General features: G+C 45.9%; 10 protein-coding genes and 1 long non-coding RNA gene across 33 annotated transcripts in view; 2 read left to right on the plus strand and 9 right to left on the minus strand.

The window, feature by feature from the left end:
- Positions 1-521: 521 nt before the first annotated feature.
- Positions 522-6,655, minus strand: TMEM86B (transmembrane protein 86B). The gene is made up of 3 exons (XM_053361598.1): positions 6,569-6,655; positions 3,391-3,643; positions 522-1,269 (listed from the first exon to the last, which is right to left on the minus strand). Exons 1-3 carry the CDS (start codon positions 6,617-6,619, stop codon positions 869-871), a joined length of 705 nt encoding a protein of 234 aa, XP_053217573.1. The 5' UTR covers positions 6,620-6,655; the 3' UTR covers positions 522-868.
- Positions 6,656-10,631: 3,976 nt separating this feature from the next.
- On the minus strand, positions 10,632-64,484 carry PPP6R1 (protein phosphatase 6 regulatory subunit 1). 10 transcript variants are annotated; one of them, XM_053360654.1, is made up of 24 exons: positions 64,362-64,484; positions 39,420-39,652; positions 37,668-37,854; positions 36,004-36,141; positions 35,081-35,146; positions 33,504-33,613; positions 32,647-32,760; positions 31,889-32,054; positions 31,268-31,420; positions 30,522-30,665; positions 29,982-30,046; positions 29,066-29,181; positions 27,102-27,187; positions 26,492-26,581; positions 25,726-25,823; positions 24,510-24,533; positions 23,576-23,633; positions 23,330-23,478; positions 19,710-19,861; positions 18,844-19,018; positions 17,760-17,842; positions 16,002-16,098; positions 14,012-14,158; positions 10,632-13,307 (listed from the first exon to the last, which is right to left on the minus strand). In XM_053360654.1, the coding sequence occupies exons 2-24, from the start codon at positions 39,644-39,646 to the stop codon at positions 13,304-13,306; spliced, it is 2,649 nt and encodes an 882-aa protein (XP_053216629.1). In that variant the 5' UTR covers positions 39,647-39,652; positions 64,362-64,484; the 3' UTR covers positions 10,632-13,303. The 10 variants fall into 10 exon arrangements, with proteins under 10 accessions (XP_053216629.1, XP_053216628.1, XP_053216633.1 ...); XM_053360653.1 differs by having other exon boundaries at positions 19,710-19,858; positions 33,504-33,616; XM_053360658.1 differs by having other exon boundaries at positions 14,012-14,134; positions 33,504-33,616.
- A 3,324-nt stretch (positions 64,485-67,808) lies between these two features.
- On the minus strand, positions 67,809-80,006 carry HSPBP1 (HSPA (Hsp70) binding protein 1). The gene is made up of 8 exons (XM_053361576.1): positions 79,924-80,006; positions 77,590-77,759; positions 76,394-76,610; positions 75,265-75,489; positions 74,501-74,656; positions 73,703-73,799; positions 72,954-73,065; positions 67,809-68,688 (listed from the first exon to the last, which is right to left on the minus strand). Exons 2-8 carry the CDS (start codon positions 77,716-77,718, stop codon positions 68,611-68,613), a joined length of 1,014 nt encoding a protein of 337 aa, XP_053217551.1. The 5' UTR covers positions 77,719-77,759; positions 79,924-80,006; the 3' UTR covers positions 67,809-68,610.
- Positions 80,007-90,088: 10,082 nt separating this feature from the next.
- Positions 90,089-137,719, plus strand: BRSK1 (BR serine/threonine kinase 1). Of its 3 annotated transcripts, XM_053360957.1 has the most exons (19): positions 90,089-90,639; positions 105,245-105,339; positions 108,433-108,518; positions 113,286-113,426; positions 114,884-115,000; positions 117,469-117,502; positions 119,640-119,708; positions 120,386-120,532; positions 121,867-121,898; positions 122,679-122,843; positions 123,818-123,915; positions 124,787-124,937; positions 125,462-125,522; positions 128,149-128,356; positions 129,457-129,505; positions 130,593-130,716; positions 131,708-131,888; positions 133,763-133,852; positions 134,845-137,719. In XM_053360957.1, the coding sequence occupies exons 1-19, from the start codon at positions 90,522-90,524 to the stop codon at positions 135,027-135,029; spliced, it is 2,151 nt and encodes a 716-aa protein (XP_053216932.1). In that variant the 5' UTR covers positions 90,089-90,521; the 3' UTR covers positions 135,030-137,719. The 3 variants fall into 3 exon arrangements, with proteins under 3 accessions (XP_053216932.1, XP_053216933.1, XP_053216934.1); XM_053360958.1 differs by lacking the exons at positions 90,089-90,639; positions 105,245-105,339 and having other exon boundaries at positions 108,433-108,522; XM_053360959.1 differs by lacking the exons at positions 90,089-90,639; positions 105,245-105,339; positions 108,433-108,518 and adding an exon at positions 110,030-110,184.
- Positions 137,720-139,897: 2,178 nt separating this feature from the next.
- Positions 139,898-156,591, minus strand: TMEM150B (transmembrane protein 150B). 3 transcript variants are annotated; one of them, XM_053361999.1, is made up of 8 exons: positions 156,505-156,591; positions 148,831-148,954; positions 146,828-146,905; positions 144,614-144,673; positions 143,885-143,952; positions 142,368-142,495; positions 141,852-142,029; positions 139,898-140,752 (listed from the first exon to the last, which is right to left on the minus strand). In XM_053361999.1, exons 2-8 carry the CDS (start codon positions 148,944-148,946, stop codon positions 140,553-140,555), a joined length of 828 nt encoding a protein of 275 aa, XP_053217974.1. In that variant the 5' UTR covers positions 148,947-148,954; positions 156,505-156,591; the 3' UTR covers positions 139,898-140,552. The 3 variants fall into 3 exon arrangements, with proteins under 3 accessions (XP_053217974.1, XP_053217973.1, XP_053217976.1); XM_053361998.1 differs by lacking the exon at positions 156,505-156,591 and adding an exon at positions 149,635-149,967; XM_053362001.1 differs by lacking the exons at positions 148,831-148,954; positions 156,505-156,591 and adding an exon at positions 147,569-147,693.
- Positions 156,592-159,514: 2,923 nt separating this feature from the next.
- KMT5C (lysine methyltransferase 5C) lies at positions 159,515-179,609 on the plus strand. Of its 10 annotated transcripts, none has more exons than XM_053363090.1 (10): positions 159,777-159,904; positions 164,389-164,646; positions 166,111-166,257; positions 166,411-166,576; positions 167,628-167,737; positions 168,691-168,854; positions 170,926-170,945; positions 171,582-171,718; positions 172,244-172,428; positions 174,001-179,609. In XM_053363090.1, the coding sequence occupies exons 3-10, from the start codon at positions 166,148-166,150 to the stop codon at positions 174,840-174,842; spliced, it is 1,734 nt and encodes a 577-aa protein (XP_053219065.1). In that variant the 5' UTR covers positions 159,777-159,904; positions 164,389-164,646; positions 166,111-166,147; the 3' UTR covers positions 174,843-179,609. The 10 variants fall into 10 exon arrangements, with proteins under 10 accessions (XP_053219072.1, XP_053219065.1, XP_053219071.1 ...); XM_053363089.1 differs by lacking the exon at positions 159,777-159,904 and adding an exon at positions 159,937-160,316; XM_053363088.1 differs by lacking the exon at positions 159,777-159,904 and adding an exon at positions 159,937-160,312.
- LOC128400687 (immunoglobulin superfamily member 1-like) lies at positions 179,146-192,763 on the minus strand. The gene is made up of 8 exons (XM_053363100.1): positions 192,414-192,763; positions 192,250-192,285; positions 190,435-190,725; positions 188,666-188,971; positions 187,389-187,679; positions 186,155-186,259; positions 183,459-183,496; positions 179,146-181,690 (listed from the first exon to the last, which is right to left on the minus strand). The coding sequence occupies exons 1-8, from the start codon at positions 192,577-192,579 to the stop codon at positions 181,532-181,534; spliced, it is 1,392 nt and encodes a 463-aa protein (XP_053219075.1). The 5' UTR covers positions 192,580-192,763; the 3' UTR covers positions 179,146-181,531.
- A 5,794-nt stretch (positions 192,764-198,557) lies between these two features.
- Positions 198,558-269,487, minus strand: LOC128398889 (immunoglobulin superfamily member 1-like). Its single transcript, XM_053360154.1, has 17 exons — positions 268,840-269,487; positions 268,311-268,346; positions 267,378-267,668; positions 266,563-266,856; positions 266,032-266,334; positions 264,554-264,844; positions 261,197-261,296; positions 258,453-258,766; positions 257,317-257,607; positions 256,496-256,789; positions 255,964-256,266; positions 254,028-254,318; positions 241,629-241,919; positions 214,931-215,221; positions 213,971-214,090; positions 212,590-212,627; positions 198,558-200,237 (listed from the first exon to the last, which is right to left on the minus strand). The coding sequence occupies exons 1-17, from the start codon at positions 268,868-268,870 to the stop codon at positions 200,079-200,081; spliced, it is 3,738 nt and encodes a 1,245-aa protein (XP_053216129.1). The 5' UTR covers positions 268,871-269,487; the 3' UTR covers positions 198,558-200,078.
- On the minus strand, positions 219,816-223,003 carry LOC128400689 (uncharacterized). The gene is made up of 3 exons (XR_008327359.1): positions 222,605-223,003; positions 222,440-222,475; positions 219,816-219,919 (listed from the first exon to the last, which is right to left on the minus strand). It is a non-coding gene; the product is annotated as an uncharacterized LOC128400689 (long non-coding RNA).
- On the minus strand, positions 227,423-237,214 carry LOC128400686 (immunoglobulin superfamily member 1-like). Its single transcript, XM_053363098.1, has 9 exons — positions 236,725-237,214; positions 236,561-236,596; positions 235,425-235,715; positions 234,604-234,897; positions 234,072-234,374; positions 232,138-232,428; positions 230,368-230,472; positions 229,827-229,864; positions 227,423-228,499 (listed from the first exon to the last, which is right to left on the minus strand). The coding sequence occupies exons 1-9, from the start codon at positions 236,753-236,755 to the stop codon at positions 228,350-228,352; spliced, it is 1,539 nt and encodes a 512-aa protein (XP_053219073.1). The 5' UTR covers positions 236,756-237,214; the 3' UTR covers positions 227,423-228,349.
- An 8,336-nt stretch (positions 269,488-277,823) lies between the features above and the next one.
- LOC128400688 (immunoglobulin superfamily member 1-like) overlaps positions 277,824-283,718 on the minus strand; it is a 10,440-nt gene continuing 4,545 nt past the window's right edge. Inside the window, exons 3-5 of the mRNA XM_053363101.1 lie at positions 281,566-281,868; positions 279,791-280,084; positions 277,824-277,984 (exon numbers count right to left, since the gene is read on the minus strand). Coding sequence (XP_053219076.1) covers positions 277,875-277,984; positions 279,791-280,084; positions 281,566-281,868 — 707 coding nt within the window. The 3' untranslated portion in view covers positions 277,824-277,874. The remainder of the gene's footprint in view (positions 277,985-279,790; positions 280,085-281,565; positions 281,869-283,718) is intronic.

A 283,718-nucleotide genomic window follows, 5' to 3' on the forward strand; every position in this document is an offset into this window, starting at 1 on the left:
ACTTGTTGTTTTGCTCGTCATCTAAAGTGAAGATGAGACAGGAGAACTGAGAAGCTTGCACACTGTTTTGTGACATTCCAGTCGGTCCCAAAAGGTATTATCCTAGTGTGGTTTTTGGTTGTCGTAAGCCAAGTGTTGTATCTGGGCTTAGTTCTACTCAGTACAGACCCATTGAAATTAACAGACCTAACTGATTTCCATGGGTCTGCAACATGCCAAATGACACCGCCCCTCATACATGATTTTTGGCCCCGAGAGTAGCAGATTGTGAGATGGAGAGCAGGTATTATCTGGGTTCATTTCCCTTTACAGTGGCACCTCGGGTTACAGACGCTTCAGGTTACAGCGCTAACCCTGAAATAGTACCTTGGGTTAAGAACTTTACCTCAGGAAGAGAACAGAAATTGTGCGATGGCAGCATGGCAGCAGCGGGAAGCCCCATTAGCTGAAGTGGTACCTCAGGTTAAGAACAGTTTCAGGTTAAGAATGGACCTCCAGAACGAATTAAGTTCTTAACCTGAGGTACCACTGTATTCCTGGCCCCCCACAATCTTGCTTTTGCTTTTCATGCTAAGCTGTCGCTATTGAATGTGCTTGTAGATCTGCAAACACCCTGCCTTATAGTGTGAAAGCTTATTGCTTTACCGTAAACAAACTACTTTCCACTGCTTTGGAGAAAGTGCATGAAGGGAAGAGATGAGAAAGCAAAATTGATTTGGGGGAAGGGGAGAGACTTGAGCTCCTGAGAGGAAGGACAGAGCCTAGAAAGTTATAGCTGAACTCGAGAGGAGTCAGGAGGTCAGATGCCTGCAGTCCTTTCTCCTGCACACAAAATGGTTGAAACTTGACAGCAGTCCAAGTCCTGCGCTCAGTTCTCCTTCTGAGAAACCTTCCTGGAGGACACAGACACTGCAATCAAAGCCTGGGCTGTGAAGTAGGTGCTCATTATCAGGAGGCGGGCATGAGGCAGCGAGGAGGAGCAGAAGTGATGGAGGGCGACAAACAGGTCGGACACGATGAAGATCACACTGCCAAGCGAGGTGCTCAGCTGGGCTTCCGTGCGGGACAGAGCACGCCAGCACATGGTGCCGATGATGGCCGCATAGGCTGGCCCGGCGTAGGCAAAGACACCCTCAAGGCAGGGAAAGATGAGGATGACGTACGACGTGGCCACCAACCCCAGAACCACCAGGAAGGTGAGGGGCCGAAAGGGGCCCAGGCCAAAGGCTAAGATGTAGGAGACGTGGCATGCAGCAAAAGCAGCCGTCCCTGCGAGGAGAGAAAATGGAGAAAAACACACACAGAGAGAAATTCGAATCAGTTTGCACTTAAAAGCTAATCTACCTAGCTCTCATTTTCCGAAACAAATATGCAGACCAAAACACAGCCTTCAAAATTTGCACTTCACAGAATTTTGCAATAAATTCAGTGTGCATAAATACGCCTATACTGGTGGAAACACACACACACACAAAAATATACAGTCGTACCTTGGAAGTCGAATGGAATCCATTCCGGAAGTCCATTCGACTTCCAAAATGTTCAAAAACCCAATTGCGGCTTCTGACTGGCTGCAGGAAGCTACTGCAGCCAATCAGAAGCCACGGAAGCCCTGTCGAACATTCGGGTTCCAAAAGAATGTTCGCAAACCGGAACACTTACTTCCAGGTTTGAGGCGTTCGGGAGCCAAAACGTACGAGTTCCAGGACGTTCAACAACCAAGGTACGACTGTATTAGATTCTGGGGAAAACCACTTTGCAGAACCCGTAAACAAAGCAGAGCTGTGTATTAGGAGACATTTGCACTAAAATGATGGGGAGTTTTTGTGAGGACTTAAAAAGAAAAAAATCACAAACCAACATAGAAATGGGGAACTGGATTACGATTGGAAAAACGAGAAACAAAGGCCTTACCTACATTATACGACAGAGGTGCGATTCCCTGAATAGAGGGATTGTCATTTAAACCACCCTGGGAATTATAGCTCTGGGAGGGGAATAGGGGTCTCCTAGCAACTCTCAAACCCTTAACAAACGAAGCCATGACCACCTGAAGTGGCATGAGACGTTAAATGGCTTTAAATGGCCAAGGCAGGCCCTGTGGCAAACACAGTCTTGCTGCTGCCTCATCTCTCCTCGCCCTGGTATGGGGCAGCCCTTTGGCCAGAGGGAAGCAAGTAAGAGACTCAGCCCCATCCACGACCGACTCCCCCCTTCTTCACATTAATTCTTACATTTTTCTAAGATCTGATGCACCTGTTTATCTAGGATGCGAATTAGATTTTAACATCCGTTGGATGGATGTTGCCATCAGCCAGCGCAGGTCCCAGAGGAAAAATATCCCCAGATCTTTGCAATGGGGATGTTCTTCCTGACCTTTGAGGAAATTATCCCGTCAGTCATTATATGTGTATTGCTGGTGCCCCCATGTGGCGAGAGATAGTATTTGTGGACGGATGAATTCAGATTTGCAGACTGGACAAGTCTCATTTTTAATTAATAATAATTTTATTTATACCCTGCCCATCTGGCTAGGTTTCCCCAGCCACTCTGGGCAGCTTACAGCATATCTAAAAGCATAATAAAAACATCAAGCATTTGCACACATCTGCTGTGGCTAACATGCAAAGTGCTGATAAACATTCATTTTTTTGGACTTATTTGGGCCCTGTTTTACTAGGTTGCTTAGATTCCTGCTGTCGTCTTGATATCTGCTGGTGCTATTTTGGGCACTTTTTGCTGCATTTAGCTGCTATTTATTTATTTATTTATTTATTTATTTATTTATTTATTTGATATTCCGCCCTGTACCCGGAGGTCTCAGGGTGATCCACAGAACAAAATCAGACTATAAAAACCACAAAATATATAATCAAAATAAAAACAGCAACCCAATAACTCCTCCCTCCAAAAACAAAACAAAACAAAAAAGGGCATAGGTCGTCAATCAAAGCAAAGGCCTGATTAAAAAGGAACGTTTTTGCCTGGTGCCTAAAGGTGTATAATGAAGGTACCAGACGAACTTCCCTGGGGAGAGCATTCCACAGATGGGGAGCTACTGCAGAGAAGGCCCATTCTCGTGTTGCCACTCTCTGGACCTCTTGAGGAGGAGGCACATGAAGGAGGGTCTCAGAAGATGATTTCAGGTTCTGGGTAGGTTCATATGGAAAAAGGTGGTCCTTGAGGTACTGCGGTCCTGAGATGTTTAAGGCTTTATAGGTCAAAACCGGCACATATATAACTGCATTTCTATCCCATCTTTTCTGCAGGGAGCTCAAGGCAGTGGACATAGTTCTCCCCTTCCTCACTGAATCCCCACAGTGCAAACCTCGTAAAGTGCAAACTGGTGGTTAACAGAATACAACAGGGCTCCTCCCTCAAACCTCATACCTGGAAGGAAAAGTTCTGACCACACCAAGCAGATGTCCCCTACCGCTGAGAACAGCAGGCCTCGGAAAATGTGGCGGGCATATGGTGTGAAAACAGCCACACTGTAGGCGTGGGAAGCCACGAAGAACGCCAAGGAAAGGACGGGGAGGCATTTGACGATGGCGCTCTGCACACTGTTCTCAGGAAGCCAGAGGATGAAGTACGACGAGCAGGAGATGGCGAAAGGCAGCAGCTTATACAGCAGACTCCTTTTCTAAGGATGCAACATGAAAAGAGAGTTCTTCAGTGATTCCCCCCTCCTTTTAGCCCCCCCATCTCACAGGGCTTTTTCTGCGGTGGCCCCTTCCTTGTGGAATCCCGCCTCCACTGCAGGGTGTGTTTTGTTCCTCCATTGGTTGTTTTTCAAAGCTCCTTACAGACTTGACTATTCCAATCTGCTTTCAGCTGAATAGGGTTGGTGGTTTATCATTTTAAGTGTGTATTACGTTAGATGGTGGCTGTTTTAAGTTGTTTTTATGCTTTCAACAGTAGGATTCCTCACTCAGGCAATCTGGCCAGGCACCACCACCATTATTATTTCTTAAGGATGCCAGGCTAGCTTGCCCGGGCAGCGGCAGCAATTAACACTGATCAGTCTGTTTTAATAGTGTTGGTCCCGTTGTTTTCTGTGTCTTTTAATTACTTCTGCTTGTGGGGAGGTGGATGGAGGCAGCGGGCAAGGAGTCTGTTGGAGGCGGGCTCTGTTCACCCTCCTTGAGTGCCTTCCTGGCACACCCCCACCCCACTCCAGCTGCCCAATCCACCAGGGGGGCACAATGCTTGCCCTACCCTGGGTGCCGGCAACCCACGTTATGCTACTGCTTCCAGTTTCCCCATTTGATTTCAAACAGCATTGTGTGTTGTGCTTGGGCTGAACTGACAAGCAGGTTATATCAGGTTTCTTCAACACCTAGTCAAATATCCAAGAACTGTAATATGCAAACACATGAACTTGTACACTCTGAAGCCAAAGTTTGACAGAGAATGCAAATTCCTTGTCCTCACTCTTTCATCTTACAGTGGGGAACACAAATTGTGGATGCAGCCTTTGCCAACCCCAAAGCTTCTGCTGTTCATTATTTTGATGATTGGCCACGTAATATAGATTGCAGTTTCCCATTACAATAGTTAAAAGGTAAAGGTAACCCTGATTATTAGGTCCAGTCGTGACCAACTCTGGGGTTGCGGCTCTCATCTCGCTTTACTGGCCGAGGGAGCTGGCATACAGCTTCTGGGTCACGTGGCCAGCATGACTAAGCCGCTTCTGGCGAACCAGAGCAGCGCACAGAAACGCCGTTTAGCTTCCCGCCAGAGTGGTGCCTATTTATCTACTTGCACTTTGACATGCTTTTGAACTGCTAGGTTGGCAGGAGCAGGAACTGAGCAACGGGAGCTCACCCTGTCGCAGGGATTCGAACCGCCAACCTTCTGATCAGCAAGTGCTAGGCTCTGTGGTTTAACCCACAGCGCCACCCAGTTACCCAGACCAAAAAAAGAGAGCTCTGGATCCATTACAAAGCTTGTCCTCTACCTCCCACCAAGTGTGTGTGTGTGTGTGTGTGTGTGTGTAAGAGAGAGAGAGAGAGAGAGAGAGAGAGAGAGAGAGAGAGAGAAAGAAAGAAAGAAAGAAAGAAAGAAAGAAAGAAAGAAAGAAAGAAAGAAAGAAAGAAAGAAAAGACACTGCTAGTATAAACACCAAAACTAGGATTTAAAATCCTGGGACCCAAATGAGACGCCAGTTTTCTCCCTGCTATTAAACGGGAGTGTTCCAGTTGTCTTGTTGACAGAATTTTATGGACTCTGAACACTCATGATAGCGAAGGTGCCATCTTTAGAACATAAGAGGGGTCCTGCTGGGTCAGATTTCTCTAGTCCAGCATCCTGCGTTCACAGTGGTCAGCCAGACACCTCTGAGAAGTCCACAAGCAGGACATGAGTGCAACAGCACTCCTTGGGCCATGATCCCCAGCAGCTTGTATTTGCAGGCATACAAGCCTTGACACTGGAGGTAACCGGCAACCTTCATAATATTAGTCGCCCTTGAGTCTTATTTTCCACGAATTTGCTTCATCGCCTTTTAAAGCTGTCCGCTTTGGTGGCGATCACTACATCATGTGGAAGCAAACTCCATAGTTTACCTATGCAATGAATTCTATAGTTTACTTATGCACTGTCCTGAGATCTCCCACACTTCAGCTTCATGGAATGGGCTCCCGCTTCTTTTGCACACAGGAGGGCTTTGGAAGAAACTTTCCACTTGCTCCACCCAACCACCCGCTCCATCATTTTAGTGATCCAAAGGGGAGATGAATGGAAGGACTCCTGGCCCAGGAGTGGCTGGCAGAGCTGGGGGGGGGGCTTCACTCGAATATCTGGATTCCTTAAGGACTTGGACATTGGAGGAAACCTGGGTTCAAAGGTAGGGCTTTAGTGCACCAGGGAGTTTTGTGCAGTGTTTGTTTTAATAGGAAGCATCGCAAGGGCAGCCAGGATCCCCGAGTTCTCCATGAAGGAGAGGCGTGCAGCAAAAGAAAGCAAAAATCCAGGCATCTTATTTGAGGCACCAACAGGTTTATCAGAGGAAGACATTGCCTTAAGCTGCTTCTGACAGTTAGTGGGTTGGGCTTAGTAGTTCCCAAACTTTTTGAGACCAGCACCCCCTTGGTTCCATAAACTCACCCCCAGTGACCCCTGACCTATATAAAAAGCATTATTCAGAATGTTCGCATGATGGTGACACAATGAAATTAAAAACAGCAACAATTAATTGCACATTTATTTAAAATCCAATAAAAGCTATCTAGCTGACTTCAACAAAAAGGATGACCTTGATCCAGTGATATGAAAAAAAAGTCATTTACAACTCCAGTACCCCCGACCCCCATAAATCCCACTGCCTGCCAGGGAGCCACTGATCTAGCTCAGCATTGTCCACCCTGACAGCAGCTCTTTCCAGGCAAGGTTGTTCCCCAGCCCGACCAGACAATGCCAAGAATTGAACCTTGGCTCGTCGACAAGCAAAGCACTGAGCTATGGACCCCTCCCCAGGTCAAGAAATCTCCCAGGGAGCCCCATCTCCCACCAGTGCCCCTCCTGTCTCCTTCCATCCACCCTTTGTAGCAGATATACAGACTCTTACGTTGGCCGCTGCCTTTTTCCTGTAGTGGGCATCTAGCTCCAGGATATCCATGGCCACTCCTGGCGTTGGCGGTAACAGATGCTGCCTGATCTTGAAGCAGGTGCCAGTTATGCTTGCACCTTGCAGCAAAGTGGACTTTCAACTCCCTCAGGGTACAAGGGGGCAACTGATAAGATGGCAATCCATACCCGTCACACTGTCTCTGCTTGGTACCAGAGGAGTAGTAGTAGTAATAATAATAATAATTTATTATTTATACCCCACCCATCTGGCTGGGTTTCCCCAGCCACTCTGGGTGGCTTACAACAAAATATTAAAAACACAATACAACATCAGACATTAAAAACTTACCTAAACAGGGAATAATAATAAAGGCTTTGCCCCACCCCTGCTCTAGACCCTCAAGTTCTCTTTAAAAGAAACCATTACCAAGCACAAGCTGATCAATACTCCCCTGCTCACACAGGCAGGCCAGGAGGGACAAGAGGATTGGCAGCATCGTTCTTCTCCTTAGCTCTCTGAAGGGCTGAAGCCATTTATTAACTAGTTGGCGTGAGGGGCTGCAGAGGTGGGTCATGAAAGATCCTGGCTAATCACATGTGCACACAGGGCCATCTTACCCATAGGCGCCAGGGGTGCAGGGCACCCGGGCGCCAGGCTCTCAGGGGCGCCAGGCTGAGAGTCCAGGGCCCGAGAGTTGAGTCTGGGGAAGAGCCCGCCCATTGGTTGGAGCGTGTGGTGGGCTCTTCTGCTGCGGGCGGCTCTGTGCTGTGAGTTTGGGTGTGACCAAGCCAGTGAGATGCTGAGGCAGCCGGCCGGCCGGCTCTGCCCTCTTGTGCGCCTGGGACTGGGCAACCGGGGGGGCACCGGGTGGATCTTTGCACCCCAGTGCCGCATATGCTTAAGACAGCCCTGTGTGCACGTAACACACAGGGTCTTGTGGATCTTGATGGGCAGCATTTCATAGCTGCTTTCCAGATCATAAGCATAAAGTATGCACAATTTTATTGGAAGAGGGCAGGCGAACAGGACCCTCTTATAGCAAGCATACCTCTGTTTAAGGCCAAGCTGGAATGCTGAGATTAGCCTCCCACAAAGTATTCATGGGGATGTAGCCGATATCTTGGTCCGTGACTGTGGAGGCCAATTCTGGATCCACACACCCTTCCACAGTGGGGACATAAGTTTCCGGGAGGGAGTTGATCATGGTGAGGGTTTGCCAAGCGTGCCTTCCTCTTAGCATGTTTCTCCCTTTCGTCCTGAGTTTGAGTGTCTCCAAGTGTATGGAAACTTATTCATATGCGGCGACTACAGTGGCCAAAATGTTACTCGCCCCAAAACGGAAAGAAGCAGAAGTCCAAGCAAAGGAAGAATGGAAACAAAAACTTATGGAATATGCAGAAATGGTGAAACTTACTGGAAGAATAAAAAATCAAGATAACAAATTTTTGTTTATAAAAGAATGGAAATGGTTTATTGAATATTGACAGATAAATTATAAACAGATAAAAACATTGGCAGGGTTATTGTAATAACCTGCAGTTTTATAAGAGTATATATTTAAAGAAGATGAATAAAGGAGTGAATTAAATTAATTTGGATATTCAGAAGATATTAAAAGAAATTGAAGGAACCGCAGAAAGAGGGCAAAGAAAGTCAATTTTTGAAATGTCTAAATGATTGCAAACTTGGTGAAATGTATAAAATTAGTGAAATGTATAAACTTGAAAAGTAAAAAAAAGGGGGGGGAATGTAGCTGACTCCAGTGCAGCTAACAGAGAGCAAGGAACTTACCATCCAGCACCCAGGATGTGCTACTAGGAAATAGCAGCAAACCAGCAAAACCCAATGCCTAATTGTGTAATCCAAAGAGAGTGAGTTTTATATCTCTTTGGATGACCTCCAAAGACTTACTCCAGTTTAAGAGGACTGCTCCACCCAATCCTCTGTCAAAGTAAAGAGCAATGGAATTTTGTTTCTTTGACTTTGGTTCCTCGGAGAAGGCGTTGCTTGCTCCTTTGCGATGTGGCACGTATGCACAGCACCCCCATTGGTGTGAACTGAGTTTAGGGCTGCGGAGTTCAGACTTGGAAAGTCTATGTAGCTGTGAAGATCACCAGGTAACTTTGGACCACTGGTGATGTGTTTAACTTACCTCACAAGGTTGTTCTGAGGACAGGGGGAAGACAATCATGTTTGCCACCTTGAGCTCCTTTCCGGATAGATAGAATTTTAATGGGGTGTGTGTGTATGTCTATTGTTCAAAGCACAGAAATGTACAGATCAGAGACAAGGCCTTTCCTGTGGTGGCACCCCATTTACTGAATGCCCCTCAGGACTACCTGGCTGCTTGCTTACTGGGACACTCAATTATGTTTTAGTTTGTCCACTCAAATTAGTTGTTGTGTGGTTGTTATGCTACGACTCCAGCGGATGGCATCCCATCCCATGGGATGTCCTCTCTATCCAAAGAAATAGCAAAGAGATTTTGGGAAAGGTGGTAGGCTCTTGGCTTTTGCTACTTTTGATTTAAGCCTCCAGTATCCAAGCTACAATCTCTACCCAGACCCCTTTTCTTCCTGGCAAAGCCACCACCTGCACCTGCCTCGAAGACCATGGGCTCTTGCAGCAGAGAACAAATCATTTGCAGCTATGGGTATGTAGTATAGAGTTGACCATTTCAGGTTGAAAAAAAGGGGAGCTATTTTTAAAAAAATGTTCCTTTGCTGCAAAACAAACCAACCAACCCCTCAGATAAAAAGCTAGCACATTAGGGAAGATGTTCCAAGCCCAGCCTACTCCTTGTACTGCTTGGTGTCTACCAGCAATGAGTTATTTGCATAATAAAACCATTCAAAACTGGAATCCTCCACCTGGACTCCGATGAAAGGCTGTAACTCAGCGGTGGAGCATTTGCTCTGCTTGCAGTAGGTTTAATCCCCAGCATATCCAGGTAGGATTTATTACTGTTTATATTAAACAAATGCAGATATTGCTTCACAGCAGAGCCTTCAAAGCAGTGTACATGGCAAAAGCAGGACAGAACACACAAACGCAAGCTCCAAGAACAGTAAAACCAACTCAACTGGAAAACTTCGCTTCATATCTCCTAATAACCGCTCCACATGCCTTCGTATAGTTGTTAAATAGCACTGGGGGGAAAACAGTGTGCCCTGTGGCAGCCCACAACAGAAATGCCAAGGGGGCAAAGGGCATTCCCTGGAACCAACCTTGCAGGTAGGACTGGAAGCACTTAAAACAGTGCCTCTCCCAACACGCATCTCGCAGAGCCCATCTAGGATTCCATGGTTGATAGTGTCAAAAGCCAGAGAGAGAGAGCAGCAAGGTTGCTCTCCCCTTGTCCTTCTCCCTATGGGGATAATTCGCCAGGGTGAACAAGGCTGATTCAGTCCCCAAACCAGACTGAAATGGATCTAAATAAACAGTTTCATCTAAGAATGCCTGCAGTTGCTCGGCCACCATCATCTCCATCACCTTCCCCAACATAGAGGGTCCAGGTGTGTGTTTAAAGGAGTGGACATACCACTGCCTCTTTTGAAGTGGCAGGTACATTTCTGAAACCACGGGAAGCCACTGTCAGCCAGTGCAGACCAGGCATCTTGAGCCTGCTGCCTTCCAGATGTTTTGGACTACAGATGTTTAGGAAAAGCTGGTGTAGACAATACTGAGTTTTAATGACCAGTGTTCCAGTGTGTTGGACTAGGACCTGGGCAAACAGGGTTCAAAATCCCCACTCAGCCATGAAGCTTCCTGGGTGACCTTGGGCCAGTCAGCATCTCTGAGCCTAACCTACCTCGCAAGATTGTTGTGAGAATGAAATGAGTAGGAGTACCACATACACCACTTTGAGCACCTTGGAAGAAAAAGGTGGTAATACGTAAAATAACTCCTTCCAATGTGGCTTCCTATTTTGGTAGTATAGTCCATTCTGTAACATCAGGACTCTAACACTGGTGGTTTTTTGGGGGGGGGTGACACACAGAGCGGGAGGAGGCAGCTAAGGAACTATTGTTTCATAGAAAAACGCAGAGAGCCAAGTCTATTACGGCCATAGAATCTCTTTATTCAAACAGAACACACACATACACACACACAGGGAAAAAGAAAAAAAGAAATTACAGACATGGCATGAACATGGCATGACGCAGACGACGCGAAAGGCCACTTCTGTCCTTTGTGGTTTAAGAGCTTCAAGAAATATTGCCACTTAAATGGGGGTGGGAGAAAGAGGAAAGTGAGAGATGGGGAAGGGGTACAAGTTTACTGACCACCTGGAAGTAAAGAGGTGGGGTGAAGGGTGCTTAGTGCTTGCGCAAAGGAAAGGTCCCTCCACCGTGACTTCGCTTCCTACCACGCTCAATGTCCCAAATCAGACCTCTTCAAACCTTGATATTAGATCTTCTTGCCACCTCCACACATATACCAAGCCCTACGGGCACTGGCGTTACGTACCCTTCCAAATCTCAAGGTGTTCTTGGCTGAACTTTTTTGCAATGCTCTTGTCCCAATTCTGTAGTCAGAGGCAAGGGTGAGGCAGTGAGATTTCATTTTCCTTTAAACACTATAAAAAGGAGCTACAGAAAAGTCCAAAGCACGTCAACAGCTGGATGGGAGGCCAGAAGAGAGAGGAAAAAAGCAGTAATTCTGAGGCCTTTGGTGGAAAATCTTGTTTCTAGGAGCCCCAAGAGAAGAGGAGCAGGATTTGGTTGGGGTAAGAATAAGAGCTCCTTGGCCTTCAAGGGAGTGTAACTGGGAAGCAGGGGGGCACTTCTCTTTGGAACAAGGATTATGGAGAAGGGGAGGCTGCAGGATAGGTCCCTAGGGCATTCTACCAGGGTCATTTTGGTCTTTTGTGTTGTTAAGTGCAGGACTTTGAGCCAGAACTCTCAAAGAGGCAGGAGAATTTGGTTTTAAGTAGGTGGAGGGGGGCAGAAAACCCCACCCACACAACCCAAACAGATTCAGGGATGCAGGGGGAATAAACTGGGGGTCTAAAGTTACTTTTCTACAATGCACTTACTGCAGTTCTGCAAGGCGAATCCCACCACATAACCCCAGAGAAAGAAACCCTCTTTGTTTCTGATGACTTCGGAGGCAAAAGATTGCAATATTTGTATCCAGTGGTTGCTGCAGTTAGGAGCAGCGAGGACGTGGCCCAAAATGCAGCCACCAACTCTTTTATCTGTTAATGTGCGGTTGGTGTCTGTCAATCAGCCACAATGAAGCTGAAGGACAAGCCAATATTCACGGACAAACTCCCTGTTGGAGACTAGTGGGGTTTCTGAAATCACAATGGGGCTGCTTAGGGCTAAGAATCATTTCCAAAACCAATTATAGAACACATGCTGCTGGCATGGGTATCACCCCCCCCCGCATGTCTTTTTTCAACAACCACTGCCATGGGAGGGAAGATGCTATGACAGGGTATTGCGCTTCCCCTCCCGACCATGCTGCCGCTTGGATATGCGGGAGAGACTGTGGACTTCCTGTGGAGCTCTTTAATAGTGATAAGGAAACAAACCAATGCTGGAAGGAAAGTGAGTGGGGAAGGCAAAATCCACTGGGAGGAGGTCCAACTTAAATCTCAGTGAGCCAGTGGACGTATGCTGACAGCGGGAGAATCAAAATGATGGAAACTTTAGGGTCAATCCAGATTTCACATGGTTGTACGCACACATCTCTCCTAAAAATTCTTTTCACTGAGTACACTGGTTGAAGAACCCCAAATGATAGTGATGTTTGGGGAGGCAGGCGGGGAACGGAAGCAACTATTTTCAGTCAGGAGACAGGGAAGGCTGGCTCTGCCTCCCTCTCCTTGGCCACCCATTGCTTCCTCTAGGATATTAGCTTCAAACAAGCGTCACGAGGGCAGAAATATCACGATTTCATCCCAGCGTGGAAAGGACAGACGCAGCAGCATTCACACGTCCACACCCCCCTCATTGCCCTTCCTAACCCTACTTGAGGCAGTGGTCTTCAGAGAAGCCGCTTTAGGCAACCTCCTGATCCTTCTTTACCCTGTGAGATAATTCTGCCGTGCTAATCCGACTTGCCACCCTGTGGGCAAATTTGGAGACAGGGGGGCTGGGGAGAGAGGAGCTGTGGCAGACTTGTGCTTGCAGGTGTGGCTGTCAGGTAGAGGAAGAGTCCTCAAAACAGTGGCGAGATTGTTGCTTGATGGGGTTTTTTCTCCCCGCCCTGTTCAGTGTTAACCCCCCCCATCAGAAGACCTCTGGTACGATATAAGCATAAAATTTAATTGCATCAAAACAGACAGGTTTTGCTCAGTGCAGCAGTGTGTACGTATGCATACTGGGAGGGCGGGGGGGGGGATGTCGTAGGGGAAAGAGGCCAAAGAAGGAGAGACGGATCCCCCTCGCCCTGCAGAATTCCTGGGGGAGAGGCACTCTTGCTGGGCTGTGCCAACCAACGGGCCAGGAGGAGGAAGATGCTTTTGCGCTTGGGACGCACATCCGTTTCTCTCGCAGGTGCTCGCCGGTACCAGGTCCTGGTTTCTTCAGTGATTGCTCAAGGTGGGATAGGGGGAGAGGCTGGGCTCTTTCGCTGCCCCTTGCTGCTTTCTCTTCTGCCCCCTCCCCCACCTGCCCACAGGGGTGAAGGCACCGGAAGGACTGGGGACAGTCCCTGGCAAAATGGACTTGTTCGAGCAAGCAGCTGTGGGCCTTCCCCAGTGACGAGACCCACGGAGAGGCTTTATCTGGGGAAAGACAAGGACGGGGTGTGAGTGCATATTAACTATTTCGTCTACAACTTACACATGCCACGCAGGAGGGAAGGAGCGGCTAGCTGCGCAATCCAGGAGTTTTACATCACATGTGGAATTCAGCATCTCCTTTCGGTATTAAGAAGCAAGAACGAGCTTCTCGTTCTCATGGCATCCGAAGCAGAAGAGAGGTTCTGTAGGGGAATCCCACCCTCTTCCGTGAGCCAAGGACTCCCAACCCATATCCTGGTTCCCAGATGCCATCCTTCCTACATCCTGGCAGGCAGAGCAAAGCCACTTCCAGGCCTGCCCCAGGAGGTGGGGTTGCGGGCATCACGCCCTCCCCACGTGAGCGGGGGCTGGTTTCAGCCCCCGCGAGAACAGGGGAATCCCAACCGTCCACGCCTCCCAGCCAGCCAATCGGCTGGCTGGGGGGGCGTGGCTTGCCCTATTTAGGGCCGGAGCGGAGGGGGCTCGCTGTCTCCAGCAAATGGGCTGGAGCCGGATAGTCGATAGGACCAATGCCTAAGCCAATGGCTCTCATTCCTGAATTCAATAAAGTTGCGGCCTAATTCGCCCAATTAACCTTAATTATGGTGTCTCGTGTGTTTATTTATCTTGGTGGGGGGCGGGAACTCGCCACGCAATGAGCAATTCGCAGGCTCATCTCCTCTTACCTACATGCGGTCCCATCTCACCTGGCTGCCGGCTGCTGCTGCTCTTCTGTCTGTTGGGAGCTGCTGTGCTGGGGTTGTGGAGTCTCTGTTGTCCCCGGGAGCGGCTGGGCGGAATCAGAGGTAGTTGGGGGAGGCTCTACTGTGCTGCTGAGGAAAGACAAGAGGGAACTGCTGGCAGAGTAGGAGTGAAGCATTCCCACCCACCCCCCTTAGCCGTGGCCTGGTCACACCACATAAATGTTGGAAAGGAGTATCAAATTTCACATGACACACACTGTTCTCACAATCAGATTAGAAAAGGAGGTCAGATCTAACCAGTGATACAATCCAGGTCTTGAAATCTCTACCTTTCCCAGTTACTGAAGATCACATAAATGTGGAGTGTGTGTGAGAGAGAGATCATCACACAAGAAATGTGGCCTCTATATCTGTTTCGTTGCTGTGTTTCTCCTGAATAAATTAATGGTTTCCAGCAGGGTGGATAAAAATCAATGATTTTTTTGATTAAAAAAAAAAAGATTTTAAAAAATATATTAAATCAAATGTTTTTGATTTAAATTGGATTTTTAAAATAAAATGCTTTTGGAGGAAAAATCTTCCTAAAGATAACTTTCTATTTAAGTTACATTATAGCCCAAAGGCTAGTCATCAGGAAATCAGGATTTGTTTTAAGTTTTTCATGTGTGCTAAAACTCAGTCTGTTTAAAAAATAAATCAGTTAACAAACATGGATACATATGCTATAATGTTATTGTTTTAGTTAAATTGTTACGAAGGAAATGATTATTTTCCTCCTTCCAATAAAGTACAGAAGAAAAGTTGTCCAAATATAAACCGTTCTTATTAAATCTCACAATAATTTCATAATTATCTGTGTATTTCTATTAGTATAACCAAACCAGTAATTTTTGATATAACTGTAAAAACTACTCTGAAAATTTATTATTCCAAAAATAAAACCTTCACCTGGTTGTAAATATTAAGATTATACCAGCAAAAATGAGTCTTTCTGTAAATAAATGATTTAAATCAAGTCTTACAGACTAGTGATTTAAATTCTGATTTTAATCAATTTAATTTAAATCAAATCCACCCTGGTTCCCAGGGAATACTACTGAAAGGGAATAAAGAACTACAAAAGGATACTGACAAGGTGTCAATAACCTCTGCCCCATCCCCTCAAGCCAGATTAAGAGGCAAATTTTTCTTCACACCAGTCTTTCAAGGTTGCAGCCCTCTAACATGTGATGTATTTATTCTCTAGGTCCATCTTAACCTGCTTTTTCAAATCACAAATAATTCTCCCAGTGGAATACAGTTCAAATTCAACAGTGTAGATAATGCAATAAAAAAGGACCAGATAAAAATCAGAGCCAGCATAACAAGACAGTTCCTTCTCTCGTCTTCCCTAAGTCCTTGTCACAAAAAGCCTGACTGAAAAGGAAAGCTTCAAAATCACCCACTTTAAAAGGGCCAAGCTCCTAGATCTGTAACAGTCTGGTGGTTCACATGTTACAGCAATCTATGGTTTAATGTGAATGAGCAGCAGGCTGGTGCCTGTTGCTGAAATCCCTGCCCCTGCCATGCTGCTGGAAAACAAGCAGTGGCCTGGTTTGCCGTGCCACCCAAGCCTGGGGTTGTGCTTCCTTTCTCTTTTGTTTTTCAGAAGTAGGATCATTACGAGATCCATGTGCCCTGCTTGCTAGAGCGCAGAGTAACATTTACCACAGTGACCATCAATGTCAAAGGTTGGTTTTTTTTAAAAAAATTAACTCCACCGAGACTCTCTCTCTCTCTCTCTCTCTCTCTCTCTCTGTGTGTGTGTGTTTACACACGTGTCTACACACAGAGATATAGATTTTAATACTCTTCCAATATACCTGGCGACTTTTGGAGCATTTTGTTGATATTAGTGTACTTATTCATCTTTAAAATCAGGAGCCTATCCCTTAGCAACTTTTCAGGGGAACCAAGAGCCATCTGTGTCACGGATCACACCTAACCATCTTACCTGGCTACTGTTGTCATGGTGATGGGATTTGGTGGGTCACCCCCTTCTGGGGGGCCTGTGTCTGGAGTGGGAGGTTCCTGTTGAACACTAGAGGTTTCTGCAGGGGTGGGGTTGGGGAGAAAAAGAGGGAAAGAAGTTCAATAGTAAGTGGGTAAATGGTGATGGGTGTATCATGTCCAGAGGCAGCAGACAGGCTCAGAAAGGGTGATGTATGAAAGCCAAGCCCCTCTCAACTGCTGTGAACCTCACCTCTACGGAGCTGCTATTTCTGAGCTTCCAGGCATAAGCCGCCTACATTCCCCCCCCCCCCGGGTTCTTGCATTCATATGTACTAGAGACCCACAGTAGGGAAGCAGAAGGCACCATAGTCATGGGGTGTTTAAGGAAGCTCATACAACTAAAGGTAAAGGTAAAGGGACCCCTGACCATTAGGTCCAGTTGTGACCAACTCTGGGGTTGCGGCGCTCATCTCGCTCTAGAGGCCGAGGGAGCCAGCGTACAGCTTCCAGGTCATGCGGCCAGCATGACTAAGCCGATTCTGGCAAACCAGAGCAGGCGCACGGAAACGCTGTTTACCTTCCCGCCGGAGCGGTACCTATTTATCTACTCGCACTTTGACGTGCTTTCGAACTGCTAGGTTGGCAGGAGCTGGGACCGAGCAACGGGAGCTCATCCTGTTGAGGGGATTCGAACCGCCAACCTTCTGCTCGGCAAGCCCTAGGCCCTGTGGTTTAACCCACAGCGTCACACGACTAGGTGGCAGCAAACTTCCACAGCTGCACAAAAGAATGTGCTGTAGAAACTCCTGGACTCCCAGTGGGCTGGTCATCAGAGGAAGTGGCTTAGGGTGGAGAGAGAGTGGCGCAAAGGTTAGAAAGATGGGCTGTGATGTGGGAAGCCCAGGTCCAAAACCCTCCCTGCTCAAGGTATGGAGCTCACTGGAAAGACACGGGCAAGTTGCTTTCTCATCCTAACCAACCGCTGAGATGCTAAGGGAAGGGTCCATTACTCGATATTGCCCCCTCTCTACTGCTGGGCTATTCTATGTTTATATTGCTACTGTCGCCTTATAGTCATTTGTGGAGAAGGACAGAAGTCCCTCGTTGACAAAGGGGAGGGGAAAAGAGAGGAAGGAGAACCCTGAAGGAATGGGTGGTTGGGCGCCTAACAAGGACCATGGGAGCTACGCCTCCTCCAGGACCCCTGCTCTCCCGTCCCTGAAGTTTTCCAGCCAATTGGGGCCCTATAGCACTAACCAGGCACGAGGTGGCTGCTGTGGTCACCAGAACTTTATTTTTTCATTTGGAGGAAATGTATTTTAGGTTAATGGCATCATCTGGGCCATGCCCTAGGTTAGAGCAGCCACTTCTATTAAGGCACAGCAAGAGCAGCTAACTACAGATTTTATTTAGGTCACAGAAGTCCAACTGCCAGCAGCCGGGTCCCAGTGCTACCAACCTATGGAAGGGACCGGCTGGCCAACTGTTTGCCTAAAGCACAATCCAAATGTCTTTCCCCTCCAAAAGGGGCAGATCACTTGGCAGAGGTGAGGGACTGAGACGTTTGGGCGAGCAACTTAGAAAACATGTTGCTCGAGCGCTCGCATGTTTGCAACAGTAAGGGAAACCATTTCACAGTACGCAAACCAGCAGGTGCCAAGGAATGTGGAGAAGAATAGCTGTGCGGGAGGGGAGAGGAGAAGCAACGCCTTACATTCTGGATGCCATTCCGTTTCAGAAGATGTAGGTCGCCACTCACCTCCTGCTGTGGATACATTGCTTTGCGTCACTTCCTGAGGGGGGGCTGCAGGGGAAGCAGGGTCCACAAGTGCTTTGGGGGGCCTGGAGGCCAAAAGGATAAAATCAGAAGGTGGGGTCGGGTCTTTAATTTCAATTTAGTTGTATGCCTCCAACTCGTAAAATATCAAGGCTGTGCACAATATACGCAAGAAAACAAAATAACATAGAAAAAATGCAAAATAACCACTAAAATGACTGTCTAACCAAGGAAGCTGAAATAGCCGTGTACCTGAAAATTCAACAAGGTGAATGCCTACCTAATCTCTGCTGGAAGAGGGTCCCACAGCATGGGGCTTGAAACATTAATGAACTGATTTTTTCTCCCACAGACCATTTGAAAATGGCCACTTAATGATTTTTCTGCCTGTTGTAGCAACTGTAATGTGCTATGCTAGATGTTGGCTGATTTTTCACTGTATTTTCGTAGTTTCTTTTATTTCTTACAGATTACATTTTATTGTATTAATTATTTAAATTCCACAGAATTCAAATTGTAATGCAATGTAAGGACTAAAAGTAAGCAATAAAAATAAAATGAAAAATCAGTATGAATATGTAATGCAATGAATGTGCCATCTCCTGTCTTCAACCACAAATTCACAGCCATGCTGCAGGACCACCTGAATGAGGCTCACAGGACGCTAGTGGATCATGGAACACAGTTTGGGAACCCAAGTTCCAACTGAAGCCGGTAGGCCTCTGTAATGCAGGGTCAACTAACAGTGCTCCTTCAGATGATCTTGGTGAACAAGCTGGCCTATAAGGGCTCAGGCAGCCCTTAAGGTATCCTGAACCCAACTTGTCCAGGGCTTTGTATATTCACACAAGGAGCTTCAACTTGGCCAAGTAACATATGGGCAGTCAGAGATGCTTTAGCAAGAGTTTTTCAGGTGTTGATGCCTCAAACCCATCTCCCTCAGTACCAGCCTCCCCAGTGACTTCCAACGGCTCGGCCGGTTCATTATCTCCCTCCGACGCCCAAATAGTCTCCTGCTCTGAACTTCCAGCTGGTCTTAAAGAGGTTAAGCCTTCCAAGGCCTCACCTCTCTTGCTTTATATGGGGTTCTGCAAATGAGGCCCAATTCTTATCTGTGGTGGGGCAGGAAGCATCTGAGTTAGGACGATCCCACACTGCTGCTCCTGTGTCAGCTGCCACAGGCTGTGAGGACACCATAGATTCCGAGGAAGGATCAGAGGAGCTATCCGCCCAGTCAGGATCTGGGAAGAACAGATTAGAAAAGGAGGTCAGATCTAACCAGTGATACAATCCAGGCCCTGAAATCTCTACCTTTCCCAGATACTGATGATCACATAAATGTGAGTGAGTGTGTGTGTGGGAGAGAGAGAGAGAGAGAGAGAGAGAGAGAGAGATCACAAGGAAAATGGCAGGAAGACCAAGGCAAAATCTATCACTCTCCTGCTTGAATTTCAAAATCCTCCAGTTTCAGATAAATTACCGTATTTTTCGCTCTATAAAATGCACCAGACCATAAGACGCACCTAGTTTTTGGAGGAGGAAAACAAGAAAAAAAAATTCTGAATCCCAGAAGCCAGAACAGCAAGAGGGATCGCTGCGTAGTGAAAGCAGCAGCCCCTCTTGCTGTTCTGGCTTCTGGGATATCTGCATAGCCTGCATTCTCTCCAAAGGACGCACACACATTTCCCCTTACCTTTTAGGAGGAAAAAGTGAGTCTTATAGAGCAAAAAATATGGTATTTTCCCATGTGGCTAGGAATTGGTATGCTGCTCGCTCGCTCCCTCCCACTCCCAAAGCTTGCCTGTGTTGGATTCTGCTGTTCCTTATTTGTAGCAGAGCACCCCCAAGTCAATAAGCAGATGTGACAAGCCTCCCTTTCACCCTCCACCAAATCCCTCCCTTGGACCACATGGGTCTCTCTGGAGCCCTGACCTCCTGATGTTCTCTCCACCTCCGTCTGTTCACCGCAACCGTTGCTGACATGTGTGGCATCTCCATCTCCCCCACCGGGATCTTCCTCCTCGCCTCCTTCTCCCTCTTCTGAGTCTTCGCTGTCCTCACTATCTGTGCTGCCAAGGCTCCTGCTTAAAACGAAAAGGGGAGGAGAGGAAGAAAGGAAGAGAGATATTTCAGATCATGCGCACAGCAGGCAAGTTTCTCCATCCCAACCCTGTTGGACAAATGGGAGATACTACCCCTCTCTCCGCACCAGAAACACATGAAGCTGCCTCATACGAAGATGGACCACTGAGTCCCTCTAAGCCAGTATTCACCTACTCTGGCTGGCAGCAGGTCCTGGGCTCCAACCCCTGCTATGCAAGGTACTTTCCCTTGGAGCAGCCTTTCTCAACCTGTGAGTCCCCCTAGCTAGTGAGCTAGGGATGATGGGAGTTGTAGTCCAACAACATCTGGGGACCCACAGGTTGAGAACCGCTGCCCTGGAGGTTTTGAGGATTCAGCCTGGGTCCTCGCTATGCAACCTGTATGCTGCCAGACACCCTTCAAGCACTAACTGAAATGCCAGGAGGAGAGAGGAATGAAAGAGACCAGGGCTGTGAAGGAGAACAGTTCTTTTCTTCACAAGTGAATGGAAAGAAAACAATCCGATAGGGTAAAGTAATTTGGGGGGTGGGCTATTAAGAGAAATTCCTAGATGGAGCTATGAAAAGGAAAATTCCTAGATCTAGCTAGCAAAATCCCAATGAACTGGCAATGGTAGAAAATTCAAGAATAAAGTTCAGGAAGTTAATTTCTGGCAATGCCAAGACTGGCCTCAAAAAGGCCACTGCATTTGGAAATGCTAATGGAGAAAGGGTGTAAAGCAGTGGTTGGCCCAGCAGCTCCCATCATCCATTATACCATTGGCCATGCTAGCTGGCGCTGATGGCAGTTATAGTTTACCACATCTGAAGGAAAATCCGTTGCCTACCCCTCCAATAGGTTCCCAACAAGCTAAAGTACAGAAAGAGAGAGAGAGAGAGAGAGAGAGAGAGAGAGAGAGAGAGGGAGGGAGGGAGGGAGGGAGGGAGGGAGAAAGCAGGAGCTCCACAGGGCTTTTGTAAGATGTAGGCAACAAAACAGGGTCTCTCATTCAGTGAGAAAATTCCCACTTGTTGCAAAAAAGAGGAAAAAAACGAAACCAAAAGAGCAGAGACTGTAAAACCCAGCCTTCAGTATTAGAGTTATTAGACTAGGTAAGCAGGGGAAAACAACAGATCCCCCCAAGTAACATATAATTGGCATAAAACAGAGACCATCTTCAGGGGGACAAATAATGGCTGGGAAATAGGAGTGGGGAGAAGCAGACTTAAAAGACTGGCCACATACGTTTAGAAGAGAGAGGCAGATACTGTACACCAATTCATCGCAGTACAGGATTTCATTACTACTAATAATAGCGCTATAAATTATTAAGCAATTTAGGCTGTGCTGAGTACTGTACAAATTACAAATTAGAAACCAGCTAGGCCCTGGCAGAAGAAAAGGCTTTGTAGAAATGAAGCCCTTGTGGGCTTAGGAAAGCCACAAAGTAGCCACCATATTCCTTGACCGAACGACTTAAAACTAGTTAATAAAGCAGACCTGCGAAGGAAAGAGAAAGCAGCTTCTAGAAGTCCTGCCTAGGCAAGCGGGTGGGAGAGGATGCCCTCTTCCCTATGAGCAGAAAGCCCTATCGCAGCAAGTCTAAAGAGCCCAACTAAAACAGTCTTCACCAACCTGGTGCCCCCTAGATGTTTGGGGACTACAACTCCCATCAGTCCCAGCCAGCATGGCCGAAGGCTGATTTAAAGAGACAGGACACAAAAAGGGAGGGGAAAGAACAGGATGACAACAACTGAGAAAAGTGCACTTTACACAGGACGTAACAAGACAATGAAAGCTAATTTTATAGGAGTCAAAGCAGGAGAAATATGACTTCATTGATATTAGTTCATTGACAAGGATGGGCCTTCTCTGCAGCGGCTCCCCGTCTGTGGAATGCTGTCCCCAGGGCCTTCATTATACACCTTTAGGCCAGGCAAAAACGGTCCTTTTTAACCATGCCTTTGGTTGATCTGATTGACATCCTATGTCCTTTTAAAATGTGTTTTTTTGGGGGGGGGGGCTATTGGGTTGTTGTTCTTAATTTTTATTATGCATTTTGTGGTTTTATATCTTGATTTTATTCTGTGACCTGCCCTGAGACCCCCGGGTATAGGGCGGCATATAAATTCAATAAATGAATAAATAAAATTAGAGGACAGAAAAAGGCCTGTACTCTGGTATTTACTGCTGGGGAGTCAGTCAATGTTGCACTTCACCAGCTGCATCTTATTCACTGTTCTGATTGTTTTAACACACTTTAAATTCATATACACCACCTTAAGGCAGATTGTACCAGGTGGAATATACCGTATTTTTCGCACCATAGGGCGCACCTGACCATAGGGTGTACCTAGTTTTTAGAGGAGGAAAACACACAAAAAAATATTCTGAATCAAATGTTGCACTAAACTATTTAAAGCAGCAAAGCGGGCGGCTCCTGTCCGCTTTGCTGCTTTAAAGCGAGCCTCAGAGGAGGGTAGGAAGGGGAACCATGGCTTATCTAAGTCCAGTTAATAATGCTGAGCCTGACCTATGGCCATCGAGATTAGCCTGGCCGTCTCAGTGGAAATCTGGGGAGGCTGAGGTGGACTTTCCAGTGGTCAAAGTGTGGTTGTGTCTTCCTGCCCAGCATCTATTTCCTGCCCTCTTTCTCCCCTGCACCCCCGCACCCTGCTTCGAGGGAAGGAAGCGGAGCCATGGATCCTCTGCTCGCAACTGCAGTGGATTCCCTCCACTTTGAAGCAGGAAAGTGGGAGAGGAGCTGCCTACACGAGTGTAAGCTGCTCCCCTCCCACTTTGCTGCTTCAAAGGGAGCCCAGGAGGAGGGAATCTGCTGCCTTCGCTAGCAGAGGATCCATGGTCCCCTTCCCTCCCTCCTCCGTAGTTGCTTTGAAGCAGGAAAGTGGGAGAGGAGCTGCTTACACAAGTGTAAGCTGCTCCCCTCCCACTTTCCTGCTTCAAAGGGAGCCGGGGAGGAGGGAATCCGCTGCAGCTTCCCCCACCTCCCGGAGAGCCCGCAGAAGCCGTGAGCTCTTTAAAGGGGCTGCGCGGCTTCTCCTGGCTTTTCTGGGAGGTGGGAGAAGGGACTGATGCAGCCAGTCAGTCCCTTCTCCCTCCTGGGGAAAAGCCTGCAAGAGCGCACAAAGCTTGTGTGCGGCTCTTGGGGGCTTTTCCCGCCTGCCTCCCCCCTGCATTCGCTCCATAGGACGCACACACATTTCCCCTTGCTTTTTAGGAGGGAAAAAGTGCGTCCTATGGTGCAAAAAACACAGTAAATATTTTTTACAAATATTAAATGCATAAAGTGTGCTTGGAAGAAGTTTATGAAAAGTGATCACGATGAACATGAAGGGAAATTCTTCTGTGTGAAGGAGGAAAGTAAGAGCGAAAGGAACCAATCGGCACCCTTAGTCCAAAGCCAATTTGGGGAGCGCCAGGAGGTATTTGGGCAGGGGATCGTCTCCTACCTGACTGTGGCAGGCTGTGCCATACCAGAAGAGACAGCAGCCTCCTTCTCCTGCCAGATGTCCTCCCCGTCGGAACCGTCAGCCTCGTCGTCATCGTCAAACTGCTGGATGCGCTCTTTGTAGCAGATGTCGAAGAGGTTGGAGTTGGGCTGTGAGAAAGGGGTGGAGGAGAGAGATGGATCAGAGCCCAGGCCAGGTGCAGAGGGGAGGCAAAGAGGAGTAAAGCTCTAGAGGAGCGGCTCTTACGCTGTCGTCGTCAGCATTCAAGGAGAAGGTGATGTTGGCCGTCTTGTCAAAGGGAGCGCTGGAAGAAAACAAGAAGACCGAGATGAAGGTCGGAACATGACTGCGCATAGGCACGGGAAAGGACCAAGGCCTAGTTTGGGAAAGAACGTAGCACTGAACCTACCGCAAAGCTTTGTTTTCTTGTAGGAGAAAGGATTGCCCCTCCCACTTGCTCCACTAGGCGGGGCCATGCAAATTAAGTTGCTCTTACCTCAAGAGATTGGAGATTGGGGGTGGTGGCATGAGACAGAGACAGCAGATTGCCTAAGGACATCTTAGTTCATATAGAGAGGCGACTTCTCCCCACATGAGCATTTTCACAGATCCGCCTCTCCCACCTGGACAGGGTCCCCAAGCTAGCGTGCGCTTTGCCTCTGAACACTTCCCATAAGAAGAACTAGCTTCAGATCCCTTTTCTGTTCCTAGTATTATCTACATAATGGCAGGGACAGCCATAGCGGCAGCCAGAACTAAGACACCCGTGAGTTGCTGTCAGGAGAGGAGAAGCCACCCAGGCCATCTACCAGCCATAGAATTGTAGAATCTAGGAAGCTTTTGCACAATGTGGGGATCAAACCCATGACCTAGAGATTAGGTGTCTCATGCTCTACCAACCGAGCTACCAGTGTTTTTTCTATGCCCTTGTTGTTTCGTCCATCTTATTTCCAAAGGGTTCAGGGCACAAAGCTATACTTTAAAACACACATACAAGAGGGAAGCTCAATATGTGCGCATGCAGAATACACCTGGGCTTTGACTTCTAGTCTAATCTGCTTGGGTGGTGCACTCTTAACTGGGGAAGAGGTAGGTGGAACTGCAGAGATGCAGGGGACGGATGTAGCCCAACACCCCCGCCTGTGGCTGGAGAGGAGCATAGCAGCGTGTTAGGCATTACCTTTTCAGCTGTCGGAAGTGAGCACTGCAGGGCAGATAGGCAGAGAGAGGGAGAGAGGGAGAGAAAGAGAGAGAGAGGCAGACACATGAAATCAGGGGGGCTGGGAAAAGAAAGACTGCCCTGGGGTGGGGTGAGTGAATTCTCCATGTCACCCTAGACTCCCTCTATTGCGCTATTTCAGCCCTTTGGAAAGATGGGATTCATGCTGAAGCTGTTGCCAAAAAGGGGGGAGGGGGGGCAGAGGACAAACTCTTGGGCAATCTTTGCTGAGAACATTAAATATTTAGATGGTAACAGGACCCAGGAATCCAAGGCACCTTCCTCCTTACCAGGCAAGATGATCTAGTTAGCGAATTGAGCAAAGCACGTTTGGAGCCAGAGACTCAGGTAGTAGCTGGGTCTGGAAGAAATCTCATTCTTCCTCCCCAAGAACCTAGTCACCCTTCCATTCCAAATGGCTGATGGAACCTATCCTGCGCTGCTTTTGGGCTTCTCAGTAGCATCTCAATGGCCAGAAAGGGATGCAGGATGCTGGACAAGAACAGCCTTTGGTCTGACCCACTAGGGCTCTTTTCATTATCCTTTTTTTTCCAATGATCAAAAGAACGGGGGTTCAAGACTAGGCTGGAAATGTCTCCCCTTGCTTCCTGGGCCCCCCACCTGCCTTCTCAAGAGAAGACAAGCAACACTGGCTTACAGACCTCAGCCCCTTGCTCAGGATGAGCCTCCAACATCTCCTATAGGCAGAACTTCAGGACAAGAGGCCACAGACCCCATGTCCCTTCCCAGATCTGTGTTGTGCAACGTTCTTACTCCAGGACAAAATGCCCAGCACCAAGTACCGTGTGCAAGTGCATGCAAATTACATGTGCCCCAGATTTTGCGGCAGGCCAATGAATAATCTCTTTCTTGTTGGCAAGTACAAATGAGGCCAGGTGTCTCCAGGCACTGCCAGCCCGAGCAGGTGCAATCCCATGTGGGGTTATGGACACGTCACCCCATCCAGAGTTCTGACTGTGAGCCCCTCAGGACAAGCATGCTTCCTTGCCGGAACTACGCAGAACCCCCCCCCCCCCGATGCTGCGTGCTATTGTTCCCACTGGAGGCTATGCTTATTCTCAGCCAAAAGAGCACAGAGCAAGTAAAAAACAAGACGATGACACACAAGCATGGCAAAGGGGAGAGGAAAGGGCAGGCCGTGAACCGTGTCACTAACTTGACGTTCTCTTCTTGCTCGCCAAATTCCTCATCGTTAAAGCCAAAGTGGTCAATGAACGCCGAAGTCATCTGCTGCAGCTGGTAATCTACAAAGGCCTATAAAGAGGAGGAGGAAAAGGAAATGAGGCTAAATGTGAATTACAGTTCGAATGGAAATATGGGGGGAAGGGTATAGGAAGAGAGAGGAGGAGAAACTTACTAGGCCCAATGGATCTACCTAAATGCTGTATGAGAACACATGAATACAATAGTCATTCCCCCCTCCCCAAACAGCTCCTAATCCAAATCTGCCAAGTGAACCCTGTTTGAACTCAGCTTACAGGAAGGAGCTCATCCCAAATATCATTTGCTTGATGACAAGCGGCATCTGACCAGCATTTCGTTTAGCTGTTTCATATTGTATCACTTTGTAACCCACTTTTCTGGGTAAGAGATACAAAGCTGTGTACAAAGCAACTCATGAAGACAACAAAAAGGTACTGAAAAGTGGCAACTAGGAGAACAGAATGTCAGGATTCCACATGTAGTGGCAGTAAAGGGGGTGAGGAATGGGGCTGGCAGGATACAATTTAAAGTTTGTGGAGAAGAAAGAAGAAAAGCAGGGGAAGCGACCAAAGCAGGCCTAAGAATTTCAGACCCTGCGCCTGCTTAGGGATGGGGAAATTGTTCTAGGTTTCTAAGCAAGCAGACAGGTGGGAGTGGTTCCAGCCCTGGCAAGACAAGGGGGCAAGGTATGGCGCACAACTGGAAGGTGCCGCACTTGCCTGCTGCAGGACAGCCTCCTGAGGGAAGCTGAACTCCTTGAGGTCGTTCTCATCATCATCACTTGATGAGTGGAGATTGTGCATGTTAACCTGAAGGAAAGGAAGATGAAGGAATCCATTAGGTGAGTCTTCCGACGGGAATAAAACAAAATAAAACACAAGAATTGAGTGGCCAAGCCCCAGAGAATCAGCTAATAGAACCTACTATTCCCCACAGAAATGGTAGGGAACCTGTGACCCTCCAGATGTTGACGGACCAACTCCCATCTCCCCTGACCATTGGCCATAGGGCTGATGGGAGTTGTAGTTGTTCTATCAATTCCACCGCCGTCAGCCAAGCTAAGCATTTTGGCAGACTCTGGCCAGCTGGAAAAGCAGCCATTTAACAAAAAACCAAGTGCTTAACTCTGGAGCCACAAAGCTCATTTTTCCAATGGCAGTGGTAAGACCTAGTACATGTGGCATGTGACAGTAACAGAGAGCGCTCTGATGGATGCAGAAAGAAAGGGGACCATTTTCCCATTCTCTTGTAGTACCTTTTCCAGAACCCTGCCAACCATTTTATAATCAGGAGTGGCTGGAGCGTAAGACACAAAGAGAGGGGACTCACAAGATCCACAGTGTTCTTCTTGTTAGTCTCCGACAAGGGCCCTGAGACAAACTTCTCCCACTGCTCCTGTTCCTCCTCAGGCAGCTCTGCAAAGTGGAACATGTCAGCTCAGGTGGGTGAGATGGCAGAAGGACCTTACTTTATGATACACATTGTGGTAGCAAGTGGAGATGGCAAAATACAAGAGGGAGCGGCCACACATGAATGATAGCTTTGAGTTAAGGAACACCTCCCATCAACCAGAAGAAATCTCCATTCCCTTTCCCCAGCTGTCACCCACCAGTTCCCTTTCTCTCTTCTTACCAAGACCAAGATCAGCAGAGGACCTTAGCTACCCTAGTTTGGGGGAATTTGGGATGAAAAGCAGTATAAAAATAAACCACCCTCTGGATCCAATAAATTAATAAATCATTATGAAAGCTCACAGCAAGTGGAATTATGCAAGCAGTTAAACATTACTTTAGCCAATTACATTTGCTTCATTTGACAAATTCTCTTCAGGATGCTCACTTGAATGTTCCACCACAGGTTGGCTTGATCTCTTCCAAATGTGTGCAAAGCAGTAGCTGTCACTGAGTGAGGTCAAGCTCATTCACCATGTGTGAGCTGCCCAAATCCATTCCAAGCACATGAAATTTTGTTTAACATTACTTCCTGTTCCAAGAGAAGGTATAAGGGGAGAGGAACAGGATTTCATGTCTTTGAAATGGAAGCTCAACCCCACTCCTGAAATAATAGGGTCAGGTTGTGCTGATGGGGGCATCAGATTGAAGAAGTCTGCAACAGTTTATGAAATGGTTTACGAGATGTTTTTCCAGAAAGCTCCCCTCCCCCAAACTGCTACTGCCTTTGAACATAAAGTTTCTATATATAAGCTACCATGGCTAGCAGCCATTGACAGAGCTCTACTTCATGGATCAGTCTAACAATTCCCTTTTAAAGTCATCTAGGATCAGACCAAATATCCTTCTAGAAGAAATGCTTGCAATGTATACTGCAACGGATGAAGTGGACTCTGATGCAGAAAAGCTTATGGCATGATAGATTTGTTTAGTCTTTAAAATGCCACAAGCCTCTTTTATAAGTATGGATGGTATGAGATCAGCAATTGCATACTAGGAACTATTGGGGGGGGGGATTTTACATTCTTCCATGAGGTAAAAATAACAGAGCAAGTCATCAGGCCTTCTATCTGCCCTCCCCATCTTCCCAATACAGACACAATCAAGTGGTGTCAACAGAAAAAGGAGAGCCCATCAGTTTTTCATGATTTTGATACGAATACCTCTTATGGGCCCAAAATGATAAAAGCACTTTGTTACAACTACTGAGCCATGAAGACAGTATCAGGTAGCGTGTTGAGCACTGGACTCTAATTCTGCAGAGATTCAGGTTCAAGTTCCCTTTCAGCCATGAAGCTTGTTGGCAGAACTTAGACCAGCCACTCTCTCTCAGTCTAACCTACCGCCCAGGGATGCTGTAAGGATAACATGGGGCTGGGGGCAGGCACCACATACACTGCCTTCAACTCCTTGGATAAAAATCTCCCTGCCTCCCCCAAAAACCCTAATTTCCCAGTCTCCAATGAATATAAATGCAGATTTCCAAACCTAAACAAATACACACTCATGGTATGCACATTTGCAGAATTATATAAATCCAGTTTTCTTTAACTTGGGTTCTTAAGGCTGAAGAATAGACCTAGAAAGGTAATGATCTCTAGTTCCTGCTCAGATGGAATCTCCCTATATAAACAGCACATTCTACCCCAGACTCAGCAGCGTTCCAGCACAGAGATGAGCCCCATATTTCTCCCACTGGAAAAGGTGAGGAGTGGAATTCCCAGAATGCTTCCATGAGCCAAAGAGCTTACGCTTCAGGAACAAAGCCCTTCAAGAATCATTTGAGCAGACCCTATGCAGGGCACATGACCCTGACCGCCCTGGAGCTGCCAAACCCATTACCTTTCAAGAGCTGCTTGATAAGGGTGGAGTGGGGCCACTTCTCTGAGGCTTGAGCTAAGGCATTGGCAATGCGGGTAAGGTGCCCCATGTAGCCCTTGCGTCTTCCCCCATCAGACCTGCAACAGAAGATGGGAGAGGATGGAGACTCGGGGTTCCTGCAGGCCATGTCCCTTAGGAAATGAAAGGCACAGGTGGAATGACAGAGGAATGGGAGGCTTTAGAATATGTATGGCCTTCGTAGGTTGAAGCTGGACAAATGGCTTGATTATGCATAAGGGATGACCAGAAGGAACAGTCATAGACTACTGCCCTGAACTGTAGAATGGATTGATCTCAGCACACTCCCACAGAAGACTAGAGGTTGTTGGAAGGAGTTACAGCAGCATGCATGCACACACACACTTCTTTAAACAAGCAGTAGCAGGAATATTCCAGGTGCATGGAGGAGTATAAGTATCCTCAGCAGGAGGTCAGGACCTTAAGGAATGGAAGGCGCTAGCAAGCACCCCATGAAACACTATGAGCAAAAAGAGCCTTGAAGGACAGACTACCCGAACCAGATATTTTGAACTACAATTCCCATCACCCCTTACCACTGGCCAGGCTGGCTTGGGCTGAAAGGGAGTGGGGTTGGAGGGTACCAGGCTGAGGAAGGCTGCATTAGGGAATGAGCAGAAAGAACTCCAGGAAAAAGGGGGCACAGAAAGAGTGGGTCTGCCCACCCCAGTGTTATGTAGCATTATAATGCACTCCGAAATTGCTAGATGCCATGGTTTGGAGATTCTGTATTCTGGAATCTTAGATTGCCATTGACGTCTGGGTCTGCCCAGGGCACTGGGTTTTTTTCCAGGGGAGAGGGTTCTAGACCAGGGAAGATGGGGAGAGGAAAATCCAACCAAGACACCCCAGTACTCACTGTGATAGCTCATTTTCTTCCCAGGCAGACAAGATTCTTTGGATTAAGCGACACTTCTGCAGCAACTGCAGGGAGGAGCACAAAGGGGCTCATCACATAAGGGATGCCGGAACAGCAACACCACATTGCACTAAGAAGGATTCCAGTTTCTTAACAAGAACCCAAAAGGTTTCAAGCTTGCAGTTTAAAAGCTTTCTGGTCCTCACTGGCGTACAGTAAAATCTAGACAAGTGTTGGTGGTTTCTGCTAAAACTGAAGAAAACTGCAGACAGAAGATTCTGGATGCCAAACAGTGGGAGCCTCTCCCAGCTAGTCCATTCCCAAGGTGGGTTGCAATCCAGTGATTGTCAACTAAGCCCAGACAACCACTTTCAACCCTATTCTACTCACTGTAGTTTTCTTAGCCCTGAAAACTGCTTTTCAATTCTCATCTCCCACTTTTCACATGGGATCACAACCTTCTGCTCCTTTCTTCAACAATTCATGCCCCAACCCATACAAAGAGCTTGAAACCACAGGTACCCCACAACTAAAACCTACATGTTGGATGACAGGGTTCTCTGGGAGGGGCTCCGAGTGGTTCTCAATAGTCTCATCCCCAGCATGGGAACTGAAGACATTGCTAAGGCAGGCCTCCACCTGAGCGTGCAAGAAGTTGTTATATGTGTACTTGAAGTAGAGGTCCTGGCAGAAAGAGAGAGAAGGAGAATGAATGAATGATTAAATAAATATAGTCAATCAGCATTTTATAGTGTCTAAATTGTACAACTGATTACATTCACCCAAATTAAGAATTGGCCACTCTTTGAAATACCACTGTCACACAAAAAAACCAGTGTTGTAAACTTGAAAATGTTAAACCACCAGCAACATTAAATCAGTTAAAAATATTTTCATCAGTAAGAAAAGAAACCCCCTCCCACAATTAACTGGGCAGATTTGTTTTTATTTCTTGTACTATGACTTTGAATCTGTCAACTAAGAATACTTAAATTAGGCAATCTCTCTAGAATTTTTTGCAGCAGCTTCTTTCTAAAATACAACTTTGTTGTTATTTACACGGTCATTTCAGGACAAGTCTTTTTTTTTAGTGCTAGGGCTTGGTATTGTCCATCAAACAAATACTGCAAAGACAACAAGCTTTCCAGAAGTATTGTTCTTCCTCCCCACCCCTGAAAAACAAAAGAGCCTAACAAACTTTTCAAGCTCCTAGAAACATATGCATCTATTACCCTGGGAGAGCAGGGTCTGAGGCAACAGACAACGGGTGTCGTGCTGCTACTCACCAACATTGTGTCGAGGGCCCCGAGCTCTATAATCTCATCCTGCAGTGCTGCATTGTTGGTGCCCAATGAGCTGGCCAGCAGCTTCACCACGTGCAGGCGTGTGTTGCCCAACGGAGGGTCCAAGATCCCCCACGTCGTCTGCAGGGACTCTTTCTGCCAGAGGGAGAGGGCAAGAAGAGAGAGCATTCCAGGACCATCACAAGCCCCTATTACACCTCCACACTCCCTTCCCACCTCACTGCTGGGCTGTGCCAGAGAAGGGACTCCAACCGCCAAGAGAGGATAAATTCAGGATAAACTATAACCATGGAATTTTTAGATTCTGCCCCCTTGCCTATAATGAGCCCAACCTGGTGCCCTTCAGGTGGTCATGGGTTGCAAACCCCCAGCTGTGCTGGCTGGAGCTGATGGGAGTTTTAGTACATAACCATCTGGGGGGCATCAGGTTGGGGGAGGCTGTTTGAGGACACTGTCTTGAGGATCCCACACCAGACAGAGGGGTTTGGACCCTTTGCACCCATAGAATACTATTAACTCTTGAAGTGGCCTCAAGGCCAAGCATGCTGCTGGAATCCCCCCAGCGTTTCCATGCCATCGAAGCAAGTGCACCCACAAACCAACCTTTGGTGGGTCAAGCAGCAGCTGGTGAAGCTCCCTGAGACGCTGTTTGATGGCAAGCAGAGTGCCCAGACTGGCTTGGCTTGAAGCCACTTCACAGTTGGGCCCGGTCATCTCCATCTGCCCCTCCAGGTTGCAGTAAAAGCCCCCCATGCCGCCCAGCTCCGTCCTGCAAAGAAGAACAAGAGCAACCAGCATGTCTCAACATCCAGATCTAAGGGCTTCCGCAAAGGACAAACCTCAGCTACCTCAATTCTATGCCAAGGAAATTCAAATTGTTTGAATAAATTATGCCAATCAAGTCAGGTGTCGTGCATTAAGCTTTGAATCCTTTTCTCCTCCTTTGGCGCAATCCATTTTGCTTCCTGGATTCATGTTGTTGGAGGGGGCTGGGACTACTTGAGGGGAAAAGGTTGCGTTTATTTTAAGACTTGGGAGTAGCAAAAGGGAAAATGCGTTTAGTGAAATATATGGATGCTGGAGCCCGATGGCCAACAGGATCAGGAAATCATTTCCAAAGCCAAAAGCTAGGCGACAGATCCCGAAGCCCTGACCTCCCTACACAGCTGCATCCAGATTTACTGGAGATTTTTTACAAGACCTGGCATATCTGTTTTGACCACAACCTTCAGGGGCTTAGGTGTTTTTGTTTTTAAAGGGGGAAAGTGGATATCAGGATGCAACATTGCTGTACTGCAAACAGGATGCACCTGTTGCATTACAACCTCTGTCTGTGCGTGTATAAGACCCACCCCACACACCTGGGTCTGCGCGGCTCCAACAGGGTCAGCAAGACCTGGATCCCATTGACAATGACAGACTCACTCCGTTCTCCATCCAGCATATTGCTTAGCAGCTGCTCAATTGTCTCCTGCCTTGACACGAACAAGAATTGAAACTGGTTATTAAAATGGCCTGACACTCTCAGACGCTGCTTCTGCGTCTTTTTTTAAAACTTAGCAACGGCACAAGTATATGATAAAAAAGAAAAATGTAATAGCAACTAACAATAACTTGGGAGGGAGGTGAGACCCATCTGATATTTACAGCCACATCCTTGTCAGAGGCAGGGGCCCCTCAGTTTGTGATAAGCGGACTGCTGCACCTCAGCACCAGGTGAGGCATTGCTGTATAGCAAGCAGGGTCTAGAAGCAAGGCTGGGCCGGTTTAAAGAGGTAAATTATTGAATGCTGACTGTAATAGTCTTGCTGAATAAATTTAAACAACATTCCATTAATTAATTTTTTTTTATTTTAAAAAAACTACACCCCACTTTTCACCATCTAGGTGTCAAAGTGGTTTCCAAAGATAAAAATACACATTATACAAAATCTAAATAATAAAACAAACCTCAAAAATTAAAAACCTCCGAAATACCAAGGTTTTACTCCATGTGGGTTAGTTTCAGTCCACATGCCCACCAAAATAAATATAAAAAACATTTCTAACTGGAAATGCAGTCAGGAATTCAATATCAGAAGGATCTTGACAAGCAGATGAGAGTTACATTCCCCCCCTTTCTAAATTTTTATCGGCGTTAGTTGAGACAACCCTTATGCCTGGCCTAAGGGTCTCTCTTATTCCCTACTGCCAGTGCTGCTACTGGCTTGGTACTCACTTCTCCAGTGTAGCCAGTAGCTGGTCGGGCTCAGGACTGTCCTGGATTGGGATCATCTGCTCACGGCTCAGCCGGATAATGTCACACAAGGACTGTGAAGCATTGGAATGCTGCTGTGTAGCAGGGATAAGGAGAGAAAACGAATTAAGACCTGCTCTAGAGGAAGCAATACTTTGACACACTTGGAGACTATGAGTTGTATCAAATGCTCGACCTACGCAGAGTAGACCCATTAAACCTGACTAACAAAGGTTCATTAACATCAGTTGGTTTACACTGAGCACACCCTAATTGGATACAACCCCATATTTAACCGATCACACTTTCCCTTTGGATGCTGTCCTCCTGCAGGATTACCCTTGAAACTAAAGGCAGGTATGCAGTCTATTTAGCTGCCCTCCATCGCCTTAAAGCCCAGGGTTACATGCCACCTTGTCTTACTTGCAATCTGAGAATAATCATTGGAAGGTGCTCAAACTTCAGTAATTATATTTGCTGAAAACATTTCCTATCCCGCCTTACAGTTCCAATACAGCTCACAATATAAACCACAAGGCAAATGTATTAAGGACAGCAAACAATAGAAACCTCATCAACACCAGACACCTCAAAACAAAGAGCAAGCCTAGCAAGGAACTGTCATCAGCAGGAAGGTCTTGAGAGAATAAAATAGTTCTTGCCTGGCACCGAAAAGTGAAGCGTATAGGAGCCAAATGAACCTTTCTGGGAAGAGCACTCCAAAGATAGGGTGCCAGCACGGAAAAGACTCTGCATCTTTGTTGATACCTGTCTAAGCTCTGATGGAGGGGCCCTCCCACTATAAGCTGAATCTAATGAGCACATTCTACAGATAATCTGGTGCCAAGCTGTTTATGGCATTATAGGCCAAAGCTTGTACCTTATTTCCCAGTGTGCTTCCAAATAGAATTTAGATTTTTTTAAAAAAAAAAACTGTGGAAGGCTCACGTTAGTCACTTTGCTACTGTATTATGGACCAGCTTATGTTTCTGAGCAGTTTATTTACATAGCAAAAGGACATTTGAAGGTTTATAGCATGATTGTAGACCATCCTTCTCCCATCTGCAGAAGGGATCCTTCACCTTTCTGCACAATTGGATAGACTGCTTCTGAATCCTCACAGAGGATGGCATCATGCTCCTTCTTTAATAGGTTAAATGCTATAAAATCTCCAGATACCATGTTTAGAATACGATACGACCAAGGCATGCATAAGTGGCACTGGTCTGCTTGATTTTGAATACCAGTCTGGGTTGGTTTCACTAAGCTCGACTTTGAAATAATCATCATCACAACGCAAGACACTAAGGCTGCAATCTTAGACACATTTGTTTGGGAGAAAAATCCTATTGAATGCAATGGGAGGAAATATGCATGGGATTAGGCTGCATGAAATACACCTGTTTAATTCCACCACAAGCAGTCTAGCATGTTTGGCTCCTACTGCGATCAGCTAAGAGAAAGAAGTTCAAAGCCCTGACCACCCACCTACCCCACACAAAAACATACATCCTTTCCAATGGAGGGCAGAAAAGCCCCAGGACACATTTAATACTTACATTGTCATCTTTTGAAGGGTCGATCATCCCAATGAGCCTCTGCACAATCTTCTCCTCATTAAGCCACTTTTGATTGAGGGGAGGGGGTGAAATGAACATGGATGGAAAGGTTAAGCAAGTATATTTCACTCCTGTTCCAGTTACCAACCAAAACCTCCCAGGGACAGAAGACTGCACTCATATGCATTCAATTTTATCTTACAGTGCTGATCTCTGTGCCCCATTGTTTCTCTAAAGGTTCTACCAATATCCTTGGAATCTTATTGGTAAATACCATGCAATTTGGATTTTGGAAGCCCTCAAAACACAAGACCTTCAAATGAGGATGCTGTGAGAGACAAGCTTCCCAACTTAGGGTTGGCTATTCTACAGAAGAGGAGTATTCTGAAATCAGGTATGTATCCACATAGCCGCTATGAGAACACTAGAGGTCAGTGCAGAGGTATGGAGCAGGGATTCATTTTGAAGGGTGGCACCTTGAATTCCAGAACAGATGGCTGGTTGTTCAATAAGGAAACATGGACTAAATTTGCTTTATTACCTTTCAACAAAAAAGGGCAAACCTCTATTTGGGTAGCTGATTCTGCTGTTTCTCTTACACTGCTTCTCCAGATAAGCAAACTAGAACCTACAAGAACAATAAACTGAATGCGCCACAAACACCAGCATTTCTAAGATTCACATCAGGGGCACTTGGGGAAATAATGAAGATATTCTCTAGCTAAGCCTACTGAACTGCAGATCTTTCCCTTCTAATTGTTCCAGTGAATAGGGCAAATATGTTTCCAAAACCTTTCATCCTGTGAATGATGAAAGGTTCAAACACAACAATTGAGGACTGAATGTGAAATTGTGCTGCTTGCCATTTCAAGAAAGAGGAAGGAAGGTGAGACAGTTAGGAGTGCCTGCAGGAGGACCCTTACATTGAACACATCTTGTCTGAGCTGTGGCTGCTCCACACAGGTGAGGAGCCGCAACAGGAGGTCCATGATGGCCGAGGTACCGATGTGGCATAGCAGCAGGTTGACAAAATCGTCCTTCTTGCGCAGGAAGGCAACTATCTGGAAGACAGCAGAGCAAGTGAGTGGGGTGGAAGGGATGAGACGTGAAGGAAAGGAAAGGAGAGTCATCTCAAGTAAGCTTGCACAGTGTTGTGGTGACTCTGGAATCAAACCTTGGAACAGAAAGGAGATATGGTATACATTTCTTATGAGCCAGTCTACAATTGGGTTCAAGTTCCTTAAATAGGTAAAGGCCATATTGGACATCTGTCTCATCATTAGGTTTTGAATTTTTGCAAGATTGTCGTGGTGCAACGGTTAGAGTAGGGATAGGCAACATGGTGCATTCCAGATTTTGTTAGACTACAACTCCTATCAGCCCCAGTCAACAAAGCCAGACAGTCAAAGATGATGGGAGTTGTAGTCCAGGTGTTGCTGGATGGCATGGTTATTAGCTATCCCTGAGTTAGGCTGTTCCTGGGTCAAAGTGTCTGACTAGGACTGGGGAGGGAGTTCAAGTTCCCACTCAGCAGTAAAGCTCACTAGAGGATCTTGGGTCACTCACTGTCAGCCTGACTTAACTTACAGGGTTGTATTGAGGACAAATGGGGGGAGGGAAAGACAGAAAAAGTACATGTGCAATCTTAAACTCCTTGTAAGAAGAGCAAGATACAAAAACAATAAATACAGAAATACTGTCAGCCAATTTGAGTTTCTTCAGAAAGAGAACGGAAGGTCAAGTCTGTTTATTTTTTAAAAATAAAACAATCTGAGCACATACTTTTGGCATCATAAGGATTTAAAAAAAACTTGCTTGGCTACAGAACTTGGTGGGTGACCATGGGATAGTAACTCACCCAACATAAATCATGAGAAGGCCATGAAGATAGAAAGGAACACACACCATGTATGCTACCCTGAGATTCTCTGAGGAAGGCAGCATAGAGTATATAAATGGTTTTTAATGAATGTATACCAGAACTATAAGAGGAGCAGCCCAGCTGAATCAGACTGAAGGCCCATGCAGTCCAGGATCCTATTTCACAAGCTGATCAACCAGATGCATCTCGAAATTCACTAGCTTGAAAAGCCCAATATTGATACTTATTTCTGACATGCTTCAAGTCACCATGAGATTATTTTGCGGCATCATTTTCACATGGTCAATACTAATTCAGGGTGCATCTTTGTATGGCGACAGCTAGTATTTAGCACATCAGGGATTCCGAATAAATGCTTGAGAGTCAATAGGCTCCTCATGTGGACTACATCAAGTGTTGCCACATGAGGATGTAGCAGTTAGAAAATATTTACCACGTATTTCCTAATGAGCTCACTTGCTAGGGTTTCTGTAAGTTGTTCAGGAGGACATAATGAGCATTCTCAGGAGTAAGTTCCCTTAGCCACATGAAGCCATTTAGGGGACAGGGACATTTAATCAAAATATTTAAAGGCTGCCTTTTACTAGAGCATCATTTAAAAATTCACACTGCAAATTTAAGGCAGTAGTATTAGCAATCTTTTAAAAACATGGAAGAGTTAAAACTGGCATAGCGCCCAACTGAGATGAGCACGTGCAAAGATACCTGATCAGTCTTGCGGTTGATAAGGATCCCCATGACCTTGCTGAAGAAGCTAGCCAGCAGCGGGTTGAGGATACCGCCAGTCTGCAGGAAGCCGTAGAGGCGCCGCAAGAGAGACTCGTCCTCCCCCAATGCGTCGTTTATCTGGGTGACGTCTGATGTCAGGATCTCACACGACACACTTGGATACCTATAAGAGAGAGACTTTTAAAAAAGCAAATACACAACCAGACCTGATGCATAATCAACTCCACCAGCCTCTTCCTTTTGAGTGAACATTGTGTGGCTGTGCTGGCCCACCTGCCTGGCAAGATCTATCAGTATCTCCAAAACAAGAGATACCTACCATATTTGTGTTTTAGTTTAGGGCAAAATAATGTTCTACAGCAAGATAATCCCAAATTCAGCCCCATGAAAAGCCAGCTCTTACAATCTGTATGCAATATGTCAGGAGGTCAGGAAGATTTCCTTATTCCACATACTTTATTCTATTTATTCAAGTCAGAGAGAGAGGACCAGGGTGAACACAGGGCTTTGGCCCATCAATCACTGAAAAGGTATCAATTCCCTTCTTTGGTTACTGAAATTTTAGCAGGCACTGACCATGTACTTTCAATATTATTTTCATTCTGCTCCATGTTTGTTTTAATCGAAGCAGGTTTTCAAACTGCCAAATTCTGCACACATCATCAAAATTCAGAGCTCGTACAGCAATCATGGAATATATGCACAGCTTTGTTATCAGATCAACAGGCCTACCTATCCTCCCTCTCTAACTCCTACTCAAAGACTTAGTTGGCTACAACCCTAGAAGATTTATGATGCAGTGACATCTATGGCTTAATGCACAAATACACTAGAGAACTTTTCAAGTTTAAGTTATTAAGTTTCCTTTCAGTTGATGCATAACACTTTCTTCTGACAGCAACCAGGTTTCATTCATTCCCAAGATGGTCTAAATATAGAACAACTATATTGCTATTAGTGAAGGTACTGGGCCAGCTTGGAGGCAACATTCCAGGCTTTATAAGCAATGGTTTATTAATCTAGGAACAAACAAAGTCTGCACACTCCTCGCTTGCCAGTCGCCTTGTAGGTCAGCTTCAGTGCAGAGAGCCCAATTTGTTTTAAAACAGAATTCTCCCTCATGTTCAGAACAGGAACTGTGGCTCAACGCTAAGCAGGAACTCCAAGCCAGAGCTAGTGCCCAGGCCCAATGCTTGCTTCTGGCACGAGAAACCATGGTTTATGAAGCCTGGAATTATATGCCCACCCAATGCCAAACCATAGCTTGTGCTTCAGAATGTACAGGCAATCCATCATTCAGAGCTGCTCCTCTGCTCCAATTTCCCATATGCTCACAACTCAACATGCCATGGCCTTTGGAGATGGAGCAGCAGCTTGTAACTACAGTTTATTAAATCACACCAAACCACAGTTAGCAGAAACTATGGTTTCCAATCATGGTTTCCCAACTTGCTGCAAATCATGGTTTGTCAATTCAGATATCACTTGGATTTATAGTTTAGCATGGTGTCTCAATAAAGCTGATGCCTTGACTTTTCCCATTTTAAAAAAATTAAAAAGCAGCAACCATGCAGTTTTTTACCACCCTGCCCCCATAGGCAGCTGAACTACTAAAGAACCAAACGAGGAAAATGAACATGGCACATTTCTTCTTTGTTCTGAACATATCAAACAAACAAATAAGAGAAGCTCCATTTTCATCCAGTTCCCCCTTCCAAAACAACTTACTTGTAGCGTACTCTCTCATCCACGTCCCCAGGGGGCTCCTCTGTCACGCAGGTGACCAGTGCTTCCATGTGCTCAGGCTGAACCAGGAAATCCACCAGCTTGCGGTTGACCACCTTGCATTCCTGTAGCACATCCTCTTCATCCAGAAGTTCAAAAAGGGTCACGTTGCCACGCTCCAAGAGGGTGTCAATATGAGAGGTCGTGTGGAGGTCAAACTTCCAGAACATGGCTTGCTGCGGAGGATGGAAAATGAACAGAGGGGCCAATTGAAAACCAACCAACCAACAATGGGATAGGAGATAAGCACATGCATCACAAGCTAGCAAGTGCAAGTCTCCTAAAGTAATCATCCATACAACTGTCCTGTACTATTTTTCTAGAAAAAGTGGTGCTGGAACTCACCACGGACACCTCCCCTTTTCTCTTATAATGACAATGGTGCCCACCTGAGTTTCAGCAAGTTCTGCTGAAAAAAAAGCCCTGCAACTGCACCTTCTTAATTCGAAACAATCCTTGCACAAAAGGTGTGGATCAGAGCCTAGCATAAAACTGTTTCCAACTGAAAACTCAATGGCACAGAGACAGCCATTATTCCCAGGAAGGGAACAGCAATAACTGAGAGGATAAGGACATCATGGGAAAATCAATGGGACAGGTATAAACAGAACAAGGTAGACTGGGTGGCTCAGTGATAAAGGCTGTGGACTTGACTTGTGCTAGATACAAGAGAAACAAGGAAGAAGGTGGACTGGGGTGGAGCCAGCACATCCTGAGGTTCAGCCAGGTTGAGCATGTCAGCGTAGTAGTGCCATCCATGCTTTTGGGAGTCCAACTCCTAGCAGCTCAAGTCAGCATGGCCAATTGCCAAGGATAGTGGGAGCATCTGGGGGGCACCATGTTGGCCACCGCCAATTTAGGGGTGAGAACATTTGGCTCAAACTAGCACACCTAACTACAAAAGGAAAAGCAGATGTTGAAATAAGTACTAATAGAAATGAGTTCAGAGGAAGGTAAAGCAAAACGGCCAAGATCTAAGAGCTGATAAGCCATCCAACAGAATTCATTAAAGGCAAGCCGAGCAGGAATGGAGGAATGTAGAGGACTCCATTGAGGCCACAAATTAAGCTGGAGCTTTGTGTGACTGTGGGTGTGCCAGTGAGAAGCAAAAAAGGAATAGCAGATGCAGAGGGAGTTGTAACCTGAGCATTTCCCAGCTAAGATGCTAAGTGTCCAGTAAGGCCAAGTCTGATGGGAAGGGTGGTGATCTGGAAAACAATTAGCAAAATAACAAAACAAGGGGGAAGAACTTGAGTGTGGCTGGTGTTGGTCATTCAGAGCAGACTAACTATTCCTTAACTATGAGCTTTCTGGACACCCCTTCTAAATTTATGCAAACTTCCCTCCTCCAGGAAATCATCTCTTCTACAGGTGAATGTGACAAATGTATTCATGCAAGTAGCATAATACTGTAAATATGTCAGGCAATTCACTGTTCACCAGGAGACCCAAAGAAAAAGAAATAACTCATGCCTATGGCCATTTCTTAGTGGACCAGCTCTAAAAAGAGCCAATGATCTTCTGAGTCCAACTACAGCTGACCAGTTGGTGGCTCCTGAGAGCCCAACACCTCAGAAGCTCCAAGAAATAAGAGGTATTCTTTTTATTTTTTTCAATCTCCCGTTGAAGACTAATTGAATCAGAATTTATACTAGGACTAACAAACTGGTCTCTTGCACCTGCTGCATTCCTTATTGTTTTTGCTTTGGGTATGCTCTACAAGTGAACATGCAGAAATCAGTAGATTGGGGTAGCTAGCTCTTTGCTGGCAGTGGAAGAAAAATGTAACAGGCTCTCTCAGACTCTTTCTGGAGTCTGATGAAGAAAGCAGAAACTCTTTCTGAAACCCATTCTTAACCAGCCATCATGGGATTTTTCGGGTGCCACAAATCTACCAAGGTCTTGACTGATAAGGAGGAAGGCACTACCTTCCTCAACATCCTAGCTCTGACTGGAACTTCAACCTGTCCTGTAGTTGGATAATTTCTGCTTCAAACCCATGATGACTGGGAGCATGACAGAGTGACTGAAGAGAAGCAGATGGGCTGGTTTCACCACCCCTTTTCAATACATGCTTTCGGCCAAATATGGATTACTAACCACAAGCAAAAGCCAAAAGGGTAGTAGTCATATTGTGAAGTAACTAACATACAAGAACAGCAGTAATGATCTCATGAGCGCACAAATGACACTATCTTCCGTGCCATCGTTTCTCGTGCATGTTTTGCAGGTTTCCCTAACTACAGCTGCAATCCAAAGCGGCAAAAAGATTCTCTGTATCATCAGCGAGGGAGGGGAAAAACCAGAGAGAAACAAATAGTAACTTGGAGACGCCCCGCTTCCCTTTTCAACCCTGTTGCCACCACAACTGCAAAGGCCAAAAGTTTTCAGTCGGTTTCCAAGCAACCTTGACACAAGGCTTTTGCAATATAGCAGCACAGGCAGCCTGGCTCTGACCGCAGTCCTCAGATCAACTCAGAGAGACTGGTGTTCAGCACAAGCTGCCAACACACATGGGTGGAGAGGGAGGGGGCAAAGAGAGGAGAAAGGTGGAGGCAGGCGTTGTGAAGTTCAGCCCTTTATTTTACAAAACCTAGGCTCAGAAGGAGGTCACAAAAAAGTCTGTGAATTGACTTAACTACCCACAACTCATTTAGCCTGGCAACAACCATGTGAGGTAGGTTGGTTATTTGTTTAACACATTTATGTAACCCCTTGTATCAGAATTCCAAGGCAGATTGTGTGCATATATGCACACAATCTCCAACAGAATATAAAAACGCTTGGGAGATTTTAGATGTTTTTATAAATATACACAAGACACAATAACACAAGACTCAATTAAGTTCCCAAAGCAACCCACCAACCATTAAAACCCGAGTTCAGTCCCCATGGTTCGCTCCACACCATTTGTGTTATCAGTTACATTCAAGTCACAGCGCTGTACAGCATGTGGCATTTCAAACAAGACCCAGTCTCTGGTTCCAGCTCTCTTCTTCAAAAAAGCAAATTCCTAGTTCTCACAGTGTCTGAGGAGGACAAACCCCCACAAGGGATGGCACTGTTACCACCTTGCCTTGCTTGTGAGCTTACCAGCTAAGAGAGTGCTAGAGCTGACAGAACTTTAGCACTTCTTATTCAAACCTATCAGATCCCAGCCATTCTTTGACAAATGCCACCTTTCGCCCAGGTGTCAGGTGTGCATGCAGGAGCCAGGCCCTGAGACAAATAGGACTTTGCAGGACTGGGGCCTTCCTAAGTTTGTTCTGAAGAGGCAAGGCGTGGCCATACAGGTGAGGCCGATTAGTAATTCACAACACCTGGTGGCAAGAGCCAGGAAGGGATATAAGGACAGCATTTTCCCTTTGGCTCTTTGCCACAGCAACACGTTCCTTGCCTTGCTTCTTGATCCTCAGACCCCTGGCTTCTTGACTCCTGGCTTCCTGACTCCTGGACCCCCATTCCTGCTCCCACCCCACCATCTTGCCCCCGGTCCTGACATCCCCTGCCGGTACTTTGATTGCCCATGAACCGGACCGTGACACCAGGAAAGGATTAGGCCAGGGGTCTGCAACCTAAGGCCCATGGGCCACAAGCGGCTCACGGAGGTCGTTTAACAGGCCCCCGAGCCGCCTGCTTGGCGAGTCCCCACGTGCTTCACTAAACCGGCGCAGCGCAGTGACTCGCTTCTGCGGCACCAGAAATCGAGTCTGCGCAGATGCCGGAAATCGCAGGCGCATATGCTTGCGCAATGTAGCCCACAGAGGGATCTCCACTGGAGTGAACCGGCCCAGGTGAGGTAAACCTTGCTGACCCCCTGGATTAGGCCACTGATGTCAAACATTTTAAGGGACATGCACCAACCAATGCAGGCGCATCCCCCTCACAACTGCCATACGCATTTGTGAAGCGTAGCCCTCAGCTTAACTATATGCCTGTTGTCCATATAGCAAGGCTGGCTGTGAAGGGCATGGGTGGGCAAGCCCTGCCACATATTTTAAGCATCTGTCCCAACATGTAAGCACCTGGAATTTTCCCAATCCTGTTTAGAGTGGAAGGCAAGAATGGAGGGGGGGAATCATTTCAGGTTCTTGGCATTCAGCACTGAATTTGAAGAAACTAGCCCTGTCTCAAGTGGGAGGCACGCACCACACGCAAGTATTTTCAATAACTAGGCACCAGCATCGAGTTTTTAGGACCCCAGGCTTCGATACATTAGCTATTTTCTTTCTTATTATTATCAAAGGCGGGGGAGATGCACATACACAAACCATGACACCCAGGAGGCTGGAACAAGTTAGGCCTTTGGTCTGATTCAACACTGCTCTTTATGTTGCCAAGCCGCTCTTTGCTCCAGCGGTGCCTAATCAGGCAGTTTGAGAAGCGCCTTTAATGCAATTGCTCAGGGCCTTGAATGAAAGGGAATCTCCCACTATCTGTCATGCAATAGCTCCGAAGGCGCAGCCTGACTCCACTCGCTCAGGGAAATGGCAAAGAGGCTCCCCTAAACACAAGGGGAAAGCAGCTTGTACGTCAGCCTTGTTGTAATTTAACAAACAGGAGATTTGCTCTCTTAATTCCTCTCTTCGTCAGACTTGCTTGAAAACTGAAGAAAAAGTCAAAAAACAACCAAAAACCCACATCTTTCTGAAAAGAAAGAAAGAAAAAAGATTTAACTATTTTGGAAAATCCCTAGTGATTTGCAAGAGAAATCTCCTCTGAGCCAAGCCAAGAGAGAAGATTAAAAGCATGTGCTTAACAGAAGAACGAAAGATTAAGCTACATTTTATGCAATTCAGGTCTCAAGTGATTATGATAAAGAAAACTTCCCCACCCCCCGGACACCTGTTGCAGAATCACTTTTGGTACTTTACTAGGGTACTAGGGTATAGCATAATTGGGTCTACCCACAGAACCACCAACCTTTACCCAAACTGACTTTGAAAACTTGCTAGGTATCTCCAAGCTCTGCTAATGTTGCACTGCCTCCTCTAATGGGTTTTGTGAAGATGTTATTGAAGATGGCATGGCTCCTTCCAATCTACCTTCCTTTATATCTCCAGGCTGAAAATATTCTTACATCTTAATGCTTTTCCCCTCTTACTTTGGCTGCTTGCACATTTATAAGCCCATTCCTCCAATAAGGTCAGTCAATTTGTAATCCAATTAACACAGTACCTGTTTAACAAGGCATGAAAAAGACTTTGCTACTTGTGAGCAGTATTTAAGGTCCTGCGTTTAGAAGTTCAGGTTGGTGGGGAGGTTCTACCATCCTCCTTTCAGCCATGGAAAATGAGGGAAGGAGAACAAAAATCTGGAAGACCGGGGGCAGTTTTCTTCCACTATTCTTAAACACACACACAAGTGTAGCAAGGAAGACCTCTGCAGCAGCATGAATAGAAGAAAGAAATCTGCCAGAGAAAAGATTTTGCTTTAAGAAAAAATCTGCACTTTTCTGGGTTATCTTAGACTTGCATATTTGTCTTTACTGACCAAATATATTACTGTCTTAGATGGACCTCTGAAAACAACGGGATGGTCTGTCCAGAAAATTCCCAGCAGGAGAGGACACAGTTGGGATTATTTGCAGGAGAACTTGATCAGGTACAAAAGTCGGGGTTGTGTGTGTGTGTGTGTTTTTAAAGACAACAATGAGCCAGTTCTCATGTAACACCAAGCCACGGCTTGGCCGTCCTTAGGATTGTAAACTGCTTCCTCCCCTTATGCACTCTGATTTGGCACCATGTCTGAATTGAGCCAGAAGCAAGGAGAAGACCTGCTTAAACCCTGTTCCTACCAGCTGGTTTCTCACACTGGGATGGTTCAGATGTGGAAACAAAGTCAGTTTAGCTACCAGTTCTCAGCCTTGGGGCCAGATGCCTCCTTTATCCTGTCCTCCTCACACGCTCAGATTCTCCCCACTCACGACAAAATCTTGGTTCATATTTATGGTTTGAAGCGAAAAAGTGAACCATAGTTTGCCCATTCAGTGGAAATGTTTTGGAAGCTACAGTTTGCATGAACCAAGTAGTCAGGGAAAGAACCCACACATGTGATGGGTCGTAGTGAAGGGAAAAGGGGACCATGTAAATCCAAAGCTCATATGGAATGATTTGGCCATTCAGTCATTACACCTGAGAAATCCCAATATCAGAAGCCAGCTATTAAGAATAGGAATTAGGTGTACATGATCCATGCTTCTTACTGAATTCAGGCATCTTGACAAACCATAGTTAAGGAAGCTGAACCATAGCTGAATGCTGAGAGGACAAAGCAAAAGCCAATAAGGAATTCAGAACCATGCTGGAATATATAAGGATATATAGCAATGTCTTCCAGCCCACTACTATCTACTAAGACTGGCAGCAGAGAAATGTCTTCCAATACCAGGGATAGCACAGCCCTATATAACCAACATGCTTAAGTCTAATTCATGCATAAAGGGATTGACCATAGAGTAAGCTGGCCTGTCAGGCTTAGCTCACCTTGGGAGGAACTAGGTAATCAAGCCTTTGCTCCCCTTCAGTCCAACTGATGAACTCAGCATATGAGGTCTGAGCTGGTTGTTCCAGTTCAGACCGCATGGCTCTCACAAACCACTCTTGAGTTACTATACCAATAATTAAGGAACTTTAACCACTTTGGAATGAAATCAAGCTTTACTGTCGGTGTAATTTTTCTGAATGCTGTATGGAGAAGCACATTAATCTGTCTTTTAGAGAATTTGTAAGTAAACAATTTTTAACTTACCAAATGTGTGGTCTTTTTCTATGCTGGGGAAGAGGGAAGTTTTGGAACACACAAGATCATATTTTAAAGGTCTAACAGGCTATATTTCCATGCTTTACTTTGCTGCTGCATATTTTGTGATTTTAAATCTCAACTGGGGTTCTTTCACCAAAAAGTACCTACTCCAAACCTGGATCTTGGAGTCCAGGAATTCTCCTTATATACCTATACCTTTTCCTTGCAAACAACATTCTTTTTATATTTCATGGCAAATCAGTAGCTTGAAATATATGTGAGACGGTGTATTGGCCAACATTATTATGGACTTGTAAACCTGTGCTCTTACTTTGACTACTGCTTTATCATGGTGCTGTTTCCCAACTAAAGCAAGTCATACTTAGGTCCCGTTTGAATCAATGTGAAAAAATTAGCCATGTGTAATTTGGTTCCTACTGACCTCAATGGGATCCAGCTGCAACTAGCAGTCTGGATCCAACCCACTATCTACCTTGTTTAGATTATGACATACTATAATGGGAAGTGATGGGAGGAAGGGCTTATCCCCCCCCCCCTCCACACACAAACACTGAAAGTTCGTAACCAATACAGGGAAGCAATTCAGTCCTTTTTTGCATTTGTTTTCTGGTTTTAAAATCTCCCTGAAGCAGTCCATTTAATCCTGCATTCGTTAGTGCTGAAAAATGGAAAAACAATCCCACCCTCAGGGTATGGAAACACACTTCAGCTTGTCATGCTCAGGAATAGAGTAGCAAGAATCAGACAGTGCTGCAAGCTTAAGGAATAACTGGCTCTATACCTTTGGTAGCTGTGCCAAACCTTGAGAAACCAAATCAGGTCAGGCATGTAAGGTTAGATTCAGCAACTGTACCTTTTTGCGTGGCGAGTTCCCACCCCCCACCAGGATAAATAAAGACACGAGACACCATAGTTTAAGGTTAAATGAGCGAATTAGGCCACAACTTTATTGAATTCAGGAATGAGAGGCATTGGCTTAGGCATTGGTCCTAACGACTATCCGGCTCCAGCCCACTTGCTGGAGACACGGGGAAGGGTTAACACTATATCGGGGGAGTCTCCCGCCGAGGCACGTCGACTAGGAGCTCCCCCGGGTCACCGCTCTGGGGCGTGCCTTTGGCCCACACCTCCATAGGCTTCGGACAGGGCCACGCCCCCCGGAGTCCTTTAACGGACCACCCTTTGCTCATTGGGGGGAGATGATGGCGTTCCTCCCCCCCCCCACATCCTCTTAACCCCTTCTTACCAATGCCTACCGCCACACGAGCAATTGCTCGCCGCCAATACTCTCATGCCTGAAACCAATCCCTTACCCCCTTTGCTATATCAGTCAGCCACATGTCATTTCCCGCATCCGAAAGATGCACGGTATCAAGTCGGTAGAGGGCCTCGCAGTTGCCTGGGTGGTCAATGACCCACCCACCCAGGGCTGCCACTCTACACACCATCGCCCGATCCAAGGCTTTCCTAGCCCTATTTATGGCTATCGGGCACCTGCTCTCTCTCCAAACCCAGCTTTCCATCAACGAGGCCCAAAGAATGGTGATGTTTGGATATGAGGCCAGCGCATTCCCCTCCGAGAGATCCAAGATATATTGATGTAGTTAAGGTGCGACCCGAGACCGGAATTGATGGCGCGGACCCTGGCCCAATGCACAATGCTGTGCCCGATTATCCAGATGTGCGCCCTCATAGCTCCTGCACCCTAGGGTCCCCGTTAACGGCATGGTTTCTATCCCAGTGGACAGTGCAGGGCCTATAATCCAAATGTGCACCACAACGTCACCTGAAAGCAAAAGAAGGTAACGAAGCCAGGTCAAGTATACTGTGAACAATCACAAGGTCTTACGAATATATCCCTTAAATGCATCAGACTTCCACTGCCCCCAAGTCCTTCATCCTTTCAGCTGAGAGTCCCAAATGCAGTGCTGTGGTGGCGGCCCCAATCCTAAAGGAGTTAGCCGCGAATTCAGCTGAGGATATACCGCTGGCAGCAATCTCTCTTGGCATAATGCGCGTGGACTGATGCCGTGCAAGGCGGGAGCCATCCAAATGTATAAGGAATGGACCTGAGACGGTTGGTCTCACGTACATGAAATGTTTAGTGTCTTTTACCGTTGATCAGTTTTGGAACATTGGACATGCAGGACAAAATTGGATCTGAACAAGGTCAGGTCTCTCAAAGCGGATTCTGGTTGGCCCTTACAAACCACTTCGCCAATGCGCATAGCACCAAAGGCAATGGAGTATGCAGCTGAAAATAACCGGGCCTTGTCCTCGGACCAACAGATACTTCTTAATTTTATTTTATTTTTATTATTTTTATTATTTTTATTTTATTTAATTATTTTGGAATTGGCATAGAATGTCATAAGGGCCTTCTACCATCACTTTTAGGAGGCTGCAGCCTGCGCCAGCCCTACAACAACAACAACAACAATAATAATAGTAATAATAATAATAATAATTTATTATTTGTACCCCGCCCATCTGGCTGTGTTTCCCCAGCCACTCTGGGCGGCTTCCATAGAAATCAAACATACACTAAAATATCACACATTAAAAAACTTCCCTGAACAGCAGCCCTACAGTGCCCTTCACACTAAGAAGTCCACGCCAGGGTCTATGGATTAAACAACCTTACAGAACAAGGGAGATTGCAGCCTACTGGATGTTTAAGAGTCTTTGCTGCACAACCCAGCACCCTCCAATGTACCAAGTATTGCAGAGCTTCAGCCTTGGTAGGAGGTGTGTCAAGCCTAGGATTTTCTAATTTGCCTTGAGGTGTGTCAAGCCTAGCATTTATTCATTCATTCATTTATTTATTATTTATTAATATTTATTTATTTATTTATAAATTTGCCTTGGAACTCCATAAAGTCCAACCAAGCCTTTTTATAAGATCTACGCGTGGACGGGGCTCCTGAAGCTAATACTCCCTTCAGGACATCACGTTCCCAAGGCTCCAAAGGTGCTCCCGGAATGGCTGTGGCAATTTGCTGCGCCTGAGCATCCGTGATGTCATTGTTAACTCTAGGGGTAAATTTAGTAGAGAAATAGATGTTTAATTCTAAGCACAAAAGGACAAAGGTCCGGGGCAGATCTGCCACTCTAGGGGAGTGCGATAATTCCTTTGACAGGACACTGACAACCGTTTGATTGTCGGTCCAGAAGCATACCTGGTGATTCCTGAACTTGTCAGCACGCAAATGCCATTGTACTTTTCTAGGAACTTCAACCCAAACTTCAGGTCTGACTTGACCACTTTAGAGAGGCGCACTCAGTGTTGCGGAGCACGCAGTCCTGCTGACAGCTTAGCCAATCGCCCACAAAAGGGGCGGCCAGGGAACACTACCCAGCATGCAAAGTTGAGGTGACCGAAGCGTGAATTGACTCTGGCCAAGGGTGATCTTCTTGAGGGGAAGTTGCAGAATTAATGCTAGCCTCTCCCTTGGTAGGCGGGATGTCTGTGCAATTGTGTCCAATTCAATACCCAAAATAGGTTATGGACAAAACTGGACCCTCTGTTTTGTCCGCCACCAAAGGTACCCCAAGCTCCTCAGCCAGGGAGGTGAAAGCCTCTAAAGGAGAAGCGCACTCAGGGCTATTACTAATGATGGGGGGGAGAGAGTTATCGAGGTAATGGGTCACCCCTTCAGAACCAGTTCTAAAGCGAAGCCCAGTCCAAAATTGCACTAAATGACTCAAAGGCTGCACAAGCTACTGAGCACCCTATCGGCATAGATTTGTCTATGGAATAACGTGAGGGCTAGCCGGCGAAAAGAGGGCGAGCCCCCTCTGCGTCGGCCCTAAATAGGGCAGGTCACGCACCCCCCCAGCCGATTGGCTGGCTGGGGGGGCAGACACGGCCGGGATTCCCCCGCTCACGTGGGGGGTGGGCGTGAAGCCCGCAACCCCACCTCCTGGGCAGGCCGGAAGTGGCTTTGTGAGAGACCAATAAAAGAGGAATGGAACTCTTCAGACAGCCATCCCAGTAACTTTACCAGATTTCAAATTAAAACAAGCTAACAGCCATCTTCTTGGTGGACTGGAACAAGTCAATTCCAAGGCTGTATCCAAAGAGATTTTGGGGTGGTGGTTTTTTTTTTATTTGTTTTGTTTTGGCTGACTATTAAAGCTTTATTTCAAAAACTGATCCTTATCTTTTAATGTCTCTGTAAGCTTTTTTTATACAACCCTGGACGTTTTGTTTTATTTTAGTAATGGTGGTCTTTTAAATAAAAATCTCTTAACCATGATGACTGCAAAATACTATTTAACTTATCAGTATAATAAAACAAATCAGCAGCAGTAAGATAAGGAACAGTGTACCTTTTACAGCAGTGGTAGGGAACTATCCCCCTCATAGCTAGCCTTCCAGGGGCCAGTGATGGGCAGGGCCAATGCAAAATAGGGAGGGGGCACCAAACGTTCTCAAACCACCCTCTGAAAAAAAGGTTTGAAGATCACTTCCTGGTTTGGTACTTGGGTCTGAAAACAGCCTCCTACTGGAGCTAATGGGACTCAGCACACAGGAAGGGTTGTTCCTTCCCTCCCTAGATGTAACTCCCACATATATTGCAATTACGGTAGGCTTGAAAACAGCTTTCCGTTGGAACTGATGGGAGAGACTGTTTTCAGGCCTAACTGTTGTGGGGTATATGGGCAAGTTGCATGTGGCTCAGGGCCAGAGCTTCCCTGCCCCTGAGCTGCAGAATTCAGAATACTGAATCAAGAAGCCTTCCCTTTCAAATTTATAAGAACGTTATAAACTATTATTTGTATATCGTACCACAGCTTACCAGATTAAAACCACAGCAATCCCACCCCACGCCCCAAAGTTCTGAGTGGCCACTGCAAATATGTGCAGCTCTGTCAGAACTTCAGCTTGGTTGAACAACAGAAATACTATTTTAACTTGATCCTTGGAATTGGACATGCCTTGGAACAGGTTAAAAATTATTCCCCCCCTCTACTTTGATTCTGACAACAAAGAAAAATGCGGTGAACTACGACACAAAGTCTTCTCCCGTAGTGGCACAGAAGCACTGTTTGTTCTACTGGCATTTTTCAGTTAAGTAATACCTAAGCTGTGCTCTGTATGATTCTAAATAAAGGCTCAGTCACTCCACATTCATGCCCCTGTTCCAAGTGCTACATTTTTTTGCAGGTTAACAGGCTAGAGAGTTCGTAAAGATAAACATTAAGGACTAGATTTCAACTGGAGGAACTATTCTTGACAGGCATTTTCATAGCCCTGCTTTTTTTGAGCTTCTGATAATAATTAAACAGATAATGGCATTTGCTTAAAGATGTTTATATGTCCATAATTCATCCCTGTTCTTATTCAGCTTACCAATATCAAGGTAAAAGAAAACTGGCTATTTAAAATATTTTACATTTCACCTTGCAATGCATAATTTCTGAGATGACTTGCAAACATGTGTTACAATCACTACAAAACCATTAATAAAAACGAAGGTGGCATCTCTTCTTCTCCAGAAGGTTGCTGTGATTCCACAAAATTCACTTGCCTCTTGACACCAAGTTTGGCAGAAGGCCCGTATGGTACTGATATAAGTAGATTACGGTTAACAAACAGATCTTTGTGGTATTTGGTAGCAATACTTCAAACAAAGGTTTTAGACAAAACAAAGACACTTGGCCAAAGATTTGGTTGCCAAGAACAACCTACTGCTAATTTTCCAGGCAACTTATTGGGGAGCAAACTCAGGGTTTGATCAAAAGGGATTCTCCCACAAGACAGGTTCCTGGGTCAAGTGATGAGATTTGTCAAACCCACGTTCTAATTTCCCATTTTAAAACAAAACCACCACATTACAGCATGTGTTTAGATTTAGCTACCTAGCTATATCATTAAAAGGCAGGGCAAGGGAATTCCTTATAGTTCTCTTCTCATCAGTACAACCACCCGAAGAGTGTGATTGCTGCTGTTAGGACTGCTCATACCAGGTGCACAGCTATCCCAAGTAGTAGTGTGGTCCGCAAATAATAATATCTTGGAGGTCCCGGGCCTCAAGGAGGTTAAACTGGCCTCAACCAGGGCCAAGGCCTTTTCGGCTTTGGCCCCAGCCTGGTGGAACACCCTTATCACAGGAGACCAGGGCCCTGCGGGACTTGACATCTTTCCGCAGGACCTGCAAGACGGAGTTGTTCTGCCTGGCCTTCGGTACGGGACCAGTTTGACCCCCTCTATGGAACCCTGTAAGTTACCTCTTTGGCCCTTTTATCAGCTCACGTGGGACCAACATGGATAGCTGGCCCTGATGAATACTTGAGGTTCCCGACCCCTATGGATGTAATTCATAGGCAATCATTTAATTTTATCCCGAGTCTAATTTTTAAGCTGTATTTTAATCAATTGTTTGATTGTGGTTTAATGTATTTGATATTTGATGTTAGCCACCCTGAGCCTGGTCTTGGCCAGGGAGGGCAGGGTATAAATAAAAATTTACTTATTTACTTACTTACTTGAATTAAAAGTAAGTTACACACACAATTTTTTAAAAAAAACTTCTTTGCCAAGTTAGCTCATAGTGCTCCATTTGTATGCTTTATTCTGAACCTAATATTTTGTTTTTAAATGAAGAGCAGTAGTAAGTGGTATGAGGAGTGGCATGGGTGGGGGAATCTGACTGGAGGCCATGGGAGGGGACACAGCCACACAGGAATAAAATATCTGCCAAACAACAGAGAGGATCACATCCCTGCTTGTTGTCAAAAGTCTTCCCTGGCCATTAGGTCTAGAAACCTCTTTATTAAAATAAAAGGGCTGAAATTGCCAGGAATCGTTACCAAAATCAGGTTATATGAATAACAGAAGACAAAGAGCCCTATTTTACTGATGGGAAACAAGAAGATTATGGCTTTCAGCAAGGAACTATTTGTTATACAGGTTTTAATTTAGCACACTCACACTACACATATGCACACCCACAGCTCAGTGATTCAAATTTCTTAGTTTTTTTCTTCCGTTATACTCCAAAACCATTTCTTGCATTTCTCATTTGTGCACTGGCACATGCCCTATGATGTACACAAAAATGGCATTAATATTTCCAGGACACTTATTTACTTTCTCATTCTCAAACATGCTCACTGCCCCAGAGTTCAGCCTAGATGATTTTCTGGCCCCACCCTCAGCGGGATCAGCCAAGGTCACTTGCGCAACTCCACTAACGCTTGGCCAACTGGTCACAATTCCTTAATGAGCCCTTTGTAAACCTTTGTAAGTGGCAGGCTAAAAAGCCAGCTTGAATGGCCATAGAAGCAGAGTCACCAGGGTTCAGCTGAGGTGGAAGAGAGGCTTGTGTTGGGTCTCAAATTCACCAGAAACTCAAGCAAGCATCAGCCACGGTGTCACAAGCAGTTAACAATCATCGCTAAAGCATGCTAAGAATTAGGGCTTGTGCAGAATGAATAGGGACAGAAGATAGGTGTGCTAGGAAATTGAAAGACAACACAGAATTGGGCAAATTGCAAGGCTTAGCCAGTGTCTAATGCCTAACCATGGATAGCAGGGCTAGAGCACAAGTGGGGAATACGTGGTTCTCCAGATCACTTCCACCATCTCTGATCATTGGTCATGCTGCCTGGAGCTGATGGGGCAGGCGGGGGGGGGGGTGTTGTTGTCCAACAACATCTGGTGGGCCAGAGATCCCACAGCCCTGGATTACAGCTTGGGCCTGGGACTTAAAAGACACAGGAGATGCTGACCAGAACTTCAAGGGAAATGGGAAGAAGGGCAAAGACTAAAGAATGTATTCAGCCTAAAGGAGCCAAAAGGGATAACCTGTGCGTGCAGAGACTACTCTCTACTAACGGACTGAGAGGAAAGTAAAAACGTCTGAAAACCGAGAATATTTCAAATAGGCAGAACTCCACTTGTTATGAAAGAGTAAGCTGGCCCAATCATGCCACAAATGTGGCAACTGAAAGGCGGCCTTCTCGGTAGCAAATTATGGAACTCCCTCCCTAAGCATTTTCACCTAGCGCCTTCTTTACCACCTCTTAGGAGCCAAGCAAAGTCCACCCTATTCTCCCAGGCTTTTAATTGTATTTGATTGCTGTTTAAGATAATTGAGCCTCCTTTGGTTGCTTGACTGTTTTAAATTAATTATTGCTTTTATTATAATCTTCCACTTCTGTTATTATGCTTTATCTTTATTTTGTTAGCTTTATTGAGGCATTTGCAAACAAGGCAGAATTTAAATAATCACAAAAAAGTAAGGTTGGGCAGGACTCCCTGTTAAAAGTATGCAGGGCAACATTTTTCAACACACATGACGCTTGTCACAGTATAGCAGAAGGTGGTCTCTTTTACAAGCCTCCAGTTTCACTATTGGCAAAGAGTTTAAGGCCATGTGCTTCCTCTACTAGGATCAAGAGGTCTTGCTCTCTGCTAGCACAGTCACCTCACATATACCTCAGATCATTTCCACAGTCATGGAGACTATTTTGCTCATCATCCTTCAGTAGCCGAGAGATGACCCTCAATCCCTGGTTGAACCCCACCCACCCTTTCTTACATTACCCTTCCTAAACCCACTCTGAACTTCAGTATGAACAAATGCCTGTCAACTCCAGAGAACCTACACTTTGGAGTGTGATAGGTATAGCACACCCCCCCAGCAGGAACTCTTGCCCCTCAGCAGTTATAGTTAAGGCTTTCCTAGAGGGGAGGACACCCAGAGCCAATGGGAAACTTGCTGAGAGAGGGGGTGGGTGTGTTTTTGAAAGACTGCATTGAACACCCAAGCAGGAGACCCAAGACAGCTTTATCATGCCACTACAGTCGTACCTTGGATCTCAAACACCTTGGCTCCTGAACAAATCAACTCCTGGAAGTGAGTGTTTCGGTTTTTGAACGATTTTTGGAAGCCAAACATCCAGCACAGTTTCCGATTGGCTGCAGGAGCTTCTTTGGTTTCTGAATGTTTTGGAAGTCGAACGGACTTCCAGAACGGATTCTGTTTGACTTCCAAGGTACGACTGTATAGCCATTGTCAGTCAGGAACTCTGAAATGCTGCAGTGCTTTTTTTACAGTGTGTCCTCCCCAGCACACCCTATCCGTTTCAGTCCAGCTATGCCACACACTCTTACTCAAACAGCATGCATGCACAAGCATGTTGAAATATGTACACAGCATTAGGCCCAAGACCACAAACTACCTTAAAAAAAACGATAAAAACTCAACACGCTTGCCAAATTCTATAATCAGAAGACCTGAATTCCACATTCTAAATTTATGACTAGGGGAGTAGGGGAGAGATCCAGGTTAGATTTTCTGATTCAGATTGTCGAGTACTGGGTTTGGCAATAATTGGAGTGTCTCACAGCAACAGTGAAAAGAGAAGTGCAATTTCTGTATGTGGGGCAGGGGGAAGAAAGCAATTAAGGTTACAGAGACATGCCCTACCTCCTGGACAAAAGGAAGCAAACCCAAATTATTTCTTTCTTTTTTTCCAAGTCTTTTGGTAGACCTACCTCTTACATTTTTAGGCTTTTCTTCATTTGCGGTGATGGCACATATATATAAAATAATAAGTGAAAAAACAGGAATGAGTAAGAATAAATGCTTCCTTGAGATTCCGACATTGCAGGGGTTTGGACTGGATTACCTTTTGGCTCCCTTCCAACTCTACATTTCTATGATTCTATGTTGGGATCCCTTCTGAGAACCAGTAAGCTATAAAGGAATGTTGGCATGGGCTGGTGAGCACAAGATGGCATGATGGGTTGGGAAAGACAAGTAGGATTTGGAGCTCCATGTGAGAAGGAAACAAGAGTAGGGCCATTTTTTAATAAAGAGCCTAACTAAAAATATACCTTGTTGACATAAGAGAAGCTATGCTGTATCAGACCCGGTATCCATCCAGGTCCAGGACAACAGTAGCAAACCAGATCCTTTCAAGAAATCCAAAAGCAGAACATGTACACACCAAATTATCCCTGTCTACATGCTTACTGACACTGAAAGAACTCCAGAAAGTTGACATGGCAGAACTTTCCTTTGCAGAAATCCCTCAGCATGTCTTGTTCTTTTACATGTTTAATCATTCCAGCTTTAATCAGAAGAGTTTGGATTTGATATCCCGCCTTTCACTCCCTTTAAGGAGTCTCAAAGCGGCTAACATTCTCCTTTCCCTTCCTCCCCCACAACAAACACTCTGTGAGGTGAGTGGGGCTGAGAGACTTCAAAGAAGTGTGACTGGCCCAAGGTCACCCAGCAGCTGCATGTGGAGGAGCGGAGACGCGAACCCGGTTCCCCAGATTACGAGACTACCGCTCTTAACCACTACACCACACTGGCTCTCTTATGATTTCTACCAATTTATCCAGGCCAGAAACTTTTTTAAAAAAAGATGTTAAGAGTCCAAAGTGATACAAGGAAGCTGTTAAGACAAAAACCACAAAAAGAAAGGGCTTCTGAAATGATAAGGCCCACACCAAGAAATGGTGTTGCACTGAAACCATTTAATCACAAGGTCTAAAAATCTGCTAGCCAACTGAAGCTAGTCAAAACTGAAGCCAAGGTTCTTTTGATTCCATAAGCAACTGGCTCACTGAACCCAGATCAGGATCCCCTACTTAGGGAAACACTAGGTTCAGCTAACTACTGCCGTATTGTAAAACTCGATTTGGAAGAGCTACTTTCACCACAGTATATACAATACAAAGACACAGAACCTGTTCTCGTCTCAGGGTGTCTCTGGCCTTGCTAGGGGTGATGGGAGTTGTAGTTCAACAGCATCTGGGGACCCACAGGTTGAGAAAGGCTGCCATAGAGGCTAGTGGTGCGGGGTGCCGAGGCTCCACGTTCTGGAGGGCACCAGGGAAGAGACGGAGGCTGGACGCGACGCCTCCCGGCATCAGCTCGCTGCCCTTGCCCATCTCTGCCATGCCGCGCTGAAGCAGCGCCATGCCTGGAGCCTCTGTCTACTATGGCCACCGCGGCACAAAGCAGCCAGCTGAGCCGGGAGGGGCCGTGTCCAGCTTCTGCCCGCCTCCTCCAGCCCCCCGCCAGCAGCGCCGTCCTCCCTATAAAACTCTGGGAAACGGGGGGGGGGGCGCCGCCAGAGGGAGCGTTGCACCATGGTGCCAGATATGCTTAAGACAGCCCTGTCTGGCCTCTGCCCCACTTTCCCACCTACAGAGCTGTCCATAGTACCAAGCAGGTGCACAGGATAGTCGATGCTGATGTCTCCAAACCCCATCACCTCTTATCACTGTCCATACTGACTGGGGCTGATGAAACATTCAAAGAGCACCACACTGGCTACTCCTGTGCTAGAGCAGCAGCTTTCAAACTTCCTATCTTTGAGAAACCTTTCCACATCAACTAGCCTTCCAAGAAATTCTTGTTCATTTCCCACAAAATCATCGGCCTGGTGCGGAGCACTCTGGGATCTGTTCTAAGACGCCTACTTGATGGGAGTCACGTCTGAATTAACCAAGAATACGCAGCACATACTATGAAATGCATGCAATGGTGCTGAGAAAGCTAACTACAGAAATTTATCAATCATTACTTGCCCCTAACTAGCAACCAAGAAACCTGAAAAGTACACCTCAGAAGGAAACAAGATAGGCTTTGAAACATGGTTAAAGTGTCTAGCCCACAAATTTATACTGCGTACTCATGCCTATGTTAACCTTTTGTGGATGTGGGTGGCCTCAAAATATGAGAACTGGTTTTACACCAATTTTTAAAATATTCCCCTGCCTGGTTGTATGGAGGCAGTTCTTAAGCTTCCCCCGGGTTGCAGTGATTATTTGCAATTGGAGTATTTACTCTCCAGTTATTGTGAACCTCAGCTATTACATTTTAGCACAGTATATTTCTGGTAAAATGCAAGTATTGACATCTGTTCAATTACAGGCTGTACATACACATGCACAAACACTCATTCTCAACACATCAAGGCCTTCTGATCATTTGAAAATTATGCAGATCCTTCCATTGCCCATTTTGGATTCATCCTCCAAGTTCTTTCCAAATTCCCAATTCTTATGCAACCTGAAGGTTTCTCATTTAATAGGATCATCTCTTAAGTATTTGTTTGCTTTGTTTTTTATGGCACTATGCATTTCTCTATTCATTTCTATTTAGTTTTTTAATGTGTTGTACATCAGCTGGAGACACTGGAGTAGCAAGCAACTGACCAGTCTAATAAATATCATGATTATATTTGTAGTACAGTAGTAGTATCGGCAACAGTGATAGTAGTAAAACTGTAGAGCGTTTTACTTTGGGCAACTAGATGAGATGCAAAACGGAATGGCCCACCTCTCAATCCCTGCCTTCCCTTCCTTCCTGCTACAATCCTATCCTTTACAGCAGGGCTGGGGAACCTGTGGCATTCCAGATTTGTTGGACTACAACTCCTATTGTTCTTGACCATTGGGCCATGTTGGCTAGGGCTGGTGGGTATTTGACTGTTTTCAGCAAAGTCTGGAGGGCCACAGGCATAACAACCCATGCTTTATAGCCAGATCTGTACTGCATTCCCACCACCAATGAAACAAAGTGTAGTGCTACTGCTGCCAGAAGTCAGACAGAGAAGCAAGAATTCTAGCTGCCACAGCACAGTGGTTCTTTGGCAGGGAAGAGCTAATTGCATCATCTGTGACAACCCCTAAGTTGTAGAACTCCCTTCCCACATAGGTGGCACCTTCATTACAGAGTTTCCAGTGACGGCTGAAGATACACCTCTATACCCTGGCTTTTGACACTTGAGGTGTATAGTTTCAGGACTCACCTTATTTTTGTGGTTGTTAAGTTGTTCTTAATTTTATAAATGTTGTAATCCACTCTGGGACCTTAGGGTGAAGGGCGGGTCACCGTCGTACAAGTGAACTACACTGTTGTTTCATTGTGGGAAGATACCAAAATTAAGCAGGGCAAACCCTGTTTTTCCACCAAGCAAAACAACTGTGGCTTCTCATTGAGTGCTCCTGTATGACACACATTTGTCACAGTTATCCATCACTTTTTAAGGTGACCATAAAAATAAGTCAAAGAGGAACGCAGTGCTCCATGGGTGGTCCAAAATATTTAGTGAAGGTATGTTCCTGAAAGACCCAATATCCCTTACTTGTGTAGACAGGGTATATATCTCAGGAGAACCACCCTAGGATAACATCCATGGTATATTGACTGTATAAACAAGACCCAAGTCAACCCACTCCCACTGTCCTAAAGAGATCCACAGAACTTTTCTCGCAATGATCGGGGGGGGGGGGGAGGTTGTATATTGAATGGGCACCTCCTTACACCACAGCTCCATCAAAGCTTAGCAAAAGGTGGCATTTGTCAAAACAACAGCTAATTTACTGCGGCACAATCTCTCATATCTGGCCTGTGCGCAACAAGCCCTTGTCCCTACTGCTGACTGAGCATAGAAGTATACATTACTCCTGCCCCAGATCAGTCCTGCTGTGGGAAATAAATAAGGATTTCAAATCCCAGGCTGTCTGTCAAAAGGTACTAAAAGAAACGCTTTGTTCGAATTTGAAGTCTCTTATTTCAATTACTTCCTTATGTGCTGATTGTAGCAGCAGGATTAGCTTTATGTTGCTTCTGCCAAAGCTGTCAAGGCAAGCTGCAGCTGTACATCTCCTACATTTAACCATGCCTAGCTGTGGATTTTGATCTCTTGCGGTAGGCTTAAAAAACAACCACCACCAGCTCTGAGATATTGAACTCCCCCAGGTAAAGAAAGAAAAAGGTTGACATGTTCCCAAGTTTAACCAAGGCACAGAGACAGATGGGTGGAATCCCCTTTTGCCTTTAATAGCAGACAGATCAATGGAAAGGGAACACCGCTGTCATAGACCTTCTGCATTTTTGATCTCAAGAATGGACAGCAGCCAAATAAAAACAGAGAAATGAAACAAAACATACATACATACACACCTGACCAATCCTTCCAGACTCTGCCCTAAAGTAGGGAAACAGCCAGAGGATGAGAGCAAGGTACAAGGGGAAAGCAAAATATTATTATTCACCCAACACTTCTTAGTGTAACTTTTAGTTGAAGTCAGATCCAAACACTATACAAGCTATAAAGGTTCCCCTTGCTTCACAACACCCGCCACCTTCCCAATTAAGTGCTCCTGTTCTGTGCATTAGAAATGCAAACTTTCAGTTCAGGAGTATCTCAAAATAGGTGCAATCGTTAAGTCAGTTAAACATATGTATTTTAACAAAAAAGGAAATCCAACATAATGACAATGTGCAAATTCATGTGAAAGGATATACTCTATATCTGATGGGTAGCATCCAGGCTAATTTAACCATACTTCAGTTCCATTTATTTATTTTTGTGGAACTTAAATTATTACTGACTTGCCCACTGATTTCAAGGACAGCTAAGTTCAAGTAATTTATGCTGAAATCCTACATGCAGGTGAACACCACTGAACACAATTAGATTCACTTCTGAGTAAACATGTACAGCACGGGTGTCAAACACAAGGCCCGCGGGCCGAATCCGGCCCGCCAGACCTCGTCATGTGGCCCATGTAGCCACCGCCGGCCACCAGCCTTCACTTTTTATTCTCACTTCTTTTTTTTTCTTTTTTTTGACACAAGAAAGCCGCCTCTTCAGCGCATGCGCGGCAGCCTACAAGCCAGAGAACATCTGCCCTCTAGCGGCGCCGGCCGTTCTACACAGGAAACCTCCACTTTACATGCATTCAGGAAACCTCCACTTGTTTTTATATTGAGCGCATATTGAGTCCTATAGATACAACCGGCCCTTTGAGGGTGACCAAACTGCTGATGCGGCCCCCGATGAATTTGAGTTTGACACCCCTGATGTACAGGGTTGTACTGTAAGACTAGATTCAACAATGCATGCACATCACATAACACAGTAGGCAAAAGTCACACGTCTCCCCAATATCTGGAGTTGATTCTACGCATGCTTAACCTGCTTACTATTTCAGCTCTATGTTGCCACTAGATTAAACTAGCATCTCTACTTTTCGGATTATGTGCTGCTGCAATGACTTACTACAAGAGCAATTATTATTATTATAATAACTATTCTAACTACATTTATATGCCATCTCCCCCCCAAGCTCATGGTGGCATACATCTTCCCAGTTTATCCTCATAAGAACCCTGTGAGATAGGTTAGGCCAGGCATAGGCAAACTAAGGCCTCCAGAGGTTTTGGAACTACAACTCCCATCATCCCTAGCTAACAGGACCAGTGGTCAGAGATGATGCGAACTGTAGTTCCAAAACATCTGGAGGGCCAAGTTTGCCTATGCATGGGTTAGGCTGAGAGACAGTGATTCGCCACCCAGTGAGCTTCATGGCCGAGTGCTCTCCCAGGTCTTAGTCCAACACTTTAACCACTACACCACATTGGTTCTCAGTAACAAGAGTTTCTGACAGCTGGTGCATTTGCTTGACTAAGAAACTGATGGGGCTACCACTGGTGGGGTTATGGCAAAAACACCATTTGATCAGAACCCTTTTCTCCACCATCACTCAAAAATCAAGGTAAGATAAGCACATAAAAATGTCATCACATTTCCTTGCTATTTAATCCTGTTATGCCACAGTAGCAGTGGAAATGGCTGTAGGTTCTGAAGCATTCTGCCCAAGTCCTTACTTGCCTGAGCTGCATCTCCAACAATTCAAACCAATATTCACTATTCACAAACTATGAGGCCTTTTCTACAGTTACCCAAGTAGAACTCCTCCTCTCTCCACAATTCTAACTTCACATCATTTCCCAGTGAGCAAGCACCCCATTCCAGAACCAAGCTATCTTTCATTTACTTTAAGATATGGGCAGATGCACACACATGATGCTGCAATGACTGTAATTCACTTAGCAGTCTTTCCTTGGTCAATGCACCAGCAGTCTTGCAAGCTCACTTTCATGAATCAGCACTTTATAGTTTCATTTATTTTATTGACAGAATGAACAGAGACCAAGAGAACATCAGGTCCACAGAAACTGTGACAAGGACCATGAATTAAAAGACAAAAATAAGACAGAAGAGAAAGTGGAGCCCATTCCAGTTTCCTGTTTAGAAAGGTCCCAAGAAGTGGGCACCTGCCCACATTTAAAGTAACCAAAAATATATGGATTCTCCTCCAAATAAATAGGGAACCTTTCTAAACAGGATTCACATTATCAAGATGGCTCAACAAGGAAAACATCCATGTGAAAGGAAAGCCAGAATCAAATTTCTTGATCCCCCAAATGCCACTCAGCCAGTATTTTAACATAAAATAAAGTTCATCTGCTTTTTCAACTTGTTAACATGCCCCACATCTCCAGGTGAAGCCATCTAAAGGTTAATGCAGTAAATTAAACCAACAATGCATTTTCTCCACAGACCTGAAAAACACGAGGCAACTCCCACCTAAGGTAGCAAACATATTCAAAGACAGCCAGTTCCTATCCTGCACAAAATGAAAGTTACTGTGAAGGGAGTCATAGAATCCCAAGACCATCAGAGAGGTCAGCTCCTGCCTTCAAGAGAGATGTGGAACCATTATTCCTCTGACTCACCAAATACAGCACCAGATTACAAACCACAGAAACAGAGCAAAAATGACAAGCCATGTTTTTACAGCTTACCAGGAAAATAAAAGCTTGTTGAAAGAAGGGAATACAGTGTGGGGAAACAATCAGAAGCCCTCAGTGAACAGTACGAAACAGTCACACAATTGTGGATGGAAAGAGGTTGAGAGATCAAGCTTTTCCAGGACATCTCTGTAAAAGGGAACCTAGGGTCATAGCCCTTAGGGTCATTCAATGTCAGCAGGGAGGCGTTAGTGGTCCATGTGTACTCAGTTATCAGAACTAAGTTTATCCATTAACACACTTTAACCACCCTTCTGTACACAGCAGGAAGGTTACAGAGTGTTATATAACAAGGGTGAAGCTTCTGTTTGCAATTTAAGAACATGTAGCATTTCTAATTCATGTCAGCAATCATGAGGATTGAAGTACAGAGTAGCAATTATTTTGTATAGCATTAGAAGAAATAAACAGACATGGTACCTGTGGGCATTTAAGCATTAAATAAAAGACATGGTTTACTGCTAGTGGGGTGTCGAGGGAGAAGTGGATAGAAAAAATCTGGAAGGAGTTAGGTATTGTGAGAAAAGCACACCTGGGGTGAGGACTGAATACCTAGGGCCCTGAATTCTTTCCCTCCAAGTTAATCACACCCTGACTAGCAAGAAAGAATAGCAAGCCAAAATAAAGAAAACTGTGTGTGCATATGTGCACCATCACTAACACGCCTTAGAAAAATCACTAACCCAGCCACAGACAATTCTCTCTCCTCAAGAAAGGCAAGAAAAACCAGGGCCTGCACCTTTCAAAAAGGAGATAAAACACCTGTTTATCAGTCTGACCAGCTAGCAAACATGACTCAAGTTTTTACAAAAGAAGAGCACTTCCACTTCAGTTTTCTGGGTTCCCAGTTCCCATCAAACGGGTTTTGAAAGGTTGGCTTCCCTGAACTTTTGCAGGTTGCAACAAAACGTGTTTGTTATGCTTTTTGGGGGGGAACTGAGACAGAGCCCTCTCTCCTCTTGAATAGCAACTATAGCAGAGAAACGGTCTCGCTGCTGCTGTTTCCAAAGACAGTAAATAGACTTTTAAGAGGATGGGAGTGTAGAGAAGAAGCAGCTACCGGGGGGAGACGGGGGGAGACAGAGATGAAGCCGCCGAGTCGTAGGGAGGGAGGCGGGGTGGGAAGGAAGGAGGGAAGGAAGGAAGGAGGCTCGTTACCTGACACGGAGAAAGAGGTGGGCCTCGGGAGGAAATACGAGGGGCAGAGGAAAGGATTACAAAATCAACTATAGGCGTGCGAGGGGGAACACGGAGTGGGTGTGAAGTATAACAGGGGGAGGGTCTCCCTTAGGGAGCTCTAAAATGGCGGCAGCTTCCTTCCCACACCGCTCCCTTCTCACACACAGACAGACGGTACAGGCACATATATATTTATGTATATGTATATACCTACCTATATATATAGCACACTCCCGCCCCCGCCTTCTCTCTCCGCCCCCCCCCCCCGTTTTCCTCCCCCGCCCCCTCCGCCAACCGCTCTCACCGGGCTCGAGCCCCCTCCTTCCTGCTCCTTTTTCGCCCGCGGGAGAGGAGACTCTTTCGGTCGCTTCAGCCGCTCTTCACTTTCTTTCTTTTCTTTTTTTTCTTTCTCTGTTTTTTTTTTTTTTTTTTTTTGCCTTCACCGCCGCAATCCCACAATCCCCCGCGCGCGCCTCCAGCGACCGACCTGCTGTTTCCTCCTCCTTCCGCTTAGCCCCTCCCCTCTCCTCAACTCGGCGTTCTCTTGCCGATCCTCCTCCTCCTCCGCGAGCTCTGTAGCCCCGCCTCTGTCCTCCAACTTAAGCTCCTCCTCCTCCTGGCTCCCCCGCCTCCTCCCGTTTGTCAATGGAGGGAAGAGGGAGGCGCACCTGCGCATGCGTTACGCTCCCTCGCCTCCTTCTGAGCATCATTTACTTAAGAGAGTTGTCCTGCTCCTTTCGATACTTCTGTTCCCCAAGTGAAATTGCCACCTTACTCTTGCTGGCCTCTGTTTTACTTCCTGCCCCCTCTGTGTACAGTGGTACCTCGGGTTACATACACTTCAGGTTACAGACTCCGCTAACCCAGAAATATTACCTTGGGTTAAGAACTTTGCTTCAGGATGAGAACAGAAATTGTGATCCAGCGGCGCAGCGGCCACATTAGCTAAAGTGGTGCTTCAGGTTAAGAACAGACCTCCAGAACGAATTAAGTTCTTAACCTGAGGTACCACTGTATTTCTATTGTTTTATGCTGCGAAGTCCTATCCTAAATTGCATGGGGGTCTTTTGCGGGCTGTGTGTTGTGAACTGTCAAGGTTAGGGTGTCATTCTTCAGGATCTGCTATTGTTGAGACATCTGGGCGATTTCAGCTGGAAACATAAGCAAACATTGGAGCTCTGCTGGATCAAAGGGGCATCTAGTCCTGCACTCTGTTCTCACGGTGGCCAACCCGATGCCTGTGGGAAGCCTTTTACAAAAAGGACCAGACACAACAGCAATTTCCCCCCTCTTCCGATCGCCAGCAGATGGCTTTCAGTAGCATCCTGTCTCTGACAGCAGAGATAGAATGTGGCCACTGGGGCTAGTAGCCACTGCAAGCCTTATCCTCCGTCAATTTGTCTAATCGTCATTTAAAGCCTTTCAAATTGGTGGCCGTAACTACATCTTGTGGGAAGTGAATTCCATCGTTCTAATTATGTGCTGTGTGAACAAGTACTGGCTCAGTTAAAGTGAGCTTGTTGCTGCTGATAAAGGGATGGAGAATCTGTCCAGAAGCTATGGACTCCCAACTCCCATCTGCCCCAGCCAGCAAGGCCAATGGTCACGGATATTGGGAGATGGCGACGATGGCAATTTATCACCCACACTTCACACCAAAGTCCCAGGGTGGGAGTTGTGGTCCAATAACACATTGAGGGCCACAGGTTGCCCATTCCTGTCCAGGATATCTGATGGCATGCCATACAAGATGTACATCAACAGGCTGTGTTCATTATCCAGTTCTTCACTGTGTCCTGTTGTCTTTGGAAGTGAAACACAGGGCACGGCGTCCTCAGTGGAAGCACTCAACTAGAAAGACCCAGTTGGCTCCCTCAGCTATACTTTTCAAGTGAATTAATTTTTAAAAATTGTTAAGCATTTGGTTCGGGTCTCTCCTGTTTGCTTGTTTGTTTGTATCTGTTTTTAAGGTAGCTGTATTCTTTCAATGACTGCAAGCCACCTTGGCAAGTCCTTTCAAAGCAGGGCGTAAATTATTTTTATAAACCAGCTGTTCCACCTGTAAGGATGTTTCAGTGTGAAGAACTGCTGCTCAGGGTGCCAGCCAAACAGATCTTCCAACAGGATACTTCATTCCATTCCCTCTCCCACGTGGTTTTCCATCTGCTCCATCAGCTAACATTCCCGGCACAGTCCTCACTGAGTGGCTTTGGGGCTCCCACGCCCCTAGCCTAGGGGTTTCCCCTTTTAAAGTATTTGCTGTACTTCTGCAAAACTTGCGGTTCCTCCAAGCCTGCTAATACTCCTCCCAGACTTGTGCATAGACAATACCATTCTGACTACCTAAGGATTCACTCTCAAGAGAATGGAGTTCGTTCTCAGTACATAGGATCACAGCTGGATCTCTTTAATGAGTTTTGCAAGGGTTTATCTTAGTATCATCATCACCTGTTTATAATGCTACGCCTCTTAACATCACTTGTAGACTTTTTTATTTTGTATTAAACCACTAGGAACCTAACTAAATAATAATAATAATAGCATGTGGACATTGCGTATATGATACCACTTTGAAGTACAAATCCATGGGACTGATTTCAAAGATGTGTTCAAATAAATTAATACATCACATTTATCTTATATCAGCCCAGTTTCAAACGCAGCCCAGAGCTCAAGTGCCATTTTAGCCATAGGTTTGGTAAGTGTGGCTAGGCTTATACCTGCCCCCATTCTCAGTCTGCCCTTTGTAAAATGCTAACCATGTACTTTTTCAGAGGACTGATGTGGAAATAAGCACTTTGCTCTGTTAAAAATTAGGAAGTAGGGAGCTGCCTTATATCAAGCCAGACCATCTGACCCATCTACTTATAGATTTCAGGCAGGGGTCTTTCTCCGCCCTACCTGGATATGCCGGGGACTAGTTATGTGGATTACAGCCCACTCCCGTGTAATCTTAGACTCATAGAATTGTAGAGTTAGAAGGGACCATAAGAGTCACCTAGTCAAACCCGCTTGGTACAGGAATCTTTTGCCCAACACGGAACTTGAACCCACAACCCTGAGATTAAATGTCTCCTGCTCTACTGACTTGAGCTATCAGTTGCCTGACAACTAAGGAGACAAGGAGAGTCCTGTAAGCTATTTGTGACCTGGCACAACCAACTAGCATTGCAAATAATAATGGAGGGAAAGACACGGAGAACACCCTTTAGATCCTGGACACTCTTTTGCAGCTCTTCATAATCCTGTCACTCGCAAGAACCTAGTTGGTACCTAGCTTTGTGGGAGGGCAGCTTTAAGGAGAATGGTAGGTTAGTTCCTTCCCCATTTATAAAGTAAGACTGCTAAGCTTTCCCTCTCCTGTATCCCATCTACGTACATGCTGTACTAGTGGTGTATTTATTTAGGCTATGCTTCCCCCCACCTGCTGGTATTAAAAACCAGAGTGCAGCCTATAATATTATTCTCTTATGAGAAGCTGTGACTTAATATATTGCATTTTAGGGGTGCAGCCAATATTTGGGGTGGCTCATATTGAGGCCAATACAATCTCTTTCCTGCCCCTGAGATTACAGCTGGAGGTGGGGAACAAGCTGGTGATATTCAAAAGGCCAATTTTGAGTAAGGGGCTTCTTGTTGTTAACCCCTAAACTGAAAGATCTGCCATCTTTTCTTCTTCTTTGAAATGGAGACATCATTTTCAACGTTTTAAAGGCATTTGCTAGTAGGAAAAACAAAAACGTGACAGTCATAGCACCCGAAACAGAAACTTGGTTTTTTTAAATAAAAAAAATGCTGAATAGTGAACACAGCAACAGCAAAGCAGAGTTGTGGGAGATTCAAGCTGTTTGCAATACATTTCGAGTTGTCACAAGCATATTTTTTTTAAGCTCCCCCCACAATTACCCCCGAGAAATTCTTCAGCTGGGACAAGCTTTTCCCAACTCTATCAGCAACTTTAAAAAAATGGGTAGTGTTACAGGTCCTTTGCAGCCAGATACACCAAAACCACAGCCCCTTTTGAACGAATGCTCCCCAAATATGTAACCCAGAGTAGGTTTGTAGAATAGCCAGTTCCCATATGCTGCGGAAGTAAGAAGGCAATTCTTGATCATCTACTTTCCAAAAGGCACTCAAGCCTTCTCGCCTGACTAAGCATCTTTTCCCTAATAACAAGCAGCGGAGAACAGGAAATGGGATTAGTTTTCCCTCAATTAAAAAGGAGATCTCAAGAGCCATCTCAAAACTATGGCTAATGAAGGTAGAACTGCCTGGGTGTGGCTGGGAAGGTAGATAAGCAGATGAATGCTTCTGCAGAACTACGGAGAGGAAGTTACGCAGCAATGGCTTATGAAAGTGTCTTCCTGCTGATCGTGAGGCTTAACAAGCCATGTATCTCGTTTCAGAGAGATCTTCTGTTACTGGAGCCTGTTGCCGGATCAGTGAATGGGAGGATAAACACGGGCGTTTCCACCAAGCCTCTCCAACTGAGACAGCTTCCAAGTGCAAGCATGAACATCCAACAGCGTCAAGGGTTCTTCTGGGAAGCCAAGTTACCGGTCCATGCTGTTATCATCAGGCTGACCGTGGAAGCAAAGGCGCAGCAGGGCCTCACAGAAATCCAGCTCCTCCTTTAAAAACAAAACGAAATAAAAAATAAAGGAAGGGAAGAGAGGCAAGCTCTGCTCCTTCTTTAATGGGCGTTCAGTTCTTTAAGTGTTTGGCTTGAACCTGGGAGGGCAGTGGAAAGTCTCACCATCTGCAAATAAAGCGTGTGGTGGCAATGAAATCATGACACAGATGGCTTTCTCCTTGACAGTGTGGTGTAGTGGTTAGACTGCAGGGGTCGGCAAGGTTTACCTCGCCTGGGCCGGTTCACTCCAGCGGAGATCCCTTCGTGGGCCGGACTGCGCGTGCACTTGAGCACGCGTGCCTGCGATTTCCGGTGTCTGTGTGGACGCAATTTCGGGTGCTGCGGAAGTGACTCCCTGCACCAGTTTAGCATAGTGCACGGGGGCTCCCCGAACGAGCAGCTCAGTTTGGGGGCAGCTCGTGAGCCGGTTAAACGACCCCCATGGCCCGCTTGTGGCCCATGGGCCTTAGGTTGCCTACCGCTGGGTTAGAGTGTCGGACGAGGACCTAGAGACCGAAGGGTCCAAATTTCCACTCAGCCATGAAGCTCACTGGGTGACCTCGGGCTAGTCAATTTTTCTCAGCCTAACCTACACCACAGGGCCGTTGAGAAGATGAAATGGAAGGCAGTAGAACCACCACATCGTGAACTCCTTGGAGGAGAAAGGCAGGAAATAAACACAGCCAACATATAAATAAGTAAATAAATGCCAAGTGCAGGGTGTGTTTTTTACTCCCTCCACCCATCTTATTTTATAAGGGAATATTCCAATAGGCGACAACACACAGCCCTACCCCCAGTCTGAAATGGTACGGCTAAATAGGAGCTGGACCATCTTGGCTGCGAGTCCTGGAAGACCTGCTCCTTTGCCTTGCAGGCCACTTTCCACCTGGCCTGGGAAGGCAGGACCTGGACTGACTCCAGCTGCAAAAGTTGAGGCTGCAGAACAAACTCTTGGGTTGGGGTGTTGTTTAGGGTTGCTGTTTTTTCCATTGGGGTCGTTTGTTGCTGTTACTGAATTTTTTTGTATCTTTATTTTTTAGATCTTATCATGACTTAACGTGGAAGTTGTTCAATTTGGTTGTGTACTTGTTGAAGGGTTTTATTGTTTTTGACTATTTTAGACAATTTGTTCGCGACGTAAGCCGCCTTGAGCAAGGCCTTAACTACTGAAAGGTGGCCTGCAAATAAAATGAGGTATGCCTGTATGTTGACCGTTCTGCCTACAATTAACGGGGCTTATTGCGGCTCATGCTTCTGCTCAGCCTTGCTTATGGGCCACCAAAACCATCTTCCTTGGCTTGAGACTACAGCCCACACGGCTTCCTGTGGATAGGAATGTGTTCTCAGTCTCAAAGCTTTCTCACCCCAACATGGAGATTTTTTTTGGAGCTGAACAGGGGAAAGGAGAGGGAAGTGTTAGGATTTTTAAAAAAAATTTATTTTAAAAAGAATTTAATGGCACAGTGAGGTTGTTCCCCATCCCCAACACTTACTCCATTATGCCAATTGTTTAATTATCAAGCTCGGCACAGCCTAATTGCTACGTTCAGGGAAAACTGTCGCTGGCTAACAGCAGGGGTGGGAACCTGTCTGTTGAGAATAAACACAAGACGACACGAAACAGAAGCAACATGTCCGTCCGACCCCCACCCTCAAATCAAGCTAAAGAAGAGCACGGGGGGGGGGGAGATGGCGTTGTGACACAACCGCACTCGGAAATGAATGGCACGGTTCCAGGATCTGTGGCAAGGAAGCCAACTCAAGTTCCGCCCCCCTCCCCACTTCCTTGAGCAGCAGACAGAAAACCTCAGAGACAGCCTAGAGCCATGTGCAGCCTGTATTCAAATAGAAAGCCACCATCCGTCCGCGATTCTCAATGGGAGCCAAGTGACGTCACTCTATCCTTGGTATCTCTATGGTAAAAGTTCCATACCGCTTGCATTGGAAAAGAGTGTGTGTTACAGCTTGCTGTACGTTAAAAGAGAATTATATGAAAATGATGTATAGATGGTATTTGACTCCTACAAGACTAGTGAAAATGTGTAAGAACACAACCAACATATGTTGGAAGTGTAAAGTTAAAGAAGGTACATTTCACCATATGTTGTGGACATGTAAAAACAGCCAAGGCCTTCTGGGAAATGAAATAAAAACGTTAGCAGGGTTGACATAGCACTTGTAATTTAAAATAACAAAGGATAAAAATGAAGTATAATAATTTGGATAAATGTAATTAGATGCAGTTAAAAAAGGAAGATGAATTTTGGAAGCCAAGAGAGGGGTGAAGGGAACCCCATAAAGGTACAGACATGGACTATGGGTTTGTGAAAACGTGTGTAAAAAACTGTTTTTTCTTTTTGAAACTTTGAAAATAAAAATAAAACTTTTAAAAGGAAAAGACTGTGTGTCTGTTCTTCAGTTATGGAACACCTTGCTTTTTGCTACTGTGCAACCACACTTCCTTAAGACCCTCCTTACAGAGGCCTTTTCTGACGTGTAGCTCAAGCACCCATTTCTGTGTGTCACTGTCAGATGTCAAGTGCTTTAATGCTGCTTAATGGATGTGTTGTAAACTGCTTCTTGGGCACTGGACAAGCGGATTAAAATAAGTAAGTAAATTCTTCTGGCTATAGTGCTAGTGCTAATATTAATAAAAACAATGATTTTATTATTTATACCCCACCCACCTGGCTGGGTTATTAAATACGGGGCTGATTTAGTACCAGAAAGCACAGAAATGAACAGCAACGGGACTTTACCCTGACCTCTAAAGAAATCTGCCTCTCCAGCAATAGGAGGCTGTTTCTTCCTCTCACCACTGGGGGGGGGGGCTGGGAGCAAACATGCCTCCTATATATCACAGGCCCAGCCTCAGTTGGGGCAGATGGGTTGGGGCAGCGATGGCTGGATTATGGGGCCCCGAGCAGCGGAGAACCCCAAACTTCCTTCTTAAGCTGTTTCTGCATTGTGCTATTATTAGGTGGGTAAAGCTGGGGAAACCCACCCAGATGGGCAGGGTATAAATAATAAATAATTATAAGCTCTCCGTGCTGCAAACCGTCTCCAGAAATGCACTTAAATGGGAATAGCTGCACTGCAAGCTTCAGAAAGTTGGCCTTTTAAAAAAGGTGCCTAGTGCCCTCTAGTGCCCAGGAAAGTAGAGCGAAGAGAGGGAGACGCTGCCACCTAGGCAAGGAGGTGGTGGAAATACATAGGGCAGGGGTAGACAAACTAAGGCCCAGGGGCAGGATCCGGCCCAATCACCTTCTAAATCCAGCCCGCGGACAGTCCAGGAATCAGTGTGTTTTTACATGAGTAGAATGTGTCCTTTTATTTAAAATGCATCTCTGGGTTATTTGTGGGGCATAGGAATTCGTTCATTTCCCCCCCCCCAAAAAAAATGTAGTCCGGCCCCCCACATGGTCTGAGGGACAGTGGACCGGCCCACAGCTGAAAAAGGTTGCTGACCCCTGGCATAGGGTTTCATAATTCCAGGCTCTTGTGGAATTTCACTTTGCAAAACGCTGGCTTTTCCAGTCTCAGCCTTCCTTCCCCACCCGCTTTAAAGTAAATGCTCCGGCCTCCATTGCTGCAGAGTCAGGATGAGGGCCTGGATCTGGCGGGCGGGCCAAATCCTCACCCCTCACGGGCGACTGCTCACCTGTCATCGTTACAACTTCAACGGGCGCTGGCTCCCACCTATTTGCAGGTGTGGTTTGGATGCCTACAAACTGATGTTTTTTTTATGCAGACCAGGAAGGCAGTTTGCAGAGGGAAAATATCAGTTTGCAGGCACTTTTTGAATTGTGGCCACACCTGTGTATGGATAAAACTCCAAAGTCTGTCAGTGCCGATCAGCGAGGTCCGTTTGCCAAAAAAGAATCAGGAGCATGATTTTAAGCTCCCGTTTCTGCAGCCTTGTCTGTACCTGACCCACATCTGGTGGTTGTTTGTGGAGGAACAGCCTTGTGGGCCAAATCAGGACTCCTGCCGGGCCTGATCAGAGCCTTTGGGCTGGAGGTTCCTAACCAACATGGGGAGAATAAAGCTTGAAATGGCGATCATGCTCAGCCCTGCCCTTCTTCACTCCATGAAAAATATTCAGGAAGCTGGAAAACTGTGGCAGCAGAATCATTTATTTTAAACAGAATTCTAGTTTCCCCGTTGGAAAAACTCAGTGGCAGTCCAGACATTCGCACCAAGTTCATGCCACAGATTGGTGGGAAAGGGAGGGAAAGGAACCCATTTATTTCTGCCTACCTGGAACTCCTCCTGATCCTTCAGTAGCTGGCACCGCTCCTTTAAGAGCTCCTCGAGGGCCAAATCCGGCTCTTGACACTCCCGCACTCCCTGAGTAAAATCTGTTACCAGGCTTGGGAGGGCAAGGAGGGGGAAGGAATGACAGATTAGAGATGAGCATGTGAGACCTGTGAATGTTGTGGATTCCTCTTCACAATTCCTGCCTGCCTGCCTGCCAGCCAGCCCCTCCATCAGGCTACTCCATTTCATCCTCCACACTTTTCCTTTCCAAGTGACACCCAACATCTCATAGCTACTGAGCATGCTTAGTCCTGACTGAACTGTTTTGTTGCTGTTTCTTTGCCCTATTAAGTTTCATTTCTTCAAAGGTTTTCCTCCTCTTTTAAGTTCTGCAAATCTCGCATGGTTTCCCCAGCATGCTGATGCTTCCCCACTTGTTTCTTAGTAGACCCATTTTTGGCTGTGCCGCTGCCGGCATGCACTGTTTTGAGTCCGCCAACAGAGGGAGTGACAGGGAAAGTCTTGTAGTCTGAAACAGTTCAGCCTAAGCTCACGTCTACACCCTCGGTGAGAACTAGACTGGAGAACGCTCAGGCTTGTATACCTCTGGCCTATAACAAGAAACAAAGCTCTCCTCCCCAAATAACTCAACGACACCAGTGCCAAGCATGCCAGCAGCCCTCAATAGATCAGTCAGAGATCCCCCTGGATCCTGGCTCTCATTCTCTGCAGCCCAGTCCCCTCGATACCTGCACAAGGCTCCCAAGACGTGTTCATGGAAAGTGCTGTGTTCAGACCGGATCAGGGCCACCAGCTGCTGGACCATCCCCATGGAACAGAGAGCCTCTGTGGAGAGAAAGGGGTGGAAAAGCTGAGGAGAGACACGTCCACTTACGGGAACATGCTGACGCCATACCACCTAGGTGGGCAGTATCACAGTCCCTGCCAATGTGGGGCTTCTGAAATGCATCATTGTCAGCCTCCTTCAGCCAATTGGGCTTGATGAAGGCCTACTTTGGGGACAGCCCAAGATTGGTGGGAGATGGCCACGTCCACTGCGTGCAGCCGTAACAATTTCACAAACCAAAGAACAGCTCTTCAAGGCATCCTTCTACAGTTCTCCTCACGACGTTTCCGAGCACAATTAAAAGTGTTGGCGCTGACCTTTAAAGCCCTAAACCGTCTCAATCCTGTATACCTGAAAGAGTGTCTCCACTGCCATCGTTTAGCCCGGACGCTGAGGCCCAGTGCCGAGGGCCTTCTGGCAGTTCCCTGCAAGAAGTGAGGTTACAGGGAACCAGGCAGAGGGCCTTCTCGGTAGTGGCGCCCGCCCTGTGGAACACCCTCCCATCAGATGTCAAGGAAATAAACAACTATCTGACTTTTAGAAGACATCTGAAGGCAGTCCTGTATTGGGAGATTTTTAATGCTTGATGTTTTTATTATGTTTTTAGAAATGCTGTAAGCCGCTCAGAGTGGCTAGGGAAACCCAGCCAGATGGATGGGGTATAAATAATGAATTATTATTATGATTATTATATTATTACCTTTCTGCTCTGGGTGGTTTATGAGGAGGTTCTGTAGGAGAAAGGCAGATTTCACCTTCAGCTTCTGCACGTTGCTTTGCATGGCCCTCATGAGGACTGAGAAGCCATCAAGACGTAGGAACTGCTGAAGGCCTGCTTCCTGGGCTCTTACCAAACCTGGCAATGCAACAAGGGGCAGAGAGAAAGGGGGGGGGAGAGATTGGGTTCATTAGCAAAATGCAGTTCACAAAAATCAGTGGGACCCCATTAATATGATTTTCACTCGCATGTGGGGAAACCCTCAGCTAATTAAGCTCCCAAGCCTGAAATGGTGGCTTGACTCAGGGGTAAGGAAGCAGCCTCCATGTCCCCCTGACTCCATCTCCCATGAGTCACAGACAGCATGGCCAACAGTGAGGACTGATGGGAATTGAAGTCTGAAGGGCCAGAGCTTCCCTCCGCTGCTTTGGCTCATTTATCTGGTAACGTAATAAAACGCTGAGCTTGTTGCTAATGTAAGGGCTTTGCTATCTCAGAGGGCTGGATCAGAAGTGAGATGGACAAACTGCATTTGTCTTTCCCAAGGGGAAAGCCAGATGAACCGTTTGAGGGGAGTGTGCATTTAATCCTCCCACCTCAATGCTTGGTCACTCAAACCACGGTTTACCCTGAAAGGAAAATTCAAACCACAGTTTACTCTGCTGAACAGAAAATGCAGGCAGTTGTATTGCTGCAGGACTAATCAATTCACCCTTTCCAACAGGTCAGAAAATTCCCGCACTCACAGGAGATGGCAAACAGCGCCTTGATCCGGACGGCCTCACTGGGATCGTGGTCCAGCAGCTTCAGCAGCTTCCTCATGCAGCCCAGCGCCAGGGCCTGCTCCTGCACCTTGGGCACGTTCTGGGCACAGGTGCCCACCAGGTGAGCAGCTCGCCAACGCAGCTCCTGCTCCTCGTGCTCCAGGTACCGGTGTGCTAACAGCCGCATGCCCTCCAGTTTGCAGAAGTCTGGAAGGACAGCAAAAGGGTCAATGGAAAGCAGGCAGCACAACAGAATGGTAGGATATCTTGCAAACCCAGCCAGCACTATGACTTAGCTGTGGCTCACTGGGGTTACAAAGGGTAACTACTTTCCACCATATAAACTTGGAACCGTTGGGTGCGATTTACTCTTTAATTTTATTTCTTTCAACCATTTATATACACCACTTAACACCATAATCATAAATAGTGGCACCCTCCCTGTGGGACGCCCTCCCATCAGATGACAAGGAGATAAAGAACTATACAACTTTTAGAAGACATCTGAAGGCAGCCCTGTATCAGGAATTTTTCATTTCTTACGTTTTATTACGCTTTTGTATTTTGCTGGAAGCCACCCAGGGTGACTGGGGAAGCCCAGCCAGATGGACAGGGTGTAAATATTAATATTAATCTCTAGGCAGTGTACAGCAAGAGTTTAGAAAGATACAGTAAAGATAAAATCAGTTTATATTTAAAAAATCAGAATGTTTACTTAAAAACCCAGCTGAAATAAAAAGATATTTGCTGGGTGCTGGATAGTCAATGAAGGAGAGGCCTGTCTGATCTCAGCTGACTCTCCACAGATTGGGGCCTGCAATATTAATGCATGGTTTCTGGCATCCCAGCCATGAGGGACCCTCAAACAGTGACCCTCCTGAAGCCCTCAGTGAATCAAATCTTTAATGTCTCCTGGACCCAAGTTGTTAAGAGCCTTGGAAATTAAGAGAATAATATGCTCCTAAGGACATTTCTCACTTCTTAGTTCTTAGATGAATCTCAATTTCCTAGTGTTTCCACGCCAAATTACTCAAGGCACCCTCTTCCCCACTCTCTTGCACACTCTCTTTCTCCCTTGCACACATACAGAGGAATGGGGCCTTTTCTATACCTGCAGCATTGTCCAAGTTTTCACACAGCTCTGCCAGAAGGTCCAAGGCACCTTCTCTGTTCTCAAGGTCTGAATGTGCTTCCTCTGAACTCTCCCCTCCACGTTCTGCTCCGGGGGTTGGTGGCTCCAGCAGCCTCAGACATTCCTTCATCTGTTCCACCTCGTCCACTTGCCCCCGGAAGGCCTCGACCATCGCCTCCTGCAGCCACTGTCTCCGCTGCAGAGCGGCATAGGGAACAGAGGTGAATGAAAAGGAAACATATTGGGAATTTCATACACACGTGTCCTTCCTCTTCCTGCCAATAGCTCACTCCTTCCCCCAGAAATAACCTAACTTTTATCTCCTAGCCCCCATATTAGACACCACCTCTCTCCTAGAAGAGTCTTACTTTTCAGCACCTGCCAGTCTAGTTCCTTGCATACACCGCTGAGTTAGGGGAAGTTGTGCTTAGAAAATTGGCTTTTGGGTCCTCGCTGCTGTCGTCAACTCCTCTTGGAGCTGCCAACTTTAGACAGGAGCCAAACTGTATCTCTGCAGTGACCCTGTGACCCTCCAGACATTGATGGACTCAGCCCCTGCTGGCAAACCCGTGGGCACAGATGTTGGAAGCTGTCATACAGCAATAGCCGAGAGGGCTCCTGGTTCCTCAAACTGGTTTCAACAGCGCTTTGATAGGCAGGGAATGCTGTCTTATCTCCATGCCCCTCCAAACGTCAGCTGCTGATTTGTGAATGCTAACCGCTGCTGTTAAAGGCACAGGAGCAGGCCAGCTTGAGATCTTTTTTTCCTAGCCCCAAGCTAGTTGCATGGTGCAATGGTTAAGGCCAGGAATGGACAGTGTATCTATGTATGAATACACAAACACTTTTTGCAAATTATAGATAGATGATAGATAGATATAGATATATCTATATCTAGATTTGTATTATTTTTATTTCTAGCTTCACAGCATTCGTTGGATGAGCTTAATAATGTAATAGCAACACAGGGAATATATTTGGATAATACCTCCTAGGCTGCTTCTCATCCAACCTGCTCTGCACCTCGCTAGATAATCTTGGTATTTAGCTTCCGCAATCAACACTAGCTTTAACGCACCAGGATCGCAGGACAGCACCTTCCTCAAACTCATTCCCCAGATCTAACAACCATTTGACCTCACCACCACCCCTCCTATAAAAGCCAAGCCACGCACCTCATCAGACATGGGCTCCATCGGGGCAGGTTCAGCATTCCCTGCAGTGACCGCCATCTGCAGCAAGCCCTGGAGGTTGCGGGGCGGTTCGCGGGGTGGCTGGTTCCCACCGGCACCTCCTTCAGCCATGGTTGGGGAATGCCGTTCCAGTCAGTAGGCAGCTCACAAAGCTTTAAAGAAAAAGGAGAGAGAATGAGAAACGAGCATGACTGAGAAAGCAGGGGGTAGGCCTACCGGCCCAAGTTCATCCTGCCAAGACACTTACCAGGTGTGTCTTGGCTCCAGCTCTACTTTTGTGCAAACACCATTACTATACTGATAAATGGGACCTGCAACAAAGTGTTGCAGCGTGGAGTGCTCCTGTTCAGGGTTCCGGCCAGGGTATGAAATTCAGTCCCTACACACCCAAAAATCAGCCAGCATTTCATGGCACTAAGCATGTTCAGTCCTCAATGGGCTGCTTTTGAGGTTTCCCCACACTTAGGGTTTCTCCCGCCCCCCCAAGATTTGTTTGGGGTTTCTCCAAATCTGTTAATGTCCATTATTATTTAAACTTCTATCTTGCCCTTCCTCCCAGAGGACCATTTTGGCCACCTAAAGGTCCAGACTTGGAGGATGAGTATGCTGTTAGTACATACAGGATTCAGGCTTCCACATTTCCAGACTCACATTGGGAATTCTGCTGCTACCCTCTGACAAGGCCCAGGTTTCCATTCAAGCCTGAAAATGTAGAAGAGGCTCGTGGGGCTCTCCTTCCCCAGCTCAAAGACTGAATAAGAAGACTGGGGCTTGCTTGGAAACTGCTCTGCCAAGGAACCTGGAGCAATTTGGCCATGCAGCAATAAACTGTCAAGAACCTAGCCATCCTTTCCTGAAAGTGTGGCTTCACAACGAGGGCAGAGGTAGCCACAACTTTTGGCTTGGTTATCGAGACCACGCCAAAAATCACACAGCTCTGAATTTATTTACAGGATACTTTCAAAGCACAGCCTAAAAGTCAAGACAGAGGGAGAAAGATGGAGGCAAGGGTAAACGCCACACCAAGATACCAAGGGGGGATAACCCCACCTTTCCATTTCCCACTGTTTATAGCGCTCAGGAGTAAGCCACCTTTCTCCCACTGGATGCTATCTCATTTGCATCACTTGGGAGATGGTCTGGGAGAGGCCACAAACAGAATATATCTAGCATCCAGAGTCCCCTCACAGAGCAACAAATCTCAGAAGAATCGAACTTTAGCTGTTGGCTCTGTGAGGTGGATGGGGATCTCCTAACAACTCACAGCATCGTTAACAAAGTACAGCTCTCAGGATTTTTTGGGAGAAAACAAGGCCTCTTCAAAGTGATGTGACACTTCTATAAATGTATTGTGTAGTTGGGGCCTTGGCCTGACCCAACAGGGCTCTTCCTTAAGGTTGGTTACTCTACTCCACCAGCCAGATGCTTCCATAGGAACACAGGAAACTGTATAGTATCAGTGGTCAGTCTACACTGACTGGCAGCAGACCTCCAGGATTTCAGACACGGGTCTTTCTCCCAACCCAGGAGAGGCCAGGGATTGAACCTTGGCCAACCCTTCTTCCCCTTCCAGCAAGCCCACTCGCCAAGGCTCAAAAGCCGCTAGCCCAACTCCAGAGTTTCCGCCCTACCTTCTCCCCACACTTTTTTTTAAAAAAAGTTTTAAATTAAGTTTTACAGTTTTATCATCATCACAATCAACATTATCTCAAAAACAAAATAGAATATAAATCCCCCCCAGCTCCCCCTCCCCCCGACTTCCCTCAACTTCCTTTTCTGGTTCTTTGAGTGTTTGCTTCCCCTGCTTATTTTATTCTACCTTAATATTGCAATCTTCAACTTGAATATTATTATATCCTTAACATTTTTATACCATACCTGTTTTCATATTTCCTCTTACACTTTATTTTCCAGTTTTTACATCTTAATTTCTATGTTGCTGGTTGTACTTGTTTACTCAAACCCTGCTAGTGAGTCCACTTCTTTCTGTAAACGCAGCATACATGGTTCCCAGTCTTTTTAAAAGTCTCTATTGTCCTTGTCTCACCTTCTCCCCACACGTAACCAAGCAGCTTTTCATTTTTCTAAAAAAAATAAATCAGCTGTCTGGGGCGGGTGGGAGAATCTCCCCATCTCCCCCACCCCGGTAAACTTCTCCCCCGCCCTCCCTTTTGCCTCCCCTCCTCCAAGCCTCACCCACCGCAAAGGGCGGCCCATTCCCTCCTCTAGCCAAAACTGCTCCCTCCCACCCCCAGCTCGCCCCTTCGCCCCCTGGCGCTGCCCCCCGAGGCGCCCTTCCCTCGCCACCCCACTCACCCCGCAGGTAGCGGCGGCAGCAGCAGCTCCAGGCTCAGCTTCTGGAAGCGGCCATCTGCGACCACGTGGAGAGGAAAGGGAGGAGAGCAGCGCCCTCTGAACCGGGGAAGCGAGGCGGCCCCTGGCGGCCGAGCGAGGGGATCGCGCGAGGAGGAGATCCCACAACCGGCTCCCAAATGCTCGAAGCGCTTTTCACCGGTGATGCGAAGCGTCATTTGGTCGGCGGGTTGTTGCTTTTTGCCCCCCTCCCCCGTCTGGGCATTGCCTCCTCCGCATAAAGCGACTGCGGGGGATTTGTGCGCCCTAAAAACAAGAAAGGATGGGTATATAGCTGTCAACTTTTCCCTTTTCTTGCGAGGAATCCTATTCGGAGTAAGGGGATTTCCCTTTAAAAAAAGGGAAACGTTGACAGCTATGGATGGGCAAAGCGCTTTCCCCAAATGTGCACACCTGCCTGTTCAAAAATGCGAGGGCTAGCCAGGTTTTTTTGGGGGGTTGCCCCCGGGGTTTTCAGTCACGCCCCCAGCTAACTTGGCCTCCCACCGAAAAGGCAACAGTTCTTTGGACATATTAAGTAATGGGAGGATGAGGACCAATCGTGTGATTTAGAATAATACAGCATCAGCTCAGGAAAGCCAGAAGTTTTGAAGGGAGGGGAAGCTGCCCCCCCAATCAATAAAGATACATAGCAAACTGAGGTTCTGCCCCCCTAATAAAAGGCCTGCACCCCCCAACAAAAATCCTGAAGGATTGGGCCTTCTGTAATATGGTGCCGTATGGAAGGCCAAACTCTGGCAACCCTGAGTGGATCTTCTCCAGGGCTTTTTTCCCCTCACTGGAACTCGGTTCTAGCATCTCTCAGGTGGGCCCTATTTCCATCAGAAGAGAACATGGCAGCCGTTTGTGGTGAGTTCCAGCATGGATCTTCTCAATTGTGGATCTCGATTTTGCAGCCCCTCGGCTTGACACCCTGTGTGGCAGAACTGCCTGTACCACCCTAAATCTGGCGCTGACTTAGAACCCTGCTTGTTCAGGTCAAAGCCCCATTTAGTCCAGCATCCAGTTCTCACAGTTGCCAAGCCCACAAGGGAAACATGCGTGCAAAAGTGTGTTCTCCCTATTTGTGATTCCCAGCATCTGGGATTTAGAGGCTTACTATCTCTGATAGTAGAGATGGAATGTAGCCAATCATGGTTAGCAGCCATTAGTAAATTTATCCTCTGTGAATTTGCCTAATCCTCCTTTCAAGCCACCCCTAGGCCGCTTACACACAATACCTTTAAAGCACATTCAAATCACGTTTCCCCACCTAAAATAATTCTGGGTGCTGTAGTTTTTTTTAAGGGCGGCTGGGAATTGTAATTCTGTGGGTAGTCAACTATAGGGCCCAGAATTCTTTGAGGGAAGGAATACGCTTCAATTCTGCTATACAGTGGCGCCTTGGTTCTCAAACGCCTTGTTACTCAAACGCCAAAAACCTGGAAGTTAGTGTTCTGGTTTCCGAAAGTTTTTTGGAAGCCAAACATCCAATGCAGCTGTTGGCTATTGTTTCCGGGGCCCCTGCTCCAATCAGAAGCTGCGCCTTGGTTTTCGAACATTTTAGAAGTCAAATAGATTAAGTTTGGTGTTTTTTCTTTTGCTATTTTGCGTTTTTGTTTTTGTGACTGTGTGGAATCCACTTCAGCTACTAATTGATTGTGTGACTGTGGAAATGGATAAAGGCCCCCAACCAAACAATGACTATCATTTAATTTTAATTTTTATAATCTACAATACTGTCTTATTTATTTTATAGTACAGTACATTGATTATTGCTTTCATTTTATGGATCAATGGTCTTGTTAGATAGTAAAATTCATGTTAAATTGCTGTTTTAGGGGTTGTTTTTAAAAGTCTGGAACAGATTAATCTGTTTTGCATTACTTTCTTTGGGATAGCACTCCTTGGTTTTGGAACGCTTTTGTTTTAGAACAGACTTCCGGAACGGATTAAGTTTGAGAACCAAGCTACCACTGTAAAGGCAATTCTGCTATGAACTGTACACAGCTGGCGTCACTACATCTTGTGGGAGTGAGTTCCATAGTTTTAACTGCATTGTGTGGGAAAGTAGTACTTTACCCTGACTCTTCTAATAGGCCATGTGTATGATTTAGCTTCTTCAAAATACTGTAAGACAGCTTTGCTGTGTCACTCTCCTGCTCATCCTGCCTCAGATGGCACCTCTGATCCTGTAGTAAAGGATGTGGTGTGAATTGCTTTCCTTTGGTTTCTCAGGGCAGACATACGTTACTCTGTAACAGCAAAGCCTTCTGTAGAAACTAGCTGGGTTTTCTGGTTATTTTACCTGAAGCTGAGGTAAGTTACCCATGGCCCACTAAGAACAGAGATACCTTATCCTACCCAACTGAGATCTCCAAACTAAAATTCAGATCTTCATCATCTCAATTTCTTAGACATCTTCTAGAAAATAAATAAATAAATAAATCTAGGTGACTTACAAGCAGTAGGGAACATGTAATGGTACCTTGGTTTAAGAACAGCTTAGTATATGAACAACTTGGATTAAGAACACTGCAAATCCGGAAGTAGGTATTTTGGTTTGTGAACTTTGCCTTGGAAGCAGAATATGTTTCTCTTCCTGTTGAGTGTGTTCCATTTGTAAATTGAGTCCCCCGCTGCAATGGGAAAGCACGCCTTGGTTTAAGAATGCTTTGGTTTAAGAACAGACTTCAGGAACAGATTAAGTTTGTAAACCAAGGTACCACTGCACACAATTTTAAACATAACCATAACAACCAGTGAAGCTTACAGTCGTAAAACCCACACCATCCCATGAAAACCAGAAAGCATTGCAGTGGCCATTTAAACCAATCCTGATTCTAAAAAAATGATGATGATATTGTCTGGGAGTAGAATACAGTGGCACCTCTGGTTAAGAACTTAATTCGTTCTGGAGGTCCGTTCTTAACCTGAAACTGTTCTTAACCTGAGGTACCACTTTAGCTAATGGAGCCTTCCGCTGCTGCCACTGCGCCACCACCACACGATTTCAGTTCTCATCCTGAAGCAAAGTTCTTAACCCGAGCTACTACTTCAGGTTAGCAGAGTCTGTAACCTAGGTGTCTGTAACCCGAGGTACCACTGTAAAGTCTTACCTGGAGCTATAAACATAGTAAGATGGGCGCCAGGTGGACCTCACTGGGGAGAGCATTTTCAAAAATGGAGGGGTCACGTCCCGACCACGAAGGCTCTTCTTGCTACCCTCCAAACCTCTCTTGGAGGAGCATTTGGAAGAGGGCCTCATCCAGAAGCCCAGCATACTGCGGCCTCATTGGGGGCCACATACCGTGTCAGAGCGCACCAGGGCTGATGCCTTGCTTGGGTCCTCACCATCATCCTCAGGCACTACTCAAAACCCTCAATGGTGTGGATGCTGTTGGTCCTGGCAGTGCGGGAGCCATTGTTCTCATAGTGAGCTCGCAATGGCGGCTACCATATTTCATTTTGCACGATGTTATAGGAAATAAGATTTTGCGGTCACCAGGCCCCAGTCAGAACTAAGCAGGCGTTTAGCTTCCAGTCTACTGTGGCGCTTACTGCCTAGAGAGAGAGTGGGAGAGGTCTTTATGCGCCTCTTGGGGGCTTCTCATAGATCCCACCATGAGGACAGAATTCTGGACGGGCCTTGAGACGGATCCAGCAAAGCTCATCTCATGTTCTTAGGGTGACCAGGTGTCCTACTTTTCAGGGTGCAGTTCTGTATTTGAAGGGCAGTCAGCGGGGAGTGCTCTGCTTGAAGGGCCATGCAATCCCAAATCTGGTTTGAAGAGGAAGAAGGACAAGAACAGAGAGGAGCAGCCTTGAAGTTGACCATCACCCCTGAGAAGACTGAGCTGGAACACAAGTCACGAGGTCAGTCTTCCCCATTATGTTGTATTTCTATTTAATTGTGTGTGTGTGTATTCTAAATTTGCATCTATGCATATAAGTCAACATGTACATTTTTTGTACAAATATTTATCCTAGTTGGTCCTTTTCTCTTGGCAATGATAGATTCCCTCCTTCATGTGCATAAAGTGGCCATCTTGTTGCTGCTGCTGCCGGGTGAGCTGTGGAGCTGTTGTAGTGCCATTGCTACAAATGGGGAGGCAGGCATTAGTCAGGGGTAGGGGAATGAGGGATAACCAAAGACAGCCTGCACAGGGCCCTCCAAAATCTGCAGCTGGGCCTGCCCACCTACCCTGAGAATCTCATGCTTGAATAGTAATAACTATAATTACAATTACTTAGAAAAATATACGAACTGCTTAACCAAGGAGCTTCCTTCCGTATATTTCTTTATTTTACTTTTTTGAAAACACAAATTAATGATAAAACATAACGAAACAGATGCAGAGAGGGTGAGTATTAACATAAGAGGCTTAAGACAGCTCAATAATTATACTTACCGATAATCTTTACACTTCCTTTCTCCTTTAGAATTTCTTCACAGGGCTTTTCTTTGCAAGGTTTTGAGATAAAGAGAGAATCAAAGAGCTTTCTAAGAGGTGCATGTAATAAAACTGTAGGTAAAACATGAGGAAATCCACAAAATTATTAAAAAATAACCAATATTCACAAATAAAATGATTATCATTAAACCACAGAAAACAAATATCATCATGTCCCCCAGCTGTGAAATAGAACCAGTGTTTCCTAAATTGTGCTTTCTGACTGCAGGGTTGTGTTAGGTTGACTTGTGGGACCCTGACATAACATGTGGATAGCATAGCTTAGAGGCAGCAGACTTAAAACAGCACACGTGTTGCTGATCTGTGATCGTAGTGATCTGCAGCTGTAATAATCAAGACTGACTGACTGACAACACACAATAGCTGTGCTGGAAGGGAGCTTTTGTCTGAGGGTCCTGCCTCCCCACCCCTGCCCACATTCACCAGCCAACATTGGGCACTGCCCTACTTCTTGGGTCCCAAAATATTCCAAGGACCGGCGGCAGCAACAACCCTGTTTTTGGGTTTTGTAGAAAACGTGTGGGGAATGCCCACGTCTGCACGCAAGGGAGAGGATGGGGTTCCTTCTTCCTACATCGCCCAATAAAAATAAACTGGCCTAGATTTCTGACTTGGATTTAATCAAACAAACTGAACAACTAAGAAAAGAGGCAGAGAGAGAGAGAGAGAGAGAGAGACAGAGAGCTTGCGCAGGGATTATTTCTGCCTTGCAGACAACTTGAAAGTTCATCATATCTTCTTTCGAAATGTCAGCCGCTGCCTTCCTGTCCTGCTGGCGATATCTTTCCGTCCCTCACCTACTTTTGTTCCTAAGCTTGAAAAGGCAGCATTGCAACGGTCAGGTGAGATGCAGAAGTGATGGGAGTGTAGGGCCCCCACCCCCACCCCCACGCTTTCCCCTCCATCCCCATCCTCCTTGCACTCATTTTTGCCCTGCCACTTGGTCTGGAGACCTTTAGGGTGACTCCTGTTATGGGCAATAAAAAGAAAACAAAGGAGGCAGAATATCTCATTAAAAGAAATAACACTGCAAACTGGATCACAGCACAGCAGCAGCAGCAGCAACAATAACAAAGGAATGAAAGTGTCAGTGGCGCAGAAATACAAAGTCAAGGTTGCAGGCCACCCCAGTCTCTGGGCACTGCGAGATTCCAGGGGTTCCAGGCATTTACCCAAGGTCTGTGTTTCCTTTTGGAAATGAGGCACAGCAGACTCTGGTGTCTTCATGATGCACGGTTTATTTACACATATATACAACCTGAGCCTGCGATGGAGGGGTTCATAGCATTTAGCACCCCGAGACGGTCTAACTTCTCCCATAGCGACAGCCTTGGATTCTAGCAGAAATCAGGCATGGATCCCTCTCTCTCTGCCTTTCCAGCTAGCAGCTTTTTCCTCTAGGTCACATCACAGTAAACTCTGCCCTAAAACTTCGGACTTGTCCCTCTAACTGTTGTAAGAGCTGCAGGAGGGGCCACATCCATTTATCATCTGGCACAGAGCCCCTTTCCTTTGTTCTCTTAATGGCCCATCACCCAGTCAGTTACCTCATCAGGAAGCTAGCCTGGCTTGATTAGCTTTTAACACTTGCTAGGATTATAAGTGTCTGACACCCACAAACGCATAACATCAGTTTATGCCTGCTGAAAAAGCATAAATCATTTCTCCCCCTTTTGTTTCCTCGCTCCCAGACCTTTATTTAAATGGGACTTTAGAGGGTCTTTATTTTGCTGTTTACCCTGGTGCTGCTTTAAATTGCTATTTGGTGCTGCATGTTTTAGTGCAATCCTATGCACATTTACTTGGGAGTAAGACTCAGTAAAATATGCACAGAGTACCCATGTTATTTGGGGATGGGTTTTTTTAAGATGGTGTCCCTGCCCCCACCATACCATATATTGCTTTGTATCGTTCTGTTTTAATGTACCACTGTGTACTTTTTTATTCAAAAGTGCAGTAGAACAAAAGTAACACACAGTGGCTTACAGTAATAAATAAATAGCATACATTTAAACCAGCATATGTAAATCTAAAACTCATTCATATTTTTAAAGGGCAGGACTAAAACATCCCACCCACTGAAGGAGGGCACAGTTAATTAAAACCCAAAGGCTCGGTAGAAAAGAAATATTTTTCCTGGTGCTTAACGATATATATATAAAGTAATTCTAAATCATCAGTTCTCCAAAGGTAGATCCTGATGAAGCCAAAATGGCAGCATCCCCACACGCAAGAAGAAGGGACCAGCAGGTCTGGGGAAACCCCAAGGTCTGCAGAAGTCCAAGATGGATCAGTGACCTGTTTTGTAAGTGTCCTGTGTTCACCCCTCCCTGTGTCCTCTTGTAATTAAACGCACACAGGTATGGTTTATCAGGATTCCTTGAGGGTCACTTCCAGTCTGACCCTTGACCGAATGCATATCCTTGCCCTGTACATCCTCACCTGTTCCTCTGCTGTGCCAAACTATTGATTGTAAGCTCCTCAAGGCAGAGACCTGTGACCCAGAGCCAGCGGAATAAATGTTGCTTCTTGGTGGGGGGGGGGCGCGGCAGCAATTACTTCTCTGCTGCCCCACCCCCTGCAGGTCAAGAGATGCATCTTATCTGAGGCTGGCCAAGTTAATTTTGACCCCACCCAAGTGACTATACAATAAATTTAATGACTAACTATTTGCAGCCTTTTTGCAACATCTAAAATTAGCTGCTGGAGGAAGGTAGCCTCAGTCTCCCTAGTAGGGACAGCCACCCACCTATTGTCTTGTTTCTTGAACTCTGATAATGCCTTTTGCGTGATTGGACACAGAGAAAGAGAGGATTGTGTGTAGAAACTAGCTTACTGCACAAAGGAAAAATTCACATCCATTGCCCTGCCAGCTTTTGCCCCTGGCCCCACCCACCACTGCCATGTGGCCCCTGGAAAGTTTCCAAGAAGGGAATGTGGCCCTCAGACTGCAAAAGGCTCCCCACCTTTGCTGCAAAGGGCCATGCATATTAATGATGCCCTATAAACAAGCAAACAGTGTGATGCTATGCGCTGTTCACTCCGAAGTAAGCTTTTCAGTGGAGAAGCTTACGTATCTTTGCAGAAGCTTAGGAAAAGCTTGGCTTATCGCCCAACATCCAAAAAACCAAAGTGCTGCACCAACAAGTACAAAATAACCCCTCTTCAGCGCTACAAATCCAACTCTTTGGTGTAACGTTGGAAAATGTCAATCACTTCTCCTACCTGGGCAGTTAACTTTCCACAAGGGCCAACATTGATGCCAAAATCCAGCATCACCTGAGCTCTGCGAGTGCGGCTTTCTCTCAATTGAAGTGCAGCGTGTATGAGGACAGGGACATTCGCAGGGAAACCAAAATGCTTATTTACAAAGCTATTGTACTACCAACCTTACTGTATGCTTGTGAAACATGGACCACTTATAAGATTCCATCAATGGTGTCTCCGAAAAATTTTACATATCACTTGCGAAGACAGGCGAACTAACACCAGTGTACTGGAAGAAGCAAAGATCACCAGTGTTGAAGCAATGATTCTTCAACATCAACTTCGTTGGACTGATCATGTTGTGCGGATGCCTGATTATCATCTTCCAAAGCAACTACTGTATTCAAAACTTAAAAATGGAAAGTGTAATGCTGGTGGTCAACAAAAGATGTTTAAAGACTGTCTCAAGGCAAATTTTTAAAAATGTAGTACAAACACCAACAATTGGGAAAGACTTTCCTGCGAGCACTCCAGTTGGAGAACAGCCTTTACCCAAAGTGTCATGGGCTTTGAAGACACTCAAACTCAGGATGCAAGGGAGAAATGTGCTAAGAGGAAGGCATGCTTGGCAAATCCACACCGTGATCAATTCCCGCCTGGAAACCAATGTCCCCACTGTGGAAGGACGTGTAGATCCAGAATTGGCCTCCACAGTCACTTACGGACTCATTGTTAAAACCGTGTTTATGGAAGACAATCTTACTCGGCTACAATTGATTGCCAAACAAGAATAAACAAGCAAACGGTGTGATGCTGTGCACTGTTCACTCCGAAGTAAGCTTTTCAGTGGAGCTTACTCTCGTGTAATGATGTGTAGGATTACAGCCTTATTCTGCTCTTTGAAGACTTTATTGAATCTACTCTCTGCATCCCTGTATCAAGCATTTCTTCCATAGGAGAGCAAGAAGAGATCCTTTGATATGTGTAAAGATCTGTGGATGGAGGTGCTAATCCAGCCAGTCATTAGAAAGAGGGACAAAACAAGACACCTGAAACTTCACTTAAAACCCATTACAGGCAAATTTAGATCAACACAGTAGCTCTGCTCAGATCAGGGTTTATTTTATTTTAAACTTTTATTTATTAAATTTATATGCCACCTTTTTTCTCTAAAGAACTTGAGGTGGCATACATGATTCTCCTCTCCCCATTTTATCCTCACAGCAACCCTGTGAGGTAGGATAGGCTGAGACACAGTGACTGGGACTCAATAGCTGAATGGGTCTCAAACCCTTGTTTCCCAGGTCCTAGTCCAACGCCCCAATCATTACACCACATTAGCTCACCGATGGCAAAGTTTAGAGTGAGGCAGTCACTGCTTCAGATTCCATGGGGGGGGGTCCTCTTTTAGAGACCATTTAAGCAACCTATGGCTACATAGCTGCCGTGCATTTAAAGCATATGACTTCCCCTAAAGGATCCTCGGAATTGTCACGGACCTACAATTCCCAGCACCCTTAGCAAACTACAGTTCCCAGTATTCTTTGTGGGGAGCCATGTGCCTTCAGTGTATGCTGTGCACGCGACCTGTGTCTCTGCCATGAAAGGGAGGAAAGTTCCACCTCCTGTCTCTGGAACAATGAGCCCTCCCGTTAGGTGTTTTGCTACAGTACTGTATATTTGTTTGTTTGTGTGTGCTCCATCATATTAAAGCTGCTGGACTCTCTAGACACAAACCTGGAGACATTACCAACAAGCAAGTCTCAGCAGAGGCCTACCACCTGAGATTGCATGGCCTGTTTGCACAGGTATAGACAGATGCCCATCCAGAGAAATGGGGCTACAAAGCACAATTATTATTATTTTTTTGGTAAAACTAAGGTTCTGTGTCCTGCACGCTTAGAACTACACCACTCTCTCACAAGAGCAGAGTTACAGGTATGCATTTTCAGGCTTTCAGAGCTGATACTCATTGTTTGGAGGTAGGAAGAGAAAGGAGGGAAATCTATCTCCCTCTCGCCTATGTGGCCACACCTGATCCCTTTTTAATACAGTGCAAGCCTCTTTGCTTATGCACACACACACACACACACACGCACGCATGCATGCATTTACACACCTTCCTCCCAAAATCACATAATCTCTCAATCGCATACATCTCTCTCCTGCAAAACCGCAGTTGCATCCTCTTCCCGCACACACACCGTGTAAAAACCTTGCACAGATAATATATCCCTACCACAGCCACACACCATCAGCTAATGAAAAACTACCTCCTCTAAACCTCGCAGATAAATGACACAATTTCCCTCTTGCCACAGAGGTCCTATCCCCGGTTAACCCCTCCCACCCAGCTGCTGCACCCCTCCCCGCTGACCCCTTCTCCCCCCACCGCACCCCGCCCCCAAATCCCCACCCCTTTCTCCTGCCTGGGGAGGAGGCGCTGCCTTTGTTCCGCCAAGGGTTAACCCGGATTGTGTCTGTCACCCAGTTGCCCGGATGCTGATGTAAGGGGAGAGCTCGAGAGATCCCTTCAGATTGCAGTGAGAGGAGGCGAAGGACCAGAGCAGAAGAGGCTCTCCACCAGCATCTTTCATCCACGGCAACAGCAGCACCAACAGCAGCATCCTTGGCTGGACCAGCTGGATGATGCTGGTACCCGGACTGTAGCATCCTTCATCCTTATCTCGCCTCCCTTTCCCTCCCTGATGCCGAGAGCATCCCCCTCCCCCTAAATCCTTCAGGATGCCGGCCCCGGTATTGTCCCTATAGGGGGATATCAGGGGGGCCTTGCCTTGCCGTGCCTCTCCCCTCCCCTCCCCACCCCACCCCAAATCCCCCGTCTCTTATTGTTGCTCAGAAGGGTGACAGACAAAAGCCATGTCCGGTGGCAAAGAGGCAGGTGGGGTCCATCCCTACCAGCCACAACAGAGCCAGCAGCATGCTCAGTATGTGGGGCCCTACCGGCTGGAGAAGACACTGGGGAAAGGGCAGACTGGTGAGTACTTGGCACCCTGCTGCTCCTGGAGGTGGGGTGGGGTAGGAGGGGCAACCCCAATGCCACAGAAATGGGTGCGATGGGAGAGCCCAGAGCTTCGCGTGTGGACCAGAAGTGTTTGTCCCATTGCAGAATGAGGGTGGGGAAAGAGATCCGAAAAAGGGAAGGCAGATGCATTTCCTGTTGGGGAAAATAAATTGGCCGCAGTGGTGGTGGTGGTTGGCGAAAGCTGAATTCTTTCCTGTCCTGGAGTTTATTTGAGGAGAGCAAATGGGGAGTCTTGTTTGGGGCCAATGGCATCTAGGTTTAGCAGGTTGTCAGGAGAAGGGGGCAACACTTTGGGTGTTGGGGCACCTCTCCATCTCTCTCTCTCTCTCTCTCTCTCTCTCTCTCTCTCTCTCTCTCTCTCCCTCCCTCCCTCTCTTTCTTACACACTGTTTTATTTGGGAGTGGAGAGTAAATGTTGGAGACTACCAGAAGGGAAAAGGTGTCTTTTAAGAGTTCAAAGGAGTGCATTAATGTTTACCCTGCTGGACTTTATTTGGGGTCCCTGTGCATGGCAGGGAAATAGTTTGCTTTACAGAGGTAGCAGATAGAAGAAGAAAAAAGCGAAAATTTAAAAAAACAACAACAAATAGGGGCAGGTTTTGAAAGGGGTTGTGGCTATCCCTGTACTTAGCAGCAAGTGCTGTTTGGGGATAGTTGGGTTCTTAGGATCACAGTGCTTTTGTGGTAGTTGATAGGTAGGTGTGTTTGTGTGTTGTAACGCACATTAAATGCCCAGATGGAGCTTGGAAAGGGGAACGCAGCGAGGGCAGCGGTGGATCGACCATATTTTCTGGATGGGTTAGTTTCCGTACCTCTGCCCAGGTGCCTGTGCCCTGGTGGTTGGGGCCTGAAGCAGTTCTGTTTGGGATGAAGCAGTAGCTTAAAAATAATAATGCTGCAATGGCCAAGGTTGGTTGGGGAGGGAGGAAAGCAAGAAGAACCAACTGCTCCAGATTTATTCCATATAGATTCCCTACCTCCACTCCCCCCCCCAAAAAACCCTGTCTTGTCAGTGGAGAGACGGGACATACACCCATCACTGCCTCCCCCCCTCCATCTCTATTTTGCCAAGGCTCTGTATTTATGAAGGGGCAATCTATAGGAGAGGCCTATAGATTTCTCCCCCCCCCCCATACACCAATCTTCTCCTGCTGCAGCACTCTGGATGAATGGAAGAGTGGTGGTTGTTTTTTTTTTTACTCTCTGCAGGGATGCCGATTCGATTGTGCGGTTTAGATTATGGGGCTTGGTTATGAGAGAGATTGCTTGAATAAATGCCTAAAGGCTGGGTAATATGAAAAACCGTCTCCTTCGGCTTCCTTCTCCTCTTTTTCGGTGACAGTCAGTTGTTGGATGGAAGGCTGAGGATGGGAAGCGGGGAGTGCGGGGGGGGTGAAACCATCCATCTCTCTGCAATGATGCAGGAAAACCCAAACCACAAGGCCTCTCTCTTCTCTCTCTCTCTCAATTTGTGTGTGTCTGTGTGTAGAATGAGTATTGTGGCTTGGAAAGGGGGAAGATTACTGCAGTGGCAGAAAAAGACACGGTGACAGGGGGGAGAAGGAGCCGGGCTATGCTTGTGTGTGCGTGCATGTTTGGGAGGTGGGGTTGTGTGTTTTTTTGGTTTTTGTTTTAAGGAATCATAACAATAATAAATATCTGGAGCAGGTGGGTGAAAGAGGCAGCAGGGGATAAGGGAGGGCGGGATTTTGCTGAATAATCATTTCTGCACCGTGGCGGCAGGCAGTTCACGCAAAGACATTTCAGGAATCGCAGACTGAATGGGTAGGTGGATGGAGTCTTGCTGGGGGTGGATGGGATGAGGCCTGGCTGCATCCCATACCCCAGAAGGAGGGGAGACCAGGAGCAATAGGACAAATGGACGCCTCCTACGGCGGGCGAGAGTTTTCTTGCTCTTCTAATTTTGCTTGCCGCCGTATTTCTAGCAATCTCGTTTCCTCCTTCTCTGAAGGAGTGTTATTATGGTTATGTGAATCCTCAGTTGGCAGGAAACAGCGGAAGTCCAGGCACCAGCAGTGACATGCCCAAGGTCATCTAAGGGATGTTGGTGGCAGAGATAGAAATCAAAAACTGTGCATATCCCTGTTCCTCCTTGGCTATCCTGTTCAGTTTTGGTTTCCCAGACCTGAAGATGCTGAGTAGCGAAATGATAATAACCATGGCCAACTTAACAGTGTTCTCCCACAGGACAGGTCATGCAAGAATTCTGCACTAGCAGTGATCGGAGACCTTAAATTCTGCAACTGGAATAATTAGAGTAGGCTTGTCTCCCCGCCCGTCAGTCCACAGTCTCAACGATCTGAGATGCCAGTGGATTGGATCCAGGTTGTTAAACTTTACTCTCATTGACTAAATGAACGGGACTTAAGTTAGCCAAGATTAGCTTGTCCTATTGATTTCAGTGGGGCTGAAGCTGCCTGGATCCATTGCCCTGGAGTGCCTTGGGCAAGTGTGTCAATCTTGGCTTATTTACTGTTCTTAAGGAGTAGAACTGAGCATTGAAAAATATATAAAAACATATACATATCAACAGACATGGGGGGAGGGAAACCTCATCACTTTATTCACTCTTTTGCTTTCCTTATGCTTCCCACCTTTTAAAAGGCTGTGGGACTCACCTCCCATGTATGTTGTCAGGTCTAGGTACACTTACAGTACCATACAAGAGGTTAAGGATGCCCTTTATATATCTTTTCGTTCACAGAATTGGAGTTTATAGATACAAACCCAAACCCAAAGAGAGATGTAAACTCTTAACGTGTGGAATATCTGTAATTTAGGATCGAAACATGGGGAATCCCCACCCCAAGCTCTGATTCAATTTAACAGGGTCACCGGAGGTCAGATAAAATTGTTGGATCTACCCTATGGATTCCCAGTTGACCAGTCTACTGTTCTGTCCTAAACCATGACGCTCTGTGCCAGATTTGCAAATGCTCCCGCCATCGTTGCTAAGCTCACAAAACGTTGTACTAACCCATATGATCAAACTCTCTCTATTTACTAGAGACAACGCATATTTTCTGGTATGAACCCTTGGTCAATTCCTTGCTTTTTCGGAGGCAGTGTGTTAAAATTTTGTTAGTGTGTGTTGCTTGAGTTAATTGTTCATTTTTCAGATTTGAGCTGCCGAGTTAGATCTAGAAGTTAACGGTGAATGAGTGGATTTCTTCCTTATGGTGGAAGATAAGGCTATCAATGGTCACCAGCGATGATGGCTACACTTTGTCCCCATGGTTTGGAGGCAGTAAGGCTTTCGGGTACCAGTTGCTGGAAACCACAGGAGGGAAGAGTCGTCTTTGTGCTCAGGTCCCGCTTTCCCACTGTGGCATCTGGTTGGCCACTGTGAGAACAGGATGCTGGACTTGACGGGCCATTGGCCTGATCCAGCAGCCTCTTCTTGTGTTCTTATGATGGATGCATCTTGTCTATAGTTCACAGGTGTGTGTATATGCACGCACACAAACACGGTGGCACTACCCAGTGACATTTCACTGCCTCCGAAGTATGTTTGGAACTGTTATGACATATTGCAGGCGATCGTGTTTGTCAAATATACTTCCAGCCAAAAGAACAACACCTTTTTTGGCTTTTAAATAAGTGCCTACCGCAAAATACACAGACACAGCATGTAGCAGGGTGAGTGGAGCCTTCAGCAATGTGTCATAGCATGCATGTGTTGGGGCAGCCGGAACAGGATTAGCTTTGAAGTGTCCCTGTTTTCATCTGGGAAATGTTGGTGGGTATGCTAAAAGTCCCTTCCTCCCAGATAAAGAACAAGCGGGGGCAGCGGGGGGGGGGGGGAAGCAGGCCATCCTTCCAAAGAGAGAAGACCTCCAACCAAAGAAAAACTCCGTCCCACCACCCAGCAATTTTCAAAATAAAAATTGTGAGGGTCAGTGGGTGCCGAGAGGAGTTGTCTATGGGCGCTATGGTGCCCACGGGCACCACATTGGGGACCTTGGTTGTATCATGTGAACATGGCAGTTGTTTCCCCCTCCTGCTCCTATTTACATCCTTAGATATTTGGAAACCGTTTGCATATCCACACCTGTTCCTGCCCAGTTTGCCTTTTCTCAGCTTGTCCAACTTGTGATCCAGTAAAATAAACAAGCCCACCATTTGGGGGAAGTGAGGTGGGACTTGATCTATCTTCTGTCTTTTCTGCAAAGCAAGGCATGGCCAGGGTGTGTATGGGGGAGAATCAGAGAATGTAGGGACAGGTTAGCTTGCGGCATATATTCCTATTCACAAGGGGCTGTCCTTATTGTTGTGTATCCCCGCCCCCCAGTAAATTAATGTCCACATTTTCCCCTTTTTGCGAGTGCCTTTTTCAAATTTTGTTAGCATATTTCAGGAATTGTCACGATTGAGTCCCTAGACATGAAATCTCTGGAGTGGGTGATTCTAGTGTGCATGCATAAAAATGCAGGCACATGCACACTAAAGACTCACGCAGAGAGCACACGCAATGCCATTTCTCACACTGCAGTTCTAAGGTATTTCAAAGTATTGATTGCATAGTGAAGTAGGTTTTTTTTCCTAGTGTGTCAAGTTTAAACCAAAAGAACCGCCATCCTCCTTGTCTTTGAAATCAGTGAGGGACGGGCTATTGCAGAATAAATAGGCACATCATGCTACTGGCGATGAAAAGAGCTCAGCACTACGTAATAGTGGATGGACTGGGGCTTCCAAAGTGAGCTTTGGTAGGATCCTAGAGCCAGGAGGTATCCCAAAGGCCATCTAGTCCAACCCCTAACAATGTAAGAAACCTGCTGCTTCAGCATCTCTGTAAGGTGACCACCCAGTCTCTGCCTAAAAACCATTCTTAGAAAGATATCTACTGTCCAACAGTTAACAGCATTAATGTGCATACTTTCATCTTCAATGTATAGATTAAACCTCCCCTCCTTGTGATTTGAATCTGGGTCCTGCCCTGTGTTCTATTGCCTCGTTTTTTAAATTATTACATTCATATTCTGTCTTTTCTCCAAGGTGGCTCTTCCACCCCATTTTATTTTCACAACAACTCTGTGAGGTAGGTTAGGCTGTGAGGGAGTAGCTGATCCGAGGTCACCCAGTTAGCTTCATGGCTGAGTGGGGATTTGAACCCTGGTCTCCCTGGTCTTAGTTTGACACTCTAACCACTACACCACACTGGCTCTGTGTGATAATCCTTCACATCTTTGAAGATGGCTGTCCTACCTGCTCTGTGTTGTCCCTTCTCCAGGCTAAACAGACCCGGCTACATTGCCTGTTCCTTATAGGACTCGATCTCCAGGCCTCGGTCTGGACACACTCCAATTTGTTCATACCTTCCTTAGACTGTGGTGCCCAGAAATGTACACCACACAGTGGTGAGGTCTGACCAAAGTGTGGGGTGGCCGTGTGTCCTGCGTTACAGAAGGCCATCCTTTGTTTGAAGAACTGTCAGAGGACAGGCCTCTATTTGAAGGCCTGACTGGTCCAAGGCTGGTTTAAAGAGAAAGAACCATCAGAAGGGAGAGCAGGGCAGGCCACCAGGTTTCTCCAGCAACCGTTGCTACCTGTTCAGCCGACTAGACAGGCACACAGTATTGCAGGAATCCTGGAAACTGTAGTTTCCCCCCTTCCAGAACTGCAATTCCCGGGATTCTTAGGAGGAAGTTACGTATGGTGTGCATGTAACCCACAACTCTTCACAGAGACAAGTAGGTTTTTCTCTCTTCCCGCTACTCAGTCTCTTCCATCCTTGCCCATTTTTTAATGTTATGTTATTGAGGTATTGTTTTTCTATTTATGTTGTAGTTATCATTTCTACATTTGCATCTTTGATATGCAAATTGGTGTCCTCTTGTGACCTATTTTTCACGGAGGATGCTTTTCCTTTCCTTTCCTTTTTAAAAAAAACATTTTTATTTTTGCATTTTCTATTTTACATATGCAAGTGAAATAAAAACATAAACATATAATCCCCTTTGACTTCCCTCCCCCCCCCCGCCATTGTGGATCATAATATAACAAGCTTTTCCACCTTTTGGGGGGCAATGCTTAAATGCCAACCTTACCGGAAGAGAACAGAGTAGTACCACACCAACTGAAAACAGAAGCGTTGCAAGGATGCCCTTGTTTTTGTCTCTCAGAATTTTATTTATTTATTATGTACTTATTGCATTTAAACCACACTTTTCTTCTCCAAAGAGCTCGAGATGGCATGTATGGTTCTCCCTCTCCTGATCCCCACAACAACCCTGTGAGGTAGACTAGGCTGAGAGGCAGTGACCGGTCCAAGTTCACCCAGTGAACTTCATAGCTGACTAAGGATTTGAACCCTGGTCTCCCAAATCCTAGTCAAACACTCTGACCACTGTGCTGTGAAACCCTGGTTGCCTGACCCCAGTGGGATATTCCAAGCTCCCTCCCTGAATTTTCATGTTTCTTTTCTTTTTTCAAGTTAGACCTTTTACTTACGAAGGTGTAAGGAAAAGCAGGCAGGCAGAATTCTACCCAGTTTTACCCAGACAGAAGTAAACTTGCTCCTGCCTTCCAGTGTCAGGGCCAAAGAGCGCAAAGGCAATCAGGGTAAAAAGGACAAGCCCATGGCACTTGTTGTTTTTTAATTAAATGTAAATAATGTTCGATATAATGAAATAACTTAGAGCCTATCAGACCACCCATATCTGTACTTTGGATGATCTGCAAGGATTCTTCTGGCTTCTGTCTATGGGTTTTTTTTGGGGGGGGGAGGGCGTGCAGACATCAAGGTCCTAGAAGGCCACCATCAGTGGCTGGTGGGCTGCATTTTGCTTGGTGGGCTGCAAATTACGCAGCCCTGCTCTAGGCTAAAGACAATCTCTTCCTTCAGCCTTCTTGCATGTGATTTGTCTGGTCTGCTTATTTTGACAGCCGCACCACACCACTATGACACCAGATCTAGCGACTTAGATAGAGTGCGTGTCTTTTTAATATTTTTTATTTTCTGACAGGCTGAAAAGATGTATTTGGGTGTGAGAGGGTTTAACTTTCTTTTTTTCCATGACTCAGTTTGTATTCTCACAATGTGAAGCTGAGTTTCAAGGTCAGAGGGAGAGAGAGAGAGAGAGAGAGAGAGAGCACCTTTTGGAAGTTTGTATTTTAAACTCACACACCCTGCCATTGTTGTGAGGCTTCCATAGCTTATTTACCAAAAATAGTGTGTATTTTCTGACATTTGCTCCTGGTAAACCACTGTCCCTATTTTGGCTTTGAAGGGGGTACAGTGGTGATGATGATGGTTTATTTTAGGGTGCCTTTGCTTTCTTTCAACCTTGTTAGTAAGTGGGACTTTAAAAACAGGAAGCAGTTATGTCCCTGTTGCTAATACACTCAAAGAACCAATGGAGGGGAAGCTGTTGTAGAGTCAATGAGTGGCGTTCAGCTCAGGTTGCCAACTTTTCCAGCTGGCTCTGCAGCTGTGGGTTTGGCAGGGTATTGTATTTATCATATTTTCATCCCGCCCTACTTCAAAGGATCTCAGGGTGGTCTACTGAGTTCTACCTCACTCACACACCTGTCTTATCCCCACAACCGCCCTGCAAGGTAGGTTGGGGGGAGGGGGAGAGATTGAGAGAGAGACCCAGGATCACCCGGGGAATTTCATCATGGCTGAACATGGAACATGGGATTTCTGAGTTCTGAATCCAGCACACTGTCCATTGCACCACACTGGCTCTCATGCTGCCACATGCTGTTGCTTTAAGTAGGATAGGTAAAGGGACCCCTGACCATTAGGTTCAGTCGTGGCCGACTCTGGGGTTGCGGCGCTCATCTCGCTTTATTGGCTGGGATGGTACAGCTTCCGGGTCATGTGGCCAGCATGACTAAGCCTCTTCTGGTGAACCAGAGCAGCGCACAGAAACACCGTTCACCGGTACCTATTTATCTACTTGCACTTTGACGTGCTTTCGAACTGCTAGGTGGGCAGGAGCAGGGACCGAGCAACGGGAGCTCAGCCTGTCGCAGGGATTCAAACTGCAGAGCTTCTGATCGGCAAGTCCTAGGCTCAGTGGTTTACACCACAGCGCCACCCGTGTCCCTTTTAAGTGGCATAATCCACAGCAATTAGCAGGGGGTGATATTTTACAGAGGTGCCTCGCAAGACGAAATTAATTCGTTCCGCGAGTTTTTTCTTCTTGCGAGTTTTTTGTCTTGCGAAGCACGGTTTCCCATAGGATGCATTGAAAATCAATTAATGCATTCCTATGGAGACCGCTTGCCAGGCTGGCGGTGCGGAGAAGGGCTTTTCTCCCCACCGCAAGCCTTCAGGACAGGTACGGGAGCAGAGGGGAAGGCGCGCAGCGCTTCTCCTCTGTTCCCGGGGCTTGCGGTGGGAGGAGGGTTTTTCCTCCCCACCACCAACATTCAGAACAGCATTCTGAATGTTGGCGGTGGGAAGGAAAACCCTCCTCCCACCGCAAGTCTTCAGGACAGCCATCCGAAGGCTGGCGCGGGGAGAAGGTCTCTCCGCCCCACCGCCAGCCTTCGGAGCAGCCTTCCGAAGGCTGGCGGCGGGAGGAGGTCTCTCCGGCCCACCGCCAGCCTTCAGAGGAGGTCCGAGGACAGTGGGGAAGACGCGCTGCGCTTCCCCGCTGTCCCTGAGATTTCCCTATGGGCTTTTGTCTTGCGAAGGAAGCCCATAGGGAAATTCGTTTTGCGAAGCGTCTCCAAAACGGAAAACCCTTTCGTCTAGCGGGTTTTCCGTCTTGCGAGGCGTTCGTCTTGCGGGGCACCACTGTACTTCTGTGATGGCTCCTCAGGCAGTAGAGCATGAGACTCTGAATCTTGGGGTTGTGGGATTGAGCCCCACGTTGGGCAAAAAAATTCCTGCATTGCAGGGAGATGGCCCTCGTGGTCCCTTCCAACTCTATGATTCTACCTCTGCAGGGCCAGCCCCGCCCATGAGGCTGACTGAAGCAGAGGAACCCTACAGGGCATCCTCCTTGGGGGTGCCCTGCCTGCCACCAGTTGCGCAGTGGCGGCTTCTGGCAAGATCTCTCAGAACTCGCGAGAGCTCTGCAAGATCTCACGAGATCTTGCCAGAAGCTGCCACAGACATGCAACCCTGGTGGTAATAATAATAATAATAATAATAATAATAATAATAATAATAATTTATTACTTATACCCCGCCCATCTGGCCGGGCCTCCCCAGCCACTCTGGGCAACTTTCAAAAGAATATTAAAAACACAATAAAACATGAAACATTAACAACTTCCCTAAACAGGGGTGCCTTCAGATGTCTTCTAAAAGTCAGATAGTTGTTTATTTCCTTGACATCTGAGGGGGGGGCGTTCCACCGAATGGGCGCCACTACCGAGAAGGTTCCCTCTGCCTGGTTCCCTGTAACCTCACGTCTCGCAGGGAGGGAACCGCTAGAAGGCCCTCGGAGCTGGACCTCAGTGTCTGGGCTGAACGGTGGAGGTGGAGACGCTCCTTCAGTTATACTGGGCTGAGGCCGTTTAGGGCTTTAAAGGTCAGCACCAACACTTTGAGGTAGTTGAGGCTATGGTGGCCTGCCAAATGGAGGCTATTATTTGTATGCCTTTTTTGCTGGTCAGGCCTGAAGAGGGCACTGAAGCCTAAACCACACATTCCTGGGCAGCTTATCATGCTGTTCTGCTCTCTGGCACCTGAGGTACCTGATCTGTATATTCCCCAATATGCACACACACTGCCCCATGGCAGGGCGGCACCTAGGGAAAGCCCTTATGGCAGAGGAGGGAAACCTCTCCTAGCCCAAGGGCTGCATTCTGTTCTGGGCCGTCATGAGAGAGCTGAGGGCCAGTGGTGGGCGGGGCCAAAGGCAAAAGTGGGTGGAGCAATCGATGCTGACACATACACAGACACACCTGACCCCATCACCTCCATCCAGGAAAGCAAGAGGCATTGTCAGAGTCCACAGACGCATTCCAGCCAGGCAAAAACACTGAAGGAGGAGGCAAAGTAGAATTGGGGGCGTGTGACCTGGGCAGGCCTGCAGAGCTGCATTTGGCACCTGGGCCTGAGGGTCCTCATTCTTGCCATAGGGGCCCACAATCCCTGGATTCTAGAGGTGTTAACATAGGAGCATATACCAAGTCTACACTGACTGGCAGCACCTCTCGAAGGTTTCAGGCAGGGGACATTCGCAGTCCTAGCTGGAGATTCCAGGGATTCCACATTACGCACGTGAAGCCGATTCTCTGCCGCTGAGCTTTGCCCGCTACATATATTCAGCATTCATAGAGGATGCTGCCCAGGCCTCTGAACTTCTTGATACCAGAGAGCAAATGTATGGCTACAAGTTTTGGCACGAATGAAGAAAGAACTCAAGAGGTGATGCAGTATGGGCCTAACAACGGGTACCATTCGCTCCCAGAGCCCAGTTAGGTTTGCTGGGCAATTGTGTATGTCAACCGCATTTTGCCTTGTTCACATATAAAGTGGAAGCGAGATCTACCTTTTATGCCATAAAGGAGCATCTGAGGGAGCAGAGAAACCCGTTTCCTCTCCAGCCTTACCTCTCTTGCTTGGCTCTCTTCTGGTATAGGGGCTGGCGGGGGGCAGGGCGGGGGGGGGACTTCTTTCCGGGGAACAGCTGAAACTCACTGTTAGACCATCCACTGCATGCAGAAGGGCCCCCAAATATTTATGAATATGGAATTCATGCCAGCAGCATCTCCAGGAAGCTCTAGGAATGTCCCCTGCTTCAAACTCTGGAGTGCCTTGGCTAGTGAACATAGACAATACTGAGCTACAGGAGGTCGCTGACAATCTGATGGGCATTTTTATTTGTTTGCGGAGTGGTTAGATGATGCCCCACGCTTTCCAGTCACTCTCCTTATGGCAGAAAGTCTGGTCCTTTTGTGGGGAAGTGGGTTAGTTGGCACAAGACCTCCCAGTCAACTCTTAATTGTGCAGCCTGAATTGGCTGGTAGGTAATTGAATTCCACCCAGGAAGAGTGACAGTCTAGAAGTGCCCTTGGTATAAGGCAGCTTTCTATGTCCTTATGCTTAAAAGCAGCGGAGTGTGTCAAGGTAAGGCAGGGAAGCATGATGGAATTTTTGCTCCCTTCTTTCTTTCTGTGTCAGGCATGCAGCCTCCCTCCCTCCTCAATTCCTGCTTGCTTTATGAAGAGGACAAGCATGTATTTCACATGTGTTTGCCCAGCACACAAAGTTTGGCCCCAAGATCTAAGACCCTGGGCTGAGAGAAGCAGGGAATGGAGGAAGAGTCTTGCCTTACAATGTTTTGTGCACGCTCCTGTATATTCTGCATGCAGTCCACTCCCAGTGCTGGGTTGCGAAGTGGTGTACACACAGTGTTAGCCGCAATTCAAATCTATCCTGTCATTTCTTCTGAAATATTGTATTTGATGCATCCTCCTCCAAAACCAGCTTCAATCCAAACTGAGCTGCATTTCAAGCACGTAATGTGTACACAGCCTGTGTTTCTATCCAGCCCTATTTGCTAGGTAGGAGACTGGGGTATATAAATGGCCTTCTGGGGCAGGGGCCATTTGAAACTCACCACCAGTCCTCTTGGCTGGCAGTTAAAATTTTGCTTTCTCCAGAATTACCCATGCGATCATTGGCCTTTATCTCAGGGATCTGCTGATCCCAGGTGAGGTGTCTAAAAAGTCCCTACAAGGCCTGTTATTGACGGAACTTGTTGCTGATGCCAGGCTCAAGCTAAACTGGAGGTACTCCGCGAGCAAGGGACAAGGGTCGTCCAGGATAAATTCCCCCTCCTCAAATTCACCATATTCCTTCTCTTGTGGGACAGGGCAGTATGGGCAAAAGTGGAGCAGGTTGAAGGCAACATTTTTAAACGGAATCCCCTGTAACGATCACTTGTTTATCTCATATATGCCATCCATTTTATCAAAAGGGACTGCTTTGACACTTGATTTTGAAAAGGGATTTGTCTTGTTTATAAGGGGAACAAACCGTCCTAACCCAACCTTTTTCAGCTGTGCTGACTGGGGTTGATGGCAGTCGTAGGATGCCTCCAGACTGTCAATATTTTGCAGAAGGGATTCAAGTGCCCACCAAGAAATTGTTGGCTTTGCATAATTAAAGCGGATTAAAGCACTCTGTTGCCTTGCACTAGTTCACTTTTTAAAAGTAGCCAACTTTTTGCAGTTAGGAAAGTGACGGGGAAATGTAGAATGAACAAACGACTAACGGGAAGACATATAAACTCTACACAAGCAAATCAGGACGAATGCTCATTGTTGTATAACAATGTCCCCAGTAGATTGGGACAAATGCTTAGTAAAGACTGGATTATAATCTAATCTCCACATAAACTTTGTGCAAGCAAATCAGGGTGAATGCTCAATAAATAAATCATCTGGAAGAATACATAGTCCCAGACATCTGAGGGGAGTCAGGTTGGAAAAAGTTGTACTAACCTTATGGGTTAGGCCAAATTATTGTGAGCTAATAATTTTGATGAGCTAATTTGGAAGGCTGGTATAGAGTATCCTTTGTTAGGGCACAATGGTGGGCTAGATCAGAGCCTGTTATCCAACAGCTTGTGGACTGATTCTAGTCTGTGAAATAATTTTTTAGAAGTTTTAGTAATCTCATTACATTCAATGCCCCTTTCAGACATAAGGTGTATTTTGGAGCCGTAGGACAGGCACTGATCTGGGATAATTTTGGGGCAGCTGTTTCTAATTCATAGGATTTATTTGAGAACTCCACTCTTTAGAAGTCCTTACAGTGATTCAACCTTTGCAAGGGAAGGGAAGAGGCAGGGAATCTGAATTAATTGGGGGTCCATTCATTACGTCTGGGAACCTGAGAAATAGTGACGGTATTCAGTCTCTCTTTTGTGTGGTGAAAGGTACTGTTCTATAGATGCCATCATGTATAGGGCGCACTGCCAGGCATATTTAATTAAAAATGAGAAAAACAAAAATATCCCCAACTCCTGCAAAATAAGTATTTAGTAGCACAGTCCAGAGTTTATGCTGTCCGTTGAATGTTGAGCTGAAATATAACTGTTGAGTAACAAATGTAACTTTCGCTCTGGAAAAAATAATAAAATATTATTATACTGTACAAAATAGAGAGAGAGAGAGATGATGCAAATGCTATCAGTTCTTTTTAACTGGTGATACCAGGAATTGAACCTGGGATGTCCTGTACGTGAAGCGTGGCTCTGCCACTGAGCTATGGCCCCTCTCTCCATGATCCAGGTGGCTTCATTACCACCTCCCCATCCTTAGAATGTACTCACAGTCAGAGTGCCTGATGGGCAGAGAAATGTCCAGCTCTGTTTCCTGCAAGGGCAAACTGACTCTGTATGAGCTTCTGCTGAAACCTACTACTCCTTGAGAAAGCGGGGAGTACAGAAAGCAGCATAATGAACATGGTCCCTTCCATGTGAATCGGGAGCACGATATCTTCCAAAGTATTCCTGAAACACATTGACACCAGAATATAAGCATTTCCTTGCAAATCAGCAACAGATATTGTGACACACTCCCTGCCATCAGGGGAAGCACTGATATCCTTTGGATAAGATCGCAGAAGAGTTTGGCTGTAATCCTACATGGCATTTGCCTGGAAGTAAGTGCGGGTGGTGCTGTGGTGTAAACCACTGAGCCTTGGGCTTGCTGATCGCAAGGTCAGTGGTTTGAATCCCTGCAACGGGGTGAGCTCCCGTTGCTCGGTCCCAGCTCCTGCCCACCTAGCAGTTCGAAAGCATGCCAAAAAGCACAAGTAGATAAATAGGTACCGCTCCAGCAGGAAGGTAAATGGCGTTTCCGTGTGCTGCTCTGGTTTTGTCAGAAGCGGCTTAGTCATGCTGGCCACATGACCCGGAAAAACTGTCTGCGGACAAATGTCAGCTCCCTCAACCTGTAAAGCGAGATGAGCGCCGCAACCCCAGAGTCGTTCGCAGCTGGACTTAACTGTCAGGGGTCCTTTACCTTTACCTTTTAAGTTGAACACAGTGAGACTTATTTTCAGGCAGACAGACCTAGGATTGTGGCATAAAGGTCTCTTTCTAATATTTACATTGTTTGCAAATGTGCTGGGAGATCAGAGGTGTAAACAAAGCTCACTGCGTTCAGTAAGTCTGCACAGAAAGTGTGCCTTAGGTCCCTCTGTTACATCCGTATGTGCAAGCCTCTAGTCATGGCATTAATCACTCCAAAGTACTAAAAAAAAAAGTTAAAGGACCACCCCGTTGCAGCCCTTAAGCTGCCTACGGTGTATGATCAAAATAACCCGATACAAGAGGTGGGGAATATGTGACCCTCCAGATGTTGCTGAACTACAACTCCCATCAGCCTCAGCAAACATGGCCAGTGGGCAGGGATGATGGAAACTGTAGTCCAGCAACACCTTGAGGGCTACAGGTTCCCCCCTGCTCTGTACAGAGGAAGTACATTTTGCACCTTTTAAAGGGGATACATTTGGTGGGAAGGAAATTTGACTTATATCATCATTAATCTGCTTCGCATTGTTACGATATGCTGCATTGTGACAGATCTTTTCTGGTGCTTCTTTTCGTTTCCATAGGTCTGGTGAAGCTGGGCGTACACTGCATCACAGGGCAGAAAGTGGCAATTAAGATTGTGAACCGGGAAAAGCTTTCGGAGTCAGTACTGATGAAGGTGAGCATGTGGGTTTGTTTGTTGGGAATGGTGTAAGGGCAGCGAAAAATGAAAATGGAAGCAGGTGGAGATGAATGTGCAAGCCAGATATAGATATATATCTATATAAAGTACCTGCTGAGTCTCAGTCTCTGGCCCTCCACTTCATCTTTACAGAAATTTCAACCCAGGTTGCCTTGCCAGATGTGGTCAGACACATTCACAGCCTACACAGCATGGTTTGGAATGAATTTACTAGCAGGTGGTGCTGTGGGTTAAACCACAGAGCCTAGGACTTGCCGATCAGAAGTCGGCGGAGCTCCTGTTGCTCGATCCCTGCTCCTGCCAACCTAGCAGTTTGAAAGCACGTCAAAGTGCAAGTAGATAAATAGGTACCACTCTGGCGGGAAGGTAAACGGCATTTCCGTGCGCTGCTCTGGTCCGCCAGAAGCGGCTTAGTCATGCTGGCCACATGACCCGGAAGCTGTACGCCGGCTTCCTCGGCCAATAAAGCGAGATGAGCGCTGCAACCCCAGAGTCAGCCATGACTGGACCTAATGGTCAGGGGTCCCTTTACCTTTTACCTCACTGCAGAGAGAAGTGCAAAACACTATCAGACTCTCGCCAAATGCAGACATTGGTGAGTTAGAAAGCAGGAAGAAGATGCAGAAACTAGTAAAAAAATGCCAGGCTTGTTTGTTGTTTGTTTGATTTGGATGTCATAAGAGCGGTACCTCCTCTTGAAGGATTGACCCTCTAAATTCCTTGGCTGAAAACGAGAGCTGAGAAAGCGCAGAAAATAAAGCAAGATTAAAAATGGGCGAGCTCACGCGGTTCCCGTATTCCAGACTTATTTTGCCAGGTGTCACGTGATACAGAAGGCCTGCCTTGTTTCTGGACCAGCATCCTTTGCAAGGTTTAGCGTGAGCTGATGGCATCACCAGCCTTCATCAGTATACTAGGCCTCAGTCCAGGACTTTGACTTAGTCCACATGGCAGCAGTTTAATCACATGGTGCAGATCAGCTTAGTTGGAGCATTTCCCCCTTGCGCTGGTGTGATTTCTCCCCCCCTTTCCTGAAGTTTGTGCTGACATGGAGAAAATCCCTGAATGACGAGCTGCTCCACATGCCATGTGATATTACTATGTTATGGAGCAGTTTTGAGCAGTTTTTCTGTGGAGGCTGTAACATGTAAAGAACACACACAGAAACCCCTGTCCATTTGTCAGACCGTGGGAAAAAAGGAGCTTGAAGCTTTGAAACGAACAGTGAAGATGTTTCTCAGTACACCCTCACTTGCCACTTGCCAAGGCCAGAACGAAACATTCAGCAGCTGACACAATCCTGTGTCCCCTTCTGATATACCAGGTGGGGTGGGGAGGGGAGGCTTTGCACACTTGGAGGCATATGCAAGATTGGAAGCGCCGTGTTTGGCAACATCAGGTGGTGCCCCAGCAGAGGCAGGCTGGCAAGCTGGAGACAGACAGGCTAGGAGCCGAAATCTGGAGGTAAAAATGGGGGACCAGGTGGCCTCCCTCTGCAAGACATTGCCAGGCTGAAAGAAATCAGCAGGTCTGCAAGCCTTTGGGCTGCTTCAGTTGACCTATTTATGGAGCATTTGCCTTGATTTGCTTGTACGAAGTTTATGTGGAGTTTAGATTATAATCTGGCATTTATTCTGATTTGGTTGTGGAGAGGTTACATGACAATGAGCATTCATTCTGACTTACGTGTGGGGCGTTTATACTTCCCATTAATCATTTGCTCATTCTACACTTATAAACACCTTTCTGCATCATTTCGCTAACTGCAAAGAGGCTGATTATTTTTTAAGTGGATTTGTTGCACCAGGGTGACAGAGCTCTTTGATTGCACAAACGTAAATTTCCCAATTTAGGTTTGGGGTCATGAAGAGTCGGACACGACTAAACGACTAAACAACAACAAATTTCCCAAAATGTTTGACTCCCTCCTGCAAATACAATCTATAGGCACCTTAAATATCCCTCAATAGCATCAGCTTGGCCCAGCAGCAGCATCTGACTTCCTAGGCTTGAAGGATCATGGGCTGTCATGTCAAACTCCTGGCTGGAGGGACCTGTACTTACCGTATTTTTTGTTCTATAAGACTCACTTTTTCCCTCCTAAAAAGTAAGGGGAAATGTGTGTGTGTCTTATGGAGCGAATGCAGGCTGTGCAGCTATCACAGAAGCCAGAACAACAAGAGGGATTGCTGCTTTCACTGCGCAGCGATCCCTCTTGCTGTTCTGGCTTCTGAGATTCCGAATATTTTTTTTCTTGTTTTCCTACTCCAAAAACTAGGTATGTCTTGTGGTCTGGTGCGTCTTATAGAGCGAAAAATATGGTACTTATTTATTCATTTTAATACACCACCCTTTATCAAAAGGTCTTGGGGTGGTGTTCTCTTAGACCAGCAGCCTCGGTGGCCGTGTGAGCCACTGCCTGGTTTAAAGGACTCCTGGGTCAATATTTGTAGTGCTGAACATCAAAAGTTGTAGAATCCATGCCATAAATTTAAGGCACATTGCTCCCCCTCACAAAAGAAATACTGGGAACTGTAGTTCACCCCTCACAGAGTTACAACTCTCAGCACCCCTACAGGTGCTATATTTCAAAAAGTAAAAACCAGACAAACCCCAAAGTTGTGGCGCTTCCTCCCCATGCCTAAAAAACAATTTTTTGGTTGACTTGCCTAAGATCCAGGACAAAGCTCCGCCTTCTGGAAATTCCTCCCGGGACGTCAATTCCGCCTATGTACTTTAAATGTGCATATGATGTGGATATAACCCACAGTTTCTATCAGAGCTTTAGACACAGCCAACCTGGCTTGTCTTTCTACTTTCTATTGAGTCACATCCACCACTGTCCGTTTTTTATTTTGTTTGATTGAGACCTCCTCCAGCTGGCTGGAAACCCACTCCAGGCATCTTGCACAAATAATACCTCATAAATTATTTCAAACTCTCTTTCGCGGAGAACCCAGGAGGAAGCTCCTCTTCTGTAGATCCTAGGACATGGGCAGTGCTCAAAAGAGTTTGTTCTTTACCCCCTGTATATAACCACACATGCATTCTCTCCCTCTTCCCTTCTAGGTGGAGCGGGAAATTGCCATTCTGAAGCTGATTGAACACCCCCATGTGCTCAAACTCCATGATGTCTACGAGAACAAAAAATATTTGTAGGTATTTATTTGCAGATGGCCTCCCTCTCCCCCCCAGCCCCCTCCCATGTTCACATGTCCCCATCAGAGTGGAGCAGAGCTTCCTATGAGCAAATCACTTCATAGCTTGAATGGGGGTGGGGGGGGTAGTGTACTTTGTTTGTTGATATATCTGCTGAGGATCCTCTTTCCAGGACAAATTCTGGGGATCCCTTCTAGTCAGGGTTGTAGCCACAGGGGATCCTGGTCCACCTCAGGGATATTCTAAACTTCTTCCCTGAACATTCTGCTTCCTTAAAAGCAAAACAAAACATGCTAAATCTGCAGTCCTAACCACACCTAATCTGGGAGTAAGCCTGGTTGATTTAGATGGGCCTTACTCCCAGGTAAGTGGGGTGGTGGTGGTGGTGGTTGCTGCTGCTGCTCTTATTATCATTATTTCCCCCAATGCCTTTTTCTGGAGGGACGCAGGGGGATGCATACCCCTAAACCATGGCTGGGCAAACTAAGGCCTGGGGGCCGGATCCGGCCCAATTGCGTTCTAAATCCGACCTGCAGACGGTCCAGGAATCAGTGTGTTTTTACATGAGTAGAATGTGTCCTTTTATTTAAAATGCACCTCTGGATTATTTGTGGGGCATAGGAATTTGTTCATTCTTTTTTTTCAAAATAGAGTCTGGCCCCCCACAAGGTCTGAGGGACAGTGGACTGGCACCCCTGCTGAAAAAGTTTGCTGACCCCTGCCCTAAACATTTTATGAATCTAAGTTTGGCCTCATTGAGGGGCAGTATTTCAATATGAGTGGGAAAATTAGAGTACCCCTAAACATTTTTTAAAGAAAAAAGCACTGGTTTCCCCCCCAAAAAAGAATCCTGGGAACTGTAGTTTACCCCCTCACAGAACTACAATTCCCAGCACCCTCATCAAACTATGGTTCCCAGGAATCTTTGTGAGAAGTCACATGTTTTAAATGTGCGGTGTGTTTGCATGCTTAACCTCCTTCCCTTTTACCTGTGGAGAGATGAGGAAAAAGCATGCTGGCAGGGTTATACTGAATTGCTCCCTAAAGGCCATGTTAACGTTGAACAACTTAGAAAACAAACAATTACGACCTTCCACGACTCTCTCTTAATAAAAAAGCAGCCACAAGAGGTCCTGAGTGGGAACGGGGCATTGGTGCAGGGAAGGGAACTTAATTCTTTGACCTTGTGCTGCTTCCTTGCCAAAAATCCCCTCCATAATAGCATCTTCAGGGACAAATAGCAGCTTTTTTTGTTGTTGTTAAGAAAGGGGGACTTCTTAAAAGGAGCGTGCTTAATATAATAATGTGAAGTCTGACCCTGAGAAGTAATTTTAAACGTGGTTAGGCGGCTGGCCGTCTATGTTTCTGGCTGTTCTGCAATGATTTCCCCTCCCTTGCTGCAACTGCGTTTGTGGCTTTGGGCCTACTTTGGTGTGCTCGCCAGGCCATACATATGGCTTCTGGAAGCCAGGATGCCAACATGTGATAAATAATAGCTGGGGCCTGTGTGGTTGTGGAGCCGGTTCATGCTTCTGTCGTGCTCAGAGCTGGTCTCCTCCTTTCTCTGCGCTCAAACCCAAAGCACCGCCAGTCCTCTTCCCCCCTTCACACCTCCACAAAACCCACTGCTCCCTTTTGCACAGATGCATTGCTGGCAGCTAGGTGCTTCTTTTTCTCCATTCGGATTTGAAGCTGGTTCAGGGGGGTGGGGGAGGAAAGCCACATCGAAACGACATCGTTTGCTAAGAAACGACAAGGCAGGTGCTGGTTAGGCGTGGGTTTGTGTTTCATGTTGTGTGTACACACGGCGGGTGCCACAGGCTGAGCAAACCGACTATTTTTGTGTGTGTTTAATGTTCAGTGCGACAGAAATATTAGCTGCCGAAACATTTATTTGCGGAGAGGTGAGAGTAGATGCCTGGTTTCTGCGTGTCAAGTCTGCTGTTAAAGGCAGAGGGACGGGATCCGTAAAATAACACATTTTTTTTTAAAAAAAGAGAAGTGTTTGGCGATCCCATCTGCTTCTGAAATTCTTGGCACCATGGGGTGGTTTCCTAGGTAGGAGATAGCTGTGTTGCTGCATGCGTGTGAAGATCGCCAGAGCGGCAGAGCCTCTGTGAACATGTGTGTGTGTGGTGTGTGTGTGTGTGTTGTGTGCGAGAGGGCCGTCCAGAATACCAGGCGGTGCCAGACAACTGGCAATCCCCACACATAAGCTCTCTTTGTCATCCTCCTCCCGCTGACACAATGGGAGGAGGTGTTTGTGTGAGTGAGGGAGAGAAAGAGGTTGGAGGAAGAGGCTGCTGCCTTGAGGAAATAATTTTGCATTGTAAAACCATTTGAAATGAAATTCAAAATGTTTCCTCCGGGCAGCTTCTTCCTCCAACCCCTTTGTGTCTTACCTATAGGTAGGGTATTTTCCGTTAGGGAAAATAGACCTCAGTGCCTGGGGCCTACGAAACTCCCAAGGGCCTATGGAAAAGTTTGAGGCCTACAAAAATCCAATTAAAGCAGGTTTTTTGGTTTAGCGGTTTACGAAATCATTCATCGACATACAGGTATAATACGTCTTAAGTAAATGTAAATTAAACATTAACTTTGAGGCTGCTTTTGCTGGCAAAATCACAGCTGACTTTAATTTTTATTTTTATTTATTTATTTATTTGCAAAAGCTCATTCTCTATGTAGAGTAGTGCAAGCAAAGAGAGCCTTGCAGTGTTCTCTTGTTTATAGAGATTATGGGACCTATATAACATAAATATCTATCACTTGGTCTGTGTTGGAGGGCTACAAGTATGAGAGTGCTTGGGGCCTGCAACTACTTTAATCTTCGCCTGAATAAGAGGTCTCCTTTATTGGCAAAAACTATTGTGTGTGTGTGAAGTGGGGAAAGAGTAAAGAAACTTCCAAGCTCTCCCAAGATAGATTTTTGGTTGTTGTTTTTTTAAATCACTTCTGTCCAGTGTACCCTTAGGCTTCCCCATTACAACCTTTGAGAATTAGGTCGACGTAGACTTGAAATGTACTGTAATTTACTTGGCAGGGAGACCGGAGGTATAATAATAAATCTATAGCCTTTAAATTGTGGGGGGTATTGTTTTTGTTATTAATTTTTGTGTTTTTATATTGTAAACTGCCTTGTGATTCTCAGGTTCACGGTGTTATAGAAATATTAATAACAATAGCAATATTAGTGGTGGTGGTGCAGGGCAATCTTGAATGCATCTACTCAGGACTGAGTTCCAACATAATGCTAAACCGTGGTTTGTTTTAATTATGTTCAACAAACTGTAAGTTGCCTCACAGACAGCCAAACAAACCATAGCTTGTTTCTCCAGAGCTTGGTTTGTTTTCCAGCTGCTTCTTGCCAAGCAATGCCTTTGGAGCTTGGTGTGGATCTGGGACAGGGTGGCCAAACAAAGTACAATTAAGAAGGCTGGACATAACAGCAAACCATAGTTTTAAAAAGCCACGATTCCAAAAGTCAACCATAAACTATGGTTTCACGTGGTTAGTCTGTTGGGCCAGGTTGACATATTCAGAGAAACCTTAGTTAGGCTAAACAATCCATGGTTTGGCATACTGTGCAAACCAGGTCATTGAACTGATGGAACTTTATTGCTGAATAATTATGCCAAGGAGCGCCATATGATGTAAAATTGGGAGTGAGAACCATTGAACACCGCAGGGACTTACTTCCAAGCAGAAATGCCTAGGTTCATGCTGTTGCAAACTGCTGTAATGTCCTGAGAGCCAAAGACCACTTTAGACATGGCGTGGAAAGCACTTATAATAATAATAACAATAATAACAGTTTACTATTTATACCCTGCCCATCTGGCTGCTCCCAACAGAATATTAAAAACACAATAAAACATCAAACATTAAAAGCTTCCCTAAACAGGTCTGCCTGCAGATGTCTTCTAAAAATCAGATAGTTGTTTATTTCCTTGACATCTGATGGGAAAGCCCTCTGCCTGGTTCCCTGTAACTTCACTTCTCACAGTGAGGGAACCGCCGGAAGGCCCTTGAAGCTGGACCTCATTGTCCGGGCTGAACGACACTTATATGTTTAATATATGGCATGCTTAATGTAATGTTAACAGTCCTGTGTGAGATTGCTCACATGTGTATTTAGCTGCATGTGGTGTTGTATACAGTATGCCGGCTGGGAACCTGGGGCTGGTTACACTTTCCTCAGTGCAGATGCAACTAAGCAAAGTGTGAAGCCGCTGCTACCACCCATGACTTGTACATTGCCCAGTTTTTATTTCAGAGAAGTGCTTTCCATGAGGCAATTTTGTCATGTTTGCAACAGCTGTGGCTTCTCTCTTCTGGGTTCTACAGCTACAACAGCTGGTGTCTGCACAGTGTTTTGGGATTGCATAACAGCTGGTAATTCATCTTACCCAAAAGTGACTTGAAGATACATTGAACTGCTCATCCTTGTTCTTTCTATAGCAGGGATGGGCAACCTATCGCCATCTTGATGTTGGCACTCCAACTCCCATCAGCCGCAGCCGGCGTTGCCAAAGGTCTGGGGTGATGTGAGTTGTAGTCCAACAACATCTGGAAGGCACCAGGTTTCCCATCCACCTTCTGTGGCAGAGCATTTAGCTTTCTTTTCTCCCAGTCTGCTTTGCAATTGCTCCAGCTTAGAAGGAATTTGGTGAGGTTGTTCTCAACAGGAGGCCTGATGGATTCTCATGACCTCTTTCCCGATTTTCCCTGCTTCTCGGTCCCTCTGCCTCCTTCCGCGTCAGATACCTTGTCTTGGAACATGTCTCAGGAGGGGAACTCTTTGACTACTTGGTGAAGAAGGGACGCCTCACACCCAAGGAAGCCAGGAAGTTTTTCCGACAAATTGTCTCAGCTTTGGATTTCTGCCATAGCTATTCTATATGGTGAGTATCTTCCCTCATCTCCTCGGCTGCTCATTGCCTGCTGCTGTTATCACATATTGCTAAGTAGCTCTTTTTTTTCCCAGCAGGAAAGGGGAAAAAATGATTTTTCTTATGGTTTATTTTTCTTCTGCTGCCATAGCATTTTGTTCCCTTGGTATTGTGTAAGTATTGATTGTGTTGTATTCTGTCTATGATGCTTTATTTCAAAGTCCTCATTTTGTAAGCCACTTTGAGCTATCAAAATAATAGCTTACCTGTCTATTTATTTAATCATCATCATAACCATCATGCTGTCCCTTCCCTGAGTCGCTGAGACTGTGTTTGGCTCGTCCACTGCCTTATGGACCACTGAAATGTGCTCTGTGGCTCTACAACCAGAGTGAGGAGCCTCTTTCAATCCAAGGACCACATTGCCTTGTGGGCAACTTTTCTGGGGGCCCCTTGCCGGTTGTGGGTGTGGCCAAAGGCAAAAGTGGGTGGAGCATTGGCTGTGACTCCAGTCTTAGCCTTTATGCAGTAGGTTATGTCCCAGCTGTTCAAAAGCCAGAGGTTTTTCTCTCTGCCTACACTCCTCTCTCCATCTTTCCTCCAAGGCAAACAAGAGGCATTAGCAAAGCTCAAGGAGCTTGTGAGAAAAGCATGAAGCAGAAGGCAGTGATGGGTATAGCCTGGAAAGGGGGTGGGGTTTTGAGAGAGTCCTAGGGGTCAGATAGTGAGGCCTGAAGGGCCTTAGGTTTCTCTTCCCTTCTGCACAGTCCAACCAGACCAAGGAGAAGCCATTACCTACTCTGTTCCGCATGTTGAGCTGCTGTTCAGGGGTGAAGAGACAGTGATAAGTTGGCAACTCTCGTCGCAACAATTGTAGGCTTAGGCTGATTGAAATATGCAGTCTAGTTTCAGATTCACTGAGGAGGAAGGAGAGGCTGAAGTGAGCAAAGTAGAAAACAAAACCTCTGGCCATTTCAGGAGCTCTTGACTTACTTTGCCCTGATCTTAGTATGCAGGACAGTTTCTATAGTAGGGTAACATGGTGAATTGTGAATAACCCAGGATAGTCAGCAAGGAGGGCTAGCTGAAACACCCTGCTGTTCATTGTGTGTTTTGGATGATTTCTCAGGGTAGCAACTCTGGGATAGCTACTTCTTATTCTGATCAAGCAAGCCCCAATGCCATTTCCCTAGCCATGGCAACTAGAAACTTGTTCCTGTTTCAAAAAGAAAGCTTGGGTTCTCTGAAGTCCAGCACATTCCCTGGCCACTGGGCCACAAGTCCGATTCAGTACCTGTGTTTAATAAACCTGCTCAAGGGGCGGGGAAAAGCAAGTCCATTCTGATAGCCTTTCCTTCACTGGGATGATCCCAGATGTAGCTACTTGACCTCAAGGGATGTTTCGCGTGCATGTGCCTTTTGTGTCTCCCGCTGACCAGTCTCCATTTGTTTTGTTTGGACCTCCCCAGCCACCGAGACTTGAAGCCGGAGAACTTGTTGCTGGATGAGAAGAACAATATCCGGATTGCAGATTTCGGCATGGCCTCCCTGCAGGTCGGAGATAGCCTGCTGGAAACAAGTTGTGGGTGAGCCAACCTCTATGTGTGGAGGGCTGATTGGAGGGCTGCACACAACACCACAAAAGAGAGGAGGTTGAGGAGTCAGGCATCAGTTGATCCTTGTTTGGCAGGAACACCAAAAGCACTGCAGGTGTTTCCTGCAGGGAATACCATAAAACGTGAAGTGGGAAGGAAGCACACGTCTGCAAACCCAGAGAAGCTGGTGCATGTCTTTTTAAAAAATGTGCTTCCTTTTCACACATGATGGGGTTCACTGGAGTGTCCAGAAATCAGAAACATCTGCTGTATAGTATGTGAATCACTCCTGCGTTTGCAGCAGAGGGGTGGATTTTGGGGGGGATTTGCCAGCCCTATAATAGAGTGGCACAAGGGTCTCATCCAAGGAATGACATGAGCTATGCCCCCTTGGCTGTGTTGCCATAGGTCGACCCTCCCACCTATCCCTATGCTGTTCTCTTACACCCTTCCCAGGGAACAGAGCTACAGTAATTCACCGCTTTCTCTGGCCCACACCACCACGGCTCTCCCTTGCTCCACCCTCTGCTCTGGGATTCCCAAACCCGATTGGTAGCCCTACCAGTCATTCTCCCATTAAGGCTGTCAATCTGGAAAAGAAAGAAAAAAATATGCTAGCAAAAAGAAGATAGATGTGGGCTCTGGTTTTTCACACTGCAGCTTCTCAAGTTCAGCACTGCCCAAACTGAACGTGACGTCACTCACGTAATTAGTAATTTTGTGAATTGTTTTTTTAAAAAAGGAAATAGCAGCTACTGTGTGCTTGCCTTCCCACCCCCGATCCAGGTCGGGACTGTGCTGTCAGGGGAGCAGGGCTTTAACTCTGTGCCCTGATCCTGTTCCAGTTCTGATCAGCCCTCGCACCTCTCTGCCTTCTATTTGGTGACAATGGCAACATCTCTTTTGGGACAAATAGCAGCTGTGGGAAAGCCTGATCCAAATGGGGACTGTGGTTAAGGCCCCACTGTCTTCATGTCACAGTCTAAATCTGAATTTACTTCCCCCAGCTGAAATATGCTTTGTTTTGTTGTTTTTTAAAATCACGTAACTACTGATAGCATGAATAATACCACGACTGGTTTTTTGGCCCGAAAGTGAACTTTGCTTGCCAGCTCTTTAGCCTCAAAGCTGGGACATATTTCGTTCTGGGAGGAACTGAAGGAAATGCTTTGAGATTGCCTAGTTGCAGCCACATGACTGCACATCCTTTATAAAATTTGCAGTTGTTTTTTGAATGTTTATAATCTGTATTTTATTTGAATTTTTTAAAGTTGCTTTTTCCTTTTTTGTAAGCTGATGTAAATGCCAGTGTGATGCAAAGGCAGTGTAACCCCCCTCCCCAAAAAACCACCCCCTCACATTTAAAATAGATAAATAATGAACACCCAAAACACTTCCACCATCACAGCATCAACACCATACATTCAAAGCACTTTTAGCATACATTTAAAGCACACCTATGGCTACATACCTGCCATAATTTTAAAATACATGACCTTCTCCAGAGGATCCTGGGAACTGTTCCTACCTTTCACAGAGCAACAATTCCTAGCACTCTTAACAAACCACAGCTCCCAGGATTCTTTGGGGGCGAGCTGTGTGCTTTAAATGAATATCAAATGTATGGTGTCAATGTGATGACACTCCCCAGAAAAAAATGGAGGGCAGTGCCAAGGAAGGCTGAGGAGTTGTTCCATGTGCTTCATGTGTGCTAGTTCACGTGCTTTAAATGTGTACTAGGCGGATGTGAGTCGCACTGTGGTCTAAACCACTGAGCCTTTTGGGCTTGCTGATCAGAAGGTCGGCGGTTCGAATCCCCACAATGGGGTGAGCTCCCATTGCTCTGTCTCAGCTCCTGCCAACCTAGCAGTTCAAAAGCACATCAAAGTGCAAGTAGATAAATAGGTACCACTGGGGCAGGAAGGTAAATGGCGTTTCTGTGCACTCTGGTTTCTGTCGCTGTGTCCTGTTGCGCCAGAAGCGGTTTAGTCATGCTGGCCACATGACCCGGAAAGCTGTCTGTGGACAAACACCGGCTCCCTCGGCCTGAAAGCAAGATGAGCTTCACAACCCCATAGTCGCCTTTGACTGGACTTAACCGTCCAGGGGTCCTTTACCTTTACCTTACCAAATGTGTGCCACATGCGCTTTAAATGTATGTGCAGGCTCCTTCACTGCCTCAGTCTCTCTTCTTGCCTCCTTGTGGCCAGCCTGGACCTGGCAGCTGAAACCACCCAGCACTTGTGGGACAAGAATGAACAGGGGGAACATTTTCCCTCCACAAATACATCTTAGGTTTTGGGGGTGGTGGGCTTGTGGGTGGGTGGGAAGAAGTCCCGCAGGCTCCTCTTCACATGCCTGTTTGAACCCGAGGCCCTGGGGGGTCTGCTTTCTCCTGCGTTTCACTCTTCCTCTGTCTCTCTGTCTTTCTCTTTTCTGCCCCCAATGCTGGGCTGCAGTTCTCCTCACTATGCATGTCCTGAGGTGATCAAGGTAAGGACTCAGGCCTAGTGCCCACACCCCTCCCCTGCCTTGATGGCATCTCCTTCCCTTCCCTCTTGCCCAGGGATCAAACCAGGGGGTCCGTCAAGCCTGGCCCCAGGCTTTACTTGGGTTGGATAATGGCTTCCCAGTCGTATGTCATCATCTTCTACCCATTTGCCATGGAATAAGCCCCATGGATCTGGGTGGGGCTGATTTCTGAGTAGGCATGTATAGGATTGAACGGTTGGTTGCTTAATTCGTTAAAACAAGAAAGTAGGGAGCAGTTTTGGTTGACTTAAAAGGAGACTCTGTTGAATCAGTCAACGGATTTCAGAAGTGGGTCGAATTCAAACCAAACTAGTTGCGCTTACATCCCATTTAAATAAATGTGAAAAGGTATCAGTGATTGACTTAACACCCACTGATTCCAGTGGGACTTATGGGCAACTAACTCACAGTACAATCCTATGTTTGTCAACTCAGAGGTTAAGTTCCATCAAGTTGAATGGGAGTTATTCACAGGTTATAGCAGGGACGGGGGTAAAATGTGGCCCTCCAGGCCTTTCTGCCTGGCCCTCAGGGCTCTCAGGCCACAGTCCATCCAGAGCCACAGCCTTCACCAGACATGATCCACACCCTCCGCAAGTGTTTTTGCCTGGCTGGAATTGGTCCTTGGGCTCTGGTCATGCTTCCTGTTTGTCTAGATGGAGGGTAGGGAGGTGGGTGTGGAAAATAGCCTTCTGCAGAAAGGCAAATTTCACATGTCTCGGTCTGCCCACTTTTCCTCTGGCCCTGCCCAGCCCTGGCATGTGGCCCCCAGAAGGTCGCCAAGAAGGAAAGGCGATCCTCGGGTTGGAAGAAAGGTATATAGGATTGTAGCATTTGCGTGGACCTAGTTCAGTTTTTCTTCCTATAAGGACTTAACAAACTGCAGATAGCAAGCAGCATTTTAAAAGAGACACCCCTTCCTATGTATGAAAGGTCATGTATCCAGGATGGTGCCTGGTGCGATTCAGGCTTGTGTAATTTAATAACGGAGTAAAGTATGCCATTTTGTAGAACGATTCCCCCCACTTATATTCACATTTGTGTAGATTTAAGTGAGTAATTGATTAATCAACTACAATTCATATGATAAATTTACCTTTCCTTTTTTAACTTGGCGACTGCTCTAATTATATGTGGGGTTGGACAGGGGAAGGTGTTATTGGAGGAGACTGGTAGTTGCTTGTCTCTCATCCCTCACACCCTTTATGACTGGGAAGGGGAACCTGCGACCTGCCTCCAGGCACGGTTGGACTCCAACTCCCATCAGCCCCGTCCAGCTGACCAGGGCTGATGGGAGTTGTAGTCCCACGATAGAGGTCCATAGGTTCCCCATCTCTGCTTTAGTAAGGCCTTGATCTGTACAATATGGTAGCTTCTTCAGAACAACTCTTTTAAAGCACCATAATCTTCATTCCAGAGCCGCTAGATCTGAAATTTAAATTCGGTGACCTGGAGGATATCTACTGAATTCCTTCCCCCAGAAATAAGTCGTTTTTGATGCTGGGAAGAAGCACCACCCACTTGTGAACAGGGGCAGATGGGGGGGGCAGAGTCACCCTCCTGGTGCAGCTCACCTGGACAAGGCTGGGTCAGGGTGGCTGCAAGGTCGGGGCTGCAGAGAGAAGTGCCCGATTGGCTGTGTCATTCACACAGCCCAGCTGTGCCACCAGCTCATGCCAGCCCTGTCTGCATAAGCTGCAGCAAAGCCAATGTTGAGAGGGTGGCTCTGCTCCACTACAGCAGCCACTACTGCTTGTGGAGGGTATTGGGGAAGGGGAACATCAACCAGTCCTGGAAGATGGGGAAATTTTGATCCCTTCTTGATGGCCATAGACTGGAGCCAGGAGACAATAGAGCTTGCTGAGTAATGGACCAAGCGAGGGCAGGAGGAGTTGGGGCAGGTGGCGAGAGACAAGGTTCTCTCATCCTTATGGAGATATATCCCCTTCCCGCCTGTTCTTAACACTTGGGCGAGCCTTCCACTCTCCACTCTGATTTCTTTATTGTCTGTCATTCATTCCCAGCCAAGCTTTCCCTGTCCTGCCCCTGCCCTCCCAAGTTGCCAACCCACCAAATCTCTCTGCTCTTCGCTCCTTAGGGGGAGAAGTACGATGGACGTCGCGCTGACATGTGGAGTTGCGGAGTCATCCTCTTTGCCCTGCTGGTGGTAAGGCTGCTCCCCAGTAAATTGCCAGGCTATTCAACACCCCCTGCCCGCCCCCTACCGTGTTGTCCTCCCTGTGGCAAAGGTGTTCCAAGCTTGCTCAGAGCAATCTATGTCCAATGCTGGTCCTATTCAGAGCAGACCTGTTGAAACTAATGGACATGATGGACTGAAGTTCACTAATGTGAATACCTCCAGGTATGGTTGGGCTTCATCTCCCATCAGCCCCAGCTGGCCAATGGATGGTCAGAGATGATGGGTGTTGTAGTCCAACAACGTCCGGAAAGCCACAGGTCCCCCATCTCTGAGTTGTATGTTCTTTATTTATTTACAAACACATTTCCGTGCTGCCACATCACAAAGTATTGGGGTGGAGCACAACACTGAAACATAAAACAACAACTGAAAACAATACAGATAACCATTAGCTAGCCTAAAAAATAAAAACGAAATGGTTACAAAGGCCTGCCAGTGTAAAAAGATCTTCAAGATCTACAAGTCAAAAGCGAGGAGCCTGATGAACCTCTCCTGGAAGGGTCAGGTGGCACTAAATGCCAAACATCTAGAACTTGAATTTAAACGCAACCCTCCCCCCCCCATTCTGCATTTGAAATCTCAATACTGAAAAATCTGTGTGAGCTTTCATTTTGGGGTCGGTTCTCTCGTCCTTTGTCCTGCAGGGAGCGCTACCCTTTGACGACGACAACCTACGCCAGCTGCTTGAGAAGGTGAAGCGGGGGATCTTCCATATGCCCCACTTCATCCCGCCCGACTGCCAGAACCTCCTGCGGGGCATGATTGAGGTGGAGCCCGAGAAAAGACTCAGTGTGAGTAATCCCGGTGGTGCAAATGCTGTTAAAGTAGGGTTAGGGGAAGACATTTTATTCGTTTTTCCTTTAAAGGTGAATTCACCTGATCTGCATTTTCCAAAACAATGTATGAACCAAGAGACAGCCATCTTTTTGAAATTTGCAATTCTCTGAATTTTGCAGTGCACTCCTGCAGCTGAGTAATGTATTCGGAAAATGCATATACTAATGTAAGATGTGTATAAACATTTACAAATATATTTAAAATTTACAGAATTGTAGTTGAAAAAATATTTACCAAAAAATGCTTTTTAAAGGCACACTTTTCATGTATTCTTGTACACATTACTTCAGTTTTTCCAAACAAATTACACAGAATCACACATTTGTGCAAACAAATTACACAGAAAACAAAAAGAAGTAGACTTATAGAGGTATAACCATCCATGTGTGTGTGTGTGTGACATACAAATTGCATTATATTAGGGAAAATATAAGTACTAGAGAAAATATGCTTTGCAAAAATGTAGATAATAGGATAAATTATTATTATTATTATTATCATTATTATTCAAACTTCTATACCCACTTCGTCCGAAGATCGTAGGGTGGTTCACAACATGAGAAAGCAAAATACATAATAAAAATAAGAACTGGAAACTAAATGGCAGCCAGTGCAGTTGGGCTAGGATTGGTGCTATATGCTTAAACTATGTTGCCACAGTGAGCAACCTGGTGGCCAAATTCTGCACCAGCTAAAGTTTCCAAGCCCTACAGATAATGCCCTGCAGTAATCTAACCTGGAGGTTACCAGAGCATAGATGACAGAAGTTACCGTAGGTTATCCCTGTCCAGATAGGGACACAGCTGTGCCACCAGCTGAAGCTGATGGAAGGCACCCTGTGCTACTGAGGCCACCTGAGTCTCAAGCAACAGCAAAGGATCCAGGAGTACCCCCAGGCTGCATACCTGCTCCTTCAGAGGGAGTGCAACTCCATCAAGAGCAGGCAACCTCCCATCCAACCATTAACATCATGATGAGTTTTCATGAGGGCTTTTAAATTGCCCCCTCCCTGCAAAGTGATGCAGAAATGTGGGGAGCTGGACTTAAGACTGGACAAATCAGAAACTAAAACTGGTAGATTTGCCCATCCTTAGTTGGAAGAGAAGCAATAACATAGTTTTGGGTGGGGAGCTCTTTAGATCTGACATCCACTTTCTTGGGACTAAGCCTCGCCAACCTCAGTGAGGCTTTCTTTTGAGTAGACTTGTAGAGGATTGCATTTATAGATGATTTAAGGAGAAAAAGTTTCTAATGTTGTTGTTTCCCCCCCTCCATGTGGCAACTTTAGCTGGAACAGATCCAGAAGCACCCATGGTTCTTGTGAGTACCTCCAGATCCTTCTTTTTGATTCCCACCAAGTCTCAATATTTTCTGGCTTCACTGGGTGGAGATATGTGTGTATGAGGTGGGGGGGGCACATGGAGAAACTGAACCCAGGAGATGGGCAGAGTATAAATAGTTTCTCAGTCAAATACATCCCTGGCAACTGTGACCCTTCCTCTAGATCAGGGGTTTCCAAACTTGGGTCTGCAGCTGTTTTCAGACTACAACTCCCACCATCCCTAGCTAGTCAGGGATGATGGGGATTTTAGTCCAGAAATGGCTGGAGACCCAAGTCTGGGGAACCCTGCCCTAGATCCACCTCATTGATGTCTGAGCTTCCAGCTTAAATGTGTCCAAACATAGCTTTGTATCCATGAGCGCCAGAAAGGCGAAAGTCATATTCATTATATTGCGTTTGTTTTATTTATTTTTGGCTATAAGCTGTTACAACAATACTAAAATGCTGATGCAAAATAGAATCCTGAAACAGTATTTCCATAGGTACGTAATAAATAGGTTCTTTTCTGGACCCTAGATCATGACAAAAGCCATGCTTTGTTAGACATACAGTATTAATTGTTATACACACAATTAATTGTAAAAAAATTACATGGGGGGGGGGAGCGACAACCCTAAACCCAACCTCAAAACTTGACATACACATTTCACTGTGAAAATATAAAGCCGGGCTGGCCAGCATTTGCCAACCTGAGGTTGATAGTCGCCTTTGGCCAAACCTTACTTTCCTCTTGGTGGTCTGTGCTTCTTTTCTCCCAGGGGAGGTAAGAATGAACCAGAGCCAGAGCAGCCGATTCCTAGGAAGGTGGCCATCCGACGGATTCAGTCAGTCAGCGAGCTGGACCCCGACGTGCTGGAGAGCATGCACTCCCTTGGCTGTTTCCGCGACAAGAATAAGTTGAAGCAGGAGCTGCAGACCGAGGGGTGAGAGATTGGGGCACGTGGCTGGAATGGGGAAGGAGAGCCTGTCTAACGTTTTGCACATTGCACTGTGGGGATGCACTGAACTAGTGGAGGAATGCTTTGGGGGAGGTTTTATATTTATTTAATTGTATCTCACCTTTCCTTCCTCCTTGGAACCCAAGGTGAGATACGTGTGTTTCCCAGGGAGTCAGCCATCCAGGCACTGACCAAAAGCCAGACCTGCTTTGCCTCAGCAAGATAGTGGTCTCATGTGCTTCAGAGCTTGTGACTGGTGTGTAAAATGGTTTGTAGGCAGCTTAGGTTCCCTGCTAGGAATTGGGAGCTATAGGAGGAAGGGGGCTTCCAGACAGCTGCTGTTTGGGGGTGAGATTCCATCATTTGCAGGCAAATTCAGGTTTGCATAATTATAGTTGATTGGGACATTCTGAGCAACAAACCCACTTCCCACTTTCTGCAAGTAGGAAAGTGACAGGAAAAGGCATTAGACAATGTGAAGTAACACTTGCTTTTGTAGCGCATAGTTTACTGGTGCTTTAGAACTCTTTTTTTATCAAACATAAACAATAAAGGTGGAGCACCACTTGCTTTGATGCAACGTTATCTAACCTCCCTGCAAACAAATCAGGATGAATGCTGAATGAATAGGTTTTCTGGAAGTTCCTGAAGCTAGGATTGTTCTCACAGAGAAATCTCAGCACTCCTGCAAAACTACAGTTCCCATAGTTCTTTGAGAGAAGTTGCAACAGCTTTTGCACACTGGCTCAAACTGCCCATAGGTTTGTGGCATGGGTGTGTTCTACGAGAGGTGAAGGAGGGCTGAGGTTTGGTTCTTGGCAAAAGCATTGATGAAAAACAAAAGAATCAGGAAGCAGCAGGAAGGGGGGTGTTAAGCATAAATATTTGGGTTTGTGGGGAGGAAGATGCTGCCTGCATCCTGACCCTGTTCCCTCAATTTGTCCCCCTCTCCACTTCAGGGAGAACCAGGAGAAAATGATCTACTATCTGCTCCTTGACCGCAAAGAGAGATATCCCAGCTGCGAGGATGAGGATCTGCCTCCGCGCAACGATGTTGGTGAGATGTCAGGGAGCCCGTTCCCGACACACGTCAAGGTGCAGGAGTGGGAGGCTTGTTCCCAGGAATCCCAGGGAGATGCCAACAGACACAGTTCTCCCGGAGGATCCAAAAGACATTTTCGGAACACCTTGGAGCCCCCTTCTTAACAACGGCCCTTGAGAAAATGCTGCTGGGTTGATAGGCAACCTCCAAGGACTCCCTCCCTCTTTCCATGTCTCATTTGGGGATTTTGTCTTTGTTGGGGAACCTGAAAAGTTCTGAAAGGCAATGAACAGGTGTTGTCACCTATGCAACTGGGTGTGAAGAACCTTTGGCCCTCTGGATGGTGCTGACCTACAGCTCCCACCCCCCCTACCCATTGGCCCTGGTTGCTCAGGCTGATGGGAGCTGTAGTCCAGCAACATCTGATTGGCCAAAGGTTCCCGACACCTGCTCTAAACTACTCTAGGGTACAGTCCTTGAAGACATTCTCCTACAAGTATCCCACTGTTGCCACCACATCTAAGCGAGAGCTGTATTTTTGTGCATCCCATCATTGAATGCATTGCAGACTTCTGTTGGTGCCCTGAGAACTGCATTTCTCGTCACCATTACCCCCTTGCCCAATAAATTTCTGTCCCGGGCCCAGTGAAAGCAGTGTGTGTGTTTGAGAAAGCAGAGGTTGGATGGCCACCTGCCATGGGTGCTTTAGTTGAGATTCCTGCATTGCAAGGGGTCGGACTGGATGACCCTCGGGGTACCTTCCAACTCTACAGTTGTATGATTCTAAGAGAGAGGGAGAGAGAGGTGGCATCAGAGTATTTGGAAATGTGGCTCTCTTCCTCTGAGTACTGAAGTACTGCATCTCTCTCCCCCCCATTTATTCTAGACCCTCCTCGGAAGCGAGTCGACTCGCCCATGCTGAACCGACATGGGAAGCGCCGACCTGAGCGGAAGTCCATGGAAGTTCTGAGTGTCACCGATGGCGGTTCTCCCGTTCCGGCCCGAAGGGCCATAGAGATGGCACAACATAGCCAGCGGTGAGTATGTGTTTAGCAGCGACTCTTCCGCAGCCTGGCATTAGGAGGCGCCATTGCCTTTTTTGTGTGCGCTTCCTCTGCTCCTGGAACTGGGAAGTGCAAATATTTTAACCTTTGGTTGCCATCCAGTGGCTGCACGAGGAATTCAATGTATGTTTACTGGACTAACAAAACTTTGCTGTCTCTTGCTGGTAGTTGCATGTAGAGCAGTTATTTAGCCGCCTCTGGCTCTTTGTGTTAACATTTCATTTTTAATACTTAGTTTCTGCCAAGGAGGCAAACACAGAGTTTGTTTAACACTTTCATGTCCCGTTCTTCAGTTGTTAGAATTGCCCTTGTGCATTGTTGATCTTTGCTGCCCCTGCGGGTTGTGTTGAAAACTGCACAGAACTGCAGTGCATTGCTCCCCTTACTGCTGTTTCTGCAAAAACATTTTTGTGTATCTCCTGCTTTTTTCCTGTGTGTCTCATCTGACCCCCCAAGACGGTACTAACCCTCAATATGGCTTTCTCCCCAACTAACAGGTCTCGATCTGTAAGTGGTGCCTCCACTGGCTTATCCTCCAGTCCCCTCAGTAGCCCCAGGGTGAGTACCTGAGATATTGGAGAAATTACAGAGTTGGGGAAGGGAAAGGGGCAGAAGATTGGGTGGTGGGCAAAGGTGTTGTGGGGCATAGGGAAGGGGGGGAGTGGGTTTTGGAGGGACTGGGATTTGGAAACAGATCTGCAGATCCAGCAGCCTCATTCACATCTCATCTTGCACTCAGTTCAAGTTGGTGAGGGGAGGGAAGAGGTGCTTAGTCAATCGCTGGTTCTCCTCACAGTGGGGCTTGCATACACGGCAGGCAGAAAATTAGCCAAGTGCATATCACTCCCCCATGCACCCCTCTCCCCCCTTATTGCATCCCCATGCCAGGAGAAAGCTGGACCTGTTGAATTGCCACCTGGTACCTAGCTTTCAAACATGCCTGGCCTCTGTCAGTGAAATATAGTAGTGACCTTAAAGAGAAAAGGAGAGAAGACATGTGTAGACTTTGATGAGGGATGTCAGAGAGAGAGGGGGGGCTGTGTATACACCACACATTTAATGCACACCCACACCCACACACCCTTGCAGAATCTTGGAAACTGCAGTCCATTAAGGGTGCTGGGAATCGTAGCTCTGCGAGGAGTAAGTTACAGTTCCCAGGATTTTTTTTTGGGGGGGGAGCTATGTGCTTTAAATGTATGGTGTATATGCAGGTAGGGTTTGATGAAAGGGACAGGGCTCAAAGTTCTGTGGGAACAAGAGTTTGAGGTGGGGTGCCTTGAAAATGTGGGCAGGTCCACAGCTAGATCTGGAAAGTTGGAGGCAAGGGGAGAAACCAGTTTGAAGTGATCAAAGGGAAGGCAAAGGGCCAAACTAGGCATGGCATTAAGCACATGATCTGCCCAAGTGTGTGCTTGGTTTCTCAATAGCAGCTGGTGGGGGAGGGGGGAATCGAGATCGGGATCATGGTATGGGAAAGAAGGGATTTAACTCTTTGCTCCACCCACAGCCCTGATCTAAATCTCCCCGCTCCCCTGCATGCAGCTATTTTTTGCCTTTGCTGCTAATTGCAGTTTTTCTCCTGGGGTAACAAACAGCAGCCCCAGAAGAGCAGGGCAGGGAGCTCTGGATTAGAAAGATGGTGGGGACACGGGGTCAAATTCCCTCCTTGTCCCAGATCACAGTGCTGATCCAGACCTCAGAACTCCATCCCTCACCTGTGCACTCTGTGCCTGAAATTTAGTAAACGAGGGCATACGTAAGAGGTTCTGCTGTGTGTGCTTCATGCCATGGTTGGTTTGGCTAAAAGTAGCAACAAGCTGTAGGCTAGGTAGCATTGGCAGTGCAGCATGTTGGCTGTTGTGGAAGTAGGCAAAGCCCTTTGCTGTTTGGAGGCAGGTTCTTTGTTGCTACTAGCTGCACAGAAGGCAGAAATTGAGCTGGTGCAGCTTTGATCAGCACGACACCTCCATGCCAGCGAAGACCTCAGCCCTTGAACTGCAGCCTGTCACAAAGTTAGTAAAGGTGCACAGAAGCAAATGGGGGAAGAAACCCTTAGAAGAGGAAGCTTCTCTTTGCAGTAGGCTGGCTATTTAGGGTTTGACTGCCTCTAGGGCAGGTTCCCTGTGAGAAAGGGGCAGGGCAGCCTTCCCCTGGTGCCTTCCAGCTGATGCAGACATTCCCTTGATCTCTTGGGCCTCCTGTTTCAACTGCCAGGCTGCTTTAAAGGGATTCATCTGTTAAAACAATCATGCACATTTATATTTTAATGTTTTAATGGGGTTGTTCTATGCTGTATTTTACTTGTGTGTTTTAAAAATTATGCTGCATTCTAACCATTCTGCAAATGGGGCTATATATGTTTTGTAAGCTGCTTAGGAGCCGCCTGGGTCTTAAGCAGCATATAAATAAATGAAGATGAAGGTTGATGATGATGCAAGCCAGCTCTGGCTCTCTCATCAGTCCCAGCCAGCTTGGCCAGTGGTCAGGGATGATGGAAGCCGGAGTTCAACAACACCTGTAGGGCACCAGGTTGTGGAAGGCCACTTTCGGGCTTGGAGCAGCTGCTCTGTAGGAAAGGGTGGCTGTTTGCGGGAGGAGGAAGCAGAGGGCTGGTCTCCCCGGGAGGCAGACAGGCAGAGGAGGACATAATATCAAGAAAGCCCCGTGGAGAAGCGATGGAGGGGAGGTGGAGTAGTGGATGTCAGGTTTGCTGCAGCGCAGGCTGGCTGGAAGGAGACATGTAGTCTTTGGGCGCCACAGATATCCCACGGTAGGCTTGCCATGGAGCAGGCAGATCCTTACGAAATCAGGTCATTTGTCACGCCACCGAGTTCTGTCTGGGCCACAGAGCGAGACTCTCTTTGGGAGCAGGCTTGTGGGGCTGTCACCTGCCATTACTCACCCCCATCTCACGGCTCTCCCCTCCTCACCTTTCTTCCTCCCCCCCACTTCTCCCCACACCCAGAGCCCCATCTTCAGCTTCTCCCTCCCATCGCCTCCCCCGGCCCCTGCGAAGACTCAGACGCTTCCGGCCAAGGGCAGCCCGGCAGGGGAGCGGGCCCTGCAGAGCCGGCGCTCCGCCCCTTTCCCCTTGCCCCCCAACTCTCCGCCCCCTCACCCGCCCTCCTCTCCCCGCTGCTTTTTCCCTTCTACTAAACCCCCACCCAAATCTGTGCTGCAGGTCACCCCCCACCCCTCCCCTCGGGGAAGCCCCCTCCCCACTCCGCTCGGCACCCCTGTGCACACGCCCAAAGAGAGCCCCAGCGGCACCCCCGGAGGGACGCCGCCCAGCAGCCCGGGCGTGGCGGGCGTGGCCTGGAAGACCCGCCTGAACTCCATCAAGAACAGCTTCCTGGGCTCCCCGCGCTTTCACCGCCGGAAACTACAAGGTGAGTGGGCAGTTCCGCCCCCTGCTGGGGAGGGTGTGTGCACAGGTGCATGCGGGTGTAGCGGTTGTGTGTGCCAAAGACAAATCAAGGTATAAAAGCAGTGTTGACAAAGGGATTGTGAGTGACCCATCCTTAACGCATGGCAACTTTGCCCCCTGTAAGGTGGTGTGTGAGATGTTCTGTGTGAGCATCTAAAGCACTTTCCTGCGCATGTGCAAGAGCAGTGAATTCTGGCAGGCAGAGGAGCATTCAGAGGGTACAGCTGCATCAGGACTGATGTGTGCCTATGACTGGGGACGATCGAGAATGAAAGGGCAAGAGCACAGAGAGTAATCAAAAGGGCGTGCACGTATGAATGAAATGGGAGTTTGCATAATGCCGTTGTGCAACAAATTGCTTACATGAAGCTGAACCTCTGTGGTCCAGCAAACCAAATCTTTATCTCTCCACCCAATGGGCCAACTTTGACAGGTGGGCAGGACCACAGATGTCATAACGATGTCAGGGATCTATGATTCCGGGGGAAGCTAGCTTGAGCAGCAGAACCAGGCAGGATGAAGTCCCCAACCATCAGCTGATGTCATCTGCCAATTGGGATGATGTCACCTGATTGATAGGTGGGTGCAGTTTTTTTGGGGAAACAGCCTCTTGGGCTAAATTGGAACCCATGGCAGGCTAAGGTTGGCAATTTGCCATCCATGGTATAAATTATATGTCAGACAAATATAAGAGAGGGATGGAAATGTGCAAAATAGGAACCTGGGAAGCTGCCTCATGCTGCCTCAGAACACTGATTCCCCCTAGCATTATTGCCTACACTGGCTGGCAGTATCTCCAGGATTTTGGGCAGGGAGACTCTCCCGGCCCTCCCTGGAGATTCCAGGGATTGAACCCAGGACCTCCTGCAAGCAAAGCAGATGCTCTACCACTGAGCTACGGCTCTTGCCCAAGCAAGGCTGTGTGGAAGTCCTAGCCACCCCTGTTTTTGTCCTCAACATCCAGCAGCAAGTGCAGCTTTGCTTTGAAGCACTGGAGTGGGTGGGAAGGAGGTCACGCACACTCCTGTTTTACATTTCATGTTTCTCCTCCTCGCCCTGCAGTTCCTACACCAGAAGAAATGTCCAGTCTTACTCCAGAATCATCCCCTGAGTGAGTATCAGAAGGCAGTGGCAATAAGGAAGGAGACGAAAATTCCTTTCATTTCCCTTCCCTCCTTGTTCTTTAACTTCATTCCTTACTGGATGCAGGGTTGTATTTAGGAGTTGGCAAGACTAGCCAAGGGCTCAGATCCAGGGTGTGTGTGCAAAAATGGTGCTTTTGTACTCTGGCTTAGAGTGACTGGGAGCGTGCATGCTCCCTGGGCCACTCCTCCACTGCTCAGGGCAGCCAGGCAAGGCACGCAGGTTCCACTGGCAAAGGGACAGGGGAATCGATACATCTCCTTGCCAAGAGCACAAGGGAGCTTCTGACTGGATGGCAATTCGATTCCACAGTAAATATGTGGTTGTTGGCATGGGGAGATCCAAATCTCCCCACCCTCCACCTGCACCAAGTGGACTCATCGGAGTCAGACACAGGCCAGCACGGAGAATGCAGGTCTCCGTGGCCAGTGAAGTTAACTCTTTATTCAAGGAAACTGCATAGAACACAGCAACACTTCCCAGTAAGTCTTGTCCCTTTGGAGCAGTTGTCAGGACTGAAGGTCCCTGCCTTCCACCCTTTCTAAGGCTCCTCCTCTCCCAGATGTTTCCCAAGCAGTCTCAAACTGCGTCTGTACACGTTTGGCCTCTGTCCTGCTCTCCTCATTATTCTGCATGTTTTTGCAGCAGGAGAGGGAGACTCCCTGGATTCTTCATCAGCCTCTTGCCCCCTCCCCTCCTCTGCTTCAGCCTCAGAGTCTGAACTGCTCTCTGTCACAGGCTCTTCCTGCTCACTAAACCCTGCTGCCCCATCAGCATCCGGCACCTACTCCCAATCCTGTTCCTCTGGCCTCTCCTCAGTGTCCCACCGCCAATCCCTGGGCTCTGAGCTTTCCTCTTCCGGAGTTTCCCTTGGGTTCCCCAGCTGGTGCCTCCCACCTCTCCTCTTCGTCCAGCCAGTCCCTGATAAGTGCTTCTGTGGTTGTGCAGTTGCCACAGGCTCAGGCTTCAGTGGCAACAAGTGGGCACCTCTCCTTCTTTGCCGTGCTTATTTGCAGGCTGTCACAGCCTTCCTGTTCTGCTTTTGCCCCTTTCAGACTAGCCAAGAAATCCTGGTTTGGGAATTTTATCAACCTAGACAAAGAGGAACAAATTTTCGTGGTCATCAAAGACAAACCCCTGAGCTCCATCAAGGCTGATATCGTACACGCCTTCCTCTCGGTGAGTGCTGAAGGCCCTGGAGGGGAAGAATGTGTGTGTTTGGGGAGACCGTGAAGAATAGGATATGGAGGCAAGTAAGACAGGCCTAAAAAGGGACATGGGTGCCGCTGTGGGTTAAACCACAGAGCCTAGGACTTGACAATCAGAAGGTCGGCGGTTTGAATCCCCGCGACGGGGTGAGCTCCCGTTGCTCGGTCCCTGCTCCTGCCCACCTAGCAGTTCGAAAGCACGCCAGTGCAAGTAGATAAATAGGTACCGCTCTGGTGGGAAGGTATACGGTGTTTCTGGGTGCTGCTCTGGTTCGCCAGAAGCGGCTTAGTCATGCTGGCCACATGACCTGGAAGCTGTACGCCAGCTCCCTCGGCCAATAAAGCGAGATGAACGCCGCAGCCCCAGAGTCGGTCACGACTGGACCTTTACCTTTACCTTTAAGACAGGCCTACTGGGTGCTGATGACCGCAGTGGAATTAGCATGACCCTGGGAAGGGATGAGTTCCATCCGTGGTTTGTGGGTAAAGATGGGGGAGAAATTAGAGATTCCATTCGCCTTTAAAGGCAGACTTACAAAATCCACACTTTCCAAATCAATACGTGAACCAAATCATGGTCAACTTTCAAAATTCACACTTCTCCGAATTTTGAAATGCCATTCTCCAACCATTTAAGGTGTACAAAAATGCATATATGTTAGGGTACAGTGTTAAGGCGGGAATGCAGACATTATTGAAAAGAACAGGAAAAAAATAGGGGAAGCTGCTCTGCAGAACTGTGCATGTTAGGCTAAAATTTGAAAGGAGCAGGTGTATATTAGAAGGAATTCGGACTAAAATGCTGGTGAATTTTCGTAAGGACTTTTTTAAAAAATAAAAAAATTAATCACAAGCCGATGTGGAAATGTGAAGACTAGAAAAATGAGAAATTGATAGAAATGGACCTTTCTGCCCAACGCTGCCAGTAGGCTGACATCTCCTGTGTTTCATCACATTCACAGATCCCCAGCCTGAGTCACAGCGTTGTATCCCAAACAAGCTTCCGGGCCGAATATAAGTCGTCGGGTGGCCCCTCTGTCTTCCAGAAACCCGTCAAGTTCCAAGTCGACATCAGCTACTCCGAGGGTGGGGAGGCGCACAAGGACAGCGGGATCTACTCGGTCACCTTCACCCTCATCTCAGGTGAGTGTCCTAGGATCCTCCTTTGAGTGGCCTTGGGGATTCATTGTGTCTACTGGGCACCTTTAATGAGAGAAAAATCACTACTGGCATTTATTAAGAATTGAAAACTTCTTGCTGGCTTTTTGTGTGAAAGAGAAAATGAACTTGTAATATCTGGATATGAAGATTGGGAAAAATTGGTTTATAGAATAGAAAAATTGGTTTATAGAAAATTTATAGAATTTATAGAAAAATTTATAGAATTTATAGAATTTTTTTAATAGAAAAATTGGTTTATAGAATAGTTGGACGTTTTTGAGTGAATGCTATATTTAACCGCAGGATAGAGAATCAGAAGTATTTTTTTTAATCTTTCTTCATTTCCCCCCCCCTCTCTGTCTCTCTTCTCTATCACTTTCTTTTCCTTTTTCTTCTTGTTTTTGCTTCCGTTCCTTTTTTAGATTAGATTTTGAAAGCATTTCTTTTATTCTGGTGTATTATAAAAAGATACTTTGTATTGGGTATGAGCTTCTGTATATCTTTGGACAAGTATGAATAAAAATAGATATTTATGGGGCAGTGGAGAGTTGATTGGATACCTCCCTCCTCTGTCCCTCGCTGATACAAAAACCTAATCACCTTTCAGTCTCTTGGAGATGTGTACATTTTTTATTTACTTGAGAGTAAGTTTAATAGTGGCCACTAGATTCATTGAAAGAAAAATGATGTTTCCAGCTGTTTTAGTAGAAGAGATAGGCCATACGCCTCACAGGCTTACATACCCTGGGATTCCCTGGGACCCCCCAGGAAAGGACTGTTTTAAGAAAAGCAGCTTCTATCCATTATCATTGCAAACACATGGCTGGAAATGTATGAGCAAAGTCTCCTGAATGGCTATTATTTTGGGTCCTGCAACTTGCCTTTCCACATGATTTCCCTTCTTTGAGACTGCCAGTTCTGCCTTCAAGAATCAGCGAAAGCTGATTCCCAGTTGCTTATTTGCAGTTCCTGGGGGCTGACAACAGGAGCAACACATGGTGCTGCTGAATTCTAGGGATGTCCCACAGAGCCTGTGGGGTTTTGTTTTGTTTTTAACGTTTGGTAGTGGGTTATGAACAATGCATGGGAGATTCTCACATGGGGCATATGTATCTTACTATTTTACATCAGCTTTCACCAGTTTTGTGGTTTCGTCCAAAGAGTCCTGCAGAATTCATAGTTTCACGAAAGGGCAAAGGGCCCTGTATAGAGATCACTAGCGCCTTGCATGAAACGGCTACCTTTTAAACTAGCTTAGAGTCTGTAGATACGCCCACGGTGGGAAAGGGGATCCCAGTTCCCTTGGAGGGAAGATCAGAGTTCATTTACAGGAACTTCAAACACCAACCTCTCCAGAGGCAACATAGCACCTATCCCAGAGTCTAAAAAGGCACCAGCGTCTGACTTGGGAATCCAAATTCATTCATTTCACAGTTGTTACTGGCATATTGCAGTGCTGAAGCAAGTAGACTATGAGTGTGTGTGTGTGTTTAATTTATTTATAAATAGGGGTGTGTGATGGTGTGAGAGAGAATGGTTTTTAAAACAGCACATAGCACTTCAGACAAGTTTGTTCTGGATCCCAGAAATAAGCAGTTTGTTCTAAAACCATATATTGAGTATGGTATCTAACAAAGCAGAGACGTTAAAGCCTTAATATCTCTAATATTAATGCAGTCTTAAACCCACCCATACAGAGTTCAGCATGAGCTTGGTTTTAGGATCTGCACTGCTTATGAGTGCATCTTCCCACCATGCAGCCCTAGCAGTGTCCTGCTCCTGGAATCTTGTCTTTTGGAGGATCTCCAGGAGCCCCTGTTCCTTCCTGACCCTGAATGCCTATGTCTCATTCTTAGGTCCTAGCCGCCGGTTTAAGCGAGTTGTGGAAACAATCCAGGCGCAACTGCTCAGCACACACGACCAGCCTTCTGTGCAAGCCCTCGCTGGTAGGTGTTTGAATGGGTTTGCTTGATCTTAGATGGATGCAGTCTAGCAATGAGCAGTGTGCTAGCCACCGCTCTTGCCCATGCTGGTTTCTGTCAAGAGGCATTTTCTGTACCTGTGCAAATATTCCCTGTCCTGGTGGTGCAGCTGCTGCATGGCATCTCATCTTGTCCTCTTATCTCTAGACCGTTTGCTGCAGCACATTAACAAGGCTACTTCTTTGGAATGGGGTATCTTGAAATTTAGGGCCCCTGGTTGCATCTGCAAAACTTTTGGTGCAGTCACACTGCTTCATTTCCAGTCAGTAACTTCCTGCTGGAAGTGCCTGGCATGCACTGGTCCATGGGGTCACGAAGAGTCGGACACGACTAAACGACTAAACAACAACAACTTCCTGCTGGAAGCCCATAATGCTTTATACCACAAACGTTCTGGTTTATTTTTGTGCCCCTCCAGACAGCAGTGACATGGTAGCATTAGGGAAGGGCTATAGCTCAGCCCTAGAGCATCTGCCTTGCATGCATGAAGTCCCAAGTTCAATTTCCAGGGAGAGAATCCTGCCTGAAACCTCGGAGATCTGAGCAGTGGTGTGACTTGATTTAAAGCTGCTTCCTATATTCTTAAGCAGGCACAGGTAAACTCGGCCCTCCAGATGTTTTGGAACTACAACTCCCATTATTCCTAGCTCACAGAACCAGCAGTCAGGGATGATGGGAGTTGTAGTCTCAAAACATCTGGAGGACCAAGTTTGCCTATGCCTGTTCTTAAGCTTTGTAAAACAAACTAAAACAGATGAAACCCACCTCTAATGCACTATTATTATGTAAAGAACCTGTTGCTTAACACACCCATATTTAAGCACCGGTCTGGAGGGGCCCATAGTGACTATGAGACAGAAAGCAGGAGAAAAGGTGCTGTTGGATCTTGGTTGTTCAGAGCAGTAGACCAAAGGGTGTGTGTGTGTTCCCCTGATTATGCTTCTCTCCGCTTCCAGATGAGAAGAACGGGCAGCAGTCCCGCTTGCCAGGCACTCCAACCCGCAGCTGCCAACCATCTCGGCGCTCCGAATCCGACGTCTCGTCCGAACACCATCGACGCGGCTCCAAGGACAAGAAGCTCGTCTCGTCCAACGGGACTCAAGTCCAGCAACCACCACCCCCGTCTCCACAGCAGCCGTGACGTCTGGGGCAGGGGGGCAGCCTGAGGGCGGCTAGGGGGAAGAGCAGCCGAAGGAAGCCCACTCCGCGCCCCTGGAAATAGCTGGCAGCCGCTCCAGATGGACAGGAGGAGCCAACGAACCTGGACGGATGGGTAAAAGGCCCTGCACCAGAGACGCAGGCAGGGGCGGGGCAGGGCGGGGCGGGGTGGGGGTTTGGTCCAAGTTTCAACAACTCCGTCTCACCCCACCCCCTGGGGCGGAAAGTCGCCATCTTGGGAGCGGCCCATACTGTGAACTTGTAAATAGTTAACAACAACAACAACAACAACAGAAAACAAATCTACAAAAGAACCGAAGGGAAAGAAAAGAACAAATTATGGAGACAAAAAGAAAGGATGGTGGACTGGAAAAAAAAAGAAAAGAAAAGAAACAGAGGGGGGAAGGAAGAGGAGGAGCAAACCGGGCAGGAGCCGGTGGGGTTTGGGGTGGGGGTTTAATCCTATCCTTTTGGTTGGGGGTGGGAGTGGGAGGGAAAGTGGGTGTCTTTATTTACTGGAGCCCTTTTCACAGACTCCCTCCTGATTTCTGTTTTGGTTCTTTCCACAAGACATTCTCTTTCTCCTGCTTTTCCTTCTGTGGCCTCAGAAATAGTACACACACACACACCCCCGTATTCACAGGTTCATGGCGACAGTGACTAAAATCAGGAGACAGAACTAGTAGCAGAATTTGGGTTGTTGGTTTGTTTGTTTTTTAACAATCAAGCAGAATATACATTTTATGAAATGGATAAATAAAATTGGTTGTCACAGGAGAGAAAGTCAAAAACGTTTCCCTTCTGTTTCAACTTCTCTTTAAGTTTTCCTGCTCTGAGAAACTTAATTAGGCTAAAGTAAGGAAAGCATTATTGCCAGTTGGCGTAAAGCTTAAATATTCATTGGCACAATGTTCAGAAACCAAAGTTTGAAAAATCCCCCCCCCCCAAAAATCTGAATTTCTGAATATATATGATTTTTTGGAGTGGGTGGGTGTGGTTGTAACTATTAAAGCAGTTTACTGAGAACTTTGCAAATTTACACAAAGGAGCAATTTGAAAAATGCATTTAAAGCCAAAAATAACTTTGAAAGCTCTGACAATGTCAGCAATCCATTTTTAACAAATTGCTACTTTTTTTAAAAAAAGGGTGTTTGCTCACCCACCAGGAGTAGTCAACAACATTCCCAAATTACCATTCTTCGTGTTTTTAAAATATAGCCAGTGCTTTGTTTCTAGAAAAATAGGTGCCAGTACTCAGCATGAGTTGTTATATTAAGTGCCACACTTTTTAACAATAACAAAAAGAGGCACTGGTACTGCATACCTTCCAGTACCCCCTGAAGAAGTCAGAGCACGGCTTACGGCACAATGTGACCGCTTGCATTTTCCATTCCCATCCCTAACTTTTTATTCCGACTAGGTGACAAAAGTATCAGACTTATGCAACCACTCATTACAGTCACTGCTGGAAGGATCGTCATGATTCCTTCATAGACAGCGCAGTATGAGAGCAGGATTCAGCAAGAGCCGCAGAGGAGAGAATGGGATAGGCAGCTGCACTGACTTTGTTAGCTTAAAAAACAAACACTACCAGAAAGCCTTCAGTTTCCAACGTTAGAACTATCATGGCTCGAAATAGAAAAAGGTGTCTAGAACAAACCAGGGTCAGATTTGAATAGATGTCTCTCACTCCTTTCAAATACATGTTCTTATTTTATGCAGGAAATTTTATCAAAGCCATTTGGGCTACTCCTGTGTTTCTAAAAAGAAAAAAAAGGGGGGCACAGATGAGTAAAGAATACCCTCTACTATCTCTTCCTGCTTCGCTTATCACCCTACATTAGGCCCCCCTTTCAATATTTTCAAAAGCTCATCTACTGGTCTGCAAAATTTCCAAGGATATAATTGAGGCCTAGCTTCTGTCTCGTGTAATTTTAGCAACCCCGCCAGAACTCTGGGTGGGTACATGACTCCCCTCCCGTGTCCCCGCTCTCCCCGCTCCTTTTTCCCTAAAGCTGGGCACCCATATGCACAAGGCACTATGAGGAGGGGGACAGACGGAGGGGGGAGGCTTTCAGAACATGCTGCGGTCTTGACAGAAGGCAGAGGGACCCCAGAGTCACCAGGCTGAGGACCTTAAAGGAGGCATACGGGCGTCAACTGGAGGCACAAATCAGGAGGCAGGATTCCTTTCTGGACCATGAGTGGCATTCGCAAGAGTGTGGAGGGTGGGAGCTGCAAAATTGGGAGCCAATGGGCATCCATCGATATGGGGAAGGGAGTCCAGGTTGGGTGACAGTGCAATAGGGTGGTGATGGTGGATTTTGAAAAAAGCAGTCCTGCTCCTACCATTCCTCCTCCATCCCCCCCATCCTACTCTGGGCGGCTCTCTCCTCTCAGCTGGGGGGGGGATGCGGGTGATGGCGCATGCGGGCGTGCAAATGGGCAGGAGACAACTATGTAACCTCCCCCCGCCACCCTCCTCCCTATGTCTGCCCATCCTCTCTCCTTTTGTGAACCCAACCTTATCTCTCGCGCACACACAACCCCACAGCCCATCTTCTCCCCACCCTTCTCTCTGGCTGTTCAACACCCCACCCCCACCCAAGCCTTTCATCTCCGGGGGTCTAATTATTGCTCAGAAAAAAAAATACAAACAGTCACTCAAATGTTTCCCTTGCTGCTGAGACTTGCCACGTGTTATTTCTGCCCAAGCTTCCGGGGGATTGCGGCCCTTTTGGCTTCCAGCTGGAAGGTGATGAGGTGGGGTTGTGAGAGGGAAGAGGGAAGAGAGGGTTTTTTAGGGGTGATGGCTCTGGTTAGGTCAAGGGTGCATTTTCACAGGGCTTTCACATGTGCAATGATACTGGATGGTACAAGGGTAAGGTGGCCTTTGCACACACACATATCCCCCAAAAGGGAGGTTAAGAGTTGACGAAACACCAAACATTTACATCACATGGCTTCCCTTCGAAGAATCCTGGGGGCTATAGTTTGCCCCCCTCAGCTGCTCTTCCCAGCACCCATAACTACAGTTCCCAGGATTCTTTGGGGGAAGTCATGTGCTTTAAACAAATGATGCGTAAACAGCCAAAGCCATCCCTGGGGCCATCAACAGGTGGGGACCAATTCAAATCAGATGAGTTTCCACACTGGCTGTTTACGCACTGGCATGGAGATGCTGCTTGTGTAAACAGAGACTGTGGCTCCTGGAAATGATGCCTGCAGTGTGTTTTGTGAGTGGGCTCAGGACACTGTGGGTATGCGAGTCTGGGATGAGAGCTCTGCATAAATGAGAGCATGCCACGTGTGTGAATAAATGCAGACAGAAGTGTGGCTGGTGGGGAGCACGAGGATAGATGCTGTCCATATGGCAGGGAAGGGATGCTTAGTGCACAGCATGCCAAAAAGTGGCTAGATGGTGGTCAGTGTGTATGAACCTGCGTGCAAGCAGGGGCGGGAGAGAGAGGGGAGCACCTGATTCATGTGTTACTGCAAAGTGGCAGGGGGTGCCTCCATTTGGCTCTGTCTGGTAACATGCAAGTAAAGGAGCCCCCTGGCTATGCAAAGGTTCTCAGGGAAGGGCAGTGCTAGGACAGGAAGCTACATGGAAAGAAAACACCAGAAAGAGTTCCCAGAGCAAACGGGGTTTGTGTATCCCATATGTGGGTATAGCAGGGGTGGGATTGTTAAATGACTTCTCTCTGTCCATTGGGCCATGCTGACTGAAGCCAATAGGAGGGGCCAGCAGACTGGGTGCTGCCCGTGCAGGTGGACCATGGTGCGTGAGAGAAAATGGGAATGTAGGGGCACGTGTATATGAGAAAATAGCAATTTTGCACTTTTCCAAATCCCCTTGGATTTTGAGCTGCTTCCCAATGAAACACAAGTCTTCTCTTCCATTGTGGCACATCTTGAGTACAAGAATCTGCTGTGTGTTTTTAGATCAAATCTAGAAATCCTACCCTTTCAGCCCCAAGTCTCATAAGCCTTCTGAGGAATCTTCTCAGTGAACTTGCCAGTGGTCTTCAGCTCATTTAAACACCACACGTAAATTGGCTGGAATTGTATCAAGCCTGCCACGCCAGCTCTGATTTTAGGGCAACGAAATAAGCGCTTCCACGGCTAGCTACCCAGTACTTCCACTTTATTAACTGTCCTTTCTTAGGAAAGGAAAGGAATTGACTGGAGGTTCAGTTTGTAGCTATAAAGTAGGAATAACATTTACTTTAACCTCAAGGCAGGGGTCTTGGGCACTCCCATACCAGAATAAAGTCTAGCAAGGGATAAAGATGAATAGGTTTTTTTGCTTTTGTTTAAAAAGAGTTTCTCACATTAGGTTAGAAGGACCTACTTTTCCAGTTGTGGAAGAACGGATTGAGCAATGCCCCATTGGGAACATAAAAAAGGAAGGCAAGACTTCAGTATTCATCTGTATAATAGGATAATACAACACCTTTCCTAACAGGAGAGCAAAGGTGCCTACTTTTCCATCAAAGGAAGGACACACATAGTTGTTGATACTGCCAGAGCATGATGAAAAAGAACTTGGATCCACACACATGGGTGACTGGAGAGGTGTGTGAGAGCTTTAAGGAGCTGGACCTAGTCTTTCTGGCACAATATCTTATCCACCCACCCAACAGCTTCAGAAACGAACAATTCATCTGTGTGTGTGTAGAGGCTGTGGTTGAAAGACACAACCGCCGTGTCGGGATACTGTTTAAACTGGTGTAAAAATATGTGCCTAAGCAACTCACACAGTTTGACCAGACCATTGGCTGTGGCAGCAAGGTTTGTCGCACCAAAGCAGGCTGTGGAGGAGGTGGTTGGGGTTTTTTTTGGGGGGGGGGTCTTGCTGTCTTCCCCTCCCATATATTACTGTGGAGGGAAGCATAGGAGAGAATGGCTCCTCACAGCCATCTGTGCTGCAAAGAGTTACTAGGCCCATCCATGCGACAGAGAAAGCAAGGCCCGGGCACATCAGCCAATGGCGGGTGCTGATGTGTGCGTCACACAAAGATGGGCCTAGGACCCTTCCAGCTCACTATGGTTTTCACACACAGCGGTGTGGAGATGGGTAAGATGAAGAACTGGCAGTGGCGGGGATTTTGCAGCCACCAGTGGGAGGATGCTAACAGAAAATAAAACAAGACACTTTTAAAATACTGGTTTGCAGAGGAGATGGTTGGTGGGTCCTTTTGCGAGGGGAGGCGAAGAGCTGTCCCTACACAGCAGAAGGCGGTGGCTAAATGTTATGAAGAGCACCGAGGAGGAGATTTGTCTGAGATGAGTGACAAGTCAGGGAGACTCTCCAAAATGGCCAAAAAACCCCGACTGTAGGCCGTCCCACAAGGGAGTCCCTCACCCCAGCAGAAAAGCTGGGAACTACTTCACTCGCCATCAGAGGACATGGCGGGGCATGATCCGGTCCACTGGAAAAGGATTCCAACTGTGTGGAAAGTTTCGCAGAGACCCCTTCTTCCCCCCATGTCCATAGGAGGTATCAGAGAGGGAGAGTCTGCGTTGACGTCTGCATGTCTTGAGCTGCTTGGTCTGCCCGCTGGTGATAGACGTGAACTGTGCAGGTCCCCATGTGCCAGAAATCCACTGCAAAGAGCCCAAAGAGAAGGAAGAGGACCATGGCCAGGGCCCATTCGCAGTAGGCCGACTCAGAATGCAGCTTCAGGAAAAAGAGCACAATCGCTGGGATTAAAGGAGTCAAGGAGAAAGGAGCCAGAGCCGGTGCATCTGTTATTCCCAAAAGAGATATAGGTTGCACACACACCATGCATTTAAAGCATGTAGCTTCCTCCACAGAATCCTGGGAACAGTAGTTTACCCTTCACAGAGCCACAATTCCCAACACCCTTAAACTACAGTTCCCAGGTCTTTTATAATTATGATTAAGGGGTAGAATGTGCTTTAAATGCATGGTGTATATGCAGCCTTAGGCAAGACTGAGGAGAGGCCAGACCTAGTTCCACTTTGTTTTGGATGTGGGGCAGGACAAGATGCATTCGGTAGGCCACAGCCTCCTTAACGGCCACTGTTACCAGCTTGACAGGGAAAACTGGCAAGCAAGCAGTGACAACAGCAGGAGATGTTGCTGCTTCTCATTTGCCCGCCCCCCCTTGGGCCAATGGGTGGGAGAGCAAACAGGCAACAACAGAGCTAGCAAACTGCTGCCAGTGATGTCTGCTCCGTCTAACGGCATTTCCCTGACCATGCCAACTCTTGGCAGCGGCCTCAGAAAAGTCCCAGGTTCTGGGCTGCTGGGCTCCTAATGAATACTAAGAACATTTTTTAAAGAAATTCTTCAGGACCACTTGAAGCCAGTCCCTAAGGATACAAGTGAGTGTGTTTCCAGTTCTGCATAGCACATCAAAGAAAACCCAATTGAGGCTAAACAACAACTTGGTGCAAGAGATAATAGATGTGAAACTGTGCCCTTCAACCTCCCAATCACACTATCTATCAACTAACCCCAAGCTGCTTCATGTTGATAATAATGTAGATAATACCTGTCTCTTCCCTTAGAACACAGGAAGTTGCCTTATTCTGAGTCAGACCAATGGTCCATCCAAGCTAGTAATGTCTACACAGTCTGGCAGCAGCTCTCCAGGATTTTAGGCAAGGAATCTCTCCCAGCCCTACCTGGAGATGCTGAGAGACTTGAACCTGGGACCTTTTGCATGCAAAGCAGATGCTCTGCCGCTGATCTATGGATCCTTATAAAAGCCCTCCGCATACTCCGCAATTTCCCCTCCTGCATCTTTAAAGACAATGCTCTAGTTCAGGATACTGGCAATGAGAAAGGCAGAACCACAGAAGCTGAGGGAGAATCTGAGGGGCCCAATCCACCATCCTCCGTGCCTCGGCTTCACTCGGTGGGTCAGGAATGTTTGGACCCAGAAATAAAGGATGCCCACCACAAAAGCCAAGAAGGCCCCAACTAAATGGGTTTCTATCTGGTTTTTTTCCTGTAGGGGAAAGAGAACAGAGAAAATCAACAGAGAAAATCCCACCCCACCAAGGCCATTTCATGTTCTAGTTCATCAAAATCCTTTTCAATGAAATTCACAAGCCCCAATTTTAAGACAAACCACGTCTCCATCGCCTTTTTAAAGTGTGTAGAGATGTTCGGGAAACATCCTAGACCCCCCCCAATACCCCACAATCTTCTGCATCCCCAGCAAAGGTGGGATGGGTGGGCCTCTTCTGACCACCCCTGTCATTTAAGGACCATCCCTACTGAGACCTCCTCCTCTTCATTTTTGGTAAGGCTTGTCAACCCCTCTCCCCATCTGCAGCTTCTTACCTGGAAATTGCCCACAATAGACGACCCGAGGGCACAGAGTAGGCCGAAAATGAGCCCAACTAGATTTAAACGGGAGTGACAGCCATAATCCCGCACCTGCTGGTATTTCAGAAAGCAGATCACCGCGCCTAGAAGAGATGTCAGTTATTGAGGCTGATAAGATCCATCCTTTCATTTGCTGTCCCAGAGCCACCACATGGTCCATACATGTCACTGAGAGGCAGACTCTAAAGTAGAAGACAGCCTTTCCCTCCATAAATTTCCCTAATATTCTTTTAAAGCCATTCAAACTGGTGTCCTATCATTACATACTGCGGTAGCAAATTTCATATTTCAACTGTGTGCTGGGAGAGAAGTTACCTTATTTTCTTTCATCTGCCCCGAATCCTCAAAAACCTTTGGGGTCTTGTATTATAAGAGAGGGAAGAAAGCCTCTCTCAATCAGCTTTTTCTAATGATAATAATTCTGTACACCTGTATCATATCCCCCACGCTTGCCTTTCTTTCTAGACTAAAAAGTCTCAACCTTTCCTCATGATTCAGTTGCTCCAATCCCACTGTTATTTCGATCGTAGAAGAAGAAGAGTTTGGATTTGATATCCCGCTTTATCACTACCCTAAGGAGTCTCAAAGCGGCTAACATTCTCCTTTCCCTTCCTCCCCCACAACAAACACTCTGTGAGGTGAGTGGGGCTGAGAGACTTCAGAGAAGTGTGACTAGCCCAAGGTCACCCAGCAGCTGCATGTGGAGGAGCGGAGAGGCGAACCCGGTTCACCAGATTACGAGTCCACCACTCTTAACCACTACACCACACCTGGCTCCTTTGCCAGGACTACAATATCCTGTTTAAGGTACATCTTCCGAAGTGTCGTTGCAGCACAGATTTGTTTAAAGGGCTTACAGGCCTGGTGGTTTTCTTCTCAACTCCTTCCCCAATGAATCCCTAACACGGCATTCGTTCCCCTCCACACATGCACCTGCTGCACCGACACCATCCTAACTGGGCATCCTCCACAGGCAGAAATATGGACAGTTATTGACCAGAGCTAAGAATTAAAATAGGAGAGGAATGAACCTCAGGCTCAGGGGACAAACATGACCCTCCTCATCTCTTTATCTGGCTCTCAAGAGTCTCCTCAGGCCACACTCCCTCCCCAGCCCCTCACAGGCTTGGCTTTGCATCTTTCTTGAGTGTTTTTGCTAGGCGGCGTCCTTGCACTCGGACAATGCCTCTTGGATGGAGAATAGAGAGCCGTGTGTGTATGAATCTCTGTAGAAACCAGCCTACTGTACCAAAGGTAAAATTTGCATTATTTGCTCCACCCACTTTTGCCCATGGCCCCACCCACCACTGGCAAATGGCCCCTGGAAGGTTGCCCAGAAAGGCATGTGGCCCTTTGACCAGGAAAATGTTCCCTGCCCCTGAACTAAAAGGTTAGGGCTGACCTTGATTAAATATGGAGCATTGGAGGCACATGGTGGCAAAAGGAAAGAGACCAAGAGAGACAGGGCTTACCTAGAAAAGCTCCTAGATTAAGAACTTGACCAAAGACACAGCTCTGGGGTGGGGAGGAGCCACATGTGCTGGAGGAAGACAAGGGGGGGGGAATTCATACAGATTGCAGCTGAGTTCAGAAGCTGGCCCTTTAGACTCCCCCCGGCCCAATAGAAGCAATTCAATACACAGAAACAACCCTAGTTCATTGGTCCTCCTCAGCTAGTGTGGTGGGACCCACAACAGGACCCACAACAGCCTCATCCAAAGTGGGTCACAGCACAGCTGCACTGCTACCATCCATATACAGGATAGAGTATAAAATAAAAGAGAGAAAATGGTCTCCAGGTATGTGTTTGGGGTAAAGGGGAGTCCTAGGGCTGAAAATGATGCACACCGATTGCTAGGTAGTCTAGTTAGGCCTGGATGGGGCAATATTCCATCCTTCTTCTCTAGGCTGGTCCAGGCCCTCTTGCTGCCTGAAGTGAAGGACACAGTGGCACATCCTCCCCATCACACACCCCAAAGCCATTTTGGATGGGTCTGATGGAAGCCGTAGACCGGAAGATCTGGAGAACATCAGGTTGGCTATGGCCCGCCTGTTCCCCAAGGCTTGAGGCTGTCACTCAAAAGGGTTCTCTTCAATACAGAGAATAACTTGACTTCCTGAAAAGATGGAAGCTAGAGAAGGGTGGGTTTTTTTGAGGGGGGGGGTTGGAAGACTTTCTCAGAAACCCAGTCAAGCCATACCTGATATATGGAAAAGCTTCTGTGATGTTTACAGATCCATTTGCAACAGCCATGGCATACCTGAAAGGGGGGGGAGGGGAGAATCTCATTAATTGGCTGGAGTTGCCAGACTAACGCTTGTTTTTCAAATTCTTCCCAATAAGTTTAAAGTATGCTCTGTCACACACTTAGTCCCTGTTTTTTTTTATTTTTGAATAATATAATATTATATCACTACACTTTGTAGCCAAGACTTTTCTTCATCAAACAAACTCGCTTGTCAAGAAAAAAGAAGAAAAGTGGGGGGGGGGGAGCGGGGAAATGACATATGAAGGAGAAAAGGGGCAGCAAAACAACAACAAATCTCTAAAGTACTGTACAGTGAATAGATTAAAAGGGAAAATATAAACATGTAAAAACAAAGCCCACCTCTCAATAAATTTCCTTCCTTTATTATTATGTATTGCATTTCTCTACTATAACTGATTGGTTAGGAAAACCTGGCAAACTATCTTAATGATCAAACTTACACACTTGTTCACTACACACACACACACACACACACACACACACACACACACAGTGCCTCTAGACTGTCTCTGCTTTAAGGTGGGATTTCATTCAAAGTGGCAAATTCTGGTCACGCAATTATAGTCGCACAACAAACCTGCTCAACTACCCCCCCCCCGAAATGGGCCTTTTTGCAATAAGGAAAGTGGGTGAGGACACTTCCTTTGACGCAACATCATCTAACCTCCAAATGAGTGCTTGTTAAATAGCCAACATCCTCTCATCTCCCTGCAAACAAATCAGAGCGAACGCCCAATTCACCTGAAAGTGCCCCAGAGTTCATTGGGCAGTTTCCTTGCAAAGAGAGAATCCTGGAGGCTTGTGGGTAGTTGCTGTTTTAGTGTGCAAAACAGAGGGAGAGACAGCTACAGAGCTAGCCTCCAAGCACCTGGGAGTAGAGGGAAGCAGTAGACCTGGCAGTGCCTTTTTAGAAATTAAAGGCTGCCCACCCTAACTACACCTCTGCACATTTTCTCCTGTGGCACAAAGCGCAAGTGCTGCCAAATCAATGGCTACTAGCCGTGGCAGCTCTGCTGTGTCTTCGTGGCCAGAGGCAGTAATGTTTCTGAATACAAGTTGCTGGAAACCACAGGGAGAAAGAGGGCTCTTGTGCTCAGCTCCTGCTAGATGCCCTGCTTCCCATGGGCATCTGCTTGGCCCCTGGGAAAACAGGATGTTGGACTAAATGGACCACCGGATCGTCATATGCTCTTAGCAACACCTGCACACCAGATGAATTTGAGCCAGCTAACCTAGTTGGCAAGCATTTGTTACAATTACAGGACTTTAAAAACAGCAGCACCACAGAGATCCAGATCCTTTGCATATGGTGACCAAGCTGGCTCACGAAAGGTTAGCGAGCTAGGTGTGTGTGTCACTGTACGGTTGCCAGCTTGCAAAAGAAGAGGAAAGAGAAAGCTCTTGTCCCTTTAAAATAGATATTTGGCGTGCAGATCTCAGCAAGCGAAGCACCTTTGCGTGAGCTGCAATCAGCTGCCAATTGCTGCAGATCAAAATGCTGTTAAAGGGGTCAGTTCCACGTTGGCACCCTGCTCTGTTTGAACAAAGTCCCCTTTTCCACTAGGAATTTGACCTGCAGGCAGCGGAAAACTTTGCTGGGTTGTAATTATCTCGTATTGCAAAAAAGAACACAAGAAAACTGTCTTGCGTCAGACCCAACTATTTATCCGTCATCTGTATTAGATACTGTACTATGACTGACGGCAAATCTCCAGGATGTCAAAGAGAGGCCGTTTCTATCACCTGTGACCTGATACTTTCACCTGGACCCACCAGCGACGGAACACTGAAGCTTAGCTCAGGGAGAAAGCTTCTGCCTCATATGCAGAAGTTCCCAGGTTCAATCCCTGGTGTCTCCTGGTGGGGCTGGGAGAGATCTTCCATCGGAGGCATTTAAGAAGCACTGCTAGTCATTGCAGACAATCCTGCACTGGATGGACTCGGTATAAGGCAGCTTCTTAAGTTCAGACGTTCTACCATTGAGTCACGCTCTTCCTATACCAGATTGGAGTTGATATGATCCCATTTCCCCAAATCCAGCTCTATCACTGCTGGGCTTAAAGCAAGCACACAAATACACACACATACACACTCCCACATCCCACCTGAGAGTCAACCCACTCCGCTTTGCTTATTGTTACTCACACAACCCAGAAGCCGACAATACCTCCTACAGCTAGGAGCACAGGAAGGAGAGCCCAAAGCCACATGGTGGCAGAAGACCTAAAGGCAAAAAATATAAGGAAACCATCAAGAACGGCCTGAGATTCTTGGGTTCTTTGGGAACAAGGTGAGATAAAGCTGAAAGAAGCCTGGGGAGGAGACCAGATCCCTGGGCTCTAGGGACCCATTGTGATTTGGTGGTCTTGAAAGAGCAGCAAGGCCGAATCCTAAAATTTCGGGGGTTTGGGAAGTAGGTTAGGTCACAGCAAGCCAGGATTCCTGGGTTCTCTGGCTAAGCCCTTGATAACTGGAAAACTCTGCTACGTCCAAGGGGCCTTATTGCTCCTCACTGCCTTCCTCTGCGCTGCAGGAATTAAAACAAACAACAACACTAGAAAGACTTCTGCTAATGGTATACTAATAAACTTCCCCCGCCACGCCCCTCACTCAGCCACCACCCAGCAGGGCCAAGCTCCTGCCAGTAATCAAAGCAAAAGATTTTAAAGCAAAAGTCCATGGGAAGGTGGGGAATTGCCCTGAAACCTGAGCAACACCCTAGCTACATCATCACTCGGAGACTGGCAATGAGCTGGCTGCAAATTATACTGCGCAGCAGGCAACCAGGGGCTTCCTTGTGGGGCTTCTGAGCAGGGAGTTTTAGAATCAAGGTTTTTGGTTTCTGTTTCCCTTCTGAGTCTTCAGGAATATTGAGCGATTCCTTACCCAGAAATTATCTGCTAGCTGCGTCCTTTTTTCTCCGCTCAGGAGCACGTCTTTCTCCCTAGCAGGTAGCAAGGTTAGTGTGCCAGCGCTCTTTCCAATAAACCTGCCCCAACTCCATCTCTGGGACGGGGCAAAGGGCATTGTGAGGGCGCTATCTGCCTGTGACTTTTGTCCCCAAGGCGTGCCATTCTGCTGCCACACAGATGGCGCTTGGAGAAAGAGGGACCACTCTGCGGCGTGACGCAGTTTATCAGTGCAGCGTGTGCTTTTCTAACGGAGAACCACGGTTACTGGATTCCTTACGAGGGATCGCTCCAGACTGGCATTTTTCGGTGTGGATCTCTTCGGCAGCATGCCAGTGACACAATAATAGTGCATCAATGGTGGAATAATACTGGACTGTCCACACACACACCGCTCCACCGTATCAGTTGTGATGCTCCATCAATGTTACCACATTTATTTCCACCTGCAGAGGCGCTCTTGCACTATAGCGCCACAAAAGTGAGAGAACGAGAACTGCGGAACATTTGCATTGGTCTTGAAAGGCTGCAGGGTTTCAACAGGAAGTTATGGGATGCGGGCTGCTAGGAAGTGAAGCAGTATGCCCTCCCTGAAACTTCTGCGAGTGTAAGTATTATTGAAAGCGGTATCGTGCACAACCGCCGTGCTGAGCCCAAATTATCATGGATGCACAGTAAAAAAAGGTAGTCAGGCAGGGAGAGGAAGGGAAAGAAGATCTGGGAGTACAGTGGTACCTTGGGTTCAGAACTTAATTTGTTCCAGAGGTCCGTTCTTAACCTGAAACTGTTCTTAACCTGAGGTACCACTTCAGCTAATGGGGCCTCCCGCTGCCGCCGCACAATTTCTGTTCTCATCCTGAAGCAAAGTTCTTAACTCGAGGTACTATTTCTGGGTTAGCGGAGTCTGTAACCTGAAGCATCTGTAACCTGAAGCGTATGTAACCTGAGGTACCACTGTATAGGATTAGAGGAGTGAATTTCTGGGAACCAGGAGGGAAGACTGCTGGGTTATGGCGAGGTTACCAGGAGCATAGGTCAGCATATCCAGAGTAACATTCTGGAAGTGGTGTCTTGAAATAGGAGAAGAGAGGAGCATCACGTTCTGTACCTCTGGCAGTAAAAAGTTTTGGGATGTACCTATTGCTGCAGCAGCATAAGTTCTGCTGCCACCAACGCAGCTGTGTCTAATATTAGTCTGCCGGCTGCAAGGTAAGTTCACCTGTTGCCGATGTAGCTTACCTGAGGTCCGAGAAGTTCTTTGGCAAGTTTCTAGGGACCTTGACCTGGCGAAACTGGAAGAGGGCTCGTGGAAGTCCTTGACAGGCTGTCCAGGGCACGCAGGTATCGCAAGGCATTTTATGACCTGAGGATGAAAAGAAAAAGTTGCCGGTTGCCCTATTTTATAACCTGTGAAGTGAACCTCTGTTTAGCCGGAGAACAGCAGGCTACGGTAATTTGTGTGACACCATGGGGAGGGTTCCCTCGCATGCAAAAGTGGTGGAATCTGCTATTGTAAGGTGTAGGGGTGGCTGCTGACCCGGACAGTGTTAAAGGGGGATTGGAATTGTAGAGTTGGAAGGGATCCCGAGGGTCATCTAGTCCAACCCTCTGCAACGCAAGAATCTCATCTCAAGCATCCATGACAGGTAGTTCTTTCTGCCTAGGTGCAGAACCTCCCTATTGAAATTCATTTTGCTAGTTTGGATCCCAGTTCTCCAATCCGTTAAGATCATCTTGAATCCAGATTCTGTCTTCTGTGGCATTAGCTACCCTTCCCAGTTTGGTGCCCTCTGCAAAGGGCTCATCCATACAGTGGTACCTTGGGTTAAGAACTTAATTCGTTCTGGAGGTCCGTTCTTAACCTGAAACTGTTCTTAACCTGAGATACCACTTTAGCTAATGGGGCCTCCCGCTGCCACTGCGCTGTTGCCACGCGATTTCTGTTCTCATCTTGAAGCAAAGTTCTTAACCCGAGGTACTATTTCTGGGTTAGTGGAGTCTGTAACCTGAAGCGTCTGTAACTCGAGGTACCACTGTACTTACATTTGCTTTGCACTTTCTAGGCACAAGTCCGGACTTTCTAGATCCGTGTCCTGGTTTGTTGTTGTTGTTGTCCTGGCGCTTTAACCCAGGAATATCCACGTTTTACTGCTGAATGGCTGTCCGTAGGAAACCCATATGGCTAGATGCAATTCCTCCAGCACTGGGATTCATGTGTGGGAGAGTTGCTCATGTCCCGCCCACATGACTCTCATAGGCATCTGATTGGCCACCATGAAAGCAGGACGCTCGGCTTGGGCCACATTTACACCACACATTTAAAGCACTATGATACCACTTTAAATAGTCATGGCTTCCTCCCCCAAAGCATCCTGGGAAATAAATTTTGTTAAGGGTGCTGCTGGGAGTTGTTAGGAGACCCTTGTTCCCCATACAGAGCTACCATTCCCAGAAGCCCCTGTAAATTGACTGATTAATTGACTGTTAATCCACTCTGAGAATGGAGAGACGACTAGCAGAGCCGGAACGTAAACGGTTACACAAAGGTAAGAGTTTCCTCCATTTCTCTGCTCACTTTTTGCCTGTCCTTCTGGGAAGGGCATTTACAAGACTGGGGCCTGGAAAAAGGTACTCCTGGAGTTGTGGAAATACTAAAAACTCAATGATGGCAGACAAAGCGAAGAAGGAAAGGATTGCAGTTTTCTCCCCCCCCCCCAGCCCCCAACTGAAAGCTTGAATGTTTAGCTCAAGACAGTAATAATTGTATAGATTGATTCCTCTGAAAGAAAGATAATAGTTGGAGACGCCTAACAGAGACACACAGCAGGGGAGGCTGCCTCTGCAAGGATCGATGCAGAGATGGAAGATGCGCCGAATGATTCTGTACGTGGGCATTTTTTGCTTTGTTGTCGGAGAAGGTGGGTAGATGAGTCACTGAGCAAATTGACAAAATTGCAAACGTAGTTTCTGTTAACAGAGGCTGAGAGCGACAGAGACAAGAGGCTAAAGGCAACAGTGGAATCTGGATAACTCCCCACCCCCACCCCGGCCTTGCTATGTTTGTTTACTTATGGACGTTTCACCAATTGTAGCACAAAAGAACAATCTGTGAAATGGGTAGAGTTTGGAGCGGAATCGATCGATACAGGGAAGCAAATGGTTTTTTTCTAAGTTGTATTGGGAGTTAGGAGGTGTCTTTTGTCAGTTCTTCCCCACTAATGCTACATTATTCAGGATTAGACTCATTTCTCCTTAATTAAGAGCACCGTAAAAATGGCCGTTTCTATACTTTATCCTAATCTTTGGCAACTTGGTGTCCTCTAGATTAAATGTGTGTGTATCCTGCCTTTTCCCCTGACAGGGACTCAAGCTGGCTTACAGATAAAATTTAGCGTCAAGAGGTTCAACAGGAGAAAAAGATATATAGCAGACACTGGTGAAAGTTGTGTTTAAGCAGGAGCACACCACTTTTTATTTTTTCAAGAGAAGAAGTACACTTTTAAGTTTTGGGGGGCAGAAATCACTTTAAAATCCAGGAGGAAATTCTTGCTACTGGCTTAAAATCTAAAAAGGAGACTTGAGCAGACAGAGCAGCCGTCCTGTTAGAAAAGGCGTAATATTTGTAAAGGTGCAGCTCATTCTTTCACCACTGGATGGAAGCACTTACCTCCCAATACTTTTGATCACAAATGCTTGGTTCAGAGAGCACCGATTTAATAAAGAAATAAGGCTTGCAAAAGGGCATCTCTGCCAGAACGATCTGACAGTTGCAACATCTACACAATTCTGGTTCCAGTGGGAGGAGGCGATATGTTCCTCTCCAAACAGCTGCGTGAGGCAGGGTCAGGCAGGGGATACACTGAGATTATTTGCAGTAGATCATCCTGCCTTCTGGTTCCCAGTTGTATTGACAATAGCAACAGCTAAAATGCCACCACCCCCAAAAAAAGGTTGCTTAAAAAACATTGAGGGAATGAGATGTTTTGAATTCCATCAGTCCCTGCCAGCTATGGTCAATGATCAGGAACTAGCAGCCCAGAGTGGCTGGGAAAACTCAGCCAGATGGGCGGGGTATAAATAATAAATTATTATTATTATTAAAATTATTATTGTCCAACTTCTTCACACAGTGAATAATTAGCTGGGCGGGTGGGAATCCATCCCCCCCCCCGCTTAGTGTGAATGCTTGAAGGGCACATCTCACAGATGCGCACTGACCTCATTGAGCTCAGTCCCAACACCCCATTTCACCTGCAGCAGCAGAAGAGAAGCACTTCACATCACACAGCGCATAATTAAACTATGGAACTCACTTCCACAGGAGGCAGCAATAACTACTAACTTGGATAGCTTTAAGAGAGGATTGGACAAAATCAAGGAGGAGAGGGCTATCAAAGGCTACTGTGAGGACAGGATATGGACCATTCGCCTGTTCCCAAGGGCCCTTCTTATGCTCTTATGTCATCCAAGGACTACTGAAGTGCGCCAGGATGGGAAAAGGCTGGTTTAAAAGAGTTTTGGGCTACATTTTGCTGTCCTTGCTGCTTGAGCAAGAACAGGGCAAAAGCAAGAGCAACGTGCCTTGTGTTCTAATATCAACATGTCACCCTGCAATATTTAAGGTACACCCAGTGGACACTCAAAGAACGTGACCACCCCCCCTCAAGAATTATGGTTCATTAAGGGTACTGGGATGGGACGCGGGTGGCACTGTGGTCTAAACCACAGAGCCTAGGGCTTGCTGATCAGAAGGTCGGTGGTTCAAATCCCCACAACGGGGTGAGCTCCCCTTGCTCAGTCCCTGCTCCTGCCAACCTAGCAGTTCAAAAGCACAGCAAAGTGCAAGTAGATAAATAGGTACTGCTCCGGCAGGAAGGTAAACGGCGTTTCTGTGCGGTGCTCTGGTTCGCCAGAAGCGGCTTAGTCATGCTGGCCACATGACCCGGAAGCTGTACGCCAGCTCCCTCGGCCAATAAAGCGAGATGAGCGCCACAAGCCCAGAGTCGGCCACGACTGGACCTAATGGTCAAGGGTCCCTTTACCTTTTTAAGGGTACTGGGAATTTTTGGCCCGCGAGGAGGAAACTACAATTCCCAGCTTTCTTTGGGGAGATTTCGTGTGCATAGAATGCACTTTAAATGTGTGGTGTGGATCCACTGGGACCATTGAGCAGTACAGTGGTACCTTGAGTAAAGTACTTAATTCGTTCCGGAGGTCCGTTCTTAACCTGAAGCACCACTTTAGCTAATGGGGCCTCCTGCTGCCGCCGTGTCGCCGGAGCACAATTTCTGTTCTCATCCTGAAGCACAGTTCTTAACCTGAAGCACTATTTCTGGGTTAGCGGAGTGTGTAACCTGAAGCATATGTAACCTGAGGTACCACTGTATAACCTTTCTGATTGCTTCTGGTCGGGGTGGGCCTGGGGGTGAGCCATTTGCTGAGAATCCTCACTTCAGGAATTTGGAGTCACTAGATCAGCACGTACTGCTGAGACACTGCCCAGGTCTAAGACTGCCTGCAGCCAACTGGTTTTATTACCCGTTTTATGACTCACGGGCACTACTTATTTTAAGACTCAGTGAAGCCTAGGGGCTAAATGGTCAGCTGAGGACCCCCTTTCATTTGAGAGTGTTGTTTTTCTCAAGGTGCGGGGTCCTCCATGTCTGAGGCCTGGGGCATTTGCCCCCATTCAACACACCAGAAGTCCAAATCACTAGAATGATGCATTTTATGGCCCAGGAAGCAAATGGCTATCACTAGAATGATGCATTTTATGGCCCAGGAAGCAAATGGCTGTATAACCTGAACTTCTGATGTAGTCAGGGGTCTGCAACTGTATTTATGTTAAAGCAACAGCCACCTTTTGGCTTCTTAAAGGACCCACATTTTCTATTTTTTTAGGAACGGAGGAAACTGCCTTATATTGAGTCCATCTAGGTCAGGATTTTCTACTGACCGGAGATATTTCCAGGCCTGCTTGGAGATACCAAATATTGAAAACTGGGACCTTTTGCATGCAGAACCAAATGCTAGGCTATGGCTGTCCATCTGATGATGTAGACTGCCGTTGAAGAAAGCTGATGCCATAATGAATTTGTTGCTTTGTGCCTGAAGTCTTCGTTGCTTTTGCTATAAGAGACTAACACACCTAGCCCTCCGGAAATTGTATTTACATTAAGGTTACCAGACGTCCCCATTTCCCCGTACAAAATCAATTGAAGTTGAAAAGTGTCCCCGGATTCATTGAAAAAAAATCTGGTAACCTTGATTTACATCAGCTTTTAATTCTCCCCCGAACACTGCTCTGTAAAATCCTCCTAATAAAGCTACCTATCTTTATAACATCTAATGTTCTGCAAGGAGAGAACTGGTGCTCTGTTGATACCTTGAATGTGAGCAAACTTTTCAGAGACATCTCCCCCTCCACCAATCCTCCACGCATTTTCCGTCACCTGTAGGGTTGCCTGCAAACCAGACAAAAAGTGTGGTTTGCTCCCATGGCATTAAGCTAGATATTAATGCCTGCACTGGGTAAGGTCTGGAAAATCCTGGTACATCTGAAGGCATGGTCGCCAATAGAAGGAGGAAACAACTGATTAAAAAGATCTGAATTACTTCACTTTTAGACTGATTTTACTTTAGTTTTCAGAAGGCTTCCCCATCAAGAACTCTTGTGGTGAAGTCCCATACTTAGGGATCAGGCACCACTACATTCTGTGGGACAAAAGCACATATGGGTGCATCAAAGCCCAGCTCCGTGGCCGCACATAAAGGCAGTAGGCTTTGGCAGGGGCACATCATGGCCGTTTTAATTGAAAGAAAACAGTGTATTTCTTAAAGAACGTACAGTGGTACCTCGGGATACATACGCTTACATACGGTTACATACGCTTCAGGTTACAGACTCTGCTAACCCAGAAATATTACCTCAGGTTAAGAACTTTGCTTCAGGATGAGAACAGAAATTGTGCTCCGGCGGTACGGCGGCAGCGGGAGGCCCCATTAGCTAAAGTGGTGCTTCAGGTTAAGAACAGTTTCAGGTTAAGAATGGACCTCCAGAACGAATTAAGTACGTAACCAGAGGTACCACTGTAGTTACCCTCCTGTGGCCCTGGGGAAAGAGGCGGGGAGGCTCTGTCTCTGGCAGTGGCTGGTTCAGGTTTTTGTGGCCAAGGCAAGCTCACCGCAAATGAGTCCCCTTTCCAGAAATGTTCCATCTTTTGGGGGGGGGGAGGCTTTTATAATCTTTACTATAAGGGGCTGGACTGTGGGTTTGCCTGCCCACCACCTCTCACTTCATCTTTGTAGTTCATTGGCTCACTGTCAAAAGAGCTCTCTCTTCATTTCCAGTAGATGGGGCAAGTCAGGGACAAAAATTCTCACAGAGATGCATGCTGAATACTTTGTGGTTGTGTGCGCATCATAACCGGCTGAAAACATGGCTGGGTTGCTCTTTTCCCTCGGTTCAGATCAAACCTGGGTTGAGAATCCAAATTCATAGTGCAGTTGTAATCCTGAAAAGGTATGTGTGTGCATAGATAGAGGTGGGTATGGAGATCTATGTATTATTTTTTTTAAAAAAGATCAATACATATCACTTCCATCAAGTTTTTTTCTGGGTCCCAGAAAGAAGAACTTTCACATTACTGGCTTAAAACACAGCTAGGTTGTTCTTTTCCTCAGTTTGGATTGAAGCTGGTTGGAGTGCAGAGTAAGCGGGTGTCTACGTGGGTGTGATTAGTTTTCAGCTGCAGTAAGGCTGGATCAGGTCCATGGCTCATCTGGTCCAGCATTCTGTTCTCACAGTGGCCAGCCAGACGCCTGTGGGAATTCTGCAAGCGTTCTCTCGTCCTATCGTTTCCAGAAACTGGTGTTCAGAAACAAGATTGTCTCCAGCCATGAAGGTAAAACATGAGATTAAGGGCAGCCATTGGTTTTAATCAAAACTCTTGTTGTTCCTTCTCTTTCTCATATGCACAGCATCCTCCCTCTAGTTAGGAGAGGAGAGATGGGTTGCCTTCCCCAAACTTCGATGGCTTTTTCATTCCAAACATTCCAGACCCTCTGTTTATAGTGAAACCATATTCTGTCAAAGAGCTCCCCTAAGGCTGTCTTGGGACATGATGAACCATTTAACATTCTTTTCTCAAATCCCAGACTATATTCTGACAGCACTTGAAGGCAAAACTACAGTGGCAAACACAGTAACAGGTCGCACTGAGAACCTGCCCTAGCTTTGAAGTCTGTTGATGCTCTGTGTAGTGAATTTTGTTTGGTTTTTAGCAACTTACTTTATTGGGAAATGTATAGGATATTAAGAGAAATCCAGGTTTGAACTTAGCCCCAGTTTTGGAGGAAGAAGCTAAATGTGTCAGAGAGAAAAGACCATCTGCAAACAGCAGGGTTTCGATTGCTATTCCAAGAACATTTAACAGACAAAGGGGGAAGAAGCTTCTGGTATGTTGTTAGTGAAATGGGGCTGGGAGAGAGAGAGAGGGAAGAATGATAACTAGATTTCTAGGGTGGCAATATTATATTCACTTACCTTTGAGTAAGCCCCACAGATTTCAACAGGACTTCCTTCTGAGTTGTCATTTATTTGTTTCGTTAAAAGCATTTCTGAACCGCCAAACCTTCATCCAGTTTTCTGGGGTAAGACACTTATCCCAAGTGCATTTTTCATTGTACAGATTACACATGAGTAAACCTACAGGGTAGCCCTTCTAGAACATGGTTACAAATTGTTGCCTCCATAACACCCCCAAACTTTAGTCAGTTACCATTTCTTGTTTCCTTCTGGAAACAAGCGTAAAATGGCCCAGAAATGCATTGTATTTTGCCATTGCATTACCCCGGCCAGAGTCAGTGGAGGCTTGTCCATTTGGGCAATTGCCCTTGGCAGCGCCTACTCACCTGTGTTCTTACTTCCATCCAGCCCAGGGAGTGGTACTGCCTTCCAGCTTCCTCCTCCTCCTCCTCCTCAGTGCTGCCTTCCTAGAATTCAGCAGGTAGGAGGTTTGGAGGCAAAACTATAATTACTTGGGTCTTTCTGCTATTGGCTCTGGCTCCACCTGCTGTTGACCTCTCCACCTTCTGACCTACCAGTCTCAGTGGGCTCCAGCTCAAACAGTCATGGCTCTCCCCCCCCCCCCCCGACTCCAATAATCCTGTGAACTGTAGTTTGTTCAGGGTACTAAAATGGCCAGGAGCCCCCTATTCCTTTCAAAGAACTACAGTTCCCAGAGGCGTTTAACCGTCTTCCTAGGGAATTCTGGGAACTGTAGCTTTGTGAGGGGATGCATGGAGTTCTTTGTCACCAGGTGTGTGGTTAAATACAAGTTGCCAGGTAGCAGCAGTTTTGTACATAGAGCCGGAAAAGCTATGAAGGGAACTGTGTTGGGCTGCCCTCTTACATATTGCCCAAAGGCGAGTCATCTAACACTCAGAGAGCGGGGTGGGTTAATTTGTATATTTAGATTATGGGTAGGCAAACTAAGGCCCGTGGGGCAGATCCGGCCCAATCACCTTCTAAATCCGACCCGTGGATGGTCCGGGAATCAACATGTTTTTACATGAGTAGAATGTGTCCTTTTATTTAAAATGCATCTCTGGGTTATTTGTGGGGCATAGGAATTCATTCACCCCCCCCAAATAGTCCGGCCCCCCACAAGGTCTGAGGGACGGTGGACCGGCCCCCTGCTGAAAAAGTTTGCTGACCCAATTTAGGTGCAGATTTAGAAGAGAGAACTACAATTGAAACAGAGGTATGTCACATCATAGTTGAGAAGACTGGTGCGGGTGATCTGTGCTCCTGCTTAGTCTGCTCTCAAGGTGGTCTTCCTGCTTCTGCCTCTTTACCTTTAAATCAGACTTGGACCGGACCAGCCTCTGAATAAAGGGCTGTCCTATGGAGAGTAGGGGACATGACCACCCTACAGTCTGCTGCCCGAATTTAGGCCACGGAGAATGCTCTGCGCTCCCCCTCACCAACCTTTTTTTGGCACTTGTTCCATCTTTGTCCCACAGTCTTATTTAAAGGCCTTATTTAAAGATTGTTAGAGTGAAATGCCGGAAGGTGTGCAGCACTGTGCAGAAGTGAGTTATACCTAGATGTGTGTGTGATACATCCATTTTGGCAGGAAGAAAGTCACTCCAGGACTGGTAATACACAGTACAGTGGTACCTCGGGTTAAGAACTTAATGCGTTCTGGAGGTCCATTCTTAACCTGAAGGATCACTTTAGCTAATGGGGCCTCCCGCTGCCACCGCGCCACTGCTGCGCGATTTCTGTTCTCATCCTGAAGCAAAGTTCTTAACCCGAGGTAATATTTCTGGGTTAGCGGAGCCTGTAACCTGAAGCGTCTGTAACCTGAGGTACTACTGTAGTAGCAACTGATGCCACAGTACAACACTGTGTCTGTTTATTGCATTTGGTTGTTTATTGTTTATTGTAAGTCTGAGAAATCTGGTTTGCATACAAGGAAGTTTTAGCATTTAGCATTTTAGCTGCCTTGCCTCGGCGCGTTTTGAGGCCGTACCTCCTGTACACATTTATTTTCTTTCTTTATCTAGGCGATACAGGGTGGCTTCCATCTTATAAATATCAAAACACAATCGTTATTAAACACTTGCCATAAGGGTGCAATAGCACTGGACTAAACTGCTGGGTGTGTAGCTGTACATTGCTATCAGCCTCAGCCCAATCTGCAGTATTAAAACCGTCCTACACTGCAGGGCTCATCCCCATGACGGGGTGAGCTCCCTGCTCAGTCCCAGCTCTTGCCAACCTAGCAGTTCAAAAGCACGCCAAAAAGTGCAAATAGATAAATAGGTACCGCTCCGACGAGAATGTAAACAGCATTTCTGTGTGCTACTTTGGTTTCGCCAGAAGCGGCTTAGTCATGCTGGCCACATGACCCGGAAAAACTGTCTGCGAACAAACGTTGGCTCCCTCGGCCAATAAAGCGAGATGAGCACCGCAACCCGAGTTGTTCGCGACTGGACTTAACTGTCAGGGGTCCTTTACCTTTTTTAGTCAGCCATAATCCTTCAGATGTGCCACCACACACACCAAACACCCGTCTAAGGTGCCAACCCTGACATTACCTGTCCTGCCAGAGATACCAGGAAGGTGTTACCTGAAACACAATACTCCAGACACCAAACCCATCTCCAGTGTGGAATGCAACCCTACCTGAACAAATAAAGGTGTCAAGGGATGTCTTCCTGACAAAAAGATATGTAGATATTATCATTGACTTGTGTGAAGGTGAATACTTGAACCATGCATGATTGACAGGGGCATCTCAGATGCCTAACACCACTCCCTTTCTATGGCATGTTGGTGATGACGCTGTTAAATATTTTATGGGAAACTTTAGAAAACTTTAAGCTTCATGGACCCTCTTGTTCTTGTTGTTCTTCTCTCTGCATGCTTTGAGGGTTTGAACCTTTGTTGAGACAAATAAAGATCAGGCCTCCTGGCTGCTGTTTGATTCTGTATTTGCTTGGCTGTGTCTGTACTGCTTGAACCTGACCGATTCAGGAATCCGCAGGAGGAAGTTGGGAAAACGCTTTAAGCATAGTGCACCCCAAGGATTTGACTTTATCAGTGTGCAAAATTCTGGGCTTCTCCATTAATTTCTAAGGGCAGCTCCCTCTTCACGCTAAAGCCCCCCAAAAACCTCAGGGCAACCGGAAGCTATTCTTGTACGCCTCCCTTCCGTGGGTAGGCGGAACTTTACGATCAGATCGTGTTGGGAGGAAGTTGTCTGAGTGACAGCAAAGCGGACCACTAATATTTGCTACTCGACAGGGAAAACGGCAAATAGATCAGGCGGACCAATAGAAAGCGCCAGCATTTTGGCGGGAAATTTCAAATGTCAGGATACTTCATAAGAGACAGCAGAAGGAACATTAGTCCGTGGTGCCCCCGCTCCCCAGCAGCTATTAAAATGAAATAAAACAGCGACTGGCAACGTTGCCACTGGTGTGACGAAGATCCAATAGAAACTGAGGAAGCGGAGAATTGCGGCGAAGAGCAGTGAATAGCCCAATGGATGCCGGAAATGTGCGTGAAGCATTGATAAGCGTCTTATTTGGCCAATGACAAGCCAGGTGAGGTGGGGCTTCTTGGTGTGGGCGGCAATAGTTATTTGACATTCATGATGTTTCTGGAATTCCAGCGGCCATTGAGTTGGGCAACGGTTCTTCCAAAAGGGCGCGACTGAAGGAGGAACATACGAAAATTTGACAGACACCAAATTCTCCCAATAGGGGACTGGGGAACCGGGCCGCGTCCTCATTCGACTCTGTAAGGCGGGAGCAACATTTAACAGATACCAGCTTCGCCCAATCGGCTGAGGGGCGAGCCCCCTCACGTGAAAGGCGGGAGTCTTCCCGGCCTAGTCGATCCAATAGCAGGCCGGGAGGGATTTTGAGAGGCATTTCCCTCTGAGCCAATCAAGCCCTGAGCATGCGGGTGGGAAAGCGGGGCAGGCAAGGCTTCGCTCGAGGGGCACAATGGACGCACAACGGGAGGGAGGCGGGAGCTGGCTTTGATTGACGGCCCCGGCCGCCCAACGGCGCGTCGCGGGAACCGGGCCGGGGAGTGACAGGCTTTCAAAGGGGCAAATGGCGCGGGGAAAGGGGAGGGCGCGCGGCGTGATGCGGTCGCAGCAGCGATAGCCGAAGAGAGTGAGAAACAGGAGCGCGCGAGCAGGTAGGTGAGCGGAAGAAAGAATGAAAGGGATCAGAGCGGCGGCGGCGGGGGGGGGGGAGGAATGTCCGTTGGGGGGAGGCCTGGCGCGCGCGCGGGCTTCGGTTGGAAGGGGAGGGATGCGCGCGCGTCCCGGGGGGGGGGCGGTTCTGTGAGGTGAGAGGAGGGAGAAGAGTCTCCCCAGCCCCACTCCCTCCCAATATGTGGGGTGGGGGGGTCCTTTTGCGTGGGGATAAGGTGGTTGTGAGGAGAGGGAAAGCTGAGGTAAAAGCGAGGGCTTTTCCCTCGCAGTCAGGGCGGGCACTCGCCTCGCCTCTCACCTCACTTTTTAATCCTAAATCTTAACTGCCCACCCAAACAAAGACTCGCACGAAAAGGACTCGCCCCAACGCTTGTCTTGTCCTAAGTTCCAATCTTCCTTTTTTTAAAAAAAAGTCTTTTCCCTGAAAGAGACGAAAATGCCCCCCCCCACGTGCCTTCTCCTCTTTCATCTTAAAATGCCACACACACACTCAGGAAAAAATAAGAATACCGAAACACTGGAGGACATCCTCGGCTCCCTATTTCCTTTTTATTTCTTCAGTCTCCCTGAAACACTGAGAAGAAACCCCTCTTCCCCACATTTCCCTGCCTTTCGCCCTGTATTGTGACATCTTTTCTCTCCCCATTTCCAGCCCTAATTACTTTCCTGCCTTCTCACACATATCTAGGACACTCACCTTTTTTCCTCTCCTGCCAACTACAATCTGAAAGGAGGACTAGAAATATAAACAAATGCTGTATTACAGAGCTTTCTGCACTTCTCATGTTGGTGACACACACTTTAGACATGCATCATTTTGTGACACAGCAATTCAGTTTTACTAGCAAACCGGAGGTTAAACTAACCCCTTTCCAGCCCCTGGAAGAGCATGGGGAGCATTCACACAACATACCTACACACTGCAGCTGACACACTTAACGTGTCATAACACAGTCTGGAAAGCTAACCTAACGCCCATGGGCCACAAGCGGCCCACAGGGGTCATTTAACCGGCCCACGAGCCTCCCACGAGCCATCTTCTCGTCGAGTCCCTGCGTGCTGCGCTAAACCAGCACGGCGCGGTGACTCGCTTCTGCTGTGCCGGGAACCGCGTCTGTGCGTGCTCAGACGCCGAAAATTGCGCCTGTGCAGAAGTAGACACTGGAAATTATGTCTGCGCAGAAGCAGACGCTGGAAATTGCTGGAGCAGCCACCCGAAGGCTGGCGGTGGGGCGGAGAGACCTCCTCCCGCCGCCAGCCTTCGGAGCAGCCTTCCGAAGGCTGGCGGTGGGAGGAGGTCTCTCCGCCCCACCGCCAGCCTTCGGAGGATGTCCGAGGACAGTGGGGAAGACGCGCTGCGCTTCCCCGCTGTCCCGGAGATTTCCCTATGGGCTTTCGTCTTGCGAAGGAAGCCCATAGGGAAATTCGTTTTGCGAAGCGCCTCCAAAACGGAAAACCCTTTCGACTAGCGGGTTTTTTGTCTTGCGGGGCACCACTGTAAATCTTTTTTTTACCGGCTTTTTAAAAATTTAAATTGGATTTTTAAAATAAAATGCTTTTGAAGGAAAATACTTTCTAAAAATAGTTTTCTATTTAAGTTACCTTATAGTCCAAAGGCCATTCATCAGGAAATAAGAATTTGTTCTAAGTTTTTTATGTGTGCTAAAACTCAGTCTAAGGTTGTTGTTTTTAAAAAAAATGTTTCACCACATCAGTTAACAAACATGGATACATATGCTATAATGTTATAGTTTTAGTTAAATAAATTGTGGGTGACCTGATGGGATGCCAAAGTCTTCAAAATGGGTAGAATTGAACTTGCACAACAACTTCATAAGCCCATCAAAAAATCTGGGAGAGAGATCCCAGCAGAATTTAGGGATGCCAAAATCATCAATCTCTTTAAAAAAGGTGACAGAACTGATTGCGGAAACTATTGAGGCACCTCTCTATTAGCTGCAGCTGGAAAAATTCTTCCAAGGATCTTAGCAAACCATCTCTTAACAATATCCAAGGTGACCCTTCCTGAGTCCCAAAATGGTTTTCGGCCTTCTATGGGGACAATGGACATGATTTTAACCGCTTGACAGCTTCAAGAAAAATGCAGAGAGCAAAACCAAGCCCTGTATATGGGGTTTATTGACCTGACTAAAGGCTTTTGGCACTAAATCGTAATGCCCTGTGGACTGTCCTTCTGAAAATTGGCTGCCCAGATAAATTTGTGAACATCATTCAGCTCCTCCATGATAATATGACAGCAACAATCACAGATAACAATGGCTCTCAAAGTGAACCACTCACAGTGGGATCAGGTGTTAAACAGGGTTGTGTTATCGCCCCAACTCTGTTCATTATTTTCGTTGCCATGATCTTACACTTAGTCGAAGGGAAACTCCCCACCGGAGTAGAAATCATATATCAAACAGATGGAAAGCTCTTTAATCTGAGCAAGCTGAAATCAAAGAGTAAGGTTACTGTAACTTCGTCATAGAGCTTCAGTATGGTGATGACAATGTAGTGTGTGCATGCTCAGAGGATGACCTCCAAACCATCCTAAATATCTTCACAGAAGCTTATGAAAAGCTTGGCCTATCGCTCAACATCCAAAAAACCAAAGTGCTGCACCAACAAGTACAAAATAACCCCTCTGCAGTGCCACAAATCCAACTCAGTGGTGTAACATTGGAAAATGTCAATCACTTCTCCTACCTAGGCATTTATCTTTCCACAAGGGCTGACATTGATGCCAAAATCCAGCATCGCCTGAGCTCTGCGAGTGCGGCTTTCTCTCAATTGAAGTGCAGAGTGTTTGAGGACCGGGACAATACGCAGGGAAACCAAAATGCTTGTTTACAAAGCTATTGTACTACCAACCTTACTGTATGCTTGTGAAACATGGACCACTTATAAATGTCATCTCCAACTCCTTGAAAGATTCCATCAATGGTGTCTCCGAAAAATTTTACACATCACTTGCGAAGACAGGCGAACTAACACCAGTGTACTGGAAGAAGCAAAGATCACCAGTGTTGAAGCAATGATTCTTCAACATCAACTTCGTTGGACTGATCATGTTGTGCGGATGCCTGATTATCATCTTCCAAAGCAACTACTGTATTCAAAACTTAAAAATGGAAAGTGTAATGCTGGTGGTCAACAAAAGATGTTTAAAAACTGACTCAAGGCAAATTTTAAAAAATGTAGTACAAACACCAACAATTGGGAAAGACTTTCCTGCGAGCACTCCAGTTGGAGAACAGCCTTTACCCAAAGTGTCATGGGCTTTGAAGACACTCGAACTTAGGATGCAAGGGAGAAACGTGCTAAGAGGAAGGTACGCTTGCAAATCCACACCATGATCGACTCCTGCCCGGAAACCAATGTCCCCACTGTGGAAGGACGTGTGGATCCAGAATTGGCCTCCACAGTCACTTATGGACTCATTGTTAAAACCGTGTTATGGAAGACAATCTTACTCGGCTACAAGTGATCACCAAAGAAGAAGATGATTGGTGGATGAAGCTTGGATACCTCAGAAACCCTCTGTTAGTTGCTTGCTTGGCACTTTGAGAGCAATCCTTCACCTCTGTTATGAGCTAGATTCCATGGTTGATGGAGCTCCAAGCCTGCTTTCCAGATAGTCGTCTCTTGCTTTGGATACCTTTCTGAAGCACTGGGAGACAGTACAGTACCTGAGTCAAGAATGAAGTGTCAATCTTTGTGTACTTACTTAAGTGTGTGTGTGTGTGAGAGAGAGAGAGAGAGAGAGAGAATAAATCTGGTAGTCCAAGTTTTCTTTTTTTAGAGATCAGTGATGAGGGGCTGAAAAATTTCCAGTGTTTTTTTGTTGTTATTATTATTATTGCAGAAAAATTCCCATTAGTATACATTAGTAACAATGAATGGATGTCAGTTGCAAATACCATACAATTAAAGTCCAATTTTAAAGTTTTTAGTTTGTTTATTAAATGCAAATAAACATTCTGAATTAGATCATTCTTGAAGGCATCAGGAAATTCTCTGATGCAAATTAACCTAACTCATTTTCTCTCTCCAGAAAATCTACAAATGGGACTTGGTAGCTATTCTACTGTAGCTCTGGCCGACCTTTGCTCAGCATTGACCTGCCTGGGAGTTGCTTCTTCAAAGGCAGAGAGTTGTATCCCTGAACAAAGCAATGAAGTGATTATAGTCTATTTCTAAATGTAGGTCATGACTGCTGTCTGGCACGACATGTAGCGGGCAGTCAATGAGATGACCTCAGGTTCCTTTCTGAGCTGTACTCTGGAGGTCCTCATGTACAACCAGGAAGCTAGTGAGTGACTTAAACTCACATGTTATTTTTGCTTGAAAAATTTCTTATACATAAAGAAGTTAAGTGTCCCACAAAGGCATCAATGCATGTTCCCTTGGTGGAAAAATCCTAAATGGAAAAGTAGCATTTTATATTGGCACATAACAACATGTTCTGTGCAGCATTGTTGGCTGAAAAAAGTTGACATCGGTTCCTAGCTAGCAATCATTGTTCAACCACTTCTCTTTTGGTCTCTTGTTCTTTGGGAACAAGTGTTCCTTTATCAGTGTCCCTGGCCCTCTGGAGAGAATGATACCCAACAGCTTGCATCCCTTTCTGTAAGTAATCCAATGTGCTCTGATTTCAAGAAAGCAAGAAACAGCTGTACTCTGTCACAGCTTCCTAATTTCTCTGTGCCCAAGCACAAATGAGGGAAATTCTTTCCCTTCTTTAAGCCCTCTGCATGTGCCAGAGGATTTGGGGTAGGAATGAGGCAGGCTAGTAAACCAAGCTAATATCTGTAGGCCCCTGGTGAACAATGCCTCTTTCCAGGGAGATCCGTTGGATATTCCCTCTTGTGAGGTTGGATTGATGTTGGCTAAATACATGTAGTGACCCTTGCTATGAGGAGCATATTCCCACAGAAAGTTCTGGACAACTGATGTTCTAGAGTTGACTATAGTATGCAACCATTTTGTGTATCTTGAGAGTAAGTGAGGTTTAGTGATTTCAGAGTTTTTTTGGGTGATAGTTTTTATTGTAGTATGGTTTTGTCGGCTTTTTTAATTGGAAAAAGTTCAGTATTCAGTGTTTACAAGAGGGGCTGTGTAGAAATATAACCTTTGGAAAGTAAAAATATTTGAGTAGGAGGTTTTAAAGCTGATTTTTGGGGTGAGGAGGTAACAGAGATATGAGGTTGGATCGAATAGATTGGAGACAGAATTCCTGGCATGGTGGATTTAATCAAGTCTCTTATATGAGTTCCCACTTAAATAGGGTGGCTTTAATAAGTGTCACATGCAGACTTTTCTGTAAAAAAAAATACTATGATTGCAGTAAGTCCATTAAAAACATGGTTTCGTTAATCACTTTGTTGAATAAAGATTAGCCCAACACAATCTAATTTTGTGGTTTATTACAAATGTAAATAAAGTCTTGCTGAGCTTGTAGTTCAGTTATAATGATTACAGTTTACAGTACATAGCAAAAAAAGTGGTTACTGAGAATGTTATAGTAATGTCATGAGCATATTGGAAAAAGAATAATATGCATTTAAATAAACCTGTGGGCAGATCTGCATGCACATGCATAGGGAAACCAAAGATTTCAGAGAATACAGATGCGGTTTAGGGTCAAAACATGTTTCTACATAATTCATTACCTTCTTTAATCTGAATTTTGGTAACTAGGAGTGGGGATTACGCACTGACTCCAACTTTTCTGTCTGTGTGTGCGCATCTTTGACTCTGTCCCCCTCTCTTGCAGGTAGCACGGCTGAGTACAGCATGGTTCTGGAAGGAAGATGGGTTCTACTCGTGTGACTGCCAAGGAGCTATGTGAAATTGATGATCTAGCTACAACACTAATTCTCGACTCCTACCTCGGCTTTAAGACCCATAAGATGAACGTAAGGTGAGGGCCTAAGGTCTCAAAGACCCAAGAAGATTCCACTTGCAACACAGGGCAAAATTGAAATTGAGGGGGAGTGGTGAGGCTTGGGATTGAGGGGATAAGGAAAGCAGTGTGTTTCAAAGCAAACCCAATTCCTCTCTCTCATCCCTTCAGCCCACTCCCAGCCATCAGAAGAAAGCACCATTTGCGGGAAGCAGTAGAAGCTTTCCGGAAGCGCAAGGACCTAGACATGGCATATCAGGCCTTGATGCAAGGTGGATGGGCCTGCCAGTACTTCGCGAAGCGGAGCCGTCAGCAGGAGGCTGCCTTCAAGACTCATGTACAACTCTTTTACCTCTTTGCTATTTCGGGAGAGGGAGGGTGAGAAAGATGTCAAAATTTGAAAGTGAGCATGGGAGGGATTGTCTTTGCTTCAGATATGTGAAAGAGCCCTTGGGTCGTACTTCACATGAACCTTTACACCAACAGGGATATGGAGTACAGACAGGTCATTAATTAGCAATGATAAACCTCAAAATAGTTCTTCATGACACATACCTGCTGACACTGCCAGGTCAGTTAATCCAGACAACATGCTAAAAATCCATTGTCTCTGTTCATTCCACAAGTGATAACACTGAAATTCTTGATGTACCCCTTCAGTAGTTTTATGTTGCAGTTTCGCTTTTAAATGTGGATTTTAAAAAAAAAGGGCAGTTTTGGCTGTCTGTTCTTCTCTGAAGCACTTTCTCTAATCCCCACTCCCCATCAGATCCTAGAACATGGTTGGTGACAGGGTAGCTCCTGCGACACAGTTCTTTCCCAAGACAGGAAGTGGTATGCTATCTTTGCTGAGAGTGTGTTGGCCACAATCCTCCCCACTGCCTTTATTTCATGGGCAGCCAATGTGGTGTAGTGGTTAAGAGCGGTAGTCACATAATCTGGGGAACCGGGTTCGCGTCTCCGCTCCTCCACATGCAGCTGCTGGGTGACCTTGGGCCAGTCACACTTCTTTGAAGTCTCTCAGCCCCACTCACCTCACAGAGTGTTTGTTGTGGGGGAGGAAGGGAAAGGAGATTGTTAGCCGCTTTGAGACTCCTGAAGGGGAGTGAAAGGCGGGATATCAAATCCAAACTCTTCTTCTTCTTCAACAACAATCTTAGACAACAAATTAAGTATCTATGTTTTTAACAAAACTTCTCCGTGCAAGGCAAGAGATCTAATGAACTGATGGCCAGGAATCAATCAATTTTTTTGCTCCGGCTGAAGAGTCGGAAGACTGTGATAGCTCCTTGGTTCTTAGGAGAAGAATTGGCTAGACTTCTGATGAGGGGGTAAGCAGAAAGCCAGAATTACTAACTAGGAGCCAATTGTTTATCTCTTTTCTACAGATATTTCGTTACCTTCGCATCTTCCTTCCTGAGAGTGGTTTTGCCATCAAGCGTTGTACCCGGTATTCCCTGGAAATAAATGGTGCCCGTGTGGTCGCTACAAAACCATGGTAGGGTGGTGGTGGTTTGACACCCCTTCCATGTAACACCCTTCCACTTGCTAGTATTATGTCACCTTATATGGCTTACAGTAATGATGAAAACATTGAAATGCAATTTATAAATCATAAAAGCAAGAACAAACAATGCAACAGAAAATTAAAATCATCTCAAACCTTCAAGCAATATCAATAGTATTTTAACGCAATTCTAAAAGTTTAAATTAAAACTTTTTTTAGATCCTGGGAAAATAAAAAGCTTTCCAGCTGGCACCAAAAAATCACCCGGATGATCTTTTGGGCTAGTAGTTGCCCCAGCTGACAAAGTGTCAAAGTGACTTAAGCAGATGTGCAGCGCAAGGAGCCCAGGGGCACCCCACTCCATCCAATGAAATCCTAAACTCTTAGTAAACTAAATAGAGCAATAAACAAAAATGCAGGTAGAATGCAAGCAGGGGTGTAGAAACTTTCCAGTGTTTTGCACTGTTTGTAACATGTATGACTATCTCCCTCTTGGACAGAGGTTGTTGGTGTGCTGGAGGCTCAATGAGCTGTTGATTCCCTGGGAACAAGTTCTCAAAAAGGCCCTACAGTGGTATCTTGGGTTACATACGCTTCAGGTTACAGACTCAGAATTAGTACCTCATGTTAAGAACCCAGAAATAGTACCTCGGGTTAAGAACTTTGGTTCAGGTTGAGAACAGAAATAGTGTGGAAATGGCGCAGCGGGAGGCCCCATTAGCTAAAGTGGTGCTTCAGGTTAAGAACAGTTTCAGGTTAAGAACGGACCTCCGGAGCCAATTAAGTACGTAATCAGAGGTACCACTGTATTCCCACTCTATAATGCAGGGAACTAATATTCAGTAAAGTGAACTTAAATTTACCCACCATCCTCACCTACTGTACACTTATGGGGAGCATGACAGCTGATCTGTGATGCTTGTGTCTTTCTCCCTGCCTATAAGGAAAAAGAATGACAAACTGGAGCTCCTGGAGGGTTATATTACAGAGCTAACGGAGCCAGACGAGAGTCTCCTGCGGACTGGTGAAAATGACTTCAGCATCATGTATTCCACACGCAAACAGTGTGCCCAGCTATGGCTGGGGCCTGCAGCCTTCATTAATCATGGTATGTGGAAATGTGCAGCTGGTCCTGGCTCTGCCTCTGAATCGTTGTTCCATAGATCTTCTCATAACTTCTGCACCTCCCAGAGTTCTAGTGCCGTACAGCCCTTTGACTCAATCTCTGCATTAAGTTTTTCTATTAATTTTACTGTTCATGTGGGCATACAATGTAGAGTATGAATTACCATAATCTATCTGATGTGGGTAGGGGAATGAGGAACCAGGACCCCTGCTGTATTAGCAGTTCTCTACATTTTGTTTAGGCAACATGGCTGCTTTTCTGCTATTCTAATTATAATACCAAGGTCTCCATGAGTGTTATTGAAAGCAGTAAATAAATGTGCAAAGGTCCAAGTAGCTTCTACAGACATGGCATAGTGTCATCCATTTAGATCCATCATAGTTGCTTTCCAGTGTGCATGAAACATACCATAACTGCTGGATGTGATTTATGTGCAGGTATAGCAGGGCCCAGATTAACACCAGAAAGTCCCTTTCAGTATGGAATGAAATTGCAACAAATTCTTTTTTAAAAATACTTTTACTGAAGAAAACAATTAAACCAATGTATGTCCATAGAGTATCTAATTATAATGCAAATTAAAATATTGAATTCAAAGGTGTCTGTTTAACTGCCTAAATCAGAAAGAACAGATATTCAATTCTTTCAGTTGAGTTTATCAAACTTCCATGTGTTTGTCTTGGAAGACAACACTTTTTGTTTCATAATTGTTTTTAAATTTTTCAATAAAGTTTGTAAAAGCAAACAAAAAAACCAATAACCAATCTTAGCAGCTTGTGGGACCCATCAGAAACCAATTCATAATAGAGAGGAGTTTCCAGTACTCCTTCCAAGCTGCTTGTAAAAGGTTCCTTTTTCTAAATCTGGTGCATAATTTGATTTTTAGTATACACGTCCTAAGGATTCTGTCTATTTTGGCGAGTACAGGAAGAATGTAAGGAGGATGGGGAATGAGTACCAAGATAAGTGGGGTGTAGGAACAGGTTTGCTTAAGATGTTATATGTATTTTTAATTAGCTTTCAAGTTGGTAGGATTTTTGTTGGAATTAATTGAAAAGTGAAGGAATTGGTCATTCCAGTGAAGTCTAGGGTGCAATCAGTTGGTACATTCCATAGGAAACTGACTTATAGCAGTCAGACTATTTGATCATTGGTCCCAGCATTGTCTACTCTGACAACAGCTCTCCAGAGTTCTTCCCACCATCTACTACCTGGTCCTTCCAACTGGAGGTACCAGGGACTGAACCTGGAACTTTCACTGAGCTATGTTGGGTCCCTTCATTAAAAAGCCAGTAAGAATTAGTTTTTTAGATTGCTTATTTTAACACCCCATTTATGTGACCTTGAATGGAAACTTCTTTCCCCTCCCCCAAGCGTTGTTAATGGCTGAAAAGCCTATCCTTTTCTGGACTTCAGGTAACTAAGATCATGTGATCACTGAAACGGGATTTAGCTCACTGTAGAAGGCAAGAAAAATCCTACGCAGTGTACTTGAAAGTCTCCTCCCTCTCTGAAGCACATTGTTTTGTTCAGCTCCCCATTCCCCAGAGGCTTTGGGATTTCAGCAGGAGCATCAAGCTAGTCTTCACAACCTTAGAAGGTTAGAAAGCTTAGAAACTTGCCTTCAGAAAAAAGTGAGAGCGCTTATTGGGGTACTATGTTTAGACCCCACACCTGCCAGGGCGTGATTTGAGGGCACACGATGCAGTCACCCTCCTGAAGCGAAGCAGCTTTCAGTGTGACTGGTACATGGATTGGTGTCTGGCTGGGAACTTAATGCTGCCGTGTTATTTCTTGACGGAAGGCGACTGGAAGGAAGTTAGGTTATTAGTGAAATGATAATTTACCCCAACTTGTAATTGCTTTGAGAGAAAGCAGGATGCATTGTTGAAAAGCAGCAGCATACCTTTTGTCTTCTAGCCTGTTGCTGAAATGTAAATAGTGTCTGAACAAGTGGACTATCTTTATAACTTGTCTCTGCTTTTTTTTGAAAATCTCACTCCACTACTGCCTATCCCCCATATAATTTGCCCCTCACTGTGGAACCTCTCAGACTGCAGGCCCAATTGTAAGGTAAGTCATTTTGGCTTATGGCTAGTAGAGGTGGCACTCCTTGTTTAAAATGCTGAGGCTTTGCATTTGGGACAAGCCACACAAACTCATTCCTAGAACTTATTTATTACTGTGGTGTGTGCTTTGGGTGTAGGATATGTTGGAAGAGGTTGAAAAAGGAAGCAAGTAATACCTTGTAAATATTTGGGAGAGGAAGGAAGCTGTATGACTTACAAAAGTTCCCCCTGCTGAGTCCTGGCAGTTTCTCTCCTACTGCTTCTCCCACCCAGTTTCTCTTCTACTACTTCTCAGGATGCTGAGTTTCAGCCATTGCTTCACCATCATAAAGGCTAGAAGCATGACCCTCATTCCCCATAGTTCAGGTCTTAATTTCTTTGCCTCTTTTCATACTAGCGTGCTGTTTCTGAGAAGTGCCTAGAAGCCCAGTGTCAGGAATTTCTGTGTCTGCAAATAGAGTCTTGTGAAAATAAGAGCTGGGTCACTTGGGATTTTTGAGAGGGAGGAAAGAGGAGGAGTCTGCTTGTTGTCTCCCTCCACACACCCCCGGAGAGCATCCTGAACCTCTACATTTCTGGGGTTTTTTTCCTGTTTCCTGCTGTTCCTTCCCCTTGTACATTGTTTGTCTCTGTACTGCAGTTTGTCCCAATGGATGGGAACACTGCCTGCGTCAAGGTGCTGCGGGACATTGAGCCAGATGATGAGATCACATGCTTCTATGGAGACGGCTTCTTTGGAGAGGACAATGAGTTGTGCGAATGCTACACTTGTGAAAGGTGAAGGCTGTGGGCAGTGAAGTCTTAAGGAATCTCAGCTGGGGAATGGGTGGTATTTCTAGTGGTTTGATACTATTACCGTGCCTGTGAGTTGCAGACTGTCCAACTGCTCAGGTACAGAGAAGCTCCATCCTCAAGGGATAGGAGCGCTCCTGGGGTTGGTTGCTAGGTAGCACAGTTTGGATGGCAGCTATTTCCTCCTGGGCCGTCACATAACCTTTTAAAGAGCAACAGCAGCACCTAAGGATTGGGGGAGGATATTATACATACTCTTCCACAGGAGATCAGTGAATGATCTCATTTGTCTCCTGTCCCTTTTTCCTTCCTCCTTCCATAAAAGCCTATAATGGCTGCTATGTCTTGATTTTCTCTTATTGTTGGTTTTCTTGTAAAACCAGGCTTCAAGGGTGTGGGTGTACATTTATACACATACATACAAGCCAGAGTGAACTGCTTAGTAAATGCAGAGCTCCATTATTGTGCAGTTACACACCTCACCCATTTATCAACTGTTTCCTCTTTCAGGAAGGGGGAAGGAGCCTACCGCCTCCTGAATCAAACACCTCCACAATCTACCTCAATCAATGATAACTATCTGCTCAGAGAGACAGATGGCCGTCTACAGCGGTGGAAACGTCCGTCATACAAGCTGGCCCGACTCAGTGTGAAAGTGGGATGCAAGGCCCGGCGCAGGAAAGCAAAAATACATGGTGAGATGTATAAGGGTTGACTTGCTGAAACAAGATTTTGTGGGTTGCAGTTCTGTAAGGTAACATGTGGCTTGAGCATCTGCTCAATGTAGCCTTGCAAAAGAGATGAGCCTGCTAGTTTGCACCCATTTTCTCCCTCCCATGCCTCATCAAATTCAGCACAAGAAAAATTACTCTAGTGCTATTACAGTGAGCTGTGTGGTGAGGAAAAAGAGTAGCGCTTTCCCCTGAGTTGAAGTGGTGTTAATAAATCTTCTTTGGTAGACACATGTTTCACATCCACACGTTCTGTGAGTCTCATGAATTAGGGCCTTTAGACAGTGGCAATAATGCATCTTAGTAGATTTACCCAGCAACTAAACATTCACACAGGTTTTTTAAATGGGGTGCTTTGTGTGTGTGTGTGTGTGTGTGTGTGTACACACACACACACACACATATACACACACACACACACACACACACACACACACGGAGAATCAAAATATACAGTTGCAACACTTCAATGGGGAACAGCTAATGATGTGTATATTTTGGCAGTGGGGAATAGCTCAGCAACAATATACACATTTTTTTTGGTTTGGGAGAATTAGCTAAGTATTCATGACTAAGCTAACACACACACATGACATACATACAAGAAGGAGCAAGGATACAGGGTGTAAGAGGAGGAGTGAGAAACTGGAGGTGCACTAGCCTGCTCTTTCTCTCTGGGCCCACTTGTCAGAGCAGGTCTCAGTAATGCATAACTGGGCAGGGAGTACCAGGAGGTGGCTTCTAAAACAGTCACACACAGCACTGAAGATAGGAAGAGGGAGCAAATGTGGAGGCTACATTTTGTAGAGGAAAGATCTCCAGATTATAGTATATGTAGCAAGAAATAAATTTCCCAGCCTTGGTAGACAATCCTGAAGAAGTGGAACTGGGGCATATAGCTCCTGGATTAGGTAGGAAATAAAGGGACAAACAGACAAGCCAGAACCCTGAAAAGGGACTTCTGAGCAGCTGGCACCAGAATCTCTACTTCAGCAAGCAGGGATCCAAAGAAGCAGGAACCAGGAGAGACTTGAAAAAGCATTGAGCAGCTGCACCAAATAGGGAACCTGGGAGGCAGCAAAGGAAAAGCATGGGGAGATAACAGTCAGACCCTGGCAGGCAGCAAGAGTGATTTCAGCAAGTCAAGGTGACCATGTAGTACCAGAAGTATCTGTGAAGCCTAGAGTTTATATACCCTCAAAAACAAGAGTTTCAGAGCAACTGCAATTCATGGATTTTGTTTTGCAGAGACAAGTGGTGACACTCACTCTTCAGCTAGTTTTAATTAGTGGTCACATTTCCAGAGGGGGCCCCTATTGTAATGATAGCTGATGGTATTGTATTGCCCAAACCCATGTACTGTGCATATGACTTGCAGCATCACCTCTACTGAGGTGTCCAATTTAACTCTTAAAGGTACTTTTCTCTTCAGGCAAAGGGTCCAGTGGCACCACTGCTTAAATAGGTTACAGCTTGGGATGGATGGTGTGGTGGGGAGCATTGCTCTTAGGGCTGACCTCCCTTCTCTTCCTCCAGCTGCTCTCCGCAGATCCGCCTTTCGTTGGTACCTGAGGATACTAAAGCCTTTATGTATCCCCCTGCACAACTGCTTGGGCTGCACAGCACGTAGCTGCAAGCTCAGTAAGCAGCCACTGGTGCATCTGCAACGCTGCCCTCCTTCCATGTTCCCTGCATCACATCTCCGCCGCTCTTCGCGCAGGAAGAGCAGCCACTTTGAGACCCAGCAAAGCTTCTTCTTCACAAGGACGTACAATAGATCTGAGAGCCCGAGCTGGGCAGACCAGAGCGACTTGGTGGTGAATCTTGGCAAGAGAGTTCCCCTGCACTGGGAAGGCTTGCGCAGAGAAGCGGTGCGTGGGATTGGTGAGAGAGAACCACATAGCAGCAACGGGGAGCTTAGCCAGGGGGCTGAGGAGCACTACACAGGAGATGTGAAGAACCCCGCTGAGATCATGGGGTCTCGTGGCTCAGGATTTGGGGAACTATACTCAGGGGACCAAGAGATCCTTGGCTCTACAGGCTCTTCCTCCTCCGGCCAGGTCTTATGCAGAACAAGGAGCATGACCCGACGCCAAACTTGGGATTTGCCCAAACCCCAAGTCTCACTATCAGCAGTAGACCCCAAACTTTCCCAGTATGCTCATGTCCGCTTGGAGACCCCCCTCTTTAGAGGCAGGCAGTACTGGCAGCAGCCCCCTCCAGACAAGGGAAAGGAGGAGCCGACAGAGGAGCAGCATCCCCCAAAGCAAATTGTTTCCTTTCCCCCTTTTGTGCCACCCAAGCGGTTTCGACTGGTCGTAAGCCACGGCTCCATCAACCTTGAAGTGGCCTCCAACTCCTGTGAGGAGTTATCTTGATCTGGCTGGTCTCCAGGTCCTGCAAAGGCTCCCTCAGCTGCTTGCAGAAGCTTGATCCTTGATAAGCCAGGGCAAAACCCACCAACCAGAATTTGCCTGAAAGCATCTGTTGACTTTTTCATCTTTGTCCCAATCACCTTGTATGGGGGTGAGAAGCCATCGCTTTTGTTCTGTTGTGATGCTCACAAAGGGCTCAAGGATATATCGGTGCTAACAACACCATCCTGTGTTCCATTTCCTCTCGTTCTAAAGCAGATTTACTTTCCGTTTTTCCTCTTTCCGGGGTGCTCCCTCCATCACACTTGTACTCTCACTTTCCTTTTTAGAAGCACCCTCCACAACCAGGCCAAACCTTGATCCATTACCCCTGAAACTTAAGCCATATAGCAGGCTGCATGGATGTCTGGGATTGACTCTCCCTGTCATCTTACCGTGGAACTCCGCTTGCTTTCTCCCAGGCTCCTTTCACCTTTTGACTCCAGGTATCCCAATGCTCTAGTTTGTAGCAGTTCAACCATGGAACTACAGACACACATGGTGCTTTTGCTGTTTGTTGCCCCTAAGGAGGTTGTGAGGCTGGTGAGAGTGAAATGACTGGCGGGTAAAGGAAGCCTACATCTAATCAGGGAAGCCTCTTTGTAAGAAAACCAGCAACCAGAAGTGCACATGCGCATGCAACCCATGCCTATTCAGCCCATTTAGCCTGATGACTGCTCTTTGCTTAAACAAGTTTATCTAGGGAATTACTCTTTCTTCTCTCCTCTTTCTCACTTTCTACCCCCCTCCCCCAAACTGCTTTTTAGGTGCCTACTGTTACAAGATATCCAATTTTCTAGTTTTTAAAGCTACTTTTGTATTAGGTCTGTCTTGTCTCTTCTCCCTGCTGGGGCTTTTCATTGAATGTGTACTTGGGCTTTTTACACTGTTACTGACCTTTAAGGTATTCATGTTTTTATACTTAGATATGGCTGAGGTTAAATGGTTTTTTAAGAATACCAGTGAGTTTGATAATTTTATGCAAATATTTCACACTGTAGTCAAGTGGTAGAGAATGAAATAATTGAACTTTCCTAGCTCTGATCAGAGGATTCTTTGGCTCAGGGGCATTGTGATAAAGGACCTTCCTTCTGTGAGGTGCTGGCTTGGACTGGATAAATGGTTCTTACTCATCTAGTAGTGGTTGGGTTCTGTTCAAATGTCATTGCAGTACAGTAAATAGATTGTCTGCATTTTTGACCTGTGGTCCTGTCTGGCAGTTCTTGGGATTTCCAGCCTCTTTCTGAGCTACGTTCAGCGGGGTACTTAGAAATCTAGTTGAAGATTAGCTGAAGATGAGAAGCCAACAGGTGGGCTGTATTGCAGCCAGTCTTTTTTGGAGAATGCTTGCTTCATTTTGCAACCATTTTCATAGTGAGATTTATGGTGTTGACTTTGGAAAATCCATAGCCAGGAATCAGCAGGACCTGCTTTAACTTTCTCTTTTCTCCCTTCTATGTCAGTTTTGTTTCCAACTTGGTGCATTTCAGTCTTAATGCCTTCTCCATATAGCTTCTGAAAGAGACAGGTGTGCATCTGTGAGTCACTGCTGTTTAAGGCTGCAATTCTATGCACACTTGGGAGTAAATCCTTTTAATTTGGTGAGAGTTCCTTCTGTGGATAGCATCTGTCTTCTGGATGAGTTTTTGAGCTCTGAAACAGAGAAATCTGTTTTTAGAGCTGCTTCTAGAGTTTTGCTTGGTATCTGTGTTGGATATATATTATAATCCAGACCTTCTGTTTTTAATAGTTCTGCCAAGTACCAGTACTGATTTTTTTCTTAAAAAGTGATATTTAGGCATTTGTAGGTAAGAGTTTCAAAAGCACAACTGCAGCTAGAAGGAGCTGTAGCTGCTCATTCTGTCACAATAAGGAAATTGTATTTATAGTGCAGGGATAATATTTTGAACTTGGTTGTGTGAGTGTGAGGACTTAGCTGTGGAGAAGGGTATTTTCCTTCACAACGAAAAGGCTGAAAATCCACAGACTTTCAGTCATGAGCATTTTCATTAATGGATCTGAGAGGGAGTCCATTATCTGTGTTGTGGAGAATGTTGGTAGATGCTTGCAACTGCATATTCATGTGAAGGCATGGTAGTTTTGTTAAATAAACAAAAACATAAGAGAAACTTGCACAACTAGGTAACATAAACAACACTCTCTTTCATATACCCTCTTTATGCTGGTAATTTGAGCTGTTTCCGCCATCATTCATATTAATCTGCAAAGTTGCCTTTGTGCACATTCTCTATTCCACTCAACTTGAACTTCACATATGTATATACAAAGTATAGCTGAAAAGTGTCGGTCTGTCAAAGCACACTGATAGTGTGTTGCTCATTAAAACAGTTGATATACAGCTGAAATTGCACATCTTTTCCTGCTCTCTCCAGTTCACTTTATGTATGTTAATACATATTTCAGACATTTCCCCCCATAACTTCTCTAGTTGTTTAATACCAGTTTTGTTTGTTGTGGACAAACAATCCCAGTAACTACCTGCCTTCTCAGTAGTCACGCCCACCCTGTGGAACGCCCTCCTGTTAAATGTCAAGGAAATAAACAACTATCTGACTTTTAGGAGACATCTGAAGGCAACTCAGTCAGATGGGCAGCTAATAAATTATTATCATCATCCTTATCCTTATCCTTAATTGTTTAGGTACAGTGACTTGTGGTGCAAGTTATGTGGTTTATGGTGCTCATTTTGTGCTGATATGTGATTCTGTGCCAATAGTCTTGACCCAAATTTTCACGTTACTATGAGATAGTAATCTTCATGTTTGGAGAAAGAGTATGCTTCATCAGAACAAACTACCAAACATTTACAGTAATAATATTGAGGAATATTACGAGGTGTGCATTTTCACTTGTATATCACTGTTTGTGCTAAAAGGTGATCTTTTTTCCTGCCCCCTGCAGCTGATTTTGGCCCTTGCTGCTGGGAGCGCCCATGCTTCTTTCCCTGTCTGCTACTCTTGTCAGTTTGTGTTGTTCCATGTTTGTTAATAGTAGCGGATTAGTGCACAGGTAGTACTGCTGGGGTGGGGTGAGGTGGGGTGGGGTGGGGAAAGAGAACCGAAGGGGGTGAGATGATCAAGGGCTTTGTGTTAGGGAAAGGTTTGGGGTGGGAAGGGTGGATGTTGCTAGCCAGGACACTGAATGCTCCTGTTGAAGGACAGGCTGGGGCTCAGTCTTCACCTGTTGGTGCCTCGTGTTTACCCATCTTTTAAGGTGGATTTACTCTTTAAGCTACCTCGCTTTGAGAGGGGGAGCATCAAGTCATCCCTTTAGGCTCTGTCTCTGATCTTCTTTGCTTTCAGTCCTGTGTCTGTTGAGTCTTTTCTCCATGGCTTTCACATGGGTGGAGGGTTGCTTGCCTTTAAACCTCAGAGTGGTGAACCCAGTTTTCTTTGACTCTTGCATCCCATCTTAAACAGCTTCTCTGTCTCATTCCCATAAAAAACTTTGTCATAGCCAGCCCTTGTCATTCTGCCTCTGCATACTTCGCTCTCCACACACACCCCGACACACCCTTGTATGTTAGCATTGCTTCTTCCATCCTCTGTAAGGTTTATAACACATGCTTTTGGCCTGGAGCCAATCTGTCGTCTTTTCAAAAGAAGACCCCACCTCCCCTAAAATTGTGCTCAGGGAGGTGTCAAGGCACCTTGACCCTTGCCAGGAATGGAGGATGAATAAACTGTGTGAACTGCCCTGAAATCTTTTGATGAAGGGCAGTATATAAATTTAATAAATAAACAAGCTAGGCACTGGGAAAGGTCTCTGGATGGCCGGGTTCCTCAGGGAGTAGTGGGGTGGAGGGCTTTAGAATATCACCATCTGCTCCAATATTTGCAGTTTTGAACTGCAGTGTGTCATTTATAGAACTTAACTCTTGTGGCTGCTAACTCCAGCTCAAAATCTCATTTATAAGGGAATGGATTACTCATGCCATAGTATACAGCAACTAAAGTGAAGCATATGTCGCTGCTCTACCTGCCTCCTAATTTCCCCAATGCTTTTTAGGGCTTTTCCAGCACTTGTTCGTTTACTTTAGCATTAGAGTTTTTTATAATGAACTTGGGCAAGTCTGGATTTTTTTTATTTTCACAGGAAAGAAGATGCTGGAGTGTATTCAACAGGGCTGTATGTACTTTGCAATAAAACAAATATCTAGGCCAACATAAACCAAACTCTGAACCTGTATAAATTGTGAAGATCCCGTTTTCCTACTGTTACTTTGTTTCTGTTTTGTTGGTCTGGACTGTGTACGGTCACTGGAAATTTTGAATAGGCTCCCTCCCACCCACTCCACCTTTCTGGTTTTTGATACTTCACATACTTTCAAACCTGTCATCACAGCCTTAAGGGCTAGAAACTTCCATGGAAGAGTTCAGCTTGGCTTGCACCCAGTCTCAGATTTGGCATGTGCAGGATGATGGTGGAACATGTACAGTCCTGGCTTAGGAATTGGGAGTGGGTGGGGGAGGAAGGGGGCCTTTTTAATAGTGCTATATTGGAGAGGGTGGTTGGAGGGTGCTCTTGACTCCAGGAGTGGGAAGCTTGAGGCCTCAGGGTAGTTCCTATCCCCGTGATCAGGCCGGTATCCTGTAGGGGCGTGAAGGCAGAAGCTTGTGGTTTTGTATTTTTCATGGTGTGTGTATGTGTGTATTAGGGGAGCGTAATACTTTTTAAAATACTTGATTGGAATAAAGTCTTTTAAAGCTATTCCTCTGTCTTGGTGATGTGGCACTTAGTGCATGAGCAGGTCATTTGCAAGAGGAGATTGTAGTTGCATTTGCTGTTAACAGTTGTTTGCAGAGTATTGGATCATTTCAAAAGGCATGGTTCATTTGTCTTAAGCCTGGCATTCTCCAAGGGTAAAATAAATAAATGCTTTTCTAAAAAATGGACTGGTTGATCAATGGAAGATCAATAAATGCTTTTAAAAAAACCAAGAAAATGGACCCAGTAAACTGAGTTTGAATGGCAAGAACTAGCAGGCTTGGCGTACTACTTCCCTACTTCCAGAAAACCCTGTAACTCTTAAGCACCTTTCAGTTTGCGGGCAACGGTACGCTGGTTACAAGCCCAACAGCACCAGACTCTTCTGCATTCAAATGAAAGAGGGGGAAAAGATAAAAATGGAAATGAGAAAAGCATCTTAAAATAAATTACCAGTCATCTCACCACTTGCATCATTACTCCGTAAAATTCTAAGAAGCTTGGACTCTAAAAGCTTGGACTTTTCCCTAGTTTATAGGTATATGATTGTTCTATGTGCAGCCAAGGAAGTATCTTCGCCTGCCTAGCTCAGCTGTGAGCAACAGTTTCTTTTGGCAACTAAGGCTGCTATATGAAGCAGTCCTTGATGACTTCTTAGTCCCAGGTCATAGGAACTGTCATTTCAAGTTAGGAATAGCAGAGTCGAGAGAGGTAGTTGCTTGCAGCATCTGAACTGTCCCCTCCATTTGGCTATTTACCGCCAACTCTCCTGATGCAAGGAGGAGAGGGAGGGGAAGACAATGTCAGATGCTGCCTTTTGCATTGTTTGGGATAGTTCTGTTTTTTAAATGCTTGGTTTGCAGACACCATATTTACATTTGATATGAGCTTCTTTGAGCGCTGCAGTTGAAAAGTGAAACATAAATCTTTGACATAGGTAAGTAAATAAATAGAAACCTAGTCCACTCCTAGCATGGCTTATATTTTAACACTTGCTGGATCCAGGAGTTCAGGAGGCTTGATTCAATTCTAACACTTGCTGGATCCAGAGATTATAAGCTGTCTGGCACTCACAAACTCATAACAATGCAAATATTTCTGATGCCTTTTCAGCTTTCAGGTTTTAAATAAAATGCGCACCTGTAATACAAACAGCCCTGTTATCCCAGAGTAGTCCAGTAGAGGGTGTCGTTGGACCATTTGAAAAACTGTTTAGCTTTTCTTTGTTTCATGTACAAAAGTACATCTGCTGCCAGAGAAGAGGTCTTTCTTCTGCACCAAAGCATCTTGTGATTTTTTTTGTTAACGACTGAAATTTGTAACCACACAATATGTGATTGGGAAAATGACAAGGCAGGCATTTTATATTGGATGCTACCTAAACTACAACAAAAACACACTAAGTTAAGCACTTTTTTATTTGTATAAGAAAGAAATAGTCCATACTTATGAGACACAATAACTACCATGTATCTTGTGGCTCTGATTCAGTCTGGATAAGCGGAATTCCATTTTTGTGTGTTAATTTGGCTATGAAAAAGGTGGGGGTTCACTTTAAATGGAATTTGTGGGGAACTGGAATGGAGTCCAGCTGCTGTAGGCTCTTTCTCTCAGCCCAACACCCATATGTGGATCTTTCTCTGCTTTTAAATAACATATACATATGTAATACAGTCGACTCTCAACTAACACGTGGGTTACATTCCCGGGATAGAGCATAAAGTCAAAATTGCAGAGTCAAAAAACATTCTCCGACCACTGTAACAGATGTCACAGCTTTTGACCACTGGCTAGCTCCCCATGACACCTGACATCCACATTTGTGATTGTGTGGATAAAATAAGCAGTGCTTGTACACATGAAGCAGCCTTAACATGTTTGACCCCAGAACTCGGGGCATATGCAGCATCTCTGTAAAGTCTTGCCTACCGACCCTCCCTGACTTTGTCATGGGCCAGTGTTGCATAGACACAAGGTTGGGGGACACTGGCAGGAGGAGCTGCTCGCTTGGTCCTTAGTGAGTTGTGGTTCAATACAGCGTAGGAGACTTCAGCAGGGTCTGCTTCTCGGTAAGGTTCTGGGGCCTACAGGGTTGGTCAAAAAAAGAGAAGAGATTAAGCTAGCAATCCAGGGGTCGATGATCTGTGCCCCTCCACATCATGCTGGACTACAACTTCCATCATCCTGACTATTGTCCATGGTGCTTAGGGCTGTCAGAGGTTGGAGTCAGGCAGCATCAAAAAAGGGACCCATTGCATATCCGTGATGTAATCGTAGATTAAGTTACAAGAGACTCCGTGCCACTGACCATTATTTATTTACTAGGGGAAAGTGCCTGGCATTGCCAGGGAATTCTTAGAAACAAACCAAAGATTTTTAAATGGACAATATAATTTGTTAGTTTTAAGGCTGTGTAGAGGCCCCAACCTGATCCAAATCTAGCCCTGAATCAATATGTAGGAGGGGCGAATGTTTAGGTTTTTAAGAAGGGGGATGTGGGAATGAAACACTGCACCTCCTTTCTCCCTCCCACCCACACCTGGAACAAGAGGGTTCAGTCCTGCTTTGTGCCTGGTATCTCAGTGTTGTTGAAAACTAATTCCTCCGGCTGAGGAACTGTCATGCCCAGTTTGGCAGTGATACCTCAAGGGGTGTCTGAATGCATAGAGCGCAGGCAGACAAACTACTTTCCAAAATGCATAGTAGATTGAGCACAGCCACAAAGACAGCTTTGAAATTTAATATTAGGAATCATGCTGAGTGAGACACGAGTCCAGCCTTCTACCATAGCTGTCAAGCGTCCCTTATTTGAAGGAACAGTCCCTTATTCCAGCGCCATGTCCCGCTGCTGTCCCTTATTGATGGATGTCCCTTAAATGTCCCTTAAATGATGTCCCTTAAATTTCAAAGGAAGCAGCTCCTCTCCCTCCCTCCCTGCCGGCCAGGGAGGAGGGAGGCTCCAACTATGTTGGTCACCCAATAAGAAGTCTAAGAACGACTGGGGGGTAGAGCTTGCATGCCTTGTGTGTGGCTAGTTAATGTAAGCTGGGGGGGGGTTGAATGCTGGACGCCATTTTGTTGCACGTGCTGCTGCAAACTCTGCAGTGCAAAGCCAGGCCAGGGAGCCATCTTAAGTTGAGGCTGCATAGGCCTTGTGGTGCATGTGATTCAGATTCTATTCAGTTGAACCTCTGGTTACAAAGTTGGTTGGACAGTGTTCTCGAAGCTACCAGCATGAGTTTGACCAGACTGCAGGAGGACAGGAAGACTGGAGTGCCTGGAACAGGTGAGGCTGCAGGTCCCTTATTTTGGCTGCTGGTCCCTTATTTTCAAGGCTGCTGGTCCCTTATTTTCAAATCTGTAAGTTGACAGCTATGCCTTCTACAGCCTGTCCTCCAAATGCTTTGAACTACAACTCCCATCAACCAGATATTGGCTATGTTGACTGGGGTCTGTGGGAGTTGTAGTTCAAAATAACTGGAAGGCTAGAGGCTGCAGAAGGTGTTTCCCATGTCTATTTCATCCCCAGTAAGAAGGATAGGTTAGCGCTGATTAAGAATGTGACAGCTCTGCTGAATCAGACCAAAAGTCCATCTAGTCTAGCATCCTGCTTCCCCCAGTTGCCCATCAAATGCCCACAAGCAGTATGAGCACAATAGCCCTTTCCCACATAGGATACTGATGTTTTTACTGTACCCTGGCATTGCTTGGCCACGAAACATGGGCTATTAAAATATTTCTAAATACTATATATAAAAAATGGAGACATACGCTTTTCTAATAATAGAGTTGGGATTTAACAGGAAGTTCACAATCATGATAAAGGTGTTTGGTCATAGGAATTTTTCTTACCGTGTTCATTATTTGAGGCATTTCATTGGCAGTGGAACCTGTAGATCAGATAATTATGAAATTATCTGCCTTGTCGATTTCAAATTAGAACAAGCAATGCTGATCATTCCCCGCCCGTTCCCCAAAATGTTAAACTTCCTGTTAAACTTCCTGGGTAAGGTGATTGAGAGAGAGGTTGCTGAACAGCTTGGTGGGTTTCTGGATGAAACATCGGCTCTGGATCCATTCCAGTCATGGGACCGAGACGGCTCTGGTTGCCCTAACGGATGATCTTCGTACACAGCTGGATCGAGGCGGGTCGGGGCTGCTGATTCTTCTAGATCTGTCAGCAGCCTTCGACATGGTCGATCACGAACTCCTGGACCACCGCCTTGCCGACGTGGGGATCCAGGGCACAGTCCTTCAATGGCTGCGCTCGTTTCTCTCTGGTCGGGGACAGAGGGTGGTGCTTGGGAGGGAACTGTTATCGCACCACTCCTTGTTGTGTGGAGTGCCACAGGGTGCGATACTCTCCCTGATGCTTTTCAACATCTTTATGCGCCCCCTCGCCCAGCTTGTCCGGAGTTTTGGGCTGGGTTGCCATCAGTATGCTGATGACACCCAACTCTATCTGTTGATGGATGGCCATCCTGACTCGGCCCCAGACACACTGACCAGATGTTTGGAAGCTGTGGCTGGATGGTTACGTGGGAGCCGGTTGAAACTAAATCCTTCGAAGACAGAGGTCCTCTGGCTGGGACGGGACGATATGGGATTGGGGGGGCAACTCCTATCTCTTGCGGGGGCGCAATTAGTGCCAGCACCGTCCGTTAAGAGTTTGGGTGTAATCTTCGATACCTCCCTCTCCATGGAGGCGCAGATTGCAGCTATAACAAAGGCGGCATTTTTCCATCTCCGCCAAGCTAAGCAGTTGGCTCCTTACCTCTCTCCCCCTGTCCTAGCCACTGTGATCCACGTGACGGTCACCTCCAGACTGGATTATTGTAACTCGCTCTACGTGGGGCTGCCCTTGAGACTGACCCAGAAACTCCAGCGGGTGCAGAATGCTGCAGCGAGACTCCTTACGGGGTCTTCGCTGCGAGATCACATTCACCCGGTGCTATACCAGCTGCACTGGCTCCCGGTGGAGTACAGGATCAGGTTTAAATTGCTGGTTTTAACCTTTAAAGCCCTATACGGCCTAGGACCCTCGTACCTACGGGACCGCCTCTCCTGGTATGCCCCACAGAGAAACTTACGGTCTTCAAATAAAAACATCTTGAAGGTCCCAGGCCACAGAGAAGTTAGGCTGGCCTCAACTAGAGCCAGGGCTTTTTCGGCTGTGGCTCCAACCTGGTGGAACACTCTGTCACAAGAGACTAGGGCCCTGCGGGACTTAACATCTTTCCGCAGGGCCTGCAAGACAGAGCTGTTCCGTCAGGCCTTTGGCCAGGGCACAGCCTGACTCCCTCCTTCGGCAATCTTCGCGGAGCTCTGGCCCAATGGTGGCCAGTGGCTTGAATTTAATTAATTTTATAATGAATGATTTTAGAGTGTTGTTTGTGCTGTACTTTTGTACTGTTTTATTGTTGTTAGCCGCCCTGAGCCCGGCTTCGGCTGGGGAGGGCGGGATATAAATAAAATTTATTATTATTATTATTATTATTATTATTATTATTATTATTATTATTATTGGAGGGAGCTTCTTGGGCCATAATTACTCTCCAAGATTACCAGTGAGGAATGCTAGAAATTTTATGAAATGGAAGGTAATCCGCCCCGCCTCCCATGGAAAAATAAATCCCACAGCTATATTTCCTTGCAGCAATTTTCCATTTCTAGAAATGAATTTGTTTCATTAAAAAATTAACAAAAACTATAAATAAATAAATAAAAGCCAAGTCATATAATGCATGGGTACAATATAAATCTATTTGGGCAACAGGAATGGATTCAATGCCAGTCAACTATTAAAGTCAAAGTTTGCAATTAAACTTTCTTCAGGTGACTATACCCAGGAAGCACGTATCATTAAGCATTCTGATCTATCATGCTGAAATCTGACTTGAATCTCAATAATGTAAGGGAAGTGTATGCTATTGAGTTACAAAGACTTGAAAAAATTTACTGATGTGCCAGTAAAATAACTTTGAGTAGGGAAGGACTGTTGCTTAGTAGAAAAACTCAGTTACATATTACAGCTTAGCCTCCACACATTCACACTTTCTGTATTTCAGCCTTCCGGGCACTGGGGGGCAGTGGCCTCCTGTCTCCCTTCTTTCATTTAGATTAGTGAGAAGGATGTCACAGAATGGCATGTTGGCTAACAGCTGCTTTCACCATGAGTTGAAAGTGCACAATTTGGCAAGAGAGGGCAAGTTTTACATTTATGAGGAAGCATGTATAGGATTAATCTTTGCAACAGGTTGGCTTCATTTCAAATGAGTTAAACCTTTAGAATTGACTATTCTAGTAATGACCGAATGGTTACTTAGTTTTGTTTCAGTTTAAACGTGCGCAGGATTGCACTTTGCACTGTAAGGCAAGTGCTGTAAAAGCTCTATAATTAAAATTTCACATTTAAACTTTATTTGCAGGTATAACGACATCCCCCCTTTAAAGAAGACTCTTCTTTCTTTTATTTGGGGCCAAAAACACACAACACTGATGTGCAACTCAAGGTAGCAAAAATTTCCTGCATTCAGAGTTCCACTCACCTTTTCTTCTTTTCCTGTACAGTACAAAGATAAGCAGGAGTAGGAGAAGGAGAAGGCCTGCTGCAATGCTGGCCCATATTATTGTCTTGGATTTCTCAGGCATATCTGCAAAATAATTCATGTCTTGAGTGCCAGCACTGCGGATGTTTTAACTTAGCACCTGCAGGCCGTGTCAGAAGCTGAAACAAACCTGCTGTCATAGAATCATAGAATTGCAGGGTTGGAATGGGTCCTGTGGGACATCTAGTCCAACCCATGCAGGGGTCACCAACCTTTTTGGGCACAAATCAGAGAAACTGGCACGGGCAACTCACAACCAAGCACACACTGCAACCTATTCTACTGGACACAGCTTTTGGAAGCCTAATTTCAATGGAGGGTGGGAAGGGATACTGCAGGCCCCGTGTTGCTGACCCCTCATCTACAGGGGAAACTCGGAAAATTAGAATATCATGGAAAAGTTTGTTTATTTCAGTAATTCAACTTAAAAGGTGAAACTAATATATGAGATAAGACTCGTGACATGCAAAGCGAGATATGTCAAGCCTTTATTTGTTATATTTGTGATGATCATGGCGTATAGCTGATGAAGACCCCAAATTAACAATCTCAGAAAATTAGAATATTAAATGAAATCAGCAAAATAAGGATTGCAAATAGAGCAATATTGGACCTCTGAGAAGTAGAAGCATGCATATGTACTCAGTACTTGGTTTGGGCCCCTTTTGCATCAGGCAAGTTTGCTGGCCAATCCATCACAGTAATTTTCTGAGATTCTTAATATTATTATTATATTATTGATATTCTGATTTTCCGAGTTTCACCTGTGCTGCCACAAGCCTCCCCCAACTTCGTACATTTGATTCCAGCTCCCATCATCCATGGCCGTGCTGCTCACCAGTACTGAGCCAAAAGGACCAGGAATCTGACAATCAACTTTGTTTGGCTATCTCTTTCCAACTTCTCAGGCAGAGCAAGGCCCTGAGAGTCTTTCTCCGGGTCAAGCTGGGACACTCTGTGCAACTAACATGGGATGCAAACGATAATATGCCCTTTCGAATGCAATCCCGTTTCATTTCTGATCCTGCTTTTAGAGAAGTGGTGCCACCTAAGAAGCTGGTTCCCTCCTCCCTGCAGTGTGAGTCTCAGGCCCCCTGAAGCTCCTGCCTCCTCCACAACAGGGAGCGAGACTTGGACGGCAGGGGAGAGACAAGTACCCAACCAATCTTCTCACCTCTTACAACCAGCTCCGTGGCATTACTTGTCTCTGACCAGGCAAAGGGATTTCCCCGTCGGTGATATTGGCAGGTGTAGTTTCCTTCGTCTTCCAACCCCACGTTGAAGAAAGGGAACTCGGCTCTGTTTCTCTCTGACTCCGTCACCTGCGATGTTATCAGTTCCCCGGATTTGTAGAGGGAGAAGTTCAGACCCTTTTCTGGCCCCTGGCACTCGATGGTGATATTCTGTCCTGGGGAAATATGTTCGTCGGGTAGCACTTTGATGGAGGGTTTGGACAGGCTGGGATCTGGGTGCAAATAAAACACTGTGAGAATGGTATGGAGGAAAGTGGCGTGATATTCTTCCCCTGCACGTCACTAACTAGAACTATGCCCTTTTAAAATGTGGCTCTTTTGGGGGGTAGGTGGGGGTTATTTGGGTTACTGTCTTTATTTTGATTTAATATATTGTGATTTTTTTCTGTGAACCGCCCTGAGACCTCTGGGTATAGGGCAGTATATAAATTTAGCAAACAAACAAACAAACAAACAAACAAACAAACAAACAAACTGACTTTTAACACATAATTAAAAAATGCTTAGAATGGCTCTTTGCTTATGAAAAAATGGTGGTACATAGGGACTGCTACTGTTTTGTCTTTAGTTAAAAATGTCTAGAGCAGTTGTAGAGAATTATTGGCCCTCCAGATGTTACGGACCTACATGCCATTGGCTACACTTGCTAGGGCCCAGTAACATCTGGAAGGACAAAAGTTCCTTCCTAGTCTGCATCTATATCTATCTATCATCTATCTATCTATCTAATCTATCTATCTATCTATCTATCTATCTATATCTATCTATCTATCTATCATCTATCTATCTATCTATCTATCTATCTATCTATCTATCTATCTATCATCTATCTATCTATCTATCTATCATCATCTATCATCTATCCAAAGTAATAAAAATAAATAAATAAGAATAAAAATGTGCACCCCACCACCAAGACCATTCCATTGTAACTATCCAACCTCCCAAAATTTCAATACCTCTTGCAATGATTTGACCCCTTTCCGTTTTAACACTACAACTTCTACAAACACCTTCCTGCAGCTTTCTTCAGAAGTTTCCAAGAGCCATGCACACCACACTCCCTCCTTCAATCCCAGCCAATTTGGAATATTTGATTCTATGCAAATTCTCCACTGGATGTACAGATGTTGAAAATGCAGAACACTCCCATTTCAGACCCTTTTGTGACAATAGGAGGATGTATTTTGAACCTTACTTATTCTGTTGATGCGTCGGCTGTCACTGAAATCTGAGCACAGTTCAACGAAGGCTGTTCTGTTGCAGTATCTACATTGGTAGAGACCCCCTTGGAATTCTTGGGCATTGTCAAAGGCAAACACAGCCTCCTTCCTTGCTGTTTTCTCTGTCAGTTTTCCCTGCTGTCTATTTGCACCCACTTGTATGTACAAAGAGAACAGTCTTGGTAAGTTGTCTTCTGCCTTGCAGCTGATTTTGACATTCCCCTTTTTGGCAAGCGTTTCAACTGAATTCACTGTGATGGAAGGCTTGGGATGCAGCTGTCCTGCACATGGAAGAGAACAAGGGTGAGATTTCAAAGATGCAGTTCAGCCTTCTCAAATCAGTCCCAGGCAACAGTCTGTCATATGGGAGAGGTTTGCATGTTCTGGGAGAATGCAAAATCCCGAGGATGGATCGGAGGGTAAATGTTCATAAGAACTTGATGCTTCTAAGTTTTTTGTTTACAACTTCCGTTTAGAGATGGGTGCCCTGGCACCTTCCACACGCCTACAGCACCCATCATTGGCCAGGCTAGGCGGGAGACGGGTTCCTGAGAAGAGTTACTGTTTGCTGCAGTTCAGTGTGGCAGATCCAGGAAATCTTATAAGCTGAGTTACTGTACATTTCTGTTGCCTATATCAATGAACGCTGTAGAAAGAGTTAAGAACCAAGTATTTGGGATCATTGGTCTTATCTGCATCTACACTGAATATCATGTGTATAATAATAATAATAATAATAATAATAATAATAATAATAATAATAATTTATTTATACCCCGCCCATCTGGCTGAGTTTCCCCAGCCACTCTGGGTGGCTTCCAATCAAGTGTTAAAAACAATACAGCATTAAATATTAAAAACTTCCTTAAACAGGGCTGCCTTCAGATGTCTTTTAAAAAGAAGATAGCTGCTTATTTCCTTCACATCTGAAGGGAGGGCGTTCCACAGGGTGGGCACCACTACCGAGAAGGCTCTCTGTCTGGTTCCCTGTAACCTCACTTCTCACAATGAGGGAACCGCCAGAAGGCCCTCGGCGCTGGATCTCAGTGTCCGGGCTGAACGATGGGGGTGGAGACGCTCCTTCAGGTATACAGGACCGAGGCCGTTTAGGGCTTTAAAGGTCAGCACCAACACTTTGAATTGTGTTCGGAAACGTAGGGAGCCAATGTACATCTCTCAGGACCGGTGTTATGTGTAATGTGTATCTAACTGTGTGATTGCAATTTTTATTTAAGACTCTCAGTGCTTTTTCCTGGAGGTACTTAAGGGCACGCAGTACTGGCACCTTTTTGCCCCTTCAAAGAAAAGCACTGGTTAAGAAATTTTGTTGAATTTATGGCATTTCTGTTGAATTTATGGCAATATCTAGTACTTGTGGAGAACTCTTGATAACAACAACAACATATTTTTTATATGTTTATAGGTTTCCCGAGCCATTCTGGGCAGCTCCCAACAGGATATTAAAAACACATTAAAACATCAAACGTTAAAAACTTCCCAAAACAAGGCGGCCTTCAGTTATCTTCTAAAAGTCAGATAGCTGTTTAAGTCAGATAGTTCTCTCTTCCCAGCTGCTTCTGCTGTTCTTAAAGCCATGATCTGGAAAAGGCTGCTACGCCTGGAGGGAGGGAAAAGGCAGGTGCAAAAACCCATTGCCTGATGGCCAGCATAATGTCTCTCTCTCTTCCCTCCCCTTACATGTCAGTTGTGAAAATAGCATAAAAAGGCTAAGCCAGGCTCTTACCTTTTATGAAGACTTGGACAGGATCACTACGATTTGAGCACCGTCGATCATAACTTAAGCAATAGCTACACGTATAGGTTCCGCCATCTGAAACTCTTGCATTGGCAATCTGAAATACAGCTGCACCCCACTCACTATTCCAATATGCTGAATAAAGAATTAGTGGATCTTTGTGAAGATAGTAGATTGCATTTTGACGGTAATCACTTGCACACTGTAAAATGATCTTTCCCCCAAGACTGACCACAGTTGTGTAAACCGCTGAGATGGAAGGTTTAGGGTAAGTTTGTCCTGGACCAAAACAGGAGAACAAAGGTGAGATTTGGAAGATGGATCACCAAAGAGGAAGACAAAAGAAGGCCCTGATTTTACCACATGCTAATTTGTATGTAAAGATCCACCTTTATAAATATAGTCGTACCTTACTTCTCAAATGCCTTGTGACTCGAACGTTTTTGCTCCCGAATGCCGCAAACCTGGAAGTGAGTACTGTATTCTGGTTTGCAAAGGTTTTTTGGAAGCTGAATGTCCAGCGCAGCTTCCGACTGAGCGCAGGAAGCTCTTGCAGCCAATCAGAAGCCACGCCTCCGTTTTTGAACGTTTTCGGAAGTTGAACGGACTTCCGGAACAGATTCCATTAGAGAACTAAGGTACAACAGTAATTACTAATTTTTCAATGAAAATGCATTATCTTCACCCTAGTGGGGAAGACTGGTCAGGTGAGCTGTGTGTCTGCTCATTCCACTGTTCAGCTGCTCATGGTGGGTGGGCAACTTCAAGACCCCCTCCTGCTTTCCTTTCTTATGGTTTTCAAAACTGAACTTGGACGGCTTTTCAAAGAGAGGACTGTCCTCTGTAATGGCCGCCTCATTGGCCTATCAGAATGAGTTGGTAGAAGGCACTCTCTTCTACTGCAACTACTCGAGCTTTGTCATGCAAGTTCGCCCAGGGGCCAACCAGGTGTCTTGGGAAGCCCAAGAGCAGGACTGAGAGCAGCAGAGCATTCTCCATACTTGAGATTCTTAGCAACTGTTCTTCAGAGGTATCCTGCCTCTGGCCGTGCAGGGAGAATGTAGCCATCATGTCTAGTTGTTCAGTCTAAGGTTACACTGGGGGAATTGCATTTTGTGTGTAGATTGTCTAAAGGCAAAGAAATAGGGATGGGGTTCATACCATGGATAATATGGATTGATATAAAATATAGATTATGAAATAATATGCAGTTGTAAATGTTGACAATGGGACCCGTGGAGCGGGTGGGGAGAAGTCTGGAGATTCAGAGTAGCCAAAGGTAATCCGTTCTGGAAGACCGTCCGACTTCCAAAACGCGCAATTGCCAGTTGGAAAAATCCATTGAAAAAATGGGAGAAACATGCCTTGGAAGCTGTTTGACTTCTGAGGCATGTTCGAAAATGGAACCATTCACTTCCAGGTTGTCGTTTGAAAGCTGAAACGTTCAACTTCTGAAGCGTTCGACAACCGAGATTCCACTGTACAGTATATCAAAATGCATTTGGATTGTTACAATTTTATGTTTTGTATAATCAAATAATTTTTTTTAAAAAAAACCTAATTGAAAAATCAGTAAATATACATTTTGACCAAAAGAGAGAGAGAGAGAGAAATAGGGGTGGTATGTTCCTGTACCTTTTATATTTGTATAGATCAGAGAACATTTGGTAGGCCTCTGTGGTTATAATGCAGATGTTAGGAAGTCAGATTTGGTTGGGGGAAATCATTGCAGTTAGCTCCCATTCTGTCCCCATCCATCTCCCCCTGGCCCCATGTTCATATTTATCACCCGAAGAGACTCACCCCCAGAGATCTGCCACTGTCCAGCCAGCAGGAATCCTGGAAAGGAGATGATTGCATTAGCGGCAATGTAGCTGAGCAGCAGGAACCACAACTGGGTCTCTGGTCCCTCCACCCGGCCATTGCACAACCCTCAGTCCCTTCACCCTTTCATCTGAGATACCAACCGATAAAGAGGATGTTGAAAGGGAGCCTCATGATGATGAAGGAGCACCTAGCCCTGTGGTCCAGTGTCCTGTGTCCCCCAAGATGTGTGCTGTCCCCGGAATGAAGATCTTGGAGGGAGGCTGCAACATGGCTCTGCAACACTGTTCTTCCCTTTGATGTGCACATACTCTGCGATGCACAGCTGAGCAGTGCTGGAAGTGCCTCGCAAGCCACTTCCCTTTTTCCCTACTATGCTGCAGTCATATTTTGCAAAATCAGCTTGCAGGAGATCATGTGCTTTCATATATACTTGCAATATTGGAAAGGGCCACACGGGTCATCTAGTCCAACCCCCTGCAATGTAGGAGTTTGTTTGGGGTTTTTTTTTGCCCAAGGTGGGGCTCAAACCCACAACCCTGAGAATAAGAGTCTTGTGGTCTACCAACTGAGCTATCCTTAGCTGCGTTCTCAGAGGTTAACTATATCACCAGAAGCCTTTCTGTTACGAATTATAGGTACCAACATTCCAAAGGAACATAAAAGTCTCTTTATGTATGCGACAACAGCAGCATGGATGCTACTAGCCCAGAGACAGAAAGAAGGAATGGCAAACTAAGCTGTTAGCCTAGGCTGAAATGGCAAAACTGACCGGAAAACTCTGAGACCAAGAAGACAAGAAATTCAAGAAAGAATGGGAGAAGTTTATAATTTATTTAGGAGACCACATCTGTAAGCAGATGAAAACATTAGCAGGATTTTAATCTCACTTGTAATGTAACAACTACTACGGACGATATGGATAGATACAAAGCATAGACTATGAAATATTTTGTTGTTGCTTAGTCATTTAGTTGTGTCCAACTCTTTGTGACCCCATGGAGCAGAGCACGCCAGGCACTCCTGTCTTCCACTGCCTCCCGCAGTTTGGTCAAACTCATACTGGTAGCTTCGAGAACACTGTCCAACCATCTCGTCCTCTGTCGTCCCCTTCTCCTTGTGCCCTCCATCTTTCCCAACATCAGGGTCTTTTCCAGGGAGTCTTCCCTTCTCATGAGGTGGCCAAAGTATTGGAGCCTCAGCTTCAGGATCTGTCCTTCCAGTGAGCACTCAGGGCTGATTTCCTGAAGAATGGAGAGGTTTGATCTTCTTGCAGTCCACGGGACTCTCAAGAGTCTCCTCCAGCACCATAATTCAAAAGCATCAATTCTTCGGCGATCAGCCTTCTTTATGGTCCAGCTCTCACTTCCATACATCACTACTGGGAAAACCATAGTTTTAACTATGCGGACCTTTGTTGGCAAGGTGACGTCTCTACTTCTCAAGATGCTGTCTAGGTTTGTCATTGCCCTTCTCCCAAGAAGCAGGCGTCTTTTAATTTCGTGGCTGCTGTCACCATCTGCAGTGATCACGGAGCCCAAGAAAGTAAAATCTCTCACTGCCTCCATTTATTCCTCTTGTAAATGTTGACAATAGGACCCATGAATGGGATGGGGCGGGGAGTCTGGAGGTTCAGAGAAATCTCACTTTATGGCTATGTATTTGATATTGTAATTAATTTACATTTGCAAAATAAAAATGGTTTCAAAAAGAGACACAGAGAAAACTAGATCACTTTTGGCTTTCACTGAGTTCGGTAATGTTATTTGCTCAGCTCAGAAAAGGACAACCAAAAAGATTGGGGTGGAGTGACTCCTCTATGTGGAAAGGTTGCAGCATTTGCGACTGTTTAAAGGGAGAGGTGACATAATAGAAGTTTATAAAATTACACATGGCATTGAGAAAGTGAGTAGACACCCCTCTCACACACTGGAGCCCATGGACAGCCAAGGAAGCTGAGTATTTGAAAATGCAGAGCAGATAAATTGCTTCACGCAGTGCAATGCTAAACTATGGAACTCACTGCCACAGGAGGCAGTGATAGCCGCCAACTTTGATGGCTTTAAATGCGGATTGGACACACTCATGGAGGACAAGGCTTTCAGTGGCTACTAGCCCTTATGGCTGAGAGGATGCGGGTGGCGCTGTGGTCTAAACCACAGAGCCTAGGGCTTGCCGATGAGAAGGTCGGCGGTTCGAATCCCTGCAATGGGGTGAGCTCCCATTGTTCAGTCCCAGCTCCTGCCCACCTAGCAGTTCGAAAGCATGTCAAAGTGCAAGTAGATAAATAGGTACCGCTCCGGCGGGAAGGTAAACGGCGTTTCCGTGCGCTGCTCTGGTTCGCCAGAAGCAGCTTAGTCATGCTGGCCACATGACCTGGAAGCTGTACGCCGGCTCCCTCGGCCAATAAAGCGAGATGAGCGCCGCAACCCCAGAGTCATTCGTGACTGGACTTAAGAGTCAGGGGTCCCTTAGCCCTTATGGCTAAGCTGTACCTCTGCTGTCAGAGGCATTATTCAGGCAGCTCCTTACATAATCCAAGCCAGCTTTTTTTGGCAGGAAGTGGACGGCGGTTATGCCTCTAAATACCAGTTGTTGCCAATAGCAAATGGGAAAGTGCTGCTCCACTCATTTCTGACTTACGGGCTTCCCACTGGCATCGGCCAAGGTAAAAGCAGGATACTGGGCTTGATCGGCTTGGCCTGATCCAGCAGGCTTGCCTTATGTGGTTCTGTGGCAGGGGCAAGACGAAGAGAGTGGGAGAGCCAGGATTCTCAAGAATGCCTCAGAAAATTAACCCAGAGTATGAGTGGCCGCCACAGTGGGGAAGGATCCTGGAGCTAACAATCTTTCCCTCTGGAGTTTGCACATTCTCATTTGACTAATCCAGGGCCTGTAGTTACAGGAAGACAAATGACTGCATGCGTCGCCTTTCGTCTGCCACAGGCCCCGTTACCTAATCTTACAGAAAGAGGATCTCTTCATAGGACTGGTGTTTGCGTTTCCCCTGCTACTCCTCTTCCTGAGGCAACTTCCTTAATATTTGACTTTCCCCAACATGACACAGCATTGGAGATGTGACTTTATTTTCTTTTTTTAAAAAAATGTATTTTATTGATTTTCAGTTACAAATGAATTGGATCTGAAAAAGGAGAAAAGAAATATCAATAACAACAACAACAGGTTGGGAGTACAGAACCATCACAAAAATGGGAAGAATATAACAGGAGCAATCCCAGCTGTGGTTCACTGGATATATATTACAGTAGTGGGATGAAAGTGATATTCCTTAATGTTCGGTGTGTTGCTGGTGGCTGGAAGCCATGCTTGATGGTTTGTGCATATTCAATAAAAGTTTGTAAGGCTGTTAGTTTGTCCTTAAGTATAGAATCCCATATCTCTGACATTCAAGCTTCAAAGAGATTTACATTGAGAGTCCTCCAGTCCTTGACCATTCTTAATCTGGCAGCAGCTAACACATGGGTAATAACATTTTACACTTTCCTTGGGCATCTAAAGGAAAATAAGATAACAGTGCTATTGTGGGGTCTGATTCCATAATCTGGTTTATGGTCTGGAGAACCTTTTCCCAAAAGGGAACAATCTTTGGACAGCATCGCCACATGGTGTACAGTAATTCCAGGAAGTTTGCAATCTCGCCAGCATCATGGAATGAGATTTTGGCTGATTTTATACCGTGGGATACGTGCCTTGAAGACCAGGATCATTCTTGGCTGCTCACATTTTGATCTTTCAAGATGTGGCTCCTCCTCCCCCTCCCCCAAAAAACTAGAGTGGCCAACTGTAAGAAAAGGAAGTTGTGGCTACCATAATGGTAAACACACATCAAAAAAATGCTGCAGCTGCTGAAGTTTCCTCTTCTACACAACCACTCTCATAACCAGAACCCTAGTCTTCTCCTTTGCCAGCGGCTCCACAGCCTGACTATTGTTTCTAGACAAAATGGCATTGAAAACGTTTGTGGCTGAAGCCTCACAGTCTACAGATTTATCTGAAGTCAACAGTTGCCTGTGTGTGTGTGTGTGTGTGTGTGTGTGTGTGTGTGTGTGTGTAAAGACCACTTTGCTGTCATTTCCCCAATGGGGCTAAAGTTAAATGAACCTAAGCAGAACAGCCTGAGGGATTCCACCAAACAAACATCTTTCTTGATAGCTGTGAAAATCGGCCAATATGAAACCTATAAATTTGTATATACAGTCATACACTGGATCCCGAACACCTTTGTACTCGGACATTTGGGCTCCTGAACGCCTCAAACCCAGAAGTGAGTGTTCCTGTTTGCAAATGTTCTTTGGAACCCGAATGTCTGACGGGGCTTCTGCAGCTTCCGATTGGCTGCAGGAGCTTCCTGCAGCCAATCAGAATCCGTGCTTTGGTTTCCAAATTTTGGAAATCGAACAGAGTTCCAGAATGGATTTCATTTGAGTTCCAAGGTACGACTGTAGTCTACAGTTCTATGTTTCGTGTAAGGTAGTTTTGAGGTGTACTTGAAATGTGACAAATCTCTACTATCGTTTTTCCCGGCAACCAATCCAAGTCTTTGTGGTTGCAGAGAAACATTCCATCTTCCAGCACGAGGGAAGATCCCCACCAATACGTAGTTTGGTGGGAGAGTGTGGAAGGAAAGTTATTGGTTGCCATTTGGCTAAGAAAGAGTCCGTGATAATGGTGGACAAAGGACCCCCCTACATAAGAACCAGGGAGCTGGGAGCTGGGGGTGAGATCCTTGGATGGTATAGATTGAATCCAGTAACCAAACCGTTGGATACAGGAACAGGATCTGGAACAGGGTGGTGATTTCTATGGTGTTCTTCCATTTTTGTGTTGATATCATTTTCTCAGCCGTTCAGTTTCAGTTATTTAATTATGTTGGCTTATTAATATTGTTTCATATAATGTTTAATTTAGACCCTTAAATTAGGGTTGCTTTTTTGCATGGTTTTACACTATGGTTTTATGGACTGATGTTTACCTTCTTATTTCTATTTTCTAATATGTTTTGAATGGTTATACTTATTGTTTGCTTGATATTCTGTGAGCCACTTTTGGGCACAATCTTGAGGGCAGGTGGCAAACAACTGAACAGATGATGGTGAGGGACCAAGTCTGGCTGTTGCCACTCCCCTCTCTTCCCATCAGGCCTCTGAGGGCTTTTTGGTGCCTGAGGCATGTGAGATGCTTAAAAAGACTCTCCAGAAACTGCTGGCAGAGCCAGGCTACCGTACATAAGTCAAATGAAAAGGACCTTTCCTGCAGGTTTGTTCTCTGAAAATATGGGGTGCAGGGAGGAAGAATGGGAAGGAAATGGCATGCTAGGTTGGAGAGTAAAATATTCAAAGAAAGTATTCAACAGAGCTCAAAGCCAAATGAGGTAGGATGGTATTTCCCAAGGCTGACTGTTTCCTTTTTTCCCTTCCCCTTTGAGCACTGACAGTAATTAACCTAAAAATAGCACTAGAATTAAGGAAACCAAAAAGAACAGAAAGGGCAGAAATGAAACAGAGAGAGAGAGAGAGAGAGAGAGAGCGCTATTTCTTGAACTGGGACAGAGGAAGAGAGAGTTGCACATCTAAGCGGATGCAAGACAGACCACTCAGATACTGGGGATGTCCTCAGAGCAGGATGCTGAGGCTAAACATTGTGGCCCAAGACCAGAGCTTTGCTGTGGTCGCTGCTGCTGCACTTTCCCTTTCAAACAAATAGAAAAGGAGCTGCCTCTTCTATCGCTGCTGCCACAATACTTATGCTCCTCCTGCTGGCGGTGCTGGTTTTGACCTTTAAAGCCCTATGCAGCCTAGGACCCACGTACCTACGGGACCGCCTCTCCTGGTATGCCCCGCGGAGGACCTTAAGGTCCACAAATGACAACACTTTGGAGGTGTCGCAAGGTGGTTAGATTGGTCTCAACTAGAGCCAGGGCCTTTTCAGTACTAGGGCCCTGACTTGGTGGAACACTCTGTCACAAGAGACTAGGGCCCTGTGGGACTTGACATCTTTCCACAGGGCCTGCAAGACAGAGCTGTTCCTCCTGGCCTTTGGTTTGGACTCAGTCTGACCCTTATGTTTCCCTCCCCTTACGGTTTTGATCTACGGGCTACTATTAAAATCAGGCTGCATTTTAAATTGTATTTTTAACCTGTATTTTAAATTGGTTCCCCACCCCCACCCCATTATGCTTTTATTGAAATTTTACTGGTGTTAGCCGCCCTGAGCCCGGCTCTGGCCGGGGAGGGCAGGGTATAAATAAAATTTTATTATTATTGTTGTTGTTGTTGTTGTTGTTCAGTGCTCGCCCCACAGCAAAGGGTGGAATTGAAACTCAAGAAGAAAATTGAGTCCCTGCAGATGTAAAGCACCCAATATATTATTTCAAACTGTGACTTGTTAACATACCAGGCCAAGATGAGCTAAAGAAACTCAAAACAACAAAATCTGAAGTGTTCTGGAGCCCTACTAGTGAGGTGAGCCTACAAGTGAAGAACCACTTTTCTGAAGGTGGATTAGAAGTCTAGCAGTTCATGTTTCTGGAGGCTGAGCAAGAGGAAGATATGTTTCAGTGTTTCCTTGAAGGGTTTACAATGTCTATCAGCTTGGCAAATAAATGTACCTTTGTGATTTGCATGTGTTACAGTGACTTTCAGTTTGAAAATTAAGTTACATTTGTGATTCTATTCCAAACATAGTTGCAAATATCTATTTTTGGGTTACAGGGTAGCTTCAGGCAGAAGAGGGATCTTTATCAGCTGCAAAAGTTCACAAAAGGAGCGGGGGAAAGAACTTTCAATTCGTTTTGTCATCTATTTTCCTTTTTAAAAAGGTGTGTTTTCATTTATTGCATAGGAGAAACAGTGATAGAGCTTATCTGGCATAAATCAATACCTTCCTCTTTCAACTGGGCACCCCGCAGCGTTGACAAGACAAGCCAAGTTAGCTTGTTAGCACTGTGAAATGAATGGGATGCTGTAACGCTGGTGGCCTGTGCAGGCGCTGTCTGTAATGTAAGTTAATGGCTTGGGATTTCATAGGAATAATACTCCAGGTTTTCTGCATGTTTTGTGCTTTCTAGGCACGTGTCAGAGTGGTTCTGCTCTTGTCCTGCCACTTTCCCCAGAAAAAAACCCCACATTTTGGGGCTAAATTTGAGCAAGTATCAATCCATGGAAAACCCAATTGACCCAATTTGCTCTAATTCGCTACTTAAGATTGGGTTTTCCAATTGGATAAGTCTAGATGAGTCCTGAGAGATTGTCTCCAGTCACACAGTGACAAAAAAAACCCAACAACAACCTTATCAAGAAACTTCCAGGACTATGTGCATAGTAATTCCAATGAGGGACAAAGAGGAGTCTCTAGCAACCCCCAATAGTCCAGGGTCATTTAGAATTTAACATTGCACTAACAACAACAACAACAACTTGCACTAAAACCAGAAAAGGAGATTATTTATTTAAACTGTTTCTAGACCACTTTTCATTCTCATGAATACAAAATAGTCATGAATAAAATGAAACATGCCAAAAATACAACAAAGTAATACATTACAGTAAAACGATTAGAGATATCTTAAAAGCATTATGTGATTATTGGGACAAATGTATTTACACGGGGAGACTATGCCTAATGTTACTGTTCCTTTAAGGCAGCTGGTTATTGGTTATTAGTTCCTTCCTTCCTTCCTTCCTTGAGTCTTTGGCTCTCAACCATTCTCCATTAGGAAGGGAAGATGTACAGCCAGGGTCAGGGAATCTTTTTCAGTCTGAGGGCTGCATTCCTTTGTGACGCCTTGCCTATTGGCCTTCCTTGGTTCTGCCTTTGGCCACTGTTGCATAAGTACAGGACTCAGGGATCCCATCTGCATCGGGTGCTGGTTTGGTTTTCAGTGAGCTGTGGCTCAGTACAGCATAGGAAACTCCATCAGGGTCTTCTTCAGGCTCAGACTGCAAGGGCTATGGAGGGAAGAAGAAGGAGATGCAATCTTGCCATTCCCTCTGCTGGAGTTACAATAAAAACAAAGGAGAGTGCTGCCAAGCAGCAATAGGGAACCTGCGACCCTCCAGACATGATTGGACTACAACTCCCATCATCCCTGACCACTGGCAATGCTGGCTGGGGCTGATGGGAGATGGAGTTAAAAAATAAATAAATCTGGCACCCCATCCCTATTCCAGAGAAACTTCAGGAATTTGGGAGAGCCATTTAAGACATCCAAGGATACCAACCAATGATCTGGAGGTTGATATCTGGCCCTCTGCCCCACCCCCAATCAAATCACTCCTGTAATCCCCTATAAATTGGACAGGTAGAGGATGTTGCATTGATGTTATGTTCGGTCTCCCTTCCACCAGGTTTGAGTGTCAGGAGTGTAAAGCATTGGCTTTACAGTTGTAAATGTTTTGTTTCATAGGAATGTTTCTTACTATGTTCACTTGTTGAGCTTGTTCATTGGCTGTGGAACCTGTAGAGCAGAGACAGACATACTGTGAGATTCTTCACCCAGTTGGTTTCAGATTGAAGTTATGGATGCTGCTACCACCCCCTCCCACTGGCCCATATAGTACAACCTCCAAGACCCTTGTCTTGATAGAGGAAGCCACCCAATTCATCTCTGTTACTTGACTAAGGTTACCAGACGTCCCCGTTTCCCGGGGACAGTCCCCGGATTTACAAATCAGTCCCCATACAAAATCAATTGAAGTTGAAAGGTGTCCCTGGATTCATTGAAAAAAAATCTGGTAACCTTATACTTGGCGCTGAAAACATTCACTACTAAGGAAGCTGAAATAATGATTTTCTTCAATGGCATGAAGACTTTTTCGTTAAATGTGCTGAAACATATCTGTCAGGGAACTGACATCGGAGCCAGAGGCGGAGGCAAGGCTCCCAAGCGATGCTGGAGAAGGGCCCAGCAGGGAGAGAGGCAGCTCATCAGTTGGGGAAGGAAATCAGCATAACACCAGGGATAAAGGGGGGCAGATGGGGGAATCGGCGAGGGGGCTCCAGGACTCCTCGTCGGAGACCAGCGGGGAGAGCACGGGTCCTCCGCTACCCACATCCTCCCTGCGCAGAAGACTTTTGCGCAGAGAGAGTAGGAGGAGACTGGGTGTCAAACAGCTTTTATGCTGGAAAAGGTTTAAGAAACGCCCACTGATGGATTCTGCTAGCGACTGAAACAGCCACGAAGTGAAGGGCTGTCCAGACAGAAAAGGCTTAACCAGGCACACTAGCCAGGAGTGGCTGCAACTTACGCACGAGCAACCCCTATAAACATTACAATATCACACAGATAATGGGATACCGACTGTCAAAAGGCGTTGTTGTTCTGAATCATGTGAATACAACTGGTAAAAAAGATGATAGGACAAATCCTTTAGAGTATATAATGAAGTCGTAATGACAAAAATCAACAGCACACCCACCATGTTTTGCTGTAAATTGACATAAAATGCAGGAAGAGAGAAGCAAATCATATGTAACAGATATAAGAAATGCACTCCTATTTTTCACCACAAAGATTGCTGTCCTAATTCTGGATCTGATGGTGGGGGGAATGGTGGTGGTTAGAAGCCAATGGCCTCCTCTGCAACATGGGAAATGTGGTGGAAGCAATATTAAAGGTAAAGGGACCCCTGACCATTAGGTCCAGTCGTGACCAACCCTGGGGTTGCGGTGCTCATCTCGCTTTATTGGCCGAGGGAGCTGGCATACAGGTCATGTGGCCAGCATGACTAAGCCACTTCTGGCGAACAAGAGCAGCGCATGGAAACGCTGTTTACCTTCCCGCCAGAGTGGTACCTATTTATCTACTTGCACTTTTGACGTGCTTTCGAATTGCTAGGTTGGCAGGAGCAGGGACTGAGCAACAGGAGCTCACTCCATCACAGGGATTCGAGAGCAATATTACTGCTTGTTAAATGTTTGGAAAAAGTCAGAAGTCCAAGGCAGTATAAGTTCCTCAACTATGTTTATTTAACATTTGTCAGTGACAACAGCTCACTCATAGGAAAACAAGAATCAAACTGACTGGACAACACAATAATAATGCCGAGCATGAACTGACCATTGACAGCTGACGGTTGAAAGTGCATGCGCTTACTTGCCATTAGAACGTTCGTCTACCAACGCTTATACGATTGGTTAGAACGCGCCTTGTAACATCAAATGTGTTAAACCCAATTCATAACACTGCTGAAGGAAGCCCTGAAAGTGGGCTGTCTTGAGGGTAGGGAGAGCTGAGCCAACCAGGCAGTCACTGAGAGGAAGTTGGATGATCAAGCTTCCCACAGACTGACTCCCAACCACCCAAGATTGAAGATGAACGAAGAGGCCGTGGGGGAAATGGGGTGGGGAAAGAGTACTACTTCTACAGGATTCTGCTACTACATTGATGGTAGTAATAATAGTGTGTGGTTGGTTTACATGGAAATCAACAGTAAAAGGACCACCATAAAACAATCCAGAAAGATCATCCAATAAAGGGGTAGAAACAGCGGTAGAACTATGTGGTGATATTTGCATTCTGTGACCCACAGGCAAGGAAGCAGCAGCAGCAAATATTACATAAATAAATACATAACAACAACAACAACAACAACAACAACAACAACAACAACAATAATAATAACAATAATAATAGGAAATTTTGCTTCGCTCATGCCCATCCACCAGCTTTTGAGATTTCACCAGACATTGCCCCAAAACCTTCAAACCTATCTGTTCAACTATAAGGGATAAAAGTCTATGTTGTTGTTGTTTTTAAGAGAAGCCTTTTCTCCCTAACAGCAACTTTGGAACATATTTAAATATATCTTCTCATGTGGGACTTTAAGGGGCACGGGATTTAAAGATTTAGCACCTTTTAACCACAGCTGTTGTGAAGCAACCCATCCAGAAGCTCACTCACCCTTCTTACTTTTCTTGGACAATATGAAGGCAAGTAACAGGAGGAGGAGGACCAGAAGGAAAACACCGGCAGCAATGCCTGCCCACATGGCTATTGAATGTACACCTGTAAAACCATGAATAGGATACTTTGAGTTGGAATGCTGACAATGCTTACCAAACCACACGCAGACATGTCCAGAGGCTACGCAGAATTATCGTTCTGCTATTTCATCTATCTCTCCAGCCTGCTTTGCAGGCATTTCCATATCCCTTTTGGCAAAACCCTTCTATTCATTTCTCTATATGACCAGCAACCAATCCATGGTGGGGTGGCAGGGTTCACCCGTCACTGCTGCCAGGCGCGCCACCTTGCCCCAGTGACAGTGGGTGCCTGGGGTGTGCCAATGTCACCACGGTATGTGTGCATGGGACATCAGCATGCCTGCTCGTTCCAAGAGGAGGTTGTCCCACACAGCAGTACAGCCATGGAATGTAAGGCATTTCTCTCTGCCAGCCTTCAGCCATCCTGCCCAAGATGGATCCCAGTTTGTTACCCTGTCAGCCTTCCAGACTCCTAGTTGCTGTTCACACCTCCGGACAATTGGGGGAAGTAGTTCTCTTGCATTGCCAATGGCTCTCAATGGCCCTGTATTGTTTCTTAATGGCCCTAGCTTGGCCAGGTCATTTTTGCATAGGCAAGCCCAGGAATTCCTCTGCAGATTGTATTCTCCATTCATATCCCAAGTAACCAAAACCCTACCATTCATTAATTTCTAGGGTTTGAGGGGTTCCCCCCCAAAAACCTATAATAATATTATTGGTGTAAGTCAGGGGTCACCAACCTAAGGCTCATGGGCTGGAAGTGGCCCATGGAGGTCGTTTGACCGGCTCATGAGCTGCCCCCAAACCAAGCCGCCTGCTCATGCACTGCACTAAACTGGCACAGCGTGGCACGGGGACTGACTTCCGCAGTGCCAAAAATCATGTCTGTGCACTGTGCATGCGTAGACGCCGAAAACCACATCTGTGCAGATGCCGAAAATTGTGGTTGCGCGCGATCAGGCCCACGGAGGGATCTCCCTCGGAACCGAGCTGGCCCAGGCAAGATAAACCTTGCTGACCCCGGTGTAGGTGGTGTGCATTTGTTTGTAAAGAAAAACTATACACAGCCCTGGAGATTTCCATTGCTAGTGTGCACAATCATATGTAAGAATGGCAAAGGCCATTATATACTGTACATGTCCCAGGTATACTCAAGAAAACATTGAAATGGGCTTCCTTCCATCTCTGGTTATCTACATCTCCCACTGACCTGAGCTCAGCTGCAAGCATGTTCTTTAATGAAGAAGAAGAATAAGAAGAGGAGTTTGGATTTGATATCCCGCCTTATCACTAACCAAAGGAGTCTCAAAATGGCTAACATTCTCCTTTCCCTTCCTTCCCCACAGCAAACTGTGAGGTGAGTGGGGCTGAGAGACTTCAAAGAAGTGTGACTAGCCCAAGGTCACCCAGCAGCTGCATGTGGAGCAGCGGAGACGCGAACCCGGTTCACCAGATTACGAGTCCACCGCTCTTAACCACTACACCACACTGGCTCTCTTGCTGATGCAGACTAAGCATCCTGTTCCTCCCAAGATTTATTTTCAGCTCATCCCTCAGATGTTGTGTCACCAAAATAAACAGAACAAGATGGAAGAAAAGGGAAGCAGAACGAGAGAGGAAGTGTCAGGCAGGATGAATATAGATAATGACGGAGAGAAAGCAGTGGGAGGCAGGCAGTGGCAGAAGAAGGGGGGTGAGGTCCACCCCAGGTGTCATCACTGAGGGGGGAGTGACAAAATGAATTAAAAATAATAATAATTGGGCTCACGAAACTTTTTAGGAGTGACATGGTGGCTTAGGCGCCTGCAGGTTCCGTGCTGCCTGAAATGGCAGTGTGGGACTTCCTTCTACCTACTGCCTCTCCCTCAGCCGCCCTGCAGCTGGGGGGGGGGCAGCAGAGAGGCTCCGCCCCCAGCTGCAGGACACGCCCCTGCACCAGGTACCTGAGTGGCTAGCTACTCCACTGGAGGCAGGGGAAATAGGAGAATGACAGAAATGTAGCAAAAATATTGAGGTGCCTCGAAAAAAATGGGGAAGCAAAGCAACTCTCTGTCGCAAATTGTTTGATGATGAAATTATCTTCCCAATAGTTGGGTACTAAGGCTTCCTCTTACCCAAAGCATAACTAAGGGGTTAGACCCCGCGCGGGGGGAGGGGGGGGAGAGAAAATTGTTTCCTACTGCTGTTCTACCATTTTTATTTTACCATCTACGATGGTGCTTCTAATGTAGGGATGACAAACCTGATTTTTTCATATTCTCTCCCTTTTCCCAAACTTCATTTTGTGCTATTCCTGCATCAGTTGGGCTCACTGAAATGGAAGGCTTGGGATTAGCTGTCCCTAGGGGAAAAGAGAGGAAAAGCAATGTTTAATCCTTTGATTTTTATGCAGTAGTCTGGCTCTGTGAAATGGGAATGATTTGCAAGCTATGGGGGAAGAGAAAAGATGGAGCAGAGACTCCATTTTGATCTTTACCATGTATTTTTGTAACATACGAGTAGATTCTGCCTGACTTGCTTTCACTGCTACTGTCTGCTTCTATCGAGCCTGAAGCTTTATGTAAGTAAACTCTATTTTTATTCTTACATGACAGACTTCTCTGTGTTTATTTTGTGTAGAGGGATAAAAAGGAGAAGATCCAATCTGCTGAAGTATCCTGGATAATTACTAATAAGGTTAAGCAACCGTGTCCCAGAAGCTTCCACAGTTCATGCTGCAAAAGGTAAATTTAAACTCTGCTAACTAGATGTTTGTTGGGACATGGGTGGCGCTGTGGGTTAAACCACAGAGCCTAGGACTTGCTGATCAAAAGGTCAGCAGTTCGAATCCCCACAAAGGGGTGAGCTCCTGTTGCTCGGTCCCTGCTCCTGCCCACTTAGCAGTTTGAAAGCATGTCAAAGTGCAAGTAGATAAATAGGTACGACTCCGGCGGGAAGGTAAACGGCGTTTCCGTGTGCTGCTCTGGTTCACCAGGACCTAATGGACCTAATGGTCAGGGGTCCCTTTACCTTTACCTTTAACTAGATGTTTAACTCACACAAGTGAGCAAGAGGACAGATAACTAATAAGATAGTATCACATCCTGCCCTCCAAAGCCACCCAACACCCTGTCCCCAAAATCATGAACTTTCAGGAGGAATTCTAAAACATTTGGTGGCTGAAGAGCACTGTTACAGGGCAATCTTGAGATGAAATAATTGTGTTTAACTGTAAATGCCTTTCTTTTTCTTTTTTTAGAATGCTTTGTAACACTTTTTCAAAGGCATGCATGCAAGACTGCTCCTGCTAAAACCAGCCACTGAGAATTGCCTTCATTCATGAAAATTGCCAAGACATGTAAGTGGGATGCAAAGCAGGAGAGAGACCCTAAAGTCCACTGTATAGTTTAGTCCAGCCTTTGCCAATCTGGTGACCTCCAGATGTTTTGGACTGAAACTCCAAGCAGGCTCTGCTGACTGAGGCTGATGGGAGTTTGTCTTGCCAAATGCAAGGTGGTTCTTTTAATTGAGATTCAGAGGCAAGACAAACACAACTGAGTGAGAAAATTAAATATTTTATTCTAAACAGCAAGCAATATATACCGTATTTTTCACTCTATAAGACGCACTTTTCCCTTCCTAAAAAGTAAGGGGAAATGTGTGTGTGTCTTATGGAGCGAATGCAGGCAGGAGGCTCTGCACAGCACTCCCTTTAAAGAGCCGCACACACATTCCATGCGCTCTTTAAAGGGAGCGCGGCTCTTGGGGGAGCCTTAGCCACGCTCAGCCTTTCCCGGGCAACAGGAGCCTTCATCCCGCTGCCCAGGAAAGGCTGTGCGCGGCTATCCCATAAGCCGGGACAGCAAGTGGGATTGCTGAGCTGCGATCTTATGGTCTGGTGCGTCTTATAGAGCGAAAAATACTGTACATACCAAGCAAGCACTTCAATCTGTTACTTGGAAACCCTAAAGAAGTGGTGAAGTGACCACCCCCCCAGGTAGCCGCAGGTTGCACGGCCCCACGGCCGTCAGTCTGTGCACGAGCTTCTCCCTAACACTATGCCCACAGTTGAAACAAAATAAAAAGATCCTTTCCAGCAGCACCTTAGAGACCAACTAAGTTTGTTCTGGGTATGAGCTTTCGTGTGCATGCACACTTCTTCAAATACACTGAAACAGAAGTCACCAGACCCTTATATATAGTGAGAGGGTGGGGAGGGGTATTACTCAGAAGGGTGGCAGGAATGGGTGATTGGCTGATAGGTGTGGTAAACCTGTTGACGACTGTTGACGACTGCAGTTGGTCTTACAGGAAAAAGCAAGGGGTGGGATGGCTAAGAATAGCTTTGTCATGTATACAGTGGTACCTCGGGTTAAGAACTTAATTCGTTCCGGAGGTCTGTTCTTAACCTGAAACTGTTCTTAACCTGAAGCACCACTTTAGCTAATGGGGCCTCCTGCTGCCGCCATGCGATTTCTGTTCTCATCCTGAAGCAAAGTTCTTAACCTGAGGTAATATTTCTGGGTTAGCGGAGTCTGTAACCTGAAACGTATGTAACCTGAAACGTATGTAACCTGAAGCGTATGTAACCCAAGGTGCCCTGTAATGAGATAAGAATCCAATGTCTCTATTCAGACCAGGTCTCTCCATGGTTTTAAGTCTGGTAATAAATTGCAATTCAGCAACTTCTCTTTCCAGTCTATTTCTGAAATTCTTTTGTAATAAGACAGCTACTTTGAGATCTTGTATAGAATGTCCTGGGAGGTTGAAGTGTTCTCCTACTGGTTTCTCTGTCTTGTGATTCCTGATGTCCGATTTATGTCCATTTATCCAATTAATAGATAGCTAACCTGTGTGGTTTGCCTGACCGCCTACGTGCTACTAGCTCCGTACAGATTATTCATTAGCCACCTCTCCCAATACCTCACTTTCTTAAAGCAATGTCCAACATCCAAAGAAGGAGCCAGCAATATCACTTCCTTCCAACAGATTAGGACTAGGAAATTAAAGGATGTTCTTCAGCCATCAAAGAGCTTAGAGAGGGGGAAGCAAACAGAGGCAGGAAAGGAAACCATGTTAGAGCACTATCTCCTCAAAATACAAATATCTTCTGGATAAATTGCCCATACAGAGTAGTAGACCAAACCACACGGAGGGCACCAGGTTGGCAAAGGTTGCTTTAGTAAAAGCAGTCGTCCGTCCCCCATGATTTATACATGTGGGAGATATAAAGTCTCATTTTATGTGTCATTTGGGGGAACGGCGTATCAGGATTCAGCCTGGCTCTCACCTTTTATGTTGACTTGGACACCAGCACTGAAATCTGAGCACATGTTTTCGTTGTGGCAATATTTACATCGGTAGATTCCGCCATCTGATTCTTTGGCATTGGAAATGTGAAATACAATTGCATCCTTTTCTATCTTCTGAGTTGCTGAAGCAGAATGGTCTGAATCTCCTTTGTACAGAAAGTGTCGTGCAGATTGATGGTAGCCACTTTTGCACTCCAAGTTGATATCTCCCCCCAGGTTGACATTTATGGGGCCCTTTGAGATGGAAGGTTTTGAGTTATATTGTCCTAGATCAAAGAAGGAGAATAAGGCTGAGATTTGGAAGGTGGAACATCTACAAAGGTGGGAGACATTTGCATGCTCTGGGGATACCGAAGCTTTGATCAGAGGGTCAAGGTCCACAGAACACCCGTTTTTGTTGAATAAATTTATTATTATTATTATTATTATTATTATTATTATTATTATTATTATTAATATTTATACCCCACCCATCTAACTGGATTCCCCCAGCCACTCTGGGCGACTCCCAACAAAATTAAAAGCACAATAAAACATCAAACATTAAAAACTTCCCTAAACAGGGCTGCCTTCAAATGTCTTCTAAAAGTCAGATAGTTGTTTATTTCCTTGACATCTGAAAGGAGGGCGTTCCACAGGGTGGGCGCCACTCTGCCTGGTTCCCTGTAACCTCACGTCTCACAGGGAGGGAACTGCCAGAAGCCCCTCGGAGCTGGACATCAGTGTCTGGGCTGAACGGTGGAGGTGGAGACGCTCCTTCAGCTATACTGGGCTGAGGCCATTTAGGGCTTTAAAGGTCAACATCAACACTTTGAATTGTGCTTGGAAACATACTGGGAGATTTCTATGTCTCTCTCCAGGGTGACTTGCAGAAAAGAAGAAACAAACACCAGCAGTCTATACAACACAGTGCTTTTAAAATGGCAGGAATATATCATCCTCCACATCCCTTCTAATCTCAGTCCTCAGTCCTCAGATACGTCAGCATGGCAGGAAGCATTCCTTCAGGTCCCGAGTCTCAAGCCATTGAGGGCTTTATTCCTACAAGTTAACCTTGAAATCAATTTGGATGGGATGTTCCTGGACATTTAATATTTGTATAGATCAGAGAACGTTTGGTAGGCCTCTGTTGTTATCATGCAGATGTCAGGAAATCAGATTTGCTTGTGGGGGAAATCATTACAGTTAGCTCCCATTCTGCCCCCATCCATCTCCCCCTGGCCCCATGTTCATATTTATCACCCAAAGAGACTCACCCCCAGAGATCTGCCACTGTCCAGCCAGCAGGAATCCTGGAAAGGAGATGATTGCATTAGCGGCAATGTAGCTGAGCAGCAGGAACCACAACTGGGTCTCCGGTCCTTCCACCCGGCCGTTGCACAACCCTCAGTCCCTTCACCCTTTCATCTGAGATACCAACCGATAAAGAGGATGTTGAAAGGGAGCCTCATGATGAAGGAGCACCTAGCCCTGTAGTCCTGCGTCCCCCAAGATGTGTGCTGTCCCTGGAATGGAGATCTTCGAGGGAGGCTGCAGGGCCTGAAATGCAACATGGCTCTGCAACACAGTTCTTGCCCGTGAACTTCATGTACTTAAAATGCACAACTTAGCAGCATTGGGAGTGCCTCGCAAGCCACTTCCCTTTCCCCCCTCCACACTGCAGTCATATGCTGCAAAATCAGCATAGATATGATCATGTGTTTTCGGATACACCCAGGGAGGTAGGCAGAAGGATCTTTCACTACTTCTATTAACACTAAGCAGACACCCTGGCCAAAATGTTTTAGACACTAGGTAAAAAAACCTTCTCTATTTCAGCAAGAATATCCAGGCATATAATTAGCTATGTATGCTCATTTTATAAATATGCTTATTTTATCCGTATATCACTGATAATTATACTTTTTAATGTAAACTGCTGAGGGATTGGTTATACATTCACAGAGTTCATAATTTTTTCCAAAGAGATAAATCAAGTAGACTACGGCTTCGGTCCTGTATACCTGAAGGAGCTTCTACCACCCCACTCCCCTTTGGCAGCAGATAAGCAGAACAAAGAGAAAGGAGTCTCTTACCAGTTCAATATTTTAATGATCACAGGGAGAGAACAAAGAATCAATTTATCGGAATGAAGATGCTCCCAATTAAGGGATTCCCCCACTTCCTCCCTAGTCCTCAACGTCACTACCATGTCTTGTAACCAGATCTTGTGACCACTGTGCTTTCTGTGCTGCCACCTTATCTGCTCTTCTTGACCTTGGCTGGGCGTATGAACACTTTCCAGAGAAACTGAGTCTGTTAACTCTCTCTCTCCCAGTACTTCTCCTGCTAGCTGTTCCCCATTTGGTATTTCCCAGCTTCTGCCTTCTGAACTATGTCCCTCTGCAAACTGCTGTTCCAAATCTATACTGTCCTCCTGCTCCTGGGAAGAGTCAAGATCCTGATCACTAGTAGGGGGAAGGGTAGGCTCTTACCATTTCTCCCCCTTGTAGCCCTCTTCAGCACGGTCCCTAACAACACCCCACTTCTCTAGCCCCGATTCTGGCAAGCAGGAGGCAATATTACATCAAGACACAATCCAGCCAGGCAAAAGCCCTCAAGATGGTGCAGAGGATCCTTGCCCATGGAGAGCCCCAAGGGCCCCGGAAGTGAGGTCCCCTCCCCTATTTTGGCCTCTTTCCATATTACCAACAGTAAGGAAGAATCTGCAGAAAGGATGTGGTCTTCCAACACAGCCGTGAAAGCAGCTGCCCCATTCTCTTTTTTTATAATAAATTTTTATTAGTTTTTTTACACAAAACTTGACGTTATTCTATTCACTTTCAATATCATAATTTCTTACATTTTGTCCGGCCTTTTATTTTCTATTGTATTATAACTTACATTACAATCATTAATTTATTCACCTTCCCTTGCCTATTATCCAAATCCTGCTCATGATTTCATTGGGCTACAGCTTTTTCTCAGATAGTCCGAAAAGAACCTCCACTCTGCGACAAAGTTCCCATCTTTTTGATCTCTTACTTTTGCTGTCAGCTTTGCCATCTCTGCATAGTCCATTAACACCCACTCTTCTTTCCACTTCTGTGCATACAAGATTCCGTCTGCGGTAGTAGCTTACACAAACAATTTAACCATCTCTTTAGGAACCTCTGCCCCTATCATCCCTGGGGGGGAAATGCTTCAGGCCTCTTGGGAATAGCTATTTTAAACATCTTTTAAAATTCATTATGTATGGCCTGCCCAGTTCTTAGCTGTGAGCAATAGTTTCTTTCCGTGAATAAGGCCACCTTATGAAACTCGTCTCCCATGTTGTGCAAGCTAGAAATAAGCAAAATGTCCATAACACTCGGGGATAAGCCAAGGTCCCAGAAGTCGCTGGATTGTAAGATGTCCTTCTTATTGGCCCTCCTTGGTTCTGCGTTGGGCCACTGTCGCATAAGTACAGGACTCAGGGATCCCATCTGCATCGGGTGCTGGTTTGGTTTTCAATGAACTGTGGCTCAGTACAGCATAGGATACTCCATCAGGGTCTTCTTCAGGCTCAGACTGCAATGGCTATGGAGGGGAAAAGAAGGAGATGTAGCCTGCAGTCCTGCCATTCGGTCTGCTAGAATTACATACAGTGGAAACAAAGAAGGAATGGAGAAACTGCTGCTCTCCAGATCTTACCGGATTACAACTCCCATCATCCATGGCCTCTGGCTGTGGCTGATGGGGGATGTAGTCCAACAACATCTGACACAGGTCCTCCATCCCTGGTCCAGAGAAATTCCAGGAATTTGGAAGAGCCAGTTCAAAAAATGGGCATACCTGGAGATGTGCACAGACCATATGGAGGATGGTACCTGGCCCTCTAGCCCACCCCAAATCAAATCAGCCCTGCCATCCCCTGTTACTTGGAAAGGTAGTAGCTGTTGCATCAAATTAGAGTCCTCCTCCCCCGGTTGGAATGTCAGGGCTGTAAAGTGTTGGCAGGACGTTCACAGTCATAAAAGTTTTGGTTCATTGGAATATTTCTTACTATGTTTGCTGGCTGAGTTCTTTCATTGGCCACGGAACCTGTAAAGCAGAGATACACACTGTGAGATTTTTCACCCAGTAGGTTTCTGAGTAAAGTTTTGGATGGTGTTTTTCTGTCCCCACTGGCCCATATACAACGGTACCTTGGTTGTCAAACTTAATCTGTTCTGGGAGTCCATTCAACTCCCAGCACCATTCAGAAACCAAGGTGTGGCTTCTGATTGGCTGCACTGCTGGTTTACATGCAAATCAACAGTGAAAGGACGCCACAAGAGGTAAACAACAAAAACATGAAACAAGCCTGAAAAATCTTCAAATAAAGAGATGGGAGTGGTGGAATAACGCCATGGTGGTAACGGCATTGTGTGACTCACAAGCGAGGAAGTAGCAGCAGCACCACTAACGTGGAATGGATCATAGCTGAAATGGATGGTCAACTATCCCTTGAACAATTATATCCACCATGTGAATTTATAACTACAGTGGTACCTTGGTTCCCAAATGCCTTGATACTCAAACAACTTGGAACCCAAACACTGCAAACCTGGAAGTAAGTGTTCCGGTTTGTGAACTTTTTCCGGAAGTCGAACGTGCTCCGTTTTGAGTGCCACACTTCCATTTTGAGTGTTACGCTTCCATTTTGAGTGTTACGCTGAGGTCTGTCTGTTTTTGTTATTTATTTTGCGTTTTTGTTTTTGTGGCTCTTTTTTGTGACCGTGTGGAACCCAGTTCAGCTATTGATTGATTGATTGATTGATTGTGTGACTGCAGTACACTGTTTATTGCTCTCATTTTGTGGATCAATGGTCTCGTTAGATAGTAAAATTCATGTTAAATTGCTGTTTTGGGGGTGGTTTTTAAAAGTCTGGAACGGATTAATCCATTTTGCATTACTCTCTATGGGGAAGCATGCCTTGGTTTTGGAATAGACTTCTGGAATGGATTAAGTTTGAGAACCAAGGTACCACTGTATTCTGTTAGATCACTGTATTTACTTGTGAGTATTTTAACTGATGAATTGATTTCTACTGGCACATGGTGTGCGTGCTGCTGGCTTTGTGCTATTATTTATCACATATATATTGCATAAATAAAGAAATGCACTCCCCCCCTTTGCTCAGGCCCAGCACCAGCTTTAGAGATTTCACCAGGCACTGCCCCAATACCATCAAGTCTGCCTGTCCAGCCATATGAACTTCAACCCTACTTTGTTTTTAAAAGAAGAGCGTTCTCTCTCTGAGATTGTCTTGACACCTGGGGCTTTAATCTTCTCGTGTGGAAATTGAAGTGGTACAGCTCCCACAAAGTGAGCATTTACAACCTCGGTTATGCATGCTTTCATCTCAGCTATTGCAGAACAACTGACCCAGAAGCTTACTCACCCTTTTTCCTTTTCCTGGACAATACAAAAGCAAGGGTCAGCAGGAAGAGGACCAAAAGGAAGACACCGGCAGCAATGCCTGCCCACATGGCTATTGAATGTCCGGCTTTTGAATTCCCACCTGCAAAACCATGAAAAGGAGACCTAGAGTTAGAATACTGCCAATGCTCACCAAACCCCACACAGGCAGGGCCCAGAAGCTCCCAAGAAAGACCCTTTTATCAGTTCATGGATCTTTCCATTCACCCAGTGTAACCATCTCCCAGTGCTGTGAATGTAGCACATCTTGATTCCAGTAAGGCTTTGGACAAAGTTCCCCACAATATTATTGTGAGATGCTGGTAAAATGTGGGTAGAGGATGCTACTGTCAGGTGGATTTGTAGCTGGTTGACTGACCAAACCCAAAGAGTGCTCACCAATGGGGGGAAAAAACACTGAGAAGTGTGGTGCTGTAGGGTCCAGTCCAGGGCTCAGTGTTGTTCAGAATCTTTATAAAGACTCATGGACTGTCTGGATGCAGAGGAGAGGTGGGGGGCACCAGCACTCCCCCAGGGAGCCCCCATGGGAAGATGGCTCAAAGCCAGGGGACTGGTGGTGGGACAAGGAGGAGTGGTCAGCGGGAGGAAGAGCCGACTGTGAGGAGGAAGGGTCATACACAGGTGACAGGGTTTAGTGAGCAGGAAGAGTCAGGGGCAGAGGGCAGTTCAGAATTAGAGGCAGAAGAGGGAGTTGGAGAGGGGCCAGGAGACAGAGAGGCAGGATGCTGTAGAAGTCAGGGAATCCATCATTTACAAATGTTGAAATGATACCCAACTGTGAATTGAAGAGATACCTCCTTTTAAAACTAAAGAATGGTGGAGCCAGCACACTTTTCCAATTTCATTTACAATTGCAGCAAATTCAAACCTGTATTAGTGCAATCTGCGAAAGATGCATACAAGGATTAAGACAGGATCTTACCTGTTACTTTGATGTGTACTTCATCACTGTAGTTTGAGCATGCTTGAGTGTTCTCGAGCTTTAAGCAATAGCGACAGCGATAGATGCCCCCATCTGATTCTTTGGCATTGATAATGGGAAATAGAACTTCTCCTGATCCCATCATCTTGCTTTCATAAGTATTTGAAGAATTTTCTATGTGTAGAGTAAATTCTACTTCTTGCTGTTCTTTGGTCTTACAGTGGATGCTGGCATTTCCTTCCAGAGCAATCCCCTCACCTGGGCTCACTGAGATGGAAGGTTTGGGAGAAGCTTATCCAGGGGGAGAAAGAGAAAAAGAAGGATGCTTAATCCTTTGATCTTACACAATAGTCTGGCTTTGTAAAATGCTATTGGGGAGCATAGAAAACCATGTGCAACTCAGAGTGTGAATATTGATAGGCTGCATTGATGCCATTACTCAGGAGATTAGTTGGCAGAGAACACAGGTGGGATGAGAACCTCGTCAGGGAGGGCAAGCAGCACAGCAGAGATGCCCTGTGAGAGGGACAGATCCTATTGGGGTAGGATTGCTGTGGACCCTCCATTGTAGGCTTCAGGTTGTATAGTAACGTCCATTGCCTTGTCAGTTGACTAGGACCAGGGTGTGTGACAAATGGAGTACAGAGCAGGGGGTTGTACAGTGGTGCCCCGCAAGACGAATGCCTCATAAGGCAAAAAACATGCTAGACGAAAGAGTTTTTGTTTTTCGATGTGCTTCGCAAGACGAATTTCCCTATGGGCTTGCTTCGCAAGACGAAAACGTCTTGCAAGTTTGTTTCCTTTTTCGTAAAACCGTTAATACCCAGGGTGCATTGCTTGAAGAGGTGCAGTTGCGACTTGACTTCGAGGAGCAACTCATAGCACGCGGTGTGGTAGCCTTTTTTGAGGTTTTTGAAGACTTTGCTGATTTTTGAAGCTTTTCCAAAACTTCTTTTGCAGCCATTTGGTAAGTTAAACTTTTAAAACTTTTTGTGGGGTTTTTGGATTTTGGGTTCGGGTGTTTGGAATTCAAGGACTTGGTGTTGTGAAGGGGTTTGCAAGAATCTGGAAGCTTGTGTGGTTTTTTTCTGCATTTTTATGATTTTTTGTGACCATTGGGCCACTCTGCTGCTTTTTTTAAAAAACAAATTCTGGGTTTGAATTTCTGTGTGGTGGCTGGCTGGGGGAACAGTTGAGGAGGAGTTTGCAAGAATCTGGGAGCTTGTGTGGTTTTTTTTTTTTTTTGAATTTTTATGATTTTTTGTGACCATTGGGCCACTCTGCTGTTGTTTAAAAAAAAATTCTGGATTTGGATTTCTGTGTGGTGGCTGGCTGGGGGAACAGTTGAGGAGGGGTTTGCAAGAATCTGGAAGCTTGTGTGGGTTTTTTCTTTGATTTTTTATGATTTTCTGTGACCATTGGGCCACTCTGCTGTTGTTTAAAAAAAATTCTGGATTTGGATTTCTGTGTGGTGGCTGGCTGGGGGAACAGTTGAGGAGGGGTTTGCAAGAATCTGGAAGCTTGTGTGGGTTTTTTCTTTGATTTTTTATGATTTTCTGTGACCATTGGGCCACTCTGCTGTTGTTTAAAAAAAATTCTGGATTTGGATTTCTGTGTGGTGGCTGGCTGGGGGAACAGTTGAGGAGGGGTTTGCAAGAATCTGGAAGCTTGTGTGGGTTTTTTCTTTGAATTTTTATGATTTTCTGTGACCATTGGGCCACTCTGCTGTTGTTTAAAAAAAATTCTGGATTTGGATTTCTGTGTGGTGGCTGGCTGGGGGAACAGTTGAGGAGGGGTTTGCAAGAATCTGGAAGCTTGTGTGGGTTTTTTCTGAATTTTTATGATTTTCTGTGACCATTGGGCCATGTTTTTTTTTTTTTAAATTTCTGGATTTGAATTTCTGTGTGGTGGCTGGCTGGGGGAACAGCTGGGGAGGGGTTTGCAAGAATCTGGGAGCTTGTGTGTTTTTTTCTGCATTTTTATGATTTTCTGTGACCATTGGGCCATGTTGGTTTTTTTTGAAAAAAATTCCTGGGTTTGAATTTCTGTGTGGTGGCTGGCTGGGGGAACAGTTGGGGAGGGGTTTGCAACAGTTGGGGAGGGGTTTGCAACAGTTGAGGAGGGGCTGGGGGAACAGTTGGGGAGGGGTTTGCAACAGTTGGGGAGGGGTTTGCAATTTCTGTGTGGTGGGTGGGTGCTGGGGGAACAGTTGAGGTTTTTGAAGACTTTGGTGATTTTTGAAGCTTTTCCAAAACTGCTTTTGCAGCCATTTGGTAAGTTAAACTTTTAAAACTTTTTGGGGGGGTTTTGGATTTTGGGTTGGGTGTTTGGAATTCAAGGACTTGGTTCTGGGTTTGAATTTCTGTGTGGTGGGTGGCTGGGTGGTTTTGAATTTTTTGGATGTGAAGCACTGATTCTTTTTTCCCCCTGAGTTTGTGAAGGTAGGAGCTGTGCTGCCATGGGACCCAAGAAGACTGCTGCTGCAGAGGCCGGCGAGAGGAAGAAGGAGAAGGTGACGCTGGAAATGAAGAAGGAGATCATGCAGAAGCACGACGGTGGAATGCGTGTGACAGACCTCGCCAGGGAGTACGGGAGGAATCCATCGACCATCGGGACCATCCTGAAGATGAGGGAGAAGATCCTTGCGACTGATGCAGCCAAGGGAGTCACCAGGATCGTGAAGAACCGCCCAGCTGTTCTGGAGGAGGTTGAGAAGTTGCTGCTCATCTGGTTAGAAGAGAAGCAGCGTGCAGGGGACACAGTGACTGAGGCCGTCATTTGTGAGAAGGCCAAGGCCTTGCACGCAGACCTCGTCTGGGAACAGCCAGGAACCTCAGGCGAGCCAGAAGTCTTCAAGGCAAGCAGAGGTTGGTTTGACCGGTTCAAGGCAAGATCTGGAATCCACAGCATGGTCAGGCATGGAGAGGCTGCCAGTTCTGATGTTCCTGCAGTTGAAGACTTTGCAGCGGAGTTCCTGGAGGCTGTGAAGACGGAGGGCTACGTTCCACAGCAGGTCTTCAACTGCGACGAGACCGGGCTGTTTTGGAAGAGGATGCCCAAAAGGACTTTCATCACACAGGAGGAGGCCAAGTTGCCTGGCCACAAGCCCATGAAGGACCGTCTGACCCTGCTCTTCTGTGCCAACGCAAGCGGCGACCTGAAGATCAAGCCCCTGCTGGTGTACCACTCGGAGAACCCACGGGGCTTCAAGAAACACAAGGTCAACAAGGAGCAGCTGAGTGTCATGTGGCGATCCAACAGTAAGGCTTGGGTCACACGTGTGCTGTTTGTGGACTGGGTCAATCTTGCTTTTGGCCCTGCTGTCAAACAGTACCTGCTGGACAACGACCTGCCGCTGAAGGCTTTGCTTCTGATGGACAATGCTCCTGCTCATCCTAAAGGCCTTGAGTTGGACTTGTTGGAGTAGTTCAGCTTCATCAGCATCATGTTCCTGCGACCTAACACCACACCACTGCTCCAGCCGATGGATCAGCAGGTCATCGCCAATTTCAAAAAACTCTACACCAAGGAGCTTTTCAGGCGATGCTTCGAGGTGACTGATTGCACCACCATCACCCTGCGGGAATTCTGGAAGGACCACTTCGACATCATCACCTGCTTGAAGATGATCACCACGGCCTGGAACGGGATCAGCCAGAGAAATTTGAATTGCGCTTGGCGCAGCCTGTGGCCGGACTGTGTGGCACCAAGTGACTCTGATGCACCAGAGTCAACAGTGGTGCAGGACATTGTTGCCTTGGGGAGGACCATGGGCCTGGAGGTCACAGAGGAGGATGTCAGCGAGCTGGTGGAGGAGCGCGACCACGAGCTGACCACCCAGGAGCTGGTCGAACTGCAGGCAGAGGCTGCGCAGGAGCAGGCCTTGCTGGAAGAGGAGGAAGCAACTGAGGAACGGCTGTCCTCCAAAGAACTGAGGGACATTTGCCAGAAGTGGAAGGATGTGCAGGCTTTTGCACAGTGGCACCACCCTGACAAGCACGTGGTACATGACCTTGCGAACACTTTTGATACGAGGGTCATGTCGCCTTTCAGGGAGGTGCTGAAAAGGCGGATGAAGCAGCAGACCATGGACAGGTTCTTCAGCAAGAAGCAAAGAGTGGAAGAGGAACCTTCTTCGAGTGGTCCCCCAGAGTCTTAGAAAATGTACTGTACACTTTGTTGATTTTTAAATGTTTTTCTGTCATGTTTAGAAACTTAATTTATTGTTCCTTCAATTTTTGAAATGCTCTTTACAGTATGTGTGACTTAGAGCAGTTAATAAACTCTTGTTGTACCAAATTTGGCTTTGTTTGGACTTTTTTTGACCATAGGAACGCATTAATTGATTTTCAATGCATTCCTATGGGATTTCGTGCTTTGCAAGACGAAAAATCCGCTAGATGAAAAAACTCGCAGAACGAATTAATTTCGTCTTGCGAGGCACCACTGTATAGTGTGCTACACAATCTGCATTCCATTACGACTTTGGTTACAGAGAATGCATTTTAATCTGGAATAAAATACTAAGAGTTAATTAGGGATAAAGAATCCCTTTTGATAGGTACATATTTCGATCAGTGCAGTTACACTTCAGTTATATAGTTCAATCAGTGCACTTCCCCCCCATTTGATTGGCAGATGGAATAAACCCAACACCCATTTTAGCGTCATTTGTAAAACTGTTACACAGAGACTAAGCTAAGCCCTCACCTGTTATGTTGATGTAAAGTCTGTCACTTAGATTCGAGCATGTGCGATCGAGGCAATACCTGCACTGATAAATTCCTCCGTGTTCTAGTTTGGCCTCAGAAATGAAAAAATCAAATGTATAAGCTGTAGATGTCTCAGATCGTACATACGCAACAGACTCTCCCTTGAAGAGCTCAAAAGTGGCTCCGTAATATTGACTCCCACATTGGATGTAGAAATTCCCTCCAAGAGCGACATTAGGACTGGGAATCACTGAAATTGAGGGCTTGGGATATTGTCCTGATAAAGAAAGAGAATGGGAAGGTGGTTTGAAGGTGAAACACTTGCAACAGCCTCCTTTTGCAGCTGGAGAATCAAATAGAGTGAGTTTGTACAAAAATTCAAACGCCAGTGCTGGATGAATCTGCTTTGACATTATCCAACAGAGCAGGCGTTATCAAGCTGTGGTCCCTGAGTGGCTGGCTGCCCATGAGCTTCATTTAGGGGGGTCTGTAGCCTGTCTGAGAAAAAAAACACACACCTACAAATCTTGCGACATCTGGCACAGTGTATTACAACAGCAACAACAGGCATAAAATTAATTAAGTCATCCTCCAAGACTCTCACTAATTTTCATCTGATCCATGACCAGAGGAGGGGAGTTTGGGATCTGCTACAACGCAGCCCATATCCATCGGTTTGTGTAAATTTCTGATCAGCAAGGTTTTTTGTTTTAAAAAGCAGCTCTGTCATCACTCAGAGATGCAGTAGCTTGAGGAAAAGTCAAAGAGAACCAAGTCCAAAAGGTAGCAAGTACCTTCCTTGGAAATGTGGGATGTAGACATAGAGCAGTCAAGTCCAAAATTCCTTGTTTCCTAGAATGGACACACAGAGGAAGGTGGCTCCAAAAAGGGAATACTTCCTGCAATACCTGTTGGGAGCCACTCCTGCTGGTTGTGACCAGGTAGATAGTTGTGACCCAAGTGAAGCAAAGGGCTGGGCACACAGCCATCTTCCTCTTTTGAATCTCTCTTTTGGATCTCTTTTGACCTACTCTTCATCCTGCTGTTCATATGCAGCCTCATCCGTAAGCATGTAGGCCACATGTTGTATGTCTGAAACTTCACATCTCTTGTCTACATTTTCCTGCAAATGAAACAGAAATTGCAGCTAAGGCCTGCCTTCAGATTGCTACTGAATGTGAGTCAACATTATTCTTATTTTAATAAGATGGCTTTGTGTTGTTATTGTTTTAAGAGGGAAATAAAGGGAAAATGACCAGGAAGAATCACGTCTGTCAGGGGCTCGGGAGCAGGAGCACAGGGGAGAGAGGAAATGGAGAGCGAGGGGGAGGAATCCGAGGGAAGCGTAGGGGAGTATGCCAGTGACCCGAGAGATTCCATGAGCTTCTCCAGCGAATCAGAAGATTCCCAGAAGGGGGCGCCTATGGTCAGGGCAAGGGGGGTCCCAGGGGGACGCACCAGAAACAAGGAGCCAGCGGGGAACCCCAAAGCAGCAGCGGGGGATCAGGACCAGTTTCCCCACCAGAGCGTAGTGGGGGGGAAGAGTCACATGTGTCAAGACCAGCGTCTCCTCCAGCGGGGAGAGAAGATGAGTCAGGGCTGACCACGCCTCCATCAGAGAGTGGGGGAATGGAGGGGAGGTCAGTTGCAGCTAGCCCCCCCGAAGGGGGAAGCAGTGACAGCAGCAGTGAAACGGTCAGGAGGAAAGTTGCTGGCTGGGCGCGCGCGCCAAGTTCAAATGTACAGGCGCGGGGGACAGCAGGAGACCCGGATGGGGAACCAGCTCCTAAAGCCCGACGGAGGGAGGGGGAAGGCTCAGGGGAATCAGCGTCAGAAGAGTCTAGAAAGGGCGAGACCCCGACGGGCAGGCGGACCCAGAGGAGGAAAGAGCAGAGGAAGAGGTGGAGCAAGGCGAGAGTCTTAAACTGGTGTATGGGGGGAGGAGATTCAGACGGAGCATCAGCGGTCTAATGCTTGAGACGTAGGGCTGCGTGCTGCGGCTCTGGAAGTGAAACTGAACTTCAATAAAGACTTTTGTATTTAACAACGAAGCAGCGTTGGTCCTTTGTGAGCTGGGACCTAGGGCAGCTCTGACAACGTCTGCACAAAGGGAATCCTGGATTGCTGAAACCAGCCATCAACAAGCTTCACTAGGCAGAAGGCCTTCTCGGTAGTGGCGCCTGTCCTGTGGAACACCCTCCTATCAGATGTCAAGCAAATAAACAACTATTTGACTTTTAGAAGACATCTGAAGGCAGCCCTGTTTAGGGAAGTTTTTAATGTCTGAAGTTTTATTCTGTCTTTAATATTCTCATGGAAGCCTCCTAGAGTGGCTGGGGATAATAATAATAATAATAATAATAATAATAATAATAATAACAACAACAACAACAACAACAACAACAACAACAACAACAAAGCATTTCTTGCAGTAAATAATAATGATAGTTGTTGTTGCTTACTGCAAGGAATGTGATCTGCTCTATGCTCACTAGCATGAGCGAGGAAAGAACATATCTAATAAATTTATCCTCTCCTACCTTCCTTAACATTCTACAGAAACTTCAGAGTGACACATGGACAGCTGAGATGGACACAGGTTGTCTAAAGACGAAGGAGAGTGGGGCACTTGCACCTGTCATCCTTGCACACTACAGGGAAAATGTGGGAGCTACCACTTATCATTCAGCAGTAGTGAGAAAAGCAAGCTTGATTGTGGGAGGCCCTGGCATTGAACTCCCATTCTGCCCTATGCCTCTCTCCCACTCTTGGGATTCTTTCGTTGACCCAAACTCACCTCTAGCCATTTGCCACTGCCTGGTCAGCCAACACCCTGAAAAGGAGAGGATTATGTTAGAGGCAAGACATCTGGGCAAAAGGATCTGAAGCTGGGCCTCTGAGCTCCCCACAGCGCCTTGGACACGTGCTCTGCCCCCACCAGCCTGCAAGGTGGGATACTAACCAAGAAAAAGGATGCTGGAAGACAGCCTCATGGCGTGGGTTCTGCCGCTAGCAGGGCGTCCTGTTTGCTCCTATCTTTGCTGTGTCCTGAATGACGGTCTTGGTTGGCAGCTGTTGCTGCTGAAATCCGGCAACGTTCTGTTACACAGCGGATCCTCAGCAAAAATCGCTTCTCTCTGATTTGATATTCTGATCATAGTCCCCTCCCTAGACTGCCTGATTAACCACATCTCCTATTATGTCACAACTGTGGGTTGCACAATGGAAGGAACGGAAGTGAACAGATGAAACTTCTGCATTTTTTGGAAAAACGGTTTAGCATAGATTGTATCCCCTGTGCTTTTTTATAGCTGTTGTCCTGAGACAAAGGCAGTGGTGTAGCATGGGGGGGGGCATAGGGGTGATTGCCCCAGGCACAAAATTGTATGGGGCACAAAATTTCAACACCCACTGCTGCCTTGATGCAGTCGTGTATTTCCGTCGCGACACCTATATCAGACACCTCTTAGCTGACAAAGAGCCCGAAATTAACAGGTCCGTGGCAAAGTACTGTTACATTGCAACAAGAATAAGACGAGCAATGATGTGAACAACATAGTTCAAATTGTAAACATCGAAGGAACGATAATAAACAGTAGCGACACCTGAATTGAATTTTTAAAACTTTAAAAGTCGAAACCTGGTCATAAATATAAGCACCAATTCTGTGAATTGGCCATATTTCTACTGTTATTTGTAGCACAATACTACTTTTAATGTCATATTTTTATAAATTGCTTCCTGGTCACTGACCGTATTAAAGATTTTTTTTTTTAATATTTCCGTCGCTGGGCTCTGTTGAAAATAGCTTCTGCATCCAAACCAGGAAGTGACCTCTCCAGACAATGGAAAAAGTCTTTTCTTATCTCTGCAGCTGCAATCTCCCGGGTGACATGGACGGTGTTAAGCAGTTGAATGCGCATGTGTCCTCTGTCCGTTTCTCTCCCATCCACCCCCCTCTGTACAGCTCTGGGCGCAAGCAACCCATGCTATGTCACTGGACAGAGGGATTCCCAGCGGTATTGTGAGGGTGAAAGGAATCTAGTACTGCCAGTCACACGTCATTGCAAAGTCAAGTCCTGGGCAGCCCACTGGGACTTGACAATTTGCCTCTGTTCAGCTTTTAGGTGTGGGATATTTACAATGCAGTCAAACCAACGATTCATGTTTGCTAGATGGGCCCATAATGGGAGCTGAAGCTCACAGAGTTTACCTGTAAGTTTGCTAGAGAGGACTTTGCGAGTGGCGATCCTACTGTGCCCTGAGAGGGAGAGAGTGTGGCCCTATATATTCTCCTTACCTGGGCACCTTTGACTCTCTTCACTCTTACTCTTCATCTCATCTCCAAGCCAGAAATGAGAACTGCTAAGTCTGAGCTGTAGCTTAAACTCCATCTTAAGCTAGACTAAAAGATGTCTAACTGAATTACCATTTTAAGCCTGCAGAGATACAAAATTCCTGTATCTCTTATTCTGCAACAGATACTCTGAGTAAATGTTGTTTTTACCTTTTGCAAGACTGTTTGTGTGATTATTGTTTTAAGGGAGAGAAAAGGGGAAATAGCAGGAGAATCCAGAAGCAACCTGCATTACTTAAACTAAAAGGCTAAAACTAGCCTAGCTAAGCTTCCCTTTTAAGCTGCAAAGGGATGTGCCCTGTTGAATTCACAAACATGAGAAAAGCAGGATAATACTTAATAAACCTATCCTCTCCCAGCATCTATAGACATCCCTACATAAGGTAGCCCAAGTCCCATCTTCCCATGAAGCAAACAGCCTCTACCCAACCACCCCCTGATTCTTGTCTGCTGTTTCTTGGAAGTGTGTTCTTCAGAGGCACGGTTCTCAGTAGAGTGCAGAACTGGTTGGGGTGAGGAAAGCTGGGGGGGGGATGTAGGGGTGGAAATTTCAAACACGTGCGGGGGGAGTGTCATAGGGCTGCCATATTTTGAAGAGCAGAAAGTAGAAGACATTTGCCGACTATGGATCGCTATGATGACTCTCATTTTACATACACATGAAAATAAAGTAAAATAAAATAAAATAAAATAAAATAAAATAAAATAAAATAAAATAAAATAAAATAATAATAATAATAATAATAATAATAATAATAATAATAATAATAATATATTTATACTCTGGGCAGCTTCCAAAAAATATTAAAATACTGTAATACATCAAACATTAAAAGCTTCCCTAAACTGCCTTCAGATGTCTTCTAAAATGTCTTCTAAAAAGAGGACATGTCTGGGGAAAAGAGGACATACGGCAGCTCAGCCTTCTTCCTTGTGAAATCTAAATTGACTCCCTCATAGTCTTTCACATCGCCTCCTGCTTGTGAAGTGCAGTGCGGGGTGGGGGAAAATCAGGCAAAATTGCCCTTGTAGCTCAGTATGTTATCTCTACAACTGTCCAAGTGAAGTAGAAGTGAGCTGGCTCATGTGGAAACCAAGAGGGCAAGAACAGGGCAAAAAATAAAAAAGCTGTCACAAGCAGAGTCTGAAAAAAATCCAGACTAAAAGGGAAGAAGTAGTGGCATCATCTGTCATCCGACTCATGAGTCAGCCAGAGGCAGCGACCAAGAAGCATTGTGCCAAATATTGCTACTCTGGATTGGATCCTGGGAATCTGTTCCAAATGAACAACCAAGTGGATTTCCTTCCATCCATACATTCATCCGCCACTGTGGCACTGACTCTTGCTCTGAAAAGTTTCAATCTTTGTTCTTTATAGCATACCTTTTTTTAAAAAATAAGGGCACATATATGTGTAAATAGATACATGAATGGCTCTGCAATATAAATTGTTTAGATATTCATTGATATATACTGGTACTTTCCCCCTTTTTTTTCCTGAAGGGTATTTTGTTGCCAAAGGCATCCTATATCAATTAGGCCTGCGCTCCTAACTACGTTATGCTAACCTAAGAAATAAATCCGAATTCATTCAGTGAGGCCTACTCCCAGGTAAGTGGGGTTAAGATTTCAGTCTTAATCTGCTTCCTGTTGTGAATTTTAAACAGCAGCTAAATGCAACATTCACTGTTGTTCTTTTTTGCACGGAAATAAATGTTATCATGAAGCTACCGGGAGAGGTCACCTGGACTTTGGGAGGGGAGGTTGTTTTCACCAGCAGCCTGACGACACCCAGTTCTATTTCTCCTTTCTGCCCAAGTCCAAAGCAGCTTTCTTGGTTCTCAACTCAGTCTGTCATCACTAAAGGACTGGATGAGGGCCAACAAATCCAGGCAAGACTGAGGTGCTCTTGGTCAGTGTCAAGGCCTCAGTGAATCCCAAGGTGGCAGATAAGAAAAGAAGAGTTCTGACCAATTAGTTTATTCAACAATCACAGTGAGAGACAAAGGAATGTCTCTCTCTCTCTAGAAATGGTCTTGCTCCAAGTAAAGTCCCACCCCCTTCGTCTCTCTCATACTACGTCATCCTCGTGACGGTTGGTCTGGGCTTTCTGTCTCTCGGCTTTCTGTTCAGCTACTCTCGCAGCACGCCTAGTCCTGGGCGAGGGGGGCTCAGGAATGCTTTCCAAAGACAATGAGTCTGTTGGCTGCCTCTCTCCCGCTGCTTCCCTTTCTTCCTGCTGTTCCTCTTCTAGTATTTCCCATCTTCTGCCCTCTGCAGACTGTGGACTATGCCCTTCTGCAAACCACTGCTCTAAATCGGCACTGTCCTCCTGGTCTCGGGAAGGTTCAGGAGAAGGGGGAGCAGCCCCCACCATTCCTCCCCAGTCCAGCCCCTGACAGTCAGTCAGAAGGCAGGACGGGGAATAGGGATTCGGTTTGTGCTGGATGGGGTAACACTCCCCCTGAAGATGCAGGTTTGCAGTTTGAGTGTGCTTGTGATGGCCTGGGATCGGACCTGGATGCTGAACCTGAGGAATCCCAGCCTGCACAGGATTCCCCACCTCCAGAACCAGCTGAGCCGGGGCTGGGGCTTGAGCCTGAAGGATCCTCTCCTGTGCTGGATCCTCAGGTACAGGCACCAGCTGAGTCTGCTCTGGCTCCTGAGGTGATGGAGGACCCATTGCCTGCAGGTGCTCCACTCTCAGCCCCGTCAGAGGAAGCTGAGGTTCCCTTTGGGTCCGGTAACCCACCAGCCTCTCCTGAGCTGCAGAGGCTTAGGGCAGAGAGGTGGAGGGAACTAATTTCCCGCAGGAGGAGTGCTCGCCTCTAGGCCAGGAGAGGCGAGTCACCTGAGGATTGGGGCCGCCCTATGCCTCAGGGCAGATAAAAGCCAACCAGCCCCAGTCCCAAGTTGCGGGAGTGACATTGTTGATAGTTCCTGCCTGAACCCTGTCCTGCTTTCTTGCCTGAGCTCCTGACCCACCCTGGTTCCCTGCTTGCATGCCTGTACCTGACTTCACCCGACTCCCTGCCCTGCACCCAGCTTCAGCTATTACGGACTGCCTCCTCGTTGCACCTTTGACCATGGACTGGACTTGGACTTCGCCTCTCGGGTAACCCATGGGACCAGCACAGTGCTCCTGGCTCAGACCTAAGCATAGATACCCAGGTTTCAATAAAAAGACAATTTTAAAAGGGCTAGCAGTGTAAATATGCATTTGGGAATTTGAGTACAGAATATTCAATCCACAGAGTTGAAGATTCTCTTTTTTGATTTTTTTTTAATTGATTTTACAAATATAGAATTACAGTGGTACCTTGGTTTGCAACCGTTTTGGATTACAACCATGTCAAACCCAGAAGTGTGTGCCCCTTTTTTGGGGATTACAACTCCCCTTTTTTTTTTGAGGCCCCATTAGCAAAAGCATGCCTTGGGTTACAACCTGTTTTGGTTTACAACTGCTCCTCCGGAACGGATTATTGTTGTAAACCAAGGTACCACTGTATAACAATCCAAATACATATTCATATATAGAGATTACTCTGAATCTCATGGCTTCACACCACCCCCTGCATGGATGTTAATATCAACATTAAAATCTGCATATTGTTGCATAATCTATAATTTGTATCAATCCATGTTATCCAAGATATCTGTTACATTACATGTGAGATTAAAATCCTGCTAATGTTTCCATCATCTTACAGTGGTCTCCTAAATAAATTATAATTTCCCCCATTCTTTTTTTGAAGTTTTTGTCCTCTTGGTTCCTGAGCTTTCCAGTCAGCTTTGCCGTTTCAGCACAGTCCATTTCTCTTTGGTAGGGACTTTGTCTTCTTTCCATCTCTGGACTAATAGCATCCAAGTGACTGTTGTCCTTTACGTAAAAAGTCTTTTATGATCTTTTGAAATGTCGGTACCTATAATTCCTAATAGAAAAGCTTCTCTCTTTTTTTCTAAGCAAAAGTTATTTTAAACATTTTTTTCCTTTTCATTATATATCGTCTCCCAGAAAACTTTTATTAGCTTAGACGTCCACCACATATGATAAAATGTAGTGCTGAAGATTCTCAGCCCTGGATTAGGCAATGTTCTCAACCGCAGGGGCAAACCGGCTTAGTGAGCCAGGAGCCTAAGGAAGAACTCTACAGAAAGGAGGTAGTCAGTGGTCAAAGAAGAAGAGTACATACATATTTTGAGTGCCCAGCTCTTTGGTGGGAGCAGCAGGTTCTCTCGGTGAAGAAGGCTCTACTAGGAAGCATTGTCCTGCTAGAAATGTCCCTGCAAACCAAGGATCAGCCGAGGTCTCAGAAGTCTCTACATCCTAAGAGGTCCAGCTTGTCAGTCCTACTTTGGTCTGCCTTGGGCCAATGTTGCGTAAGTACAGCTTTCAGGGATCCTGTCAGCATCGGGTACCTGTTTGGATTTCAGGGCCCCGTGGTTCAGAGCAGCGTAAGAAATTCCATCAGGGTCTTCTCTGCTGTCGGATTCCAGGGACTATGGAAAGGGGAGGAAGAGGCAGATATTTAGCATGCAGTCTCTGCCACTACAACTTCTAGAGCAGGGGTCAGCAACCTTTTCAGCCGTGGGCCAGTCCACTGTCCCTCAGACCTTGTGGGGGGCCGGACTATATTTTGGGAGGGAAAATAAACGAATTCCTATGCCCCACAAATAACCCAGAGATGCATTTTAAATAAAAGTACACATTCTATTCATGTAAAAACACGCTCATTCCCGGACCGTCTGAGGGCCAGATTGAGAAGACAATTGGACTGCATCCGGCCCCCGGGCCTAAGGTTGCCTATCCCTGTTCTAGAGGGACAATGGGAATGATGAATGAGAATGTGTAAATGCCAGGAATTTGAACAGCAACTTCCAGTTGGAGCAAATGGCATCTGGGCAGGGGTGTCGGAAGGGGTGTGTGGTGGGGGCAGTCCGCCCCAGGTGCCATGCCAGAGGGGGGTGACAAAATCCCCCCTGGGAGGATCACGCTGCCGCGCCGTGAATGGACCCCCCCAAGGATTGTCCCGCCCTGTGGGAGGATTGCCCTGGGATTCACAAGAGGATGAATGTTACTTGGAACTCTGCACATGCCTGCACACCCACAGTCAAATGAGCCTACTGCTAAAAAATAAATAGAATGTTGCCGGACAGGATCACACTTTCTTTCTTTTTTGACATAACTCTGCCACCCCTAAGGCTAAAGGGGCCCATTTGCAATGCAGCTTCCCTCTCCACAAACTTCTGGTATAAAACTGAGCTGCTTTATACACTGTCACTGAATCCTAAGTGCCCTAGGACTTTCACATTGAGATGCATGAATAAAACCACACCCCTATTGGGATCCAGAGGTTATAATTGCCAATGGCGGCTTTCGGTCTGACACCTGAAGTGTTTCACAGGCTGTATCTTTTTCTGTCTCTATGGCCTGTTTTCTCCACCAAATTGGTTAGAAGAAGAAGACGAAGAGGAGTTTGGATTTGATATGCCGCCTTATCACTACCCAAAGGAGTCTCAAAGTGGCTAACATTCTCCTTTCCCTTCCTCCCCCACAACAAACACTCTGTGAGGTGAGTGGGGCTGAGAGACTTCAACGAAGTGTGACTAGCCCAAGATCACCCAGCAGCTGCATGTGGAAGAGCGGAGACGCGAACCCGGTTCCCCAGATTATGAATCTATCACTCTTAACCACTACACCACACTGGCAGAGATGTGCTTTTTTCCTTCTTAGATTGAAGGGTCTGGAGTGTAGGAGGTTGGCAGGATGTCCACAGTCATAAAGGTTTTTGTTTACAGGGAAGTTTTTGTTGCCAGGAAAGCTTACTATGTTTGGTGGTTGGCTTCTTTCGTGGACCGTGGAACCTGCAGATCAGAAAGAGAGCATGAGATTCTTCGCCCTGTTTCAGAGCAGCACTGTGGGTTCTGCTCCCTCCCCATGTAGCCTAACTCTTAAGACCAGCCTTCCCTAACCTGGTGCCCTCCAGATGTTTTAGACTACAAGTCCTATCAGCCCTGACTATTGGCCATGCTGGGGTTGTCATCCAAAAACTTCCACAAGAAGGTCATTGAGGTGGGAAAGCCTGACTTAGACCTTTCTCTTCATGGATGGAGAAAACTTCTTGCTTCGTTTCTGTGAGGCTGTGTGTCACTCTGCATTGGAAAAACTTCTACCAAGGTAACCCATAAATTAAATTGCTTTTTAAAATAAATTTAAATAACACATACAGAAGAATTTTCATCTGCTAGAGATGCTAAAAGATAACTTGCTGTTCAGGTCACTGAAAACCTATACTAGAAAAATAAAAACAGTTTTGCATGCTTTAATCTCAGCCATTGTAAAGCAGTCCATTCAGAGATCCACTTACCCTTTCTGCCTTTTCTGTACAATATAAAGGCAAGTACCAGCAGGAAGAGAATCAGAAGGGAAAGTCCAGCCACAATGCTTGCCCACAGGATGACTGCAAATCTGTCTGTAAAACCAGGTGACAGTTAGAATGCTACTAATGCTTATTCTGCAGTGTCCAGTGGCTATTAGGAATGATCCTCTTATTGGCCTTTGGATCTATCAATCAACCTCCACAAGACCGCCTCCCAGTTCCCTTACATGCATCCATTAACCCCTGCATGACCACATCACTCAGGACTAGTCATGATGGCCATGCATGTGCTATACCTCCAACATCACAGGCAGTATACCTCTGAACATCTATTGCTGAAGATCATGCGCACGAGAGGGCTGTTGCATGCATTAAGCTGCTTGAGGGCTTCCCATAAGCTTCTGGGTGGCCACTCTGAGACATGAATGCTGGACCAGATGGGTCTTGGGTCTGATTCTGCAGGGGTCATTCTTATGACAAAAGCTTTCTATCTACTGCACAGTATGGACAGCCACCGTGCTTTCCCATAATCCTAGGAAAGCCTTGGTTTTCACAGAAGCTACTCCTTACAGACTTACGATTCCCAGCATCTTTATCAAACCACAGTTCTCTGGATTCTTTTGAATAAGTCATGTGCTTTAAATGGTGTGTATGCCCTCCATCCATCCATCCATCCATCCCTCTCTCTCTCTCTCTCTCTCTCTCTCTCTCTCTCACACACACACACACACACACACACACACACACACACACACTTTCCTTTACACTGGGAATATATGTGCAGATGACACGATCCCGTGAGCACGGCAAATTGGTTTGGGTGACTGCTGCCATTCCAGAAAGGAGAGCACCACTTTTGAAGTTGGAATGATCCACGTGACTGGTCCCAGCAAGATGGTTGGTTAAATCACACATATTTTCCAACAGGATGCAGGGCCAGCCCAAGCTATTTTTCTGCCTGAGGTGAGGGACAAGGGGGTGCCATTCCTCCCTCCCACTCCATGTACTAAAGCTCACCAGCTTCTCTAGGTTATGCAGAGCTTGCACTGTGGGAGGTGGTATGGCACCCAACTCTGTCCTCTAGCACTTCTCTTCCACTGCATCTTCTGTCTCAGGCAGGGCAGCTGATTTTCTCTGCCTAACAGTAGGGCTGGCCCTGGATTCTGTGGGGAAGCAGTTCTTTCATACTGCCCTATGTCTATGAAAAGGTCATCCACCTGACCTTTCAGCTTCCTCCTTAAGTTCTACAAGTTACCACTCCAGCACCCTGCCTCCCATCTGTCTTATTCAAGAATGTATTTTTCCACATCTTTATAGTTCTAACATATTTCAGTCAAATGGTATCGGTCCCTTCATTCCCTAGACATACAGAAACACGGATCTCATGGCTGGATCTCATTTATTTCCAGGGCCTTGAATATCCTTCCGCCCATGATTACATGACACAAGTGCAGAAAGCCATATCACATTCCCATATTTGCCCCAAGTAAGTGAATATTGAGATGGGCTTCCTGCTATCTCCATGTACCTCCATCTCCCATGCACCTCACCTTGGATGCAATCATCTTCATTTCTGATCTTGTCTCTAGTAACCCGTTGCTGATGCAAACCCAAACACCCAGTTCCTCCATTCTTTGTAATGTGGCTCAAGGTCGCCTAGGGTGGTATTTGGCTTCAACAGCCATAATCTCTAGAGCTCATGCACAGAGAGTGAGAGTTAGAAGAAAGGTGGGAGAAAGACCTATGGAAGCTCCTCACCTGTCACAACCAGTTCCATGGGGTCACTTGACTCTGACCAACGAAAGGGGAATCCTATGCGGTAATATCGGCAGGTGTAGTTCCCTCCATCCTCCAACCTCACTTCAGAGAAAAAGAACTTGGTTGCATTTCTGTTTTCTTCGGCCTTTTGTGATGCTATCAGGTTGTTTGATTTGAGCAAGGAGAAGGTCACATAACTCTTTGCCCCCTGACACTCAATGCTGACATTCATCCCAGTAGAAATCTGCTGTGTTGGTGTCAGAGTGATGGAAGGTTTAGAAAGCCAGGGATCTAGTGTTAGGAAAAAGAAAAGAAAAAAACAGCCAGGAAAGGATTGAGACATGTTGCTTGTGGTGCATTTAATGCATCCTGCTAATTTGCATCAGATCCAAAGACCTGTTTGTTATGCACAAAATCACTTTCAATAGACATGTATTGGATATACTGTGCGGGCACACTGTGCAAAGAGAGTAGCATCCAAATACTTTATCATCCAAATTATTTCAGCTTCATCTTATTACGAAAAAGGAGCAATGCAGCTGAGTGCTCCAGATGGCTGGAATGCCAAACAGGATGTTGATGTTTTGGGACTGTACCGTGGGAACAAAGGACAGTCTATTCAGTGTACTGAGCACCGGATGTTAGCTCAGAGTGTCACATGATCTGTACTGGAAGTACATGGGAGGAGTAATTCTCTCTCTGCTGTTGGTGATGAGAGAGTGCAGTCACATTTTCTCTGTACTGCTGGAAGGACAGAAATAAAGGCATGTAAATACATTTCTGTCTGTCTCTCTCCCCTCCCTGGTGATGGTAGGGGAGGAGTGGTGTGTTCTTCTCACGTTGAGAAGGATCGCCGATTGAGACCTCGCCTTATCTTGCCGGGAGTCGCAGACAGGGAGGTCAACAAGGATTCAAGCCGGGCACCTGGAGGGTGGCCAATTCCTCTGACTTTTGGCTTGAAACCGACACATCTCTCTCCTCCCATCTTTCTACCCATTAATGGTGCAAAGACATGTTTGAAAGTATGGACAATGTGAACAACCATTTCTGAAGATAGAGGGCAGGAAGGGAGGCTGAACCATATGCTAGTTCCCTGAATATTATCCCTGCACCATCAAAACCAGTAGCTGGGGAAACTAATAATGCAGAGTGCATAAGGAAATCTGCCTTATACTGAGTCAAACCATTGGTTCATCTATCTTGGTGTTGTCTGCTGCACTGAGTGGCAGCATTGCAAGCATGGATCTCTCCCTGCCCTACCTAGAGATGCTGACGATTGAAGCTGGAATCTTCTGCATGCAAAGCAGATGGTCCACCACTGAGATAGGGAACATGTAGCCATCCAGATGTTCCTGTGTGTCTTAGCCAGCATGCCCATTGGTCAGGCATGGTGGGAATTGCAGCAGAATCACATTTGGAGGGCCAAAAGCTCCCTTTCCCTGCTCTACCACATCATTGTGGCAAACTATGTACCACAAGTACCACAGAATAACACAACAGCAGTCCCCCCCCCCACTTCTGGATGCAGTCTCTTTGGATTACGACCAGTAAGCAGGACATGCCTCTGCTTTTCAAAATATAAAATGGTATATAAACATACATTTCCCCAACAGTATATTAAGATATATTAAGAGATGTAATTAGCTAATTCATCATTATTTTTTGAACTATATCCCAAGACACTCAAGCCAGCATAATGGTTTTTTACCTCGTTTTGTCCTCACAACAACCATGTGAGGTAAGTTAGTTGGCAAAGAGTGTGGTTCAATGTCATCCAGCACCATCAACTGCTTCATCACGCTAGCAATGGACACTCTGACAGAGACTTTCACCTTTTGGTTAAACTACGGTTCCCAAACTACATGGAGGAAGCCATGACTGCTAAAGTGGTATAAGAGTCTTTGGTGTGGATGCAACCCATGACAGAATCTCACCTGTGATGTTGATGTACACTCTGTCACTGTAGTTTGAGCATCGCTGATTGAAGTCCAAGTCTGATTGGAAGCAATAGGTACAAAAGTAGATCCCCCCATCAGTTCGTTTAGCATTGAGAATGGGAAATAAAATACTGCCTGGTTCCATCTTCTGGATCTCACGGTTACCCAAAGAATCTTCTCTCAGCAGAGTGAATTCTGCCATTGGGTTCTCTTCACTCTTACAGCGGATGGTTGCATTTCCCCCCAGGGCAATTATTTCATGCGAACTGACTGAGATGGAAGGTTTGGGATAGAAATGCTCTGAATGGGAAAGAGAAGAAGAGGGATGTTTAAGGGCTGGTGCAACTCCAACATTCAGCAGAAGGCAGAACTACAATCTTATAGGAATGTGATATAGAAAGAGAATGAGAGAGAGAGCCTATATGTTAGGCAATGCATCATTTCCTTCTGGTTGAAGATGCAATAAATTCGACCTCCACTTTAGTATCATTTGTGAAACTGGCACACCAAGACACAGCTGAGCCCTCACCTGTTATGTTGATGTAAACTCTGTCGCTGGAACTTGAGCATTTTTTAACTTGGTCTTGAATGAAGCAATACGAACACAGGTAGATCCCTCCATCTGTTTCCTTGGCATTAGGAATGTGAAATACAGTACTAAATGAATCAGTACTAGAAAACAAATGCCCCGGAGTCCCTTCCTTGGAGAAATAGAAAGTTGCTTGTTCACGGTATTCATTTCTACAGTGGATGAAGAATTGTGTCCCTGGGATGACGAGAGGACTGGGACTCACAGAGATGGAAGGCTTTCGATAAAGCTGCCCTGCGAAAGAGAGAGAGCTGATATGCGGAAGGTGGAACATCTGCAACTGTATCACTCTAAAAAATAGGAAACTTTTCTCCTGCTCTTGGAATATCTGCTCACCTGGGACAGAGAAGATGAGTGGCAACGCCATGTGAAACGGCCTGACTCTTGTCGCATTTGGCAAGAAGGGAGGGGGCATTCTGGCAGGAACGGAAGTGGGGGGCGTGCAAGGAGTGGCACATTCCCATTTTGCCTCAAATGGCGACACAGGATGGCCCCCTCCTGTCTTTATGCAACACCCATGTGCTCCATGGGGTTGTCTGCAGATACATTCCCACCTAGACATATGCAACCAGCCACAATCACGCAGAGTCCTTACATGTGTGTCCACACTGGATTCTCTGCAGACAACCACATGTAGCATGTGATTGTTGCTGAAGGAGTGGGGACATTAGGGTTAGGGATTAAAACGAGAAACTGCTTTGCTTTCAATGTAACTGATGCCCTGCACATGAATAGGTCTAAGGATAGAACAAAATTCTCACCTGTTACGTTGACATAAACGTTATTGCTGAATTCTGAGCATGTATTTTCCGTAAAGCAATATTTGCACTTGTAGACCCCACCATTGGGTTCTACATGTTTGGCATTAGAAAGGGGGAAATCTGTATAATATGAAGCAGTCTTAGAATCCACAGCCGCTGAACTCCCTTCCTTGACAAGGTAGAAAGTTGCTTCTGAGTTAAGTTTATTCTCACAGCGGATATAGAATTTTTCACCTAGGATAACCCGAGGACTTGGTATCACTGAGATGGAAGGCTTTTGATGAAGCTGTCCTGGGAAAGAAAGATAACAGGAGTGAGATGGGAGACTTGTAGTAGACTTGTATCAGGGTACTAAAATCCACAAAAGTGTGGTACGTATATTAATCTGTAACATTTTCCAATTGACATATATCTATATTTTCACATATTCCTCATCACCATCCTGTTTTCTGAAGAAGTAGGAATCATATTTTGAACTGAGCAACAGCTGTAGGGCCAACAATATAGACTTCAACCAATGACTCACTTCTGAGATAGCAGAGAGAGGGGGAGGGCTCTTTAACTTCCCCTTCCCTGTTGACATTGGAGGAGGACAGGGTGGAGAGGAAGTAGAAGAGTCCAGAACCTGAGGTCCTTTATTTGCTCACTCTCCTGCATAAGCCAAAACACAGGAGACAGGCAGGACAGCGCCAGTTGCGATTCATGCAGCCGGGAGGCAATGAAAGAGAAGGTTCTCCCTTAGTATCTGGTGATGTTTACAGTGGGAGGGGCAGGACTAAGGATCCCTGTGTCTAAACAGCCCTTGCACCCAAGAGAAATAAACTGAAGTGGATAACTGGGAGGACGGTTTCTTTGACAGGTTGTCTAGAGACAAATAAATCTGAGCAGTTCAACTTTTCTAGAAAAAGAGGTAGCGGAAATCACCATGAAAGCCTCCCTTGTTCTCTGATAATGGCAACTGCCCCCACCTAAAAGATGCCGGAACTGAGTTCCGACTGGAAAAAAGCCTTGAATATGAGACAGAGAAAGTCTACCATGAGAAAAGTAGTCCTGGTTGGAGGAGTCTACGGCATTTAGTTCCCATTCTTCTCACCCCCTATTTTTTATCACCATTCTCACGGCTGACTGACACTCACCTCTGGAGATCTGCCACTGCCTGCTCAGCCAACACCCTGGAAAGGAGAGGATCCATTTAGAGTCCAGATATCTGAGCAACAGAAATGGAAGCCGGGCCTCCAATCTCCCAGGCCTGCTCTTGCAAACACTCTGACCCCACCGCCCTCCAAGGAGTGAGACCAACCTAGAAAGAGGATGCTGGAAGGGAATTTCATGGCTTGGCTTCTGTAGCCAGCAGTTTCTTCCGTTCGCTCCTAATTCTGCTGTCTCCCGAGTGAAGATCTCAGCTGGAGGCTGTTGCCGCTGAAACCCAGCAATGTTCTGTGATGCAGCTCTTCCTCAGAACAAATGACTCCTCTCTGATCGGCCAATGCTGTTGTCCTTTTTCCGTTGCCAAAGCTGCCTGAGTAACCACATCCCTTATTAGTTTGCATCTATCTGATGGTTGCAAAACCAGAGGAAGTGAAGGACTGAGTGTTTGGCATGGAACACAACTCCTATTTTTAATTTTTCTAGTTCTCAGAGAGAGAGAGAGCATCTCAGTAGTATTGTTGGGGCAAAAGAAATCTAGTATGCCCAGTTGTACATCATGGCAAATTCAAGCTCTGGTCACTTACTGCCTCCTCCCCAAAGATATTTTGCCTATGCTTTGGACCCTCTTGGTCAAAAAAGGACATTTAAGGAACAATTAGGAGACATGGTGGTACAGATACGTCGTGAGTTGTAAATTTAAGCTCCACAGAGGCATTGGGACTGCAGTTATGGTGGCTCCCCACAGTAGAGGAACGACCAGCCCCCAAATACAGTATTTGGCCCATTCATCAATCTGATCTCAGTTGGTTATGAAATCTTTAAAGACAGATTTGTTTCTTCACCTCCCAGGTTTCTCATCCTATCTTTTTATTGCCCCCGCTTAGAGGAGCTCATCCGACAGTCTGTATTGAAACGGTGGTTGGTTGGTCCTTGTGAAAGGCGTGAGGAAGCCATGCCTGGATCTGAGCACTTCTCCAACAATGTGAGATATTTGTCTGTTGCCCGTGCTTCTTACTAGGGGGGCACGGTTTGCATTTTGTTAAAATAACCCTGCAGTAACCCAATGATTCATTTGTATTTCCCACCCACAATTTCTAGAATGGATTAAAAAAATGGGGGGGGGTTTACATCCCAAAATTCAGGACAGCAGAGGAATTTCTACCCCCTTTTTTTCTTTCTTCACTAGTTTTTGCCATTGTGGCAGCAAGTGTAGCAAGTCTCCCAGAGGCACGCTAGGGCGTCTGGAAGGGCACTCCTTCCCCCTGTACACCCTTCCACATGGTCACATACACCAGCTACACGATAAACTGTTTATGACAGAAAAAAAACACACACCACTTTGTCCCCTGCCTTTGCCAATTAAACTAGGGATATTTCATTTCCTTTCCTTCAGGGGATATGCACTAGCATTCTTCCATGCTGGCTCCACACAACAGTCTTCTGCTCTCATACCCCGAAAATCCTCTCATTTCCCCCGCTGGATTTCAGGAGCTGCTTTCTCACTGAGGGTGGGCATTTCGGAGTTTGCTACTCCTTCCCAATCGCAGTTTAAAGCAACAGAAAAGCAATTAATTCACAGTCACATTTGTGTTTGATGGACAGGTATGCTTTTGACTGATTTTCATTTGATACGGTTACTATAAGAGATAATAAAAAAACAAAGCAAAACACCCAGACAAGGAATAAAATCATAAGTTACAGAGTTAATACACATAATTCGCTTAGTTATTTCAATGGGTTTTCTCTGAGAAGGGCTTAGCTGAAGAGTAAGTTAAGTCTTCCAAACTCAGGGCCGTCTTACCCATAGATGCTAATGGTGTGGGGAGCCGGGGCACCAGGTTTTGGAGGGTGCCAGGCGAGAGTCCGGGGAACACCGAACGAGCGCGCTGAGTGAGCGAGGGTTTCATGTATTGCTCCTGCTGAGCATTGGCTCAGTTTTTCCCCTTTTAGCCTGCAGGCGCCGAATTCTGCGGAGTGCCAGAAGGTGAAAAGGGAAGCGGGAGAGGTGCACAAACCCTTGCTCGCTCGGTGCAGGCCCGCTCGCTCGCCTAACGGGTTGAGGTGCAGGAACGCACGGCACCCCTCCTGCTAGCCGTCTTCATCTTCAAGCTGGGCATCAGGCACCACGGATCTCCACAGGGCTGGCTCCCCCGGCCCGCTCGCTGCCCTCACCCGCCTCCACCATGCAAGCGCAGCACCCGGAGCCTCCGCCTGCCATGGCCACCGCAGCCCGAAGCAGCCAGCTGAGCTGGGAGGTGCCTCATCCAGCCTCCGCCTCTTCCCTGCCGGAGAAGCTGCCCCCCCCCCAACTGTTGCCCTCCTCCTTCAGCCCCGCAAAGCTGGGTGCGTCACAGGCAGCGCCGTCCCTTCCCAAGAGGCTCCCTCCGCTGCTGCTGGTCTTCCCTCCCTAAAAAAAGGAGGTTGACAACTCTGGGAAACGGGGTGGGGCGCTGCTGCAAGGATCTTTGCACCATGCTGCCGGATATGCTTAAGACGGCCCTGTCCAAACTTTTTTAAAAAGCTCAAAAAAAAGCACAGAAACAGAAGCCTCTAGTATTCTCGTCCCACCCCAGGCGCTTCCAAAAAGGTGTTATCACAGAATAGAAATTTGGCCTTCAGATGAACAAGAAATGAAACCAGTCTCTATGGGATGCCTGTGGCTTTGCATGTCTCGGATGCCTCAAGGAAGGGTCTTGACTCGTGGAACTGAGTCAGAGCTTCTCAGCCTTGCCTGCTGCACATGAACTCAGCCACGATCAGCACCAAGGAAAGCAGGACCAAGCCAGCAACTCCCAGGCGGATGTTGATCTCCATGGATGTAGAAGTGTTTGCTGTAGAGTGAGACAGAGAAGAGTTACTACTCAATTGTTAGTTGTGATGAAGGCAGGGTGAGGAGGAAAATGGTCTCAAGGCTGTGGCCCTCGGCATACTTAGCCCCATTGAGTTCAGGGGGACTTACTTCTGATTTCTAAGAACATAAGAACAGCCTGCTGGATCTACCTGCCAATAGAAGCAGCCTTCTAATCTACTCCACTTGCCTTTTACTTCTGACTAGAGCCAGAAAGATGATACAAAGCATACTAAGTCTGCAAGCAGTGGACCAACTGACTGCTCCACTAATAAGATGGCAGGGATACATGTTGCGTTTCAGTTTTTCATGTCACTGCAGGAGCATCCAAAAGTGGTCAGTTTACGATTGGTCATTTGCTGGGCGTTGCATTCAGAATTACTGGTCCATAATGTGGGCTTGAAATTTCATCCACCAATAGATTGGTTGGGTGGTCCTGGCTGAAGAGAGCAGAAGGTCAGGTTCAGCACTGCCTGGGGGTCAGCTGGGAGGTTCAGTAACTCGAGCAAAGTCAGTTCTCATAAAAAAAAAAACACCTTTGTTTTTAAAAAGAAGACTTTGTTAAAAGCAAAAACTTCACATGATTACACAATTTAGGACTGCTCAGAAGCCAAGAAAATAACAAAACTATCTCATCTAGCTGGCTGACACAAAACACGCAAATTGTAGCAGGCTGAGCAGGAAGGCAAAAGACAATCTAAGGTCCGAACAGGCACTGATCATCCCTTCAGGATGAAAGCTCCCTCATACCAGCCCCACCCAGATTTAAGAGAGTGCTAATTATGGTGCTCACCCCCTCCATCCCAAAGGAATCAACACCTGTTCCCATCACAGGTCTTTGATTAGCATTCAGCACTGGCCTTGAGACCTTAATGAGGAACATCTGCATTTGAGCTCAACATTCCAGAATTTCTAACAACCTCCCATACAACCCACAAGCTAGCCTTAAAAGGGACTATATCAACAAAGGAAGTCTCATACAGCATATAATACGTATTGTAAAAAAAAGGATCAACAGCACACGTGCCATGTTCTGATGGAAATTTGACCAAAAAAATGCAGGAAGAGTTAGGCAAATCATATACAGTGGTACCTCGGGTTACAAACACCTCGGGTTACAAACACTTTGGCTTACAGACTCCACTAACCTGGAGGTAGTACCTTGGGTTAAGAACTTTACCTCAGAATGAGAACAGAAATCAAGCGGGAGCGGCGCGGCGGCAGTGGGAGGCCCTATTAGGTAAAGAGGTAGCTCAGGTTAAAAACAGTTTCAGGTTAAGAACAGACCTCCCGAACAAATTAAGTTCGTAACCAGAGGTACCACCGTATAATATATGCAAGACATGCATTCCTATTTTGCACAACTAAGACTGCTATCCTAATCCTTGATCTCATGGATGGGTTTGGATCGAACAGACATCCCTGTTCACTGGCCTCCTCTGCAACCATGGAAAATGTTTGGATCGAACAGACATCCCTGTTCACTGGCCTCCTCTGCAACCATGGAAAATGTTGTGGAAGCAAAACTTTTGTCAGAGGAGGTTCCTAAAGCAGGATGTTTTGAGGGTGGGGCAGAACTGAACCAACCATGCAGTCACTAAGAGGAAGCTGGATAATAAAGCTTCCTATAGATTGACCCCCAACCCCCTGAGACAGTGGGGTGAAGTGGGGTGAGGAAAGATTGCAAAATGAATTATTGGAATCAACCCGAAAGAAAATAGCAGCAATAGTGTATTGCTGGTTTACATGCAAATCAACAACAAAAAGACACCACAAGCAGTAAACAACAAAAACATGGAACAAGCCTGAAAAATCTTAGAATAAAGGGACTTAAATGGTGGAATCACTTCATGGTGGTGTCGGCATTGTGTCATACACAGGGTCATACACAGGTGACAGGGTTTAGTGAGCAGGAAGAGTCTGGGGCAGAGGGCAGTTCAGAATTAGAGGCAGAAGAGGGAGTTGGAGAGGTGCAGGGCCAGGAGACAGAGAGGCAGGATGCTGTAGAAGTCAGGGAATCCATCATTTACAAATGTTGAAATGATACCCAACTGTGACGTGAAGAGGGAGAGATACCTCCTTTTAAAACCAAGGAATGGTGGAGCCAGCACATGTTTCCAATTTCATTTACAATTGCAGCAAATTAAAACCTGTAATGGTGCAATTTGCAAAAGATGCATACAAGGATTAAGACAGGATCTTCTTACCCGTTACTTTGATGTGTACTTCTTCACTGTAGTTTGAGCATGCTTGAGTGTTCTTGAAGTTTAAGCAATAGCGACAGCGATAGATGCCCCCATCTGATTCTTTGGCATTGATAATGGGAAATAGAACTTCTCCTGATCCCATCTTCTTGCTTTCATAAGTATTTGAAGAATTTTTTATGTGTAGAGTAAATTCTGCTTCTTGCTGTTTTTCTGTCTTACAGTGGATGCTGGCATTTCCTTCCAGAGCAATCACCTCACCTGGGCTCACTGAGATGGAAGGTTTGGGAGAAGCTTATCCAGGGGGAGAAAGAGAAAAAGAGGGATGCTTAATCCTTTGATCTTACACAATAGTCTGCTTTGTAAAATGGGAAAGATTTGCATGCTATTGCGGAATATAGAAAACCACGTGCAACTCAGAGTGTGAATCTTGATAGGCTGGGTAGGATAGGTAGGATTGCTGTGGACCCTCCATTGTAGGCTTCAGGGTGTATAGTAACGTCCATTGCCTTGGCCGTTGACTAGGACCTGGGTGTGTGACAAATGGTGTACAGAGCAGGGGATTATATAGTGTGCTACACAATCTGCATTCCATTACGACTTTGGTTAGAGAGAATGCATTTTAATCTGGAACAAAATAAAGGTACCCACCCCTGCCCGTACGGGCCAGTCTTGACAGACTCTAGGGTTGTGCGCTCATCTCACTCTAGAGGCCGGGAGCCAGCGCTGTCCGCAGACACTTCCGGGTCACGTGGCCAGCGTGACGAAGCTACTCTGGCGAGCCAGAGCCGCACACAGAAATGCCGTTTACCTTCCCGCTAGTAAGCGGTCCCTATTTATCTACTTGCACCCGGGGGTGCTTTCGAACTGCTAGGTTGGCAGGCACTGGGACTGAGCAACGGGAGCGCACCCCGCCGCGGGGATTCGAACCGCCGACCATGCAATCGGCAAGTCCTAGGCGCTGAGGTTTTACCCACAGCGCCACCCGCGTCCCTACTGGAACAAAATACTAATGATTAAATAGAAATGGAGATAAAGAATCCCTTTTGATAGGTACATATTTTGATCAGTGCAGTTACAGTTCAGTTATATAGTTCAATCAGTGCACTTCCCCCCCATTTGATTGGCAGATGGAATAAACCCAACACCCATTTTAGCGTCATTTGTAAAACTGTCACACAGAGACTAAGCCAAGCCCTCACCTGTTACGTTGATGTAAAGTCTGTCACTTAGACGCGAGCATAGGTGATCGAGGCAATACCTACACTGATAAATTCCTCCATGTTCTAGTTTGGCCTCAGAGATGAAAAAATCCACTGTATAAGCTGTAGATGTCTCAGATTGCACATACACAACAGACTCTCCCTTGAAGAGCTCAAAGGTGGCTTTATAATGATGACTCCCACACTGGATGTAGAATTTCCCTCCAAGGGTGACATTATGACTAGGAATCACTGAAATCGAGGGCTTGGGATAGGGATATTGTCCTGATCAAGAAAGAGAATGGGAAGGTGGTTTGAAGGTGAAACACTTGCAACAGCCTCCTTCTGTCAAGTAGGAGGCTTTCACCTGCAGCTGGAGAATCAAATACAGTGAGTTTGTACAGAAATTCAAGCGGCAGTGCTGAATGACTCTGCTTTGACATTATCCAACAGAGCAGGGGTTATCAAGCTGTGTTCCCTGAGTGGCTGGCTGCCCATGAGCTTCATTTAGGGGGCCTGTGGCCTGTCTGAGAAAAAAACACACACCTACAAATCTTGCGACATCTGGCAGAGTGTATTACAACAGCAACAACAGGCATAAAATGAATTAAGTCATCCTCCAAGACTCTCACTAATTTTCATCTGATCCATGACCGGAGGAGGGGAGTTTGGGATCTGCTACAACGCAGCCCATATCCATCAGTTTGTGTAAATTTCTGTTCAGCAAAGTTTTTTTGTTTTAAAAAGCAGCTTTATCATCACTCAGAGATGCCGTAGCTTGAGGAAGAGTCAAAAGAGAACCGAGTCCAAAAGGTAGCAAGTACCTTCCTTGGAAATGTGGGATGTAGACATAGAGCGGTCAAGTCCAACATTCCTTGTTTCCTAGAATGGACACACAGAGGAAGGTGGCTCCAAAAAGGGAATACTTCCTGCAATACCTGTTGGGAGCCACTCCTGCTGGTTGTGACCAGGTAGATAGGTGTGACCCAAGTGAAGCAAAGGGCTGGGCACACAGCCATCTTCCTCTTTTGAATCTCTCTTTTGGATCTCTTTTGACCTACTCTTCATCCTGCTGTTCACATGCAGCCTCATCCGTAAGCATGTAGGCCACATGTTGTATGTCTGAAACTTCACTTCTCTTGTCTACATTTTCCTGCAAATGAAACAGAAATTGCAGCTAAAGCCTGCCTTCAGATTGCTACTGAATGTGAGTAAAGTTTATTCTTATTTTAATAAGATGGCTCTGTGTTGTTATTGTTTTAAGAGGGAAATAAAGGGGAAATGACCAGGAAGAATTGCGTCTGCACAAAGGGCATCCTGGATTGCTGAAACCAGCCATCAACAAGCTTCACTAGGCAGAGGGCCTTCTCAGTAGTGGCCCCCATCCTGTGGAACACGCTCCCATCAGATGTCAAGGAAATAAACAACTACCTGACTTTTAGAAGACATCTGAAGGCAGTCGTATTTAGGGAAGTTTTTAATGTCTGAAGTTTTATTCTGTCTTTAATATTCTCATGGAAGCCTCCTAGAGTGGCTGGGGATAACAACAACAACAACAACAACAACAACAACAACAACAACAACAACAACAACATTCCTTGCAGTAAATAATTGTTGTTGTTGTTGTTTACTGCAAGGAATGTGATCTGCTCTATGCTCACTAGCATGAGCGAGGAAGGAGCATATCTAATAAATTTATCCTCTCCTACCTTCCTTAACATTCCTACAGAAACTTCAGAGTGACACATGGACAACTGAGATGGACACAGGTTGTCTAAAGACAAAGGAGAGTGGGGCACTTGCACCTGTCCTCCTTGCACACTACAGGGAAAGTGTGGGAGCTACCACTTATCATTCAGCAGTAGTGAGAAAAGCAAGCTTGATTGTGGGAGGCCCTGGCATTGAACTCCCATTCTGCCCTATGCCTCTCTCCCACTCTTGGGATTATTTCGTTGACCCAAACTCACCTCTAGCCATTTGCCACTGCCTGGTCAGCCAACACCCTGAAAAGGAGAGGATTATGTTAGAGGCAAGACATCTGGGCAAAAGGATTTGAAGCTGGGCCTCTGAGCTCCTCACAGCGCCTTGGACACTTGCTCTGCCCCCATCATCTTGCAAGGTGGGATACTAACCAAGAAAAAGGATGCTGGAAGACAGCCTCATGGCGTGGGTTCTGCCACTAGCAGGGAGTCCTGTTTGCTCCTATCTTTGCTGTGTCCTGAATGACGGTCTTGGTTGGCAGCTGTTGCTGCTGAAATCCGGCAACGTTCTGTTACACAGCGGATCCTCAGCAAAAATCGCTTCTCTCTGATTTGATATTCTGATCATAGTCCCCTCCCTAGACTGCCTGATTAACCACATCTCCTATTATGTCACAACTGTGGGTTGCACAATGGAAGGAACGGAAGTGAACAGATGAAACTTCTGCATTTTTTGGAAAAACGGTTTAGCATAGATTGTATCCCCTGTGCTTTTTTATAGCTGTTGTCCTGAGACAAAGGCAGTGGTGTAGCATGGGGGGGCAGAGGGGTGATTGCCCCAGGCACAAAATTGTATGGGGCACAAAATTTCAACACCCACTGCTGCCTTGATGCAGTCGCATATTTCCGTCGCTGGGCTCTGTTGAAAATAGCTTCTGCATCCAAACCAGGAAGTGACCTCTCCAGACAATGGAAAAAGTCTTTTCTTCTCTCTGCAGCTGAAATCTCCCGGGTGACATGGACAGTGTTAAGCAGTTGAATGTGCATGTGTCCTCTGTCCGTTTCTCTCCCATCCACCCCGCTCTGTACAGCTCCGGGCGCAAGCAACCCATGCTATGTCACTGGACAGAGGGATTCTCAGCAGTATTGTGAGGGCGAAAGGAATCTAGTACTGCCAGTCACACGTCATTGCAAAGTCAAGTCCCGAGCAGCCCACTGGGACTTGACAACTTGCCTCTGTTCAGCTTTTAGGTGTGGGATATTTACAATGCAGTCAAACCAACGATTCATGTTTGCTAGATGGGCCCATGATGGGAGCTGAAGCTCACAGAGTTTACCTGTAAGTTTGCTAGAGAAGACTTTGCGAGTGGCGATCCTACTGTGCCCTGAGAGGGAGAGGGTGTGGCCCTATATATTCTCCTTACCTGGGCACCTTTGACTCTCTTCACTCTTACTCTTCATCTCATCTCCAAGCCAGAAATGAGAACTGCTAAGTCTGAGCTGTAGCTTAAACTCCATCTTAAACTAGACTAAAAGATGTCTAACTGAATTACCATTTTAAGCCTGCAGAGATACAAAATTCCTGTATCTCTTATTCTGCAACAGATACTCTGAGTAAATGTTGTTTTTACCTTTTGCAAGACTGTTTGTGTGAATATTGTTTTAAGGGAGAGAAAAGGGGAAATAGCAGGAGAATCCAGAAGCAACCTGCATTACTTAAACTAAAAGGCTAAAACTATCCTAGCTAAGCTTCCCTTTTAAGCTGCAAAGGGATGTGCCCTGTTGAATTCACAAACATGAGAAAAGCAGGATAATACCTAATAAACCTATCCTCTCCCAGCATCTATAGACATCCCTACATAAGGTAGCCCAAGTCCCATCTTCCCATGAAGCAAACAGCCTCTACCCAACCACCCCCTGATTCTTGTCTGCTGTTTCTTGGAAGTGTGTTCTTCAGAGGCATGGTTCTCAGTAGAGTGCAGAACTGGTTGGGGTGAGGAGAGCTGGGGGGGGGATGTAGGGGTGGAAATTTCAAACACGTGGAGGGGGAGTGTCATAGGGCTGCCATATTTTGAAGAGCACAAAGTAGAAGACATTTGCCGACTATGGATCGCTATGATGACTCTCATTTTACATACACATGAAAATAAAATAATAATAATAATAATAATAATAATAATAATAATAATAATAATAATAAATTATTTATACTCTGGGCGGCTTCCAAAAAATATTAAAATACTGTAATACATCAAACATTAAAAGCTTCCCTAAACAGGGCTGCCTTCAGATGTCTTCTGAAATGTCTTCTAAAAAGAGGACATGTCTGGGGAAAAGAGGACATACGGCAGCTCAGCCTTCTTCCTTGTGAAATCTAAATTGACTCCCTCATAGTCTTTCACATCGCCTCCTGCTTGTGAAGTGCAGTGCGGGGTGGGGGAAAATCAGGCAAAATTGCCCTTGTAGCTCAGTATGTTATCTCTACAACTGTCCAAGTGAAGTAGAAGTGAGCTGGCTCATGTGGAAACCAAGAGGGCAAGAACAGGGCAAAAAATAAAAAAGCTGTCACAAGCAGAGTCTGAAAAAAATCCAGACTAAAAGGGAAGAAGTAGTGGCATCATCTGTCATCTGACTCATGAGTCAGCCAGAGGCAGCGACCAAGAAGCATTGTGCCAAATATTGCTACTCTGGATTGGATCCTGGGAATCTGTTCCAAATGAACAACCAAGTGGATTTCCTTCCATCCATACATTCAACCGCCACTGTGGCACTGACTCTTGCTCTGAAAGGTTTCAATCTTTGTTCTTTATAGCATACCTTTTTTAAAAAAATAAGGGCACATATATGTGTAAATAGAGACATGAATGGCTCTGCAATATAAATTGTTTAGATATTCATTGATATATACTGGTACTTTCCCCCATTTTTTCCTGAAGTGTATTTTGTTGCCAAAGGCATCCTATATCCATTAGGCTCCTAACTACGTTATGCTAACCTAAGAAATAAATCCTAATTCATTCAGTGAGGCCTACTCCCAGGTAAGTGGGGTTAAGATTTCAGTCTTAATCTGCTTTCTATTGTGAATTTTAAACAGCAACTAAATGCAACATTCGCTATTGTGCTTTTTTGCACGGAAAGAAATGTTATCATGAAGCTACTGGGAGAGGTCACCTGGACTTTGGGAGGGGAGGTTGTTTTCACCAGCAGCCTGACGACACCCAGTTCTATTTCTCCTTTCTGCCCAAGTCCAAAGCAGCTTTCTTGGTTCTCAACTCAGTCTGTCATCACTAAAGGACTGGATGAGGGCCAACAAATCCAGGCAAGACTGAGGTGCTCTTGGTCAGTGTCAAGGCCTCAGTGAATCCCATGGTGGCAGCAAAGAAGCAGATAAGAAAAGAAGAGTTCTGACCAATTAGTTTATTCAACAATCACAGTGAGAGACAAAGGAATGTCTCTCTCTCTCTAGAAATGGTCTTGCTCCAAGTAAAGTCCCACCCCCTTCGTCTCTCTCATACTACGTCATCCTCGTGACGGTTGGTCTGGGCTTTCTGTCTCTCAGCTCTCTGTTCAGCTACTCTCGCAGCACGCCTAGTCCTGGGCGAGGGGGGCTCAGGAATGCTTTCCAAAGAAAATGTGTCTGTCGGCTGCCTCTCTCCCGCTGCTTCCCTTTCTTCCTGCTGTTCCTCTTCTAGTATTTCTCATCTTCTGCCCTCTGAAGACTGTGAACTATGCCCTTCTGCAAACCACTGCTCTAAATCGGCACTGTCCTCCTGGTCTCGGGAAGGTTCAGGAGAAGGGGGAGCAGCCCCCACCAGTCCTCCCCAGTCCAGCCCCTGACAGTCAGTCGGAAGGCAGGACAGGGAATAGGGATTCGGTTTGTGCTGGATGGGGTAACACTCCCCCTGAAGATGCAGGTTTGCAGTTTGAGTGTGCTTGTGATGGCCTGGGATCGGACCTGGATGCTGAACCTGAGGAATCCCAGCCTGCACAGGATTCCCCACCTCCAGAACCAGCTGAGCCGGGGCTGGGGCTTGAGCCTGAAGGATCCTCTCCTGTGCTGGATCCTCAGGTACAGGCACCAGCTGAGTCTGCTCTGGCTCCTGAGGTGATGGAGGACCCATTGCCTGCAGGTGCTCCACTCTCAGCCCCGTCAGAGGAAGCTGAGGTTCCCTTTGGGTCCGGTAACCCACCAGCCTCTCCTGAGCTGCAGAGGCTTAGGGCAGAGAGGTGGAGGGAACTAATTTCCCGCAGGAGGAGTGCTCGCCTCTAGGCCAGGAGAGGCGAGTCACCTGAGGATCAGGGCCGCCCTATGCCTCAGGGCAGATAAAAGCCAACCAGCCCCAGTCCCAAGTTGCGGGAGTGACATTGTTGATAGTTCCTGCCTGAACCCTGTCCTGCTTTCTTGCCTGAGCTCCTGACCCACCCTGGTTCCCTGCTTGCATGCCTGTACCTGACTTCACCCGACTCCCTGCCCTGCACCCAGCTTCAGCTATTACGGACTGCCTCCTCGTTGCACCTTTGACCATGGACTGGACTTGGACTTCGCCTCTTGGGTAACCCACAGGACCAGCACAGTGCTCCTGGCTCAGACCTAAGCATAGATACCCAGGTTTCAATAAAAAGACAATTTTAAAAGGGCTAGCAGTGCAAATATGCATTTGGGAATTTGAGTACAGAATATTCAATCCACAGAGTTGAAGATTCTCTTTTTTGATTTTTTTTTAATTGATTTTACAAATATAGAATTACAGTGGTACCTTGGTTTGCAACCGTTTTGGATTACAACCATGTCAAACCCAGAAGTGTGTGCCCCTTTTTTGGGGATTACAACCCCCCCTTTTTTTTTTTGGAGGCCCCATTAGCAAAAGCATGCCTTGGGTTACAACCTGTTTTGGTTTACAACTGCTCCTCCGGAACGGATTATTGTTGTAAACCAAGGTACCACTGTATAACAATCCAAATACATATTCATATATAGAGATTACTCTGAATCTCATGGCTTCACACCACCCCCTCCATGGATGTTAATATCAACATTAAAATCTGCATATTGTTGCATAATCTATAATTTGTATCAATCCATGTTATCCAAGATATCTGTTACATTACATGTGAGATTAAAATCCTGCTAATGTTTCCATCATCTTACAGTGGTCTCCTAAATAAATTATAATTTCCCCCATTCTTTTTTTGAAGTTTTTGTCCTCTTGGTTCCTGAGCTTTCCAGTCAGCTTTGCCGTTTCAGCATAGTACATTTCTCTTTGGTAGGGACTTTGTCTTCTTTCCATCTCTGGGCTAATAGCATCCAAGTGACTGTTGTCCTTTACGTAAAAAGTCTTTTATGATCTTTTGAAATGTCGGTACCTATAATTCCTAATAGAAAAGCTTCTCTTTTTTTTCTAAGCAAAAGTTATTTTAAACATTTTTTTCCTTTTCATTATATATCATCTCCCAGAAAACTTTTATTAGCTTAGACGTCCACCACATATGATAAAATGTAGTGCTGAAGATTCTCAGCCCTGGATTAGGCAATGTTCTCAACCGTAGGGGCAAACCGCCTTAGTGAGCCAGGAGCCTAAGGAAGAACTCTACAGAAAGGAGGTAGTCAGTGGTCAAAGAAGAAGAGTACATACATATTTTGAGTGCCCAGCTCTTTGGTGGGAGCAGCAGGTTCTCTCGGTGAAGAAGGCTCTACTAGGAAGCATTGTCCTGCTAGAAATGTCCCTGCAAACCAAGGATCAGCCGAGGTCCCAGAAGTTTCTACATCCTAAGAGGTCCAGCTTGTCAGTCCTACTTTGGTCTGCCTTGGGCCAATGTTGCGTAAGTACAGCTTTCAGGGATCCTGTCAGCATCGGGTACCTGTTTGGATTTCAGGGCCCCGTGGTTCAGGGCAGCATAAGAAACTCCATCAGGGTCTTCTCTGCTGTCCGATTCCAGGGGCTATGGTGGGGGGGAGAGGGAGATATTTAGCATGCAGTCTCTGCCACTACATCTTCTAGAGCAGGGGTCAGCAACCTTTTCAGCCGTGGGCCAGTCCACTGTCCCTCAAACCTTGTGGGGGGCCGGACTATATTTTTTTGGAGGAAATGAACAAATTCCTATGCCCCACAAATAACCCAGAGATGCATTTTAAATAAAAGCACACATTCTACTCATGTAAAAGGACACATTCTACTCATGAAAAAGCACGTTGATTCCCAGACCGTCCGCGGGCCAGATTGAGAAGGCAATTGGACCGCATCCAGCCCCAGGCCTTAGGTTGCCTACCCCTGTTCTAGAGGGACAATGGGAATGATGAATGAGAATGTGTAAATGACAGGAATTTGAACAGCAACTTCCAGATAGGAGCAAATGGCATCTGGGCAGGGGCGTCAGAAGGGGCGTGTGGTGGGGGCACTCTGCCCCAGGTGCCATCCCTGAGTGGGGTGACAAAATCCCCCCTGGGAGGTTCATGAATGGAGGATCACGCTGCTGCTCCGTGAATGGAAACCCGCCCCCCCCCGGATTCTCCTGCCCTGTGGGAGGATCTCCCTGCCCCGCCGCTCTGGGTGCAGGAGTGGCAAGCTCCGCCACTGCACCTGGGGCTGCCACTCAGCTCTCAAGAGGATGAGTGTTACTTGGCACTCTGCACATGCCTGCACACCCACAGTCAAATGAGCCTACTGCTAAAAAATAAATAAAATGCTGCTGGACAGGATCACACTTTCTTTCTTTTTTTAAAATAACTCTGCCACCCCTACGGCTAAAGGGGCCCATTTGCAATGCAGCTTCCCTCTCCACAAACTTCTGGTATAAAACTGAGCTGCTTTATACACTGTCACTGAATCCTAAGTGCCCTAGGACTTTCACATTGAGATGCATGAATAAAACCACACCCCTATTGGGATCCAGAGGTTATAATTGCCAATGGTGGCTTTCGGTCTGACACCTGAAGTGTTTCACAGGCTGTATCTTTTTCTGTCTCTATGGCCTGTTTTCTCCACCAAATTGGTTAGAAGAAGAAGACGAAGAGGAGTTTGGATTTGATATGCCGCCTTATCACTACCCAAAGGAGTCTCAAAGTGGCTAACATTCTCCTTTCCCTTCCTCCCCCACAACAAACACTCTGTGAGGTGAGTGGGGCTGAGAGACTTCAACGAAGTGTGACTAGCCCAAGATCACCCAGCAGCTGCATGTGGAAGAGCGGAGACGCGAACCCGGTTCCCCAGATTACGAATCTATCACTCTTAACCACTACACCACACTGGCAGAGATGTGCTTTTTTCCTTCTTAGATTGAAGGGTCTGGAGTGTAGGAGGTTGGCAGGATGTCCACAGTCATAAAGGTTTTTGTTTACAGGGAAGTTTTTGTTGCCAGGAAAGCTTACTATGTTTGGTGGTTGGCTTCTTTCGTGGACCGTGGAACCTGCAGATCAGAAAGAGAGCGTGAGATTCTTCGCCCTGTTTCAGAGCAGCTTTGTGGGTTCTGCTCCCTCCCCATGTAGCCTAACTCTTAAGACCAGCCTTCCCTAACCTGGTGCCCTCCAGATATTTTAGACTACAAGTCCTATTAGCCCTGACTATTGGCCATGCTGGGGTTGTCATCCAAAAACTTCCACAAGAAGGTCATTGAGGTGGGAAAGCCTGACTTAGACCTTTCTCTTCATGGATGGAGAAAACTTCTTGCTTCGTTTCTGTGAGGCTGTGTGTCACTCTGCATTGGAAAAACTTCTACCAAGGTAACCCATAAATTAAATTGCTTTTTAAAATAAATTTAAATAACACATACAGAAGAATTTTCATCTGCTAGAGATGCTAAAAGATAACTTGCTGTTCAGGTCACTGAAAACCTATACTAGAAAAATAAAAACAGTTTTGCATGCTTTAATCTCAGCCATTGTAAAGCAGTCCATTCAGAAGCCCACTTACCCTTTCTGCCTTTTCTGTACAATATAAAGGCAAGTACCAGCAGGAAGAGAATCAGAAGGGAAAGTCCAGCCGCAATGCTTGCCCACAGGATGACTGCAAATCTGTCTGTAAAACCAGGTGACAGTTAGAATGCTACTAATGCTTATTCTGCAGTGTCCAGTGGCTATTAGGAATGATCCTCTTATTGGCCTTTGGATCTATCAATCAACCTCCACAAGACCGCCTCCCAGTTCCCTTACATGCATCCATTAACCCCTGCATGACCACATCACTCAGGACTAGTCATGATGGCCATGCATGTGCTATACCTCCAACATCACAGGCAGTATACCTCTGAACATCTATTGCTGAAGATCATGCGCACGAGAGGGCTGTTGCATGCATTAAGCTGCTTGAGGGCTTCCCATAAGCTTCTGGGTGGCCACTCTGAGACATGAATGCTGGACCAGATGGGTCTTGGGTCTGATTCTGCAGGGGTCATTCTTACGACAAAAGCTTTCTATCTACTGCACAGTATGGACAGCCACCGTGCTTTCCCATAATCCTAGGAAAGCCTTGGTTTTCACAGAAGCTACTCCTTACAGACTTACGATTCCCAGCATCTTTATCAAACCACAGTTCTCTGGATTCTTTTGAATAAGTCATGTGCTTTAAATGGTGTGTATGCCCTCCATCCATCTCTCTCTCTCTCTCTCTCTCTCTCTCTCTCTCTCTCTCTCTCTCTCTCTCTCACACACACACACACACACACACACACTGAATTTCCTTTACACTGGGAATATATGTGCAGATGACGCAATCCCGTGAGCACAGCAAATTGGGTGGGGTAACTGCTGCCATGCCAGAAAGGAGAGCACCAGTTTTGAAGTTGGAATGATCCACGTGACTGGTCCCAGCAAGATGGTTGATTAAATCACACATATTTTCCAACAGGATGCAGGGCCAGCCCAAGCTATTTTTCTGCCTGAGGTGAGGGACAAGGGGGTGCCATTCCTCCCTCCCACTCCATGTACTAAAGCTCACCAGCTTCTCTAGGTTATGCAGAGCTTGCACTGTGGGAGGTGGTATGGCACCCAACTCTGTCCTCTAGCACTTCTCTTCCACTGCATCTTCTGTCTCAGGCAGGGCAGCTGATTTACTCTGCCTAACAGTAGGGCTGGCCCTGGATTCTGTGGGGAAGCAGTTCTTTCATACGGCCATATGTCTATGAAAAGGTCATCCACCTGACCTTTCAGCTTCCTCCTTAAGTTCTACATCCTTCCGCCAATGATTACATGACACAAGTGCAGAAAGCCATATCACATTCCCATATTTGCCCCAAGTAAGTGAATATTGAGATGGGCTTCCTGCTATCTCCATGTACCTCCATCTCCCATGCACCTCACCTTGGATGCAATCATCTTCATTTCTGATCTTGTCTCTAGTAACCCGTTGCTGATGCAAACCCAAACACCCAGTTCCTCCATTCTTTGTAATGTGGCTCAAGGTCGCCTAGGGTGGTATTTGGCTTCGACAGCCATAATCTCTAGAGCTCATGCACAGAGAGTGAGAGTTAGAAGAAAGGTGGGAGAAAGACCTATGGAAGCTCCTCACCTGTCACAACCAGTTCCATGGGGTCACTTGACTCTGACCAACGAAAGGGGAATCCTATGCGGTGATATCGGCAGGTGTAGTTCCCTCCATCCTCCAACCTCACTTCAGAGAAAAAGAACTTGGTTGCATTTCTGTTTTCTTCGGCCTTTTGTGATGCTATCAGGTTGTTTGATTTGAGCAAGGAGAAGGTCACATAACTCTTTGCCCCCTGACACTCAATGCTGACATTCATCCCAGTAGAAATCTGCTGTGTTGGTGTCAGAGTGATGGAAGGTTTAGAAAGCCAGGGATCTAGTGTTAGGAAAAAGAAAAGAAAAAAACAGCCAGGAAAGGATTGAGACATGTTGCTTGTGGTGCATTTAATGCATCCTGCTAATTTGCATCAGATCCAAAGACCTGTTTGTTATGCACAAAATCACTTTCAATAGACATGTATTGGATATACTGTGCGGGCACACTGTGCAAAGAGAGTAGCATCCAAATACTTTATCATCCAAATTATTTCAGCTTCATCTTGTTACGAAAAAGGAGCAATGCAGCTGAGTGCTCCAGATGGCTGGAATGCCAAACAGGATGTTGATGTTTTGGGACTGTACCGTGGGAACAAAGGACAGTCTATTCAGTGTACTGAGCACCGGATGTTAGCTCAGAGTGTCACATGATCTGTACTGGAAGTACATGGGAGGAGTAATTCTCTCTCTGCTGTTGGTGATGAGAGAGTGCAGTCACGTTTTCTCTGTACTGCTGGAAGGACAGAAATAAAGGCATGTAAATACATTTCTGTCTGTCTCTCTCCCCTCCCTGGTGATGGTAGGGGAGGAGTGGTGTGTTCTTCTCACGTTGAGAAGGATCGCCGATTGAGACCTCGCCTTATCTTGCCGGGAGTCGCAGACAGGGAGGTCAACAAGGATTCAAGCCGGGCACCTGGAGGGTGGCCAATTCCTCTGACTTTTGGCTTGAAACCGACACATCTCTCTCCTCCCATCTTTCTACCCATTAATGGTGCAAAGACATGTTTGAAAGTATGGACAATGTGAACAACCATTTCTGAAGATAGAGGGCAGGAAGGGAGGCTGAACCATATGCTAGTTCCCTGAATATTATCCCTGCACCATCAAAACCAGTAGCTGGGGAAACTAATAATGCAGAGTGCATAAGGAAATCTGCCTTATACTGAGTCAAACCATTGGTTCATCTATCTTGGTGTTGTCTGCTGCACTGAGTGGCAGCATTGCAAGCATGGATCTCTCCCTGCCCTACCTAGAGATGCTGACGATTGAAGCTGGAATCTTCTGCATGCAAAGCAGATGGTCCACCACTGAGATAGGGAACATGTAGCCATCCAGATGTTCCTGTGTGTCTTAGCCAGCATGCCCATTGGTCAGGCATGGTGGGAATTGCAGCAGAATCACATCTGGAGGGCCAAAAGCTCCCTTTCCCTGCTCTACCACATCATTGTGGCAAACTATGTACCACAAGTACCACAGAATAACACAACAGCAGTCCCCCCCCCCCACTTCTGGATGCAGTCTCTTTGGATTACGACCAGTAAGCAGGACGTGCCTCTGCTTTTCAAAATATAAAATGGTATATAAACATACATTTCCCCAACAGTATATTAAGATATATTAAGAGATGTAATTAGCTAATTCATCATTATTTTTTGAACTATATCCCAAGACACTCAAGCCAGCATAATGGTTTTTTTACCTCGTTTTGTCCTCACAACAACCATGTGAGGTAAGTTAGTTGGCAAAGAGTGTGGTTCAATGTCATCCAGAACCATCAACTGCTTCATCACGCTGGCAATGGACACTCTGACAGAGACTTTCACCTTTTGGTTAAACTACGGTTCCCAAACTACATGGAGGAAGCCATGACTGCTAAAGTGGTATAAGAGTCTTTGGTGTGGATGCAACCCATGACAGAATCTCACCTGTGATGTTGATGTACACTCTGTCACTGTAGTTTGAGCATCGCTGATTGAAGTCCAAGTCTGATTGGAAGCAATAGGTACAAAAGTAGATCCCCCCATCAGTTCGTTTAGCATTGAGAATGGGAAATAAAATACTGCCTGGTTTCATCTTCTTGATCTCACGGTTACCCCAAGAATCTTCCCTCAGCAGAGTGAATTCTGCCATTGGGTTCTCTTCACTCTTACAGCGGATGGTTGCATTTCCCCCCAGGGCAATTATTTCATGCGAACTGACTGAGATGGAAGGTTTGGGATAGAAATGCTCTGAATGGGAAAGAGAAGAAGAGGGATGTTTAAGGGCTGGTGCAACTCCAACATTCAGCAGAAGGCAGAACTACAATCTTATAGGAATGTGATATAGAAAGAGAATGAGAGAGAGAGCCTATATGTTAGGCAATGCATCATTTCCTTCTGGTTGAAGATGCAATAAATTCGACCTCCACTTTAGTATCATTTGTGAAACTGGCACACCAAGACACAGCTGAGCCCTCACCTGTTATGTTGATGTAAACTCTGTCGCTGGAACTTGAGCATTTTTTAACTTGGTCTTGAATGAAGCAATACGAACACAGGTAGATCCCTCCATCTGTTTCCTTGGCATTAGGAATGTGAAATACAGTACTAAATGAATCAGTACTAGAAAACAAATGCCCCGGAGTCCCTTCCTTGGAGAAATAGAAAGTTGCTTGTTCACGGTATTCATTTCTACAGTGGATGAAGAATTGTGTCCCTGGGATGACGAGAGGACTGGGACTCACAGAGATGGAAGGCTTTCGATAAAGCTGCCCTGCGAAAGAGAGAGAGCTGATATGCGGAAGGTGGAACATCTGCAACTGTATCACTCTAAAAAATAGGAAACTTTTCTCCTGCTCTTGGAATATCTGCTCACCTGGGACAGAGAAGATGAGTGGCAACGCCATGTGAAACGGCCTGACTCTTGTCGCATTTGGCAAGAAGGGAGGGGGCATTCTGGCAGGAACGGAAGTGGGGGGCGTGCAAGGAGTGGCACATTCCCATTTTGCCTCAAATGGCGACACAGGATGGCCCCCTCCTGTCTTTATGCAACACCCATGTGCTCCATGGGGTTGTCTGCAGATACATTCCCACCTAGACATATGCAACCAGCCACAATCACGCAGAGTCCTTACATGTGTGTCCACACTGGATTCTCTGCAGACAACCACATGTAGCATGTGATTGTTGCTGAAGGAGTGGGGACATTAGGGTTAGGGATTAAAACGAGAAACTGCTTTGCTTTCAATGTAACTGATGCCCTGCACATGAATAGGTCTAAGGATAGAACAAAATTCTCACCTGTTACGTTGACATAAACGTTATTGCTGAATTCTGAGCATGTATTTTCCGTAAAGCAATATTTGCACTTGTAGACCCCACCATTGGGTTCTACATGTTTGGCATTAGAAAGGGGGAAATCTGTATAATATGAAGCAGTCTTAGAATCCACAGCCGCTGAACTCCCTTCCTTGACAAGGTAGAAAGTTGCTTCTGAGTTAAGTTTATTCTCACAGCGGATATAGAATTTTTCACCTAGGATAACCCGAGGACTTGGTATCACTGAGATGGAAGGCTTTTGATGAAGCTGTCCTGGGAAAGAAAGATAACAGGAGTGAGATGGGAGACTTGTAGTAGACTTGTATCAGGGTACTAAAATCCACAAAAGTGTGGTACGTATATTAATCTGTAACATTTTCCAATTGACATATATCTATATTTTCACATATTCCTCATCACCATCCTGTTTTCTGAAGAAGTAGGAATCATATTTTGAACTGAGCAACAGCTGTAGGGCCAACAATATAGACTTCAACCAATGACTCACTTCTGAGATAGCAGAGAGAGGGGGAGGGCTCTTTAACTTCCCCTTCCCTGTTGACATTGGAGGAGGACAGGGTGGAGAGGAAGTAGAAGAGTCCAGAACCTGAGGTCCTTTATTTGCTCACTCTCCTGCATAAGCCAAAACACAGGAGACAGGCAGGACAGCGCCAGTTGCGATTCATGCAGCCGGGAGGCAATGAAAGAGAAGGTTCTCCCTTAGTATCTGGTGATGTTTACAGTGGGAGGGGCAGGACTAAGGATCCCTGTGTCTAAACAGCCCTTGCACCCAAGAGAAATAAACTGAAGTGGATAACTGGGAGGACGGTTTCCTTGACAGGTTGTCTAGAGACAAATAAATCTGAGCAGTTCAACTTTTCTAGAAAAAGAGGTAGCGGAAATCACCATGAAAGCCTCCCTTGTTCTCTGATAATGGCAACTGCCCCCACCTAAAAGATGCCGGAACTGAGTTCCGACTGGAAAAAAGCCTTGAATATGAGACAGAGAAAGTCTACCATGAGAAAAGTAGTCCTGGTTGGAGGAGTCTACGGCATTTAGTTCCCATTCTTCTCACCCCCTATTTTTTATCACCATTCTCACGGCTGACTGACACTCACCTCTGGAGATCTGCCACTGCCTGCTCAGCCAACACCCTGGAAAGGAGAGGATCCATTTAGAGTCCAGATATCTGAGCAACAGAAATGGAAGCCGGGCCTCCAATCTCCCAGGCCTGCTCTTGCAAACACTCTGACCCCACCGCCCTCCAAGGAGTGAGACCAACCTAGAAAGAGGATGCTGGAAGGGAATTTCATGGCTTGGCTTCTGTAGCCAGCAGTTTCTTCCGTTCGCTCCTAATTCTGCTGTCTCCCGAGTGAAGATCTCAGCTGGAGGCTGTTGCCGCTGAAACCCAGCAATGTTCTGTGATGCAGCTCTTCCTCAGAACAAATGACTCCTCTCTGATCGGCCAATGCTGTTGTCCTTTTTCCGTTGCCAAAGCTGCCTGAGTAACCACATCCCTTATTAGTTTGCATCTATCTGATGGTTGCAAAACCAGAGGAAGTGAAGGACTGAGTGTTTGGCATGGAACACAACTCCTATTTTTAATTTTTCTAGTTCTCAGAGAGAGAGAGAGCATCTCAGTAGTATTGTTGGGGCAAAAGAAATCTAGTATGCCCAGTTGTACATCATGGCAAATTCAAGCTCTGGTCACTTACTGCCTCCTCCCCAAAGATATTTTGCCTATGCTTTGGACCCTCTTGGTCAAAAAAGGACATTTAAGGAACAATTAGGAGACATGGTGGTACAGATACGTCGTGAGTTGTAAATTTAAGCTCCACAGAGGCATTGGGACTGCAGTTATGGTGGCTCCCCACAGTAGAGGAACGACCAGCCCCCAAATACAGTATTTGGCCCATTCATCAATCTGATCTCAGTTGGTTATGAAATCTTTAAAGACAGATTTGTTTCTTCACCTCCCAGGTTTCTCATCCTATCTTTTTATTGCCCCCGCTTAGAGGAGCTCATCCGACAGTCTGTATTGAAACGGTGGTTGGTTGGTCCTTGTGAAAGGCGTGAGGAAGCCATGCCTGGATCTGAGCACTTCTCCAACAATGTGAGATATTTGTCTGTTGCCCGTGCTTCTTACTAGGGGGGCACGGTTTGCATTTTGTTAAAATAACCCTGCAGTAACCCAATGATTCATTTGTATTTCCCACCCACAATTTCTAGAATGGATTAAAAAAATGGGGGGGGGTTTACATCCCAAAATTCAGGACAGCAGAGGAATTTCTACCCCCTTTTTTTCTTTCTTCACTAGTTTTTGCCATTGTGGCAGCAAGTGTAGCAAGTCTCCCAGAGGCACGCTAGGGCGTCTGGAAGGGCACTCCTTCCCCCTGTACACCCTTCCACATGGTCACATACACCAGCTACACGATAAACTGTTTATGACAGAAAAAAAACACACACCACTTTGTCCCCTGCCTTTGCCAATTAAACTAGGGATATTTCATTTCCTTTCCTTCAGGGGATATGCACTAGCATTCTTCCATGCTGGCTCCACACAACAGTCTTCTGCTCTCATACCCCGAAAATCCTCTCATTTCCCCCGCTGGATTTCAGGAGCTGCTTTCTCACTGAGGGTGGGCATTTCGGAGTTTGCTACTCCTTCCCAATCGCAGTTTAAAGCAACAGAAAAGCAATTAATTCACAGTCACATTTGTGTTTGATGGACAGGTATGCTTTTGACTGATTTTCATTTGATACGGTTACTATAAGAGATAATAAAAAAACAAAGCAAAACACCCAGACAAGGAATAAAATCATAAGTTACAGAGTTAATACACATAATTCGCTTAGTTATTTCAATGGGTTTTCTCTGAGAAGGGCTTAGCTGAAGAGTAAGTTAAGTCTTCCAAACTCAGGGCCGTCTTACCCATAGATGCTAATGGTGTGGGGAGCCGGGGCACCAGGTTTTGGAGGGTGCCAGGCGAGAGTCCGGGGAACACCGAACGAGCGCGCTGAGTGAGCGAGGGTTTCATGTATTGCTCCTGCTGAGCATTGGCTCAGTTTTTCCCCTTTTAGCCTGCAGGCGCCGAATTCTGCGGAGTGCCAGAAGGTGAAAAGGGAAGCGGGAGAGGTGCACAAACCCTTGCTCGCTCGGTGCAGGCCCGCTCGCTCGCCTAACGGGTTGAGGTGCAGGAACGCACGGCACCCCTCCTGCTAGCCGTCTTCATCTTCAAGCTGGGCATCAGGCACCACGGATCTCCACAGGGCTGGCTCCCCCGGCCCGCTCGCTGCCCTCACCCGCCTCCACCATGCAAGCGCAGCACCCGGAGCCTCCGCCTGCCATGGCCACCGCAGCCCGAAGCAGCCAGCTGAGCTGGGAGGTGCCTCATCCAGCCTCCGCCTCTTCCCTGCCGGAGAAGCTGCCCCCCCCCCAACTGTTGCCCTCCTCCTTCAGCCCCGCAAAGCTGGGTGCGTCACAGGCAGCGCCGTCCCTTCCCAAGAGGCTCCCTCCGCTGCTGCTGGTCTTCCCTCCCTAAAAAAAGGAGGTTGACAACTCTGGGAAACGGGGTGGGGCGCTGCTGCAAGGATCTTTGCACCATGCTGCCGGATATGCTTAAGACGGCCCTGTCCAAACTTTTTTAAAAAGCTCAAAAAAAAGCACAGAAACAGAAGCCTCTAGTATTCTCGTCCCACCCCAGGCGCTTCCAAAAAGGTGTTATCACAGAATAGAAATTTGGCCTTCAGATGAACAAGAAATGAAACCAGTCTCTATGGGATGCCTGTGGCTTTGCATGTCTCGGATGCCTCAAGGAAGGGTCTTGACTCGTGGAACTGAGTCAGAGCTTCTCAGCCTTGCCTGCTGCACATGAACTCAGCCACGATCAGCACCAAGGAAAGCAGGACCAAGCCAGCAACTCCCAGGCGGATGTTGATCTCCATGGATGTAGAAGTGTTTGCTGTAGAGTGAGACAGAGAAGAGTTACTACTCAATTGTTAGTTGTGATGAAGGCAGGGTGAGGAGGAAAATGGTCTCAAGGCTGTGGCCCTCGGCATACTTAGCCCCATTGAGTTCAGGGGGACTTACTTCTGATTTCTAAGAACATAAGAACAGCCTGCTGGATCTACCTGCCAATAGAAGCAGCCTTCTAATCTACTCCACTTGCCTTTTACTTCTGACTAGAGCCAGAAAGATGATACAAAGCATACTAAGTCTGCAAGCAGTGGACCAACTGACTGCTCCACTAATAAGATGGCAGGGATACATGTTGCGTTTCAGTTTTTCATGTCACTGCAGGAGCATCCAAAAGTGGTCAGTTTACGATTGGTCATTTGCTGGGCGTTGCATTCAGAATTACTGGTCCATAATGTGGGCTTGAAATTTCATCCACCAATAGATTGGTTGGGTGGTCCTGGCTGAAGAGAGCAGAAGGTCAGGTTCAGCACTGCCTGGGGGTCAGCTGGGAGGTTCAGTAACTCGAGCAAAGTCAGTTCTCATAAAAAAAAAAACACCTTTGTTTTTAAAAAGAAGACTTTGTTAAAAGCAAAAACTTCACATGATTACACAATTTAGGACTGCTCAGAAGCCAAGAAAATAACAAAACTATCTCATCTAGCTGGCTGACACAAAACACGCAAATTGTAGCAGGCTGAGCAGGAAGGCAAAAGACAATCTAAGGTCCGAACAGGCACTGATCATCCCTTCAGGATGAAAGCTCCCTCATACCAGCCCCACCCAGATTTAAGAGAGTGCTAATTATGGTGCTCACCCCCTCCATCCCAAAGGAATCAACACCTGTTCCCATCACAGGTCTTTGATTAGCATTCAGCACTGGCCTTGAGACCTTAATGAGGAACATCTGCATTTGAGCTCAACATTCCAGAATTTCTAACAACCTCCCATACAACCCACAAGCTAGCCTTAAAAGGGACTATATCAACAAAGGAAGTCTCATACAGCATATAATACGTATTGTAAAAAAAAGGATCAACAGCACACGTGCCATGTTCTGATGGAAATTTGACCAAAAAAATGCAGGAAGAGTTAGGCAAATCATATACAGTGGTACCTCGGGTTACAAACACCTCGGGTTACAAACACTTTGGCTTACAGACTCCACTAACCTGGAGGTAGTACCTTGGGTTAAGAACTTTACCTCAGAATGAGAACAGAAATCAAGCGGGAGCGGCGCGGCGGCAGTGGGAGGCCCTATTAGGTAAAGAGGTAGCTCAGGTTAAAAACAGTTTCAGGTTAAGAACAGACCTCCCGAACAAATTAAGTTCGTAACCAGAGGTACCACCGTATAATATATGCAAGACATGCATTCCTATTTTGCACAACTAAGACTGCTATCCTAATCCTTGATCTCATGGATGGGTTTGGATCGAACAGACATCCCTGTTCACTGGCCTCCTCTGCAACCATGGAAAATGTTTGGATCGAACAGACATCCCTGTTCACTGGCCTCCTCTGCAACCATGGAAAATGTTGTGGAAGCAAAACTTTTGCCAGAGAAGTTTCCTAAAATGGGCTGTTTCGAGGGTGGGGCAGAACTGAACCAACCATGCAGTCACTAAGAGGAAGCTGGACAATAAAGCTTCCCATAGATTAACCCCCAACCCCCTAAGATTGAAGATTAATGATGAGACAGTGGGGTGAAGTGGGGTGGGGAAAGATTGCAAAATGAATAATTGGAATACAGGATATATCTTCATTGAGGCTGGCAATTGGAGTTTGAATGATACCAGGTTTATCTGCTCTACCACTTCAAAGGGCCGCAACCGCCTCGCCTCGAACTTCCTGCACCTCCCCTTCATTGGCAAGTCCTTTGTCGACAACCATACCTTATCCCCAACTTTGATCTCCTCCCCCTGTTGTCTCAGCTCATCAGCGCTTTTCTTGTACGCAGTCTCAGCATTGTCCAGTTTTTCCCTCAGTAGTTCTTGTAACACCTGCATCTTCCCTATGGGCTGCTCTGCTGCTGACGTATGATTCCCAGCATCTTTACCAAACCACAGTTCTCTGGATTCTTTTGAATGAGTCATGTGCTTTAAATGGTGTGTATGCCATCCATCCATCTCTCTCTCTCTCTCTCTCTCTCTCTCTCTCTCTCTCTCTCTCTCACACACACACACACACACACACACACACACACACTTTCCTTTACACTGGGAATATATGTGCAGATGAAACAATCCCAATCCACGGGAAATTGGGTGGGGTAACTGCTGCCATGCCAGAAAGGAGAGCACCAGTTTTGAAGTTGGAATGATCCACGTGACTGGTCCTAGCAAGATGGTTGATTAAATCACATGTATTTTCCAACAGGATGCAGGGCCAGCCCAAGCTATTTTTCTGCCTGAGGTGAGGGACAAGGGGGTGCCATTCCTCCCTCCCTCTCCATGTACAAAAACTCACCAGCTTCTCTAGGTTATGCAGAGCTTGCACTGTGGGAGGTGGTATGGCACCCAACTCTGTCCTCTAGCACTTCTCTTCCACTGCATCTTCTGTCTCAGGCAGGGCAGCTGATTTACTCTGCCTAACAGTAGGGCTGGCCCTGGATTCTGTGGGGAAGCAGTTCTTTCATACTGCCCTATGTCTATGAAAAGGTCATCCACCTGACCTTTCAGCTTCCTCCTTAAGTTCTACAAGTTACCACTCCAGCACCCTACCTCTCATCTGTCTTATTCAAGAATGTACGTCAAAATGCTAGCACGTCAAAATGCACGTCAAAATGCAAGTAGATAAATAGGTACTGCTCCAGCAGGAAGGTATACAGCATTTCCATGCGTTGCTCTGGTTCGCCAGAAGCGGCTTAGTCATGCTGGCCACATGACCCGGAAGCTGTACGCCGGCTCCCTCGGCCAATAAAGCAAGACGAGTGCCACAACCCCAGAGTCGGTCATGACTGGACCTAATGGTCAGGGGTCCCTTTACCTTTACTTTAAGTGAATATTGAGATGGGCTTCCTGCTATCTCCATGTACCTCCATCTCCCATGCACCTCACCTTGGATGCAATCATCTTCATTTCTTATCTTGCCTCTAGTAACCCGTTGCTGATGTAAACCCAAACACCCAGTTCCTCCAATCCTTATAATGTGGCTCAAGGTCGCCTAGGGTGGTATTTGGCTTCAACAGCCATAATCTCTAGAGCTCATGCACAGAGATTGAGAGTTAGAAGAAAGGTGGGAGAAAGACCTATGGAAGCTCCTCACCTGTCACAACCAGTTCCATGGGGTCACTTGACTCTGACCAACGAAAGGGGAATCCTATGCGGTGATATCGGCAGGTGTAGCTCCCTCCATCCTCCAACCTCACTTCAGAGAAAAAGAACTTGGTTGCATTTCTGTTTTCTTCTGCCTTTTGTGATGCTATCAGGTTGTTTGATTTGAGCAAGGAGAAGGTCACATAACTCTCAGCCCCCTGACACTCAATGCTGACATTCATCCCAGTAGAAATCTGCTGTGTTGGTGTCAGAGTGATGGAAGGTTTAGAAAGCCAGGGATCTAGTGTTAGGAAAAAGAAAAGGAAAAAAAACAGCCAGGAAAGGATTGAGACATGTTGCTTGTGGTGCATTTAATGCATCCTGCTAATTTGCATCAGATCCAAAGACCTGTTTGTTATGCACAAAATCACTTTCAATAGACATGTATTGGATATACTGTGCGGGCACACTGTGCCAAGAGAGTAGCATCCAAATACTTTATCATCCAAATTATTTCAGCTTCATCTCTCTCCTCCCATCTTTCTACCCATTAATGGTGCAAAGACATGTTTGAAAGTATGGACAATGTGAACAACCATTTCTGAAGATAGAGGGCAGGAAGGGAGGCTGAACCATATGCTAGTTCCCTGAATATTATCCCTGCACCATCAAAACCAGTAGCTGGGGAAACTAATAATGCAGAGTGCATAAGGAAATCTGCTTTATACTGAGTCAAACCATTGGTTCATCTATCTTGGTGTTGTCTGCTGCACTGAGTGGCAGCATTGCAAGCATGGATCTCTCCCTGCCCTACCTAGAGATGCTGACGATTGAAGCTGGAATCTTCTGCATGCAAAGCAGATGGTCCACCACTGAGATAGGGAACATGTAGCCATCCAGATGTTCCTGTGTGTCTTAGCCAGCATGCCCATTGGTCAGGCATGGTGGGAATTGCAGCAGAATCACATCTGGAGGGCCAAAAGCTCCCTTTCCCTGCTCTACCACATCATTGTGGCAAACTATGTACCACAAGTACCACAGAATAACACAACAGCAGTCCCCCCGCCCACTTCTGGATGCAGTCTCTTTGGATTATGACCAGTAAGCAGGACGTGCCTCTGCTTTTCAAAATATAAAATGGTATATAAACATACATTTCCCCAACAGTATATTAAGATATATTAAGAGATGTAATTAGCTAATTCATCATTATTTTTTGAACTATATCCCAAGACACTCAAGCCAGCATAATGGTTTTTTACCTCGTTTTGTCCTCACAACAACCATGTGAGGTAAGTTAGTTGGCAAAGAGTGTGGTTCAATGTCATCCAGCACCATCAACTGCTTCATCACGCTGGCAATGGACACTCTGACAGAGACTTTCACCTTTTGGTTAAACTACGGTTCCCAAACTACATGGAGGAAGCAATGACTGCTAAAGTGGTATAAGAGTCTTTGGTGTGGATGCGACCCATGACAGAATCTCACCTGTGATGTTGATGTACACTCTGTCACTGTAGCTTGAGCATCGCTGATTGAAGTCCAAGTCTGATTGGAAGCAATAGGTACAAAAGTAGATCCCCCCATCAGTTCGTTTAGCATTGAGAATGGGAAATAAAATACTGCCTGGTTCCATCTTCTGGATCTCATGGTTACCCCAAGAATCTTCTCTCAGCAGAGTGAATTCTGCCATTGGGTTCTCTTCACTCTTACAGTGGATGGTTGCATTTCCCCCCAGGGCAATTATTTCATGTGCACTCACTGAGATGGAAGGTTTGGGATAGAAATGCTCTGAATGGGAAAGAGAAGAAGAGGGATGTTTAAGGGCTGGTGCAACTCCAGCATTCAGCAGAAGGCAGAACTACAATCTTATAGGAATGTGATATAGAAAGAGAATGAGAGAGAGAGCCTATATGTTAGGCAATGCATCATTTCCTTCTGGTTGAAGATGCAATAAATTTGACCTCCACTTTAGTATCATTTGTGAAACTGGCACACCAAGACACAGCTGAGCCCTACCTGTTATGTTGACATAAACTCTGTCGCTGGAACCTGAGCATTTTTTAACTTGGTCTTGAATGAAGCAATACAAACACAGATAGATCCCTCCATCTGTTTCCTTGGCATTAGGAATGTGAAATACAGTACTAAATGAATCAGTACTAGAAAACAAATGCCCCGGAGTCCCTTCCTTGAAGAGATAGAAAGTTGCTTGTTCACGGTATTCATTTCTACAGTGGATGTAGAATCGTGTCCCTGGGATGATGAGAGGACTGGGCATCACAAAGATGGCAGGCTTTGGAGAAAGGTCCCCTTGAAAAGAGAGAGAACTGATATTTGGAAGGTGGAACATCTGCAACTGTATCACTCTGTAAATAGGAAACTTGCTCTTGGAATATCTGTTCACCTGGGACAGAGAAGATGAGTGGCAATGCCATATGCAACGGCCTGACTCTTGTCGCATTTGGCAAGAAGGGAGGGGGCATTCTGGCAGGAACGGAAGTGGGGTGTGTGCAAGGAGTGGCACATTCCCATTTTGCCTCAAATGGTGACACAGGATGGCCCCCTCCTGTCTTTCTGCAACACCCATGTGCTCCATGGGGTTGTCTGTAGAGACATTCCCACCTAGACATATGCAACCAGTCGCAATCACGCAGAGTCCTTACATGTGTGTCCACACAGTGGATTCTCTGCAGACAACCACATGTAGCATGTGATTGTTGCCTGAAGGAGTGGGGACATTAGGGTTAGGGCTTAAAATGAGAAACTGCTTTGCTTTCAACGTAACTATGCCCTGCACATGAATAGGTCTAAGGACAGAGCAAAACTCTCACCTCTTATGTTGACATAAACTTTATCACTGAATTCTGAGCATTTATTTTCATTAAAGCAATATTTGCACTTGTAGAACCCGCCATTGGGTTCTACATGTTTGGCATTAGAAAGGGGGAAATCTGTATAATATGAAGCAGTCTTAGAATCCACAGCCGCTGAACTCCCTTCCTTGACAAGAAAGAAGGTTGCTTCTGAGTTATTTTCAGTCTCACAGTGGATATAGAAATCTTCACCTAGGATGACCTGAGGACTTGGTCTCACTGAGATGGAAGGCTTTCGATAAAGCTGTCCTGGGAAAGAAAGATAACAGGAGTGAGATGGGAGACTTGTAGTAGACTTGTTTCAGGGTACAAAAATCCACAAAAGTGTGGTACGTGTATTAATCTGTGACATTTTCCAATTGACATATAACCTAAGGTCCTTTATGTTACTCGGTTGCTCACTCTCCTGCATAAGCCAAGACACAGGAGACAGGAAGGACAGCGCCAGTTGCGATTCATGCAGCCGGGAGGCAATGAAAGAGAAGGTTCTCCCTTAGTATCTGGTGATGTTTACAGTGGGAGGGGCAGGACTAAGGATCCCTGTGTCTAAACAGCCCTTGCACACAGGAGAAATAAACTGAAGTGGATAACTGGGAGGACGGTTTCCTTGACAGGTTGTCTAGAGACAAATAAATATGAGCAGTTCAACTTTTCTAGAAAAAGAGGTAGCGGAAATCACCATGAAAGCCTCCCTTGTTCTCTGATAATGGCAACTGCCCCCACCTAAAAGATGCCGGAACTGAGTTCCGACTGGAAAAAAGCCTTGAATATGAGACAGAGAAAGGCTACCATGAGAAAAGTAGTCCTGGTTGGAGGAGTCTACGGCATTTAGTTCCCATTCTTCTCACCCCCTATTTTTTATCACCATTCTCACGGCTGGCTGACACTCACCTCTGGAGATCTGCCACTGCCTGGTCAGCCAACACCCTGGAAAGCAGAGGATCCATTTAGAGTGCAGATATCTGAGCAACAGAAATGGAAGTCGGGCCTCCAATCTCCCAGGCCTGCTCTTGCAAACACTCTGTGTGAGATTTTGACCAACTTCGGCCCATCTGAAGCTGATACAGGCTCGTCTTATCTTGAGCCTAAGCAGAGTAGTCCACACAGCAGAAGGATAAGCAGGTAAATGTGCTACATTGCTAATTTTATTTTATTTACACTCTATGCTGAGAGAATACAAACATCCATGCTGCCTCTGCCGGGAGCAGAGAAGCAACTGTCTCTCTAACAAAGAAACCGGGAGAACAGTGAAAAACAGGAAACCAGTGTACGTCACATCCAGTCTCCCTTTCCCGTGGGAATCCAACAGTAACTTGGACTGTGGAATGCAAAACAATGTCTTGTGACTGCAGTTGCTGCTCAGTGAGGGAAATAGAAACCAACACTCTGACCCCACCGCCCTCTAAGGAGTGAGACCAACCTAGAAAGAGGATGCTGGAAGGGAATTTCATGGCTTGGCTTCTGTAGCCAGCTGTTTGTTCCGTTCGCTCCTAATTCTGCTGTCTCCCGAGTGAAGATCTCAGCTGGAGGCTGTTGCCGCTGAAACCCAGCAATGTTCTGTGATGCAGCTCTTCCGCAGAAGAAATGACTCCTCTCTGATCGGCCAATGCTGTTGTCCTTCTTCCGTTCCCACGGCTGCCTGATCAACCACATCCCTTATTAGTTTGCATCTATCTGATGGTTGCTAAACCAGAGGAAGTGAAGGGCTGAGTGTTTGACGTGGAACACAACTCCTATTTTTAATTTTTCTATTTCTCAGAGAGAGAGCATCTCAGTAGTATTGTTGGGGCAAAAGAAATCTAGTATGCCCAGTTGTACATCATGGCAAATTCAAGCTCTGGTCACTTACTGCCTCCTCCCCAAAGATATTGTGCTTATGCTGTCACTTTGGAACCTGTTGATCAAAAAAGCACATTTAAGGAACAATTAGGAGACTTGGTGGTGTGTCCCTCTGTATAGACTCACAGATACATCGTGAGTTGTAAATTTAAGCTCCAAAGAGGCATTGGGACTGCAGTCATGATGGCTCCCCACTGCAGAGGAACGACCAGCTCTCAAATACTTGTTTCTGTCTTACTCTGATGCTGTCCTTGGCCCAGCTCTGACATTCATGGTTTTCTTCTATATAAAAGAACCGCAGCAAGCCTCAGGCTCATGTGCCTCCTCCAGTGTGGTGTAGTGGTTAAGAGCGGTAGACTCGTAATCTGGGGAACTGGGTTCGTGTCTCCGCTCCTCCACATGCAGCTGCTGGGTGACCTTGGGCCAGTCACACTTCTCTGAAGTCTCTCAGCCCCACTCACCTCACAGAGTGTTTGTTGTGGGGGAGGAAGGGAAAGGAGATGGTTAGCCGCTTTGAGACTCTTTCGGGTAGTGATAAAGCGGGATATCAAATCCAAACTCTTCTTCTTCTTTTGTCAGGTAGGATATTAGAAGCTTCCATTTCCATTTGGATTAACCAGAGTTCTCCCTGACTTCCAAATCATGGTTTGATTGTGGTGAAATCTTTCCATTAAAATAAAATGAAAGTCAAATTTTAATCTACTTCCTTCAATTTTTCTCTGTTAACAAAAGTAGAAGGTTACTGAGAGACCTCAGACTTAGCAAAGCAAGGAGCTCAGGAAGCTGCCTCAGAATGAGTGAGTCAGTTGGTCCATTGAGCCCAGTATTGTCTGCAATGACTGACAGCAGCTCTGCAGGATTTCAGGCAAGATTCTCTCGGTATTGTACTTGGAGATGTCAGGAATTGAACTGGGAATCTTCTGCATCCAAAACGGATGCTCTGCTACCAAGCTACACTCATTCCGCATTAGAAAGGCAGGCAGTCCCTTCCCTTGAAGTTAACGGTGACAACCACTGTGCGCAACATCTGACTCTGTGTAATAATCCATTTCCTCCAAAAGCAGGAGAAACAGAAGTGATACAAGGGGGCTCTGCAGAGCTCCTCTTTCTACAAAGTAAGGGTCTATATTCATCTTTCATTGCAGGCTGAGCAGACGATGAGGCAGGCTCCCTGGAACTCCTCTGAGAATGACTTCATGTCAGGACTGGCCTGAGGTGTTTTGATGCCTGAAGCCAAATATTGTGCAGCGGCACTGTAATAACAGGGCAGGGCATCAGGTTATCTCAGAGACTCTGAGAGAGGGAGGTAGTATTCCACAGAGCTTTGACAATGGTCTCTGTCCACCCCCGTCCCTAAAATAGCACCCCACAATAGCTTTGGACATTTCCACCCTTTCCACCCTTCCACCCCCTGCCTTTGCCACCCTTGAATTAAACTAGGGATCTTTCATTTCCTTCAGGGGATATGCACTAGCATTCTTCCATGCTGGCTCCACACAACAGTCTTCTGATCCCATACCCCGAAAATCCTCTCATTTCCCCCGCTGGATTTCAGGAGCTGCTTTCTCACTGAGGATGGGCATCGCGGAGTTTGCTACTCCTGCCCAATCACAGTTCAAAGCAACAGAAAAGCAATTACCTAACTCACAGTCACATTGGTTTTAGATGGACGGGTATGCTTTTTATTGCTTTTCATTTGATACGATTACTATAAGAGATAAATAATAATAATAGACTTCCGGTTAGCGCCAGCGCTTAATGGCGGATTTCTCCCGGAGCTCCGGGAGAGATCTGCTTCGTGGGTTCGGGTCCTGCAGCCACGGCGGAGCGAGGACCCTCAAAAATCACAGGCGCGTAGCCTGTGAACTGGAGACTCGGCGGGCACCTTTGCGCCCCCCCGACGTTGTGAAATAGCCTTTTTAAAGGCTACGGAACAGCGGAGGGTGTGTGGAGCGGTGCTGAGAGTCGCTTTCACCCAGCCTGCGAAGCGAAGCCGAGTCGCCATTAGCGGAGAGCGCTGACTTCTTCCGGTGAATTTGGACTAAAAAGAACAATTTTCCGTGAGTAGGATTGAACTTTAAAATATAAATTGGACGTTAAAATTAAAGAAATTGGGCACCGAGACGGACAAGCACTAAAAAGGAAGTCTGCTTTCCGTTCTGTAGCAAGATCAAAGCGAAAGGCATTCCAGCTGTAACTTTTTGACAGGAGTGCGAACTAAGAAATCCACCACCAAGCAAAGAACTCCCTCCCCCGAAGGCAGGAGGGGGGGGAAGAAGACTTTAAAGTGCTTTCCTGCCTGCTTAAAAGAATTTGAACTGTTTACCGCTGCTCCTTTACCTGGGGGTCGGACTGCCGGAGAAAAGGAACCGGCTAAGGACTGCCGCTACAAGAAGGTTAAAAAGTAACTGTAATATTGACTTTGGCTACTCTCAACTTGAAATACTTTATTTTGTTGCACAGTAAGTTATTTGCAGGATACTATTGATCTGGATCCTTTATAAAGAAAAAAGAATAACTGAAAGAGACTAGGAGGGCTTTTGTTTGTTTTTTGGAAGGTGTGGGAACAATTTGAAGGCAAAGAATTGACTTTACGCCCTCTAGAGGACTTGTGAATAGTTTCAGCAACAAGTGGAGCTTAAAACTTGAGAATTTTTTTTTCTGACAGCTTAAGAGTGTGGGAATGACCTTGAGTGAAAGACTTTGTTATGGCAGATGGTAAAGAGAAAGAGGACTCACAAGAAACAACCTTGAGATCTGGTAGACAATACAAAGTCGATCTTTCTATGCAAAGAAGGGCCTCTGTATCAGGAGCCTCTGGAACTGCAGCTGTCTCAAAGGCAAAAGTGAAAATAATGTCTTCAGAAGAAGCATTTGCAAAGGCATTGGGGAAAATAAATGACTCTTTGGAGGAACTAAAAAAGCAAGGCGCTGAAACAAATAAGAAAATTGAAGAAATCTCTGGGAAAATTGATTTAAATACAAAAAGTATAACTGACCTTGGGAACAAAGTGAACTCTAATGCAGAGGCAATTGGGAAACTACTGGAAGATTCATCTACAACACGAAAGATAGCTGAGGAAGCTAAGGAAATTGCAACTGCTGCCGAGGAAAAGTTCCCACCGGTGTACAGGAAATTAGATGAACATGAGCTGGCACTTTCTATGCAGGATATGCAACGCAAGGAGAGAAATTTAAGGATCAGACTTGTGCCGGAAAAGGAAGGAGACAACTTGGTGGAGTACTTGACAAAAGAATTCTCTGACTTTTGGAAGCAGGAGCTGGATAAGGAAGAATTTAAGATAGAGAGTGCATTTAGACTGGGAACAAGGCAGAGGAAGAACAGACCCAGAGATTGCTTAATAATTTTAAGATCAAAGGAGGAGAGAGACAAAATACTGAACCTGCATTATCAAACAACCCTTCGAATTGAAGATTTTCACATTGAGATTTTTAAAGATATTCCCAAAAGCATTTTGGATGCAAGAGGTTTTTACAAGGACTTGGTGACACTGCTGAAAAGGAACTACATACCATTCAGGTGGGAGTTTCCCCAAGGCTTGTCTTTTAAATACAAGGGGAAGAAAAGAAGAATAAAGACAGTGAGTGATAAAGACAAGTTCTTAGGAGAACACGAAGAAGACCTACAGAAAGAGACGTTTCCAGGACAAGGGCATCCTTCAAGCAAGGGACCACTAGATACGGATACGGAACCACCGACAAAAGAGGAACAACAATTGGGAGCTGTAGGAGGAAAGAGTAAATAATCCCATCATGGCTTTGCAACTTCTAACCTGGAATTGTAACGGTTTAAATATTCCCAGAAAAAGAAAAAATATATTTCATGCTTTAAAGAAAGACCAATTGGACTTGATTTGTTTACAAGAGACTCACGTGACAAGAGCACATAGAAAATTATTAATAAATAAAAGATTGGGACAAGAATTTATATCTTCAGACAGAGTAAAAAAGAGAGGAGTGGTGATTTACGCAAAGGAAAATTTGCAACCGAAACAAATTTTTAAAGACGACCAAGGAAGATATTTGGCAATTGAAATTCAATTTCAAGGAGAAAAGTTTTTGATAGTGGGAATTTATGCACCAAATGAAGGGAAAACTGAATTCTTTAAGAAGTTGCATGAGACTTTGATGGACTACATGGATTACAACTTAATTATGATGGGTGACATGAATGGAGTAGTTTCAACAAATATGGACAAAGCACAAAGACAGGTAGTTACAAAAGATGGAAGACTACCAAAAACTTTTTTTGAAATGACTGACAATATGGACTTGATTGACATTTGGAGAACAAAACACCCATTAGAAAGAGAGGGAACCTTCTTTTCTGAAGCCAAAATGACATGGACACGGATTGACCAAATCTGGGTGACTAGCAGTATGGCGTCGAACATAAAGAAAGTGGAAATCTGCCCAAAAACCTTCTCCGACCATAACGCAGTAAAGATGGTGATGAAGCAAACAACAACTGGCTCCTTCAGATGGAGAATGAATGACACCTTACTTAGAGACGAGGAGATTTGTAAGAAGGCCCAAAAAACTTTGAAAGATTATTTTGAAATCAACTTAAGGACTAAAGTAGAAAAAAGAATAGTTTGGGACGCAAGTAAAGCCGTGATGAGAGGGTTTTTGATACAACAAAATTCATTAAAGAAAAGAAAGCAAAATGAGAGGAAAGAGAAAATCTTGGAAAAGATAAAAGAAGGGGAAAGGAAAATTACTTTCCAGTCCAACATCATTCTAACTTTCATTAATTTTGTAGTATTTCTTTAAATAGTCCTTAAACTTTTTCCATTCTTCTTCCGCTGCTTCTCTTCCCTGATTTCGGATTCTGCTCGTCATTTCTGCCAAGCCCATGTAGTCCATCACCTTCATCTGCCATTCTTCCAGTGTGGGTAGATCCTGTGTCTTCCAGTACTTTGCAATGAGTATTCTAGCTGCTGTTGTAGCATACATAAAGAAAGTTATATCCGTCTTTAACACCCCTTGGCCGACAATGCCCAAGAGAAAGGCCTCTGGTTTCTTAGTGAAGGTATATTTAAATACCTTTTTAAGTTCATTATAGATCATTTCCCAGAATGCCTTAATCTTCGGGCACGTCCACCAAAGGTGAAAAAATGTACCTTCCTTTTCTTTACATTTCCAACATTTATTATCAGGCAAATGGTAAATCTTTGCAAGCTTGACTGGGGTTATGTACCACCTATAAATCATTTTCATAATATTTTCTCTTAAGGCATTACATGCCGTAAATTTCATTCCGGTGGTCCACAACTTTTCCCAGTCAGCAAACAAAATATTATGACCAATGTCCTGAGCCCATTTAATCATAGTTGATTTAACCATTTCATCTTGTGTATTCCATTTCAGCAGCAAATTATACATTTTTGACAGATTCTTAGTACTGGATTCTAACAATTCAGTCTCCAATTTTGATTTTTCCACCTGGAAGCCAATTTTACTGTCCAATTTAAATACTTCATTTATTTGGTGGTAGTGCAACCAATCTCTCACCTTCTCTTTTAATTTCTCAAAACTCTGCAATCTCAGTTTGTCCCCTTCCTTTTCCAGAATTTCCCAATATCTTGGCCACTTCGGCTCCATATTTAACTTTTTAACTGCCTTAGCTTCCATTGGCGACAGCCACCTTGGGGTTTTGTTTTCCAGCAAATCTTTATATCTGACCCAGACATTTAATAGTGCTTTTCTGACAATATGGTTTTTAAAACCTTTATGTGCTTTAACCTTGTCATACCACAAATATGCATGCCACCCGAAAATATTGTTAAAACCTTCCAAATCCAAGATGTCTGTGTTTTCAAGAAGCAGCCAATCTTTTAGCCAGCAGAAAGCTGCCGCTTCATAGTACAGTTTAAAGTCTGGCAGGGCAAACCCCTCTCTTTCCTTTGAATCCGTTAATATCTTAAATTTTATTCTGGGCTTCTTGCCCTGCCAGACAAATTTAGATATATCTTTCTGCCACTTCTTGAAACAATCCATTTTATCCATTATTTGTAATGCTTGAAACAAGAACAACATTCTTGGCAATACATTCATTTTTATAACTGCAATTCGACCTAACAAGGAAAGCTTCAAATTTGACCAAATCTCCAAATCTTTTTTCACTTCTGTCCAAGTTTTTTCATAATTGTCTTTAAATAGGTTCACATTCTTAGCTGTCATATTTATACCCAGGTATTTCACTTTTTTAACCACAGTCAACCCCGTCTCATTCTGAAACCTTTCTTTTTCAACCTGTGTTAAATTTTTCTCCAATACCTTAGTCTTTAACTTATTCAATTTAAATCCTGCCATTTGACCAAACTCTTGAATTATTTCCAAAACTCTTTTCGTACTAGCTTCTGGCTCTTGTAATGTAAGTACTAGGTCATCTGCAAATGCTCTCAATTTGTATTGTTTAGCTCCGACCTGGATCCCTTTAACCAGCTGGTCCCTCCTGATCATATTAAGCAAAACCTCCAGGACCGATATAAAAAGTAGTGGGGAGATAGGACACCCCTGACGTGTCCCTTTTTCAATCTTGAACTCTTCTGTAACCACATTATTTACAATTAATTTTGCTTTCTGTTCAGAGTATATTGCACCTATACCATTTTCAAACCCTTGGCCTACCCCCATCCCCCGGAGGTTCTTCAACATGAAACTCCAAGATATATTGTCAAAGGCTTTCTCAGCGTCCACAAATATCAAAACAGCCTTGGTATTTATATTCACTTCAAGCTTCTCCAAAATGTCAATTATATTCCTTACGTTATCCGACAAATGCCTTTTCGGGAGAAAGCCCGCTTGGTCCCCATGAATCTCCTCCATCAAAACTCTTTTCAATCTCTTTGCTAAAATATCAGCAAAGATTTTGTAATCCACATTTAGTAACGAGATGGGTCGGTAGTTCTTAAGTTGGGTCTTTTCAGTCTCTGTCTTTGGTATAAGTGTAATGTATGCCTCCCTCCACGTATCGGGTGCCTTCCTCCCCTCCATGATCTCGTTGCAGACTTCCTTCAAAGGTTGTATCAACCCTTCCTTCAAAACTTTGTAGTATTTGGAAGTCAGTCCATCAGGTCCAGGTGATTTGCCCAACGTCATGCTTTGAATGGCATCTTCAATTTCCTGTGCTGATATCTCCTGGTTCAAAATTGTCTTACTTTCCTGCGAAATCTTTTTCAGCCCATTTTTCTCGAGGAATTGTTGTATGTCCATTTCTTTCTGCGGCCCTTGTGTATACAGTTGTCTAAAGTAGCTCTGAAAACAGTTCCTAATTTCCACTGGGTTACATATGTTCTTTCCTTCCACTTCTAAGTTTGTTACCGTGTTGAGTTTTTGTCTCTTCTTTATTTGCCAAGCCAATAACTTGCCACATTTATCTGCAGATTCAAAAGTCTTTTGTCTCATTTGTTTAATTTTCCATTCTATTTCTTGATTCATCAGTTCCATATATTGTGTTTGATACAATTTAATTTCTCTTAAAATCTCTTGCGATTTTGGCTTCAATCTTAGTTTCCTTTGGCAGAAATGACGAGCAGAATCCGAAACCAGGGAAGAGAAGCAGCGGAAGAAGAATGGAAAAAGTTCAAGGACTATTTAAAGAAATATTACAAAATTAATGAAAGTTAGAATGATGTTGGACTGGAAAGTAATTTTCCTTTCTATTAATAGTAATTTTCCTTACTATTAGCAATGGTTAAGACAAGGAGAATAAGGAAGATTAGCTTAAATTTAAAGTAAAATAAGGGAAGATTTGCTGAGTAATTGATTAGAATTTGGAATACAGAAAAGGGAGGCATGAGGAAGTCGAGGAAGAAAGGTTTAAGAAATTAGGATATGAAATGGTACTTGTTTTTTTTGTTTTGTTTTTGTTATTGTCTGTTTATGTATTTGTCGTTGTTATGTATTGATTGTTTGTGTGGCTATAAAAATTGTTTAATAAAAATGTTTTTTTAAAAAAAGGAAAGTAAATGGTTACTATTAGCAATGGTTAAGACAAGGAGAATAAGGAAGATTAGCTTAAATCTAAAGTAAAATAAGGGAAGATTTGCTGAGTAATTGATTAGAATTTGGAATACAGAAAAGGGAGGCATGAGGAAGTCGGGGAAGAAAGGTATAAGAAATTAAGATATGAAATGGTACTTGTTTTTTGTTTTGTTTCTGTTTTTGTTTGTTTATGTATTTGTTGTTGTTATGTTATGTTTGTGTGGTTATAAAAACTGTTTAATAAAAAATATTATATAAAAAAAAGATAAATAATAATAATAAAAAAGCAAAACACCCAGATAAGAAATAAAATCATAAGTTACAGTTATTTCAATGGGTTTTCTCTGAGAAGGACTTAGCTGAACAGTAAGTTAAGTGTTCCAAACTTACATAAAAAGCTCAAAAAAAAGGCACAGAAAACAGAAGCCTCCAGGATTCTCATCCCACCCCAGCCCCTTCCAAAAAGATTCCTTGGTGTTATCACAGAATAGAAATTTGGATGAACAAGAAATGAAACCAGTCTCTATGGGATTCCTGTGGCTTTGCTTGTCTCGGATGTCTCACGGAAGGGTCTTGACTTGTGGAACTGAGTCGAGTCAGAGCTTCTCAGCCTTGCCTGCTGCACATGAACTCAGCCACGATCAGCACCAAGGAAAGCAGCACCAAGCCAGCAACGCCCAGGCGGATGTTGATCTCCATGGATGTAAAAGTGTTTGCTGCAGAGTGAGACAGAGAAGAGTTACTACTCAATTGTTGGTTGTGAAGGCAGGGTGGGGAGGGAGATTACTCCAAGGCTGTGGCCCTCAGCATACTTTTTTAAAAAATAATAATATTTATTAACATTTTCATTTTCAAAAAACACCATATATTTTTTACATTTCTTTTCATCACCTATATTTTGACTCTCTCGAGTCGTCGAGTTCCTCCCATCCCTCCAAACTGACTTTCTAACTTCCAGCCCTCAGCATACTTAGCCCCATTGAGTTCAGGGGGACTTACTTCTGATTTCTAAGAACATAAGAACAGCCTGCAGGATCTACCTGCCAATGGAAGCAGCCTTCTAATCTACTCCACTTGCCTTTTCCTTCTGACTAGAACCAGAGAGATGATACAAAGCATACTAAGTCTGCAAGCAGTGGACCAACTGACTGCTCCACTAATAAGATGGCAGGGATACATGTTGCCTTTCAGTTTTTATGAAAATGCAGGAGCATCCAAAAGTGGTCAGTTTGTGATTGGCCACTTGCTGGGTGTTCCGTTCAGAATTACTGGTCCATAATGTTGGCTTGAAATTTCATCCACCAATAGATTGGTTGGATGGTCCTGGCTGAAGAGAGCAGAAGGTCAGGTTCAGCACTGCCTGGGGGGGTCAGTTGGGAATGCATTGGCAGATTGTGAGGACTTGCAATGAGGAACTCAAGAAGAGGACCTGGAGGAACCTGAGCCTGAGTCTGAAGCTACTGGTGGAGATGGTGGCAACAGAGGAAGGTGGAAGGGCAGGATATTAAGTACCGTATTTTTTGCTCTATAAGACTCACTTTTTCCCTCCTAAAAAGTAAGGGGAAATGTGTGTGCATCTTATGGAGCGAATACAGGCTGCACAGCTATCCCAGAAGCCAGAACAGCAAGAGAGATTGCTGCTTTCACTGCACAGCGATCCCTCTTGCTGTTCTGGCTTCTGAGATTCAGAATATTTTTTTTCTTGTTTTCCTCCTCCAAAAACTAGGTGCCTCTTGTGGTCTGGTGCGTCTTATAGAGCGAAAAATACGGTAAATGAAAAAGTTTAGTGGGACTGGATATAATCCACATGCTGTGGGTTAGCCACCCTCGATACATCAGAATATCAAAGAGGGATAACGGGGTCCCAAACACAATCTTGTAAATACAATCAAATTCTTCCCACAATTCCCAGGCCTGTCTCCATCTCCCTCAGGCTTCAAATGTACCTCCTTATTCATTCCTGAACCCACACTTACTTTTTTTAATAACAATTTCAACATAACAAAATATCAAAACATATAATATTCATTATTTTCCCCCTTCCCCTCACCTCCCCATTGAACCTGCCCCCCAAGACTTCCCTCAGCTTCTCTCTCTGATTTCTCAACACATATTATTCTCTGCATACTGTAAAATTGCATAAATCCTTATATTATCTGTCTACTATGTTAACAATCAATAAATGCCAAGGAGTCCAATTCATTTTGTTGCCTTTTTAAGTAGTTTGTAAAAAGTTCCCATTCTTCTTTAAAGTCACAGTTGTCCTTATCTCACAATTTGTATGTCAGTTTAGCCAGTTCTGCATAGTTCATCCATTTCTCTTGCCACTGCTCTTTTGTCAGGGCTGAACCCACACATACTTAGCCATTGCCAGTGGAGTCAACTCACCTGGTTACTCCATTCTGTGCCATGTGACCATGGTTCCGCCATAGAGGTATTTGGCTTTGGTCGTCACAATTCCCCAAACTCCTGCCATATACACAGAAGGAAGGAAAACAAAGTCACAAAGCCAGGCTCCTCACCTGTCACAAGTTCCAACCCCACTGCGTCACTTGGCTCCGACCACTGAAAGGCATGTCCTCTGCGGTGATACTGACAGGTATAATTCCCTTCATCCTCCAGCCTGATCATGGAAAGAGAGAACTCAGACGTGTTTCCATCTGATTCTGCCATCTGCCATGCTATCAGGTTGCTGGACTTGTGCAAAGAAAAGTTCAGGCCATTCTCTGGTCCGTGACACTCGATGGTGACATTGAAGCCTTCAGCAAGTGGATCCCCAGGTCTCATTCTGATGGATGGTTTGGAGAGGCTGGGATCTACGTGTTGGAATAAAAGGGGAGGCAGGGAGTAGCAATGTTTACGGTAACCAAGAAATATCTCCTGCTAATGACCATGTCAGTCAATTCATCTCCTACTCAGCCAGTCTCATTCTGCTACTATAATACAGGCATATCTCAGAGATACGTTGTGGGTTTGGTTCCAGACCACGGCAATAAAGCAAATATCACAGTAAAGTCAATCACACATTTATTTGTTTGTTTCCCAAAGCATATAAAAGTTATGTTTACATTATGGTCTAGTCTATTAAATTTGAAATAACATTATACTTTTTTAGAAAAAAAACAGCAACAATGTACATACCTTAATTAAAAAAGACTTCATTGCTGAGAAATGCTATCACCTGACTCTTCAATGAGTTGTAAAAATCCTGGGAATCTCAGGTTTTGCCAGGTAAAAGTGGGTTTCCAATTCACTTTGATACATGCATTTGATATGTTTGGGGCAATGTCAAGTCCCGTCTCAGAAGCCAAAGTGCTAAGCCAGAATTCTAATGGCCAGGATTTCAGTGGCAGCCATTCATACCTCTTCCCTGCCACTGCCCCCCATTATTCACAGCAGAATTATATGCAATAAGGAAGCATGAGCACTAGTCAAAAAATTAATGCAGAGAAAGGAAGTATATACATGTTTGCATAATTCAATCAGGTTATAGAGTTCCATTCATACAAAAGTTTGGCTTTCAAACCAAAATTTTAAAAAAATTCCCCCCATTCTTGCATGCATCACAGTGTGGTTTATCTCCATTCCATTTTTGGTAGACGTTTGCCACCTGATGGTCAGAAGGTAGAATTGAAGCCTGTCCCATCTCAAGACTTTCAGGGGCTTATGGGCAGCTCTGGGAACCACTGCAAATAAACTGAATGTGTGCAGTATTTAGAAGGTTCCTCCGTAGCCTGTAATTCTAGTTTTTCAGAACCTCAAGCTGCTCCAAACCAGGATTTATTTTCACAGGGTGGACAGGCTCTCACTAAAAAAATCTTGAAAGGCCTAATCCTATGCTTCAGTTTCAACCAGAGTTGCTTAAATGAAACAAGCCTTTGTTTGCTGTGATTCTTCTTCATATTCCTATGTCCATGACCAGATGGACCACAGCTTGCTGGGAAATGATTTGCAGGGAGAAGGTGCCAGGTTCAGTCCTCAGCATCACCACATAGGATTGGGAAATACCCCCAGTCTGAAACCCAGGAGAGGTCAGTGTGTAGGCAGCCTGTGTCTACATATCCTGCTAAATTCAGCAGCAAATAATGTGTTTCAGCCTGGAATGCACCATTTGAGAAGATTGCTAATGACACTCCAATGCTGGCATAGCATGGGAAAGAGCCTCTTTTAAAAACACCTTGTATGTTTTAGCTAATGCAGCTTCTCCCTTTGATATACAGCTGCAGGGAATACAAAATTCATGTTAGTACCATTATTTTTTGGGGTGTGGGCTGGTAAAGCACACAAACAGCCTTACCTCTTATGTAGATATATATGCTGTTGCTGAAATTTGAGCACAGTTCACAGAAGGTTGACTTGAAACAATATGTACACCGGTAGATTCCTCCGTGGAATAGTGTGGCGTTGGCAATAGCAAATATGACCCGTTTTTGCTGGTCTTCCTCCATTACAACATGAAACAAAGATGAACCCACTTTTTTGTAGAGTTGGAACTCTACATCTTGGTAGCCTTGACTGTTACAGTGGATCGTGACATTTCCGCCCAACTTGACGATATTACTGGGGCTCACTGAGATGGAAGGCTTGGGAAAATGCAGAGCTGGGTGAGAAAGAGAAGAGAACTCTTGAAGAATGGGAAAGGTTGTGGAATGAAAGGATAAAATTTACAGCCTGTAATGCTTTGAAAGAGAATATGATGAAAATGATGTATAGATGGTATATTACACCAGTGAAATTAGCTAAAATGTATAAGACAAATAATAAATGTTGGAAATGTAAAGAAAAAGAAGGAACATTTTATCATATGTGGTGGGAATGTAAAAAAGTAAAGAACTTATGGGAAATGATATATAATGAGATGAAAAAGATGTTGAAATATACATTTTTTAAAAAACCAGAAGCATTTTTACTTGGTATTATAGGTCAGGACATTAATAGGCAAGATGTTAAATTGTTTTTAATATGCAACAACTGCGGCAAGAGCATTGTTAGCCCAGAAATAGAAACAAGAAGAAATTCCGATGAAAGAAGAATGGCAGATGAAATTAATGGACTACGCAGAATTGGACAAAATGACAGGAAGGATTCAAAACCTGCGGGACCAGAGATTTACAGAAGATTGGAAGAAATATATGCATTAGTTGAAGAACAACTGTAATCAACAAATTACGCTAGTAGGACTACAAGAAGTTTTGTAAGGAGAAATATACGAAGTGTTACAAAGTAGAAAAAGATAGAGATATTGGTTATGAGTTTGAAATGTAATAGGGAATATAAGAAATGCATACTGAGAGATTAGATTGGAAAATTTTCAGACAGGATTGATGGAAGTCAAAAATTTGAATAAGATGTAAAGGTATGTTTAATTACTGTTGAAAATGATATGTTAAAAAAACAGATAAAAAAGTATATATATATAAAAGAGAGAAAGAGAAGAGAACTGAGATTTGGAAGGTGGGGAATCTGTCACAGGTTCCCCATCCTGGTTTAACGTATCGCTGGAGAAGGAGGTAGAGCGAAAGAGGAAGGACCCTTCCACTCCTGATGGTACCCCTTGGGAGAACTACACACACACACACACACACACACACACACACACACACTGTGTACATATATATGAGAATGCTAGAATTTGTGGGCTTCCCATGAAGCTGAATGGTGGGAGATTCAGCACAGGTAAAAGAAAGGACTTCTTCACACAGTGCATAATCAAACCGTGGAACTCACGGAACCCACATGAGGCAGTGATGGTCTCCCACTAGGACAGCTTCAAAAGAAGAGTGGACAGATTCATGGAAGATAAGACTATGGCTATGCTCTGCCTTCGTGGTCTGGGGCAGATGCTCCAAATCACAGGAGAGGAGAGGGCTCTGCATGTGGGTTGCCCATTAAGACATCTGTTTGGCCACTGTGAGAACAAGTAGCTGAACTAACTAGATGGCCCACTGACCTGATCCAGCAGGACTCTTCTTTAGTTCTTATGCTTTTTAGAAGAATGTGTATAAACTGCCATTGAAAGAAAATCAAGGTGGTGTACAGTAAAATCATTCAGAAACACCATAAAACTTTCAAATCTTAAAGTTATAAAAGCATAAAATCCAGAACAAATGACCAACACTGAGTCAACTTAAGGTAAAGCTAAAGGGACCCCTGATCATTAGGTCCAGTCATGACCGACTCTGGGGTTGCGGCACTCATCTCGCTTTATTGGCCAAGGGAGCCGGCGTACAGCTTCCGGGTCATGTGGCCAGCATGACTAAGCCGCTTCTGGCAAACCAGAGCAGTGCATGGAAACACCATTTACCTTCTCGCCAGAGCAGTACCTATTTATCTACTTCCACTTTGACGTGCTTTCGAACTGCTAGGTTGGCAGGAGCTGGGACCGAGCAAGGGGAACTCACCCCGTCGCGGATTCAAACCACTGATCAGTTCAGAAACACCATAAAACTT

This window comes from Podarcis raffonei, chromosome 13 (genome assembly GCF_027172205.1).
Source record: "Podarcis raffonei isolate rPodRaf1 chromosome 13, rPodRaf1.pri, whole genome shotgun sequence".
In the NCBI taxonomy this organism is placed as follows: Eukaryota; Metazoa; Chordata; class Lepidosauria; order Squamata; family Lacertidae; genus Podarcis; species Podarcis raffonei.

What these genes read in the sequence shown, in the direction of transcription:
- TMEM86B (XM_053361598.1), bottom strand. Translation starts at nt 6,619, where the DNA reads ATGGATATCCTGGAGCTAGATGCCCACTACAGGAAAAAGGCAGCGGCC. An exon ending in GGAAAAAGGCAGCGGCCAAC is followed by an intron (nt 3,644 to 6,568) that starts GTAAGAGTCTGT and finishes TTGCATCCTTAG; the next exon opens with AAAAGGAGTCTGCTGTATAA. An exon ending in GTCAGAACTTTTCCTTCCAG is followed by an intron (nt 1,270 to 3,390) that starts GTATGAGGTTTG and finishes CTCTCCTCGCAG; the next exon opens with GGACGGCTGCTTTTGCTGCA.
- PPP6R1 (XM_053360651.1), bottom strand. Translation starts at nt 39,646, where the DNA reads ATGTTCTGGAAGTTTGACCTCCACACGACCTCTCATATTGACACCCTC. An exon ending in AGGAGGCTGTCCTGCAGCAG is followed by an intron (nt 25,824 to 26,491) that starts GCAAGTGCGGCA and finishes TCCTCTTTATAG; the next exon opens with GCCTTTGTAGATTACCAGCT. An exon ending in ACCATGACAACAGTAGCCAG is followed by an intron (nt 14,159 to 16,001) that starts GTAAGATGGTTA and finishes CTCTGCCAGCAG; the next exon opens with TTCCCTCTTGTCTTTCCTCA.
- HSPBP1 (XM_053361576.1), bottom strand. Translation starts at nt 77,718, where the DNA reads ATGGCTGAAGGAGGTGCCGGTGGGAACCAGCCACCCCGCGAACCGCCC. An exon ending in TGGAGCCCATGTCTGATGAG is followed by an intron (nt 76,611 to 77,589) that starts GTGCGTGGCTTG and finishes GCCGCTCTGCAG; the next exon opens with CGGAGACAGTGGCTGCAGGA. An exon ending in GGCGCTGTTTGCCATCTCCT is followed by an intron (nt 74,657 to 75,264) that starts GTGAGTGCGGGA and finishes TTGCATTGCCAG; the next exon opens with GTTTGGTAAGAGCCCAGGAA.
- BRSK1 (XM_053360957.1), top strand. Translation starts at nt 90,522, where the DNA reads ATGTCCGGTGGCAAAGAGGCAGGTGGGGTCCATCCCTACCAGCCACAA. An exon ending in ACTGGGGAAAGGGCAGACTG is followed by an intron (nt 90,640 to 105,244) that starts GTGAGTACTTGG and finishes TCGTTTCCATAG; the next exon opens with GTCTGGTGAAGCTGGGCGTA. An exon ending in TGCCATAGCTATTCTATATG is followed by an intron (nt 113,427 to 114,883) that starts GTGAGTATCTTC and finishes GGACCTCCCCAG; the next exon opens with CCACCGAGACTTGAAGCCGG.
- TMEM150B (XM_053361999.1), bottom strand. Translation starts at nt 148,946, where the DNA reads ATGCCTTGCGATACCTGCGTGCCCTGGACAGCCTGTCAAGGACTTCCA. An exon ending in ATTGTCGGCTTCTGGGTTGT is followed by an intron (nt 144,674 to 146,827) that starts GTGAGTAACAAT and finishes CCCCCCTTTCAG; the next exon opens with GTATGCCATGGCTGTTGCAA. An exon ending in TTCTGCCTTTCTCATTGCCA is followed by an intron (nt 140,753 to 141,851) that starts GTATCCTGAACT and finishes CTTTAATCCCAG; the next exon opens with CGATTGTGCTCTTTTTCCTG.
- KMT5C (XM_053363097.1), top strand. Translation starts at nt 166,148, where the DNA reads ATGGGTTCTACTCGTGTGACTGCCAAGGAGCTATGTGAAATTGATGAT. An exon ending in AGGCTGCCTTCAAGACTCAT is followed by an intron (nt 166,577 to 167,627) that starts GTACAACTCTTT and finishes TCTTTTCTACAG; the next exon opens with ATATTTCGTTACCTTCGCAT. An exon ending in GAATGCTACACTTGTGAAAG is followed by an intron (nt 171,719 to 172,243) that starts GTGAAGGCTGTG and finishes TTCCTCTTTCAG; the next exon opens with GAAGGGGGAAGGAGCCTACC.
- LOC128400687 (XM_053363100.1), bottom strand. Translation starts at nt 192,579, where the DNA reads ATGTGCACATCAAAGGGAAGAACAGTGTTGCAGAGCCATGTTGCAGCC. An exon ending in CCGACGCATCAACAGAATAA is followed by an intron (nt 187,680 to 188,665) that starts GTAAGGTTCAAA and finishes ATTTGCACCCAG; the next exon opens with ATCCCAGCCTGTCCAAACCC. An exon ending in TGCCTCAAATAATGAACACG is followed by an intron (nt 181,691 to 183,458) that starts GTAAGAAAAATT and finishes CCAACCCTGTAG; the next exon opens with GCCCCAGAACCTTACCGAGA.
- LOC128400686 (XM_053363098.1), bottom strand. Translation starts at nt 236,755, where the DNA reads ATGAAATTCCCTTCCAGCATCCTCTTTCTAG. An exon ending in CGTTTATGTCAACGTAACAG is followed by an intron (nt 234,898 to 235,424) that starts GTGAGAATTTTG and finishes TCTCTTTCGCAG; the next exon opens with GGCAGCTTTATCGAAAGCCT. An exon ending in GTACAGAAAAGGCAGAAAGG is followed by an intron (nt 229,865 to 230,367) that starts GTAAGTGGATCT and finishes TCTGATCTGCAG; the next exon opens with GTTCCACGGTCCACGAAAGA.
- LOC128398889 (XM_053360154.1), bottom strand. Translation starts at nt 268,870, where the DNA reads ATGAAATTCCCTTCCAGCATCCTCTTTCTAG. An exon ending in AGTGTACATCAACATCACAG is followed by an intron (nt 254,319 to 255,963) that starts GTGAGATTCTGT and finishes TCCTAACACTAG; the next exon opens with ATCCCTGGCTTTCTAAACCT. An exon ending in AGTACACATCAAAGTAACGG is followed by an intron (nt 215,222 to 241,628) that starts GTAAGAAGATCC and finishes CCCCTGGATAAG; the next exon opens with CTTCTCCCAAACCTTCCATC.